The sequence below is a fragment of the Chiloscyllium punctatum genome, chromosome 25 (assembly GCF_047496795.1).
Source record: "Chiloscyllium punctatum isolate Juve2018m chromosome 25, sChiPun1.3, whole genome shotgun sequence".
Classification (NCBI taxonomy): Eukaryota; Metazoa; Chordata; class Chondrichthyes; order Orectolobiformes; family Hemiscylliidae; genus Chiloscyllium; species Chiloscyllium punctatum.
In genome coordinates this window covers 28,404,751-28,693,108 of record NC_092763.1, presented here as the reverse complement: position 1 = coordinate 28,693,108, position 288,358 = coordinate 28,404,751, and the positions used below count along the sequence as shown (strand labels likewise).

General features: G+C 43.0%; 2 protein-coding genes across 2 annotated transcripts; both read right to left on the bottom strand.

The window, feature by feature from the left end:
* Positions 1-142,959: 142,959 nt before the first annotated feature.
* On the bottom strand, positions 142,960-229,450 carry slc25a14 (solute carrier family 25 member 14). Its single transcript, XM_072594896.1, has 10 exons — positions 229,138-229,450; positions 228,974-229,060; positions 214,303-214,450; positions 193,668-193,762; positions 191,912-191,997; positions 183,259-183,354; positions 177,540-177,664; positions 156,310-156,445; positions 154,621-154,701; positions 142,960-153,937 (listed from the first exon to the last, which is right to left on the bottom strand). The coding sequence occupies exons 2-10, from the start codon at positions 229,035-229,037 to the stop codon at positions 153,896-153,898; spliced, it is 873 nt and encodes a 290-aa protein (XP_072450997.1). The 5' UTR covers positions 229,038-229,060; positions 229,138-229,450; the 3' UTR covers positions 142,960-153,895.
* Positions 229,451-238,188: 8,738 nt separating this feature from the next.
* On the bottom strand, positions 238,189-270,831 carry LOC140495651 (TSC22 domain family protein 3-like). The gene is made up of 3 exons (XM_072594642.1): positions 270,659-270,831; positions 257,660-257,711; positions 238,189-239,392 (listed from the first exon to the last, which is right to left on the bottom strand). The coding sequence occupies exons 1-3, from the start codon at positions 270,712-270,714 to the stop codon at positions 239,180-239,182; spliced, it is 321 nt and encodes a 106-aa protein (XP_072450743.1). The 5' UTR covers positions 270,715-270,831; the 3' UTR covers positions 238,189-239,179.
* Between the last annotated feature and the right edge of the window lie 17,527 nt (positions 270,832-288,358).

Here is a 288,358-nt window from a genome sequence, read left to right as displayed (position 1 = left end):
TCCTCTGCAAAGATATCTGTTAAGGTCCCAGCTATTTCCTCTCTCGCTTCCTTCTGGAACCTGGAATAGATCCCATTGGACCTGGGGAATTTTCTACATTAATGCCATTTAAAGTACCCAACACTTCCTCCATCCTTATGCTGGCTTGACCTAGAGTAATCAAACATCTATTCCTAACCTCAATATATGTCATGTCCCTCTCTTCAGTGAATATTGATGCAAAGTACTCATTAAGAATCTCATCCATTTCCTCTGACTCCACGCATAACTTTCTCCTTTGTCCTTGAGTGGGCCAACCATTTCTCCAGTTACCATCTTGCTCCTTATATATGAATAAAAGGCCTTGGGATTTTCCTTAATCCTGCTTGCTAAACATATCTGATGACCCTTTTTAACCCTCTTAATTCCTCATTTCAGATTGGTCCTACATTCCCGATATTCTTTCAAAGCTGCATTTGTCTTCAGTCACCTGGACCTTACGTGTGCTTCCTTTTTCCTCTTAGCTACTCTCACAATTTCACCTGTTATCCATATTTCCCTAATCTTGTCATTTCTATTCCTCATTTTCACAAGAACATGTCTCTCCTACACTGTAATAAATGTCTCTGTAATAAAAGCCCCCCACATTTTAAATGTGGATTTATCCTCAACAGCTGCTCCCAATCTACATTCTTCAGGTTCTCCTGAATTTTGGTAGAGTTGGTCTTCCCCCAGTTTAGCACTCTTCTTTAGGACCACTTTCGTCTTTGTCCATGAGTATTCTAAAATTTATGGAATTGTGATCACTATTCCCAACGTAATCCCCTACTGAAACTTCAGCCATGTGGCTGGGCTCATTCCCAATGTCAGATCCAGGATGGCCCCTTCCTGAGTTGGACTATTTACATACTACTTTAGAAAACCCTCCTAGATGCTCCTCACAAATCCTGCTCCATCTAGACTTCTGACACTATGTGAGTCCCAGTCAGTGCTGAGAAAATTAAAATCTCTTATCACCGCCATCCTGTTGCTTCTACATCTTTCCATAATCTGTTTACACATTTGTACCTCTATCTCACGCTCGCTGTTGGAAGGTCTGTAGTATAGCCCCAAGATTGTTACTGCACCCTTCCTATCTCTGAGCTCTGCCCATATTGCTTCACTGCTCGAGTCCTCCATAGTGCCCTCCTTCAGCACAGCTGTGATATCCTCTCTGACCAGTAATGTAACTCCTCCACCTTCTTTACCTCCTTATCTATCCCACCTGAAGCATCGATATCCTGGGATATTTAGTTGCCAATCATGCTCTGCCCTCAACTAAGTCTCAGTAATAGCAATAACATCATACTTCCAGGTACTAATCCAACCCCTAAGTTCATCTGCCTTACCTACTGCGCTTCTTGCATTAAAACAAATGGACCTGAGACCACCAGTACCTTTGTGCTCATCACCTGCTCCCTGCCTACTCTTCCCCTTAGTCATGCTGACTTCATTATCTAGTTCCTTACAGGCTTTAGTCACTACCTCTTTATTGTCCACTAACTTCCCCATTTAGTTCCCATCTCCCTGCTACATTAGTTTAAACCCTCCCCAACCGCGTTAGCAAAAGCACCCTCAAGGACATTGGTTCCAGTCCGGCCAAGATGTAGACTATCCAATTTGTAATTGACCACCTCCCCCAGAACCAGTCTCAATGTCCCAAAAATCTGAACTCCTGTCTCCTGTCTCAAACCATCATTCATCCTGCCCATTCTTCCATTTCTACTTTGACTAGCGCGTCGCAATGGTAGCAATTCTGAGAATGCTACCCCTGAGGCCCTACTTTTTAACTTGGCTCCTAACTTCATAAATTCTGCTTGCAGGACCTCATCCCATTTTTTACCTGTATCATTGGTGCCTATATGCACCATGACAACTGGCTGTTCACCCACCCCTTTCAGAATGTTCTGCAGCTGATCTGAGACATCCCTGACCCCTGCACCTGAAGTGTGCATATTCTCCCTGTGACTGTGTGGGTTTTCTCCCAGTGCTCCAGTTTCTTCTCACAGTCTAAAGATGTTCAGGTTAGGTGAATTGGCCATGCTAAATTGCCCACAGTGTTCAGACATGTGTAGGTTAGGTGCATTAGTCTGAGGTAAACGTAGAGTAATAAGGTAGGGGAATGGGTCTGGGAGGGTTACTCTTCGGAGGATCAGTGTGGACTACAACATAGAACACAGAGCATTACAGCGCAGTACAGGCCCTTTGGCCCTCGATGTGGCACTGACCTGTGAAACAAATCTGAAGCCCACCTAACCTACACTATTCCATTCTCATCCACATACCGATCCAATGACCATTTAAATGCCCTTAAAGTTGGCGAGTCTACTACTGTTGCAGGCAGTGCATTCCACCGTCCAACTACTCTTTGAGTAAAGAAACTACCTCTGACATCTGTCCTATATCTATCACCCCTCAATTTAAAGTAATGTCCCCTTGTGCTAGACATCACAATCTGAGGAAAAATACTCTCACTGTCCATCCTATCTAACCCGCTGATTATCTTATATGTCTCAATTAAGTCACCTCTCAACCTTCTTCTCTCAAATGAAAACAGCATCAAGTCCCTCAGCCTTTCCTCATAAGACCTTCCTGCTATACCAAGCAACATCCTAGTAAATCTCCTCTGAACCCCTTCCAATGCTTCCACATCCTTCCTATAATGCAGTGATCAGAACTGTACATATACTCCAAGTGTGGCTGTACTAGAGTTTTGTACAGCTGCAGCATGACCTCATGGTTCTGAAACTCAATCCCTCTACCAATAAAAGCTAACACACTGGAAACCTTCTTGATAACCCTCTCAAGCTGTGTGACAACTTTCAGGGATCTATGTACATGGACACCGAGATCTCTCTGCTCATCTATACTATCAAGAATCTTACCATTAGCCCAGTGTGCTTTATTCCTGTTGTTTCCAAAGTGAACCACTTCACATTTATCCGCATTAAACTCCATTTGTCATCTCTCAGCCCAGCTCTGCAGCTTTCCTGTGTCCCTCTGTAACCTGCAACATCCATCAGCACTATCCATAACTCTACCAACCTTAGTGTCATCCACAAATTCACTAACCTTCTATGCCCTTATCTAGGTCGTTTATAAAAATGACAAACAGCAGTGGACCCAAAACTGACCCTTGCGGTATACTACTAGTAACTGAACTCCAAGATGAACATTCCCCATCAACCACTACCCTCTGTCTTTTTTGCAAGGTTTGTGAAAGTTTGTAGCTCAGGTTGAGGTTTAGGGTGTAGGTTTGCTCACTGAGCTGTAGGATTGATATCCAGACGTTTCATTACCTAGCTAGGGAACATCATCAGTGGCGACCTCCAAGTGAAGCGAAGCTGTTGTCTCCTGCCTTCTATTTATATTTGCCCTGGATGGGATTCCTTGGGTTTGTGGTGATGTCATTTCCTGTTCGTTTTCTGTGGGGTTGATAGATGGTATCTAGATCTATGTGTTTGTTTATGGCGTTGTGGTTGGAGTGCCAGGCCTCTAAAGGCCATAAACAAACACATAGATCTAGATACCATCTATCAACCCGACAGAAAACGAACAGGAAATGACATCACCACAAACCCAAGGAACCCCATCCAGGACAAACATATAAATAGAAAGCAGGAGACAACAGCTTCGCTTCACTTGGAGGTCGCCACTGATGATGTCACCTAGCCAGGTAATGAAACATCTGGATATCAAACCTACAGCTCAGTGAGCAAACCTACACCCTAACCCTCTGTCTTCTTTCAGCTAGCTAATTTCTGACCCAAGCTGCTAAATCACCCTTAATCTCATGCCTCTGTATTTTGTGTAATCGCCTCCTGTGTGGAACCCTATCAAATACCTTACTGAAATCCATATACACTACATCAACCTCTTTATCCTCATCCACTTGTTCGGTCACCTTCTCAAAGAAATCAATAAGGTTTGTGAGGCACAACCTACCCTTCACAAAACCACGTTGACTACCTCTTATCAACTTATTCTTTTCTGGGTGATTATAAATCCTATCTCTTATAACCTTTTCCAACACTTTACACACAACTGAAGTAAGGCTCATTGGCCTATAATTTCTAGGGTTGTCTCTACTCCCCTTTTTGAACAAGGGAATAACATTTACTATCCTCCAGTCTTCTGGCACTATTCCTGTAGACAATGATGACGTAAAGATCAAAGCCAAAGGCTTGGCAATCCCCTCCCTGGCTTCCTGGGTGTTGCTGAGTGTGGAAGGTTTGAGTTATAAAGAAAGGCTGGATAGGCTGGGGCATTTTTCACTGGAATACAGGAGGTTGAGAGGTGACCTGATGGAAGTTTATAAAATAATGAGAGGTACAGATAAAGTCAATCATAGTTGCCTTTTCCCTAAGACGAGTGATTTCAAGACCAGGGGACACATTTTTAAGGTGAAAGTGTGGACTGTAAATGCTGGAGATCAGAGTCAAGACTAGTGTGGTGTTGGAAAAGCACAACAGGCCAGGCAGCATCTGAGGAGCAGGAAAATCGCCTTTTCGGGCAGGAGCCTTCATCAGTTTCCTGCCCCCTTGCCTGTTAGAAGTCAGCTTTCATTCTTTCCAAGACCAAAGCTTTTTCTTCTCCCATACACTACACATAGTGTGGGCTGATAAATCTTTGACAGTTCAATAGGACATCATGACCTCAGTTAGTTTTGTGTACAAGATGATACAGGGTGTACAAGAACACACTTCATCCATTAATAAAAGAGTTGTCAACCAAGGGGCATTGATTTAAGATAAAATGAAGAAGGATAAAAGGAAAGTGGAGAAGTGAGTTTTGCACTCTGGAAAGTGTGGACTGGAACATATTCTGGAACTTAATGAATCAATAGTAGAACTCCTGCAGTGTGGAATCAGGCCATTTGGCCCGCCAAGTCCACACTGACCGTCCAAAGAGCATCCCACTCAGACCCATCCCCTTACCCTATATTTCCCAAGGCTAACCCACCTAGCTTGCATATCCCTGGACACTATGGGCAATTTAGCATGGTCAATCCACCTAAACTGGACATCTTTGGACTGTGGGAGGAAACCTGGAGTACTCAAATGAAACCCACACAGACACAGGGAGAATGCACAAAATTCCACACAGACAGTTGCCCAAGCAGGGAATTAAACCCAGTTTCCTGGCACTGTGAGGCAGCAATGCTAACCACTGAGCCACTATGCAACACTAAGGGCAGTTGAGTCAGTAACTCACATAACATTTAAGCAGTTTAAGATGATCACAGGCATTGTTATTGTCTCTCGGGCCTTGGGCCAAGAGCTTGAAAATGGGATGAATGTTGTCAGATCTTTAGTGACCAGCACAGACACAATAGGCTGAATGGTTATTTTCTGTGCTTTCTTTCAGAGTCTTTGGCAGACATAATTCTAAAACCCAAAGACAACAAGAAAGCTGTGTTGATTAATCTCAGTGTCACTGTACACAGAATTTTATTTTGAAAGCTCATGGTAATTATCAGAATTATAATTCCAGGTTTCTTTTTTGAAATCAAACTCCCCCACCAGCTATGGGGAATTTGAAACTGAGCCACCAAAACATTATCTGGGATACTGGTCCAGTGACAGTAAATCAACTCCATCGATGGCATGATGGTGCATCACTATTAATTGCACAATAAGGATCAGTCTGCAGTTCATTGGTGGCTTGGTAGAAACCAGGATCTTTCTTGCTGTCTTTTGGTTTTTAAAATTATGTCTGCCAAAGACTCTGAATTTGTCTTTACTGTAAGTTTCCAGAGAAATTTGGATAGAGAAAATTTATTTAAAAAGGGAAGAGAGATAGTTTGGTGCAGCTAACCTATGGAGGTCTCTTTGCTCCTCTCAGCTTCTTTCAGTCTGCTCATAAAGTCTGTGTTAAACTGCAATCTAATAATCAGAGACTTGTCGCTACACTGAGCTCTCCTGAACCCATAACTATTGCCTAGGCTCAAAGTCTGCAGAAGTTAGCATTGCTTCAGTTTCCTTCACTTGTTTTTACAATTTGTAGCAACACCATGTTTACATATTGAAATGTGTCTTGTGAGGAGGATACAAAGAGGATTTAGATAAGACCAAGTGAATGGGAAACATGTGGCATGTACTGTGGAAAAATATGAGTTGACCGTAGAATCCCTACAGTGTGGAAACAGGCCCTTTAGCCCAACAAGTCCGCACTGACTCTCTGAACAGTTTACCACCAAAACCTATTCCCCTATGTTGACACCTGACTAATGCACCTAACCTACGTATCCCTAAACACTATGGGCAACTTAGCTTGAACAATTCACCTGACCTGCACATCTTTGGATTGTGGGAGGAAACCAGAGGAAACCCAGGCACACACAGGGAGAACATGCATACTTCACACAGACAGTTGCCCAATGCTGGAATCAAACCCGGGCCCCTGGTGCTGTGAGCCACCGTGCTGCCCACTTTGGTAAGCACAGCAGATTTGCAAGGTACTTCTGAAATGGTGAGAGATTCAGCAGGGTTAATGTTCACAGTGTTAGGTGTTCGTGTTTATGAGTGACTAAAACCTAACATGTAGGTACAGCAAGCAACTGAGGAGATAAATTGTGCGTGAACCCGTACTGTAAAGGTGCTTGTGTGCATGAGTAAAGAGTTCTTGCTTACAAGGTGAGAGTTTACCTGGAGTATGGTTCAGAGCTTTGATTTCCTAGTCTAAGTGTTATATAAAGTGTTGGCCCCCTTATTTAAGGAGGGCATTTCTTGCTTTGGAATGTAAAGTAGATTAGACATGTGCTCAGTTGAGTTTAGAAGAATAAGATTGCTCCTATTAATACACATGAGATTTTGAGGTGGCTTGACAGGAGAGATTCAGAGAATATACTTCCCCTTCAGAGACTTGATAGAAGTCAGAGGCTGATTAAAAATTACTGCTATCTTACTTAAGATGGAGATGAGGATGAATGATTTCTTTCAGAGGTTTATTAGTCTTTAGCATTCTCTTCCAGAGAGACCAGTGAAGTTTGTGGCTATGGCAAATATTCAAAACTAGGTTCTCCCTGTTCATGCTTGGTATTGTATGGACAGGTGAAATATTCACCTTCACTCGCCATCAGTTGAAGACGTTAATGTACTGAATTGAAGTGTTGTAAAAAACAATTACTCAATGACTCTGTTTGTTCATTGACTGGAACTAATATCAGTGATTGGGCTCTCGGGGATTTCTCTCAAAGCTAAATAAGCAGTACCACCCACTGTGTCACCTTATACAATAAATGGGTTGCCTCTAGCACAAGGAGCATTGGTGTCATTCAAAGAAGGAAATCATGGTTTCGAGCACTGACCTTCAAACATTCTTTGAAAATATTCGGATAAGAAGGTTGTTTAAATCTATACAACAGATTTACTATCCCATTCTTGCTGCTGTTAGTGTCCCTGGTAAGTTTCCATTCCTGTGATTAATTCTATAAATTATATTTCACTGTTATATTCTCCCCACTAACCTTGGTCATTAGTGAGGTTTTACATTTCACCTTGAGTCTGTGCAGATATATTGTTTTGGAAAAATACATGCACACTCTTGGTCCTGTTAGTATTCCTGATAACTCAATTTAAAGCCAAAAATTCTCTAAATTGCATTTAAGTTATCTTTCTTATTCATTCATGGGATATGGGAATCACTGGCTAAGTATCATTTATGGATTCTCTTGAATTTCCCTGAAGGAAGTTAAGAGTCAGCCACAATGGGTCTGGATTCACTGTAGGTAAGATCAGATAAGGAGGGCATTCCATCCAATTCGCACAAATGTCGGGCCATTAATTCTGTGTGTGGTAAGTTGCTGCTTACTTTCAGGCTTTATCTCTAAATCAAGCCACATTATTGGGTATTTCTTTTAAATCAACGTGTTCAGAGATGTTATGACAAAACTCTGGAATGGGGTGGGACTTGAACCTAGGACAATACCATTGCACCACAAGAACCCCACGCTACTGGGTGAGTCTGTTCATTTAATGAATTTCTCTCTGCTATCTCAGCTGAATAACTGGAACAGGTTGATCCATTTTCCCATGGTCTAACAGATCTGAGATTTTCTCTGCAAAGTTACTTGCACAGAAACATGGATCAAATAATGAACCTCCCTTTAGCTCTTCAAAAAATAGGGAAAAAGAAGGGCAAGAAACGAGAGCCTGGTGAGCTTAACATTTGTCAAAGGGAAAACTTTGGAGTCTATCATTTAGCAAATTGTTGTCGGGCATTAATAAAGTAACAAGGTAATCAGGCAGAGTTAACAGTTTTGTGAAAGAGAAATCTTGTTTTGCTATCTTTTTAGAGTGTTTTTTTTGTGCAAGTAACAAACAATGTGAATAGAGGGGAACCAAATGGACATGCTCTACTTTAAATTAGAGAAGACAGGGTGCTGTTCCTAAATGTAGTGCAAATTAATTAAGAGTTCACATTGTGGATAGTAACATAGTGGTATAGATACAGGAATGATTACGAACAGGCAGCAAAGGGTGGACATTAGGCATTTGTGTTGGCAGGCTGTGACAGGTAATATGTCACAGAGATCAGTACTAGGGCCTAGGGCCTCAATTATTTACAATTTGCATCAATGACATGAATAACGTGATGAAGTTGATATACAGTTGAAGCACCTGAATGGAAACATGGAAAATTGCAGCAGGTCATTTGGCCCTTTGAGCCTGCTCTGCCATTCAGCATGATCATGGCTGATCATCCAACTCAGTATCATGACCCTGTTGTCTCCCCATACTCTTTGACCCTTTTAGTCCTACAAGCAATATCTAACTCCATCTTGAAAATTCAATAGTTTGGCCTTTCCCACTATCTGTGACAGAGAGCACCTCAGGTGCACTCTCCGAGTGACTGAATTTCTCCTGTTTTCAGTTCTAAATGGCTGAGACAGAATCCATAGAAAAGTGAAGGGGATGCTGCCGCTTATTGCAAGATAAATGGAATTGAAATGTCAGGATGTTTTACTGTAGCTGTGTAGAACCCTGATGTGACCATATCTGGAGTACTGTGTACGGTGTTGTAGTCTCCTTTATTTGAAACAAAATGTATTATTATGTTGGAGGCAGATCAGAGAAAACTTATTTCTGGGATGAGTAATGTGTAAAGACATTGTTTGTTTTCCTTTGTTTTGGGTGCGGATCAATTAATTATGAGTTGTGTTTACACTGTTGTTTTGTTGAAGCACTGGGGAATGAGATTGAAAACATAACTTGGCACTGGGGAAGCGGGGTATTTAGTGTGAGATTTTCCCAATGACAGGTTGGTGACTTTTTGGTTTTGGTTGCTAGAAGTCAACGCGGAGATGATAATTTTCTGATTTGCTTCTGGGGTGAACAGCTTATGTATTTACAATTCATGGGGAGAAACTTCCAGACAGCAGGAATGATGAAGTCTCTTCATCTCCCTGTCATGACATAGCCAAATTCTGGATGACAACCAGTCATTTTTTGCTCTTTCCATTGGCATAAGCTGAGGCCTCCTTGGTGCAGCCACTGATGTTTAGAAGAATTAGAGGCGTTTTTCCTTGAGGAGATTGGGTATGGTCTTGTAGGGGAGATTAAGATTCAAAGATACAATTCATGAAAAAGTGAAGATGGATGAGGCCAATTACTTGCTCTCAGAGGGTCATCGAAAGTGGAATTCTCCTTTATAAATGAAGCTGGGTTGTTAAAGTTATTTAACCTGAGTTAGATATGTTTTTGAAAGGTGAGGGTGATGAGAGTTATGATAGTCAGACAGGGAAATGGAGCTGAGACTGTAATGAGATCAGCATGATCTAATTGAATAGGAGAGCTGTCTTGAAAGGTCAGATGGGCTGCTCCTGTTCCTATATTCATCTGTACAGGAAAGATTGGTGGGTTCTCAATTTGCTGATAATACAAAGATCGAGGAAAGTAAAGTGTGAAGAAATCATAAGAAGTTTGCTGCATGATCTAAATAATTTAAGTGAATAGGCAAAGATTTTGCAGTTGGAATATAATGCAGAAAATGTGAACTTTTCCAGTTTTTGTCAGGAAAAATAGAAAAGTTGCATATAATTTAAATGGAGAGAGATTGAAGATTTGTGGTTAGCACTGCTGCCTCAGCGCCAGAGACCCGGGCTCAATTCCCGCCTCAGGCAATTGTCTGTGTGGAGTTTACACATTCTCCCCATGTCTGCGTGGGTTTCCTTTGGGTGCTCCAGTTTCCTCCCACAGTCCAAAAATGTGCAGGTTAGGTGAATTGGCCATGCTAAATTGTCCATAGTGTTAAGGAAGGGGTAAATGTAGGAGAATAGGTCTGGGTGGGTTGCTTTTCAGAGGGTTGGTGTGGACTTGTTGGGCCAAATGGTCTGTTTCCACACTGTAAATAATTTAATCTAATCTAACTCTGAGATACAGAGGAATCAGTATTTTCTGATAGATGAATCACAAAAGATTAGTAGGCAGTGACAATGAGTAAGTAAGAAGGCAAATGGAATGTTGCTTTTGAAAGGGGAATGGAATACAAAAACACTGACATTTCACACTGTATGAATTGTTGAGACCACATCTGTTTTATTGCCATTCTTGAGAAAGGATATAACTGAAATGGAGGTAGTTCTAAGAAGGTTCATTTACTGATAGCTGGGATAAGGATACCAGTTGCTGAAAAGATCGACCTTTGTCCATTACAGTCTAGAAGAATGTGTCTTACCCTGAAGGTCATGATATGGTAGATACTGAGAGGACGTTTCCCTTTGTGGTAGGGATTAGAATTCAGAAGATTAGTTTTGAAAATCATGATCATGCATTTAAAATGAAGCTGGAGAGGTTTCTCTCAAAAAGATTTTTGAATTCTCCTCCCAAAGAGTAATGTAGGCAGGGCATTGGATGTTGACAGAGACATATAGATTCTTGACTAACAAGGGAACAAAGATTGTTGGGAGTTGACAAGAACGTGAAGATGAGGCCACAATCAGACCAGCCATGATCTTGATTAATGGTGGAGGAGACTCAAAGGACCTGAATAGTCTATGCCTGCTTCTAATTTGTATATTTGTAACACCCAGACGATCACACATACACTCCTGAACATTTGCAAGATTCATCAATCATTCTGTTTATCATCTCCCAGTCTTTGCTTCTGATAGTTATACTTTTAAAAAATACACCATTTCACAAACAATCATTCTGTTAGATTCTGAATATGGAGAGGAAAAGGTAGATATTTGACAGAGCAAATATGAAAAGTTGCTCCCCCTGCAGGAAAGTCTAGTATCAGTGGACACAGTCACAAAATAATGAATTGCTCTTTTAAGACAGATGAGGAGGATTTTTTTCTTCTCAGAGGATAGTAAATTTGTGGATTTTCTTCAGTAAAAAGGGCTGTGGAGATTAGATTGTTAAGTATATTCAAGATTAATATAAACCGGTTAATAAGGGATCAAAGGTTATGGGGAAATTATTGAAATGGATTTAAGGATTATCAGTCCAGCCACAATCTCATTGAATGGCAGAACAGACATAATGACCTGAATAGAAGATAGTGAGGACTGCGGATACTGGAGATTAGAGCAGAAGAATCAATGATTCTCGCATAAGCCCTTCATCATTCCTGATGAAAGGCTTATGCTCAAAACATCAATGTTCCTGTTCCTCGGATGCTGCCAGTCCAGCACCACACTTTTCGACTATAATGGCCTGAATACCCTACTTCAGCTCTTATGTCTTCTGATTTTAACTTGGATGTTTGTATAAGTTTAATTTCAGTTATGCATTGTCAATTTCATCCCCAAATCAATGAAGCTGCTACTTTTCTCTTAAGCTAATCTATTCTCTTTATTTCCCCTTCACACAGTGAACATAATGACAATTGTGATCTTGTCTCGAGGAAAATGTGGTCTCTCTAAATGTGTTACATGCTACCTTGTGGCCATGGCAGCAGCAGATCTACTGGTTGTTATTCTCGATCTGATATTAAGACATATCCCAATTGTTTTTTGGGAAGAGTTTACTTTTGTGGTATATATTCACATGTGCAATATTCACGCCATCCTCCTTTATGCAGTCACAGACTGTTCTGTTTGGTATACTGTCGCTTTCACTTTTGATAGATTTTTAGCCATTCATTGCCAGAAGTTGAAAAGTAAATATTGTACTGAGAAAACAGCATTTGTGGTTCTGGGAACAATAACTATTCTGAGCTGTTCAAAGAACATTTTTTGGTATTTTATGTTTACAAGTAAATATGAACTTGATAATAACCCATGGTTTTGCACTGTCACACTTCAAGTGAGCTATTCACTTTTGTGGGCAGTAATCGAGCTACTTCATTATATTTTAACACCATGTATCCCATTCATTTTGATTTTGCTGCTCAATGTTTTAACCATTAAGCAAATTATAGTGGCCAATAGAGCCCGAAGGAGACTCCAAGTTCACAACAGTGGAGAGAGTTCCAGAGACCCAGCGATGATGAGTCGAAGAAGATCCATCATTTTACTTTTTGTTATCTCAGGAAATTTTATTTTCATGTGGTCAATGTTTATGGTGTATTCCATTGTGAAACGGTTGTGGTATTTTCTTCGTGACATTGGATCTATTAATGGATCTGTACAGGAAACTGGTTACATGCTCCAACTTCTGAGTTGCTGCACAAACACTTGTATTTATGCTGTGACCCAGACTATGTTTCGAGAGCAGTTGAAGAATATGGTGAGGTACCCCTTTATTCTAATGTGTAAAATCTATAAATAAACAGAGCAGAGAGTAACATTTCTCAAAAAGAACTCAATTTTAGCTAGAACAGGGGCCATTAATTCCCAATTTGATTTTCAGTGGCTAAACATACATGAAATTCTTGTCCATAGAAATTCTAATGTTAACTCATTACTGATGGCTCTCATTGTATAAAATCTCATGACAGAGTACCTGAAGATGCTCAATTAACAGTCAATGAGCATCAGAGCACTTAGCTAGGTCTTGCCTCATTTATGATAAGGGCAGCATGATGGCTTACTGGTTAGGGACCAACTGTGTGGAGTTTACATGTCCTTCTCCATGTCTGTATGGGTTTCTTTCAGATGCTTCAGTTTCTTCCCACAGCTTAAAGATGTGTAGGTTAGGTGGATTGGTCATGTTAAATGTGGGGTTATGGGCATATGGTAGGGGTCTGGGACTGGGTGGAACGTTCTTCAGAGGGTTGGTGCAGACTCAATGAGCCAAATAATCTTTTTCCACACTGACAGGTTCTATAATTCTTATAGGGGTTCGAGGATACCTTCACCTTGCCTCAAATATTGCAACCACAAGAGAATGTGACATAGTTTGTGAGGTTCAATCAGTACTGTTTCAGAAATTCCCAAAACTCTCAGTGAATGGTTGAGGTGGAGGGAATGGGAGGTGAGTAAACAGAGAAAATTAAGTTCTGTTAAATGCAATATCATTCAGACAGTTTTTTTTAAGGTACGTACACTTGCACCTTCATACAACAGGTCCTGTTTCTATACCTTCTAACCAATGGAAATGCAATGACCACAACATGCTTAATGTAAACAAATTAACAAAATTTTTGTTCTCGGATCTATTTTTTTACCAACTCCCTGCCTGGGACCAGCTGTTGATTTTCACTGCCTCCAAATGTCCATCCCTTGGGTGAATACATCCTGCTTGATTGCACCCTGACCTGACACATATTTAACTGCCCAGACTGGTAGAGCACAGACATTGCAAAATTTTTGGCTCTCGGCAACTGCTTTTTAATAGTTTCCTTCATGTGATAAGACTTGAAAACCCAAAAATAAGAAGAGTTACTATTTGTACTAAGCTTGTGAAATCTCTTGAACAATATGTTCAAATTCCAAACAAGTTACCAGTACCACAACCAGAAAGGTCAAGGCAGCTGAGATATCTGAGTAAAATCCAATTAGCCTTTGTAAGATGCAACTCATAAACGTGTGACTAGAACGCCATTCATCCAATTAGCTCAGGTATCATGAAAGTATTTAAATGTTGCAACATGCAGGTTTGTCAGTGCTTGAAGGATTTGCTTGTAATCTTAATCAACTTTAATATCCCAGATGTACTTCCCTTTTTTCAGTACTTCCCTTTTAGCTTCTGAATCGTTTTTTTTTATTGTGACATCTTTGCACTTGGTTCATGTGATTATGTAGCCTGTACGCAAATATTTCAATGTAACTCAGACTGCAATGTAGTCTTTGGGTTATGGTTGTGATTTTGAATGAGATATTGTAATTTAAAAGATCAAACTCTGGAGAAACTCAGCAAGTCTGGCATGACCTATGAAGCAGAGTTTTGAATCTTAACTTTTATTCTTAGCTGCTTACACACAATACTGGGTGCATCTAACAGTAATTGAGCACATATTCTTGGGAGAAAGTGAGTCACAATGCAAACTAAGAGAATGCATGAGATATTTGTTTCCAACGTGAAGGATGTACAGGATGAATTGCTGCAGAATGGAATGGTTTTACATTTTCCAACATTATCCAATGGACACTTCAGTTTCTGAAAGAACACCTTAGTTATCTCAATTCCTACATCATTGGGTATGGACTGAGGGAAGAACGCTGTGGCCCAGATGTAGAGTCTTACTGTTTGCCATGGATGATCTTTTATAACTTGCTCATTCTTGCAGAATTATCAGTAGTTGGAGGGTAGGAGATGGTGTCACCCCTGTCAAGCTTCCCCGTGGTGCACTGCTCTTGAAATCATAATCAAAGATCTATAAAACTTCAGATTGCTATCTTTCTGTCATTACCCCCGTGATTATCTTTAAAATTTTGAAGTAATGGTAACAGGCAAGTGTTCACAGAAGTTTCATTCTGGTTCTAACCGTATGACTGTCTTTGGAGGAAATCACTCAATCGTGCAATATCTTTAACCTTACTTTAGACCTAGTCTCTACTTCTCAAGAGATAATCATATCTCCTGTCTCACTATCCTATAGCTAACCAGTTTCAAGTTAATAGAACCTGTTAACTCCATAACACATAATACCCTACTTCTGTTAAATATGCATGAGCCTCTCTAATGATGACACATTGAGGTTTTTCTTTATTGCTTAATCTCAGGAACCCTAGTATTAAAGTTGTATTCCTCGAGGGATTGAAGTTAGTTTATTTAACAGAAAACAGGCATCATTCCAACAGACTACTCTTGATCATCAGTAAAGTGATAGAAGAGTTCATCAGCAGTGCTATCAAGCAGCACTTTTGTTTTTATTCATTCGTGGGAGGTAGGTGTTATTGGCTTTTCTTTCTCCCTGGCTTAACATTTTCCATCCCTTTGTCTGCCCATCTCCACCTATCATTTACTGCATTGCCCTGCACTCCCTGTCTTCATACACATAAACTATCTTCTTCATAGCTACTAACCAGTTCTGAAGATAGATCGCTAGATCAAAGCATTAACTCAGTTTTCTCTCTATGTTTGTTGCTGAGTTTCTCTAGAAATTTCTTTTTTATTTCAGATTTCCAGTTTCCACAGTCCTTTGTTTTAGTTTAGTTCCCTTGAATAGTTGCCCATTAACTAAGAAGGTTCAGAGATGTGATTGACACAGCCTAGACTGCCAGTCTGCAAAATAAGGGATATCAACAGGGGAAGTAGGGAGAGACGATCCAAGGGGACAAGCCACCAGCAGGTACCTTCCACTCTCAGTTGCAAAGAACTATCTGTCAGCAACTATTCTGTTCCTGATTACAATGAAACATCTTTTGATTCCCCAAGATGAATGCCTTCTTGCACCATGGTCATGTTTACTCTTCCTCCCTGCAGTCCATACAAGCTGCAATAAGGTCAAATCTGCTGAACAATTGCAAAGGCCAAAACTTTCCTCTTGCTACCTTTAGAGCATTCATACTTGGAGATTGTGAGAACTGCAGCTGCTGGAGAGCCAGAGAAGATAAAGAGTGGAGCTGGAAAAAGCACAGCAAGTCAAGCAGCATCAGAGGAGGAGGGCAGTTAATTTTTCAGGTCAGAACCTTTCATCAGGACTGGGGAGGGAAAGGGACCACAAAATAAATAGGGGGTGGAGCTGAGGAAAGGTGGTGGGATGGCAATAGGTGGCAGGTAGGAGGTGGCTGTGGTTGGTCAGTGGGAAGGATGAAGTGGATAGGTGGGAAGGAAGATGGACAGGTAGGGGCAAATTAAGGGGGCGGATTGGAGAGGGAAGGCTAGGCCTAGGCATTAGGGATATTCGGAGGCTGGTGAATTCTATGTTAGGGCTATGTCACTTAGCTCATTCTCAGTCACATGTCCTGACTATGTACCAAATCCTTGAGGAACAAAGAGTCCAGGTAGCCTTCCTCCTTCCTGATATATTGCAGAATTCTAGACTCAAACCTTGAACTCAATCAAATCTGAGCCAAAGCTCCTTATGAAATAGATAATTACTGTAGATGTGGTTGCTGTGAATTATACTAGTCTCCAATGGTTCTCACATGCTTCAGCTGCCATACCTCAGCTGCATTGACAGGTTTATTGCATTTTATTTAACTAATTACATTCAGAGGTATTTCTTCAATGAACATCTGTGGTTACATCAAGTGTTTTAAAGCAAAGAACAAAGGAACAGGTCCTTCAGCTCACCAGGATAGAGCCAGCACATGAAGCATTTCTAAGTAAAATCCTCTTGCCTCTACACAGTCTGCATCCCTCTATTCCTTACCTATTCCAATGTCTATCAAGATGCCTCTGAAACATTGCAGTTATATCTGCCTCCATCACCTCTTCCAGCAGCACATTCCCCTACCCCTTTTATCTTTGACCAACATACTCCAGTATTGGATATTTCAGGGAAAAAAAATCTGCAACTAATCATTCTATCCATGCCTCACCCAATTTAGTAAACTTTCACAGCTCGTCCCTCAACCTTCAAAAGAACTGCAGATGCTGTATATCAGAAACAAGAAAAAGAAATTGCTGGAAAAGCTCAGTAGGTCTGGTAGCATCTGTGAAGAGAAATCAGAGTTAACATTTTAGGTCCAGTGACCCTTTCTCAGAACACCTCTGATTTCTCTCCACAGATGTTACCAGACCGTCTGAGCTTTCCCAGCAATTTCTATTTTTGTTTCTGAAAACAAATCAATTTTCTCCAATCTCTCCTTATCACAAATAGTCTCAAACCAGGCAACATCCTAGTAAATCATTTCTGTACCATCACCAGAGCTTTCACATCCTTCTGGTAGCATGGCCTAAGGGACCTGGAGTGTGCCAATTGATCAAATAATCCAGATAATCAAGAGGTCCACATAATCGATGTAAAAACACACACAGAGTAATAAAACTGTATTACAGGAGGTATACATACCATTTATACTTTATTTGCAACGTAAGTCACTTAAATGATATTGCAGCTTTGCCTTAACTAAAACCTAGCAACTGTCTATTCGAACATTGCAGTAAATTGTGTTAGTTGAGGAGAAATTGACGCAAACTTCAATCAACTGTTGATATATTGCGTGGGCATTCAATTGAATTATGACATTGAGGTAAATAAATTTTAAAAACTATAATAAACTTGGTGGTATTTGAGGTAAATAATTTTTGCTGGTTTATCAAGAGTGCCTGTTCATAAAGTGCCAGTTAAACAAAGTTTGCTGTAAATCCTATCCTACAAATCTTCTCCAATAATTTCCCAACCAGGGATGTAAGGCTCACTGTCCTGTAATTTTCCAGATGATCTCCATTGCCTTCTTTAGACAATCAATTATTCTCCAGACCTTCAGGACCTCACCTGTGACCAAAGAAGATACAAAACATTCATACAAGGCCTCAGCAATTTTGTTGTCTGCTCCTCTCAGCCTTCAGGCATTGGTTCCTCAGGTCCCAAGGCTTGTCTAATTTAATCCTTTTCAAAACACTTAACACTACCTTCTTCTTATACTGACAATATCCTAGAATATCAACATACTCATCCCTAGATTCATTACTATGTCCTCCTTTGTGAATACCGACGCAAAGTATTCATTAGATTCTCACCCTGGTTCCATGCATAAATTCTCTCTGTCTCTGAGTACTCTTTCCCCAGCTAACCTCTTGCTCCTCATGTATATTTAAAAAGCCTTGGGATTTTCCATAATCCCCGTAGCCACCAACATGGCTACACTAAGTCCTTTAAGTTCTATCCCACTATCTTTGTGTTCTTTGATGGCTCTGTTTTCAGTTTCTCAAACCTTACACATGCCTCCTTTTTGTTTTGATTAAGCTCTCAATTTCTCTTGTCATCCAAGATTCCTGGATCTTACCATTCTTATCCTTCATTATGACAGGAATATGCTGGTGCTGAACTCCGATCAACTAGCCTTTAAAAGTTTCCCACATGTCAGATTTACCCTTAAACAATTCCCCCATGTCTACACTTCCCAGTTCCTGCCTAATATTGTCGCAGTTAGCCTTCCCCCAGTTTAGTACTTTCATCCAAGGACTAATCCGTAAGTCACTTAAAACTTCCAGTTTACGGTCACTGTTCTTAAAATGTTCCCTCACTGAAACGTTGATCACCTGGTGAGGATTATTCCCCAATATCAGGTCTATTCTCTCATAGGATGATTTACATGTTGTTTATTAAAGCTATCCTGGACATACCTAACAAATCCCCCACCATCGAAACCCCTGGCGCTGAATAAGGCCGAGTCAATATAGGGGAAGTTAAAATCACTGAGCAGAAGAATTCTGTTGTTTTTGCAACTTTCCATAAACTGCCCAGGTCTGTCCTCTATCACCTACTGGCTCAGCTACGACTACAAAAACGCTCTTCTTTGCCCCAACTATAGAGTTCCCTATCACTATAATTTGCTTATACTTCAACCCTCCCTGATGTACAACATAGCCACTTAGGAGACTCAAATTCAGGTCTAAGCTGCTCCAGAAGTGTGTAAAAACATTTCTGAGATGATTGATCAAAAGGTAGTGAGAACTGGCATTGACCAGCAGGCAGACTAACATCTAGGCCAGCATTTCTCCACCATGTAAGAAGTCATTTTAAATTGCATCTCCTGGCCATTAACCATTGTCCCATCACTAACCCTGGGATGAGTTCCTTGAAAGTGGCATCGTATGTAAACAGGGTGGTGAAGACAGCGTTTGGCATGCTTGTCTTCATTGGTCAGAGCATTGAGTATAGATTTGAGATGTCATGTTGCAGCTTTACAAGACAATGGCGAGGGCACGTTTGAAATACTGCGTATAATTCTGTTCGCTCTACAATGGGAAGGATGTTTATAAACTGGAAAAAAATGCATAAAATTTCCGGTAAGGTGGAAGTGGAGTAGGGTTGTGAGCCCAGGGCTCATCCACTGAATCTGCTTTTATTTTTGCTTCTTTTATTTTCCTTCTCTTTTTTTTTTGATTTTATTTTTACTTACCTCTTGGTGAAGAGCTTGGTCACAGTGATGGCATCAGCAACAGTGAGTGAGCCAAGCAGCGCAAACTTGTGGCAGTGGTGTTGGAGGCAAGTTTGGGTTCCCAATGATTCATGCATTGACGGTGCACTTCTAGCACTGGCTCATGGCTGCTTCTGCTGAGGTGAATTTGGGTTCCTGGCACAGATTCATGGTGGAGGCAAAGGCGAGTTTGGGCCCAGTATGAGACCCAATGGCATCAGCAGTGGCTGCATCAGCAAGTTTTGGCCCAAAGTGGACTCATAGTGGGGTTTGGTTTTGACTGATTTGGTACACGGCAGCATTGTTGCTGAGTATATTGATGAGATTGAGCAAGGATTCATAGTGGCGGGGCGACGATGGAGGCAAGGTGACACCCATGGGTGGCAAATTTCGATTGAGTGGCACGGCAAGGCCACTGGGCCCTGACTCATGATGGAACACTTAACAAGGGGACTGTAAAGTTGGACACTCACTTCATTTCTTAATTTTTCTGCATTTATATTCTATCTTTTGGTTTATTTTTCTGTGTTTTAAGATGGCACTGGAGGCTGGCAACACTCTGCATTTTGTAACAAGATACATGTGACAGTAAACAAATCAAATCAAATTTTTAAAATTACCCAGGACTGGACGGTTTAGGGTATAAGCAGTGACTGGATAGACTGGGACTTTTTCTCCTGGAGCATCGGAGTCCAATAGGTGACCCTAAAGAGGTTTATAAAATCAAGGGCACAGATAAAGTGAATAGCCAAGGTCGTGTTTACCTGGGTAGGGGTGTCCAAAACTAGAGGGCATAGATTTAAGGTGAGAGGGGAAAGAGTTAGATGGTCCTGAGGGGCAGCATTTTGATGATATGGAAATGCCATTGGTGGACTGGGTGTGGATGAAATCAAAAGTCACACGGCACCAAGTCATAGTCCGGAGCACTGACTTTACCTGATGAAGGAGCCATGCTCCAAAAGGTTATGATTTCAAATAAACCTGTTGGAGTAGAACCTGGTGCAAAGTTTTTACACAGCGGTTGTGATGGTGTCAGCTGCTGGATGAAGTAGAAGAGGTGGATACGTTTAAGATTTAGAAAAGATTTAGAGGGATATGGACTAAATACATGCAGATGTGACTGGTTCAGTTTAGGATACATGGTGAGCATGGACGAGTTGGACCTATGGGTTCATTTCCATGCTGTATGACACTGACCTGGCTGTTGCTACTTTCCCCTGAAAGGCCATTTACCCTCTCCTCCAGCAGTGTACCTCTGGAAAGGGAATTGTCATAGGGGATTCCTGCATTGCCTGCCTATGCTTACTCGTCTTCCTTTCTCTCTGTGTAGCCTTACTAGTGGCATGAACAGCTCACTAAATGTGCTATCCGCAATATTCCCAGCCTCATGGATGCTTTAATCATGGGCCCATCCACAGGAAAGAGTTAACTCTCTGTTCTTTTGAAAGTAGGTGGATTAAAAGTTCACAGTCATTATGAGATTATCAACCCCTTTATTAAAAAAAAATGAACAAAGGCATTCATTGATGGGATTTGAATAAAGGGCATTTCCCGAATTGCTTAATTTTTTATTGAAATACCCTTGGTCTTTTTTATTTACTTTCTCAGATTTCTCTTTCGAGAAGACAATATTTTAGATTAGCATCTGATGTTTGCAAATCATTAAAGTAATACTTGGAAACCAAATCTGGCAAGGATTCAAATTTGACAAATCAGAATTAATTATTTTAAACAGAGACTTTTTATCAATAAAGCATGAAACACGATAAGCCAGCTTTTTAAAGGGGATTGAGGAAATAAATTTGCTGGAATGTTTCTTTCCTCAGTTTCATTTCAAGCCATCATAATGAAAAAACTGAAGAGAAAATTCATTCTCATGAATAAACCTTCAACATTATTGCTCCAAAGAATGTTGAACTTGCAGTGGAGCTGGTAAAAAACACAGCAGGTCAAGTACCATGAGAACAGCAGGCAAGTTGACATTTTGGGCAAGATTAGGTAAGATTATTTACAGTGTGGAAACTGGCCCTTTGGCCCAACAAGTCCACACCGACCCTCCGAAGAGCAGCCCATCTAGACCCATTCCCCTACCTTTACCCCTTCACCTAACACTACGGGCAATTTAGCATGGCCAATTCACCTAACCTGCACATCTTTGGACTGTGGGAGGAAACCGGAGCACCCAGAGGAAACCCAGGCAGACACAGGGAGAATGTGCAAACTCCACACAGACAGTTGCCTGAGATTGGAATTGAACCCGGGTCCCTGGCACTGTGAGACAGCAGTGCTAACTACTGTGCCACCGTGCCACCCATTGGGGAGAAATAAATGGGATGGTGGGGTGGGTGGGGCTGGGGAAAAAGTAGGTGGATGCAGGTTGGAAGTGAATGAGATTGGCCATTGGGAGGCGTGAAGCGGTCAGATGAGAAAGAAGATGGGCAGGTTAGGTCAGATCAAGGAGGTGGGGTGGAGAGGGAGGGCTGGACCTGGGATGAGGGAGAGATTTGGAAACTGTGAATCTTGTGTTGAGGCCATAGGTTGCAAGCTCCTGAGGTGGAAGATGAGGTGTTCTTCCTCTACTTTGTGCGTGGCCTTATTTTGATGGTGGTGGAGGCCCAGAATGGAAGTGTTATTGGGGCAGTGGGTGAGTTGAAATGGCTAGCAACCAGGAGGTGGGGTTAATTGGAAACTGTGGACTATGGATGTTGCCTGAGTAGACCACATTAGGAGCAAATACTGCAGAGGCGGGAGCATTGGGAGCATGGAATTGTATTTTTGTAGGGGGCAATGGGAGGAGGTGTAGTCAAAGTAACTGTGGGAATCAGTGAGCTTGAAATAGATGTCATTCTCTGGAGTGGTCATGTGTGTGGAAACAATCATGTGATCAGCAGTGACATCAGCGAAAGTGATATCATTGATTGCACGGCGGAGGTGATGTTGTTGATGTAGGCAGAAGTGACGCTGTTGACATAGGTGGCTGTGTTGGTGAAGGCAGCAGTGATGTTGTCCGCGGAGATGAAAGTGATGTCCTTAGAAGTGGCCTGATTGGCAGTGGCAGTCCCACAACCGACACTTATTTCAAACCCACCGACTCCCACAGCTACTTGACTACGCCACCTCCCAGTACCCCCTCCTGCAAAAATATGATTCCATACTCCCAATTCCTCTGACTCCATCGAATCTGCTCCCAGGATGAGCGATTCCACTCCAGGACATCTTAGATGTCTTTCTACTTCCAGGAATGGAATTTCTCCTCCCCCATGATCAACAATGCCTTCAAATGTATCTCTTCCATCTCCCACACCTCTGCCCTCAAACCCCCATGCCCCCCCCCAACCACAACAAGGACAGAGTACCTCTGGTTCTCAAGTTCCACCCCACTAATCTCCAAATCCAATGTATCATCCTCTGTCATTTTCGTCACCTGCAGTCTGACCCCATCACCAAAAAGATATTTCTTTCCCCACCTAGTTCCCAAGGTTGCTTACCTGGGGACCATTCTCTCCATCCTCGTTAGGTCTACCTTCCCCACCAACTTCTGGCACCTTTCTCTGTGGCTGCAGGAGATGTCACATCTGCTGCCACACTTCCCCTCTTACATCCATTCAAGGCCTCAAAGAATCATTCCAAGTCTGGCAAGAATTACCTGCATTTTCTCTACCCCGATTTACTACAACCTTTGCGCCCGATGTGGTCTCCTCTATATTGGAGAGCCTGAGTGAAAACTCGGAGACCTGTTCAAGGAACATCTAGGGTTCGCATGCTCCAATCAATCGCACCTCCTGGTTGCCAGCCAACTCCCCGTCCCACTCTCCAAATAACATGCCCACCCTCCACTGTCAAAATAAGGCCATATGCAAACTGGAGGAAGAACACCTCATCTTCTGCCTCAGGAGCTGACAACCTTATGGCCTCAGCATAGAATTCACTAGTTTCCAAATCTCTCACCCCCCCAATTCATTCCAGGTCCGGTCCTCCTTGTCCGCTCCACCCCCTTGATCTGACCTAACCTGTCCATCTTCATTTTCACCTATCCAAATGACCAATTTCATTCACCCCTGACCCGTTTCCACCTATCGCCAGCTCACCTATTTTCCCCCAGCCCCACCCTCCTCCCTCTATTTATTTCTCAGCTACCTTCCCCCTCCTTAGCGCTGATGCAGGATCCTGCCTGAAATATAAAGTCTTCTGCTTTTCTGATGCTGCTTTGACCCAATGTGCTTTCTCCACTTCCACATTTTATCGATTCTGGGGTCAACAAGTCACTCTACTTGGCTATCATTGTCAGGACCAACTTGCCGTGTGGCATAAGTGAGGGGCAACAAGTGAAGTCGGGAGAAGACAATTCTGTCACAAAATTCGAAGAGTTGGGTTCACAAAACAATCTTCTGTTTCTTCAATGATGCTTAAAAGTGAACTGCACAGCAAAATCAGTTCACTGGTTACTGAGTTGACGAAAGCATGTTTTTTATTGTCTTTGTGTTTTAGAATTTATTCTTTCATGTTTTCCAAAGACGTTTTTTCTGCTTATTAAATGTAAAATCTCAGGGCAAGGAATCCCGAAAACTGTAAGATATAGGAGCAGAATTAGACCAGGGGGCCCATTGAGTCTGTTGCCATCATTCAACCATGGTTGATATGTTTCTCAACCCAATTCTCCAGCCTTCTCCCCATAACGCTTGATCCCCTTACTAATCAAGAACCTATTTAACTATCTGTCTTAAATGCACACAAGCACTTGGTGCCCATAGCCTTCTGTGGCAATTAGTTCCACAGATTCACCATCCTCTGGCTGAAACATAGCAACATAGAAAACAAGTGCAGGAGTAGGCAATTCAGCTCTTCAAGCCTGAACCACTAATCAATATGATCATAGCTGATCATGCAATCTCAGTATCCCAATCCCATGCTCACCCCATACCCCTTGATCCCTTTATCAGCGAGGGCCATGTCCAGCTTCCTCTTGAATATATCGAATGAACTAGCCCCAAAAGCTTCCTGTGTGAGAGAATTCCACAGGTTCACACTCTGAGTGAAGAAATTCTTCCTTATCTCAGTCCTGAATGGATTACCCCTCATTCTTAGACTGTGGTCCTTAGTTCTGGACTTCCGCAAAATTGGGAACATTCTTCCCACACCTTGCCTGTTCAGTCCCATCAGGATTTTATATGTTTCTATGAGATACCACCCCCCCTACCCCCGCCTTCCATATTCCAACGAATGGTAGCCCTGTGGATGCAGTCTTTCGTCATGTCAGTCTTGGGCTCCCTCAATTGCAAAAACATCCTTTCTCAGACCAAAACTGCACACAATACTCAAGGTGTGGTCTCACCAAAGCCCTACGTAACTGCACCAGACACCCTTATTCTGTTACTCAAATCGTCTCACTATGAAGGAGAGCATGCCAACTTCAGTGACTGTTCCATCATGACAGCCAGGTCTTGTTGTACCTCACCTTTTCCTAAACTGCCACCATCTGCCTCCCTGTTGTTATGACCAAAGTGGATAACCTCACATTTATCGACATTATATTTATCAAGTATTTGCCCACTCAGCCAAGTGGTGACTATCCAAGTCACCCTGTAGCCTCTTAGCATCCTCTGCACAGCACGCACTGCCACCCAGCTTAGTGTCATCTGCAAGTTTGGTGATATGACATTCAATTCCTTCGTCCAAATCATCAATGTACATTGTGAACAGCTGAGGTCCCAGCACTGAGCCCTATGGCACTCAACTCATTTCTGCCTGCCTCTGTGAAAAGGATCCATTTATTCCAACTCTCTGCTTCCTATTTGCCAACCGGTTTTCTATTCATGTCAATACATTACTTCTGATAACATGAGTTTTAATTTTTCTTATTAATCTCTGGTGTGGAACCTCATCAAAAGCATTTTGGAAGTCCAGATAAACAACATTTACTGATTCACCATTGTCTATTCAACTGGCCATATCTTCAAAAGGTTCCAGAAATCAAGCATAATTTCCTTTTACAGAATCTGTGCTGAGACTTGGACCAATTCTATCACCACTTATCAAATGCTCAGGTATTGCATCCTTAATGATTGACTCCAGCATTTTCCCCACCACTGATGTCAGGCTATCCAATGAAATAGTCCCCATTTTCTCTCTTCCTCCTTTTTTTTAAAGAGTGGAGTTACATTAGCTACCCTCCAGTCCATTGGAACACTTACAAAGTCGACAGAAAGCTGAAAAATTATTACTAATGCATCCATTACTCCAAGGCCACCTCCTGAAGTACTCTGGGATGCAGAGCATCAGGCCCTGGGACATATCAGGTTTTAATCCCAACAATTTTTCCAATACCAATTCCTAACTAATAAGGATTTCGCTCAGATCCTCTTTCATGTTTGATCCTTGATCCTCTAGCATTTCCGGAATTTGTATCTTCCTTACTGAAAACAATTGCAAAATATTTGCTCAGGCAGTCTGCCAATATAAAATTTGTTGTCCAATATAAAATTATCTAATTCTAACTGTTAGGAGACCCAAATTTGTCATCTTCAGTTTTTTTTCTGTTCAGTTGCAGTCAATTTTTATGTTTTCCACGAGCTTACTTGCAAATTCTATTTTCCCTTTCTGAATTAAACCCTTTGTCCTCCTCTGCTGAATTTTAAATTTCTCCCAGTCCTCAGGTTTGCTGTTTTCTGGCCAATTTGACTTTAATACTGTGCCTGATTTCCCTTGTTAGCTATGGTTGAGCCACCTTTCCTGTTTTACTCTTACATCAGACAGAGATATACAATTGCTGAAGTTTATCTATCTGTTCTTTAAATGCCTGCCATTGCCTATATAATCTCTTAAATATCCTTGGCCAGTTTACCCTAGCAAATACATGCCTCATCCCATCAAAATTAGCTTTCTCTAAGTTCAGGACCTTAGCTTCAGATGTAATTGTGTCACTCTCCACCTTAATGAAGAATTGTACCATATTCTGGTCACTCTTACCCAAAAGATCTCGTACCACATTATTACTAATTAATCCTCTCTTGTTACACAATACCCAGTCTAGGATGGTTTGTTCTCCAGTTGGTTCCTCAACATATTGGTCAAGGAAACCAACCGAGATATTTCAGGAAATCTTCCTCCATTGCATTGGTACCAGTTTGGTTAGTCCAATCAATCTGTAGATTGAAGTCACTCATAATAACTGCTGTACCTTTTCTGAATACATCTCTAATTTCTTTTTGATACAATCCCAACATCACAACTAGTGTTCGGTGGTCTGTACATAACTCCCACTAATGTCTTTTTCCCTTGGGTGTTCTGCAGCTCCACCCATAGAGATTCCATATCATCTAAGCTAATGTTCTCCCATGCTATTGTGTTAATCTGCTCCTTAACCAGAAATGCTACCCAGCTCCCTTCTGTCTATCTTTTCTGAAAATTAACTAACCTTGGATGTTGAGTTGCCATCCTTGGTCATCCTGCAGTCAGGTCTCTCTGATCCTATTTATATCACATGCATTAAAAACTGTTTGTGCAGTTAATTCATCTACCTTATTACAACTGCTCCTTGCAGTGGGACACAGATCCTTCAGGCTTATCATTTTGACATTTATTGCCCTTTTAGAATCATTCTAAAATGTGGCCCTTTTTGATTTTTACCTTTTGGTTTCTCTGCCATCCACTTTAATTTTTCCCCTTACTGTCTTTCATTTCCGTCTCCACTTTAATTCCCTTCGACTTCCTGCATTGTTCCCTTTCCCACTACCATATTTAAACCTGCCCCAACAGCATGAGCAAATGGTCCCTGCAAATGGGCATTGGTTTCAGTCCTGCCCAGAATGCAGACCATCTGGTTTGTCCTGGTCCTACCTCCCCCAGAACTGGTTCCAATGTTCAAGGAATTTGATTCTCTCCCTCTTGCACCATCCTTCCAGCCAAGTATTCATCTTAGCTATCCTGCCATTCCTACTCTGGCAAGCACATGGCACTGGTAGCAATCCCAAGATTACTACCTTTGAGGTCCTACTTTTTAGTTTAACTCCTGACTCCCTACATTCAGCTTGTGGGAACTCATCCCATTTTTACCTATATCGTTGGTGCCTTTCTGCACCACGATAGGTGTCTGTTCACCTTCCCCTCCCCCAAAATATTCTGAGGAAGGGTCACCGGACCAGAAACATTAACTTTGATTTCTCTTCATAGATGTTGCCAGACCTGATGAGCTTTTCTAGCAACTTCTGTTTTTGCCCCTATCACTATAGCTCTGCCACTCTTCTTCCTGCTCTCTTGTGAAACAGAGCCAGCCACGGTGCGATGAAACTGGCTGCTGTCACCTTCCCCCAATGAGCCATCTCCCCCAGCAGTATCCATAACAGTATTCCTGTTTTGGAGGGAGATGATCACAGGGGACCCCTGCACTGCATTCCTACTCTTCCTCTGTCTGGTGGTCACCCATTCCTTATCTTTCTCAGCAAATCTAAACTGCAGTGTGACCAACTTACTGAATGTGCTATCCATGATTCCCTCAGCCTCATGGATGCTCCAAAGTGAATCCAAAGCATCCCAGAGCTGTCAAGAAGTCAGACAGAAGCTGCAGCTGGACACACTTCCTGCACATGTAGGAGTCAAGGACATCAGAACTGTCCCTGAATTCCCACATTGCAAAAGAGGAGCATGACATGGGTCTGGGATTTCCTGCCATGACTTAGCCCTTAAGTTAACAACAGTAGCAAAGTGAAGAGAAAATAAGAGAGAAGAAAAGACTACTCACCAGTCACTCACTTACAGGCTGCCTTTGACTTCACAGTTAAACTTGCTTCTATTTCTCCTTTACCCTTGTGTTTTCAGCAGCTGCAGTTGTTCGTTCCTCCTCAAACTGCCTTACCTCTCCGGTTCTCATCCTTACATTCTTCCACATCTTTCCTATAATGAGGTGACCAGAACTGAACTCAATATTGCAGCTCTTAAAATCAATCCCCCTACTAATGAAAGCCAATGCACCATTTGCCTTCTTAACAACCCTATTAATCTGGATGGCAACTTTGAGGGATAGACCCCAAGATCCCTCTGTTCCTCCACACTGTCAAGAATCCTGCCTTTAACCCTGCATTTTGCATTCAAATTTGAACTTCCAAAGTGAACGACTTTACGTTTTTCCAGGTTGAACTCCATCTGCCACTTATCAGCCCAGTTCTGCATCCTGTCAATGTCATGTTGCAACTCACAACAGCCCTCCACACTATCCACAACTCCACCAACCATCGTGTCATCAGCAAACTTACTGTCCCACCCTTCAACTTCCTCATCAAAGTCACTTATAAAACTCACAAAGAGCAGAGGTCCTAGAACAGATCACTGCAGAACACAACTGGTCACTGACTCCAGGCTAAATACTTGCCATCTACTATCGCCCTCTGTCTTGCATGAGCCAACCAATTCTGTATGCAGATGACCAGATTCCCTGTACCAGACAGCCAGATTCCCTGTATCCCATTCCTACTTACGTTTTGAATGAGCCTACCATGAGGAACCTTATCAAATACCTTTTTAAAATCCATATACACCACATCCACTGTTCGACCTTCATCAATGTGTTTTGTCACATCCTCAAAGATTTCAATCAGGTTTGTGAGACATGACCTGCCCCTCACAAAGTCATGCTGACTATTTCTAATCAAACTATGGTTTTCCAAGTAATCATAAATCCTGTCTCTCAGAATCCTCTCCAATACTTTGCCCACCACTGACATAAGACTGACTGCTCTGTAATTCCCAGGGTTATCCCTATTCCCTTTCTTGAACAAGGGAGTAACATTTACTATCCTTCAATCATCTGGCACTACTCCAATGGACAGTGAGAATGCAAAGGTAATCAACAAAGGAATAGCAATCTTTTCCCTTGGTTCCTATTGCAACCTAAGGTATATCTCACCTGATCCAGGAGATTTATCGATATTTATATTTTCCAAAATTTTCAGCACATCCTCCTCCCTAACATCAACCTGTTCTTGCACGTGACTCTGTTTCATGCTGTCCTTAGAAACGTCAAGGTCTCTCTCCGTCGTGAATTCTGAAGCAAAATGTTTATTATGGACATCCCTACCACCTCTGATGCCAGGTACAAGTTCACTCCACTATCTCTGATCGGTCCTATCTTCTTGTTCCTTACATAAGTGCAGAATGCCTTAGGGTTACGCCAATCCTACCCACTAAAACTTTTTCATGCCCCCTTCTAATTCTCCTAAGTTCATTTGTCAGTTCCTTCCTGACTATCTTGTAACCCTCTAAGGCCCTGTCTGATCATTGCCTCTTTAACCTGAAGTCAGCTTCCTTCTCCTTCTTAACTAGATGTTCCACATCCCTCACCACCCTTGGTTCTTTCAAACTACCATCCCCTCCCTTGTCTCAGTGGGACAAACCTGTCCAGCACTATCAGCAGGTACTTCCTAAATAACCTCCACATTTCTGTCGTGCATTTCCCTGAGAAGATCTAATCCCAATTTAGACATCCCTGTTCCTGCCTCATAGGATTTACTGTTCCTTGCCACTAACTGGATTCATTCCTCCCATTGACCAACCAGGTTGATTAGATTAGATTACTTACAGTGTGGAAACAGGCCCTTTGGCCCAACAAGTCCACACCGCCCCGCCGAAGCGCAACTCACTTACCCCATTCCCCTACATTTATCCCTTCACCTAACACTACGGGCAATTTAGCATGGCCAATTCACCTAAGCTGCACATTTTTGGACTGTGGGAGGAAACCAGAGCACCTGGAGACACAGGGAGAATGTGCAAACACCACACGGTCAGTCGCCTGAGGTGGGAATTGAACCTGAGTCTCTGACACTGTGAGGCAGCAGTGCTAACCACTGTGCCACCGTACCCTCTACTTGTCTTCACCGATTCCCACTTCACTACCCTGCCCCAGGCACCTCCTTTATCTGCAGCTCCACCCACACCAACAAATGTGCCATGTTTTCACATTGTTTTGATGAATTTACTCATGAAGAATTGCTTGAGTGCCCTTGGAAAGAGGCTTATTACTTGCTTTAAATTAACTCTGACATCTCAGCTGCGCTCACTGTTCACTACTTTTATAATCACTGTGGCTCAGTGGGCACTAGTGCTGCCTCACAGTACCAGGGACCCAAGTTCGATTCCAGCCTCAGGCATCTATTTGTGTGGAGTTTGCACTATCTTCCTGTACCTCCCTGTGTGGGCTTCCTCCAGATGCTCCGGTTTCATCCCTCAGTGCAAACATGCGACAGGTTAGGCAGATTGGCCATGTTACATTGCCCATAGTATCAGGATGAGAAGGTTAGGTGGATTAGCCATGGGGAATGCAAGGCTGTAGGTTAGGGTTAGTCTGGATGGAATGTGGAATGCTCTTCGGAGTGTCAGTGTGGACTCAATGGGTTGAATGGCCTGCTTCCACACTGCAGGGATTCTGCGATTCAATCTTCTGCATGGTATTTACACAGCACAATTCCATGACAGTCTCAAATTCAGTTGATAATCACATCTGGTTCGCCATTTCTGTTTTAAACAAAACGTTGGCTTTTCTGTATTGTAACAGTTCAGTCCATTGCTCCGAGTTATGATGCTTAATGTGAATGAACAAGCGTTCCTTCAGTAAAACACAAACACTTTAAGCCAGTGACATTTTAAGCTCTAGGTTAGTATCAGGTTTCATATTTCCTCCTTCTTATTACATTCAACTTAATTTAATTAATTTTAATTTCTGTTAACCCAGCAATTTTAGGTTAATATCTCTAAATTACGTTTCACTGTGGTATTCCCCCCATTAACCTTCATCAGAAATGAGGTTTTAAGTTTCACCTTCTGTTTGTGTGAACATGTTGTTTTGTACACTCTGTCTTTTTAATATTCCTGATAAGTCTCTATTTACTGCCAGAGACCCCCTGAAGCCCCAGATACCTTCCCCTGCAACCAGAAAAGATGCAAAACCTGCCAATACACCACCCTCCTCACCTCCATCCAGGGCCACAAACAGTCCTTCCAGGTGAGACAGAGGTTCACCTGCCTCTCTTCCAGCCTAGTTTATTGCATCAGGTGCTCCCGATGTCATCTTCTCTATGTCAGGGAGACCAGATGTAAACTTAGGGAATGGTATACCAAGCATCACAGCTGGGCCAACAGGGGCTGACTGGACCTCTTAGTCACTACCCATTTGAATGACCCTAACCACTCCCTTTCCAACATGACCATTCTTGGCCTCCTCCATTGCCACAATGAACCACACTACACATTTGAAGAACAGCACCTCATCTTCTGCTGGGCAGCCTACAGCCTCCAGAGCTCAATACTCATTTCTCCAATTTCAAATAACCTCCCTCCCCGTCCCCCAACTCCCTTCCCAGCCCCTCCCCCTCCTATCCACTGCTCCCTGCCACCAACTGGATTCATTCCTCCCATCGACTAGGTCCTACCCTCTACCTCTCTTCAGCTATCCTCACTTCACCACCCTGTCCCCTGCCACCCTCTTTATCTGCAGCTACCCCGACACCCACCTCCTGTCCTGAAGAAGGGTTACACTCGAAACATCGACTTCTCCACCTCCTGATGCTGCCTGGCTTGCTGTGTTCTTTCAGATTAAGATTAGATTCCCTACAGTGTGAAAACAGGCCCCTCGGCCCAACAAGTCCACACCGACCCTCTGAAGAGCAACCCACCCAGACCTATTCCCCGACATTTACCCCTGACTAATGTACCTAACACTATGGGCAATTTAGCATGGCCAATTCATCTAATCAGCCTCCTGCTTGTGTATTTTAGAAATTCTGTAAATCAAGACAGAGAAATCCCCTCCCCAGATAATCAGGGAATTTAATTGAAATGGTCAACCTGCATCTTATTTATGCGATGATTACATTTGATCACCCAGGGCTATACACATCTCACATTACTCTGACATTAGAAGTTGCGGCTGTACAGGACATTGGTTAGGCCACTGTTGGAATATCGCGTGCAATTCTGGTCTCCTTCCTATCGGAAAGATGTTGTGAAACTTGAAAGGATTCAGGAAAGATTTACAAGGATGTTGCCTGGGTTGGAGGATTTGAGCTATAGGGAGGTGTTGAATAAGCTAGGCTGTTTTCCCTGGAGTGTCGGAGGCTGACCCCTTATAGAGGTTTATAAAATCATGAGGGGAATGGATAGGATAAATAGACAAAGTCTTTTCCCTAGGGTAAGGGAGTCCAGAACTAGACGACATAGGTTTAAAGTGAGAGGGAAAAGAAGGGTTAGAAGGAGTGAAAATAGACAAGTCTCTTGGGCTGGATGGCATTTATCCGAGGATTCTCTGGGAAACTAGGGAGGAGATAGCAGAGCCTTTGGCTTTGATATTTGAGTCGTCATTGTCTACAGGTTTAGTACCTGAGAACTGGAGGATTGCAAATGTTGTGCCCTTGTTCAAGAAGGGCAGCAGAGATGACCCGGGTACTTCTGTTGCAGGAAAGCTTTTGGAAAGGATTATAAGAGATTAGATTAGATTAGGCCCAACAAGTCCACACCGCCCCGCCGAAGCGTAACCCACCCATACCCCTACATCTACATCTACATTTACCCCTTACCTAACACTATGGGCAATTTAGCATGGCCAATTCACCTGGCCTGCACATCTTTGGACTGTGGGAGGAAACCAGAGCACCCGGAGGAAACCCACGCAGACACGGGGAGAACGTGCAAACTCCACACAGTCAGTCGCCTGAGGCGGGAATTGAACCCGGGTCTCAGGCGCTGTGAGGCAGCAGTGCTAACCACTGTGCCACCGTGCCGCCCACTCCCGCTACCTCTTATAATCATCTAGCAAGCAACAATTTGATTTCAGATAGTCAACATGGTTTCGTCAAGGGCAGGTCGTGTCTCACAAACCTCATTGAGTTTTTTGAGAAGGTGACCAAGCATGTGGATGAGGGTAGGACAGTTGACATGGTATAGATGGACTTCAGTAAAGCCAGGTTCCACATGATAGGCTGATGGAGAAAATGCAGAGGCATGGAATTGAGGGTGATTTAGTAGTTTAGATTAGAAATTGGCTTTCTGAAAGAAAGTGCTGGTTGATGGAAAATATTCTGTCTGGAGTCCAGTTACTAGTGGTGTTCCACAAGGATCTGTTTTGTCATTTTTATAAATGATTTAGACGCAGGCACAGGTGAATGGTTTAATAAATTTGCAGATGACACTAAAGTCGGTGGAGTAGTGGACAGTTTGGAAGAATGTTACAGGTTGCAGGTGAACTTGGATAAACTGCAGAATTGGACTGAGAGGTGGCAAATGGAGGTCAATGCAGCTAAATGTGAGGTGATGCACTTTGGGAAGAATAACAGGAAGGTAGAGTACTGGGTCAATGGAAAGATATTTGATAGTGTGGATGTGCAGAGGGATCTTGGAGTCCATGTGCAAAGATCCCTGACAGTTGCCACTCAGGTGGATAGTGCTGTTAAGAAGGGATATGGTGTGTTAGGTTTCATTTGTAGAGGGATTGAGTTCCAGAACCACAAAATCATGCTGCAACTATACAAAACGCTGGTACAGCCACACTTGGAATATTGTGTACAGCTCTGGTCGCCCCATTACAGGAAGGATGTGGAAGCATTGGAAAAGGTGCAGAGGAGATTTACCAGGATGTTGCCTGGTCTGGAGGGAAGGTCTTCTGAGGAAAGGCTGAGAGACTTGGGTCTGTTCTCATTGGAAAGAAAAAGACTTAGGGGGATTTGATAGAGACATACAAGATGATCAGAGGATTTGATAGGGTAGACAGTGAAAGACTTTTTCCTAGGATGATGACGTCAGTTTGTACAAGAGGGCATAACTATAAATTGAGGGGTTATAGATTTAAGATAGATGTCAGAGGCAGGTTCTTTACACAGAGAGTGGTAAGGGTGTGGAATACCCTACCTGCTAATGTAGTCAACTCAGCCACATTAGGGAAATTTAAACAATCCTTCGATAAGCACATGGATGATGATGGGATAGTGTAGGGGGAACGAGCTGAGAATAGTTCATAGGTCAGTGTAATATCAAGGGCCGAAGGGCCTGTTCTGCACTGTATTGTTCTATGTTCTATATAAAAGAGACGTACAGGGCAACCTTTTCACTCAGAGGGGGTGCATCTGTGGAATGAGCTGCCGGAGGAAGTGGTGGAGGCTAGTACAATGGCAACTTTTAAAAGGCATCTGGATGGGTATATAAATAGGAAGGGTTTAGAATGATCTGGGCCAGGTGCTGGCAGGTGGGACTAGATTGGGTTGGGATATCTGGTCGGCATGGACAAGTTGGACCGAAGGGTCTGTTTCTGTGCTGTACATCTCTATGACTCTATGTTTATGTCCTTTCTTATTCATTCATAAGATATGGGCATTACTGACCGAACCATCATGCACTGATTCCCTCAAAGTTCCCAGAAGATAATTAAAAGCCAGCTACATTGTCTCTGGAGTCACTGGAATGTCACTTGAAGTTTGCCAAACAGGTGGATGAGGGTAGATGGTTGATGTAGAGTACATGACATTCAGTAAGGCATTTAATAAGGTTCCCCATGGTAAACTATTGCACAAAGTATGGAGGCATGGGATTGAGGGTGATTTGGCAGTTTGGATCAGAAATTGGTTAGCTAAAAGAAGACAGAGGGCAGTGGTTGATGGGAAATGTTCATCCTGGAGTTCAGTTACTAGTGATGTACCGCAATGATCTGTTTTGGGGCCACTGCTGATTGTCATTTTTGTAAAAGACTTGAATGAAGGCGTAGAAGAATGGGTTAGTAAATTTGTGGATCACACTATGGTTGATAGAGTTGTGGATAGTGCTGAATGATGTTGCAGGTTACAGAGGGACACAGAAAAGCTGCAGAGCTGGGCTAAGACAAATGGAGTTTAATGCGGATAAATGTGAAGTGGTTCACTTTGGAAACAACAGAAATAAAGCATACTGGGCTTATGGTAAGATTCTTGATAGTATAGATGAGCAGAGAGATCTCGGTGTCCATTTACATAGATCCCTGAAAGTTGCCACACAGCTTGATAGGGTTATTAAGAAAGCATACAGTGTGTTGGCTTTCATATTGCTGCTGTGCAAAAATCTGGTGTGGCTGCACTTGGAATATTACATACAGTTCTGGTCGCCCCATTACAGGAAGGATGTGGAAGCTTTGGAAAGGGTGCAGAGGAGATTTACCAGGATGTGCCTGATACGGAGGGAAGGTCTTATGAGGAAAGGCTGAGGGACCTGAGGCTGTTTTCATTAGAGAGAAGAAGGTTGAGAGGTGACTTAATAGAGACATAAAAAATGATCAGAGAATTAGATAAGGTGGACAATGAGAGCCTTTTTCCTAGGATGGTGATGGCTAGCATGAGAGGACATAGCTTTAAATTGAGAGGTGATTGATATAGGACAGATGTCAGAGGTAGTTTCTTTACACAGAGAGTAGTAAGAGAGTAGTACTGCCTGCAACAGTAGTAGATTCACCAACTTTAAGGGCATTTAAATGGTAATTGGATAGACATATGGATGAGAATGGAATAGTGTAGGTTAGATGGGCTTCCGATTGGTTTCACAGGTCAGCGCAACGTCAAAGGCTGAAGGGCCTGTACTGCACTGTAATGTTCAATGTTCTTGGTAAGACCAAGTAAGGAAGGCAGATTTCCCTTCCTTAAAGGACATGAATGAACCATACAGAAGTCTATTGTTCTGTATGTGATAAATTGCTGCTGACATTCAGGTTTCTATGTCTGAATCAATCCATGCTATTGGCTGAATCTCTTAATTAAATTCATCTCACTCAATTAATCTCAACTCAATTATTGGAGCAGATTGATTCAGTTCCCCATTGTGCAATTTTGAAGAGGATGCAAAGAACCTTCAAGAGGACTTGGGCAGTCAAAATTAAACATGGTAAATGCAAGATCATATGAGAAGTGTGAAGATACTCACTTCAAAAGAAAAACAAAGGATAGAATAGCTCTTAAATGTTGAGTGTGAGAAGTGTAGGTGTTTTGATCTAATCTGTGGGATATATAGGTATACAGAGGAACCTCGATTATCCGTCATTCAATTATCTAAATTTCAGATTATTCGGCAGGATCGCAAGGTCCCGATGCTTGGCTAAACTATGTTATCCGGCTTTCAATTATCCGGAATTCAAATAACCGACCAAAATACTCCCTGCTCGTGTTCTTCGGATAATCGAGGTTCCTCTGTAATTTTTAATATGACTTGTCATGAATTTGGGTTTCTGATTCTTGAGAGAGTAACTCATGATTTTCGCGTGTGTCTGAAATTAATGAGAGCCATTTAGCCCTTCCAGTTTGTTCTGCCATTCACTATGTTTATAGCTGATCATTCAACTCAGCACTCTGTTCCTGCTTTCTTCCCTTTAGCTCTAAGAACTAACTCCTTCTTGGAAGCATTCAAAGTTTTCTGTGGCAGAGAATTCCACATGCTCCCCACTCTCTAGGTGAAGACATTTCTCATTTTAGTCCAAAGTCGCTTGCTCTGTATCCTTAAACTGGAACCCCTAGTTCTGGATTCCCCAGTAACAAAGATCGAGTTATAGACATAGACTTATAGAAATTGGCAGTACAAAGAAAGACCCTTCAGTCTTTCACATCTGCATTTGTCAAAAACCAGCTCCTAACTCTTTTAATCCCATTTCTCAGCATGGTCAATAGAAACATCTTTCCGGCATTTATCCTGTCTATTGTCATTAGCGTCTTATAGATTTCTATGCGATCCCCCACCCCTTCTTTCTTTTAAATGACAATGAATATAGTCCTGATTGATCCAGCCTCTCTTCATACATTGGTTCTGCAATCATCATAGTCAACATTTGTTGCATTCACTTCACAGGCAGAGCATCCTTCCTTCGATAAGGAGATCAAAACTGTACACATCTACGAATGGTCCCACCAAGGCCCTGTACAAGCAAGACATCCTTGCTCCTACACACAAATCCTCTCACTATGAAGCCCAATATACTATTTGCCTTCTTCACGCCCTGCTGCTCCTTCACACTTATTTTCAATGACTGGTGTACAAGGACAACCAGTCTTGTATACATCCCCCTTTCCAATTCCTTGCCATTCAGTTTATAATCTGCCTTCCTATTTTTGCTACCAAAGTGGTTAACCTTACTTTTATTCACATTATATGTCATCTGAGGTGCATTAGCCCATTTTGGGTGGCATGGATGCTCAGTGGTTAGCACTGCTAACTTACAGCGTCGAGACCTGGGTTTGGTTCCACCCTCAGGCGACTGTCTGTCTGGAGTTTGTACGTTTTCCTGAGACTGTGTGGGTTTCCTTCGGGTGCTCCAGGTTCCTCCCACAGTCCTGTTTGGTCTTCTCTTGGAACAGGAGAGGTAGTTGTGTACCACACTGTTGACGTTGACCTGATTGAAGTCACCAGCTATGATGACTAAGGCCTCAGGGTATTCCATTTTAAGGCTATTTGTAGCGATGTGTATTTCATCATGTCCCCTCTTCACTTCTGCATGTGATGTCAGGATAGCACAAGTGAAGTCCCACAGCAGGTAGTAGTGACAGTACTTTACTATTAGCTATTCTAGGTCTGGGGAGTAGCACCTTGCTAGGGTCATCACGTCTGAGCACCAAGAAGTGTTCATTAGCAGGCATACCCAACCGTTCCTTGCCTTGCCCAGCAGGACAGTCCAGCCAGTGAATTAAGAAGCCCTCAGGTTAAAAGACAAAGTCAGGTGAAGCAGAATTGAGACAGGTTTCTGTAAAACAGAGCACATAGCAGCTTCTCAAATCTGTTTTGATAGGTGAGTCTAGCTTTAAGTTTATAGAATCATAGAATCCCCAGTGTAGGAACAGGCTATTCACCCCAACAGGTCCACAGCTTCCCATTGAACAACATCCCACCAAGGCCCATCCTCCTACACTAACCCTGTAACCCTGCATTTCCTGTGGCTAATGCACCTAATCCACACATCCCTGAACATTACGGGCAATTTAGCATGGTCAATTCACCTAACTTGCATACCTTTGGACTGTAGGAGGAAACTGGAGCACCATGAGGAAACTCACACTCACATAGAGACAATGCGCAGGCAGTCACTCAAGATTAGAATTGAATCCAGGCCCCTGGTGCTGTGAGGTAGCAGTGCAAACCACTGAGTCACCGTGCCACCCTTTTTTATTCTTTTGTTCTTTCTTCATCCAGCTTGTTTTCAATAGCTTGTACATTTATCAGGCATATGCTGGAGAAGGGGAACTTGAAACCATGATGTTTCAATCTCATCTGCAAGCTTCTGGTCAAGTCTGAAAGTCAGTGTGGATAGTATGCCGTTCCAAAAGATGTGGCCTGGAAGGTCCTGGTACATAAATCCCACCTGTAAATGGTTAATGTTCAGCTTTATTGTGACATGAAGTGTTATATGAACAGGGGTTAATTGAACCTCTTTATTCAGAGACTGTGATTAATGTCAGTCTCCAAGGCTTCTGCTGGTGTCACCAGAGGATTTCCCTCTTCTGTTAAAAATGGGCTACTTTCAATATATTATCCCACAATATCAACAGGACTATCACCTCTGACACTAACACAGCTTAGAGGCTCCAGAGAGGAGAGGAGTGATTGGAATCTGAGAACAGAAGATTAAAACATTATATTAATGAGTCAAAATCAGACAGCAACACATTAGAATGCTACAACAATGAAATTGTTAAACTGGAATCATTCAAAAATTGACAGGAGCTTTTCCTGGGAACTGGACTATCTTTCCACATACAATACTTCAACTCCCCCTCCCACTCCACCAAGGACATGCAGATCCTTGGACTCCTCCATCGCCAGACCATAGCAACACGACAGCTGGAGGAAAAGCACCTCATCTTCCGCCTAGAAACCCTCCAACCACAATGGATGAACTCAGATTTCTCCAGTTTCCTCATTTCCCCTCCCCCCACCTTGTCTCAGTCCCAACCCTCGAACTCAGCACCACCTTCCTAACCTGCAATCTTCTTCCTGACCTCTCTGCCCCCACCCCCTCTCCGGTCTATCACCCTCACCTTAACCTCCTTCCACCTATCGCATTTCCAACACCCCTCCCCTAAGTCCCTCCTTCCCTACCTTTTATCTTAGCCTGGTTGGCACACCTTCCTCATTCCTGAAGAAAGGCTCATGCCTGAAATGTCGATTCTCCTGCTCCTTGGATGCTGCCTGACCTGCTGCGCTTTTCCAGCAACACATTTTCAACTATGATGTTCTACCATTGGATAGAATCATAGCATCGCTAAGGGTGGAAACAGTCCATTCGGCCCATCGAGTCCACACTACCCTCCACAGACCATCCCACCCAGACGCACCCACCTACACGATCCCTGTAATCCTGCATTTCCCATGGCTAACCCATCTAGCCTGCACATCCCTGAACACTATGAGCAACTTAGCATGGCCAATCCACTAACCTGCACATCTTTGGACTGTGTGAGGAAACCGGAGCACCTGGCGGAAACCCAGGCAGACAAGGGAAGAATGGAGATAGAGTGTGGTGCTGGAAAAAAGCAGTGACCGAGGAGAAGGGAAGTTGATGTTTTCACTGATGTTGCCAAGCACACTGCACCTGTGACTTCTGGTGAGCATACTGCCTACCACGACACCGCCTCCAGCCACACCACTCCCACGATTGCAGCCGGCCACATTGCTTCTGCTGACGCCATCGAGCACACTGCTTCCATTGATACCACTGATCCTGTGGCCGCTGACATCACTACCAATCACATGACCCACTCCAGAGACAATCTCCACCCCAACTCCCGAATCCAGCTCAACAATAGGCCCCAGAACCAAGCCCTACTGATATCTACCGTCTCCTCAGATCTCCCATGCACTGAGGATGAATGGTCAGTCCTCAGCAAATGAATCACCTTCAATCCACTATGCCCACATGTCAACAAATTTTGCGCATGCCAAGATGTCAAACTCTTTTTTTCCACTGCCTCTGCCTCCATGCCTACTTCTTCGAACTTGAATCCTGCCCACCCTCTGAAGACTCCTTTTCCAGCCTTCAACAAAGTCCATGAGTCCTGATGAAAGATTCTGACCTAAAACGTCGACTCTCCTGCTCCTTTGATGCTGCTTGACCTGCTGCGCTTTTTCCAGCTCCTCGTTTTATCAGCCCAGATTATGCCTATTTCTGTAACTGAAACGGTCCAGAGGTATCCCTGCCTCAACTCATCTACTACTAAAGCACTCATTCATGGCTTTGTTAAATCCAGAAATTTTAGAAAACTATTCTACCTAGTCACACAGTTACAAGCCTCAGTATATTCCCCTTCATTTCGTTTTCCTTCAAGTATGCCCACTATGAAAGCTGATGTAATGTAGTTTTCAATACATTATTCCTAGTAACCAACACGAAAGAGACAGGGCTCTTGTTGAGACCGAGATCTTGACTTTCGTAAAAACCACTAACTAATTTTATGTTGATTGGTAGGTTTAGGGGAGATGTCAAAGGAAGGTTCTTTACACAGAGAGTGGTGGGTGCATGGAATGCACTGGCAGTAGTGGTAGTAGAACGAGATATATTAGGGACATTTAAGCGACTCTTGGATAGGCATATGGATGGTATTAAAATGAAGGGAATGTAGGTTAGTTTGATCTTAGAGTAGGATAAAATGTAAGTACAACATCGGGTGCCAACGGACCTGTATTGTGCTTAACTGTTCTAAGTTCTAATGGACATTATTTTGATATCTCGGACTTACATATGTAGTCTGGGTTCGATGTTAACTTTATAACTATTTCAGTATATGCGTAATGGTTTAACTGGCTAACCAAACTGTACTGCCTAGACTAACTAACACATTAATTCATTGACTCTACAGAGACCTTTTATACCAGAGTGTCGCACATTGTGATGTTATCTAGCTGTCTTAAAGGCATAGGTGCCTTTCTAACAATACACAACAAAGATCATTCCAATAGATAGTGCATTTCAAATTTTGACCATTCTTTGAAATGTATGTTCTCCAGTTAATGAATCTGGGGATTTGAACTGTTTCATTTACAGCCATCATTTCATTATAGAAGAAGCTATTTGGCCAATTGAGTCATTGTAGGTTCTCTGCAGAACAATTCCGATTCATCTCATTCATCTGATATGAAATATTTATATCAAATTTCACTCCAGTCTCCTAACATAGCCAATAATACCTTATCCCTAATATTATTCCAGTAAATTTCTACTGTATGCCATCTTTAGCATCTTTACACCTTCACACATTCTTGTGTGAACTAAACAAGTATGCACATCAAACATAGCAGGAGAAATTGAGAACTGCTGATTCCTGAAGAAGGGCTTATGTCCAAAACGTCGATTCACCTGGTCCTCAGATGCTGCCTGACCCGCTATGCTTTTCCAGCACTACACTCTCAACATTAAGCATAGCACCCTGACATTCATTCTTTATTTTGAAATCACACTCTATTGCCTGTTTTCTAGCTCATTTTATCAATCCATGTTAAAAAGCATTGGTCTGAGCACTTAATTCTGAGAAACATCACTGTATACCACTCACCATCCCAAATACAGCCAAACATCAATTATTGACAAAGACTCCCTGAAGTCTCTTAATATCTTTCTTAATGTTGACTGGAGAGCTGATTTATTATAAACCTGCTATTCCTCAAATGTCATTTAATGCAATTATTATACATACTTCACAATGCACAGCACTTCTCACCTCTGAACTGCTCTTAAATGGATGGTCTAGTTCAGTGTCTGGTCAATGGAAACCCCGAGGATGTTGATAGTGGGAGATTCAACGAGAGTGAGGATCTAAAATTCGAATTTTGGGCAACAAGTATATGTAGATTTTTATTAACCACAAAATGGTTTTTCAATTTAAAGGAATACTATAAAATGGCTGAGAATAGTGATTGACACCTGTACTGCTGATTTGTAGAATTAAGCTGAAATTCAAAGACAAGAGGACAATAGAGTTTTCATAAAATGAATACTGACACATTAATTGACCATTTGAACTAATCTAGCAATTATATATTGCATGACAATTTATGTAAATAAGATTTCTTTTCCAAGGAATACCATTGGATTAGCCTGTTGTCAATCATGCCACCATACTACAGTTGATTGGACTTTTCTTGCAATTAAGAACCCTTTCGCAGGAAATATCATTGGATTAATTTGCTGTAAATCATGTCACCTTATTATATGTGATAGGTCTGTCTTGTAATTAAGGCTGTACTATCTCTTAAAAAATATATATAAATAATGTGTAATTTTCAAATGCAATTGCACTTCACGGAACACAGAAGCTTTAACCTCTGTGTTGCTGGGTAGAACTGTGTCAAGGTACCTTAATTCAATAAACTAATGACCCTTGCTTTTTGAACAGACCGTATTCGTTGATTCTTTTGACCGATCTCGAACCAAGAGGCCCCTCTGAGGGGTCAGAGACTTCAAGAGCAATGCGATTGAAAGTCAAAGGATGATTCTACATGCTCTGCTGTTGGAAAGAAATATCACAGTGGCTCAGTGGTTAGCACTACATAGCGTCATGGCATCAGGGGCCTGGGCTCGATTCCAGCCTCTGGCAACTGTGTGGAGTTTGCACATTCTCCCTGAGTCTGTATGGGTTTCCTCCAGATGTTCCAGCCTCCTCGCACAATCCAACGATGTGCAGGTTAGCTAAATTGCCCATAGTGTTCAAGGGTGTGTAGATTAGGTGCATTAATAATAATGTAAAATAATAGCAAAATGGGTCTGGATCGGTTACTCTTTGGAGGGTCTGCGTGGACTTGTTGGGCCAAATGGCCTGTTTCCACACTATAGGGATTCTATCTGATACTCGCATGCCATGACTCAAGGGCAAGATTAGCAGAAACATAGGAACACACCACCTAGACATTTCCCTCCAAGGCACCACCATCCTGATGCTGAAATATGCCTGTTCCTTCAGGGTCACTGGTTCAAAATCCTGTCTTCAGTTGTGGAAAGAATATTTCTTTTTCGCAAATTTTGATTAGTATGAAGGCTATTTTAAACATCACAAAGCAAACTCTATTTGATTTAATAAGAAGTATTATTTATTCACATGGTCAATCCTGTAGAGACTGACGCATTTTCATGTACACACTCTCATGTGTGCAGAAAAACACTAACTCATACCCACACAGACAGATACACACACCCACTTACACAAATGCTCACACTCACTCACCCAACCATACTATCTCAGATGCAGTTGTATTTACTCACACCATCACACAAACACACACATGCACCCACACTCACATGGACACAGATGCATATGGAAACACATTCAACCCACATACACTCACACTCTTACTCAGATTTACAAACTATCTCACATGCTACATGCAGATGTACATACACACATTCTTACACACATTCCCAAATACTCAGTCATTCTCACATGCACTTGTAGGATGCAGGCCCTGAAGCTGCAACATCCAGGTAAATGTAGCTATTAACCTGGCCAGTGGAATCAGATTAAATTAACAATTCACAGTATATGATTGAAAGAGTTTCAGTCACGTGATGCTGGTCATCCATAGATCATGGGTGGCCGTTAAAAGCGTTATTCAGGTTATTGCAGAAGTTTCCGATCCATTGAATGCACCAAAATTCTGGTGTGTTTCCTTTAGTACCTCTGCACAAAGTGTTCGGAGAATATTCACGGTGTTCTTTTGTACTGGACACAGGCTCAGAGACTACTTAATTTTAATACTGTATTTGCAATATCGCCACACGAAAACGGCCAATCAATTCAGCAAGTCTAGTCATGTTCCTTTGCAGTTCAGTGCTAGAAGCATTCAGCACATTGGAAAACTTGCAAGTCATGTGATCTGTGACGGTAATTTTTAAAGTTCAGCAAAGATTTTTTGGCTGCAACATTTGCAGCCAACATCACTACATGGAGAATCACACAGGCATGCACAAAACTCAGGGTGTCGCATTTAGCCTCACATCCAGCAGAAATATGCCAAGCATTACAACTAAATGTAGGAACTGTCACCAGGGCTGAAGAAATTAAACTATGCTTGGGAGGAGCTCTTGGAAATCCATGTACTGAATGTATTAGAGTTTCGCATTGTTTTTCCCCTAAGGGTTTTAATAGATCCTTTGAACTTTACTGTAATTTGCATAAATCTGATGTTACTTCAGGGAATGTCCTTTTTATCCAGAATATATCCAATTACAGAACATTACTTTTAATTTTCTAACTAAGCACTATTTAAAGTCCAATAGCTTTTCAGAGATATATGAGAAAGAACAGCAAAAATAACTTATTGCTTAACATGAATCAATATTTTGAAAGTGTACCAAAAACTATGCAGTCATTCCAATGTGTTTTACCAGTTGTGTAATTGCAAAACTGCAGATGTATCGCAGCAGCCAATTTAGTGGCAGCACCCTTCCGCTGAACAGCAGATCAATTGATTGTTGTTCTTGATTTGATTTTGAGGTATATCACAATTCACTATCAGAAGAAATTTATTTTCCTGTTGATGCTCCCAGTGTGTAAAATGCATTCGTTGATAATTTATGCAGGCGCGTTAACCTTTGATCAATTTGTGGCCATTTGTTGCCAGAGGTTGAAAGCTAACTACTGCACTGAGGAAACAGCAGCTATGGGTCTGGGAACAGTGATTGTATTGAGCTGTTTAAAAGCTGTCACCTGGTATTTGATATGAACGCATGAACATCAGTTTATGAATCAACCCTAGTTTTGTGATAAGTCAGAAGACATTGCTGCTTCACAGTTCAAGGCAGCAATTGCATCCCTTCATTATCGTCTAATTCCAGTCCCTTTTTGCATTAATTCTTCTGTTCAATGTTTTTAATTGCGAGGCACCCGCAGAAGTCCGTAGCAGGTTCCAGGTTCAAAATATTGGGAGAATCTGAGAGACACAGAGATAATCAAAAGAATGTTACTGTTTGTTGTTTCAGCAAATTTAATGGTCAATACATCTGCTGGATTCTCTATGGAGTTGAGTTTCAGCTTTGTCATATTATTTTGTTGGTAATCAGGTCTTTTTATCTAGTTACATGCAAGAATTTGGATTTGTGCTACAGCTCCTGCATTTTTGCACAAATACTGCCATTTATGCTGTAAAACTCACTAAGTTCAGAAAGCAGTTGAAGAAAATTACGAAATATCCCTGTGTGGGATATAGGTAATGTTACTTCTGTAATTATAATTATGCAAGGTAAATGCACTCACAGCAGTGTATAATTGTTTCAACCAAGAGCTGAGTCAACAAGAATGAAAACTATGTGGAGGAAATATATAATTGTTTTTGTATTAGCTAAAATGTGAATGCAAGAATAAAATGTGCCTGCTAACAATGGTAGACAAATATGCTGTGAGATGCTGTGAGGATGTAGGTTAAGCCAGATTTGCTTATACAAGCAGTAGTTATAAGCATTTGTTTCCCACTTTTGCAAACACACAAAAACAAACCCCAATTAAAAGGTCATAAGGATCAATATGGTTAGGGAAAGGGAGGAAATGACACAGGTGGAGGAAGTAGATAATCGTGAAGAAGGATATACCTAACAATGGGCCACAGCAGGATGTGATGAAATGGCCGAGTAAAACTTGTACTTTGTTATGCACAAGGCCGGATAAGGCAAGAGATAAACAATAGTAATGGGCATTGGGTTTGGAGTAGTGAATCCTATATAAGATATGTACTTGCTAAACTCTGTGTGCCAATTCCAGGCACCATGCTTGCAAGCATATAATAAACATACTGATTGCTTCAGATCTTGTCTCGGACTGAAATTATTGAAGCTTTGTTTCTCACACCTGTATTGGCATTGTAACGTTCATTAAATAATGAGAAGAACTGAAGATTTCACAGCATCAGAAATTACTCCTGCTTCACATTTATTTAATCAAATATTCCCAGGTAGCACGTGACATTGATCTCCTGTTATGCAGTCAGACTCTGTAGCATATACTGTGTCCCTGATTGTATTGTGCAGCACTATGCATAGTCAAATTCTGTAACATATCTCTCTATACTGTATGTGATCTGATCACTGTCATGTAGATTTCTGTAACAAGTGTTCAATTGAAAGCGGAGTGTCCAGGTGCATAATGGCCTGGTATGGCAACTTCTCTGCCCAAGACCGTAAACCACCCTTCCATCCATGGACTCCATTTACACAGCTTGCTGAAGCGGAAAGACTGCCAAAATCAAGACCCATTCCAACCCGGTAATGATCTCCTACAACTTCTTCTGTCAGGGAGAAGATATGGAAGCCTGAACATATGGACTATCAGGTTCATGAACAGCTTCTTCCTGGGCATCACTGTTAGACTGATGAATCGATTCTCTCGCCTCAAATAATGCTGATCTCACTTAGCCTATGCCCTGTACAATGTAATCTGTGCGGCTCTAACTCTTGATGTGTACATCCTTGCTTACTATGATTTGCCTGTACTGCTTATAAACAAAGATTTTCACTGAACTTCAGTACACATGACATAAATCAATAAGTCACGGTTGATGTTGTCTACATGGACTTCAGTAAAACCTTTGACAAGGTCCCTCATGGCAGACTAGTGAAAAAGGTGAAGTCACGTGGTATCAGGAATGAGCTAGCATAGAGTCATAGCACGGAAACAGACTATTCAATCTCACTTGTCCATGCTGACCAGATAGCCTAAATAAATCTGGTCCTATTTGCCAGCGTTTGGCTCATATCCCTCTAAACTCTTCCTAGTCATTGATCCATCCATACTTTTTAATGCAACACTTTTTAAATATTGTAATTGTACCAGCCTCCACCACTTCATGTCGCAGTTCATTCCATATATGCACCACCCTCTGAGTGAGAAAGTTGCCACTGAGATCCCTTTTATATATTTACCCTTTCACCTTACCCCAGGGAAAAGACCTTTCCTATTTACCTAAAATACCCATCGTGATTTTATGAACCTCTGTAAGGTCACCCCCTCAGCCTCTGACACTTCAGCAAAAATAGCACCAGCCTATTCAGCCAACCCTATAGCTCAAATCCTCCAATCCTGACAATATCCTTGAAAATATTTTCTGAACCCCTCCTTGTTTCCCAACATCCTTCCAGTAGAAAGGAGACGAGAATTGCATGCACAAAAGTGGCTGAACTAATGTGCTGCACAGCCATAACATGGCCTCCCAACTCTTTTACTCAATGCACTGACCAATAAAGGCAAGCACACCAAACACCTTCTTCATTATCCTATCTACTTGCAGCTCCACTTTCAATGAACTATGAATCTGCACTCCAAGGTCTCGTTGTTCAGCAACATTCTCCAGGTCCTTACCATTAAGTGTATATTTCCTGCCCTGATCTGCTTTTCCAAAATGCAGTACCTCACATCTGCCACTCCCTGGCCCATTGGCCCATCTGATCAAGATCTCATTGTACTCTAATATAACCTTCTTTGCCGTCAACTAGTTCCAATTTCAGTATCATCAGGAAACTTACTAACAATATCTCCTATGTTCACATCCAAATCATATATATAAAAGATGAAAAGCAGTGGACCCATCTTTGTGCCACATCACTGGTCACAGGATTCCAATCTGAAAAACAAACCCTCCATCACCACTGTCTGTCTTCGATCTTTGGCCAGTTCTGTATCTAACAGCTAGTCCTCCCTGTATTACATGTAATCTCATCTCGCTAACCAGTCTATTATGAGGAACATTGTTAAATGCATTAATGAAGTCCATATAGATTATGTTTAATGCTCTGCCCTCATCAATTCTCTTCATTACTTCTTCACATTAGTGACCATGTTGGACATGGAATTGGTTTAGTCATAGGAGAAAGAAGGTAGCAGTAGAAGGATACTTTTTGAAATGGAATGTTGAAACTAATGATTTTCCACAGGCATTAGTGCTGTTTGTGATCCACAGCACTGTGGATTTTGAGGGATTTTGAGGAAAATGTGGTTGGTCTAATTAGTAAGTTTGCAGATGATACAAAGACAGATGGAGTTGTGGATAGTGAGCAGGATTACCCGAGGATACAGCAGGATACAGATCAGTTAGATGCATGGGCAGAAAGATGGCAGATGGAGTTTAATCTAGACAAATGTGAGGTGATGTATTTCAGAAGATCAAGTACAAGTGGAAATGATTCAGTGACTGGCAGAACCTTTAACAGTATTGATACGCAGAGGGATCTGGGTGTGCAGGTCCACAGATGACTGAAGGTGGCAGCACAGGTAGATAAGGTAGCAAAAAAGGCCAATGGTATGCCTACCTTCATTGGAAGGGGCATTGTGTATAAGCATAGCTAAGTTGTGCTGCAGCTTTATAGATCTTTAGTTAGGCCACACTTAGAATATTGTGTACAGTTCTGGTCACCACACAACAGGAGAGTGCGGATGCTTTGGAGAGGATACAGAAAATGTTGACCAGGATGTTGCATGGTATATGAGATTTGAGCTATGATGAAATTTTGGATAGACTGTGTTTGTTTTCACTGAAATGCTGGAGGTTGAGCGGTGACCTGTTAGAAGTTGACAAGGTTGTGAATGGCATGGATAGAGTGGAAAAATGAGGCCTTTTCCTGGGATGGAGGAGTCAGTTACTAGGGGGCACAGGTTCAAGGTATGGGGATTGAGGGTGCTGGGGACAGGGAGTAGATTAAAAGAGATGTGCAAGGCAAGTTTTTCACACAAAGGATGGTGAGTGCCTGGAATGCACTGCCAGATGAAGTGGTGGAAACAGGCACAATAGCAGCAATCAAGGAATACCTGGGTGAATGCATGAATGGGAAGGGAATAGAGGGATATGGATCCTGTAAGTGAAGGGCAAAATGTGTCAGTGCAGCTTGGAGGGCCAAAGGGCCTGTTCCAGTGCTGCACAGCTCTTTGTTCTTTGTTTGCCTCTCTTGATGTGTCAAGAAAATTACTTAGTCTGAGACTTCGAGTCTCGTTTCAAGAAGCTTTATTTTTCGTGAATTCATGGCGAGGCTGCCACTGTCTCCATTGTCCCACAGCACTCTTCTGAGCTGAACAGTTGGCCAGTATTAATACAATGATACAAACAATCTTGCTTACATTCTGCACTCATGTGGCAGCATGGTGGCTCACTGGTTAGCACTGCTGCCTCACAGGACCAGGGTCCCAGGTTCAATTCCAGCCCCGGGTGACTGTGTGAACATAGAACATAGAACATAGAACAATAAAGCACAGAACAGGCCCTTCGGCCCACGATTTTGTGCCGAACTTCTATCCTAGATTAAGCACCCATCCATGTACCTATCCAAATGCCGCTTAAAGATCGCCAATGAATCTGACTCTACCACTCCCTCGGGCAGCGCATTCCATGCCCCCACCACTCTCTGGGTAAAGAACCCACCCCTGACATCTCCCCTATACCTTCCACCCTTCACCTTAAATTTATGTCCCCTTGTAACACTCTGTTGTACCCGGGGAAAAAGTTTCTGACTGTCTACTCTATCTATTCCTCTGATCATCTTATAAACCTCTATCAAGTCACCCCTCATCCTTCGCCGTTCCAACGAGAAAAGGCCGAGAACTCTCAACCTATCCTCGTACGACCTACTCTCCATTCCAGGCAACATCCTGGTAAATCTTCTCTGCACCCTCTCCAAAGCTTCCACATCTTTCCTAAAGTGAGGCGACCAGAACTGCACACAGTACTCCAAATGTGGCCTAACCAAAGTCCTGTACAGCTGCAACATCACTTCACGACTCTTGAATTCAATCCCTCTGCTAATGAACGATAATACTCCATAGGCCTTCTTACAAACTCTATCCACCTGAGTGGCAACCTTCAAAGATCTATGTACATAGACCCCAAGATCCCTCTGTTCCTCCACCCGACCAAGAACCCTACCATTAACCCTGTATTCCGCATTCTTATTTGTTCTTCCAAAATGGACAACCTCACACTTGGCAGGGTTGAACTCCATCTGCCACTCCTCAGCCCAGCTCTACATCATATCTAAGTCCCTCTGCAGCCGACAACAGCCCTCCTCACTGTCCACAACTCCACCTATCTTTGTATCATCTGCAAATTTACTGACCCACCCTTCGACTCCCTCATCTAAGTCATTAATAAAAATTACAAACAGCAGAGGACCCAGAACTGATCCCTGCGGAACTCCACTTGTAACTGGACTCCATGCTGAATATTTACCATCTACCACCACTCTCTGACTTCGACCGGTTAGCCAGTTTTCTATCCAATTGGCCAAATTTCCCTCTATCCCATGCCTCCTGACTTTCCGCATAAGCCTACCATGGGGAACCTTATCAAATGCCTTACTAAAATCCATGTACACTACATCCACTGCTCTACCCTCATCCACATGCTTGGTCACCTCCTCGAAGAATTCAATAAGACTTGTAAGGCAAGACCTACCCTTCACAAATCCGTGCTGGCTGTCCCTAATCAAGCAGTGTCTTTCCAGATACTCGTAAATCCTATCCCTCAGTACCCTTTCCATTACTTTGCCTACCACAGAAGTAAGACTAACTGGCCTGCAATTCCCGGGGTTATCCCTATTCCCTTTTTTGAACAGGGGCACAACATTCGCTACTCTCCAGTCCCCTGGTACCACCCCAGTTGCCAGTGAAGACGAGAAGATCATTGCCAACGGTACTGCAATTTCCTCTCTTGCTTCCCACATAATCCTAGGATATATCCCGTCAGGCCCGGGGGACTTGTCTATCCTCAAGTTGTTCAAAATGTCCAACACATCTTCCTTCCTAACAGGTATCTCTTCTAGCTTATCAGTCCGTTTCACACTCTCCTCTTCAACAATACGGTCCCTCTCGTTCATAAATACTGAAGAGAAGTACTTGTTCAAGACCTCTCCTATCTCTTCCGACTCAATACACAGTCTCCCACCACTATCCTTGATCGGACCTACCCTCGTTCTCGTCATTCTCAGGTTTCTCACATACGCATAGAATGCCTTGGGGTTATCCTTGATCCTATCCGCCAGGGATTTTTCATGCCCTCTCTTAGCTCTCCTAATCCCTTTCTTCAGGTCCCTTCTGGCTATCCTGTATCCCTCCACTGCTCTGTCTGAACCTTGTTTCCTCAACCTTATGTAAGCCTCCTTCTTCCTCTTTACTAGACATTCAACCTCCCTCGTCAACCAAGGCTCCCTCACACGACCATTTCTTTCCTGCCTGATCGGTACATACATATCAAGGACAGGTCGTATCTGCTCCTTGAAAAAGTCCCACATTTCCACCACATCCTTCCCTGACAGCCTATGCTTCCAACGTATGCTCCTCAAATCCTGTCTTACAGCATCGTAATTTCCCTTCCCCCAATTGTAAAAACTTCCTTGTTGTGCGCACCTATCTCTCTCCATAACCAAGGTGAAAGTCACAGAATTGTGGTCGCCATCACCAAAATGTTCACCCACTAACAAGCCCACCACTTGTCCCGGTTCGTTACCGAGTACCAAATCCAATATGGCCTCCCCTCTGGTTGGACAATCTACATACTGCGTTAGAAAAGCTTCCTGGACACACTGCACAAACACCGCCCCATCCAATCTACTTGATCTAAAGAGCTTCCAATCAATATTTGGGAAGTTGAAGTCGCCCATGACTACGACCCTGTGGCTTCTGCACCTTTCCAAAATCTGTTTCCCAATCTGTTTCTCCACATCTCTGCTGCTATTGGGGGGCCTATAATAAACACCCAACAAGGTGACTGCACCTTTCCTATTTCTGACTTCAGCCCATACTACCTCCAGAGGCAGATCCCCCTCAAACTTCCTTTCTGCAGCCGTTATACCATTTCTAATTAGCAATGCCACCCCCCCTCCTTTTTTACCACCCTCCCTAATCTTACTGAAACATCTGTAACCAGGAACCTCCAACAGCCATTCCTGTCCCTCATCTATCCATGTTTCCGTGATGGCCACAACATCGTAGTCCCAGGTACCGATCCACGCCTTAAGTTCACCCACCTTATTTCTGATACTCCTTGCATTTAAGTATACGCACTTGAGCCCATCTCTGTGTCCGCAAGTAGTCCCTGTCAGTGCTACCTTCTCCACAGCCTCCCTACAGTCTTGGACATCCTGACACACAGCTAGCTTACTTGCTGGACTACAAGTCCGGATCCCATCCCCCTGCCAAATTAGTTTAAACCCCCCCGAAGAGTGCTAGCAAACCTACCCCCCAGGATATTGGTGCCCTTCCGGTTCAGGTGCAACCCGTCCTGTTTATACAGGTCCCACCTTCCCCAGAATGCAGTCCAATTGTCCAAATATCTGAAGCCCTCCCTCCTACTCCATCATTGCAGCCACGTGTTCAACTGCACTCTCTCCCTATTCTTTGCCTCTCTGTCACGTGGCACCGGCAACAACCCAGAGATGACGACTCTGTCTGTCCTAGGTTTTAGCTTCCAGCCTAACTCCTTGAGCTCTTGAATGACCTCCCCACCCCTCTTCCTACCTATGTCGTTGGTGCCAATGTGTACCACGACTTCTGGCTGCACACCCTCCCCCTTAAGGATTCTGAAGACACGGTCCGAGACGTCTCGGACCCTAGCACCTGGGAGGCAACAAACCATCCGAGAGTCTCGCCCATGTCCACAGAACCGCCTGTCCGTCCCTCTAACTAGAGAGTCCCCTATAACTAGCGCTCTCCTCTTCTCCCCCTTTCCCTTCTGAATCTCAGAGCCACAGACCCCTTCACTGCAGCTTACACCTGCAAGGCTGTCCCCCCCAACAGTTTCCAAAGCTGCATACTTATTTTTTAGGGGAATGACCACAGGGGAACTCTGCACTGCCTGTTTCTTCCCCTTCCCACCTCTAACTGTTACCCAGCTACCTCTGTTCTCTGGCGTAACTATGTCCCTGTAGCTTCTATCGATCACCCTCTCAGCCTCTCGAATAATCCTCAGCTCATCCAGCTCCAGTTCCAGTTCCCTAACTCGTTCGGTGAGGATCAGGATCTGACTGCATTTCCTGCACACGAAGTCGGCAGGAGTATCGGTGGTCACCCCTACCTCAAACATCCTGCAGGAGGAACATTCCACCGCCTGCGCTGCCATGACTGTACACTGTCTCCAAAAACAAGAACACTGAGTCAATAACCTGTGGACTTTAAAGTTAGGTTAGAGGAGGAGGGTGGGAGGGAGGCCCTACGGAAGTAGGACCTGGGGTCTAGAACACACCCACTCAAATACTAATCACTTGCCTTCCCGCCCAGCTATGCGCTCCAACCTCACTTCTGCTGCCCGCTACAGGTAAGTAATTTTGAAACAAACTGTCTTACCTTAGCTGTAGTCTCCCGGGTTCGTTTTTCCTCGGCCGCAGCTCCCACTCAAATGACCGTTGGTGATTAAAGGGGGAGTATTTATACTCACCGTTCTCCTTCCCGGCTGCCCCTCTGTTTACCGTCACTTCCTCTGCTGCTCCCGCTCTTTTTGTGAAGAGAGAGAAAAAAAAAACCGCTGCCCGCTACAGGTAAGTAATTTTGAAACAAACTGTCTTACCTTAGCTGTAGTCTCCCGGGTTCGTTTTTCCTCGGCCGCAGCTCCCACTCAAAATGTGTGAAGTTTGCACATTCTCGCTGTGTCTGGTGGTTTCCTCCCCCACTCCAAACATATGCAGCTCAGGTGAAAAAAAATGCCCATAGTGTTAGATGCATGGGTCTGGGTGGGTTATTCTTTGGAGGATTGGTGTGGACTAATTGGGCCGAAGGGTCTGTTTCCCCACTGTAGGGAATCTAATCTAATAATATTTAGTACAATAATTCAAGATAAAGATAAGCACAATGCATACCCTCTTAATTCTTTGATGTTATTCAAGGTCAGAGAAAATAACAAGCTCAAGATACACTCTCTATATTTCTAAATTATAATTAGTCTTTATCTCAGTCTTTATCTCCAGCAATATTTTCTACTAAAGTGACCCATCATGCAGCAGTATGCCAAATTCTTACTACTTCTACAGTTTCCTCCTTGGTGATCTTCTAGATCAATACCTAGGTTTAGGATACTGGCTCATCCAAAAAGGGAGCACATATTCTTCTGGAAAAAGGAGCATACTCGTACATGCTTGTTCATCGTCGGTGTCATTATGGAGTACGGTCCAACAGATGATCACCAGTTTTGGAGCGGAAAATGGGTTAAGAATAAACTGTACACAACAACAGCCTGTAGTTCCATAAAGTATCTGGATTATTATAGAAAAGGTGACAAACCCAATGACTAAGGAGGATCCCCACTTATCCAGCTAGGCGACATTAAAGGACCACCCAGAATCAAAAGGGGAGCTCAATTTCTTAACTTCTGTGTGAATGTGGGTCACCAAATTGGAGACATTTTTAGAGTTGTCAGGTATTTAGGTACAGCATGCCTTCCCAATAACAACACAAGTGCCACCCTCCTTGGATAATAGAAAATCCAAGACCAAGCTGTTCTGAAGAGCCACTGTTCTAACTGAGACTAGCTCAGCATTAATCTCAGTCAGGGCCTCAGCAGTATCATCGGTGACAGCTTCCAATACAAATTTTAATTTGCTCAATTCTTGGAAATCCAGATCGACTTCAGTACAAAGGAGAAGACATCCCAACCCAGGTGAGGAATCTGGTGAGGGATCTCTTGGGCTTCAGGGGTGAAGGTAACCCATCCAAGACTCAAATGCGATGTATGACATATCCCATGTAACACAGCCGTCTCCAGTCTGAGGGAAGCCAAGGATAGGCCCTAAGACCACAACGAAAATAGGGACCATTGTAGGAGATTAATTTGGAATCTCTGCCCCTCCACAATTTGGGAGCCAGGTCTTTCCACCGGGAGCCTGATGTCTTATTAAGGACACTAGACCAATTAAACGAAAAGTGGCCTTGGCTCGTCGAATTTTGGGTAGGTTCAATCCAGGAGATATTAAAAGAACATTGTCTAGATCCCATAAGTGCCAGTAGAGACATTCCCATGTCATGTGAAACAAATGGTGTTGCTAATGGTGTTATGAAGGACAACAAGAAAAGGGGGCATATGGGATCTGTTACAATCAGTTTGGGACCAATCTGGGAATTGGGCCAGATTTATACCCTGCTGACATCCACTTCTGTACGTCCTCAGAGTTCAACTGAAGAGTTTTGGCATACTAGCCATTTGGCAACTTCAGGCCAGCTAAAGGATACGGTCCACAAAGTGATACCTCCCTGTGAATGGATTGGTATATGGGCACATACCCAATAGTCAGTTTCTTTTCCTGCCATATGGGCGCTTTGAGAGGCCAAATACAAAAAACATTGTGGTGTCTGGCTCAACTTAGTCGCTTTATTCTCGTATCAGAGGGAAACCCATTTTTCTGAGCCATACTCTTTGGCACCTGAGGCTTCTTTAAAAGCCGAGCCCGAGACTCCAGGCACCAGTGCCAGGAGTTCTGCCAGGGTACTACACATGGTAAATACACTCTGCCTCCGTGACCCCATATTGACAAACCCAGTATGTCACATGAGAATTGTCGGTGATCTCGACATGGGATCAGGAGAAATTCAAATCGCATTTCTGTCCGGCACATGCCTGTGACCTGCCTCCTCCTTTCACACACTTGCTAGAAACCCTTTTAGTTTCCATATCTTCCCCTCCGGCAGATTCCTTGCGAGTCATGGTCTCCCCTCATGTCCCTGAGAAGCGCAATAACGGAACCCTGGAAATGCATCAGACAGCAGAGGCTTAACCTCAGTTAACATTGCAAAGTCTCTGATACACTTTTGGAGCCCTCACTGCAGTGGAGAAAAGATGGTTAACTCTCCTCAAACCCTGACCCATTCCTTGCATTTCTGACGAAAAATAGCATTACAGCGTGATACACATTGTATTATGTCATCATTACATAACAGGTGGGTACTTTTGGCACACACACCTCAAGGCCATGCATATCTAGTTTCAGTTGTTTGCAAGCTGAGGAGGACCAGGAATTGCATCCACAGGGTTCTCATCATTCACTTTAGTAGTTGCCGAGTTGGTTGGGTTATGTTATAGTTGGTCGTGTGCATCCACTCCTTATGTCCTTCCAATTTTACTACAGCTCAGGTGGTCAGTAACACTTAATACAGTCCCTTCCATCTTGGAGAGAGAGAGAGCCTTTAAGAGACTTAACATGCACTCAATTGCGAGGTCTAAAATGGTGTGTGTTAGATCCATGGGGTGTTGGCATGGCCTCTAATACCTTTGAATGATTGGCCCAGGCCCCTTCGCTCAGGGTTTGGGCGTATAGCAGGGTTTTCTCTTCCACCCCATATCAGGGCTATTTCGGATGTAGACAGAAGGGTTTAGGTGCCAGTAGTCATGGGTCTTCCCAGAAGAGTTTTAAATGGGGTTCGACCAGTGGTTCTATTAACCTGGTTTTGGAGGGTGAACAGAGTAATAGGCAAGGCTTCAGACCATTTTAGTCCAGTTTCCTTTGCAAGGATACTTTTTAGCATCCTGTTAGTTCATTCCACTATTCCTGAGGACTGGGGTTGATAGGGGATATGAACCTTCCATACAAATCCCAATACTGCACACAGTGCTGTTATTATTTTCAGAGTAAAGTGGCTATCCCTGCCACTATCCATTTGACTCAGTATTCCAAAATGGGGAATTATATCTCTTGTAAGACATTTTACTACTGTTTGGGCACCATCCCTTCTGTTGGTAAATACCTCTATCCATCTAGAGAACATATCCATCTAGAGAACAATGTGCAGTCATACGGACAAAATCAATCTGCAAGTTCCCAAATGGCTCTTCAGGGATAGGTAGACGATCAAAATATGCAAGTGTTCTTCCTTTATTGTACTGTTGGCAAATAATGCGTATTGAATAGGTTTACTGGATGAGAGTGTACTGAAGTCATGGACCATCCCAAAGGCATAATGGGAATCAGTATAAATGTTAATGGATTTCCCATGGTAAGGATCCATCCACGAGTAAGAGCACAATGTTCAGCAACCTGGACTGAAGTCCCAGACTGGAGACCACATGCCTCTATTGTTTCAAAGGAAGTGACAACTGCGTAAACGGCAAGGGAACAATTGTTGGAGGAAGGTTTGGATGAGCCATCAGTGAAAAGCACAAGGTCAGAATTGGCAAGGGGTGTGGAAGATAAATCAGGGCGAGGAGAGGTAGGATTCCAAGTCAGAAGAAGTAGGAAGGAGGATTAACTGAAGAGGCACAGCAGAATGATAGATTTGGCTTGGACAACAGCATGACCGCATGCACAGTCCTGCGGGCTGCTGTGAAATGCTGAGTAACAGCCAAATCAAGAAGCAGCAAAACAGCATGAAGGGCGATAACAGAACAATGGTGATCGAGAACTTTGGGGTTTGCCTTTTCCAGCATGACAGCTGTGGCAGCGACGATGTAGAGGCAGGCTGGTAGGCCATGAACCACCTGAGGTAACTGAGAGGAGTAATAGGGCACTGGGCGCTTCAGGCCACCATGGTTTTGGATGAGGACTGCGCTTGTGAAACCCTCTCGTATGTTAACATACAGGATGAAAGACTTACGATCATTGGGTAAGCCCAAGGCTGGGGCTTGTGTCAGAATAGTACAAAGTTCCTCAAATGCTCGCAGTTGCTTGGGGGTCCAATCAATTGAATGAGGCTGACTGTTAAGGGTAATCTGACGCAAAATTGTGTCCATGCACTGATATTCAGGCACCCATTGGTGGCAATAGTTCACCATTCGGAGAAAAGACAGCATCTTCTGTTGTGGGCATTGAGAATAGCAGCAACACGATCAGGACTCAGGTGATGGGTATCACACTCAAGGATGCAGCCTCGATATTGTACCGAGATCTGATATAATTGTAGCTTGGCAGGAGAAAGGCTGTGGGGCCCACAGGAAGCTGAGTGGATCAACAAGGTCACAGAGTTCCACTGACAGTCAGTGTAGGACCGTGAGGTGACAAGGATGTCGTCAGCATATTGCAACACAGTGCTGCCACAGGTAGACAGAACTGAGACTGACCCCTTTGCACTGCCACAATATACACAGTCGGGCTTTCTGTGTCACCCTGAGGAAGACGAGTCCAGGTGGAGAACAATCAGTGGAGATAAACGGTGAGCGGAGTTGTATGACAGTGTAACAAGCTGAATTTGGTATCAGGGTGACCGGTGCCATGGGGATAACAATCTGATTTACAACATGCAAATCCTAAACAAACCGCCACTCATTGTTCCTGCCCGGTTTAGGAATAGGTAAAATAGGAGTATCACACAGGCTGCAAGTAAGACGCAACACCCCCTGAGAGAGCACAGCATCAATAACAGGCTGAAGGCCTATTTCAGCATCAGGAGATACTCTGTATTGACGGACACAACCAGGACCAACAGTAACATGGTGCAGCAGAGCAGAAAGCACCAACCCCACATGATTTTATGAAGTGCCCGCAGGGAAGAGGGAGGGATACCAGGAGCAGTGGGGACACATAGTCATAGGGCAAGGGTGGCTGATACTGGAGAAAAATTACCAGCCAATTGGCAGATGGGAGCAAGACACAACCGGCCTTGGGTCTTTGAGGAGAGAAGAAAATAGTTGGATCAAGGGACATGTGATGAAGAAAGCTTAAGCAGTGATTGGTATTTCCTTCTAGGTCCACTATCAGGGGCGCAAGAGAGGTTCAATCGGGTTGTTCTGTAGTTGCCAGCAGTACAATAGACCTGTGTTGCAGGGTCAGAGTACTGCATCAGCAAACAGAGTGATCAGGGAACTCCAAGAACAGGCCCTGATCAGAGGAGTGGTTTGAAGCACCATGTTTACACAGGGGTTGGTCACCCAACAGGCAAACAGGTGAATTCTTGGCAATGACAAATGACTGCTCTACCTGGAGCTGACCTATCTGAAGGGAAACAGTTTGGGAGAGTGTTCTACCTTGGAAATTCCGGTTATACCGATGGTGGAGACAGTTTCACGGAAGTTGCATGGAGGGATGTACAGATCAAATAGTCGCACCGGAGTCAACTAAAACCTTAAGATGCTTCAGTTGAACATTAAGTTCTGTCATTGAGTCTTCAAGGAGAGAAGAAAATAGCTGGATCAAGGGAGCCTGTACCAATAACGCCTTATGGAACCCCTATTGTGTCTAAGGGATCTGTGAATGTAACATTTGGGGCATGCACACAGGGCTGAATTCCTGCAGGTGCAGGAGGAGCTGCAGCCAACTGCACTCGACAAACTCGAGCCCAATGATCCGACCAACCACACTGACGGCAAATGTCACTATCCTTGGACCGAAGTGGCCACTACCACCATTTAACCGAGATGAGTAATATCTTAGGGGCCTTTTGTTGTAAGATTGGTGATATTGGACAAATTGGCCCTTGAACCCTCAGACCGCTTATTAAATAGACTTTGTGGGTCCATTTTAGTGAGGAAGGTAACTACAGCACCCCAGTTCTGCTGTTGCCAGGTGAGATTGGTAAGCTTGAAAGCCTGAGTTCTCTGGGGGTCAACACAATTTTAACAGTGTCTGTACCACCAAAGGGTCATTTCCTTTCAGAGGCACTCCCATGGATGGATTCCTACGTGTCCTTAAAATGGGTGACAAAATCAACAAGAGGTTCCCCTTTTTTCTGAAGACATCGAGTGACCTCTCGCCAAAGTCGTTATGCTGAGTTGAAGAGTGTGGTGCTGGAAAGCACAGCTGGTCAGGCAACATCTGAGGAGCAAGAGAGTCGACATTTCGACCACAAGCTCTTCATCAGAAATGGGGCGGTGGGGGCGGGGGGATGGGAGGTGTGCAAGGGGTCTGAGAGATAAGTGGAGGGGTTGGGGTTGGGGGGAAGGTAGCTGGGAATGCGATTGGTGGATGGAGGTGAGGGATGATGGTGATAGATTGGAATGGAGAGTGGAGCGGAGAGGTGTGAAGGAAGATGGACAGGTGGGGCGGTTTGGAAGGTTAGGTGCCAGGTTGGAAAGTTAGAGCTGGGATAAATGGTGGGAGGGGAAATGAGGAAACTGGTGAAATCTACATTGATCCTGTGTGGTTGGAGGGTCCCAAGGCGGAAGATAAGATGTTCTTCCTCCAGGCATCAGGTGGCTAGAGTTAGGTGGTGGAGGATGCCCAGGACTTGCATCTTGCATGTCCTTTGTGGAGTGAGAGGGATTGTTTAAGTGTTCAGCCACAGGGTGGTGGGGTTGTTTAGTGCGTGTGTCCCAGAGATGTTATCTGAAACATTCTGCAAGTTAGCATCCTGTCTCCCCAATGTAGTGGATAATACACTTAGAGCAGTGGACACAGTAGATGACATGTGTGGACGTGCAGGCAAATCTCTGTCAGATGTGAAAGGATCCTTTGGGGTCTTGGACGGAGGCTGGCGTTGGATGTGTGGGCGTAGGCTTTGCACTTCTTGCAGGGGAAGGTGCCAGGAGTGGGTTAGTGGATTGGTGGGGGGATTGGACCTAACAAAGGAGTCAAGGAGGGAATGGTCTCTGTGGAACGCAGATAGGGGCGGGGAGGGAAATATATTTCTGGTGGTGGGATCTGTTTGTAGGCGGCGGAAATGGCAGAGGATGATATGTTGTACCCGGAACTTGGTGGGGTGGAAGGGGAGGGCAGGGGGGCTCTGTCCTTGTTGCGATTGGAGGGGTGGGGTTTAAGGGCTGAAGTGTGGTAAGTGGAGGAGGTGCGCTGGAATGTTCAAGGGCAGAGGTGCGAAAGTGGAGGAGATGCGCTGGAGGGTCAGCCCCCTTGGGCCACCCCGTCATTCCTGATAAAGAGCTCATGCTTGAAACATCGACCCTCCAACTCCTCGGATGCTGCCTGACCAGCTGTGTTTTTCCAGCACCACACATTTCGACTCTGATGTTCAGCATCTGCAGTCGTCACTTTCTCAGAGTGGCTATGCTATTTGGCCCCATTTGAAATGGCCTGCAGAGCTCAGTTCTGGAGCCACTCATCCCGGGGGATATTTCCCTGACCCTGCTGCTCCTCTTTAGGTTCCTCTAACCAATCCCTATTTTCCCTGATTGCCAGTGAAAAAGAATCCTTAAAAGCTATCTAGAAGGTGCCATATACAACTTTATGTAGGATAAGAACATCCCCAGGTAAGAGGTTATAAATTTGGCAGGTTTGGACCAGTCAGTTATAGAAGAAGATTGGCTTCTTCAGTGTGTTAGGGGCCTCATTGATCATGCTGCTAGCCTCAGAGAGGGACCAAGGCTTTGGGACAGCTATTTCGCCGACCATCAGTCAGGGCAGTTGGGTGAAGGGAGCAGTGGCACTAGAAGGTTTATTTGCATCAGAGGTGGTGGAGAGTGTCCCATATCTAGGTGACACATTTTAGTGTGACCGTGAGTCCGCATCATAGTGGGTTGGGTAGAATTACGAGGGGCTGTAGGTAGGCCCGTAGTATGGACTAGATCCTGGTAATGTGGAGGTTGAAGAGGCTGGAGATGCTGTTCTCACACAGCTGCTGCCAGGAGGATGTTGTCCGTAACCGTATCCTCTTGAGATTCAAGCTGGGGATATAGTCGCAACGAGGCACTGTAGGGTGCACCAGCATCTTTCTTAGGTTTAGGTTTGGGAGGTTGATGACGCTTAGCAACCTTTCACCATTTAGCAAAACAATACCTCATATAACATTTGTCCCAAGCGGGATCCCCACCTCCTTCCTCAGTAATTTCTTGCCATTCCTTAATTATACGGAAGACAAAAGAACCTCCATAGGGCCAATGGCCCTAGGACCATTTGTAAAGATCATTACAAAAAGGAATGATGTACCCAGAATCTCATGGTTCAGAGAGCATCGTATCCGATGGTGACCCCAGTGTCTCCTACCTGTTGTCATGATCTTATCCTTACAATGTCTTTGTTTTGTTCACTTTTCCACTTTAGGACCGTCTTCTGGGTGCCTCACATCCACTTTCGTGGAGTGCCACTGACAGCTGGCTCCATTTCCCATTTCCATAATCTACAAAGAGACGTCAACTGCCAAGAAAGGAGAAGGAGAGAAAAAAAATTATGATTCGTGCCTGCATGCATTAATCTACTATAAGTGCTCACTGGTGTTTCTCTTCCATCTACAAGACTCAAAGTCTTGAACCTATTTCAATTGGGTAGCTACCATTTTTTAGTCTCCCACACCACACTGGTAAGTTTAGTTTTCTCTGTGATTTTCTGGTAGTCTTGGCTCAGCTGAAGTCACTGGCCAGACACCAGACAGTCTCTACACTTGCCCACCCCTGTGAAGGGAGCACTAGGCCACTTTCAGCCAGGATTGTCCCGCCCACTATTTTCACTATTTCCTCCTTTACTTTTTTTGGATCCTGTATTAATTGGGATCCTGCCTGACTATGCCTAATTCTGTCAAGGAAATTACTTAGTCTGAGACTTTGGGCCTTGTTTTCAGATGCGTTTTCTTCGTGAATTCATGGCGAGGCTGCCACAGTGTCCATTGTCCCACAGCACACTCCCGAGCTGAACAGTTGCCCTATATTTTTACAATGATACAAACAACCTTGCTTACATTCCACGCTCAAGTAATATTGAATGCAATAATTCAAGATAAGGATAAGCACAGTGCCTACTCCCTTTGTAATTTGATGTTGCTCAAAGGCAGATAAAATAAGGAGCTCAAGATTTACTCCCTATACTTCATCAAATAATAGTTACACAACCTCAGTCTTTATCTCTAGCAGTATTTTTCCACTAAAGCGAGGGACTGAGAGCCAAGATACCTTTTACCCTGGTCAAGTATCCCATCATGCAGCAATATGCCAAGTTCTTATTACTTCCACATGATGTAACGTCAGATTCTTGAATGATATTATAAGACCTTCCTATGGAGGTCTTGAATTCTATTGGAAGTATCCCTGCATACAATCCCTACACTTCTAGGAGAAAGTGAGGACTGCAGATGTTGGAGATCAGAGCTGAAAATGTGTTGCTGGAAAAGCGCAGCAGGTCAGGCAGCATCCAAGGAGCAGGAGAATCGACGTTTCGGGCATGAGCCCTTCTTCATGAAAGGGCTCATTATTCCGAAAGAAGGGCTCATACCCGAAACGTTGATTCTCCTGCTCTTTGGATGCTGCCTGACCTGCTGCGCTTTTCCAGCAACACATTTTCAGCTACAATGTGCTTCTCTCCAGCTGTTCAGTCAGATATTGTGGACAGCTGTACGTAATAACATGCAACTCACAACATACGGAAAATACTCTTGGGTACAATGTGCTTCTGTCTCATTGATGGGACAGATTTTGCAGCAACATCCCTGAATCTAATTTATGCTATCTCTGACATAAGTCAAAATCTGGATCAAGTGTTCCAGTTATCTTAGTTTGAGCTCTGCAATAGCTATATTTGTGCATTGTTTGTGTCTCTCTCGGTGAAAAGTCTGTAACAATGGTCCCCATATGCCAATGCACGTGCAGATTACTGAGGAATCTCACTCTCAAATAAATTTTCATAAATACAATGTCTGCCCACCTCATTGGGTGGTCTGATGATGTACAATTGACTTAGGATAAAGTGTCACTCAACTTTTGTGCAATGGATGTATTGAAAAACAATTTTCTTTTTGAACTTTTCATAGAGAGGAAATCTGGTAGAACAGGACCAGTATGAGACCAGTATTTGGTCCTGGCATCATACTAGTTTTGGTAATTCTGCAGCAGATAGGTTTTATAATCTCCAATGCTATATTGCAGTTGCTGCCCTGAGAAATTCACCATGTTTTGCTGGGCTTTTAAGATTATTAGAGGGGGGGCAAAATGTTTTCATCCAGGAGCAGTGGGGATCTGGAATGCACTGCCTGAGAAGGTAGTAGAGGTAAAAAACTTCACAACCTTTAAAAACTACTTGGATGAGCACTAGAAATGTCAGAACATTCAAAGCTCAGTCTAATGTTGGAAAGTGATTTTAGATTTAGTATTCTTGGTGGTGCAGACTCGATGGGTTGAAGAGCCTCCCTGTACTGCATAACTCAATGATCATCAAAGGAAAGTGCACATAAAAAATTATTGCAATAAATAAGGAAAGCAACTTCTCCCACCTCCTGCACCCCACCACCAAACATGGCTTGTCCACTCGAGTTCCCTTGACTGGATCTGTTCAGGTCCATTACTTTTACAAAAATATGTCAAACCCTGGACTCATTTCTTACTGACCCCTTCATCAGACATCCCTCTAGAATGTAGATGATAGGCAAAGCAGCCGTGGGGAGTAAAGAGGAAGAAATAATTAGTGGATGTGTGCATAACAAAGTCATAAGGTGGGTGGAACATTCAGAGCTAAGATATTAATCGAAGATTTTATAAAAAGAATCTAGGGCTGGTTAATGCATCATTAACTGTGATCAACTCATCTTCAAGAGCCCTCAGGTTAACTGAAGAAACTGCTGGTCCTAATGCCTTCGCACCTTGATGGTTCTGCTTTGCAGGCAGTGGGCATCTTCAGCCTCACTAGAGCTGTCCCAAAGAGGCTGCTTTCTCAGTCTTCCACAAAGCCCTTTAAGTTGTAGTTTCAAAGACGGTCTTAGGAGATGGGAATTATACAACAATTGTACGTGTTCTAGAAACAGCACAGACTAAAAAGCTTTGTGCGGACAAGCTCACCTCCATGTCTGTGAGCACAGTTTGCCTTTACTGCCACTTAGTGGAGGGGGTACTGTATTTCATTCACGCCCTTTCCCTGCAAAAACTAAGGGGAGGGAGTTTCTGTTGCATCAGCAAACTGGGAATCCCCAATATGAACCAATAGTAAAAGTAATTTGTTGTTCCATGTATTTATGAAAATTTAGTAAAATGTGTATAAGTGGCTGTAATTAATCTAGTGTCATTTTAATTGCATAAATTATTTTTAAAAAGTGCATACCAAGTTAAGACGAATTTCATTTTTTTGATCCAATCACGACTTCTTGATTTCATAAATGACTACAGGACAGCCCTTATCCCATAGCCGCCAAAGCTGTCCCTAAAGCCGCAACACCAAGGAGGAAATGCGCTGATACACCCCCCACCGCTGCTGACCAGACCCCGATTGTCACCTCTGCCAAAAGCAGTCCCTGAGGCCACAACATCGAGGAGAAAGTCCACTGAGGCAGCCCCTGCTCCCACCGACTGGACGTAAAATGGGGCTTCTCCCGTAGCTACCTCATCACTGCCAATAATCCAACCACCACCATTGCTCAGAGATTGTCCCAACCTTCGAGGACCAGGGCCCATTCTTAACTTTCGCAGACCAATGGGCCATCCAAATTAACTCCCAAAGGATTGAGAGATCATTCACTCTGCTGCCATTGAAACACCAAAGGAAAAGAAATTATCACAATCCATTGAAACTGGAACAGTTGCTCAAGCCGTGAACAGCATGACCACAAGAAATGGACTACATCTGCCACTCATCAGCCCTCTGCAACCTCTCTCCACCATCGCAGCTGCAAAAAGAAGAAAAGGATGCGGTCAGGAGTGAACGTGACAGGAGCCCAAACATCTACTCCCCTGCTGCCTCTGTCATCTTGAACAAAAGCTGTCCATCAAGCTCTGCAACTGTTTTCTTCAGGTGCTGTCTGCTCGTTTCATCTTGTCCTTCCATCAACAGTGAGAATTTTGTGCTTAGGTACTGAGATGAGTATACAGTACCAGAGACCATTGCTATTTGTACAGATTTAGAGTCATAGGGTCATATAGATGTACAGCATGGAAACAGACCCTTCAGTCCATCCTGTCCATGCCGACCAGATATCCCAACCCAATCTAGTTCCACCTGCCAGCTCCCGGCCCATATCCCTCCAAACCCTTCCTATTCATATACCCATCCAAGTGCCTCTTAAATGTTACAATTATACCAGCCTCCACCACATCCTCTGGCAGCTCATTCCATACCCGTCCCACCCTCTGTGTGAAAAAGTTGCCCCTTAGATCTCTTTTATATCTTTCCCCTCTCACTTTAAACCTATGCCCTCTAGTTCTGGACTCCCCGACCCCAGGGAAAAGACTTTGCTTATTTATCCTATCCATGCCCCTTATAATTTTGTAAACCTCTATAAGGTCACCCCTCAGCCTCTGACGCTCCAGGGAAAACTGTCCCAGCCTGTTCAACCTCTCCTTGTAGCTCAGATCCTCCAACCCTGGCAACATCCTTGTAAATCTTTTCTGAACCCTTTCAAGTTTCGCAACATCTTTCCAATAGGAAGGAGACCAGAATTGCACGCAACATTCCAAAAGTGGCCTAACCAATGTCCTCCAAGCCGCAACATGACCTCCCAACTCCTGTACTCAATACCCTGACATATAAAGGAAAGCATACCAAACACCTTCTTCACTATCCTATCTCCCTGCGACTCCACTTTCAAGGAGCTATGAACCTGCACTCTAAGGTCTCTTTGTTCAGCAACATTCCTTAGGACCTTACAATTAAGTGTATAAGTCCTGCTAAGATTTGCTTTCCCAAAATGCAGCACCTCGTATTTATCTGAATTAAACTCCATCTGCCACTTTTCAGCCCATTGGCTCATCTAGTCAAGATCCTGTTGTAATCTGAGGTAACCCTCTTCGCTGTCCACCACACCTCCAATTTTAGTGTCATCTGCAAACTTACTAACTGTACCTCTTATGCTCGCATCCAAATCATTTATGTAAATGGCAAAAAGTAGTCTGCAGTTGACTGCAGTTTTGCAATATTGTACCTCAAATTTGTTAATACCTTCAAAAAATCAAACACCAGTGTTGAGCACCTTCCTTGGTTGCTCTCGCAGCCTCTCATGTGCTCTTAAGTGCAAAATCCTGCTCAGGCCAGAGGCATAATCAGTTCCTTGACTCTACATAGCTAACCTGCACTTCTGCAACCTGTCCTTAGCCCTTTCTGACTTTCTGTTTTACGGAAATGTGGCGCACAAGATTCCAACAATGGACTCATGATTGACTCACGCTAGTATGTTGAATGCCACTTTATCTGCAAGCAACATGATGTTTGAAGATTACTGGACTGTAAAGGATTATTTTGTCTCTCACCCTAATTTCACATCAGCACCCTTTTCAATGAAGAACACCCTACTGATACAGGAAAAATCATAGTGTTAGGTGCATTAGTCAGGGTAAGTATAGGGAATGAGAATGGGGCTGAAAAATGTGTTGCTGGAAAAGCGCAGCAGGTCAGGCAGCATCCAAGGAGCAGGAGAATCAACGTTTCGGATATAAGCCCTTCTTCAGGAATCTTCCGGAGTCCATGCGGGGTCAGTCGGTTCCGTAGAAGGTGTTGAGGAAGGAGATGTGACTGTGGTAGCGGGTCTGTTTGAGAACGTGGCTGAAGAGTTTCAGGGCAGAGGAGATGACCTGGGGGGTGCAGTGAGAGAGGGACTCACTGAAATCCTTGTAGAGGGAGGAAGAGACCTTCTTTAAGAAAGGCATCTTAAAGAAAAGTTGATGAGGGTCGAGCTGTGGATGTTATGTATATGGACTTCAGCAAGGCATTTGATAAGGTTCCCCATGGTAGGCTCATTCAGAAGGTCAGGAGGAATGGGATACAGAGGAACTTAGCTGTCTGGATACAGAATTGGCTGGCCAACAGAAGACAGCGAGTGTTAGTAGAAAGAAAATATTCTGCCTGGAAGTCTGTGGTGAGTGGTGTTCCACAGGGCTCTGTCCTTGGTCCACTACTGTTCGTAATTTTTATTATTGACTTGGATGAAGGGATTGAAGGATGGGTCAGCAAGTATGCAGACGACACAAAGGTTGGAGGTGTCGTTGACAGTATAGAGGGCTGTTGTAGGCTGCAGCGGGACATTGACAGGATGCAGAGATGGGCTGAGAGGTGGCAGATAGAGTTCAACTTGGATAAATGCGAGGTGATGCATTTTGGAAGATCGAATTTGAAGCTGAGTACAGGATTAAGGATAAGATTCTTAGCAGTGTGGAGGAACAGAGGGATCTTGGTGTGCAGGTACATAGATCCCTTAAAATGGCCACCCAAGTGGACAGGGTTGTGAAGGAAACATATGGTGTTTTGGCTTTCATTAACAGGGGGATTGAGTTTAAGAGCCGTGAGATCTTATTGCAGCTCTATAAAACTTTGGTTAGACCACACTTGGAATACTGCGTCCAGTTCTGATCGCCCTATTATAGGAAAGATGTGGATGCTTTGGAGACGGTTCAGAGGAGGTTTACCAGGATGCTGCCTGGACTGGAGGGCTTATCTTATGAAGAGAGGTTGACTGAGCTCAGATGTTTTTCATTGGAGAAAAGGAGGTGGCGGGATAGATAGAATCGATAGCCAGAGACTATTTCCCAGGGCAGAAATGGCTAACATGAGGGGTCATAGTTTTAAGCTGGTTGGATGAAAGTATAGAGGGGAAGTCAGAGGCGGGTTCTTTACACAGAGAGTTGTGAGAGCATGGAATGCGTTGCCTGCAGCAGTTGTGGAAGCAGGGTCATTGGGGACATTTAAGAGACTGCTAGATATGCATATGGTCACAGAAATTTGAGGGTGCATACATGAGGCTTGATGGGCAACCAAATGGACATAAACTGCCAGAAGATTCTGACAGACTTTGCCCAAAGTGCGGTGCAGGGCCAGAGAATGGTTTGGCTTCAATGATACAAAAACAGAAGCACAGCAGTGAAACCAGAGTTCACAATTCAGGTTCAGCAAATCTTCTTCAGAATTTCTACAATCTTAGATGATAATGTACTCCATAAACTGTTATCCACAATCCTAAACCATCAGACATGACCATACATCAGTGGTGTCCCACCCCCACTTGAGCACTCTACTTAATAACGATGAACCAATTAATAACATAAAAACCCCAAAAGAAAATAGGTGCTGGGAATCAGAAAATAAAAACAGAGATTGCTGGAAAATCTCAAGAGATCTGGCAGCATCCATGGAAAGAAATCAGAGTTAACATTTAAAGTACACTAACACTTCTTCAAAACCAATGGTAGCCAAGAAAAAGTTGGTTTTACTGCAGAAAATGGGGGGTGGGGGGAGGGGGGACCATGGCTTAAGGTACAAACAACAGATGGTGATAGAGTGCAAAGATAGAGAAAAGCAGTTTAACATACATAGGAGTCAATAATGGCTAGCCTAGGAGAATGAATTTCTCCTAATCGGGACAATTAGTGGCTAACAATGGTTGTGTGTAATAGTAATCTATGTGATGAACAAGATGTGTGGGGCAATGGACAGCATGGCGAAACATGCTCAAGCCCTAAAATTGTTGAACTTGATATTGAGTCTAGAAAATTGGAGAGTTCCAATGTGGAAAATGAGTTGCTGTTCTTCCAACTTGTGCTGAGCACTGTAGCAGGCCTGAGACAAAGATGTTGGCCAGTGAACAAGGCGGTATGTTGAAGTAGCAGGCAACTGAAAGCTCAGGGTATTTTTTTGCGAAAAGAATGTAGGTGTTCTGCGAAGTGGTAACCCAGTCTATGCTTTGTTGCCCTAGAATTGCAGGAGACTAGATTCAGTGAAGTGCAGATAAACTGTTGCTCCATCTGAAAGATGTATCTGGGGCCTGAAGGAAGGAACAACAGGCAGGTGTTATACCTTCTGTGGTTGCAGGGGGAGATGTAATTGGGCTGTGAGGAGGTATTGAGAGTGAAGGAGGAGTGGACCATGGTATGCCAGAGGAAATGATCCATGTGGAAAGCTTGACAAGGAGGGGAAAATGTGTCTGCTGGTGGTATCCGTTGGAGATGGCAGAAATGGTCGCTAATGATCTTCTGGATCTGGATGCTGTAGAATGGCAGGTGATGTCAAGGCAGAACCTATCATTGTTGTGGGAGGGAAGAGAGTAGGTGAGGATTGATGTGCAGGAGATGAATCTAACTTGACAGAAGACCCTGTCTCCTATGGTGCAAGGGGATCCTTGGTTGAGGGAAAAGGTGGACTTTTCGGAGGCCCTCTTGTTGAAGTTAGCATCATTCAGAACAGATGTGATTGAGTTAAAATAACTGGGAGAATGCAATAGAGTATTTACTGGAAGTAGGATATGGAGATGTATAGTCAAGGTAACTGTCAGAGTTGATTGGCTTGTAGTGGATATTAGTGGCCAACCTCTCTGAAGAAATGAAATAGAGATGGCAAGGAAGGGAAGGAGGAGTTAGAGAGGGATCAGGTGAAGGTGAGAGAGGAGAGGAAATTGGAAGCAAAATTGTTAAACTTTTCCAACTCTGGATGAGAGAAGGAAGCACCATTGATTATATCATTGATATATTGGAGAAACAGTTGTGGGTGGTTCCAGAATAGGACTGGAACAAGGAACATTCCACATACCCCACAAAGAGACAGGCATAACTGGAGCCCATGCTGATACCCATGGACCTATAGAAAGTGAGAGGAGTTCAAAGAGAGTTTGTTTAGAGTGAGGACGAGCTCAGATAGGCAGAGGAGGGTGATACTCGTGGATGGACACAGTTTAGGCCTTTTTTCCAGGAAGAAGTGGAGAGCTCTGAGACCATCCTGATCAGGGATGGACAGATAAAGGGCCACTGCCCTACCGTATCCCCATTGTTAATCCAACTGGCCATGGTAAAGAGGAGCCAGCTGGACCCCACAAACTGTAAATTCTAAAACTGACATAAAGCATCAGAGGGATCACAGAAGTTAGTGGGAAGGGACCGGACAAGAGAACAAGAAAAATCGAGTCAAGGTAACAAATGTTCAAGAGAATTTTCTTATTCAATATGTGGATGTACGTACTAAAGAAAGAGCAAATCCCATGCTTCCTTTGTGAAATATGACAGGACAAGTGATTGAGGTGTTAGTGGGGCAGCACTTTGGGACCAGTGATCATAATTCTATTAGTTTTAAAATTGTTATGGGAAAGGAAAGGCCTCATCTAAAAGTTAAAATTCCAAATTGGCATGAGGTGGCAGAGTGCCTCAGTGGTTAACCATGCTGTCTTATAGCGTCAGGGACCGGGCTTTGATGCAACTTTCAGGTGGCTGTGTGGAGTTTGCACATTCTCTCCATGTCTCTGTGGGTTTCCTCTGGGTATTCCAGTTTTTTCCCACAGTCCAAAGATGTGCAGGTTAGGTGGATTGACTGTGCTAAATTGGCCAAAGTGTCCAAGAATATGCAGTCCAGTTGGATTAACAACGTTAGGGCAGTGGGTCTGAGTGGGATGCTCTTCAGAGGGGTCAGTGTGGACTTGAAGGGCTGAATGGCATACTTCCATACTGTAGGGGTTCTATTGATTCCATTTAAATTGGAGCAAAGCCAATTTTGTTTGTATTACACAAGGATTTCTGAATGTTGATCGGGGAGGCTGTTCGCAACTAAAGGGATGGCTGGCAAGTGGGAGGCTTTCAAAAATGAGACAACAAGAGTTCAGAGACAACAAGAGTTCAGAGACAATATTTTCCTGTTAGTATGAAGGACAAGGCTGGTGGATGTTGGGAATACTCAAAGACTAGAGATCTTCAGGCTCTGGTCAAGGAAAAAGAAGGAGGCATTTGTCAGGTATAGACTGCTGGGATTGGGTGAATCCATAAGACAACAAGACCATATAACCATAAGAATCTCTAGAAGGGTATAAGGAAGTAAGAGATTACTTAGATTCATAGAGTCATGCAGTATGGAAATAGACCCTTTGGTCCAATTTGTCCATGCCGACCAGGTATCCGAAACTGAATTAGTCCCATTTGCCTGCATTTGACCCATATCCCTCTAAAACTTTACATTGAACAAAACAAAACCATGCTGATTATCAAACATCTATACATTCTAATCCCACTTCCAGCATTTTGCCCATAATCTTGTATGTTTCTACTGCTTAGCTAAAGTGTTTTTAAATGTCTCAATGGTTTCTGACTCTTCCACAGTTGAACCTGGAGATGTATTTGAATGATATCACTTAGAGAAAAGAAAATTTGGATAATCTGAACTTCATGAGATCTGCTCATTCTATATACAAAAAAGGATCGGTTAACTATCATTTAGTTTCACTGTTTTGTAGCCACTGCTCATAATGAACCCCTTGGTCTCTCTTACCAATGGGTTATTTTATGATTTCAGAGAACTCACATCAACTCTGGAAAGTTGCAAAATGTAAAGAAATTGCTATGAATGCTGAACTTACGAAGTGGGTATGTTTTGAAATCTATTTTTAACCCAGAGTAAACAGACAATCAGGGTGGAACTGAAAAAAAGGGGCTGATCGCTTTGATGGGATTGTATTATGGGCCCTACCCAAGCAATTTATTCTTAGTTCAGAGAGATGGCCCTGTAATCTGGTTGCCGTGGGTAGAAAAATCAAACAGAAACTCACTGAGAATGGGATGGCAATTTTAGTATCTTGACAAAGTGTCACTTAGGAAAAAGGACAGGCCATTGCGCAAAATACAGTGACACAGCAGGTACTGCTATGGAAAAGTAGGTGGACTGTTTTGTACCAATGACCTAGCAAGATGCTGGTGCAAGTATCTTTTCTTTCAGAAGAAGGAGAATATCATGGATAGAGGTCTCAAGATTTCAGGAATGGAGAATTAGCAATTTGTGCTTTGTTGGAGGTAACTCTTTCTGGAAGAACTCAGGTTGAGTAGAATGATTGACTAAGAGCAGTGGAAGGTTTGACCTGGTACGACAAAGAGAAATGAGCATTCTGGAAAGCTGGAAGTGAATGTGATACCATCTGCTCGAATGAGACTTGTTTCAAGTATTCCATAAAATATATTTTGATTGCATTAGTTAATGCAAGAGTATATTTTCCTTAGCTATTGATTCATGCCTGATCGACATGAACTTTAGATTGCATGTTGCAGTAAATTTCTTTAAGAACTTGTCCTTTTGCTCCTTTCTTTCAGTTTCCAGAAAATATATTTATTTGAAAAGTTATTACTCTTTATAGGGATCATAATATCATCAAACAGTGTAACTCAAATACAATTCAAAGACATCACTTTATACATTGGCCTTGGGTCAGTGTGAATTCATCACAACTTTTTTTAGAGAGAATCACTTGTCATCATTAGTCAGTGATTTGGAAAGAGCTATGATAGCAGCAACAAAGGTGCACTGAATCATGCATGGATAGCATAAAATTCAACTAAAATAGAAACTATTTTGCTACATCTCCTAACAGAATGGGTAAAGAAGGTAGGTCTTATACAATTAATGGTAGGGCCTTGGCTAGTGTTGTAGAACAGAAGGATGCAGGTATGCAGGTACATAATTCTTTAAAATTTGCATCACATATAGACAAGATGGTTAAAAAGATGTTTGGCATATTTGCCTTCATTGTTCAGTCCTTTGAATATAGGAGTTGGAATATTACGTTAAGGTTGTACAGGTGAGGCCTCTTCTGGAATAATGTATCCAGTCTGGTTGCCCAGTTGTAGGAAGAATATTGTCAAGTTGGAGACGGTTCAGAAGAGATTCACTTGGATGTTGCTGGGTATAGAAGGTTTGAGTTATAAAGAGAGGCTGGATAGGATGGGACTTTTTTTCACTGAGCATAGGAGGATGAGGGGTGACCTGATAGAAGATTATAAAATAATGAGATGTATAGATGGTATGTATAGAAGTGTAGATGAGTTGATGACAGTTATCTTTTTCCCAAGATGGGAAATTTTACACCTGGGGACACATTTTTAAGGTGAGAGAAGAGAGATTTTAAAAAGCTGTAAGAGGCAAATTATTTACACAGAGGGTGATTTGAGTTTGGAATGAATTTCCTGAGCAAGTGGTGAATGTGAGCACAATTACGTTTAAAAGACATTTGAATGGATACATGAAGAGGAAAGGTTTGGAGAGTTATGGGCCAGGAGTAGGCAGGCGGGATTAGTTTTAGTTCGGGATTATGTCTGACATAAACTGGTTGGACTGAAGGGGCTGTTTCCACACTATATGACTCTATGGAGGCTGTGGTGATCCACAAAGATCTTTGTAATATATATAAATGATTTTGATGAAAGGATCTGAGGTCTGATTAGTAAGTTTGCAGACAACATGAAATTGCTGAAGCTGTGGTTAGTTGTGGAAGGTTATCACAGCGGGATACAGAACAGTTGGAAATTTGGACAAAGGAATGGCAAGTGCAGTTTAATGAGGCCAAGTGTGATCCAACTTGGGAGGTCAAATGCAAGAGAAAAGTATACAATAGCAGGACCCTTAGGAGCACTAATATACAGAGGGGTGATAGGATGCAAGTCTATAGCTCCGTGGAAGTCACAATATATTTGGATACAGTGGTGAGGAAGGCTTATGGCATGCTTACTTTCATCAGTTTGAAACATTGAGTAGAAAAATTAACAAGTCATGTTGCAGCTGTATAAAACTTAGGCCACATCTGGTGTATTATGCACAGTTCTGCTCACAACCCTATTGGAAATATAGGAAGGCTTTGGAGAGAGTGATATTCCCTGGGTTGGAGTGTATTACCTACAAAGAGAGATTGGATAAACTTGGATTGTTTTCACTGTAGCATCACAAGTTGAGGGACAACCTGATAGAAGTTTATAAAATTATGAGGGGTATAGATAGGGTAAATAGACAAAGTCTTTTTTCCAGGGTGGAAATGTCAACTAGCATTAATAGGGGAATGTTGAAAGGAGATGCACAGGGAAAGGTTTTTACACAGAGGTGTCTGAATAATGCTGCCAGGAGAGGTAAAAGAAGCAGATATTTAACCTTTAAGAGGCATTTAGACAGATGTATGAACAGGCATAATGGAGGAATACAATCCATATGCAGACAAATGGCATAATTGTCAGCACATGCATCCTGTTCTTAGGAAGGGTCACTCCACATTCATTCTAATTTCCCTCCACACATTCTGAGCTTTTCTAGCAATTTCTGTTTTTGTTTCTGATTTAGAGCATCGGTTTCACTAAGTTCTATGAACCTTCAGCTATCAAACTGGTCGTCATGGGCTTCTTGAGAAGGAACTAAAATTATCCAGTTTAACAGGGCAGTAGTCAGTTGACCTGTGATAGGTTGGCCACCCCAAGGCAGTTCTAATTGTTGAATAATAGAATTCCTACAGCGCAGATAGAGGGAATTTGGCCCATCAAGCCCACACTGATCTTCTGAACAGCATTCCCACCCAAACCCACACCAATCACAATTGCCCAGGACAATTTTAGCACAGCTAATCCACCAAACCTGCACAACATTGGACTATGGGAGGAAACCGGAACACTTGTCAGAAACCAATGCACACTCAGGGAGAATGTGCAAACTCCACACAGACAGTCACTCAAGGCTGTAATTGAAACCCAGTCTCTGGCACTGTGAGGCAGCAGTGTTAACCACTGAGCCACTGTGTCTCCAAAATCAAAATCAATGCAAGTAAATTCTGAATTATACGTGGCATAGCTGCACCTGGTCAATATAATGAAATCTAGTGAAACCACTCTTTCCAGCAGTGTGGTGAGCAGAACTGTACATAATACTCCAGATGTGGCCTAAGTTTTACACAATGGGATTGGCAAGTGATCATGTGTTTAGTGCATGAACAGTGTGTGTGTGCAATATCTCAATTGGATACCTGCCAAAGCTGTCCTATTGTGACTAGGGTGACTGATTAGTATTATCAGTTACAATAAGAATGAAATATACAGCTTTTTTCAATAATTGAATCAAAGAGATCATGCCTCAGCTTAAGATTTTCCCTGCATATACTTGATTAAAGAAAAAACCTAGAATGGATTCTCAAGAGAGCTCTGAGAGAATTGGATGGTGTTTGAAATCTGGTGAAGGATAATTGTAAACTGCAGGACCAATCTATGGACTGGGTTAAGTGGACAAAGAAGTGAAGAATGAGAAATTTGTATAAAGTGGAGGTTGCACCCCCCCCCCCACTCCCCACCAAGAATTAAAACCAAACCCTCAAAGAGACGCACCTCACCATATAATCTGTAAAAGGAGTGTGAAAGGTGGTGTAACCTGCTTTTCAGCAACTTCGAGTGGTTAAGTAAAATAAATCCCTGACACTCACTTTAAAATCAACAAGTAACAATTTATTTATCTGACACTAACAGTGAACAAATTAACTAAACTGTTTACAAACCAGACAAATCTCTTCTAACTATTATTTCCCGAATAAAACAAGATTCAATGGTATGTTGTTCCAATGAATACAAATCCCACTCATCTAATGAAAAATATCTGGTCTCTTGGTATTATAGCCAGGATATGTGTCTTCTGGAATGTTCTGTGCATTTCCATCGATTCTGCTGTTGGGAATGCCTTCTCCATCTTTGGTACTGTTGTTATTTAGGTGATGCTTTCTTTAAGACTTAGATGAGGCTGTGGCAGCCAGCAATTATCTCTTCACAGCTGAGGGCTGTTGCCTCTGGCAGATGGCAGTTCGTTCTGGGGTCTTTGTCCAACTGCTTCCTTTTTTTATACCCATGATGATAAATCAATATTTCTTACATAGGATTGGTCCTATGTTGTCAAAACCATCCGATTTAAATTTAATAGGTTTTTATTAACTAGGTACCTGGTTCAAATTGATTGGCTAAATCCAAATGCCTGTCATCTTGGTTAATACTACTGTCAGACCTGCTAACTGTACACCCTTCAATACCAGTCCACACCGACCCTCCGAAGAGTAACCCACACAGACCCAAAGCCCCACAGCTCCTTGTTCTACAACCACATGAAGTGTAAATGTGCTCATTTACCTGCTTCCTCCTCAGTATCCAAGGGCCCAAATATACCTTCCAGGTGAAACAGCACTTTACCAGCACTTCACACATCTACTCTACTGCATTCACTGCTCATAGTGCAGTCTCCTCTATACTGGGAAAATGAAGCGTAGACAAGGTGACCGCTTTATATGCCCGCAAAAAGAACCCTGAGCTTCCAGTTACTTGCCACTTTAACACATCGCCCTGTTCCCTGGCTGGCTCTGTGTCAGGTTTGCAGCAGTGTCCCAGTAAAGCTCAACACAAGCTGGGAGAACAATGCCTCATTTTCCGCATGGGATCCTGCAGGCCTCCAGACTCAGTATTGATCAATCTTAGGGTCTGAACTTCCCATGTCCTAGCCCCCAACCCACATACTAGGTATTGTTATCACATAACCTGCCATTACACACTACCTATAGTTAACCACTTAGAGTCTCCATCAACAGCTATTCACTCTCCTAGCCAGATATTTATCCACTCTTTTGACTGTCCAACTGTTCTTCACTCCCTTTGGGCTCTATCCACACCTATTGTTTACTCCTTATCCCCTTCCCCCATCATAACTTTTGCATATAAACCAACATCTTCCTAGGTATCATCAGTTCTGAGAAAGGGTCACTGGACCCGAAGCATTAACTTTGATTTCACTTCACAGACGCTGCCAGACCTGTTGAGCTTTTCCAGCAACTTCTGCTTTTGTTAAAGAGTCCCATTAGGTCTGAATTTACTGAAAGAACTCCTAGGTTCATATCCAGGAGCATGCAGTCCCTGGAAAGTTCACATACAACTGGTTTGGAACAGTTAATTGTTTAGCAACATCCAAATCAGAACCAATCAAAATAGACATCTAGTTAAATTGTCTCCCAGCTCTAATTGGAGGTCATTACTGCCGTGGCTGTATCAGTGATTATGGAACCAGTGTTTACCAAAATTTGCTCTGGATCCCAACCTTAAATTTGTGTAAGACCTCGGCCAAGCTAAGAACCTCTTCTGGGGAACCCCTAAGATTACACCTTGATTTCTGGTCTCTTATGGGAAGCAGCTGATTCACTGATTTTAATAAAAGACTTCATCTAAGCTTGATGGGATGAAATTGAGAAAGGTTCAACTTGATTGGCTGAACATTTATCGATTAGAAAATGGCTACCTGAGTGAAGTCCTAATTAAATATCCAGAAGTTATTCAGGCAGGTCCAGGGACTATCAAAGTGGCTGAGGCCACCTTACATGTTGATGAAGAAGCAATTTCATGATATTGCGAAGTCTTCCCAGTTCCATTTGCCTTACATGCAAAAGTACAGGCAAAATAAGGTGGCTGGAAAGCAAAGGATTCATCAAACCAATACAGTTTGTGGAATCGACAGTATGGGTCAAATTGAATGAGAAGCCTGACAGGTTGGTTTGCCTTTGTGGGAATCTCAAATAGATGGTAGACCACTTTTCACAGCTGGATAAATATTCAATCACCCAACTGGCATGGGTGTTCAGTCTTTCACAAAGCTGATCTTCTTCCTGACCTCTCTGCCCCCACCCCCACTCCAACTTATCACCCTCACCTTTACCTCCTTCCACCTATCGCATTTCCAACACCCCTCCCCCAAGTCCCTCCTCCCTACCTTTTATCTTAGCCTGCTTGGCACACCTTCCTCATTCCTGAAGAAGGGCTCATGCCCGAAACATCGATTCTCCTGCTCCTTTGATGCTGCCTGACCTGCTGTGCTTTTCCAGCAACACATTTTCAGCTCTGATCTCCAGCATCTGCAGTCCTCACTTTCTCCTAAAGAAAACATATGCAATGTGCCTCAATGACTATTGCCAGTGGCTCTGACCTCCATAATTATAAATGCTTCAAGAGGTTAGTCATGCATCATATCCACTACAGCCTCCCAGCCTGCCTTGATCCCTTGCAATTTGCCTACCGGCGCTCCAAGTCCATGGCAGATGACATCTCCTAACCCTACACTCATCCCTGGAACATCTGGAAAATAAGGGTGTCTACATCAGGCTTATACTTATTGACTACAGCTCCACCTTCAACCCCAAATTAATCTCAAACTCTGAGACCTAGGGCCTTGCTGCACCGGCTGGAACTGGATCCTCAATTTCCTGACCCATAGATGGCAATCAGTGAGGTAAAGCAACAGCACATCCTCCACCACAGTCGTCAACACCAGTGCCCTGCAAGACTGCGTAGTCAGTCCCTTACTGTACTCTCTGTACACTCATGTTCATGTGGCCAAATTCTATCCAAACTCCATCTCCAAGTTTGTTGACAACACCACTGTTATAGACTGGATATCAAACAATGGCACAACAGAATACAGGAAAAAGATGGAAAGCTTGGTGGGGTGGTGTTAAGATAGCAATCTCTCTCTCAATGTCAGCAAAGCTAAAAAGCTTTAGGAAGCAAGGAGGAGGGCATGGCTCTATATATGTCAATGGAGCTGAGGTAAAGATGGTCGAGACCATCAAGTTCCTAGGAGTAACAATCACCAAGAATCTGTTCTGGAATCCACATTGATGTGATAGTCAAGAACTCACAATAATGCCTTTTGTTCCTCAGGAGGCCGAGGAAATTTGACACATCCATAAGGTTCTTGACAATTCTTATATCTGGATGCATCATGGCTTGGTACAGGAATTGCTCAGCTCAGAACTGTTCAAAACTACAGAAAGTTGTGAATGCAACCGAGATCATCATACAAGCCAACCTTCCGTCCATTACTTCATCTATGTTTCTCACTTGGAAAGGAAGATAACATCATCTAAGACACCTCCCACCCTGGTTATAATTTCTTCCAACCTCCTCCCTCAGACAGAAGATAGAAAAGCTGAAATAAATGTACTGACAGGTTCAAGAACAGTTCCCTCCCCGCTGTTTTGAGACTTCTGAATGGACCTCTCAAATTTCAAATCTAATGTTGATCTTGCTTTTTGTTCACCTACTCTTTGACTGTAACTGTATATTCCTTATTCTGTTCTGTCACTCTATGATCTTTGTGTGGCATGATCTGTACTGCATGCAAATCTTTTCACTGTACCTTGGTACATGTAATAAATCAAATTTTAAAAAAGCCCGGACCACACCCATTGGAAGATAAAGTGATGGCCCCCACATCTGTACCGGATCTTACATCATTCCTTGGGTTGGTGAATTATAATGGAAAATTCACGCGTAACCTGGCCTCCATCCAGGCACCCTGAAAAAGAGTTAGCCTTGGAAATGGTCTCATAGCCAACATGTTGCCTTTAGGGAAGTGAAGGAGCAACTGTTGTTGTCTATGATCCAATGTGAAATGTGATGTTGACATGTGATACATCCTCGTATGGTGCTGAGGTAGTTTTGGCTCATTGATGGTCCAGCAGAGAGGAACGGCTGATAATGTATGCTTCCTGGACTTTAGCTGATGCCGAATGAAGAAATGTCCATATAGAGACAGAGGGTTTGGCTGTAATCTTTGGCTGTGAGAATGTTCAAACATATTTACGGACATAAATTTATAATAGTGACAGCCCTGCTCGGGCTGCTTAAAGAACACAGGGCCGTGTTGATCAAATTTAGTGGTGGGGTCTCATTCTGAGTGTGTATTATTACAAGTTGGAACATCGTTTGGGAGGTCAAGTGGCAAATGCCTTGAGCTGCCTCTCACTGGTGGATACACTACCACTGGTGATGCCACCAAAAGAAACTGCTCTACTTTTCCACTTTCTGGGCACCAATCACCACTGACAATATCTGACTGTGGACATAAAAAGATTCCATCCTGGCAAACTAAAATACCTAAAACAAGTGATGGGGCAAACAAAAGGGTCATCACAATCAGAATTTGAACATTTCTGTCACTGTGAGATCAGATCACCACAGAGGATGGTATATTATTATGGGGAGCAAGAGTGATTGCTCCAAGCAAAGGTCACCACCAGATATTGGCTGAACTCCACCAGGGTCATCCAGGGTTTTCCAAAATGAAGATGATGGTGAGAAGTTATGTCTGGTCACCAGGATTAGATACCAACATGGCCAAGTTGGTGGGGCATTGCCCAGAGTGCCAACAAGGACAAAATGTACCACCAGAAGCTCCCCCACATTCATGGGAATAGCCAGGTAAATCCTGGACTTGGTTACATGTCGACTGTGCTGATCCTTTCATTGGCTCTGTTTTTAATCATTACAGATGATTATTCAAAGTGTTTGGACATGCTTAGAGTTCACTCATCAAACACAGGGATGACAATTGAAAAGTTGAGTGCATCTTTTGCAATACACGAACTTGCAGAGGTGTTGGTCACAGACAGCAAGCCATCACTTACCAGCAGAGAATTGGAGTATTTCCTAAATTGATTGGGATCTGGCGTGTAAGGACAGCTCTATGCAATCGTGTCAATCTAGCGGAAAAAGCAATCCAAACTTTGAAGGCAGGCTTAAAGATATAGCCTACAGCTTCAATTGTCCCAGTTCCTGTTTGATTATAGCACCACCCCACAGGGACAGCACCAGCAGAGTTGCGAATGGGGAGAATTGTGCATCAGGTGAAACTTGATCTTCCCTGACCTGGGGGTGGGGAGGAGGGAGTGCTTGAATGATGAAATGGCATCAGGAATGCCAATTTTGGATACAAGACTCCTCTAAGGAAGAGAGGCAATTTACTCAGGGGAGGAGTTGTGTTGAAGCCATGAGAATGGCCCTGCATGGGTAAGAACGTGGTTAGATCCCATAGCATACAACATTTGGGTGGGAGAGGCAGCCTTGAACTATGATGCAACATCACAAATAGGGCAAGAGCCCTTCAGAACATCTGGTAAGGCTGTCAGAACACTTGGGTTCTCCCCCTCCGTCTAGCATTGAAGAAACACTGAGGATGAGATAAACACAGCAGATGTTGCAGCCTTGATGCTGTTACTGCCAGAAGATTTCAACAGAGATACTCTGGGCACAAGAAGTGGGCTACAGTCTGGTACACATTGCCAACATCTGAGGCAGAATCGGTTGAACTAGACCCCAGGAAAAGTGAACATAGGCTCCTTTGAGAATAAGGCTGGGAAGTAATAATGGGGGACCAGGAAATGGCAGAGGTGTTGAATAAGTACCTTGCATCTGTCTTCACAGTAGAAGATATTAATGTTCAAAAATTACTAAATATGGAAGGGGCAGCAGGAGGAGTGGAAGAGAAAACTTATGAGGGAAAATAATGGAGCTAAAGACTTTAACAGTATATATATGAGGAAATTAAAAGAAGTAGCTACAAAGTTCATGGATGTACTGCGTAATAAACTTGCAGGTTTCCTTAGATTCTGGGAATGATCCAGAGTATTAGAAAGAAGTCATCTAACACTGTATTTAAAATGGAAAACAGACAAAGAAAAGTCAGTCAGCTTAACAATGTTATTGGGAAAATGTTGCAAAATTATAATTACATTATAAAGGATGGAACAGCTGAACATTTAGAAACAATATTATGATCAAGGAGGGTCAGCATGGCTTCATGAAGGAGAAATCATGTTTATTAAAAGTCTTTGAGGAGGCAACAAGTAGGATAGATAAAGAAGAAGTAATGGATGTAATTGGATTGGTTAATTAATAGATGACTGCTTAATTAATAGAGTCATAGAATCACAGAGATATACAGCATGGAAACAATAGTTTGGCCCAACTCAACCATGTCAACCAGATATTCTAAATAAATCTAGTCCCATTTGTCAACATTTGACTGATATCCCTCGAAACACTTCCTATTCATATAACCATCCAGATACCTTTTAAATGTAATTATACTAGCCTCCACCAGTCCCTTTGGCTCTCATTCATACACACACCACCCACTGCATTAAAAAGTTACACTTTTAAATCTTTCCCCTCTTACTTTAAACCTATACCCTTTAGTTTTGGACTCCCCCACCCTGGGGAAAAGACCTTGTCTATTTACACTAACCATGCTCCTGATGATTTTATAAACTTCTATAAGTTCAACCCTCAGCCTCTGAAGCACCAGGGCAAATAGTCTATTCAGCCACTCTCCGCAGCTCAAACCTTCCAACCCTGGCAACATCCTCGTAAATCTTTTCTGAAAACTTTCAAGTTTCACAACATCCTTCCTATAGCAAGGAGATCAGAATTGCACACAGTATTCCAATAGTGGCCCAATCAATATCCTGTACAGCTGCAACATGACCTACCAACTCCTAGACTCAATGCACTGACAATAAATAGAAGACAGAAGACTGGAATAAAGGGCAAATTTTCCATATGACAACCTGAAACGGGTAGAGTGCTACAGTGATCAATGCTCGGGACACAAATCATTAGCAATATGTATGCATGATTTGGATGAGGGATGGAAATATGCAATAGATAATTTTGTCGATGACAATAAAAACGCAGGAAGACAAGAATGACAATGATTCTGCAAAGAGATATAAACAGAGTTAGTGAATGTGTAAACATTTGTCAGCTGGAATATAATGTGGAAAAATGTGAGCATATGCAGCTTGGCAGGTAGAATAGAATAACTGAATATTATTTAAATAGAGAAAGACTGCAGATACCTGCAGCATGGAGGGGTTTCAGAAAACTCATGTCATCCAAGTAGAGTAGGTTTTATGGAAGGCAAATAGAATGTTGGCCTTTATAAAAATGGAGGATAAAATTAGTAAAGACTTGCTAAAAATATACAAGGCACTAGTTGGACCATAGCAGCTCAGGCAGCATCTAGGGAGCAGGAGATTCGACATTTCGAGCATAAGCCCTTCATCAGGAATCTGAGGCTGCTTGAATCTGATGAACTTGAAGTTCCAAGGCTGAATGTCCTGGTGTGCTGAAGGGGCAATTGCACAATAATCACCAGGCAAGGGCCTTCCCTCCCCGTCAGAAAACACTTCAGCAGTCCGGGAAATTCAACCTTGGCCCTTCGGGTGACTGTCCTCCAAGATGGACTTCAGGACAAGCAACAATGGGTGGCACGGTGGCACAGTGGTTAGCACTGCTGCCTCACAGCGCCAGAAACCCAGGTTCAATTCCCGCCTCAGGCAACTGTCTGTGTGGAGTTTCCTCTGGGTGTTCTGGTTTCCTCCCACAGTCCAAAAATGTGCAGGTTAGGTGAATTGGCCATGCTAAATTGCCCACAGTGTTAGGTGAGGTAAATGTTGGGAAATGGGCCTGGGTGGGTTGCTCTTCGGAGGGTTGGTGTGGACTTGTTGGGCCAAAGGGCATGTTTCCACACTGTAAGTAATCTAATCTAATCTAAACTCTAATCTAAATGCAAAGTGGCTGAGCAGAGGCTGATAGCCAAGTTCGGTACTTATGAGGATGGCCTCAATTTGGACTTTTGGTTCATGTCACCCTACTGCACTAGTGTGCACACAAACACTCCTACATACTCACACACTAACACAGACCCTCTCTCAGACGCTAGCTCTCTCTCATACGCACACACATACACCCCTCCCCCCACTCACACCCACAAACACATCCTCTCACAGGCTTATACCCCATCATACCCACATACATAATTTATCAAGCTTACACATGCATATACATGCACTCGCACCCACATGCAAGGACTCACATGCACCCACTCACTCTGTCTCTCCTGCATGCACACATGTATAAGTTTATGAGGTGCATTTGTATTTGCAGAATTGTACTTATTTTGTGAAAAATGCATAATCTACAGTCAATCCATGTAAGATTCTATAAATCCCACTTTATAAATAGAACCAGTCTGACTCAAGATTGGGACATAGACAGACTTTGACCTCACACCTTTAATGTATTGTCTGAGCTGAAATAACACCTTTGTTAGAAAACTTGAAGTTATCTTGGGAACGTGACTTAAAAGGAGTTCTATGATTTACATATTAATAAACCAAAGCTAGCAAACCCATTCTAAAAGATAAGAGACTTAATCTAAGTTTGCTTAATATAATTCAGCCGCATGTCACTGTAAACTTTTGCTACAAATTTGTGTTTTATGGTCCTGCTTCATTACCACATGATGAAGAAGCAATGCTTCAAAAGCTAGTGCTTCCAAATAAATCTGTTGGACTATAACATGATGTTGTGTGATTTTTAACTTTGTCCACCCCAACCTAACACCGGCTCCGCCAAATCTGTACTTTAGAACATAGAACATAGAATGTGGAACAGTACAGCACAGCTCTTTATGTTGTGCCGGCCTTCTATCCCACTTAAGATCAGGTTAACCTTCATACCCTTCAGGGTACTAACTTCCATGTGCCTATTCAAGAGTCGCTTAAATCTTTCCAATAGATTTGATTCTACAACCACTGCTGATAGTGCATTCCATGCACCCACCACTCTCTGAGTAAAGAATCTGCCTCTGACATCTCCCCTAAACCTTCCTCCAATTACCCTAAAATTATGCCCCCTCATGATAGACACTTTTGCCATGGGAATGTCTCTCACTATCCACTCTATCCATGCTTCTCAACACCTTGAACACCTCTATCAAGTGACTCTTAACCTTCTTTGATCCAATGAGAAAAGCCCTCTCTCAGTCTTTCTTCATAAGACATGCCCTCCAGTCCAGGCAGCATCCTGATAAAATTCCTCTACACCTTCCACATCTTTTGTATAATAAGGCAACCAGAACTGAACACAGTATCCAAGTGTGGTTCAACCAAGACTCTATAGAGCTGCAGAATAACCTCGCAGCTCTTAAACTCAATCTCCCTACTAATGAAAGCCAATACACCATATGCCTTTTTAACAACACTATCAACTTGGGTGGCAACTTTGAGCGATCTATGGACATGGACCCCAAGATGTCTCTGTTCCATCGCACTGCCAACAATTCTGCCTTTAGTGAGTGTTCTGCATTCATTAATTTCAGGGCCTGAACTCCCCCATGTCCCAGCCTCCACCACACACACCAGGCCCTGCCACCACGCCATCCACCATCACAGACCTCCTACTACCAGCCACCAACAATCTACATCACCCTCCCAGCCAGACCACCACCGTCTCCTCCCCCTGAATAGACCATACAAGCTTCTTATGGCAGCTGACAGTGTAGATGTGGTAGGGCTGTCTCCCTTTGTAGGAGAGTTAAGAATCAAACAGCATAATCTCAGAATAAGGGACAACGGAGAATAAGGAAGAATTCCTTCTCTCAGAGGGTAATGAATCTGTGGAATTCTTTACAACAGTGCGATGTCGAGTTTGGATGATTAAATATATTCAAGGCTGAGACAGACAAACTTTTAATCAGTCTGGGAATCAAGGGTTAAAGAGAGAAAACAGGAAAATGGAACTGAGAGTTATAAATCAACCATGATCTCATTGAATGGCCCAGCTGGCTAAATGGCCTTCATCTGCTCCTAAGTCTTTGGTCATATGGGCTAGAGCAATCAATAGCTATCAGGCATAGATCTAAGCTAACAAGAAAAAGGTTAAGAAATTAGTTGAGGGGAGTGTCTTTTTAAACTCAGAAAGTGGTGGGAATCTAGTACTCACTGTCTGAAAGGGTCGTTGAATCAGAAACATATAACCAATGTTTAGATGTCCATTTATGTTCCTATGGCCTCAAGGAATATGGGATCAAAAGCTAAAAAAATGAGATTAGAGCGGTCAGGTATTTGCTGATGAGCTTCAACATAATAGGCAAATACTGTCCTTCTGTTCTGTAATTCTCTATAATCTACTCATAATGCTTCAGTGTTCAGTGTGTGATCTTTGGGAATGTGATTACAAGATTTTTGGGAATGAGTTCTTATGCTTACTGGACAAACAACAGCAATGTTGTTCTTTATATTGAGTAACTTCTAGAAATGCATTGTACCATGTATCTGCACCAATTGAAGAAAAAGACTTGCACCTACAAAGCACTTTTCATTATTGCCAGATCTCGCTTATAATAATAAATCAGCTGGAAATATAATTTGTGAAGTGCAGTCAATATTGTGAGGTATGAAATCATGTCACAATGTGCATAGTTGCCTTAATTGATTTCTCTCATGCCTGTTGACACTCTGTCTGCATGGAGGACATTATTAGTCACTTTCAGAATATCCAAGTTGACACAATATTAAATAACTCTGAGTTCCCTTTCACAAAAGTCCTCAGTTACTTTCTTTATTTAATGATTTTGCACATTAGCATAAATGGGTAGTTCACCACATTCTTTAACTGCTCCCTAAACATAGTCTGGGTCACAGCATAAATACAAGTGTTTGTGCAACAGCTCAGCAGCTGAAGTATGTAACCAGTTTCTTGTACAATTGCATTAATAGATCCAACATTACCAAGAAAATACCACAGCCGGTTCCAGATGGAATATACCATAAACATTGACCAGAACAATATGAAATTCCCTGAGATAACAAACAGTAAAATGATGGATTTCCTTCGATTCGCCATTTCTGCATCTTTGGGGCTCTCCCCACTGCTGTAAGCCCGGAGTCTACTGCGGGCTCTGCTGGTCACGACAATGTGTCTAACAGTTAATGCATTGAGCAACAAAATCAGAACAAATGGAATACATGGGGTTAAGGTGTAATGAAGCAGTTCAAATACTGCCCACAGTTGTGAATCTGCGTTTTCATCAGTTACATTGCAAAACCATGGACTGTTATCAAGTTCATACTTACTTGTATACATAAAATACCAAAAAAGGTTCTTTAAACAGCTCAGGGCACTCACTACTGCCAAAATCACAGTGGCAGTTTTCTCACTACAATATTTAGTTTTCAGCTTCTGGCAACAAATTGCCACAAAGCGATCAAAGGTGAAAGTGACTGTGAACCAGACAGAACAGTCTGTAGCTGCATAAAGCAGGACAGCGTGAATATTACACAGACGGATGTACCACACAAAATGAAACTGTTCCCAATAAACAATTGGAATGTGTCGCAATATCAAATCCAAAATCACAACGAGTAAATCTGCAGCTGCCATGGCCACCAGGTAGCATGTTACACACTTGGAGAGACCACAATTTCCTCGAGACAGGATCACAATTGTGACAAGGTTAACTGTGAAGAAAGAAAGTAAACGGGGAAGTTACTCATCAGATTTTAATATGGGGGAGCATTCCCCAGGAAGTTGGGATAAAACTAACAATATTCAATGATAATGTTAAAATCTTTAACCCCTGTCGATGTGAATATAAAACTTAGAACATACAATACTACAGCACAGGAATGGGCCCTTTGGCCCACATTGTTATGTCTACCATGCTGCCAAATTAAACTAATCCCTTCTGCCTGTCTTTGGTCCATATCCCTCCATTCTTTGCACATTCATGTGCTTATGTAAAAGCCGCTATCGTACCTACTTGTACCATTACCACAGCAGCATGATACAGACTCCTACCACTCTCTGTGTAAAAAAAACCTGCCCCTCACACCTCGTTTGAACTTATCCACTCTCACCTTAAATGCATGCCTCTTATTATTAGACATTTCAACTCTGAGAAAAATATTCTGACTATCAACATTATGGATGCATCTAATAATTTTATAGACTTCTATCAAGTCTCCACTCAGCCTCCACCATTCCAGAGAAAACAACCTGAGATTTTCTAGCCTCTCCTTTTAGCTCATACCCTCTAATCCAGGCAGCATCCTGGTAAATCTCTTCTGCATCCTCTCCAAAACCTCCACATCCTTCTGTAATGCAGTCACCAGAATTGAATTAAATATTCTGAGTGCTGCCTAAGTCTTATAAAGCTGCAACATGATATCCTGACTCTTGTACTCATTTCCCTGACCCATATAGACAAGCATGCCATATGCCATCCTTACCACCCTATCTACTTGTGTGACCACTTTCAGGAAGTTATGGACTTGAACCCCAAAATCCCTCTGCACATCAATTCTGTTCAGGGTCCTGCCATTAACTGTTTACTTTTCCTTAACATTTGATCTCCCAAAATAAAGCTTACCTGGATTAAACTCCATCTCCTATTTCACTGCCCATATCCCACTGCATTCCTGGACAACCTTCTTCACTATCCACAATTCCACCAATCTTTATATCATCTGCAAACTTACTAACCCATCCATCTATGTTTTCTTCCAAGTCATTTATGTATATCACAAACTGCAGACGTCCCACCACTGATCCTTGCAGAACATTGCCAGTCATAGACCTCCAGCCAGAAAAGCAGCCTTTCACCACCACCGCTTTCTATGGGCGAGCCGATCCTGAATCCAAGCTGACAAGTCACCATGGATCCTATGTATCTTAATCGTCCAGATGTGTCTACCATGCAGGACCTTATCGAAAGCCTTACTAAAAATCCATATAGACAACTTCCAATAATCTACCCTCATCAAACACCTTTGTCACCTTCACGAAAAATTCAATTAAGTTAATAAAATATGACCTGCCCAGCACAAAGCCATGCTGACTGTCCCTGCTTTTCCAAATGTGCGGAAATCTTATCCCTAAGAATTTTCTCTAATAGCTTCCCAAACACCAATGTGCGACTCAATTTTGAATTATCCTTATTTCCCTCTTGAACAGTGGAACAACATATAAAATATGTATGCTTATATATATGTGTGAAACAGATAACATAAAAAAAATACATAAATCTTGGTGAACAAAAATGTCAAATCAATGCATGAATGTGAACAAATACAATAGTGAAGTAACAATGAGCTATGAGTTGGTTGAGCAGATTATAACATTGCAAATAACAACGGACAATGCATTTATGAGCAGAGTAGGGAAGGGGGATAGGAGAGAGACAAAGATTAGATTAGATTAAATTACTTGCAGTGTGGAAACAGGCCCTTCGGCCCAACAAGTCCACACCGCCCCGCCGAAGCGCAATCCATGATTTGCAGGAGCAATAGTTGGATGGTTATGGTCAGAGCCCACAGTCAGTGGTGAAGTAGGATCATTTGCCGATGATTTTGTGATGGCCTATAATGCTGACATGGTCATAGGTTGGAGCAGGACCTGGCATTCCTGTTGGCAGTGTCTCACAGGATTGTAACATCAATATCAGGAGAAGGACTCCATGGTGAAGAGTATTCCCAGTGACCCTACATCCACATTGATGCCACAGCCTGAAGTGTTGAGATCTGTCTGTGGTCAGTCCAGTGAGAGCTATATGGTTCTTGACTCTGTCAAATTTCTCATTTGAAATCAGCAGTGTCACTGTGCATCAGTTTAATTACAGCTTCAGTTCCACCTCCTCCAGCATCCCACACATCCTTAACATGTGTGGCTTCATCACTGCTTGGACCGCAAGCAATTTTACACTGCCTCTGACATCAATGTGACTGAGGCTGTAAGGTGCTACTGAGACTTTATAAAGTTCTGGTTAGGCCCCATTTGGAGTACTGTGTCCAGTTTTGGTCCCCATACCTCAGGAAGGACATACTGGCACTGGAACGTGTCCAGCGGAGATTCACACGATGATCCCTGGAATGGTTAGTCTAACATATGAGGAACGGCTGAGGATCCTGGGATTGTATTCATTGGAGTTTAGAAGATTAAGGGGAGACTTAATAGAGACGTACAAGATAATACATGGCTTGGAAAGGGTGGATGCTAGGAAATTGTTTCCATTAGGTGAGGAGACTAGTACCTGTGGACACAGCCTTAGAATTAGAGGGGGTCAATTCAGAACAGAAATGCGGAGACATTTCTTCAGCCAGAGAGTGGTGGGCCTGTGGAATTCATTGCCGCAGAGTGCAGTGGAGGCTGGGATGCTAAATGTCTTCAAGGCAGAGATTGATAGATTCTTGTTGTCTCGAGGAATTAAGGGCTACGGGGAGAATGCGGGTAAGTGGAGTTGAAATGCCCATCAGCCATGATTGAATGGCGGAGTGGACTCGATGGGCCGAATGGCCTTACTTCCACTCCTATGTCTTATGGTCTTACGGTCTTATGAGTAATAACTGGGTTAAATATAACAAGTTGAAAATGTCAGGTAACATGGAAAGGAACCTGAAAATATTGCGCTGGCATTTAAATAATAATTAAGCAGTTAGAATCTGCATGTTAAATCCTGTCAAGGAGAAAATTGGTCACATTTTTTAAGGAGCAAAGCAAGGCAAAAATGCATTATAAGCCTTTTGTTATTCATTCCCAGAATGTTGGCAACATTCACAAAGCCATTGTTAATTGCCCAGTGTTGCTATCCTGAAGAAGCTGGTTGTGAGCTGCCTTCTTGAACCATTACGGCCAGAGTGCTAGCTGCCCAAAGTGAGGTAAGTGTGGGAGTTTAGGGAAGTGGGAAGAGGGAGGCATTACTCTGTCTTCTTTCCAAACTATTTCCACAGGTCCATTGGGAACATGAACAGAGAAGTTGTTACAGTTTAAAATGGACATTCCAACAGTGGCTGCACAGGCACCAAAAAGGAGAAACATGAGATTTGAAAAGGCTTTAAAAAAAGGTCCATTGGAGGCAAACAGTTGTTAGTTTCACTCGTGAGAATCCAGGCAGCAAATAAAAGGTAAGCATAGAGTCATAGAGTCATGGAGATGTCCAGCACAGAAACAAACCCTTCTGTCCAACTTGTCCATGCCGACTAGATATGTTAACCTCATCTAGTCCCACCTGCTAGCACTTGGCCCATATCCCTCTAAATCCTTCCTATTCATATACCATCCAGATGTCTTTTAAATGCTGTAATTATACAAGCCTACACCACTTCCTATGGCAGCTCACTCCATACACGTACCATCCTCGGCATGAAATCGTTGTCCCTTAGGTCTCTTTTCTATCTTTCCCCTCTCACCATAAACCTATGCCCACTAGTACTGGACTCCCCCACCCCAGGGAAAATACTTTATCTATTTATCCTATCCATGCCCCTCATGATTTTATAAACCTCTACAAGGTCACCCCTCAACATCTGACATTCCAGGGAAAACAGTCCCAGCCTGTTCAACCTCTCCCTATAGCTCAAATCCTCCAACCCTGGCAACATCCTTGTAAATATTTTCTGAACCCTTTCAAGTTTCACAATATCCATCAAATAGGAAGGAGACCAGAATTGCACATAATATTCCAAAAGTGGCCTAACCAATGTCCTGTACAGCTGCAGCATGACATCCCAACTCCTGTACTCAATGCTCTGACCAATAAAGGAAAGCATAACAAATGTTTTCTTCACTATCCTATCTATCTGCAACCTACTTTCAAGGAGCTATGAACCTGCACTCCAAGGTATCTTCATTCTGCAGCACTCCCCAGGACCCTACCATTAAGTGTATAAGTCCTGCTAAGATTTGCTTTTCCAAAATTCAGCACCTCGCATTTATCTAAATTAAACTCCATCTGCCACTTCTCAGCCCATTGGCGCATCTGATCAAGATCCCATTGTACTCTGAGGTAACCTTCTTTGCTGTCCACTACAGCTTAATTTTGGTGTCATCTGTAAACTTACTAACTATATCTCCTATGTTCACATCCAAATAATTTATATAAATGATGAAAAGTAGTGGAACCAGCACTGATCCTTGTGGCACTCCACTGGTCACAGGTCTCCAGTCTGAGACGCAACCCTCCACCACCACCCTTGTCTTGTACCTTTGAGCCAGTTCTGTATCCAAATGGTTAGTTCTCCCTGAAATCAAACCTTGCTAACCAGTCTCCCATGGGGAACCTTGTTGAATGCCTTACTGAAGTACATATAGATCACATCTACCACTCTGCCCTCATCAATCCTCTTTGTTACTTCTTCAAAAAACTCAATCAAGTTCGTGAGACATCCAGCATCTCTTCCTCTGTAATATGGACCTTTATCAAGATGGTAGAGTAGCCATTTTTGAAGTGGCCATTTTTTGAGAGAGGCTGCTTTGCAGGCAAAGTGCTGCTGGGTAGGTCTAAGTGCAGACTTAGGTGAAAACTGGACTCTGTTGAGGAGTGTGAACAGCAACAAGTAAGACTTTATTTTCCTGAGTGTGCTAGTCATTAAAGGGGTAGAGAGGGCATTCAGTTATGTGACCTACTCCTCTGAGATGTGAGAGATCGCGGAGCAGTCGAGTGTCCTGGCAATTATGTCTGCAGAAGGTGTGTCCAACTGCAGCTCCTCTCAGACTGCATAGACTGTTTGGAGCAACAGTTGGATGCATTGCGAAGCACAAAGGAGGCAGACAGTATGATAGACAGTAGCATCAGAGAGGTAGTCACACTGCTGGTACAGTCAGGTAGATGGTAGAGGGAGGCAGCTATTGAAGGATTCTCCTGTGGCTGTCGTCCTCTCAGACAAACATATCACTTTGGATACAGTTGTGGGGAACGAGCCACTCAGTGAAAACTAACAGCAGCAACAGCAGCAGCAGCAGCCAGCTCTGTGGCACCATGACTCGCTCTGCTGTAAAGCAGAATATGGCAAAGTCCAAGTGAGCAATTGTGTTTGGCAGCTTTCTGGTTTGGGGCATAGACAAATGTTTCTGCAGCCATGAACAAGGCTCCAAAAGCAGCCAGAGGACGTTGTACACGTTGGTACCAATGACATAGATAGAAAAAGGGATGAGTCCTGCAGAGTAAGTATAGGAAGTTAGCCGAAGGTTAAAAAACAGACCCTCTAGGATAGTAATCTCTGAATTACCCCCAGTACCACACGCTAGTGAGAGTAGGATTAGGAGTACAGGGCAGATGAATGTGTGGGTGAGCAGGGATTCAGATTTTTGGATCTTTGGGTTTCTTCTGGGGCAGGGGTGACCTGTACAATAGGAACGGGTTGCATCTGAACTGGAGGGGGGGGGCAATATTCTGGCAGGAAGATTTGCTGGAGATACCCAGGAGGGTTTAAACTCAGCTGGTGGGGCGAGGTTGGTAGAACAATCTTAAACAGCAGTGATACAAAAAGCAGGTTGAGGCTAGTACAGAAGTTAAAGAGACCAAGTGAAATGGACAGGACAGGCAAGTGTATGGCAGGGAATAAGGAAAGACTGTTGAATTAATCTGGATTTATTTCAATGCAAGAGACCTGATCGGTAAAGCAGATGAACTCAGGGCAAGGAAAGCTACATGGGACTAGGATATCATAGCTATTACAGAAACGTGGCTGAGGAAGGGACAAAACTGGCCACTCAATGATCCAAGGTACAGATGCAATTGGATGGTTAGTAGGCAAGGCAAGAAAGGAAGGGGAGTGCTGCTTTCTATTGGGGAAACTATCACAGCAGTACCTAGAGAGGATATTTCTGATGGGTTGTCCAATGGAACTGAGAAATAAGAAAGGGGTGATAACTTTGATAGGACTGTCCTGTAGGCAGGAGAAAGTGAGGACTGCAGATATTGGAGATCAGAATCAAAAAGTGTGCCACTGGAAAAGCAGAGCCAGTCAGGCAGCATCCGAGGAGCAGAAGAGTCACTGTTTCGAGTATAAGCTCTTCATTGGGTAAGAGGTAGAACTAGGCAGTGTGGGGTTCCCAGACTGGGTAAGAGGTAGAACCAGGCAGTGCGGGGTTCCTGGACTGGATAATAGGTAGGACTAGGCAGTGTGGGGTTCCCAGACTGGGTAAGAGGATCGAACTAGGCAGTATAGGGTTCCCAGACTGGGTAAGAGGTAGAACTAGGCAGTATGGGGTTCCCAGACTGGGTAAGAGGTAGAACTAGGCAGTATGGGGTTCCCAGACTGGGTAAGAGGATCGAACTAGGCAGTGCGGGGTTCCTGGACTGGATAATAGGTAGGACTAGGCAGTGTGGGGTTCTCAGACTGGGTAAGAGGATCGAACTAGGCAGTGCGGGGTTCCCAGACTGGGTAAGAGGATCGAACTAGGCAGTGCGGGGTTCCTGGACTGGATAATAGGTAGGACTAGGCAGTGTGGGGTTCTCAGACTGGGTAAGAGATAGAACTAGGCAGTATGGGGTTCCTGGACTGGATAAAAGATAGAACCAGGCAGTGCGGCGTTTCCGAACTGAGAAAGAGGTAGAACCAGGCAGTGTGGGGTTCCCAGTCTATGAGGCTGGAGGCTGTGGATGGGGGATACCCTTCGGTGAGGATAGTCTGGGAGATAATAGTTTGGTGATGGGAGGTGAGGTCATAGTCAAGGAGGCAGTAGGAGGAGGTTTCCATGAGTTTGGGTAAGAGGTAGAACCTAGAGGTGCTCGATTCCCAGACTCTGTAAAAGGTAGTGCGGAGTTCCAAGATGAAGAGCTTATGCTCGAAACGTTGACTCTCCTGCCTCTTGTGCTATAGACATTGTTTTAGTCAATAGGAAAATGAGGAGCAAATATATAGGGAGATTGCAGATAGCTGTGAGATATCAATAACCATGGGTGATGTGCAGGAAGACTGCAGGGTAGCTAATATTGTGCCGGTTTTTAAGAAAGGCTGCGAGAAAACCAGGTAACTCCAAACCGGTGAGCTTAACATCAGTAGGGGTAAGTTGTTGGAGGGGAGTCTGAGAGACGTGCATTTGGAAGGGCAAGGACTTATTAGAGATAATCAGTATGGCTTTGTGCATGGAAAATTGTATCTCACAAATTGTACTGAGATTTTTTTAAAGATGTGAACAAGATGATAAATGAGGGTAGAACGATGGAAATTTTCTACATGGATTTTAGCCATGGATTTTTGACAAGGTACTGCATGATAGACTACTTAGTAAGGTTAGATCACATGGGATCCAGGGAGAGCTAGCTAACTGGATACAAAATTGGCTTGATGGTATGAGACAGAGGATGGTGATAGAGGGTTGTTGTTCAGACTGGAGGCCTGTGACCAGCGGCACATCACAAAGATCAGTGCTAGGTCCACAGTTGTTCATCACTTACAAATTTTTGATTTGGATTAGAACGTAGAATGTGATTACACCAAAGTTGGTAGCATTGTGAATAGTGAAGAAGGTTATCTTTGAGGCAACAGGATCTTGATCAACTGGGCCAATAGGCGAAGGAACGGCAGATAAATATGAGGTGAATGCAGATAAATATGAGGTGTTGCATTTTGTGACGAGAAATCAGGACAGGAATTTCACAGTTAATGGTAGCACCTTGGGGAGTGTTGTCAAACAGAGACTCTTGTGGGTGTAGGCACATAGTTCCTTGAAAATGGCGTCCTTGAAGGTGGTGTAGAAGGCATTTGGTATTGACCTTTATTGGTCAGGGCATTGAGCACAGGTGTTGGGACGACATGTTACAGCTTTTCAAGACATTGGCAAGACCACATTTGATGCACTGCATACAATATAAAAGGGTGCAAAAAAGACTTGCAAGGATGTAACCAAGACTGGACGGTTTGAGTTATAAAGAGAGGCTGGATTGACTGAGATTTTTATTTTTTGAAGCAAAGGAGGCTGAAGAGTGACCAAACATAGAGGGCATGGACCTGGGAACAACATTTTCACACAGAGGATGGTCTATATAACATAGAATCCCTACAGTGTGGAAGCAGGCCATTCATCCCATCATGTCCACACCAACATGCCAAACAGCATTCTCCATGGCTAAGCCACTAAACCAATACATCCCTGGACACTATGGGCAATTTAACATGGCCAATCCACTTAACCAGCACTTCTTTGGACCAGAGGAGAAAGCCAGAGCACCCAGAGGAAACTCACACAGACATGGGGAGAATGTGTAAACTCCACACAGGAATTCACTGTAGGTGGAATCAATCCCAGGTCCCTGGTGCTGTGAGGCAGCAAGGCTAACCACAGAGTCACCATACTGTTAGAGGAAGTGGTAGAGGCAGGTAAATACATCATATAAAAGACAATTGGACGGATGGGTGGATAGGAAAGGTTTTGAGAGATATGGGCCAAACATATTTATGATACCTGGTTTGCATGGATGAGGTGAGCCAAGTGCACTGAGTCATAGAGTCATAGAGGTATACAGCACCTGTTTCTGTGCTGTATACCTCTATGACTCTATGACTCAGTGCACTTGGTGTAGTTTCATCAACCATACTTTAAGAGAGAGAGTTTCAGGATTTTGATCCAGCTACAGTGAAAAATGACAATGTATTTCCAAGTCAGATTGGTGAGTGACGTGGAGGGAACCTGTAAGTGAGGCAGGTAGGGGGAACCTGAGTTCAGGAGTGCAGGAGCCTCAGCCCTTGACCTTGTCCAACAGGTATGAGATTCTTGTTCCCTGTTCGGATGAGGAAAAGGGCTCTGGACAGGATGAGCCAGCTGACCACGGCACAAAGACAAGTTGTTATAGGGGATTCTATAATTAGGGGGACAGATAGTATCCTATGCAAGCCAGATCAGGAGTCTTGCATGGTGTGTTGCCTGCCCGGTGCCAGGGTGCGGGACATCTCTGACCGGCTTGAAAGAATATTGGAGCAGGAGGGGGAGGATCCAGTTGTTGTGGTCCATGTTGGGACTAACAACATAGGCAAAGCTAGGGTGGAGGACCTGTTTGGGGATTATCGAGCACTAGGAAGGAAATTGAAGTACAGGTCCTCAAAGGTCATAATCTCCGGACTACTGCCCAAGCCACATGCCAATTGGCATAGGGATAAGAAAATTAGGGAAGTAAACACATGGCTAAAGGATTGGTGTGGGAAAGAGGGATTCCATTTCATGGGGCATCGGCATTAGTTTTGGAAACGGGGGGATCTGTACCGTTGGAATGGTCTCCACCTGAACCGATCTGGTACCAATGTTCTAGTGAAGAGGATAAATAGGGTGGTCAGTAGGACTTTAAACTTCTGAGTTGGGGGGAAGGGAAAGTGAAAGTGACAGGGAGTATGGAGTTAAATGGAAAAATAAGCAGCAGGATAGCATGTGTGCAGGTGGATTTAAGCTTGAGGCAGACTAGGAATGCAGCAAAAAGAAAGGATAACTTAGGACATCTTATGACTTCCAATATCTCTAATGATAAGAAAGTTAGCATTAAGGCACTTTACCTGAATGCTTGTAGCATTCATAACAAAGCAGATGAACCAACAGCACAGCTCATCGTGAATGATTATGCTGTTGTAGGCATCACAGAGACTTGGTTACAGGGGGGTCAGGACTGGCAGTTAAACATCCAAGGATTTACAACTTATCGAAAAGACAGGGAGGTGGGCAGAGGGGGCGGGTTGCCTTGTTAGTTAAGAACAAAATTAAATCTATGGCACTGAATGACATAGGATTGGATGATGGGGAGTCTGTGTGGGTGGAATTGAGGAACCACAAAGGCAAAAAAACCATAATGGGAATTATGTACAGACCTCCTAACAGTGGTCAGGACCAGAGGCGCAACATGTACCGGGAAATAGAGAAGGCATGTCAGAAAGGCAAGATCACGGTGATCATGGGGGACTTCAATATGCAGGTGGACTGGGTAAATAATGTTGCCAGTCGATGCAAAGAAAGGGAATCCATAGAATGCTTACATGATGGCCTTTTGGAACAGCTTGTCATGGAGCCCACAAGGGAGTAAGATATTCTGGACCTAGTGCTATGTAATGAACCAGACTTTGTAAAAGATCTTAAAGTAAGGGAACACTTAGGAAGCAGCTGCAGTTTGAAAGAGAGAAGGCAAAATCAGATGTAATGGTGTTACAGTTAAATAAAGATAATTATGAGGGAATGAGAGAGGAACTGACGAAAATAGACTGGAAGCAGAGCCTAGCAGGGAAGACAGTAGAGCAAAAATGGGTATAGTTTGTGGGTATAATTGAGGACACAGTACAGAGATTCATCCCCAAGAAAAGAAAGATTATCTGGGGAGGGATTAGACAGCCATGGCTGACAAAGGAAGTCAGGAAATGTATCAAATAAAAAGGGAGATCCTATGAAGTGGCCAAAAGCACTGGGAAATCAGAAGATTGGGAAGGCTACAAAAACAATCAGAGGATAACAAAGAGAGAAATAAGGAAGGAGAGGATCAAATATGAAAGTAGGCTAGCCAGTAATATTAGAAATGATAGTAAAAGTTTATTTCAATACATAAGAAACAAACGACAGGCAAAAGTAGACATTGGGCCACTTCAAACAGATGCTGGAAGCCGAGTGATGGGAGATAAGGAAATAGCTGGAGAACTTAATAAGTACTTTGCATCAGTCTTCACAGTGGAAGACATGAGTAATATCCCAACAATTAAAGGGAGTCAGGGGGCTGAGTTGAGTATGGTTGCCATTACAAAAGAGAAAGTGCTAGAAAAGCTAAAAGGTCTTAAAATTGATAAATCTCCTGGTCCCGATGGGCTATATTCTACAGTTCTGAGGGAGGTGGCTGAGGCGTTGGTTGAGATCTTTCAAAAGTCACTGGAGTCAGGGAAAGTCCCGGATGATTGGAAGATCGCTGTTGTAACCCCCTTGTTCAAGAAAGGATCAAGACAAAAGATGGAAAATTATAGGCCAATTAGCCTAACCTCGGTTGTTGGTAAAATTCTAGAATCCATCGTTAAGGATGAAGTTTCTAAATTCTTGGAAGAGCAGGGTCGGATTAGAACAAGTCAACATGGATTTAGTAAGGGGAGGTCGTGCCTGACAAACCTGTTAGAATTCTTTGAAGAGGTGACAAGACCAGGGAAATCCAGTGGATGTGGTCTATCTAGACTTCCAAAAGGCCTTTGATAAGGTGCACACGGGAGGCTGCTGAGTAAGGTGAGGGCCCATGGTGTTCGAGGTGAGCTACTGGCATGGATTGAGGATTGGCTGTCTGACAGAGGATTGTGGATTGGCAGAGAGTTGGGATAAAATGTTCTGTTTCGGAATGGCAGCCGGTAACAAGCGGTGTCCCGCAGGGTTCAGTGTTGGGGCCGCAGCTGTTCACATTATATATTAATGATCTGGATGAAGGGACTGGGAGCATTCTAGCAAAGTTTGCCGATGATATGAAGATAGATGGATAGGTAGCTAGTACTGAGGAAGTGGGGAGGCTGCAGAAGGATCTAGACAGTTTGGGAGAGTGGTCCAGGAAATGGCTGATGAAAATCAATGTGAGCAAATGTGAGGTCTTGCACTTTGGAAAAAAGAATACAAGCATGGACTACTTTCTAAACGATGAGAAAATTCATAAAGCCAAAGTAAAAAGGGATCTGGGAGTGATAGTCGAGGATTCTCTAAAGGTCAACATGCAGGTTGAGTCTGTGATTAAGAAAGCGAATGCAATGTTGTCATTTATCTCAAGAGGGTTGGAATATAAAAGCAGCGATGTGCTACTGAGACTTTATAAAGCTCTGATTAGGCTCCATTTGGAGCACTGTGTCCAGTTTTGGGCCCCACACTTCAGGAAGGACATACTGGCACTGGAGCATGTCCAGCTGAGATGATCCCTAGAATGGTAGGTCTAACATACGAGGAATGGGTGAGGATCCTGGGATTGTATTCATTGGAGTTTAGAAGGTTAAGGGGAGATCTAATAGAAACTTACAAGATAATACATTGCTTGGTAAGGGTGGACACTAGGAAGTTATTTCTGTTAGGCGAGGAGACTAGGACCCGTGGGCACAGCCTTAGAATTAGAGGGGGTCAATTCAGAACAGAAATGTGGAGACATTTCTTCAGCCAGAGAGTGGTGGGCCTGTGGAATTCATTGCCATGGAGTGCAGTGGAGGCCAGGACGCTAAATGTCTTTAAGGCAAAGATTGATAAATTCTTGATGTCACAAGGAATTAAGGGCTATTGGGAGAATGTGGGTAAGTGAAGTTGAAATGCCCATCAGCCATGATTAAATGGTGGAGTGGACTCGATGGGCCGAATGGCCTTAATTCCACTCCTAGGTCTAAACTAGTAAAGGTGGTATATGCATTTGCATTTGCTTGTCCTTGTCCTTCTAGATGATGAAGATTATGGGATTGGAAGATACTGTCTCTTTCTTTCAGGAGCTATTACAATGCAACATGAGATGGCAGAGACTACTACGACCATGCTCTGAGTGAATGCTTAATGTGCTGAATTGGTTGCCAAAAGAACTGTCTATTTTGTCCTGGATGGTGTCAAGCTTCATGAGTGTTATTGGAGCTACATCCATCCAGGCAAGGGGGGAGTATTCCATCACACTCCTGACTTGTGACATGTGGACAGGCTTTAGGGAATCAGGAGGTGAGCTACTCGCCTCAGTATTCCTAGCTTCTGAATATATCTTCAAGCCACAGTATTTATAAGTTTGGTCCAGTTCAGTTTCTGATTAATTGTGACCCTCAGATCTTGACAAGGGTATTCAGTGATGGTAATGCCACTGAATATTCTAGGAGAATAGTTAGATTTTCTCCAATTAGAGACAGTCATTGTTTGGTACTTGCATGACACACTTGTCAGCCCAAGCCTGGATATTCCCAATAAAGGGCTTTTGCCTGAATCGTCAATCTCCTGTATCTGCAGTCCTCACTTTTGCCAAGTCTGGATATTGTCTACTTATTGCTGAATATGAAGCTAGACATATCAATACCTGATACTAAACATTGTGCAGTCATCAGTAAATATTCCCATTTCTGAAAGAAAGGTCCTTGATGAAGCAGCTGAAGTTGCTTAAACCCAGGACACTATCCTGAGGAACTCCTTCAGATGTCTAGGAGCTGAGATTATTGGCCTCAATAACTACAACCATCTTGACTCCATTCAGTGGAGAGCTTTCCCCCCAATTTCCACTGACTCCAGTTTCATTGTCCAACCAGTCATGGAGTCATAGAGTCATAAGGACGTACAGCACGGAAGCAAACCCTTCGGTCCAACTTGTCCATGCCAACCAGATATCCCAACCCAATCTAGTCCCACCTGCCAGCACTCGGCCTATATCCCTCCAAACCCTTCCTATTCATATACCCATCCAGATGCCTTTTAAATGTTGCAATTGTACCAGCCTCCACCATTTCCTCTGGCAGCTCATTCCATACATGTACCACTCACTACATGAAAATGTTGCCCCTTAGATCTCTTTTATATCTTTCCCCACTCACCCTAAACCTATGACCTCTAGTTCTAGACTCTCCCACCCCCAGAGAAAGTAATTTGTCTATTTATCCTATCCATGCCCCTCATGATTTTATAAACCTCTATAAGGTCACCCCTCAGCCTCCGACACTCCAGGGAAAACAGCCCTAGCCTATTCAACCTCTCCCTATTGCTAAAATCCTCCAACCCCTGGCAATATTCTTGTAAATCTTTTCTGAACCCTTTCATGTTCCACAATATTCTTCTTATAGGAAGGAGACCAGAATTGCACGCAATATTCCAACAGTGGGCTAACCAATGTCCTGTACAGCTGCAACATGACCTCCCAACTCAATACTCTGACCAATAAAGGAAAGTATACCAAACACCTTCTTCGTTATCCTATCCACCTGTGATTCACTTTCAAGGAGCTATGAACCTTCACTCCAAGGTCTCTTTGTTCAGTCAAATGTGGCCTTGATGTCAAGGACTGTCACTGTCACCTTGCCCTTGTTTGGCCAAAGCTGCATTTAGGTCAGGAGCCAAGTGGGCCTCACAGATCCCAAACTGAGCAGTGAGCAGTTCATGTCCCTAAATTTTACTTGGTAGCACTATCAATTACTGCTTCCATCCACTAGTTAAAGTTTGAGCATTGATTGATTGAGATAGGGATATTTGAGGACCCCGTTCTCCTGTTCACTGTTTGATTGCCCATCACCATTCCTGATTGGATATGACAAGTGTTTCAGTTTCAATCCATCAGTTACAGATCTCTCATTTTAATAGACTGATGAGAATTTAACTATGGCAAATATTGCAATAGGATTGAAGAGAAAAAAGTAAAAGACACAAAAAATGTCTGGCCTGTGTAAACACAGGTCAGATCTGAATTTGTACTGTGGCCAGGGTTGGAGCAATGTGTGTAAAACAAATAAAAAGAACAGAATAGTGAGGACAAAGTGAGTAAGGACGGTGAATCGTGTGTGTTCATTGCTGCTGCTTCAGCTTTCCAAGAGAAATTGAGATCTCATTGAATCCCTCCAGTGTGGAAACAAGCCTTTCAGCCCAACAAGTCCACACCGACCCTCCAAAGAGTAACACATTCATACCCATTCCCTTACCCTATATTTACTCCTGACTAATGCACCTAACCTGCACATCCCTAAATATGATGGGCAATTTAGCATGGCAATTTCATTTAACTCACACACCTTTGGATTGTGGGAAGAAACCAGAGTACCTGGAGGAAACCCATACAGACACAGGGCAAATGTGCAAACTCCGCACAAGGGTCACACAAGGCTGGAATCGAACCCAGGCCCCTGGCGCTGTGAGGCAGCAGTGTTAACCACTGATCCACTGCTGTTCTGGACTCTGTGAATGAAGATAACAACCATCAAGATTATTTATGATTTAACAAAGGCCTGCAGTGGCGTCTGTTTGTCTAAAAGTGTTATGAAGTTGAAGGTGTGTACTCTATCTTTAAGAGAGAGTGAATGCTGTTTTGCACTGAGAACTTACAAGCACCTGTCATATGGCTAGCTAGCAGTCTCAGAGTGTACTGGAAAATTGACAATATGCAACATTTGGTTGTGAGTTGGATACATGAGTTTTGGTTGCCATTTTGACATCAATTTGAATGTAACCAATCAGTTTAAGTTATGCCCCAGGATACTAAACCCAATTGCGTTTGAATTTATTGTTTGTTTTGCCAACCTTGAAGCAATAAGATAATTTTATGCTTGGGGTATAAAAAAGCAGACTTTTGAAAGTTAGACAGAGAGTAACTGCCATCAAGAGAGACTGCCACTCAAAACACTCCATATCATAGTTACCTTTTTCCTATGAAACATCTTTGCAATAAAAGACAGAAGCCCACCCAGAGAAATCTTAAGTCAAAAGATGAAGGACACTGGAGATGACAGCTGCTATGTGGGTTTGAAATTAAGCTGATGTAATTTTAATACAGGATTTTATTGAAACAGTCTATTGTTATACAGTTGGAGGCCGATAACAAGCAGTTAACAGAAAGGGCGAGTGGTGAGTTGTGAACAATTGTTGTTTAATGTTCACTTTTACAGTTAAGGAATAAATTGATAATATTTTTCTTTAAGTAGTGGAATTTGGGAGTTCTCTGTCACTCATACTTTAACAGATTATGAAGCGAGGTGAGTTTTTTTGGGTATTTGATTTAATTGGCAGAAGGGTTCACCACCATGTCATAACCTATATCTGGGATTTTTTTTTGGAAAATATAATTATAGTTATCATGACTTCAAATATCAAATTGATTGAGTGGGCAATTGAGAGAACCAAAGAGTGTTGGAGACTGAATTAAAGAGCTTTGAAGGAAATAGTGGTTTAATAGTAATGTCACTGATCTAGTTATGCAAACCACAAAATCACAGAACTATTTTGGTGCAGAAGAACAAGTTTTATCTCACATCAAACTTGCTTCACCTTAAAAGGCCTAGTCTGTTATCCTGGAGATACAGCTTTTAATCCCATCACAACAGTTGGTGAAATTTAAATTGAATTAATTCAGAAAATAGTCCTAGAACTAAAAACTCATCTCGGTCCTGGTGGCATGAATCTATCTTCAACTGCCGTAAAATTTAATTTGCTTCATTAATGTCTTTTCAGAAAGGAAATTTGCTCTCTTTACATCATCAGGCCCAAACATGACTCTGGACCTGTAGCAACACAGTTGACTTTTAACCACCCTCTGAAAGGCCCTGGCAAATGGTTTAATTTACCAAACGCTATGGGTATAAATGCACCGGATGAGCAACAGTTAGGGATAGGCAAAAAACATGGGCTTTGCCAAGAATGATATGCCATACTTGTGGGAGGGAGCAATGGCTGGTGTCGGTGATGCTGATGAGTGTTATACAGACATTTTAGAATGAAACTCATTTCAAATGATGTACAGTCATCACAGACTCACTCTCTCATTATACTGAGATAATTGGCAGTGGTTTTACCACGGAAGTCACCACACCTCAGCAAGGGGAGAGAGGTTAAGAAGGAGAGTCCTTCATGGTAACTTGAGCCAGTGCAGCAATTGAATCCATGCTGTTGGTATCACAAACTAGCTGTCCAGCCAACTGAGCTAACTGACCCCTTTTTGTGGAGTACTGTTTGCCTTTAATTTATGATCATTTGATAGCACAGAACTTAAGTATTGCTAAAAAAGACACATTCATTGAACCTCTTGCACTCATTATGATAATTGCAAGAAATTCTGTGAAGAATTTGCAAGAAATATTAATTCAAGATAATTATACTCTATAATTAATGTTTATTTTCATTCTTTGCACAGTAAAGTTTTTTAAGACAAATTAAACCTTATCCTTTAGTTATGAATTGATCTGAGTTGTTAAATTTAGTTTTAAAAGCAATCTCTTCATGTGGTATTCAGGCAAAAGACAGGAAACTTAATATGGCTAGTCTGACCTTGGTCATTGGTAAGATTTAGAGCCTATTATTAAAGATTAGATTACATAGCACTTGGAAGTTCATGGTAAAATAGGACTGAGTTAGCATGGCTTTATCACAGGGAGGTCATGCCTAACAAATCAATTAGAATTCTTTGAGGAGGGATTGGCTCAAGAATACTGAAGATATGTTTTTTGATCATCTTATAATCTGCAGAAGCCTCAGAACATATTGCATAAATTTCATGAACTCTTCCAGTCAGCCTGTTCTATAGAAACAGCATCCAATTTCCTTTGTTTTGATACTTACTCAAATCAAATGAAAAATGCTTCTTCATCTTTCAAAGTATCTGAACCAGCTCCATACTGGTGACTTCCCATAGTCATACCATAGGTGTGGCTCATATTCAATGTTATCTACATGTACTGATTCTTCTTTTTTAGATTACTTACAGTGTGGAAACAGGCCCTTCAGCCCCAAATCCACACCGACCCCCCAAAGAACAACCCATCCAGACCCATTCCCCTACATCTAACACTACGGGAAATTTAGCATGGCCAATTCACCTAACCTGCACATTTTTGGACTGTGGGAGGAAACCGGAGCACCCGGAGGAAACCCACACAGACATGGGGAGAATGTGCAAACTCCATACAGACAGTTGCCTGAGGCAGGAATTGAACCCGGGTCTTGGCACTGTGAGGCAGCAGTGCTAACCACTGTGCCACCGTGTTGTACACCGTGATCATATTCACTCAATTTGAGGGAATCCTCCTCATTCATTTCCAGCCATTGTAATTGGAATATAATTTCTGACTCCCTTTCTCTATCCTGCCTCTCTTTGAAATTCTCATTCTGGATTCTTCTTTTATTAATAATCTTTGCTGCCTTATTTACCTTCAATTCTATACATATCTTTTGTTCTCCAAATTCAAAACCTAGGTTATTGACCACTAGCTTATGAAATTCTTGTCTATTGAATTTTACCTAAATTCTATCTTCCATCGTCAGTAGACAATACCTTTAAAATGATAAAATTTATCCTATTCGGCTATAAAAACATGTTTGCTTCGAAACTGAATATTTGAGTGTGACATTTATTTAATAAGTCAGGGAAGCTTATAAATGTAAAGTAATCACTCAATGTCTCCTGCAAGTGAAAATATCTGGAGAACAAAGATTGAGAAGCAGTGTTCTGATGGGGCAAAAGTATAATTTCAGCAAACCTGGTGAACAGAAACCACTGAATATCTTCACAGATATTCCCTCCACCTAAAACGCATGTTTTTGTGCGTATATGTGTGTGTGTGCACAAAGAAGAGGAGGTATTATCCTCCTATTGGAAGGATGTTGTGAAGCTTGAAAGGGTTCAGAAAAGATTTACAAGGATGTTGCCAGGGTTGGAGAGTTTGAGCTACAGGGAGAGGCTGAACAGGCTGGGGCTATTTTCACTGGAGCATCGGAGGCTGAGGGGTGACCGTACAGAGGTTTATAAAATCATAAGGAGCATGGATAGGATAAATAGATAAAGTCTTTTCCCTGGGGTGGGGGAAAAGTCCCTCCAGAACTAGAGGGCAAAGGTTTAGGGTGAGAGGGGAAAATTTAAAAAGGATCTGCAACTTTTCATGCAGAGGGTGGTGCATGTGTGGAATGAGCTGCCAGAGGAAGTGGTAGATGCTGGTACAATTATAACATTTAAAAGGCATCTGGATAGGTAAATAAATAGGAAGGGTTTAGAGGGATATGGGCCGGGTGCTGGCAAATGGGACTTGATTAATTTAGAATATCTGGTCAGTATGGAAAACTTGGACTGAAGGGTCTGTTTCTGTGCTGTACATCTCTGTCACTCTATGACTGCTAGTTTTAACTAGCAGGGTTACATGTCAATGGTTCATTATTGTTTCATAGAATTTATAGAACATTACAGCTCAATATAGCCCTTCAGCCCTCAATGTTGTGTCGACCTGTGAAACCAATCTGAAGTCCATCTAACCTATACTATTCCATTCTCATCCACATGTTATCCAATGAACATTTAAATGCCCTTAAAGTTGGCGAGTCTACTACTGTTACAGCAGTGCATTCCATAACCCTACTACTCTCTGAGTAAAGAAGCTACCTCTGATATCTGTCCTATATCTATCACCCCTCAATTTAAAGCTATGTCCCTTTGTGCTAGCCATCACCATCTGAGGAAAAAGGTTCTCACTGTCCACCCTATCTAACCCTCTGATTATCTTATATGTCTCGATTAAGTCACTTCTCAACTTTCTTCTCTCTAACAAAAATAGCCTCAAGTCCCTCAGCCTTTCTTCATAATACTTTCTCTCTGTACCAGGCAACATCCTGGTAAATTTACTCCAACCCTTTCCAAAGCTTCTAAATCCTTCCTATAATGCACTGACCAGAACTGTATGCAATACTCCAAGTGCGGCTGTACCAGAGTTTTGTACAGCTGCAGCATGAGGTCATGGCTCAGAAACTCAATCCCTCTGTTAATAAAAGCTAACACAACGTACGCCTTCTTAACAACCCTATCCACCTGGGTTGCAACTTCCAGGGATCTGTGCGCATGGATGCTGATATCTCTCTGTTCATCTACACTACCAAGAACCTTACCATTAGCCCAGTACTCTTTGTTCCTGTTACTCCTTCCAAAGTCAATCACCTCACACTTTTCTGCATTAAACTCCATTTGCCACTTCTTAGCCTACCTCTGCAGCTTATCTATATCCCTCTGTAACCAGCAACATCCTTTGGCACTATCAACAACACCACCGATCTTAGTATCATCTGCAAATTTACGAACCCATTCTTCCATGCCCTCATCCAGGTCATTTATAAAAATGACAAACAGCAGTAGGCCCAAAACAGATGCTTACGGTATACCACTTTTAACGTAACTCCAGGATGAACATTTCCCATCAACCACCAGCTTCTTTCAGCTGGCTAATTTCTGATTCAAACCACAAAATCACCCTAAATTCCATGCCTCCATATTTTGTGCAATAGCCTACTGTGGGGAACCTTATCCAATGCCTTACCAAAATTCACATACACCACATCAACCACCTTACCCTCATCTACCTGTTTGGTTACCATCTCAAAGAAACCAATAAGATTTGTGAGGCATGACCTACATTTCACAAAACTTTCTTGGCTATCCCTAATCAACTTATTCCTTTCTGTATGATTATAAATCTATCTCATATCATCTTTTCCAACACTTTACCCACAACCGAAGTAAAGCTCACTGCTTTATAATTACCAGGGTTGCCTCTACTCCCCTTCTTGAACAAGAGAACAACATTTGCTATCCTCCAGTCTTCCAGCACTATTCCTGTGGACAATGACGACAAAAAGATCAAAGCCAAATCTCCTCCCGGGCTTCCCAAAGAATCCTATGCTAAAACCTATCTGGACCAAGGGACTTAGCAATTCTGGGAAATGTGAAAATAGATATTACCTTTTCCTGGTCAACCTCAATCTCAACTAGTCTAGTAAAATTAGTATTATTGTTTTTAAAAATCTATTTATTTGTAATAAATAATACTTCTTGTTAACCCAGAAATGCGGTCCATGTTTTCTGTTAACCTGGGTTCACAAAACTGATACATTGGGGAATTCTGTGTACTTTCTAAAATCGTTAACTTTCATGAAAACTTTAGGAATAGCAGGGCTTGATCTCCAATGAGGTGCATCAAAATTTGGAGGGACTCACCCGGGAATGAATTGAAACACGTAAAACAATGATTTGATGTGATGCTACATGAAGGAAAATGCCAGGGTCTCTAGTGTTTTTACGACAGGGTACTGGATGCAGCAAAAGAATTTCTGTGGGTGGCAGAGTTGTCCCTGGCAATCTCAAGGTAACTTTTAAAACTCAGATTGATTGACTCAGTTGGAAAACTAGAAGTAGCATTGTCTTGCAGAGGTAGGAAAGCAGCCAGATTGAGGTACTAGGATGGCACCTGGTTTTCAAGGAAGAGAAAGTCAGACTTTATTCTCTGAGGAGTGAAACAATGGAATCAGGTGATATTCAGATATGGTTAAAGATACTTGAGCAAGGAGAGAATATTACAACATGAGGGATAGTGGGAAAAGACAAGTAAAGAGCAGAAGAAGATAAGAAAAGAGAAATAGCATTAAGAAGACAGGAAGTCAAACTGAAAGTAATGGAAATGAGAAAATTAGAATTAGAATTGCAACGAGGAGAGAAATCCAGGGAATATAAAGTTAAAAGGATGCCTTTTGAAACAAGAGACATCAGATACTGTTGAAGATACTGTTGTGGGAAGAATGAGGATAAATTAAAAGAAGTGTTCGGCATGTCTTCATTAATTGTGGCTCAGGAAGCAGATCCAGAGTTAACTGAAACAGAGACTGCTCACATTGAAGCTGAGGCTGAAGGAGCTCCAGAGCGTTGTTAATTTAAAAAAAAAAGTTTTGCTGAGGAAGGGCAAGTGAAGAATGGGCAATTGTTCATTAAATAGTGGTACAGCCCAGATACCGAGTAGCATGTTCCTATGGATGGACATATAGGAAAATGCAGACATTGATAAACAGATATTTTACACAGCAAGGACTTAATAGAGATATGATGCAATTCTGTAAAACATGTCTTACAGTCTGATGTAGAAGAACCCCAATGTCATCAGACCAGCATCTTTCACACACAAGCCAGTTTTTAAAGACTATTCAGTCAAATGATAATGGATTGTGTGGGAACATTACCAAAAATGAAAGTGGAATACTCGTATATCCTTACTATTATGGATGTGATAACACGATTCCCAGAAACTATTCCTTGAGGGCAGTTATAACAAGAGTAGTCATGGAGCTCAGTTTTTTTTTTAACTGGTTATGAACAAACAATTGAGGTACAATCTGGTCAGAATTCTAACTTCATATCTAAAAGTTTCAAGGGAATCATTAGCAGGTTTCCATAAAAAACAACTGAAGTCAACTGTATATCATCCACGAGGAGAAAGTGAGGACTGCAGATGCTGGAGATCAGAATTCCTGAAGAAGGGCTTATGCCCGAAACGTCGATTCTCCTGTTCGTTGGATGCTGCCTGACCTGCTGCGCTTTTCCAGCAACACATTTTCAGCAGTGTATATCATCCACAAACACAGGGAGCTTTGAACATTATACCATCAGCCTCTCAAAAACATGATTAAGATGAACTGTCATAAATACATCTAGGATTGAGCCAAGGGATTAGATTTTGTACTAATTGCTGCCATGCTATACATATGACAATTTGAAGCACAGCACATAATTAAGAACGGAGCAAACAAAGGTAAATGCTGAGAACATTACAATGAAACATAATTTATATAATTACTCACAGGACTTAGATACGTACAAGGGACACTAACAGCAGCGAGAATGGGGTAGTAAATCTGTTGTATAGCATTAAATAATCTTCCTATCCGAATATTTTCAAAGAATGCTTGAAGATCAATGCTTGAAACCATGATTTCCTTCTTTGAGAGGTACAGATGCTCCTTGAGCTAGAGGTGACTCTCTGGTTGTATAGGGTAGCACAGCAGAGGGAACTGCTTATTTAACTTTGACAGAAATCCCAGAGAGCCCCAGTCACTGCTATTAGTTCCAGTCAATGAACAAGCAGATTCAATGTTTTTTTTATAACACTTCATTTAAGTATATTGTCCATGGGATTCAACTGACAATGAATGAAGGTGAATACTTCACCTACCCATACCATACTAAGTATAGAACACAGAGATTCTCTCCCTGAATATCAAAGCAGAGGAAGTATCATGAAAGGGACAGAATTACTGAAGAAGAAACTGGTTACAAAAACCAGGATCCTCAATGTTTTCTAAGCACTACATCAACCAGCTTCTATGATTTGTACATATACCCCTAAATCTTTCTTTTTTGAATACTCTCAACAATTGCCCCTTTATTTTCCTATTCTCAATTTAATTTTGTAAAATCTATCATTTTAAATATCTCTGTTACACATATTCTCCCACATCTCCATTCATCCATCAGTTTGTCTATGTTCTCAGTTGGGCCCTCTAAGTCACAATGGTTCCAAGTTTTTGGTTGTCTAAAAATGTTCAACCTGGGTCTTGTAAATGCATTATTGCAGATCAAGAAAAGCTGAAGTTGTGGAACTCAGCTACAGTCATTTGCACCATTGCTCTCTGTTTCCTTGTCACCCAACAAACATTTTGCACAATTAGCATTTTGAAAAGACTTACCGCTTAAATGTTTAAACTGACTGCCCTGTAGTTTATTCTCACATCTGCTTTCAAACAATATTTGTGATCATCTGACATCTGGCATTGCCTTTGAATCTACAAAGAAATTGTAGGTTCAGGCCAGTGCCTCTGTGAGTCCCACCTCCACTCTGTGCCTGTGGGTGAACCCCATCTGGTATTGGTGACATATTAACTTTTGCTAAAGCTGTCTGTTTATCAATATCAATTCCACCCCAAACTACACAACCTCCTTTTCAGTATGCAACCTCTTTGATAGGTAGCAAATTCCTTCTCGTTAAAGACAGGTTCAATACTCATTTAGTACATCTAATATACCTTCTAATCCATTTAGATCCTTTTGTTGGTGTCTATGCTTTTACTAATTATATGTTTATACATTTTCAAATTCTCATACATATTAGTTCTCACGATCTCTCTTTTATTCTGGTTTTCTGATTCAACTCCAACTGCACAAATGGATATTAGTTGGTTTGTTGTATTATCTGCTTTATAAATTGTAATATGTCTTCCTGCTTTAATTAAAGCACATCACGAGACTGGCAAGAGTGTGCAGCAAGTCAGCATCCCTGTCAAGTAGACTGGGATGAGTGTGCATCAAATTGTATCACTGCGAACTGATGGCAGAAAGCCCTTCACCATAAGTATGTAAGTTAGCTCACTGAATTAGAAGGCTTGCTTTTAGATGTTTCATCACCATACGAGGTAACATTGTCAGTGAGAGTCTCTGGTGAAGCGCTGTCGGTATGTCCCACCTCTTTATGTATAGGTCTTGGTTTCTTAACATGGGTGATGTCATTTCCGGTTCTTTTTTTTTCAAGGGAAGGTAGATAGGACCTAAGTCAATGTGTTTATTGATGGATGTCATGATTTGGAGATGCCGGTGTTGGAGTGGGGCAAGTAGTGGAGGTGTGGGGAAGGTCTTGGTGAAGTGCTCATCCTCATTGATAACGTGTTTCAGGTCACGAAGAACATGGCGTAATTTCTCAGCCCCTGGGAAGTACTGAACAAAGTTAAAAATCACACAACACCAGGTTATAGTCCAACAGGTTTAATTGGAAGCACACTAGCTTTCGGAGCGACGCTCCTTCATCAGGTGATAGTGGAGGGCTCAGTCCTAACACAGAATTTATAGCAAAAATTTACAGTGTGATGTAACTGAAATTATACATTGAAAAATTAATTGTTAAGTCTTTCATCTGTTAGAATACAGTGATAGTTTCACTTCTTTCATGTGTAAATCACAAAACATTTTTTTAAAGCTGCATTCTCGGGTTAGCTGTTAACAATAGTGATAGCTAGACAATATGTTGAAGGTGTTAGCCCCCTGTGTTCTCTGTCTTTGACCTGATGTTTAGATTGTTATCTCACTTTTTACATTAGAATCAGAGTTTTACATAAATTCATGCAGTTTTTGAGCTCAGAGTTCTACATGAATGTATGCAGTTTTTGAGCAAAGTACAATGTAACCCTGCAAGTACAAATTCACCCCACAAAATATATGTGTGCATGTGGGTCTTTGTCTGTCTGTGTGTGTGTGTGTCTGTCTGTCTGGGGTGGGGGTTGTGAGTGTGAGAAAGTGTGTGTGTGTGTGTGTGTGTGTGTACTGAGTGCAGAGTGTCTTAAGTCTGTGAGGGCGTGCATGTGTGAGTGTGGGAGTGTGTGTGTCTATAAGGGTGTGTGTGGGTGTCTGTGTGCACGTCTGTGTGTACCTATGTCTGTGGGTATGTGAGAGTGTGTGTATGTAGTGCAATGGTGATCACCTGTAATGTGACATGAACCCAAGGTCCCGGTTGAGGCCCTCCCTATGGGTACCGAACTTAGCTATCAGCCTCTGCTCGGCCATTTTTCTCTGCTGCCTGTCCCGAAGTCCACCTTGGAGGATGGTCACCCGAAGGTCTGAGGCTGAATATCCTGGACCACTGAAGTGTTCCCCAACTGGGAGGGAAACCTCCTGTCTGTTGATTGTTGTGTGGTGCCCATTCATCCGTTGTCGTAGCCTTTGCTCGGTTTCCCCAATGTACCGTGTCTCAGGGCATCCTTGCCTGCAACGTATAAGATAGACAACGTTGGCTGAGTCACATGAGTACCTGCCATGTACAAGGTGGGAGGTGTTCCCACGCGTAATAGTGGTATCTATGTCCACAATCTGACACGTCTTGCAGCGTCCACCACGACAGGGTTGTATGGAGTTGTCCTGAGAGCCGGGCAGTTTGCTACGAACAATGATCTGTTTGAGGTTTGGCGGTTGTTTAAAGACAAGTCGTGGAGGTGTGGGGAAGGACTTGGTGAAGTGCTCATCCTCATTAATAATGTGTTGCAGGTAACGTAGAACATGGCATCATTTCTCAGCCCCTGGGAAGTACTGCAGCACATGACTGTCTCCTGAGGAGGTCATTACGTTTCCTTGCTGTGGCACATCAGAACTGGTGGTCGATGCATTGAGCATCGTACCCCGTTCTTGTGAGGGCATCCCTGAGTACTTCCAGGTGTCCGTCACGTTCCTCTTCATCTGAGTAGATCTGGTGTATGCGTAGGGCTTGTCCATAGGGAATGGCTGTTTTAATATGTTTTGGGTGGAAGCTGGAGAAGTGTAGCATTGTGAGGTTGTCTGCGGGTTTGTGGTAGAGTGTGGTGCTGAGGTGTCCATTCTTGATGGAGACGCATGTGTTTTTCGTGACCTGCAACACATTATCAATGAGGATGAGCACCTCACCAAGACCTTCCCCACACCTCCACTACTTGCCTTTAAACAACCACCAAACCTCAAACAGATCATTGTTCGTAGCAAACTGCCCGGCTCTCAGGACAACTCCATACAACCCTGTCGCGGTGGATGCTGCAAGATGTGTCAGATTGTAGACATAGATACCACTATTACGCGTGGGAACACCTCCCGCCTTGTACATGGCAATCACTATACAAACGCATACACTTTCTCACACTTACAACCCCCAACCCAGACAGACACACACACACACACACAGACAAAGACCCACATGCACACATATATTTTGTGGGGTGAATTTGTACTTGCAGGATTACATTGTACTTTGCTCAAAACCTGCATGCATTCATGTAGAACTCTGAGCTCAAAAACTGCATGAATTTATGCAAAACTCCGTTATCTCACTTTTTACATTAGAATCAATCTAAACATCATGGCATAGACAGAGAACACAGGGGGCCAACACCTTCAACATATTGTCTAGCTATCACCTAACCCGAGCTAACAGCTAATCCGAGAATGCAACTTTAAAAAATGTTTTGTGATTTACACATGAAAGAAGTGAAACTATCACTGTATTCTAACAGATGAAAGGCTTAACGGACAATCAATTTTTCAATGTATAATTTCAGTTACATCACACTGTAAATTTTTGCTATAAATTCTGTGTTAGGACTGAGTCCTCCACTATCACCTGATGAAGGAGCGTTGCTCCGAAAGCTAGTGTGCTTCCAATTAAACCTGTTGGACTATAACCTGGTGTTGTGTGATTTTTAACTTTGAACATCTGGTCGGCATGGACAAGTTAGACTGAAGGGTTTGTTTCTGCTGTACATCTCTCTTTAAAAAAAAAGAGAAAAGATACAAATTGGAGTGTCAGAGGTTCTGCTCACTCTGAGAGCTAGCTCTGAGGAGGTCGGGCCAGTGTCAAAAACTATGCACATGTAAATAAAGGAGAGTTCATCACCCAATTACTTGTTGCCTGAAAAAGATTAATGGAACCATACAAATTCAGAGAGTTGCTCTAAGATGCCTTGTGGAATCATTTGGTTTGTAGCCTCTAACACAAAGCCATACAATGGAAGTCACTAACAAAGAGAGACCTAGATTTCAAGGCAAATTTCAAAATTGCTATTTCAATGGAGTTAGCCAACAACAAAGCAATGCAATTGGCTGACAATGGGTAGGTACATCAAATAATGGAAACATGGCACAGTGTGGTATCAACTGCAGAATGCTGCCAGCATGGCATGAGTGGCCACAACCGAGTCAACGTGTTGGACTCGAGAAGCACAGTGCTGTGAGTGCAAGGGAGTAGGGCATATTGCCTGGAATTGCCGGGTACAACTCAAACAAGAGAAGGGAGGGTCACAAAGAAACAACCCCAAGGCCAAGAGAGTCGCCAGCAGAGTGGGATCAGCCAGGTCTTGAGAGATTCAGAAGGCGCAGCCATCAGAGTTTTGGTTAAACATCCTACAAGCATGGGGTGAAGCTGATCATTTCTGGGTTCTTCCCAAAGTAGAGGGGAAGATGGTAAATATGGAAATCGATATGGGTGCAGCGGTATCCCTGATTCCTGAACCAGTCACCAGGAAGAAGTTGAGAGCACTACTATTGAAATCTGCCAAGATTAGACTACAGGTAGTTCTTGTATAAAGCATATTTTGGCTGTAACGTTGCAAAGAATTACGGAATGATATTTTTGAGAATGCATTCCAAGTCTGATTCCGGTCTGATTCCAGTCACGATCGTTTGTATGTTTTGTTCTGTGTACGTGTTATGTCAGAAGTCCCTGTGCCGATGTCAGCGCCGAACTCTAAGTGCCACTCTGCATGTGCGCCGATATCAGCGCTGAAGTCTCTATGCAGTTCCAGTTGCACCGATGGCAGCTGCCGTCAGAGCAAATGAGAAGTACAGATACATTGAGCAGCTTCATCTCAAAAATTGAACAAATGAATGTTTATTGCTTTCCCACTGAGACAAGAATATTCTTGTATAATTTCTGTCTCAGCCCCTGTATAATTCTTGCACGACTGCATTACTCTTATGCATACCATTATACATATGCACCTGCACTGCCCACAATCTAAACCAACCCCCAAGAAGCAGTCAGAAGACAATCAACCACAGCCATCCACTTCTGTACCACAACATGACCCTCTGTCCCTGCATTAACAATATTTTTTCAAAATGTAATCTGTTAAATTTACTTTTGTTTCGTTAATAAATATGATTTAAACCTTCATTCATAAGAACATAAGAACTAGCAGCAAGAGTGGGACACCTGGCCTTTTGAACCTACTTTGCCATTCAATAAAATCACTTATCTGCCCTCTCACTGTAACCCTGAATTCCTTTACTGTTCAAAAAATGATTTAGGTTTAAAAGCATTTACTGAGGAAGCCTCAACTACTTCACTGGGCAGGGAATTCCAGAGATTCACAACCCTCTGGGTAAAGAAGTTCATTCCCAATTCAGTCCGAAATCTGCTCCTCCTAATTTTGAGGTTGTAGCCCTCTTGTACTAGTTTCACCGGCCAGTGGAAATATTGTCTCTACTTTTAGATTACTTTTTTTTAAAAGATTACTTACAGTGTGGAAACAGGCCGTTCAGCCCAACAGGTCCACACTGACCCGCCGAAGAGCAACCCACCCAGACCCATTCCCCTACATTTATCCCTTACCTAACACTACGGGCAATTTAGCATGGCCAATTCACCTAACCTGCACATTTTTGGACTGTGGGAGGAAATCGGAGCACCCGGAGGAAACTCACACAGACATGGGGAGAATATGCAAACTCCACACAGACAGTCACCAGAGGCGGGAATTGAACCTGGATCTCTGGCGCTGTGAGGCAGCAGTGCTAACCCTGTGCCACCATGCCGCCCACTTCTATCTTCTCCCTTCATAATTTTATATGTTTCTATAAGATCACCCCATTCTTTTAAATTCCAATGAATATAATCCCAGTCTACTCAGTCTCTCCTCATAAGGCAACCCCCTCAATTCCAGAATCAAACTCGTCAACCTCCTTTGCACCCCCTCCAGTTCCAGTACATCCTTTCTCAAGTAAAGAGACCACAGCTGTACAAAGTATACCAGGTGTGGCCTCACCAGCACCCTACACAGTTACAACATAACCTTCCTGCTTTTAAAATCAATCCATTTAGCAATGAAGGACAAAATTCCATTTGCCTTCTTAATTACCTGTTGCACATGCAGACCAACAGTGGCAACACATTTGCTGTTTTCCAAACTGCTGGAACTGCCCCAGATTCCAGTGAATTATGGAAAATTACCACAAGTGCTTTTGCTATTTCTGATGCTATCTCTTTTAGTACCCTAGGATGTATTCAATAAGGGTGAGGAGACTTATCTACCTTTAGCTCCATTAGCTTACCCAACACTACCTCTTCTGTGAAAATGATTGTTTCCAGGTCCTCACCTACCTTCATCTCTTTGTCAATTATTGGCAGGTTATTCATGTCTTCCATTGTGAAGACCAACATGAAATACCTGCTCAATGTCTTGGCCGTTTCCTCATATCCTATTACAAAATCCTCCTTCTCATCCTCTAAAGGACCAATGTTTACTTTAGCCACTTTTTTTCATTTTATATATTTATAGAAACTTTTGCTATCTGTCTTTATATTCTGAGCTAGTTCATTCTCATGATCGATGTTACTTTGCTTTATAGCTTTTTTTGTGGCTTTCTGTTGACCTTTAAAGCTTGCCCACTGATCTTGGCCATTTTGTATGTCTTCTCTTTCAATTTGATAGCCTCCCTTATTTCCTTAGACACCCATGGCAAATTACCCTTCCCAGTCACTAGTATATGCTTTTGCTGAGCGCTTTGGAAAATCCCTTTTAAAATCGTCCACTATTCATCAACTATCCCACCATAAAGTCTTTGCTTCCAGTCTACTTTAGCCAACTACTCCCTCATCCTATTTTCGTCTCTTTGTTTAAGCACAGGACCTTGGCATTGGATTTTATCTTCGCACTTTCCATATGTATTCTAAATTCAACCATACTGTGATTGCTCCTTCCAAGAGGATCCCTAACTATGAGGTCATTAATTATTCCTGTCTCATTACACAGGACCAGGTCTAGGACAGCTTGCTCCCTTGTCAGTTCCATTACATACTTTTAAAGAAAACTATCACGGATATACTCAATCAACCCCTCCTCAAGGCTACCCTCACTGACCTGGTTTGACCAATCAACATGTAAATTAAAATCCATTCAGGCTGTGCTATACTTCATGTGAGGCTTTTGGGTGATTTCTGAGTGTTTGTTTTTGCTTGTCTGCCCCAACCCCATTTTTCCCATAGGCCCCATTATGTGTATTAAACCATTTTCTATTAAGCGAGATTTCATGTGGTGCCACTCAAGGGCAATTGACTCGTGAAAATACAGTTAGGAATTGCGAGCAAAATTGCCACTTTACATAGTAAGAAGTGAATACCTTGTATTATTCAGATGCTCCTTGTTATAAAAATTAAGGTTGAAGTGAGGCATGGTCAATTAGCTGGCAATCTCAAACATGAGTTTGCAAGCAATCCCGGACAAATACAATGATCTCTTTAAAGAAATCCGGGGGGAAATGAAAGGAATCAAAATTAAGTTAAATTAAATTAAGGGAAGGAGCCATATTGGACTTGGTACGGGGGAATGAGCCAGGACAGGTGGTAGAAGTTGCGGTGGGGGATTTCTTTGGGAACAGTGACCACAATTCTGTAAGTTTTAGAGTACTCGTAGATAAAGAAGAGAGTGGTCCTAAGGGAAGAGTACTAAACTAGGCCAAGGCCAATTATATCAAAATTAGGCAAGAGCTCAGAAATGTGGATTGGACACAGCTATTTGAAGGGAAGTCTATATTTGAGATGTGGGAGGCTTTCAAAGATAGGTTAAAGATAGTGCAGGATAGGCATGTCCCATTGAAGGCAAAGGACAGGAAGGGCAAGATTCATGAACTGTGGATGACAGGAGAAATTGTACAACTAGCCAAGAGGAAAAGGGAAGCATACTTAAGGTCTAGGCAGCTAAGAACTGAACGGGCCCTGGAGGAATATCGGAAGAGTAGGACAAGTCTTAAATGAGGAATGAAGAGGGCTAAAAGGGGTTATGAAATAGCTTTAGTGAGCAGAAATAAGGAGAATATCAAAGCTTTTTATTCTTATATAAGAAGCAAGCGGGTAACTAGAGAAAGGTTGGCCCACTAAAGGATAATGAAGGAAGGCTGTGTGTCAAACCTGAGAGAATGGGTGAGCTTCTGAATGATTACTTTGCATCAGTGTTCATGGAGGAGAGGAACATGATGAATATTGAGATTAGAGATAGAACTTTGAGTAGTCTGGATCACATTGACATAGGTAGGGAAGATGTGTTGGGTAGGCTAGAGGTTATTAAGGTGGACAAATCCCTAGGACCGGATGGGATCTATCCCAGGTTGCTGAGGGAGAAGAGAGAGGAAATAGCTGGGGCCCTGAAAGATATCTTTGTGGCATCCTTAAACACTGGTGAGGTGTCGGAGGACTAGAGGGTTGCTCATGTTGTCCCCCTGTAGAAGAAGGGTAGTAGGGATATTCCAGGTAACTACAGATCAGTGAGCCTGATGTCAGTGGTGGGAAAGTTGTGGGAGAAGGTACTGAGGGATAGGAGCTATTTATATTAGAAAAGAATGGGCTTATCAGTGATAGGCAACATGGTTTTGTGCAGGAGAGATCGTGCCTTACCAACTTAATACAGTTCTTCGAGGAGGTGACCAAGTTGATAAATAGAACATAGAACATAGAACAATACAGCGCAGTACAGGCCCTTTGGCCCTCGATGTTGTGCCGATCCAAGCCCACCTAACCTACACTAGCCCACTATCCTCCATATGCCTATCCAATGCCCGTTTAAATGCCCATAAAGAGGGAGAGTCCACCACTGCTACTGGCAGGGCATTCCATGAACTCACGACTCACTGAGTAAAGAATCTACCCCTAACATCTGTCCTATACCTACCACCCCTTAATTTAAAGCTATGCCCCCTCGTAATAGCTGACTCCATACGTGGAAAAAGGTTCTCATGGTCAACCCTATCTAAACCCCTAATCATCTTGTACACCTCTATCAAGTCACCCCTACACCTTCTTTTCTCCAATGAAAACAGCCCCAAGTGCCTCAGCCTTTCCTCATACGATCTTCCTACCATACCAGGCAACATCCTGGTAAACCTCCTCTGCACCCATTCCAGTGCCTCCACATCCTTCCTATAGTATGGCGACCAAACCTGCACACGGTATTCCAGATGCAGCCGCACCAGAGTCATATACAACTGCAACATAACCTCAGGACTCCAGAACTCAATTCCTCTCCCAATAAAAGCCAGTACACCATATGCCTTCTTCACCGCACTATTTACCTGGGTGGCAACTTTCAGAGATCTGTCTACATGGACACCAAGATCCCTCTGCTCTTCCACACTACCAAGTATCCGACCATTAGCCCAGTACCCCATCTTTTTGTTACTCATACCAAAGTGAATCACCTCACACTTACCCACATTGAACTCCATTTGCCACCTTTCTGCCCAGCTCTGCAGCTTACCTATATCCCGCTGTAACCTGACACATCCTTCCTCACTGTCAACAACTCCACCGACCTTCGTATCATCCGCAAACTTGCTCACCCAACCTTCGAGCCCCTCCTCCAGGTCATTTATGAAAATGACAAACAGCAATGGTCACATAACAGATCCTTGCAGAACACCGCTAGTAACTGCACTCCAAGATGGACCTTTACCATCAACTACTACCCTCTGTCTTCATCCAGCCAGCCAATTCCTAATCCAAACCTCCAACTCACCCTCAATGCCACACCTCCGTATTTTTTGCAGTAGCCTACCATGTGGAACCTTATCAAACGACTTACTAAAATCCATATACACTACATCTACTGCTTTACCCTCGTCCACCTCCTTGGTCACCTTCTCAAAGAATTCAATAAGGTTTGTGAGGCACGATCTGCCCTTCACAAAACCATGCTGACTATCCTTAATCACATTATTCCTATCCAGATGTTCATAAATCCTATCCCTTACAATTCTCTCTAAGACTTTGCCCACCACAGAAGTGAGGCTCACCGGCCTATAGTTACTAGGGTTATCCCTACTCCCCTTCTTGAACAAGGGAAACACATTTGCTACCCTCCAGTTTTCTGGCACTATTCCTGTAGACAACGAGGACATCAAAATCAAGGCCAATGGTTCTGCAATCTCCTCCCTTGCTTCGCAGAGAATCCTAGGATAAATGCCATCAGGCCCAGGGGACTTCTCTATTTTTACCCTTTCCAGAATTTCCAACACCTCTTCCCTACATACCTCAAAGCCGTCCATTCTAATTAATTGTGACTCAGTATTCACATCGGCAACTATGTCCTGTGAGTGAATGAGTGAATACTGACGAAAAGTATTCATTCAGTGTCTCCCCAATCTCTTCAGCCTCCACACGCAACTTCCCACTACTATCCTTGACTGGACCTATTCCTACCCTAGTCATTCTTTTATTCCTGACATACCTATAGAAAGCCTTTGGGTTTTCCCTAATCCTACCAACTAAGGACTTTTCATGTCCCCTCCTTGCTGCTCTTAGCTCTCTCTTCAGATCCTTCCTGGCAATCTTATAACTCTCAATCGCCCCAATTGAACCTTCATGCCTCATCTTTACATAGGCCACCCTCTTCCCTTTAACAAGGGATTCCAATTCCTTATTAAACCACGGTTCCCTCACACGACCCTTTCCTCCCTGTCTGACAGGTACATACTTATCAAGGACACTCAATAGTTGCTCCTCGAACAAGCTCCACATATCGATTGCGCCCTTCCCTTGAAGCCTACTTTTCCAAGCCACGCATCCTAAGTCGTGCCTCACCGCATCATAATTTCCCTGCCCCCAGCTATAACTCTTGCCCTGCAGTGCACACTTATCCCTCTCCATCACTAGAGTAAAAGTCACCGAATTGTGGTCACTGTTCCCAAAGTGCTCACCTACCTCCAGTTCTAACACCTGGCCTGGTTCGTTACCCAGAACCAAATCCAGTATGGCCTCACCTCTTGTTGGCCTGTCTACATATTGTGTCAGGAAACTCTCCTGCACACATTGGACAAACACCGACCCACCTAACGAACTCGAGCTATAGCTTTCCCAATCAATATCAGGAAAGTTAAAGCCCCCATAACAACCACCCTATTACTTTCACTCTTCTCCTGAATCATCCTCGCAATCCTTTCTTCTACGTCTCCAGGACTATTAGGAGGCCTGTAGAAAACTCCTAACAGGGTGACCTCATCTTTCCTATTCCTAATCTCAGCCCAAACTACCTCAGATGGCGAGTCTTCATCCATCATCCTTTCCACCGCTGTAATACTATCTCTGACAAGCAATGCCACACCTCCCCTTCTTTTACCCCCACCTCTGACCCTACTAAAATATTTTAACCCTGGACCCTGCAACAGCCAATCCTGTCCCTGTTCTACCCATGTCGCCGTAATAGCCACAACATCGAAATCCCAGGTACCAACCCACGCTGCAAGTTCACCTACCTTATTTCGTATACTTCTTGCATTGAAGTATACACACTTCAAGCCAATTTCCTGTTTACAGACACCCTCCTTTGAGATTGATGCCATGTTCCTAACCTCCCTACACTCCAGGTCCTGCACCCTAAAGATACAGTCTAGGTTCCCATGCCCCAGCAGAGTTAGTTTTAACCCCCCCCAAGAGCACTAGCAAGCCTCCCCCCAAGGATACTGGTGCCCCTCAGGTTCAGGTGTAGACCATCCTGTTTATAGAGGTCCCACCTTCCCCAGAAAGAACCCCAGTTATCCAGATACCGGAATCCCTCCCTCCTGCACCATCCCTGTAGCCACGCATTTAACTGTTCTCTCTCCCTATTCCTTGACTCCCTATCACGTGGCATGCGTAACAAACCAGAGACAAAAACTCTGTTTGTTCTAACTCTGAGCTTCCAACCTAGCTCCCTGAAAGCCTGCCTAACATCCTCAGCCCTCCTCCTACCTATGTCGTTGGTGCCAATATGGACCACGACTTCGGGCTGCTCCCCCTCCCCCTTATGGACCCGGAAAACACGATCAGAGACGTCACATACCCTTGCACCTGGGAGGCAACATACCAAACGTGAGTCTCTCTCGCCCCCACAAAACCGCCTATCTGTGCCCCGAACTATCGAGTCCCCAATAACTATTGCTCTGCTCTTCTCCACCCTTCCCTTCTGAGCAACGGGGACAGGCTCAGTGCCAGAGGCCTGAACCCCATTGCTTACCCCTGGTAAGTCATCCCCCCCACAAGTATCCAAAACGGTATACTTGTTCTTGAGGGGAACGGCCGCAGGGGGTCCCTGCACTGGCTGCTTCCTCCCAGTCCCCCTCTCTGTCACCCATCTGTCTGCAATCTTTGGAGTTACTACTTCCCTAAAGCTCCGATCTATGACCCCCTCTGCCTCCCGAATGATCCTAAGTTCATCCAACTCAAGCTCCAGTTCCCTAACACGGTCTTGGAGGAGCTGGAGATGGGTACTTCCTGCAAGTGTAATCAGCTGGGACGACCATGTCATCCCTCACCTCGAACTTGTTGCAAGAGGAACATTGCACTGCCTTCACTGCCATCCCTCTAAAAGTAACCTTTTAAAAAAAAACAAAATAAGTCGAAAGAATTAGAACAAGCAAAATGCAGCACTTACCTACTTACCACAACGGGTCTTATTATTAGGTTAGAGGAAGAGGGCGGGTGGGAGACACTACTTCTGTAGTGCCTCGGGTTCCTCTCCTGCGCGCTTGTATAGGAAAAAAAACCTACCCAGGTAAGCTTGCGCTACACCAGCTTCCGGGTCTCGGCTGCCCCTCTGGTCATCATTACTTCCCCCTGCTGCTCCCGCTCTTTCTGTGAAGAGAAAAAAAAACACCGCTGCCCGCTACCGGTAAGTAATTTTAAAACAAACTGTCTTACCTTAGCTGTAGCCTTCCGGGTTCGTTTAAACTCAGCTGCTGCTCGCACTCAAAATTAAGGGAGGGTTGTTGATGTCATATACATGGACTTTAGTAAAGCATTTGATAAGGTTCCCCATGGTAGACTAATGGAGAAAGTCAAGTCACATGGTGTGCAGGGTGTTCTAGCTAGATGGATAAAGAACTGGTTGAGCAACTGGAGACAGAGAGTAATAGTTGAAGGGAGTTTCTCAAAATGGAAAAAGATGACCAGTGGTGTTCCACAGGGGTCAGTGTTGGGGCCACTGTTGTTTGTAATATACATAAATGATCTGGAAGAGGGCACTGCTGGTATGATCAGCAAGTTTGCAGATGGGGCACAAAGATTGGTGGAGTAGCAGAAAGCAGAGAGTTGGGCGGAAAAGTGGCAGATGGTTTTCAATCTAGACAAATGTGAGGTGATGCATTTAGGCAAGACTAATTCTAGAGTGAATTATACAATGAACAGAAGAGCTTTGGGAAAAGTTGATGGGTTTAGATCTGGGAATGCGGGTCCATTGTACCCTGAAAGTTGCTGCACAGGTGGATAGAGTGGACAAGAAGGCATATAGTATGCTTGCCTTCATTGAAAGGGGTATTGAGTATAAGAGCTGGCAGGTTCCATTAAAATTGAACAAGACGTTGGTTCAGCTGCATTTAGAATACTGTGTACAGTTCTGGTCGCCACATTACCAAAAGGATGTGGACACTTTGGAGAGGGTGCAGAGAAGGTTTACGAGGATGTTGCCTGGTATGGAAGGTGCTAGCTATGAAGAAAGGTTGTGTACGTTAGGTTTATTTTCATTAGAAAAAAGGAGATTGAGGGAGGACCTGATTGAGGTTTACAAAATCATGAAGGGTATAGACAAGGTGGATCGAGACAAGCTTTTTCCCAGGGTGAAGGATTCAATAACGAGAGGTCACTCTTTCAAGGTGAGAGGTGGAAGGTTTAAGGGGGATACAGGCTGCAAGTACTTCACACAGAGGGTGGTGGGCATTTGGAATGCGTTGCCAGCAGAGGTGATAGAGGCAGGCACAGTAGATTCATTTAAGATGCGTCTGGACAAATGCATGAGTAGGTGGGGAAACAGAAGGATATAGAGGCTTAGGAATTGACTGACAGGTTTAGACAGTACATTTGGATTGGCCAGGCTTGGAGGGCTGAAAGGCCTGTTCCTGGGCTGTAAATTTTCTTTCTTTCTTTCTAAATAGCAGTAGACGCTTGAGGCTCTTACTCGGAATTTGATGGACAGTAAGGTTTGTCCAGAGAAAAAGTGACACAACATTAAATGAAAATGGAATTGACTTAGAATAGAGGAGAATAGCTTTTATTGGAAGAGGGATTGAGTTTTGGAGCCACCAGGTCATGCTGCAGCTGTAACAAAACTCTCGTGCGGCCACGCTTGGAGTATTGCATTCAGTTCTGGTCACCGCATTATAGGAAGGATGTGGAAACTTTGGAAAGGATTCAAAGGACATTTACAAGGATGTTGCCTGATATGGAGGGAAGGTCTTATGAGGAAAGGCTGAGGGACTTGAAGCTGTTTTAGTTAGAAGAAGGTTGAGAGGTGACTTAATTAAGTCATGAAAGATAATCAGAGGAAACCTTTTTCCTCGGATGGTGATGGCTAGCATGAGGGAACATAGTGTTAAATTGAGGGGAGATAGACAAAGGACAGATGTCAGAGGTAGCTTCTTTACTCAGAGAGTAGTAGGGGCATGGAACGCACTGCCTGCAACAGTAGTAGACTCGCCAACTTTAAGGGTATTAAATGGTCATTGGATAGACATTTGGATGACAATAGAATAGTGTAGATTAGATGAGCTTCAGATTGGTTTCACAGGTTTGCGCAACATCAAGGGCATAAGACTGTGCTATAATGTTCTATATCTATATAGAATCCCTACAGTGTGGAAACAGGCCATTTGGCCCAACACGTACATGCCGACCCTGTGGGAGGAAACTGAAGCACCCGGAGGAAACCCACGCAGATACAGGAAGAATGTGTAAACTCCACACAGACAGTCGCTCGAAGCTGGAATTGAACCCGGGTCCCTGGTGCTGTGAATGGGCCGAGAAATGGCTAATGGAGTTTAACATAAATAAGTATGAGGTCTTGTATGTTGGAAAGTCAAATCAAGGCGGGAATTTCGTGGTGAATGGTAGAGCCTTAAGGAATGCAGTGGAACTGAGGAACCTTGGAGTTCAGGTGCACGGTTTTTGAAAGTAGAGTCACAGGTAAACAGGACAATGAAGAAGGCTTTTGGCACACTGGCCTTCACCAGTCAGGACATTGAGTAGAGAAGTTGGGAAGTTATGTTGCAGTTGTACAGGATGTTGGTGAGGATACTTGCAGTATTGTGTTCAGAGTAGGTCACCTTGTTATAGGAAGAATGTCATTAAACTGGAAAGAGCACAGAAGAAATTTAAGGACTCAACGGTGTAAGTTATAGGGAGAGGTTGGACAAGCTAGGATATTTTTCTTTAGAATGTAGGAGACTGAGGCGGCGGGGGGTGGGGGGGGGGGGATTACAGAAGTGTATAAGATCATGAGAAGGTAGCCCTCCAAAGCATCTCATCCACATCTTGCACCTCCGCCCTCAAACCCCACCCCGCCAACCGTAACAAGGACAGAACTCCCCTGGTCCTCACTTTCTACCCTACCAACCTTTGCATTAATCGCATCATCCACCGACATTTCCGCCACCTCCAAACAGACCCCACCTCCAGAGATATATTGCCCTCCCCACGCATTTCCGCTTTCCACAAGACCGTTCCCTCCATAACTACCTGGTCAGGTCCACGCCCCCCCAACAACCCACCCTCCCGACCTGGCACCCTCCCCTGACACCGCAGGAATTGCAAAACCAGCGCCCACACCTCCTCCCTCACGTCCATCCAAGTCCCCAAAGGAGCCTTCCACATCCATCAAAATTTTACCTGCACATCCACCAATATCATTTATTGTATCCGTTGCTCCCGATGCAGTCTCCTCTACATTGGGGAGACCAGACGCCTTCGCAGAGCACTTTAGGGAACATCTCCAGGACACCCCACCAATCAACCCCACTGCCCCGGGGCCCAACATTTCAACTCTCCCTCCCACTCTGCTGGGGACAAGGAGGCCCTGGGCCTCCTTCACTGCCGCTCCCTCACCACCTGACGCCTGGAGGAAGAACGCCTCATCTTCTGCCTTGGAACACTTCAACCCCAGGGCATCAATGTGGACTTTACCAGTTTCCTCATTTCCCCTCCCCCCACCTTACCTCAGTTCCAACCTTCCAGCTCAGCATTGTCGTCATGACTTGTCCTACCTGCCAATCTTCCTTCCCACTTATCCACTCCACCCTCCCCTCTGACCTCCATCCCCACCCCTATTCACCTATTGTACTCTTTGCTACCTTCTCCCCAGGCGCCCCCTCCCCTCCCCCCTGCCCCTCCCCCCCCCCCCCTCCCCCACCTCCCCATTTATCTCTCCACTCTGGAGGCATCCTGCCTCTATTCCTGATGAAGAGCTTTTGCTCGAAACATCGATTTTCCTGCTCCTTGGATGCTGCCTGACCTGCTGTGCTTTTCCAGCACCACTCTGATCTAAACTCTGGTTTCCAGCATCTGCAGTCCTCACTTTTGCCTAGCAGAAGTGGTTGAGGCGGGTACGTTAACAACATTTAAAAGGCATTTGGACAAATACATGGATAGGAAAGGTTTAGAAGGATATGGGCCAAATGCAGGGAAATGGGGTTGGAGTGGATGGACGCTTTGGTTGGCATGGACCAGTTTGGGCCAAAGGGCCTGTTTCTGTGCTGTAGGACTCAATGACTCCATGACTCTAAGACTCATTTTGGATGTAGTTAAATGGAATATATCCAATAAAATTAAAGTGTAAATTAGAATTAGATACTTAACTGTTTTTTTCTTGGAGCTATGTGTGCCCTTGTTAATTTTTTTAAAGGAAACTGAATTGGGTGATTTCGTCAGCATCCAGAACATCACAACTAGGAGAAGGTGATACACAGGCACCCTTCACTCACTTTTGTCCTTTCTAAACATTAGCTGAAAGTCAAGATTGTGTGCCTGATCTTTGGTTACCAATGTAAGCATGCAAAGTGATTGTTACATCTGAAGTAACAAACATTAGAGAATATATGCTGAAAATGCATGAAGAACGAGTCTCAGACATACACTTACTTGACAAAATGGTTATTGTGGCCTGGAAGACCACAAAAACAAACATAGTTTAAATTATAAGGCACTGACACACAATGCATACAGAAGCTGACTTTAAAACAATGAAAGTGGGATTCGTAAAAATGAGGTAAAACGTAATTAAAAGGGCAATTGACTTTTATGCCAAACTGTTACAGAGCTGAAGGGACGTGATCTCTGGGGGCAGTTACAGTAGGCTGACTGGAAAGAACCCATCAGATGACATACAGTTACCCCATCTTCAGCAGTTGTATGGTACATGTACCCTAGTGTTCAAACCAATAGAGTCATAGAGATGTACAGCACAGAAACAGACACTTTGGTCCGACTACTCCATGCTGACTAGATATCCGAACCTAATCTAGTCCCATTTGCCTGCACTTGGCCCATATCCCTCTAAACCGTGGGGCAGCATGGTGGCTCAGTGCTTAGCACTGCTGCCTCACAGTGCCAGGGTCCCAGGTTCAATTCCAGTCTTGGGCAACTGTCTGTGTAGAGTCTGCACATTCTTCCCGGGTGCATTCCTCCGGGTGCTCTGGTTTCCTCCCACATTCCAAAGATGTGCAGGTCAGGTGAATTGGCTATGCTAAATTGTCCATAGTGTTAGGTGCATTAGTCAGAGGAAATGATCTGGGTGGGTTACTCTTCGGAGGGTCGGTGTGGACTTGTTGGGCCGAAGGGCCTGTTCCTACACTGTAGGGAATCTAATCTAATCTAAACCCTTCCTAATCATATATCCATCCAGATGCCTTTTAAATACTGCAATTGTACCAGCCTCCACAACTTCCTGTGGCAACTCATTCCATACAAGCACAACCCTTTGCATGAAAAAGTTGCCCCTTAGGCCCCTTTTATATATTTCCCCTCTCACCCTAAACCTATGCCCTCTAGTTCTGGACTCCCCCATCCCAGGGAAAAGGCCTTGTCTATTTACCTTATCCATGCCCCTCATGATTTTATAAACCTCTATAAGGTCACCCCTCAACCTCTGACACTGCAGGGAAAACAACCCCAGCCTATTCAGCCTCTCCCTATAGCTCAAGCTCTCCAACCCTGGCAATATCATTATAAATCTTCTCGGAACCTTTTCAAGTTTTACAACATCCATCCGATAGCAGGGAGACCAAAATTGTATGCAATATTCCAAAAGTGGCCTAACCAATATACTGCACAGGCAAAACATGACCTCCCAACTCCTATACTCGATGCTCTGACCAATAAAGGAAAGCATACCAAATGCCTTCTTCACGATCCTGTCAAGGAGCTATGAACCTACATTGCAAGGTCCCTTTGTTCAGCAATACTCCCCATTACCTTTCCATTCAGTGCATAAGTCCTGCCCTGATTTGGTTTCCAAAATGCAACACCTCACATTTATCTAAATTAAACTCCATCTGCCACTCCTCGGCTCATTGGCCCATCTGGTCAAGATCCCGTTGTACTCTGAGGTAACCTTCTTTGTTGTCCACTACACTTCCGATTTTGGTGTCATCTGCAAATTTTCTCAGTATACCTCCTATGTTCACATCCAAATTATTCATGTAAATGAGGAAAAGCAGTCGACCTAACACTGATCTTTGGGTACACTCTTGGTCAGAAGACCTCCAATCCTAAGGGTAACCCCCAACTGCGATCCTTTGTCTTCTAACTTTGAGCCAGTTCTGTATTCAAGTAGCTAGTTCTCCCTGTATTCCATGTGATCTCACCTTGCTAACTAGTCTACTGCCTTACTGAAGCCCATATAGATCATTCTGCCCTCATCAATCCTCTTTGTTACTTCTACAAAAAACAATTAACTTCGTGAGACGTGATTTCCCACATATAAAGCCATGTTGACTATCCCTAATCAGTCTTTGCCTTTCCAAATAGATGCAAATCCTGTTCCTTCGGATTCTCTCCAACAATTTCTCCATCACCGATGTCTGGCTCATTTGTCTATTCGTTCCCTGGCCTTTCCTTACCACCTTACTTAAATAGTGGAACCACGTGAGCCAACCTCTTGTCTTTATGCACCTTGACTATCAATGATACAAATATCTCAGCAAGGGGCCCAGCAAACACTTCCCTAGCTTCCCACAGAGTACTAGGGCACATCTGATCAGGTCCGAGGGATTTATCCACCTTTCTGCGTTTTTAGACATTCATCACATCCTACTCTGTAACACGGACATTTTCAAGATGTCACCATCTGTTTTCCCACTTTCTATATCTTCCATGTCCTCCTCCACAGTGAACACTGATGCAAAATACTCAGGTAGTATCTCTCCCATCTCCTGTGATTCCACACATAGGCTGTCTTGTTGATCTGTGAGGAGGCCTATTCTCTCCCTCGTTACTCTTTTGTCCTTAATGTATTTACAAAATCCCTTTGGATTTGCCTGAACCCTATTTGCAAAGCTCTCTTATGTCCCTTCTTAACTTATCTTTTCTCATAGTTATCTGAAAACTTCAGGAATTGTTATCATTGCCTGGCCAGCCTTATTAGCTAATACAGGGTCCAGTATGGCCCCTCCTCTAGTTGGTCTATACACATACTGTATCAAGAAACTCTCTTGGATGCACTTAACAAATCTGCCCCATCTAAATCTTCTGCTCTAAGAGAGTCCAAGTCAATATTAGGGAAGTTAAAATCACCCACAATGACAACCCCGTTTTTATTGCATTCACTCGCTTTCTCATTCTCAGGCACAGTTTCTCATTCACTCACTCGCCCTCTCATTCTCGCACACAAACTCTCATTAATGCAATCTCTTGTTCACTAACTTGCACTCTCATTCTCTGTTAATCTCTCATTCACTCACTCATGCTTGCATTCATTCATTTGCTCTCTTAATCATTCACCGCCCTCTGTTTCACCCACCTGCCCTCTCATTCACTTACTCATTCTCTCTTTCACTTACCCACCCTCTCATTCTGTCACTTGTGCTCTCATTCTTGTACATAATCTCTTATTCACTAACTCATCCTCTCTTTTACTCACTCATGCTCTCATTCTCATACACAATCTCTCATTCAATTGCCATCTCATTCACTCACTTGTTCTTTCAATCACTCACTCACAACCACTCATTTACTCACTTGCTCTCACATTTTGACACACAATATTTCATTCACTCACTCCCTCGCCCTCTCATTCTGATCCAGAATTTCTCATTCAATCACTCGCTCACTCATTCAGCCACTCACTCTTTCATTCGCATACTCAATCTCTCATTCATTCACACTCTCATTCAATGACTCACCCTCGCATTTCACTCATTTGCTCTCTTATTCATTCACTTGCCCTCTCTTTCACTTAGTCATCATCATTCACTCATTCACCCTTTTTTTCACATACCCACTCTTCTCAGTCACTTACTCTTTCTAACCTTTCATTCACTCACTCTCAGATTTCCACACATATCTCATTCACTCACTCCCTCAAGCTCTCATTCTGACACAGAATTTCTCATTCACTTACTCAGTCACACTCTCTCATTCTCATACACAATTTCTCATTCACTCACTCATTCTCTTATTCAGTCACTCGCCCTCACATTCACTCACTCACCCTCTCATTCACGCACACAACCCCTCATTCATTCACTGACCCTCACATTCTCACATACAACCTTTCATTTACTCACTCATTGTGTGTGTGTGTGTGTGTGTGTGTGTGTTTACACAGTTTTTCAGTCACTCACTCATTCACTCGGCCTCTTATTCACTGTTCTCATTTATTCCATCACCATTTCATTCACACAAATTCTAAAAAGATCTAAGTACATTTATAACATACTTAGGCACCTTATGTAATACGTATACAGTAAAACAGTTTTCATTATACCTGCTTCTTTTGTCAACAAGTGTTACTTGTCACCCTTTCCAATTCTCTGATACCTCTCCCAGGTCCAAAGAGGATTGAAAAATCTGATAATTTGCCATTTCATCTCTCATCAACTCCACCAGGACTTCATAAATGTTTGACTTCAATATGATACAAAAACGCTTGGCTTATCAGGAGTTAACAGAATCTGTTTGTTCAGTAAAGTGTAATTAATATCAGTCACCATCAACCTGAGGCATGTCATCTCTCTGCTCTTAATAAGTAGCTCATTTCACAATATTAGCCAATAATCTCTGGGAAGTGTATTACATCCAACACAGATGCAAAAAACAGCCTTCAGGAGGAAGAGAGAAGTCAGCAAAATCTGAGAAAAAGCATTTTGGGTGTTAAGACAATGGGATGGAATCAGAGAGCAACAAATTGGAATTTCACCAGAACAGGCAGAAGTTTCTTCTGGGAGTTTGACTATCTTTCTGCATATTATGACAGATTATCCTTAACAGATCGGATAAAGTTGGCACTTTTGATTATTCAAAAGATTTACTATCCACTCCTTGCTTCTGTTGGTGTCCCTGGTAAGTCTTTACATAAACTGCCGAGAATTATCTGATCAACCTTATAATTTATTTCCAACTGTTCTTCTGGTTACAAGTCAGCCTCTGCTCCAAGGATGAACTCCACAATCCTTTGCCAACTGTATTACTGTTCTTTTATTTGTCATTTCATGTTCCAAACTATATTCCACAAAGGTATTCTTCTTGTTTTTAATCTGTAGAAGACCACATTGACTAGCACTCACCCCTAACACTGATTCCATCCCTCCCCATCCCTCCCCCACATATCTGACCTTTCTTGACCAAAACTCTCCACAGTTGGAAACACCACTGTCAAATTTGCTCTTCTCCTTTGGGAAAAACAACACCAATTTTCCAGTCTGCCCACATAACCTTGTCCATGAGATAGCTCGTACTCCTTCCAATGCCTTCACACTCTTCTTCAAGTTTGGAGTCCTGTATTGGACACAATACTCCAGGTGAAAATGGACTGGCATTGTGCAAAGGTGGAGGACAGTTCCCATTTTGTGTAGCCAAGAACATATACTTCATGAACTGCTTAGTTAAACTGGCCCCATCATTTTCAAAGTTCAATGTACAAACAGTCTCTGTTTTTTTTAAGATTCCCTACAGTGTGGAAACAGGCCCTTCAGCCCAACAAGTCCACACTGACCCTCCGAACAGCAGACCCATGCATTACATTTACCCCTGACTAATGCACCTAACATTATGGGCAATTTAGCACAGCCAATTCACCTAACCTGCACATCTTTGGACTGTGGGAGGAAACCGGAGCACCCGAAGGAAACCCACGCAGACACGGGGAGAATGTGCAAACTCCACGCAGACAGTTGTCCAAGGTGGGAATTGAACTCAGGTCCCTGGCACTGTGAGGCAGCAGTGCTAACCACTGAGACACCATGCTGTTTTGCACTCTCCTACAGTTTACTATCAAATAATACCACTTTCTTTCCAAGTTCCATTCAATAGTTGGTCTTGCCCTTAGCTTCATCAATCATTTTGAGTTTGCTGCAAGTAAGGGCAATAAAACTAATGATGAATCTGTGTTCATTTGTTCCATTGATGCTTCCACTGATCTGTTTGAGTTCTTTGGTGCCTATCTCAGGAAAGAGAATCCCTCAATCAGTCCAACACTAAGTTACCTAACATGACTTTCTCTGTTTGACAGCACATGTGTCTTTTGATAATGATGTGAATTGTGAGTTTCAGGTTAAAGTGCGATTTACAATATTCTCCATTAAGGATAGGAGAAAGTGAGGGCTGCGGATGCTGGAGATCAGAGTCAAGAGTGTGGTGCTGGAAAAGCACAGCAGGTCAGGCAGCATCCGAGGAGCAGGAGAATTGATGTTTGGAGCATTCCTGATGAAGGGCTTATGCCCGAAATGTCAACACTCCTGCTCCTCATATGCTGCCTGACCTCCTTTAAAAATAGATCTATTACTGTCAGAAGGTTAGTGGGATTTACGTCATTCTCTTCGTGTTGCTCAGGATGTTTCTGGAACCTCAGTGATCCTCATCAAATTCTGAAAAAAGTACATGTCCTCATTTCGGAAAATCAACTGTCTCATTGACGAGAAAGTTGGCCTGATGGTTTTGGTTAGAACACATAACTGGTTTCTTAGTTTCACTTAAAATAAATAATTTAACTGTGAGGTGAACCAAGAAAGCATCATGGTGTCAAAGACTTCCAACTTTGATCTGTCTTTAAAAATTGAAGGAAGGAAAGGAAAATTTGATAAAAGAAAAATTATAAGCTAAGAATGCCATCATTTGAGCCAGCATTTATTGCCCATTTCTAAGTGATGGTGAGCTTGAATCACTGCAGATTTTGGGGTGTAGTCATAGCTGCAATGCTGTTGCAGAAGGAATTCCAGGATTTTGTCCCAGTGACAGAAAAGTAACAGTGATATATTTCCAAGTCAGGAAAGTGAGTGTTCGTGAGGGGAATGTGCTGTCATGCATCTGCTGCCCTTCTCCTTCAAAATGGTGATGGTCATAGTTTTCTAAGGTGCTATCAAAGCAGCCCAGGTGAGTTGTAGCAGTGCATCTTGTAGATGGTAAACACTGCTGCTACTGAACACCAGTGGTGGAGGGAAAGGTTGTTGAAGGTAATTGAAGGTTTGCTAATCAAGCACACTTTTGTGAGTGTCAAGCTTCCTGATTGAAATTAGAGCTGCACTCATCTTGGTAAGTGGGCAATATTCCTGATTTTAGATGGTGGGCAGGCTTTGAGGAAGTCAGGAGGTGAGTTACTCACTTGTTGACTGCAATGCCCCTGTCAGCAATGGGTTTCTTCCTGGGAATATGAAAGGCTTAATTCCATCTACACTTCCTTTATACCACTTAATTTTCTAAACCAGTTCCTGTTTTTTTTTCTTAAGCATAGCTAGTGGTGGTATCAGGTAACATTAGCTACTTTTAACTGGAGACAGAATCATTATTTAGTGAAGTAAACTTTCATATAGGAATTCATACTGAGGATGAAATATCTACTGATAAAACAATGGAGTCATATTTCTTCAGGTTATATCAATTACAACATAATTGCCTGTATCAAAGGTAAAACAGAATAATAATTGACAACTTAAACTATAACGTCTGATCACTGCTCAATATTTCATTGCAATGTAGGTTTATCAAATCCTTTTTCCAGTGTCACTGAGAATGGTCAGTAGCATGAATTTGGGCAGACCGCTCTACACAAACTCAGTATTTTGGAACACAGTTTTACATTCTACAACTAAAAATTGTCCCAAGGTCTTTATTATTTGGCAAAATACTCAGCTCTCTTTACATTGAGAAATCTGATTTCTTATAAATTGCTTTTTATCAGTAGATATTTCATCCTCAGTATGAATTCCTGAATGAAAGTTTACTTCACTGAATAATGATTCTGTCTCCAGCAGCTAACTCTACCACAGGTACTGTCATTGGATATATCAAGCATCAAATTTGAGTCGAACTGATAATTTTGCTCCTAGCACAATCTTTCATATTATTGTGTGTTTTCTTCCCTAACAGTTAACTTATTGACAATTGGAATTCTGTATCAGGGAAAGTGCGGTCTCTCCAAAAGTATTACCTGCTACCTGGTGGCTATGGCTTTGGCAGATCTACTGGTCGTTATCCTTGACTTGATATTGAGGCACATTCCAATTATCTATTGGTATCAGTTTACATTCATGTATTCCATCTCGGTGTGCAATATTCATGCAGCCCTGCTTTATGCAGCCACTGACTGTTCTGTTTGGTTCACTGTTACTTTCACCTTTGATCGATTCATAGCAATTTGTTGCCAGAAGCTGAAGTCTAAATATTGCAGTGAAAAAACAGCAGCTGTGGTTCTAGGAACAGTGACAGTATTGAGTTGTTTGAAGAACATCACCTGGTATTTTACATATGCGGGTGAATATAGGCTTCTGAATTTCCCCTGGTTTTGTTATGTAGCAATCACTATTGGGCAATCGCTGGGATGGGCAATAATTGAGTTGGCTCATTATCTAATAACACCAGGGACCTCATTTGTCCTGATTCTGTTGCTCAATGCTTTAACTGTCAGACACATTTTGTTGGCCAGTCGAGCCCGCAGCAGACTCAGGGTTCACAGCAGGGGAGATAAAACCAGAGATTCAGAAATTGAGAGTCGAAGGAAATCCATTATTTTACTGTTTGTTATCTCTGGAAATTTCATATTACTGTGGTCATTGTTTATGGTGAATTCTATTTGGTCACGAATGTGGGATTTGGGGTATGTATTTGTACGCCTCCCTGATTTTGTACAAGAAATTGGATTCATGTTGCAGCTCCTGAGTTGTTGTACAAACACTGTGATTTATGCTGTGACACAAACTAAGTTTCGACACCAGCTGAAGAATTTTGGACAATATCCCTTTACTGTTTTTGTAAAACTCATTAAACGATGACATCTGAACAACCAAGCACCAGAACCAAATTTAATCTCACATTCAATCCAATTTGAACTTTACCACAGGGTCAGTAACATGGCTTCATAGTAATAATTTCACTGTCACACTATGGCTCAGTGGCGATCATTTTCAGCATGGAAACAGACCTTTCAGGCCTCCTCATCCATGCCAACCAAATATCCTAAATAAATAGTCTTCTTTGCCAATATTTGACCCACATCCCTCAAATCCCTTCCTATTCATATACCCACCCAGATGCCTAAATGTTGTATTTGTACCAGTCTCCATCACTTCCTCTGGCAGTTCATTCCATACACGTACCACCCTCTGCATGAAAAAGTTGCCCTTTTGCTCCCTTTTAAGTATTTCCCCTCTCAACTTAAATCTATGCCCTTAATTTTGGACCCTCTCACCCCAGAGAAACGACCTTGCCTATTTACCCTAACCATGTGCCTTGTGATTTTGTAAACCTCTATCTAGGTTATCCTTCAGCTTCTGATGCTTCAAGGAAAATAGTCCCAGCGCATTTAGCCTCTCCCTATAGATCAAATCCTCCAACCCTGCAATATCCTTGTAAATCTTTTCTGAACCCCTTCAAGTTTCACAACATTTTTCCCAGAGCAGGGAGATCAGAATTGCACACAGTATTCCAAAAGTGACCTAACCAATATCCTATACAGCTACAACATGACCTCCCAACTCCTATTCTCAATGCACTAAGAAAGGAAAGCATACCAAACACCTCCTTCGCTACCCTATTTACTTATGCCTCCACTTTCAAGGAACTATGAACCTGCAATCCAAGGTCTCTTTTTTTCAGCAACACTCCCCAGGACCCTACCATTCAGTATATAAGTCCGACCCTGATTTGCCTTTCCAAAATGCAGGACTTCACATTTATTTAAATTAAATTCCATCTGCCACTCCTCAGCCCATTGGCCCATCTGATCAAGATCCCATTGTACTCTGAGGTAACCTTCTTGGCTGTTCACTGCACCTCCAATTTTGGTGTCATCTGCAAACTAATTAACTATACCTCCTATGTTCACATCCAAATCATTTATGAAATTGACAAAAAGCAGTGGACCCAGCACTGATCCTTGTGTCACACCACTGGTCACAAGCCTCCAGCCTGAAAAGCAAGCCTACATTATCACCTTATGTCTTCTACCTCAGAGCTGGTTCTGTTTCCAAATGGTTGATTCTCCCTGTATTCCATGTGATCCAACTTTGCTACCATGAGGAATGCCTTACTGAAGTCCATATAGATCACGTCCACCACATTACCTTCATTCACCTTCTTCATCATTTCTTCAAAATACTCTAGCTAGTGAGACACAGTTTCCATGTTGACTATCCCTAACAAACCTTGCCTTTCCAATACATGTAAATCCTATCCCTCAGTTCCCTGGCTTTTCCTTACCACCTTTCTTAATTATTGACATGTCATCTAACCTCCAGTTTTCCAGCACCTGACTGTGGTCATTATGATACAAATATCTCAGCAAGGGCCCAGCTTCTCATAGCATTCGAGGCTACACCTGATCAGATCCTGGGGGTTTATCCACCCTTATGCATTTTAAGCCATTCAGCACCTTCTCCTCTGAAATATGGACAGTTTTCAAGATATAACTATTTATTTCTCCACGTTCTACATCTTCCATATCCTTTCCACGGTAAACATTGATGCAAACAACTCATTTAGTATCTTCCTCATTTCCTGCGGTTCCATACATAGGTGGCTTTGCTGATCTTTGAGGGGCCCTATTCTCTCCCTAATTATCTTTTGTCCATAATGTATTTATAAAATCCCTTTGGATTCTCCTGAACCTTATTTGCCAAAGCTATCTCATGTTCCCTTTTTGCCCTCCTGATTTCCCTCTTAAGTATGCTCCTACTGTCTTTATACTCTTCTAAGGATTCATTTGATCTCTGCTGTCTCTACCTGACATATGCTTTGTTCTTTCTCTGGACCAAAATATCAATTGCTCGACTCATCCAGCATTCCCTACCAGCCTTGCCTTTCACTCAAATAGAAACATACTGTCTCTGGACTCTTGTTATCTCATGTTTGAAGGCTTCCCATTTTCCAGCCGTTCTTTTGCCTGCAAGCATCTTACCCCAATCAACTTCTGAAAGTTCTTGCCTAATACCGTAAAAAATGGCCTTTCTCTAATTTAGAATTTTAACTTTTAGATCCGGTCTATCCTTTTCCATCACTATTTTAAAACTAATAGAATTATGGTCGCTGGCCGCAAAGTGCTCCCCCAATGGTACCTTACTCACCTGCCCAGCCTTATTTCTGAAAAGTAGGTCAGGTTTTGCACCTTCTCTAGTAGGTATATCCACATACTGAATCAGAAAATTTTCTTGTACACTTTTAACAAATTCCTCTCCATCTAAACAGTATGGCAGTCCCAGTCTATGTTTGTTTCTCAGTAACCTATAAGAATAATTCCAAAGTTGTAAGGAGATCTCAATTTCCCACTGACTATTGAGGGGTCGAGAGTACAAACCCAATAAGGTGATCATCCCTTTCTTATTTCTGAATTCTACCCAAATAACTTCCCTGGATGCATTTCCAGGAATATCCTCCCTAAGTACAGTGTGGTATTAGATTAGATTAGATTACTGTGTGGAAACAGACCCTTCGGCCCAACAAGTCCACACCGCCCCGCCGAAGTGCAACCCACCCATACCCCTATATTTACCCCTTACCTAACACTATGGGCAATTTAGCATGGCCAATTCACCTGACCTGCACATCTTTGGACTGTATGAAGACAGTATTGCCCTGTCAGAAGTGTTTTCTTTCACATGAGGTTTTGAAGAAGCCACATCTTCCTTCCAAGTTGGATGTTGAAAGTGTTTTGGTCAAAGTTAGGGTTAGGGTTAAGTTAGGTTACTATTTTGAGGAAGAGCTGGGGGATTTTCTCTAGTGTCGTGGCCAAGATTTATCCCTGAGAAATGTGGGTGATTACATTGCTTTTTATGGTTATAGAACATACAACAATACAGCACAGTACAGGCCCTTTGGCCCATGATATTGTGCTGAGCATTTATCTTAATCTAAGATCAACCTAACCTACACACCCCACAATTTACTGTCATCCATGTGCTTGTTCAGCAGTCTCTTAAATGTCCCTAATGTCTCTGACTCTATTACCACCATTCGCCGTGCATTCCATGCACCCACCACTTTCTGCATAAAGAACCTTTCCCCTAAACCTTTCTCCAATCACCTTAAAACTATGACCCCCTCATGACTGCCATTTCTGCCCTGGGGAAACGTCTCTGGCTATATAATCTATCTGTTCCTCTCATTACCTTGTACACCTCTGTCAAGTCACCTCTCTTCCTTCGTCTCTCCAGTGAAAAGCCCGAGCTCACTCAACCTCTCTTCATAAGACAAGCCCTTCAATCCAGACAGCATTCTGGTAAATCTCCTCTGCATCCTCTCTAAAGCAATTACATCCTTCCTATAATGACCAGAATCACACACAATACTCCAAGTACGGTCTAAGAAGGGTTTTATAGAGCTTCAGCAAAACCTCGTGGCTCTTTAACTCAATCCCCTGATAATGAAAGCCGAAACACCATATGTCTTCTTAACCACTCTCTCAACTTGGGTGGCAACTTTGAGGGATTTAGAGGTATGGACCCCAAGATCCTGCTGTTCCTCCACACTGCCAAGAATCCTATCTTTAATCCCGTATTCAGCATTCACCTTCCAAAATGAATCACTTCATAGTTATCCAGGTTGAACTCTATCTGCCACTTCTCTGCCCAGTTCTGCATCTTATTAATGTCTTAGTGTCGAGGGCTGTTGCAGGCTACAATATGTACAACAACACTGACCTTTGTGTCATCGGCAAACTTACTAACCCACTCTTCCACTTCTTCATGCAAGTCATTTAGAAAAAACTACAAAGAGCACAGGTCCCAGAACAAATCCCTGTGGGATACCACTGGTCACCGACTTCCAAGCGGAATACTTTCCATCCACTACCACTCACTGTCTTCTTTCAGCCAGCCAATCCAGGCAGCCAAATTTCCCTGTATCCCATACCTCCTAACTTTCTGAATGAGCCTACCATAGAGAACCTTATCAAATGCATTGTGAAATCCATATACACCACGTCCACTGCTCAACTTGTCTCATCACATCCTCAAAGAACGCAACAAGGTTTGTGAAGCATGACCTGCCCCTCACAAAGCCATGCTGACTACCTTTAATCAAACTATGTTTTTCTAACTTGTCATAAATCCTATCTCTCAGAATACTTTCCAGTCCCTTGCTTACCACAGACGTAAGACTGGCTGGCTTGTAATTCCCAAGGATTTCCCTATTCCACTTTTTGATCAGAGGAACAACACTCACCTCCTTGAAGATGCAAAGATCATTACCAGAGGTGAAGCAATCTCATTCCTCACTTCCCCTAGTAACCTTTGATATATCTGGGCCGGCCCTGGGTACTTACCTATCTTCATTCTTCCCAGAATTTCCAGCACCTTCACCTTCTTAATATCAATCTGTTCAAGCCTATTAGACTGGTCCACAGTGTTCTCACTATCAACAACGCCTCTTTCTCTGGTGAATACTGAAGCAACAAAACTCGTTTAGGACCTCCCCTACCTCTTTTGACTCCAGGCACGAGTTCCCTCCACTATCCCTGATTGGCCCGACTGTCTATCAGATCATTCTCTTCTTCCTCACGTACGTGTAGAACACCTTTGGGTTTTAGATTAGATTCCCTACAGTGTGGAATCAAGTCCTTTAGCGGGCCTGTGTGGACTTGTGGGACCAAAGAGTAACCCACCCAGACCCATTTCCCTCGACTAATGCACCTAACATTAGGTAAATTGGCCATGCTAAATTGCCCATAATCTGCACATCTTTGGATTGTGGGAGGAAACCAAAGCACCTGGAGGGAACCGACACGGAAACGGGGGGAATGCGCAAACTCCACACGGACAGCTGCCCGAGGCTGGAATCAAACCCGGTCCCTGCCGCTGTGAGGCAGTAGTGCTAACCACTGAGCCACCATGCCACCCCAAATCCCTATTCTTCCCATCAATGCTTTATAGTGCCCCCTCCTCGCTCTCCTCAGTCCATTTTTGAGTTCTTTCCTAGCTACCCTGTAATCTTTGCCAAATCCTTGTTTCCTCAACCTTAAGTCAGTTTCCTTCTTCCTTTCAATGAGAAGCTCCTCTCCTCTTGTCATCCAAGGCTCCTTCACATTACCATTCCTTGCCTCTCTCAGTGGGACAAAGCTATCTAACATTTGCAAAAGTGCTCCTTAAACAGCCTCCACGTTTCTGTTGTGCCTTTCCCGTAGAATAACTGTTCCCAATTTATACTCCACAGCTCCTGTCTAATAGCGGTATTATTTCCCCTCCCCCAATTAAATACCTACCCATGCCATCTGCACCTATCCTTCTCCATGGCTATGGTAAAGCTGAGGCAGTTGTGGTCTCTGTCACCAAAATGCTCTCCCACTGAGAAATCTGACACCATTGTGCATGTTTCCTGCGTTACAATTACAAATGCACATCAAATGAACTTGCCCACCTCTTGGTGTCCCAGTGCAGTGCTTAAGACCATAGCATGATTATAACACAGATGGAGGTCATGGTGTTTGTCACATGTTTGACTCTAAAACAGCAAATCAGTCAATTCTATTCATTGCCTGTTCCCCACTTTTGAATAAACATCTAAAAGGAGCATTACATTCTCCCTCAATTTCCTCAATTGAACCTGCTTCCATCACACTCTCAGGTAATGCATTCCATACCCAAATGACTTTAAAATGGTGTTATCCAGCACTGAAACCTTCTGCCAATGTGAACTATTCACTGTTTAGAGACCCTTCATAGTTTTGAACACTTTAATTAAATCTCCTCTCAATCTTCTCCTCCAATTAAAATACTTGTAAATTCTCCAATCTAATGCATATGGCTATTCGCGTATCATCTTTCCCACTGGTCAGATCCAGTCTTGTTCTACTAAAGTCGGCTCTCCCCCAGTTAATTTTTCTCACTCTGGATTGTCCATTATCCATTTTCACCATGATTCTAAACCTTACAGTGCAATGATCACTTGATGTATTTGGCCTAACTCATTCCCATCAATCAAGTCTAGCAGTGACTTATTTCCCATTGGATTGAAAACATGCTGTAGAAATTTCTCCTGAACACACTTATTACTGCCCACCGTCGGAGAAATTAGCCCAATAAAGCAGAGATCACAAAACGCAGATCAAAGTGAAATTAACAATCAGTTTATTAACACAGCGATAGCGTGGAAGAGAAATTGACCAAGCTGAAACAGCACAGACAGTCTGCCCAAGTAGCTGAAACTCTCTTCCCCAAGACGAGTATCAAGACAGTTTTTATAGAAATACAGTACAACGATGCTAATTAAAAATAGTGAAAATACAATGGTCTTGATAATCAAGTAATCACGTTACGATGGTGATAACTATTTTGCAATTATCAGAAGAACGTCCTGAAAGTAGATACAATGCAGTGTCCGGCAGCATTAATCAGTGCTGATTAGGAGGGATCAGGAGACTCCAGCTCTCTTCGAGGGTAAGTGAGAATATCCGTTTTCTTGGCAGCAGTAAGGTGTTTCCATTGTTGCTCTCCTGTGAGCAAGGTATTCTAATGCCTCTCCATCTGACCTGTCCTTTGTGTGGTTTTGGTATCACTGGGGTACGAGATTGCCCTTAGGGCTTTGGGACAGCTATGTTTTTCGGGTCTAGGAAGCTTATTTTCAGGGGTTGCCTTGGGAAGTGTATTCCCTGGTCTGCGAGTGACGGTGATCATGTCTAGTTTCCCTTGTCAGCCTGTTTGGTCAATGCTGAGGCATTCTGGGTGTTTCTTGTAGGGTTTGGACAGGCTTGATTTTCTGTGTTCTGTATGGCTATGCTATGAGTAGGCAGGGTGGCAGATCTTTTCCCAGATCCACCTCTGCCCTTTACACCATTACTACCCATGTCTAAATTTGACTCTGCTCTAGGTCTTTGTGGATGGAAGTGGTACCTGTCTATGTATGAGACATCTTGTATAACTAGCCCCATCTCAATTCATACACCTAATAGAACCATAGACTGACATAGCATAAAAGGTCACCATTCTGCCTGGGCCAGCCCTTTGCAAGAATTATCCCATGAGTCCCACTTCCTTGCACTTTTCCCTTCGCTTAGTCAAATGTTTCTGTGACAGCTACCCATTGAATCTACGTCTACCACCCTCTCCAGCAAATCAAAACACCTCATTGTGATTTTTGAGAAGGTCTGCAGCTCAGGTTGAGGTTCAAGCTGTAGGCTTGCGCAGTAGGGGTGTTCTCATATGTTTCATCACCATGATAGGCAACATCATCGCTGAGCCTCCAGTGAAGCACTGGAGTTCTGTCCTGCTTTCTATTTGTGTCTTGGTTTGTTACCTCAATGTGTGAAGAGTGCTCTTGTACTGTCACCGAACCTTCACCTCTGTGGCACAGTGGTGCATGCATTGGACTTGGGGAGCTGTTAATCAAAGGTTGTGGGTTCATGTTCCACCAGAGTCAAGTGTGGTGGTTCAGTGGTTAGCACTACTACCTCACAGCATCAGGTTCGATTCAACTCTACACATACGGATGTCCAAGAGTTTTACATTCTCTCTGGGAGGAAACCAGAGCACCTAGAGGAAGCCCACACAGACACAAAGTCCAAAGATGTGCAGGTTAGGTGGATTGGCCATGAGAAATGCTGGATTGCAAGGATAGGGTGGATTTAATGGCCCGAATGGCCCCCATTCCTGATGAAGGGGTTTTGCCCGAAACATCAATGTTCCTGCTCCTTGGATACTGCCTGACCTGCTGTGTTTTTCCAGCACCACTCTAATTTGATTCTAATCTCCAGCATCTGCAGTCCTCACATCTACCTTAATGGCTTGAATGGCCTGCTTTCACACCATAACTATTAGAAAAAAAAACCAAATCATAGAATCCTTATGACTGTCTTGACTAACCTGCCACAAAATATTAGAATAAGAGTCATTTAGTCTGGAAACAGGCCCTTTGGCTCAACAAATTCACATTGATCCTGTGAAGAGTAATCCACCTAGACCCATTTCCCTACACTATATTTGTCCCTGACTAATGCACCTAACCAACACATCCCTGAACACTATGGACAATTTAGCATGGCCAATTCACCTAACACATCTTTGAATTGTGGGAGGAAACCAGAGCCCCCAGACGAAACCCACACAGACAGAGAAAGAATGTGCAAACTCCACAGAGTCACCCGAGGCTGGAATTGAACCCAGGTCCCTGGCACTGCGGGGCAACAGTGCTAATTACTGAGCAACCATGCCACCCGATATAATTTCTTATTTACCTCACCATAACATACTGTCTTTCTGAGATCCATGCAAAAATACAGTAATGTCATGACATCACCTACCTGTCTTCAAATTATAATGTCCTTGTATAAAGATCCTCATTGCATCTTCAACATTTTATCTGCCTCTTTCTGCCTCCCAGCACAATGCCTGGCTGACTGCAAGCTACACTGCATCCAGAGTGCTGCTGTCACTTAACGTAGCTATCAGAAACACAGAACTCAGACTATGTAGATGTCTGAGATCTTCTAACAGAGTAAATAGTTGGTGAGACAGATGTCTTAGTGTTAATAAATCTTAAGAACCCAGTCTCATTAGTATACAAAGGTTAACATTGTAGGAACAGAACTCAGATCAAACCAGGCTGGCAATAGCGTAATCCAAACAAAAAAATCCTTTTATTAAGATATTCAGAATAGCAAAAGTTCTGCTCAATTTTCTCTACTCCAACAAGAACAATCCCAGGTACTCCTTCCATCGAATAGAAATCCCTCCTCTTCCAGTATGCAATATTGGTAAATTTTGTCTGCACCCTCTCAAGAGGATTCTGATATCTTTCCCAAACAGAGGTGCCTGGAATTCTCCAGTCAACCCTGAACTCATACTTCAGGTGAGTTCATTATGAACTTCCTTGCTTTTGGTCTCTGCTTCTATTTTTAAAACTTACACGCCCCACATGCCAGTGTAACAGTTCGCTAGTTTATCACATTACATGTCACAATTTCTGTACCTGAATTCTGGTTTCTTTGATCCTGTACCACTTCTAAAATTCAACTGATCACAGATAGACATGATGTAAATCTTTCTTCCCAAACTCCTCCATCTGGCCAAGTCTCTTTCGAAGCTCACTCCTGGTTGAATATATTCATGGTGCCCTCTAACTGCTCCTCTCTCATTCTGAACAATTTAAAGTGATGGCCGAGTGGTAATATCACTAGACTGTTAATCCAGAGACCCAGATGATGCTCTGGGGACCAGGGCTCAAAGCCCACCATGGCAGATGGTGGAATTTTAAATTCCAGGCTTTTTAAAATTGAATTCAGAGTCTAATGATGACCATGACTCCATTGTCAATTGTTGGAAAATACCCAACCGGTTCACTAATGTCCTTTGGGGAAGGAAACTGCCATCCTTACCTGGTCTGGCTCCTTACCTGGTCTTACATGGGACTCCAGGCCCACAGCAATGTGGTTGACTCTTAACTACTTTCTGGGCAATTAGGGATGGGAAATAAATGCTGCTGAGCCAGTGATGCCCTCACCCTGTGAATGAGTAATTTAAAAAAAAATTGTCTCGAGCAAAGGCATCAGATTCATATTGTTATGCCACCACCTCAAAGTTTAAGCTCAGAACGATCCTATGCTCTTCTGTCACCTTGGCTGAAGATAAGAGTGAGGCAGCAAAGAACCTTCCTCTCTTCTCTCACAGAGCAAATAAATTTCCAATTCATAGTATTCTGCCTCCACCCGAGCCCCCTACTCTAGTCTCTTGTACTCATGGAGTCATAGGCTATTAGCGTGGGAACCCATTGTGTCCATGATAGTCAGAATAACTAATTAGACTAACTAGTTAGACTAACTAGACTAGTTAGACTAACTAGTCCAACACCATTTCTCAACTTTTCATTGGGGCAGCCAACGTTCTGAGGCAGCTTTCAAAGACTATATCCTTTATATTCACTCACACACTCTGAGTTCCTCCGAATGTTACAGACTCAGTGGGCTGAATTGCCTTCGTATATGCTGTAATCATTCTGAGTCTGCACCTACCACCCATAGTAGTTTTCATTGTGGTTGTCAAGGGCATCAATTGCCCATCCCTCACTGGCCTTCAACTAAGCCACAGCAATGTGGTTCAATCTGAAATAATCTGGAGTGTCGATATGGATTCACATGTAGACCAGATTTCCCTAAAAGGGAATTAGGATTTTACGACAATCGACAATGGCTTCATCATCATCATTAGACACTTCAGATTTTTTTTTAAAAAAGTTCAAATTCCACCATCTGCCATGGAAGCATTCAAACTCAAGACCACAGCACATTACACGGCTCTCTGAATTAACAGTCCAACAATATCGCTATGCCATTGCCTCTCGCCATTTGAGAAGACTGCAATGAATAAAAGTAGCAGTGACACATTGCAGTTCTAAGCCGCTGATTACAAAGTAAGTACAGGAAGTATGTTCCCAATAACCAGGGAGGCTAGAACCAGGGTCATATAAGGTGGGCCATATTGGACTGAGTTAAGGAAAATGTTCTTCCCCTAGAAAGTGGTGAGCCTGTAGATTTTTCCCACAGGATCTAGTTTTTAGGGGCTGTAAGTATTAAGCAGTATGGGGAGAAAGAAGGGACAGGGTACTGCTGTGGGAGACCAGCCACAATCATATTGTGGTCACTGAAAAATGAGGAAAAGTCTGAGTAAAATTTAAGAAATAAAATGTGAAACAAGGTGAGGGAATGTACAAAGATAAACTTAACAAAAATGTAAGAAACACAATGTGTTGGGTGAGGAAAAAAGTAAATGTCATACTGATGAGATAAAAGCTAAGTGAAAAATATGGAAAACAAGAAATGCTGAGAAATGTGAAACAAAGGAGTGAAGAGTTAAAGACGTGAGAAACTACACTGCATTCAGGAAAGTTTCAAGCAGTAGAGGGTCCCTCACCGAAAGGGACAAACTCAACCTACTCTTGGGAAATTGGGCAAGTCAGACGATGGAGGTCTTTGTGGGGGAGCACTTTGGGACCAGTGACCGTAGTCCTATTAATTTCAAAATAATTATGGACAGTGACAATACTGGTTGACAGGTTCGAGTTCTAATTTGGGGTAAGGTGAATTTTGATGGAATTACTAAGGAGCCTGCAGAGTTTTATTGGAGTAGTTTGTTTGCAGGCAAAGGTGCTTCTGGCAATTGGGAGGTCTTTAAAAGTGAGATAGCTAGAATTCAAAGGTCTATATATTCCTGTGAGGGTGACGGTAAAAGTTGACAGGATTAGGGAACCCTGGATGACAAGACGTATTGAGGCTTTAACCATAAAAAAAAAGGTGTGGCTCAGGAACAGGGAGCTGGGATCAAGGGAATCCTTGGAGGTATACAGGGAATACAGGAATTTACTAAAGGAGGAAACCAGGAGGCCAAAAGAGGATACGAGATAACCTCTTTGAATTCACCCTAATCTTTTCAGCCAAGGCTAAGTACACGAAAAGAAAAAAAAACTAGGGACAGAATAGGGCCCCTCAAGGACCAAGGTGGACAGGTATGTGTAGAACGACAGGACAGAGGCGAGATTCTCAATGAATACTTCTCCGCTGTGGAGAAAGACATGAATACTAGGGAACTTGGGGAAGTTTGTAGTGATAGCTTGGTGGCAGTCCATATCATAGTAGAGGAGATGTTAGATACATTAGAATATATGAAGGTGGATAAATCTCCTGATCCTTACCAGATATAGCCAAGAACATTGCAAGAGGCCAGAGGCCAATATTTTTTCAACATCATTAGCCATTGGTGAGGTCCCTGAAGACAAGGTAGCAAATATTGTGCCACTATTCAAGAAGGGTTGCAAAGAAAAGCCTGGGAATTACAGACCAGGAAGCTTAGAATCTTCTCAAGTAACTTAAAACACCACAGATTTTAAGAGATAAGATATACATCCTGGAAAGACAGGGTTTGACTTGGAGTAGTCAGCATGGCTTTGAGAGTGGGAGGTCATGCCTCACAAATTTGTTAAGTTCTTTGATGAAGTGACCAGGAAGGTTGACGAGGGCAGGGCCGTAGATGTGTCGATACAGATTTCAGCAAGGCCTTTGATAAGGTTCCACATGATAGGCTGCTCTGGAAGGTTAGATCAAATGGAATTCAGGGGTACCTCACAAAGTGGATACCCAATTGGCTTGATGGTAGGAATCAGAGGGTAATAGTGGTTCAGGCAGGTATATTAACAACAGTTAGAGTAAAACATTTGGATAAATAGATGGATAGGAAAGGTTTAGAAGGATATGGGCCAAGTGCAGGGAAATGTGGTTAGCATGGATGGGACATTCTTGGTTGGCATGGACCAGTTTGGGCCTCCATGCCACAGGACTCTGACTACAATAATTCAGCTAATGATATTTGAAAAATCAGCAAGGAATTTTTAATCAACCCCTTCAGAGACGTTATGACAGACTTCTGGAACACATAGGTCTTGAACCCAAGCCTTCTGTGAGGGGGTAGGGACATTGCCACTATGCCACAAGAATCCTAAACCTATTACACCTGGTATTACTGGCGGTCTCCCATCCAATTACTATCCAGGTCTGAGTCTGCTTAGCTTATGAGTTTGGGTATTTCAAAGTAGTACAGTCATATTAAAATGATGAGAGAGAGTGTCAGCGTCTTCAGTGGGAACAGAGAAGACGGAACCTTCAGGGAAGAGATTGTCTCTCCTGAAGGTGCTGACTGAGTGAGTCAGCACCCTCAGGGGGCAGTCCGTATTGTTAGTAAATCCTGTTAGATTAGCTGTCTCACAAGAAAGACTGGAAGAAATCTCATGACTCACATCTCTTAATGAGTGGGGAAAGAGACAAGGTATCTGTCCCTCAGCAAAGGAATGACATCGCAGGTGTGGAGCCGATTATAGTACACGTCCGATCTGATTATCTCTTCCCTGTCATTAGATAGTCATGTCAATCATGTCCTTAATTATATTCATTCAATCGTCTATCAGCCCCTGAAATGGACACTTAAAACAGGAGGGTTTGAAGGCAGAGGACAGCTCTCAAGTCAATCCATGCTCAGAGGGTGGAAGAGATCATTGCTGAAGGCTAACAAAGATCAGACTTCTCTGCCATGTCATCTAACCCAGGCCCTGTAAACTGCTCTCATCTGTTACATGTTGTGCATCCATGATGTCTTTCCTGGTTGACTTACAACTATCACTTCTCAACAACCACTTGTGAATTCTTAACCATTGTTAGCAATCTATAACTCTTGATCAAATCTAACAGTAAATAAGAGAGGAAGCTAAGAAAAATCATTGCACAACGTATATTTTATTTTTCATTTGAATGGTTTTGTGCACAGTTCCCCTCTGGATTATTGCAATGAACAGCTGAAAACATCTGAGAGTCCAGTGATATCCAATACGCATTGCTGATGAAATAGAGATAAAGCAATAAGACTCAGCGCTAAAGTGATTGATGAACAATATCCCAGACCAATGTGCTGCTAATGTCTTAATCATAATTACTCGTGAAGAAACAAGAAATATTCTTTTCTGGTGTGTTCATGGCTCCCAGTCCCTTCAATTGTGTTCCCTCCCAGTTGGGGAATACTTCAGCGGTGCGGGACATTCGACCTCAGACCTTCGGGTGACCGTCCTCCAAGGCAGACTTCAGGACAGCCAACAACACAAAGTGGCCAAGCAGAGGCTGATAGCCAAGTTCGATACCCATAGGGAGGGTCTCAACCAGAACCTTGGGTTCATGTCATATTACAGGTGACACCATTGCACTATACACACATACAGACACGGACTCTCCTACACACACACACACACCCGTACAGACCCATACACTCACACAGACCCTCTCTCATACACTCCCACACTCACTCTCTCTCACAGACTTATACACCTTTACACTGATACTCACACATACACACTTTCTCACAGACACTCATAAGCTCCATCCCAACCCCCCCACACACACCCACATGCACACATACACAAGTTTGAGAGGTGAATTTGTACTTGCAGAATTACATTTGACTTTGCTTAAACACTGCATTAATCCATTTTTTACATTAGAATCAGTCTGCACATTGTGGCACAGACAGCCTCACACAGGGCACCTCACACCTTCAATGCATTATCTGGGCCGACATGACACCAATTGTTGAAGTTCACTTGAGAATGTAACTTTTAAAGAAGTTTTGCGATTTAGGTATGAAAGAACTGAAACCAACATGGTCATTCTAAAAGATGAGAGACTTAAACAATCCAGGTCTTTTTCAACACAATTTCAGTTACATCATACTGTAAACTATTGCTATAAATTCTGTGTCTTACGATCTTATACTCCACAACCACCTGTGGAAGGAGCAGTGTGCCGAAAGCTAGAGCTTCCAAATAAACCTGTTGTACCATAACCTGGTGTTGTGTGATTTTTAACTTAGCCATATTTGAAGATCACTTAACCATTTTTTTCCCACGCGAAGACTTTGGAAGAATTACAAATATATCATAAAGCATAGTTCTCAAATTAAAGCTGAGATGTGAGAAAATAATTAAGATGTTGATGTAACAATGTTCCTTCACAACCAACACTGACAAAGCAACTGATTATGTACCAGCTGCATGAGAAAGCCCTGGATTCATTATTTAATAACAAGAGGCAGAGACATAAGCAGGACAGCAAGGCGCTAATGTGTGAGAAGTTAGACTTTGAGAACATGGCGATAGCATCCAACAAATGCTGTATTGATATGATATTTAGGATGTTCAAAATTAAATGAAGTTGATCCACCAATGTACATAATATAACGATAATGAATGTTATAATTATTACATAAATACAAATCACACAGGGAGAGATTTGCAAATCCCATTCTGTGTTCAAGCCCAAGCCCCAAAAAAGCCTTGACAAATATATACATACCAAAACTGATTAATTAAACAGGCACCCACATGGGACAACTTTCTCATCGGAGATTGTTCAACATTCTGTGTTACTTTGAAAAATTTGACAAGAGCTCAACCTGTCCAGCACCCAATGACTGGTCAGCACTAACTTTCAGGCTCACATAAGATAGAGAAACATTCGTGCTTTGTATTTCAAAATTAAATCTGACAATTCAATATATACTAGGTTATCTCACGAGGATTTCCCAACCCCCATGTTGAGTGTAATCTGAATAGGATCAAGGGACCACATTACACACATCTGCACTGCAGTAATACCGGATCTAGAAGTCATTAGCTCCCTCGAGACTTGAGCACTATCACCAACCTAAATGGGGAACATGGTCAAGACAGGCCACAGTGCCCACAGACAGGTATGAACAATGTCACTAACATGCAGTGTTAATAAAATCCATCCCTGAGGACAGCTTTACTGCTTCCAATGGCAATTCATATTGGCCCAAAAATAAACCAGTAACCACAAATGTTTGCAGATTGTCTCAGATTTAGTTATTAACAGCTTTAAAATACTTTAACTTGAGTATCTCTTTTTTAAAATGACTTTTCCAAATTAAATTTAATACTGAAATGATGCTGAAATCTGATATGGAGGCAGTCATCATATGATAAGTATTTGTTTTTCTCCATCAGGCAGTCCTAAAGGTTGACTATCAGAAGCTGTAGACAATTCCTCTCTATGATCACAGTGCAAGACAAAGGGAGACTATGTAATTTAAGCTCCTGTGATTTAGAGACAGCTCCTCGAAGCACTGGTGCATAACCAGCAAAACACCTCAATCATGTAGAGAGGGTAAAAATAAAGATCTTTGTGGAGGAAAGCACTTGCAGACCATGCTGTAGGCTCATTTCCTAATCCCAGGCTGCTCTGCATGAGAGTGAGAAGTGCCTGCCAACTGGATTGACACTGTCAAAATCATCAGCATTTTGAACGGAGTGAGAAAACAAGGTGGTTAAATGAATACATCACACTTTCAGCTAGAAAGCAGAATGAACTAGTTCAGCAAGCAAATTTATACCTTCAGGAATATGCAAAAGAAAATCAGACTGAAAATCTATTGCAAATTTGATTGACTCTTCTTCAGGAATCATTGTTTTTGAAAGTTGAGAACTTTCTGATGAGAGTTGTATGGTGACTGTATCTAACTGAAGTTCAGTCCTGACATAACAATATCCAATGTACTTCAAACAGTCTTCCTCCAAACCAGTCAACTTTGTAGAATTTCTAGTTACAACTGGCATAAGAGGACTGAATACAGTTTCTGAGTTACTAATTGATTTGGCATTTCAACATTGTGTGAAATGTGGCCAAGGGTCCCAACATTCTAAAAACTACCCTCGACATTGTGCGCATTTGCTGAAGAACCTGAGCCACAGAATCTCACTTTTTATGTTGTGCGTAATGCATTCAAAGGTCTGCGCCCAAGATATCCCTACTTCTGCATTGTGCAAGATGAGGGGCCCAAGATCCAATAAATCATCTTTGAGTCTGCATCACTCTGCTCAGTTGACAACCAATGTGTTCTGAGCTGCCGGAATCACTGCTTTTGTATCACTGGTAGATAAATCCCAATTTAGATCTTAATGAGCACACTCATTAATGAGAACATAAGCTGATATGTGGATCGGGGCCACAGGCAAACATTTGAAGCCCAGAATGTTCAAGTACAGGCAGCTTAAAGACAAGTTTGGCTTCAAGTGCAAAAGACCTCTTCCTGAGTAACCCCCACATTCATGCACACCTTCCCACTGACAGATTCCCAGTTATGTGTTGAGCATACAATGCATGTGAATGTGTGAGGACATGTATGTGCAGCCTGACATTGGCAGTTGGGTCCCCCACCCCTCCCAACCCTGTTTCTATGAAGAGGTTTCCTATTTGACAGTATCACCATCATCAACTGGGACTGTAACTCATTAATTTTCTGGTAACGATTGAGAAGATTCAAAGTCATTGGTCTCTGTACGCGAGGCATCTGAATTCAAGTGCAATAACATTCATGCAGCACCCTACAAGGGTGGAAGAAAAGGCAACGGGGTGAATGAAGGCTTCCCTCCTGTCAACAAACAAATGCCAGGCAGCAGTGCAAGCATGAAGAACAGTCCTACAGAGACTAACAAGACATCATACAGGGATCTTTCTGAGCTGTTCATATGTAATGAAGAACTGAAAGGTACAGTTAAGGATACACAATATACTTGAGTTAATTATTGGTCAGCAAGCACAGTACAGAAATATGAAAACTTCTTATACACTTCTCAGTGGAATAACATTCATAATCTGTATCACTTTAACACTCAGCTCAGCCCTACCCCATCCAAGTTGTATTAGGAAGATTCTCTTATCGGATAGCTTCACTAGCAAATGCTCAACGTTGTACTGAGCTGCACAAGTCTGAAGGGCCCAGTTTGTGACCTGGATTCATATTACATTGGCTTACTGAGGATGGAACGAGCATGATTGGGGTACAGTGCAGTGTTCTTCCCACCTTGCTAATACTAAGGGAGGATAACTACTCTTCGAAGTTACTTCATTAATTGTTCCACATGTAAAGCTTTATATAAAAAGTCAAACCTTCCTTTCGCATACTGCAGATATTATCCTGACTTTCACACATTGCCTCTTCAAACGTATTGACAAAATAATGCAGTATACGATGAGGATACTGACTGCATGGCAATCATGACTTATCCTGGTGTGGAAAGAAGTGGTGATGAAGATAACGAAGGGGCTTGTGCCTGGAGATACAATCTGCGATGACCTTGGCAGGATCCTGTGTTACATAAGAAAAATCCCCGCACACTGTTTAAAACAAAGTGAATGACAATCAAGTGAAGCAGGAAGGATACAATGATATTCCAAGGCCCCAGACGTAACCAATTGGGCCAGAATCCTTTGTACAGAGCCAAGAAACCTTCAGTCCTCCATGTCTGACAACACAAAGAGAAAATGTTACAACAGACATCCACACACCTCTTACTAGCACTCCAGTCTCTCACTGTAGGAATTGCAGCAGGGTTCTAGGACATGTGAATGAGTTAGGCACTTCTCAAACCTATACTCATCTCCAGCAGTGAGAGGAGAAAAACTTCCAATTGGAGCAGCAATTGTGCATCAATGTCTGGTAGATTTTTAAATTGTTCTAAATGGGAATCTGTTAATGTTGGAATGCAAAATATTTTCGGTGAATGCAGCAATCTGGTCCAAACAAGCAGGGTGCATACTGCTGATCACATCCAGTCATCCTGCACAATACTGCATATGAAAGGACGATGAAAAGAAGTTCATAGAATTTTCATACCGTTCCAATAGAATAGTCTGTCAACATTCAACAGAGATTCATACAGCTAAGAAAATGCCCTGCGGCACAGTGAGTCTGCACTGACATAACTACCACTAAAGGTCCGCTCATCCCAATTCCCCACACCTGTCCCATATCCTTGAATTTATGATATTTCAAGCACTCATCCAAATATTTTTTTCAAGATCGTAAGGCAGTGCATTCCAGATTCCCTCCACTCTCAGAGTGAAAATGTTTTTTCTCAAAACCCCTCGGAATCACCTGCCCCTTACCCTGAAACTATGCCCTCTCGTGACTGACCTGTCAACCAAAGGAAATAGCTGCTCTTTATTCACCCTGTCCATACCAGTCGTATTCTAATACAACTCAATTACGTCCCCCTTCAGCCTTCTCTGCTCTAAAGAAAACAATCTAAACCTATCCAGTCTCATTATTGCTCAATTGTTCCATCCCAGGCAATATTCGGGTGAACCTCCCCTAGTGCTATTCCATCCTGTCTGTAGTGAGGTGATCAGAACTGTACACCCTTTGGGGCCTGTTTATAAGCCAGTTTCTGATTCGTCTCATCCAGTTTCCTCGAATTCCATGTGCTTTTACTTTCTCAATCATTCTCTCACGTGGTACTCAAGAGCTTTACTAAAATCCATATAAACTACATAAACTAACTGTCATCATGGGCAAAAAAACGCATAAAACACACCAAATATGTACATGTGTGCATGTGCTAGCATCAGTACGAGAGCAAGTCTGTGTGCGTGCATATGGGTCTGTTTGTGAGAGAGAGACACACACACAAAACAGCAAGAAAAGAGAGCTAAGAAAGAACAAAGAGGAGATGTAGTAAAGGAAAGAGTAAAAGGATGAAGAGTAGAGAGAGGACAAGACAGTCGAGTGGTGAGAGGAAGAAAATATTAAGTAACTAGATATTAAACATTCAGGAACATGCTGTTTGTCAGTACATGGGTTACAAAGTCTTCCAGCAACTTCTTCCAAAGTGAGACAGGAATTACTCGAAAGATAACTAATCTATCCAATCATATGCTTGATTCTACTCAAGTCTCAGTCCATGGGTTGATATTCTTGGCTGTCATATAGTTCTGATGGACATGAGTGAATCTTCCACTTCCATTTCCTGCCTACACTAATCTGTAAATCTGTGAACAGTTCCTTACAATTGTTCAGCAGTTAAATGAATCAATGTGTTCCCATTAGTGATACAACCCTAGTTTAGACTTACTTGTAGAAGACCATCCAGGGTCCCCTTGTAAATGACGTGAGTCCCTGAAAGCACTTTCTGGTTCATCATGCGAGTCCGCACTACATCAACGGGATTGGAGGCCAAGGCACCAGCTAAGCCGCAGGTAAAGCTTGATCTGCGTCAACAACAAATTCCAACATGACAAACTATTCCAGCAACCAAAGATAGCTAAGACATTTATTGAACACCTGAGAATCAGATTAATGTTGCAATAGACAGACATAAAAATACAGTTGGGCAATTTAAAGAAACCTTTTTTGCACAGGCCTCAGTAACAGAGACATCTGTGCCTCTGACTAGAGAGAGTCCCCATCAATCACTTGGAACCTGATACACACCTCAATACAGTAGAGCCAGTCACAGTAGCAGTAACCTGGCTGTCAGTGCTACATTCTCCTGACAGTCCACTGCCACCTACATTTTCCAAAACAGCATAGTTGTTTGATATGGGGACAGCCACAGGAGACTTCTGCACTACCTGCCTACCTCTCCTAACCTTTCTAGAGGTGGCTCATTTACCTGAGTGTATCTGGGGTTTTCCTACCTTCTTGAAACTGCCATCCTTCACATCTCAATAACTTTTCCTTTAACTCCTCCAAATCAAGGGGGTGGCCATGGACACCCAGATGGGTGCCAGCTACACCTGCTTCTTTGTTGACTATATCAAACAGTCCCCCTCTCAGTGCCTACACAGGCACTGTGCTCCAACTCTTTCGCCATTACGTTGATGACTGCATCAGTGCAGTGTCCTACACCCAGGCTGAACTGGAGCAGTTCATTGACTTTGTCCACAACTTCCACCCCACCCTCAAATTCACTTGGCCCGTCTTGGACACCTACCACCCCTTTCTTGATCTCATAATTTCCATCTCCAGTGACAGTCTCCAGATGGATGTCTACAACAAACCTGCAGACTCCCATAACTACCTGGACAATAGAGTTCTTGCAGGATACTGCATGGGAGTAAATAATGCATCCTCCCAATTCCTCTGCCTCTGCCGCATCTGCGGGGAGGGGGAGACATTCCATTCACAAAGCATTCCAGATGTCCACCTATTTTGAACAACATGCTTTTCCTCTTTCTGTCATCCAGACAGCCCTCTGCCACACCACCTCCATTCCCCGTTCCACTGCTCTGAACACCCCCTGCCAATGCAATAAAGACAGATCTCCCAGCCTAACCTACCACCCCACCAGTCTCCGCATTCAATGCATCGTCCTTAAACACTTCTGCCAACTCTGAGGCCCCACCGCCAGGACTCAATATTGTTCTCCAATTTCAAATAACATCCCTGTCCTTCCCAGACTCCCTTCCCAGCCCCTCTCCATCCTTTCGATTGCTTCCTACCTCCGACCGGATACATTGCTTCCAAAGTTTGGGAGAAGATTTGTAGCTCGGGTGCTCATTGTTGTGGTTCTGTTTGCCGAGCTGGGAATCTGTGTTGCAGACGTTTCATCCCCTGTCTAGGTGACATCCTCAGTGCTTGAGAGCCTCCTGTGAAGCGTTTCTGTGATGTTTCCTCCGGTATTTATAGTGGTTTGAATCTGCCGCTTCCGGTTGTCAGGTCCAGCTGTCTGCTGCAGTGGTCGGTATATTGGGTCCAGGTCGATGTGCTTTTTGCTTGAATCAGTGGATGAGTGCCATGCCTCTAGGAATTCCCTGGCTGTTTACTATTATAGGACAACCCAAATAGAGGTGTTTTCCCAGTCGAACTCATGTTGCTTGTCATCCGCGTATGTGGCTACTAAGGATAGCTGGTCGTGTCGTTTCGTGGCTAGTTGGTGTTCATGGATGCGGATCGTTAGCTGTCTTCCTGTTTATCCTATGTAGCGGTTTGTGCAATTTTTGCATGGGATTTTGTACACTACATTGGTTTTACTCATGTTGGGTATCGGGTCCTTCGTCCTGGTGAGTTGTTGTCGGAGAGTGGCTGTTGGTTTGTGTGCTATTATGAGTCCTAGTGGTTGCAGTAGTCTGGCTGTCAGTTTGGAAATGTTTTTGATGTATGGTAGTGTGGCTAGTCCTTTGGGTTGTGGCATGTCCTCATTCCGTTGTCTTACCCCCGCAATTTCATCAACAGATGCCTAAGGGAATCTGTTTTTGGCGAATACATTGTATAGGTGTTCTTCTTCCTCTTTTTGCAGTTCTGGTGTACTGCAGTATGTTATGGCCCTTTTGAACAGTGTCTTGATGCAACTTCTTTTGTGTGTGTTGGGGTGGTTGCTTTCGTAGTTTAGGACTTGGTCTGTGTGTGTGGCTTTCCTGTATACCTTTGTGGTGAATTCTCCGTTTGGTGTTCTCTGTACCATCACGTCTAGGAATGGGAGTTGGTTGTCCTTTTCTTCCTCTCCAGTGAATCTGGTTCCTGCGAGTGTGGCGTTGATGATCTGGTGTGTGTTCTCTATTTCTGTGTTTTTAATGATTACAAAGGTATCATCTACATATCTGACCCAGAGTTTGGGTTGAATTTGCGGTAAGACTGTTTGTTCCTGAAGAAGGTTTTCACCCGAAACATCGACTTCTCTACCTCCTGGCTTGCTGTGTTTTTTCAGCCTCCTGCCTGTCTATTATCTTTCACACCCCTGGCTCCTGTAAAATTCCTCCTTCCCTTGAACTGTGGCTTCAATCGATCCATGCGATCCAATAGGATTTGCAATGAAACACACTTCCTGCCAATAAGACAGGCCACCCAAAATAACAGATAAAGTGATCATAAATTAAAGCATGCTGGGAAATGCAAGCCAGCCAACTAAAGTGTGCCAATCACATGCTACAGAATCCAGATATGATGTCGTCCACAGTTTTGCAAACAAATTTGATAGCTGCAGACCCTGCAATACACACTTGAAATTGGATTTGAATGGGACAATGCAAATTGTCCCTTTGGGACAATCGAATCATTCCACAGACACAGAGGCACCTAGCACCCTTATTTGGAGGGGGCTATGTGCACCCAGCACGTACTATAATGGATACTTAAGGGCCACCCTGCTATCAACATGCCAACCTCGGTCGAATCTGATCAATTAGGGTAATCGAACCTGATCAATCCATTGGCAGATCTCAAGACCCTCCCAAAAGGGCACAAAGACTTTGAAGGATAAGAATTGCTGCAAAACCCTGCTCAGAGCAGTAACTCAAGAATAAACACTGGAAGAGAAGACACCCAAGACCCTCAGGAGAAGACCAGACGACATCACCACATGGTGTCCGGCCAAGTTCTAGTGTGGAGGTGCCTGCTTATATAGCGTTAAGTTAAAGCCTAAAGTAGTTTGAAGTGTTTAGTTTATAGTACATTTAATTGTTCTCACATTAATTGTGTCAAATAAACGAGTATTATTATGTATCCTTATTAAGAGCCGACTCAATTCTTATGCTGAATATAAGAATTTAAACATGCTGTGTGGCTGGCTCAACAGACATAATTGTCAGAAATAATGAAATTCTCCCAAATCTCCTGCAACCAAAACAGAGAGCATATCACCACAATAATGGCCACCTCTGCACCCTAATCGATAGACCCAGAAAATAGCACAGTCTTACTGCTCTAAAAACACTGCTCTAGAATAACTTAATATCTGTGTTTTATATTTAAAAAAGTCAAGACAGATCTCAGCAAATCATAAAAAAACTACCCTCACCCTACTCACTATTACAGATTTACAAGAAAAATTATGATTTATAAGTTTCCTAAGTCTTCAAAACAAACACGTAGCTGCTGACACTCCTATTTGTGAGTCGTTCTGATAATTAGGTCTCTCAAAGATCAGCTGTGAACGTTACTTGTTTGTCTTCTTAGACGGAACTCTGATTTACAGACGCTTGCACTTTCACAGTCAGTCAGCTGTGAAGTTGACTGCTTGATCAGTCAGCTGTGAAGATTCACTTCTTGGTTTTTTGATGAACTCTGGAGCTATTCTCTAACTCCTATGTGGTGTCTCCCGAACCTCTGGCTCTCTCTCTCTCTTTCCTCTCATTTGAAGTATTGTTGTTTTTGATTTTTCTTAAATGTCCCAAAAACAAAGCAAAAACTTAGAATACCAGTAATTACTGCTCCAAGAAACTGAGGAAATCAGCTGCAGCACTGAAAAACCCTCAAAAACAAAGCTCTTACAGCACAATTCTCTCCCGATGTAGCAGTCACATAGGCCAGGGAGCTAAGTGCTTGAGTGGCTGAATTCTGTTAGATTAGATTAGATTACCTACAGTGTGGAAACAGGCCCTTTGGCCCAACAAGTCCACACCGACCCACCAAAGACCAACCTACCCAGACTCATTCCCCTACATTTACCCCTGACTAATGCACCTAACACTACGGGCAATTCACCTAGCCTGCACATCCTTGGACTGTGGGAGGAAACCGGAGCACCCAGAGGAAACCCACGCAGACACTGGGAGAATGTGCAACTCCATACAGACAGTTGCCCGAGGCGGGAATTGAACCTGTGACCCTGGCACTGTGGGGCAGCAGTGCTAACCACTGTACCAGAGTCTTCAGTAGTTTGAATACCTAGTAACCTCGGTACCACTCAGAGTTGAGGAGACATAGCTGGCCTTACAGGCTACAAGATTGATCAAAATAACACCAAGCAGGCTCCAGAGAAGAGTTTAAAAGTGTCTAGGAGATAGGGATGGTAGATTAAATCAGAGAAACCAGATATCCTGCCTCTAAGAAATCCGTATTTTGATTAAATGTAAACAGACCACAATAGAATTCAAGTAACATACTATTTAAGCGCTTTTCAATGTATGAATACCTGATGATTTCTTGGTTGGGCAGAGTTCTGATTCAGAATCTGAGGTAGAGCTCTCACAATCCATTGGAAAAGAATAAATTATTATAGAGTGCACCTGAGATTACTCCATAGACTAATTTAATGTAACATAGCAAAAAACATAAGAATCGACTGTGAAAATTTCTACAAGTTACATAATGTGAAATCTTTGTGGGTCCATTAAAAGTAGAATCAGGAATATTTATGTCAGGGAATAGAGAAATGATAGATATGCTATATGTGTCTGTTTTCCCTGAGAACCTCCCAGAATTAGAGATCCAAGAGAGTGAGGAAATGAAGAAAATCAGTATTAACAAGGAAGTTCTACATTAGAAATTAATGGGGTTGAAAGTTGGTAAGTCCCTACGAGTTGATAGTTTACAACCCAGAGTACTGAAGAGGGCAGCAATACAGATACTTGATGCATTGGTAATTGTTCCTACAGATTGGAGCTGAAAATGTGTTGCTGGAAAAGCGCAGCAGGTCAGGCAGCATCCAAGGAACAGGAGAATCGACGTTTCGGGCATAAGCCCTTCTTCTTCCTGAAGAAGGCCTTATGCCCGAAACGTCGATTCTCCTGCTCCTTGGATGTTGCCTGACCTGCTGCGCTTTTCCAGCAACACATTTTCAGCTCTGATCTCCAGCATCTGCAGTCCTCACTTTCTCCTACAGATTGGAAACTTGAAAATGTCATCCTACTGCTTAAGAAAGGAGCAAGAGTTAAAACAGGGAGATATGGACTCATCAACGTTATATCTGTTGTGGGGAAAATGCTTGAATTTATCATAAAGAGCATAAGACATAGGAACAGAACTAAGCCATTCAGCCAACTGAGTCTGCTCTGCTATTTGGTATGGCTGATATGTTTCCCAATCAGCATCAATTCGTGAATGGAAAGTCAGGTTTGTCAAACTTGTTGGAATTCTTTTGAAGATGTTGCTAACAAAATTGATAAACAGGAGTCAATTAATATAGTACAATTTTTTGAAAAGGACCCTGCAGGAACAAATGTAATATCTCTAAATTTGTAGGTGATATAAAGGCAAGCAGGAGTGTCTGCTATGAGGAAAATGTAAAATATTTTCGGGAGGATTTTGACAGGCTTGGCGATGGGACAAGAATATGGCACATGGAATTAAAAGGTAGAAAATTCACTCTGGTAGGAAGAACCGATGTACAGATTATTTCTTAAATAGTGAGAAGTTGGAAAATATAGAAAATAAAGGATCTTGGATGTCCATGTCAATAAGTTACTGAAGATGAATATGCAGGTGCAGTAAACTATTAAGGTGAATGGAACGTTAATCTTTGTCACAAAAGGATTGGAGTACAGGAGTAGTGAAACATTGGTGCGGCACTTTTTTGAATGCCTTCTGGACAAATGCATCCAAAGACTGTTGCATAAGATAAAGATACACAACACTAAGGATAATGTATTAGCGCGGGTTAGCATTGGTTAACTACCAGAAAGCAAAGACTGGGGGTAAATGGGTGTTCTTCTGGCTTGCGAACAGTGGCCAATGGTGTGCCTCAGGGATTAGTGTTGGGACCACAACTGTTTACAATTTACACAGATGATTTGGACTTGGGACCATTGGAATATTGTCCTTCATTGCTGAAGGGATGGAGATTAAAAAGTAGGAGGTTACTCTGCAGCTATGGGGTGCTAGTGATGTATTTGAATACTGCACACGGTTTTGATCTCCTTACATGAGAAAGGATGTACTGGCGCTGGAGGGGGTGTAGCAGAACAGAACTGTGCAGCGTTGGAACAGGCCCTTTGGCCTACAATGTTCTGCCGAACATGATGCCAAATGAAACAAATCCCTTCTGACTGCCCTTGGTCCATATCCCTCTAAGATTCACTAAGTTAATTCTGGAGTAGAGAGGGTTGACTTATGAGAAGAGATCGAATAGACTGGGATTATACTCATTGGAATTTAGAAGAATGAGACAGGAATGAGACAGGAGACGGGCGGCACGGTGGCAGAGTGGTTAGCACTGCTGCCTCACAGCGCCAGAAACCCGGGTTCAATTCCTGCCTCAGGCGACTAACTGTGTGGAGTTTGCACGTCCTCCCCGTGTCTGCGAGGGTTTCCTCCGGGTGCTCCGGTTTCCTCCCACAGTCCAAAGATGTGCAGGTCAGGTGAATTGGCCACGCTAAATTGCCCGTACTGTTAGGTAAGGGGTAAATGTAGGGGTATGGGTGGGTTGCGCTTCGGCGGGGCGGTGTGGACTTGTTGGACCGAAGGGCCTGTTTCCACACTAAGTAATCTAATCGAATCTTATAAAAACATAAAATTATGAAGGGAATAAATAAAATAGCAGGGAAGGCTGTTTCCACTGTCGAGTGAAATGGAAAGCTTCAAAATAAGGGAGAGCAGATTTATGACTGAATTGAGGAGGAATGTCTTCACTCGAACAGGCACGAATCTGCAGAATTCTCGGCACAGTGAAGCAGTTGAGGCTACATTATTGAATGTTTTTAAGACAAAGATAGATTTTTGAACAATTAAAAAAATTCAGATTTATGGCAAACACCCGAATTAGAGGAGCCGAGTCCACAAGAAGGTTCTTATTGAATGGCAGAGCAGACTCAAGGGGCTAGATGGCCTTCCTCTCTTTCTTATTCACAAATTTACCAATGATAAGAACATGTCATAAAAATTGGTGGAAAAGGGTAGACATGAAGAAGGCTATCAAAGTGTGAAAAGGGGTCTTATTCAATTGGGCCGATGGGCTGGGGAGCGGCAAATGGGAGTTTAATATAGAAAAACGTGAAGTGCTACATTTTGGTAAGATGATCAAGGGCAGGACGTACACGTTGTTTGGTAGGGCCTTGGGTAGTATTGTCAGAGAGACCTAGGATTTCGGGTACATAGTTCCTTGAAATTTGTGTCACTGGTAGACAGGATGTTGAAGAAGGCATGCTTGTGGTAGCACAGGATGTTGGTGAGGCCACTTTGGACTATGTGTACAATCCTGGTTGCCCTGCAAAAGGAAGGATATTATTAAATTGGAAAGTGCGTAAAAAAGATTTACAAGGATGTTAACAGAACTGGAAGGTTTGAATTCTAAGGCAAGCTTTCTCACTTGAGTATATTATTATAAAATCATGAGTGGCATACATAAGGCGTACAGCACAGTACAGGCCCTTCGGCCCTCGATGTTGTGCCAACCTTTTATCCTACTCTAAAATCAGACTAACCTACGTACCCTTCATTTACTATCTTCCATGTGCCTACCCAAGAGTCGCTTAAACCCGTCTCTTAATGTATCCGGCTCTGCTATCACTGCCGACAGTGCATTCCACACACACACCCCTCTCTGTGTAAAGAACTAACATCTGACATCCCCCCTAAACCTTCCTCCAATCACCTGAAAATTAGGCCCACTCATGACAGTCATTTCCACCCGGGGGAAAAAAAAGTCTCTGTCTATCCTCTCTATCCGTGCCTCACAGCATCTTGTACATCTCTATCAGGTCACCTCTCATTCTTTTTCACTCCAATAAGAAGGGCCCTAGCTCCCTCAACCTTTCTTCATAAGACATGCCCTCCAGTCCAGGCAGAATCCAGGTAAATCTCCTCCGCACCCTCTCGTAAGCTTCAACATCCTTCCTATAATGACGTGATCAGAACTAAACACAATATTCCAAGTGTGGTCTAACAAGGGCTCGACAAAGCTGCAGAATAACTTCAGGGCTCTCAAACTCAATCTCCCTACCACACTGCCATGAAGCCTGCCTTTAACCCTGTATTCTGCATTCAAATTCAACCTTCCAAAATGAATCACTTCACACTTTTCCAGGTTGAACTCCCATCTGCCACTTATCAGCCCATTTCTGCATTTTGTCAATGTCCCATTCTAACCTAAAGAGCCCTCCATACTATCCACAGCTCCACCATCCTTCAGGTCGTGAGCAAACTTACTAACCCACCCTCCACTTCCTCATCCAAGTCATTTATAAAAAACACAAAGAGCAGAGGTCTCAGAACCGATTCCTGCGGAATACCACTGGTCACAGAGGTCCAGGCTGAATACTTTCCATCTACCACCACATGATCTTCTTTGGTCCAGCCAATTTAGTATCCTGACAGCCAGATTTCCCTGTATCCCAGGCCTCCTTATTTTCTGATGAGCCTACCATAGGGAACCTTATTGTTAAAATCCATGTACATCATATCCATGCTCTATCTTTATCAACATGGTTTGTCACATACTCAAAGAATTCAGTAAAGGTTTGAGACATGACCTGCCCCTCAAAGCTAGAAAAGGTCTCTTTCCTAGAGCAGGGGAGTTCAAAAACTAGAAGGCATAATTTTAAGTGAGAGGAGAAGGATTTAAAAGGGATTTGAGGGGCAACTTTTTCACACAAAAGTGAAAAGTGTGAATATGTTGAATGAATTGCCAGAGGAGGTGGTAGATGTAGGTACAGTTACAACATTTAAAAAGATATTTGGATAGGCAAGATTTAGAGGGGCACAGTCCAAACACAGGCAAATTGGACTAGTTTAGTTTGGGAAATCCGGTTGGCATGGACAAATTCGACCAAAGGGTCTTTTCCCCGTGCTGAATGACTGTCCCAACTGCATAGGAGCTTGGTTAGACGGCACCTAGAATTCTGCATACAGTCTTGGTCTCCTTATTTCAGAAAATATATTATTCCCATTAAAAGAGTGCAGCAAAAGTTCACCAGACTTGCTCCCACAACAGATGGACTGTCCTCTGAGGTTTGCCAAAGATTGGGGAAGTGATGGTATCACGAGACTATTAATCCAGAGACCCAGATTAACATTCTGAGAATCTGGGTTCAAATCTCACCATAACAGATAGTGTAATTTGAATTCAATTTCAAAAAGGAAAAAAAAAAATCAGGAATTAAAAATCTACTGATGACCATGAAACCACTACCAATTGCTGGAAAAATAACAGCTGGTTCACAAACGTCCTTCAGGAAAGGAAACCTTGCCCTTAATTGCTCTGACCTACATGTTACTCCAGACCCACAGAAATGCAGTCGCATCTTAACTGGCTTCTAGGACATTAGAAATAGGCAATAAATGCTAGCCTAGCCAATGACATTCATTCATGGACTGTGAATGCACCTCAAGAAAACTTGGCCTGTGTCAGAGTTATCCAATCACAGAGGTCTTCAGTACAGCCTACACTGAACAAACACCACCACCTAACTAGGCTAATGTGATTTTTGAAGAGTTGCCTGAGTAGCACAAGTGCTCATCAAAATACTTGTTAAATTTTATGAGCGTTTCTACTTCCTGTGCACGGTAGTACAGTGGTTAGCACCGCTGTCTCACAGTGCCAGGGACCCGGGTTCAATTCCGGCCTCATGTAACTACCTTTGTGGAGTTTACACATTCCTCCAGTGTCTGCGTGTGTAACCTCTAGGTGCTCCAGTTTCCCCCCCCACAGTCGAAAGATGTGCAGGTTAGGTGAATTGGCCATGCTAAATTGCCCATAGTGTTCAGGGATGTGTAGGTTAGGTGCATTAGTCACGGGGTAAATATAAAGTAATGAACAATGGGTTTGGGTGGGAGACTCCTCGAAGGGTCAGTGTGAACTTGTTTGGCCGAAGGACCTGTTTTCATACTAAATTCTAAAACACCCTTACAGGGACTGAGTTCCATATTCTCACTACCCTCTGGATAAAAAAATGTCCTCACTTCCCTCTAAATCCTTTTCTTAAATCTATATTCCCTGGTTGTTGATCCCTCTACCAAGGAGAAGAGTTCCTTCCTGCTTATCATCATTATTAAACTCAATTTTATACGTCTCAATTACAGCCTCCCCTTGAAGGGAAACAACCCGTCTATCCAATCTCTCTTCGGAACTACAACTCTCAATCCGGGAAACATCAGAGTAATGTCTAGTGCAATTACATCCCTTCTATAATGTGTATTTTAGAACTGTACACAATACCTTAACTGCAGCCTAACCAACACTCCCAGCATAACCTCCCTGATATTAGACTGCATGTCTCGGCTCATAAAAGCATGCATCCCACATGCCTTTGTAGATAACTTTACCCAAGTTACCTGATAACGTAAGGAATCAGTGCGCATGCACACTAAGATCCCTCTGATCCTAGTTACTTCCCAGGATCCTACAATTCAGCATGTGTTTTGTTGCTTTGTTTGTCCCGCCCAAGCACATCATTTGTCGGAATAGAATTCCATTTGCTACTGATTAGCTCATCTGTATCCTATTATACTTTAAGGCTATCCTACTCACTATTTTCCACCCCTACTGACCCTCTTACATTTAAATGCACATCATTATGCATCCTGCAAACAGCAAGGGTTCTATCATTGATCTTTGCAGAACCTCACTAGACACAGGCTTCCAGTCACAAAACACCTATTGAGCATCACTCTCTATTTCTTGCCACTCAGCCAATTTTGGATCCAATTTGCTAAATTTCATGAATCCCTGGGCTCTTACCTTTGCCAACAGTCTCCCATGCAAGACCTTATGAAAAGCCTTGCTGAAGTCCAAGTAAACTACATCAAATGCATTAGCCGCGTTACATACCTGATCACCGCTTCAAAAAAGTTGGTTATGCATGATTTCCCTTTAACGAAACTATATTTGTTAATTCCTGACTCTTCAAGTGGAGATTCATTCTATCCACCAGAATTGTTTCCAATAGTTTCCTCACCACTGATATTGGACTAACTTGTCTGTAGTTTCCTGGTTTTAACCTTGCTCCCTTCTTGAATAACAGCACCATACTAGTTGTCCTCCAATCGTCTGGCACCTGTTCTGTGGCTAAAGAGGAATTGAAAATATTTGCAAGCTTCTCTGCTTTTTCTCACCTTGCCTCACTCAACAAACTGAGAGCATTCAGCAGTGGTTTTTAATGAGAAGTGGCTGCACTGGATTTGAGGAGAAGTCAGCTCAGTAACCGCATCTGTGAAGGGGGTCAAGGAGGGCTTGGTGCTCAAGCAAGAGCAACAACATGAACATCTAACCGTGGGTACGAGTGAGAAGTGAATGCACTGCATTCTGGGAGAAGTCAGCTCACTCACCATATCTGTGAAAGGGATTGAGGAAGGCTTAGAGAACAGCCAGCTGTTGTGGTACATATAGGAACTGATGATAATACATTAAAAAAAAGGAGGGAGGGCTTCAGTATGTAGATCTTTGGGGTACGTTCTGGGGAAGGTGGGACCTGTACATGAAGAATGCATTGCACTTAAACTGGAGGGGCACCAACATCCTGGGTGGGAGATTTGCTTGAGCATTTCAAGAGGGTTTAAACTCATTTGGCAGGGGATGGGAACCAGAGCTACAGATCAGAGGAGAGGGCAGTTGTTGAGCGGGCAGAAATAGAACGCAGAGAGTCTGTCAGGAAACATACACAGCTGATGGGGCAAAGGGATGAGTTAAAGCGTGTCTGTTTCAATGCAAGGGGTGTCAGGAATAAGACTGATGAGGTTAAGAGCATGGATCAGTACTTGGAACTACGAGGTGACCATAATGGAGACATGGATTTCACAAGGACAGGAATGGTTGCTGGATGTCCCAGAGTTTAGATCTTTTAAAAAAAAAACAGGGATTGAGTAAAAGAGCAGGGGGAGTAGCATTGTTAATTAGAGAGGTAAAAACGAGGACTGCAGATGCTGGAAACCAGAGTCTGGATTAGTGTGGTGCTGGAAAAACAAAGCAGGTCAGGCAGCATCCAAGGAGCAGGAAACTCGATGTTTCAGGCAAAAGCCCTTCATCAGGAATTATCTAATTGCTAATTAGAGAGTGCATCACAGCTGCAGAAAAGGAGGTCGCTGAGGAGGGTTTGTCTACTGAGTGAGTATGGGTGGAAGTCAGTAACAGGAAAGGAGCAATCAATCACTTTATTGGGTGTGTTCCATCGACCCCCAATAGCAGCTGAGAGGTGGAAGAACAGATTGGACAGCAGAGCTTGGAAAGGTGCAAATGTAACAGAGTTGTTATTATGGGTGACTTCAACTTCCCAATATTGATTGGAAACTCCTTAGTGCAGATAGTCTGGATGGAGCTAATTTTGTCAAGTATGTCCAGGAAGGGTTCTTGACTCAATATGTTGATAGGCCGATTGGGGGGGGGAGGCCATATTGGATTTGGTGCTAGGCAATGAGTGAGGTCAGGTGTCAGATCTTTCAGTGGGAGAACATTTCAGTGAAGTGACCACAACTGCCTTACCTTTACCACAGCCATTGAGAGGGATAGGAGAAGACAGTATGGGAAGGGATTTAATTGGGGGAGGGGAAATTATACTGTTATGAGTACTGAGGAAGTGGGGAGGCTACAGAAGGATCTAGACAGTTTGGGAGAGTGGTCCAGGAAATGGCTGATGGAATTCAACGTGAACAAATGTGAGGTCTTGCACTTTGGAAAAAAGAATACAAGCATGGACTACTTTCTAAACGGTGAGAAAATTCGTAAAGCCAAAGTACAAAGGGATCTGGGAGTGCTAGTCGAGGATTCTCTAAAGGTAAACATGCAGGCTGAGTCCGTGATTAAGAAAGCGAATGTAATGTTGTCACTTATCTCAAGAGGGTTGGAATATAAAAGCACCGTTATGCTACTGAGACTTTATAAAGCTCTGGTTAGGCCCCATTTGGAGTACTGTGTCCAGTTTTAGTCCCCACACCTCAGGAATGACATACTGGCACTGGAACGTGTCCAGCGGAGATTCACACGGATGATCCCTGGAATGGTTGGTCTAACATATGAGGAACGGCTGAGGATCCTGGGATTGTATTCATTGGAGTTTAGAAGATTAAGGGGAGACTTAATAGAGACGTACAAGATAATACATGGCTTGGAAAGGGTGGATGCTAGGAAATTGTTTCCGTTAGGTGAGGAGACTAGGACCCGTGGACACAGCCTTAAAATTAGAGGGGGTCAATTCAGAACAGAAATACAGAGACATTTCTTCAGCCAGAGAGTGGTGGGCCTGTGGAATTCATTGCTGCAGAGTGTAATGGAGGCCGGGACGCTAAATGTCTTCAAGGCAGAGATTGATAGATTCTTGTTGTCTCGAGGAATTAAGGGCTACGGGGAGAATGCGGGTAAGTGGAGTTGAAATGCCCATCAGCCATGATTAAATGGCGGAGTGGACTCGATGGGCCGAATGGCCTTACTTCCACTCCTATGTCTTATGGTCTTATGGTTATTAAGCAGGAGCTGTGGAATATAAATTGGGAACAATTGTTCGACAGGAAATGCATAACAGAAATGTGAAGGCTGTTTAAGGGGGACTTATTGCGAGTGTTGGATAATTTTGTCCCACTGAGACAGGCAAGCAATGGCAAGGTGAAGGAGCCTTAAGAGGAGATCCTCGTCAAGACGAAGAAGGAAGCAAGGTCTGGCACAGGTTTGACGATTACAGGGTAGCTAGGAAAGAACTCAAAAACGGACTGAGGAGGGCTAAAAGAGGGTACAAAAAAGCCTTGGCAGGAAGGATCAGGGAAACCCCAAAGGTGAGGAATAAGAGAATGATCTGAGAGAGGGTAGGGTCAATCAGGGATAGTAGAGGAAATTTGTGCCTGGAGTCTGAAGAAACAAGCCTGAAAGCTCTGACTCAACACAAGGAGCCTTGTAATAAGGTGGACTGAGTGACTACACAGACAATTATTACTGCTCACGATGCAATTGGGATCATATCCACAGAGTGACAAAGGATGGGACCAGTGTTAAGTGAAAAGGATTTTGTAAGCGAAAGGGAGTTTGGGTAGCTTTGCTGGTTAAGGAGGAAATTAACACAAAGGACATTAGCCTTGACAATGTGGAATCTGTATGGGTGGAAGTGCGGAACACCAAAGAGTAAATTATTACAGTGTGATTTGTGTACAGACTACCAAACAGTAGCTCTGAGTTTGGATGGCATCAAACAGGAAGTCAGAGATGCATGCAGTAAGGATACAGCAGTTATTGTGAGTGACATCACCCAGGGTGTGAACTTAAAGAAAGCTAACATTGATGGAATGAGATATGCATGGGAAAGAATAACCTGGCAAAGACACTTAACGGGTCGACATTGAATGTCTGCCGCTGGCTGTCCAAAGAACACATGGATGAACTTTGACAATTGTGAGTCCCTGTCTGGCATAAGAGGAAAACCGAGAAGGTGGCTAACAAGGGAAATCAGGAATAGTGTTAAAGCCAAAGAAGAGGCAGATAAATTAGCCAGAATCAGCAGCAAACCTGAGGACTGGGAAAAATTTACAATTTAGAAAATGACAAAAGGTTTAATTAGGAAGGGGAAAATAGAATACAGAGAGTAAAAGCTGTGGAAAACATAAAAGCTGACTGCAAAAGCTTCTAAAGATGTATGAAGAGAATAAAACTGAAGACGACATGAGAAAGCTTGTAGCCTTACATGTGACAAATCTGCTACACATACCAGAACTATACAGGACATGCAGGAAAGTGCTTGACTACAGGGGGTGGGGACTTAGAACAGATATCCTTTAGTGTCAGTGGATTGGTGTAAATAAGGTGATAACATATGTTCACTTGAGGAATGTATGGCAACACTTCCTTTTGACCCTGGGGACTGGAAGCTGCACATATTTTATAGCTGGATGTTAGATAATTGAATTTCTGATTTATATTGAAGACTTAACAACACACATACTCAACAGGAAAAGAAATTGTAATTTAATAAGCTGACTGGAATATGCACATACTAGAACAACCCGATACATTTTCATGTATACCACACTGAGCAGATTTAAATTTATGAAGTTCAGCTCCCTAATCTTCACCATTCTGGAATGTGAATGTCTCATTACCCTTACAAGCTAGGAAAAGACAAAGGCTGAAACTGAGATAGTGAGAAAGTTGGAAGGTGTTCATGAAAAAGAGAGAGAGAGAAAGAATGGAAGCTGGTAGTAAGGTTAACTCTTTGTGGTCTGATTTGCGTGTACACTTGCTTGTCATGGATTGAATGTTTGTGTGTTGTTATCTGGAGCTCGAGATCCGGGAATGTTATGAATTTCATTTGCATTTTGGGAATCCAAGATGATTTTTAAAAAAGCCATTTTGTAGGACAATGATACTGGGCATGTTAGCTGAGCAAGGTTACCTCATGACCTTTTCCCACATAACTTAGTCTAGTCCCTCCTTATGACTCACTGTTAAAAGGGAAGGTTATCTAGCTAAGGCATTTGGACTGGCTTGATCAGGGTTTCCCACTTTGATGTGCATGTAGCTTAATTAGTCAAACGTACTAAAACCTGTCAATTAGTTTCTCTTCCTCTACAGACTTTAGCCATTTTATTGCTGCTTATCTGATTAAAGACATGTGTTTTTTTTGTAATCTCAGTACCAATTTCTGTATAAAGACAGCTTGTTTGCAGCAATGAGGGTAGTGGCCTGAGAGAGCTCTTAGGGGTAAGAGCTGGTGCTGCTCCTCTGCTAATGGTTTTAAAACCTGAGCTCAAGCCTGATTATGTTATAGTGTAACATTGATGCCACTGGTAAACAAAGGTAATAATTTAAACTAAACTGTCTCTAAGACCTTTATATTCCAGACTACCACAAGAGTGTGGTGCTGTAAAAGCACAGCCAATCGGGTAGCATCCGAGGAGAGGAGTCCACGTTTCGGGCATATGCCCTTCTTCAGGAATGAGGATTGTGGTCCAGGGAGCTTGGAGATAAATGGGAGTCGGGCAGGGCTAGTGGAAGGTAGCTGGGAATGCGATGGGTAGATGGAGGTGGGGGTGAAAGTGATAGCTCCAAAAGGAGGGCGGAGTAGATAGCTGGGAAGGAAGATGGACAGGTAGGACTGTTCAAGATGGCGGTGCCAAGTTGAAAGGTTGAGGCTGGGATAAGGTGGGGAGAGGAGAAATGGGGAACTTTGTGAAATCCACATTGATCCTGTGTGGTTGGAGGGTCCTGGGCATAATTTAAACTAACTGGCTAAAGTCGAATTGTTGTCAAAACAACAATCAAAACTCAGGTACCTGTTTTGGAACAGCCCATCTCCCAGCCCTTCTATTTGGGCAGCTGAGCCTGCACTTTAAATTTAATTCAATATTCAGAAAACACTTTCCATTTTAAAGTGAATATACTTTTGACTTTGTAACACACTCATGTAGGGCCTTCTTTGTACAGGCTGAAATAGAAATACATTCTGTATATTCTCTATATGTATACTTAAAGTTTCAAAGAATGAGAAGTGCTCTCATTGAATAATGCAGAATACTCAAAGGGCAAGACAGGGGAGATGAAGGTAGGATGTTTCCCCAGTTGGGGAGTCTTGAATCAGGGGCACAATTTGAAAAAAAAAGGGATGCCTTTAAGACAGAGATGAGGAGCAATGTTTTTACTTTGAGGGTTATGAATGAGGGCTGTGGAAACTCGGATTTGGGAGTATTTTTATGAGATGGATTAATTTTTGATTATCAACGGTGTAAACTGTCATGGGAATAGTTAGGGTAAAAGGCATTGAAGTGTTTGATCAGCCTCCTTCTGTTCCTATGCAAGAACAGACCGATATCTTTTGAAAGTTTTATGTTATCTGTATTTACTCTCTATCTTCATAATTGCATTTTCTCTAATAACTATATCATGTATAACTGAGTAACATCCAGGAATAATATACTGACTTTTGACCTTGTCTAAAAGAAGAGCTTTGATGTTGACTATTTTTCAAACTGGAACACTAAAAAGTCAAAGAAATCTGCTATATAATTTCACAGTTCATGGGCTACACTAAAAACACATCCAGTGTGGTTGTGATAGATTCCGTTTTGAAGAACAACGATAAATGTGTTTCCACTACCCTACTGGGAACACAATTTTAAATTCAGGATATTACAAAAAAAGAAATTTCCCCCTCCCATAGGTCACCTCTTGTAATTTTGCTGTATTTCTTGCCCAGTTAAGTATGGGGAAACATGTAAAGTGTAACGTTCTTTTTCTTATTAAGTTAACAAAACTTATATCATGAATAAAATCTAGATAAAACAAGCCAGAAAAACATACCATGCAGACTTTAGATAATATGGAGCCAAGAATACATTCACTCACATGCTCATCAGTCTCTAACAGAACACAGAATTGTACAGCACAGGAACAGGCCCTTTGGCCCACGATGATGTTGTGCCAAACATGACACCAAATTAAACTAGTTCCTTCTGCCTGCCCTTGGTCCATATCGTGCCATTCTTTATGTGTTCATGTGTTTATCGAAATGCCTCTTAGATGCCCTTTTTGGACCAGCCTCCACCATGACCCCAGCAGTGCATTTCAGACTCCTACCACTCTGTGTAAAAAAGCTTGCCCCTCAAATGTTCTATGTTTACTGAAATTAGTAACTTTGCTTCTTTGGTTCAGGAGAGGGTACAAATTGTAGAAGTTGAGACAACAGGAAGTAGCTAACTTCTTGCTCAGCAAAAGCTGAAATAGAATAGTCGAATCAAGAATGACTCAGCACAGAAGTGGCCTATTGTGTCTGTGCTAGCTTTGCAGGAGAAACGCGATAAGTCTCAGTTTCCCACTGTTTCCCCACAGCCCTGCAAATAGTTTTTCTTTAAATAATTCAACATGGCTTGGAAAGCTGTGTATTTGCCTCAACCACACCTAGGCAATGTATTCCAGGTCCTAACCATTCTATGTGAAAAGCCATCCCTAATGGTAAAATGAGGGGTTATTTGTGGGGAAATATGAGGTAATGGACTTTGGCAGAAAGGATAAGAAGCTGAATATTATTTAAATGGAGAAAGACTGCAGAACATTGCAGTAGAGGAGGATTTGTGACCTCTTGTACATAATAAGAACAGCTAGCATACAAGCTCAGCGGGTAATCAGGAAGGCACATGGAATGTTGGCCTGCATTTTAATTGGAACAAAATATAAAAATAGGAAGGTCTAGCTAAAATTAGAAACTAGTGAAACCGCTGAGGATTTTGAACATCTCAATCAAATCTCCTCTCAACCTTCTCTTCTCCAAGGGACATCATCTCCATTCAATTCTCATAAATGAAGTTCTTCATCCCTCTTTTTGCATCCTTCAGTGGTCTTCATGAACTGCATAGAGTACGGTGCTCGACACTGGTCACAACACTCCAATCAAAGCCCAAAATAGTTTTCTTTTTAAATCAAAGACCCAATATAACTTCCTTGCTCTTATACTCTTACACTGTATTTAGGATCTTATTTGCTTTATTAACCCACTTTCTCAAACTGTCTGACAACTATCCATGATTTGTGAACCTGTACCCCAGTTCCCCATATCCCTCCAATCCCTTTAGAATTCTACCCTTTATTTTATATTGTCTTTCCTCACACTTCCTCCCAAAATGCATCATTTGATACTTCTCTGCAATTAACATTTATCTGTTGTGTTTTCCTATTCCACTGCCTGTCTGTGTCTAAGTTTCTCATTGTCCTCACCAGATCAGGAACTGTAGATCAAAAAAAAAATTGATTCAAGTACAGGTTCCCCCCCCAAAAAAAAAGAACACTCACCAATATGCAATGTTTCCTATGACTTATCCAACTAAATATGTTGGAAAACTCACTGAAGGTAACTTAGGCAATCCATAAGTGCAAGACAGCAGCAGTGTTCACATTAATTTATATGAATACATGACAGTAGATGGACTGGTCTAAGTGAATAAGTCCTACCAGAAATACTGTCTTATTCTTAATTGGAGGAGTTCACAATTGTCAGCATGCCTCTACTCCTTACTCTGTCAATCCTGAGGAAGAGTGCATAAGTCCATTTCAGCTCTCAGGGATTACTATTTTGCACAAGCAGATACTGGGCAACTTATTTTAAAACAATCATAGCTACTTAAAGGAGTGACAGACACCATCCAATCAGAAAACAGACCTACCTGCTACCTGAATTTCTAACAGCCCTTAATCTGGACCTTACTCATCATCACGACGACAGGTTTTTGTCGAGGTTTGTCATGAGCAGCTCCGTAAACCAGGACTATGTTCCATGGGCTGTTTCCCGGGATGCACACTGAGACAAACACTGACTGTGTCTGAAAGATACTCTGGTCTGCCCAAACATTGCTGGTCTTCCAGAGCAAGGAGTTGGCCTTGACAGATTGTAGCATATAGGCACTGGAATATGTCAATTTAAACACTTTTCACAAGTGACAACAATTACTATTCCATTCTATTCTATTCCAAAGTCCAAAACTATGTACTGATGGAAGCACTAAAGCTCTGGGTAGTTGCTGCCAAGGGACAGTGAGGACAGATCACCATGTAAGGTCTTTCTGCTGAAGCCTTTTTTTAAATGAGGAAAGTATATCTTTGAAAAAAAACCACAATAGATTCAAAGCTCACATCTTCACTTAATTTTGTGGTTTCAGTCAACTCAACGTTTCGATGTGAAGTTCTTCACCCTCAATCTCACCTCATCTCTACATTCTTCAGTGGTATATATTCACTTGAGGTCCACAGCTGCTGGTAGTTGGTCATCTCTGATTGGTGTAATAGCTTGTGTAATAGCACAACAGCCAATCAAGAAGAGCAGACACCCAGTAGTGTTATCTTTATCTGCAGGTTACAGATTAATAATACATCAGGAGGCTTTGGATACCCTCCCCTAAGCTTTGACTTTTCGACCCTGCCAAAGCAACACCAACAACAGTAATAACTCTATTTAGTGTTTGCCCCACTGGAATGTTTTTGAATAAGGCTAAAATTCTACTTGCATACAACTTGTAAGAAGGTCAACTACACTAAAGGTGTCTTTGCATGAAAGAGAAGAACTTCTGGAGTTTATTATTTACCTGGGCATATTGTCTGGATTTCTCACCTGCTTCTTAGACATCAAACCCAAGATGTAGAAACAGGATTCATTACAAATTAATTGCTGAATTTACCGACCTTAATGAACACAAGGTTTTCTGGCCTGTTTGAATTTGGCAGAAACTAAATTACTGACAGGATGTTTTTTGAGACAGCAATTCAAGTAACCAAGGTCAACTGAATTCCCATAATTATTGAAGATACAAATTTGCAATGGGAGACATTTTCAGGCAATTTCAATTATTTATAAAGGAACTTTTAATCAGATATAAATGGCATTTGTTTAAACTTTACTACTCAAAAAATTACTGATTAACTGAAATAATCAGCTTGCTTTCCATTCTGAAGTGCAAACGTAAAGAGTTGTTCTGAAAGAACTGTCCTGAAGAGTCAGAATGGGCTCAAAAGGTTAACTGTTTCTCTCTCCTCAGTTGCTGACTAACCTGCAAAGTCTTTCCAGCACTTTGATTTTATCTCAGCCATCCAGTATTTATAATACTTTACTTTTGTTTTGCTTTCTACTATTACCCAAATGCTTCTTTTTTAACTTGGGGTCAATTTTCCAGCACACACACAAAAGTGCTCTGGCATATTTATTCCATGTGAAGGGTACAATATCAATGTAATCAATTGGTGATGTAGAAGCTTACAGAAAGTGTGTGTAGACTGTGTCTCCCATGAGGCCAGACAGGATGATGTGCTTTTTGGTGATATCGTAGACTGGCAACTCCACGCCAACCACAATGGCTGCTCGCTGAGCAGTGAGGCTCACTCCCTGTCAATCACAAAGAGAACGATATCTGAATAGGATATACAGCACAGCTCGCAGCAAACAAACATATCACATTCATTTCAGCACCACTAAAGAAAATCATGGGTCTCTTATAAGTTGGAACTGGAGCTGGATGAGCTGAGGATTATTCGAGAGGCTGATCGATAGAAGCTACAGGGACATAGTTACGCCAGAGAACAGAGGTAGCTGGGTAACAGTTAGAGGTGGGAAGGGGAAGAAACAGGCAGTGCAGGGTTCCCCTGTGGTCGTTCCCCTAAAAAATAAGTATGCAGCTTTGGAAACTGTTGGGGGGGACAGCCTTGCAGGTGTAAGCTGCAGTGAAGGGGTCTGTGGCTCTGAGATTCAGAAGGGAAAGGGGGAGAAGAGGAGAGCGCTAGTTATAGGGGACTCTCTAGTTAAAGGGACGGACAGGCGGTTCTGTGGACATGGGCGAGACTCTTGGATGGTTTGTTGCCTCCCAGGTGCTAGGGTCCGAGACGTCTCGGACCGTGTCTTCAGAATCCTTAAGGGGGAGGGTGTGCAGCCAGAAGTCGTGGTACACATTGGCACCAACGACATAGGTAGGAAGAGGGGTGGGGAGGTCATTCAAGAGCTCAAGGAGTTAGGCTGGAAGCTAAAAGCTAGGACAGACAGAGTCGTCATCTCTGGGTTGTTGCCGGTGCCACGTGACAGAGAGGCAAAGAATAGGGAGAGAGTGCAGTTGAACACGTGGCTGCAAGGATGGAGTAGGAGGGAGGGCTTCAGATATTTGGACAATTGGACTGCATTCTGGGGAAGGTGGGACCTGTATAAACAGGACGGGTTGCACCTGAACCAGAAGGGCACCAATATCCTGGGGGGTAGGTTTGCTAGCATTCTTCGGGGGGGTTTAAACTAATTTGGCAGGGGGATGGGATCCGGACTTGTAGTCCAGCAAGTAAGCTAGCTGTGTGTCAGGATGTCCAAGACTGTAGGGAGGCTGTGGAGAAGGTAGCACTGACAGGGACTACTTGCTTACACAGAGATGGGCTCAAGTGCGTATACTTCAATGCAAGGAGTATCAGAAATAAGGTGGGTGAACTTAAGGCGTGGATCGGTACCTGGGACTACGATGTTGTGGCCATCACGGAAACATGGATAGATGAGGGACAGGAATGGCTGTTGGAGGTTCCTGGTTACAGATGTTTCAGTAAGATTAGGGAGGGTGGTAAAAAAGGAGGGGGGGTGGCATTGCTAATTAGAAATGGTATAACGGCTGCAGAAAGGAAGTTTGAGGAGGATCTGCCTCTGGAGGTATTGTGGGCTGAAGTCAGAAATAGGAAAGGTGCAGTCACCTTGTTGGGTGTTTATTACAGGCCCCCCAATAGCAGCAGAGATGTGGAGAAACAGATTGGGAAACAGATTTTGGAAAGGTGCAGAAGCCACAGGGTCGTAGTCATGGGCGACTTCAACTTCCCAAATATTGATTGGAAGCTCTTTAGATCAAGTAGATTGGATGGGGCGGTGTTTGTGCAGTGTGTCCAGGAAGCTTTTCTAACGCAGTATGTAGATTGTCCAACCAGAGGGGAGGCCATATTGGATTTGGTACTCGGTAACGAACCGGGACAAGTGGTGGGCTTGTTAGTGGGTGAACATTTTGGTGATGGCGACCACAATTCTGTGACTTTCACCTTGGTTATGGAGAGAGATAGGTGCGCACAATAAGGAAGTTTTTACAATTGGGGGAAGGGAAATTACGATGCTGTAAGACAGGATTTGAGGAGCATACGTTGGGAGCATAGGCTGTCAGGGAAGGATGTGGTGGAAATGTGGGACTTTTTCAAGGAGCAGATACGACGTGTCCTTGATATGTATGTACCGATCAGGCAGGAAAGAAATGGTCGTGTGAGGGAGCCTTGGTTGACGAGGGAGGTTGAATGTCTAGTAAAGAGGAAGAAGGAGGCTTACATAAGGTTGAGGAAACAAGGTTCAGACAGAGCAGTGGAGGGATACAGGATAGCCAGAAGGGACCTGAAGAAAGGGATTAGGAGAGCTAAGAGAGGGCATGAAAAATCCCTGGCGGATAGGATCAAGGATAACCCCAAGGTATTCTATGCGTATGTGAGAAACCTGAGAATGACGAGAACGAGGGTAGGTCCGATCAAGGACAGTGGTGGGAGACTGTGTATTGAGTCGGAAGAGATAGGAGAGGTCTTGAACAAGTACTTCTCTTCAGTATTTACGAACGAGAGGGACCGTATTGTTGAAGAGGAGAGTGTGAAACGGACTGATAAGCTAGAAGAGATACCTGTTAGGAAGGAAGATGTGTTGGACATTTTGAACAACTTGAGGATAGACAAGTCCCCCGGGCCTGACGGGATATATCCTAGGATTATGTGGGAAGCAAGAGAGGAAATTGCAGTACCGTTGGCAATGATCTTCTCGTCTTCACTGGCAACTGGGGTGGTACCAGGGGACTGGAGAGTAGCGAATGTTGTGCCCCTGTTCAAAAAAGGGAATAGGGATAACCCCGGGAATTACAGGCCAGTTTGCCTACCACAGAAGTAAGACTAAGTAATGGAAAGGGTACTGAGGGATAGGATTTACGAGTATCTGGAAAGACACTGCTTGATTAGGGACAGCCAGCACGGATTTGTGAAGGGTAGGTCTTGCCTTACAAGTCTTATTGAATTCTTCGAGGAGGTGACCAAGCATGTGGATGAGGGTAGAGCAGTGGATGTAGTGTACATGGATTTTAGTAAGGCATTTGATAAGGTTCCCCATGGTAGGCTTATGCAGAAAGTCAGGAGGCATGGGATAGAGGGAAATTTGGCCAACTGGATAGAAAACTGGCTAACCGGTCGAAGTCAGAGAGTGGTGGTAGATGGTAAATATTCAGCATGGAGTCCAGTTACAAGTGGAGTTCCGCAGGGATCAGTTCTGGGTCCTCTGCTGTTTGTAATTTTTATTAATGACTTAGATGAGGGAGTCGAAGGGTGGGTCAGTAAATTTGCAGATGATACAAAGATAGGTGGAGTTGTGGACAGTGAGGAGGGCTGTTGTCGGCTGCAGAGGGACTTAGATATGATGCAGAGCTGGGCTGAGGAGTGGCAGATGGAGTTCAACCCTGCCAAGTGTGAGGTTGTCCATTTTGGAAGAACAAATAAGAATGCGGAATACAGGGTTAATGGTAGGGTTCTTGGTCGGGTGGAGGAACAGAGGGATCTTGGGGTCTATGTACATAGATCTTTGAAGGTTGCCACTCAGGTGGATAGAGTTTGTAAGGCGGCCTATGGAGTATTATCGTTCATTAGCAGAGGGATTGAATTCAAGAGTCGTGAGGTGATGTTGCAGCTGTACAGGACTTTGGTTAGGCCACATTTGGAGTACTGTGTGCAGTTCTGGTCGCCTCACTTTAGGAAAGATGTGGAAGCTTTGGAGAGGGTGCAGAGAAGATTTACCAGGATGTTGCCTGGAATGGAGAGTAGGTCGTACGAGGATAGGTTGAGAGTTCTCGGCCTTTTCTCGTTGGAACGGCGAAGGATGAGGGGTGACTTGATAGAGGTTTATAAGATGATCAGAGGAATAGATAGAGTAGACAGTCAGAAACTTTTTCCCCGGGTACAACAGAGTGTTACAAGGGGACATAAATTTAAGGTGAAGGGTGGAAGGTATAGGGGAGATGTCAGGGGTGGGTTCTTTACCCAGAGAGTGGTGGGGGCATGGAATGCGCTGCCCGAGGGAGTGGTAGAGTCAGATTCATTGGCGACCTTTAAGCGGCATTTGGATAGGTACATGGATGGGTGCTTAATCTAGGATAGAAGTTCGGCACAACATCGTGGGCCGAAGGGCCTGTTCTGTGCTGTATTGTTCTATGTTCTATGTTCTATCACAGACCTCATCACTAAAACTTTGTAACACCAGAGCATTACAGAAAAGATGAGTTAAAATGTACAGATGTGAAGTGTTAATCTGCAGGAGAATCTTTGGTTCTTCAGGAATGTATGAGCACAAGTTAACATTTTAACTCCTCAAAAATTTAATTAAAATCCTGGTTAATGACCTACCTCAACACCACTTTCACACAGCATTCCAGGGAATAAAGCTCCAGGCTATACAATATCTCTTCAAAACACAACATCCACATCTCATTTTAGCAAATGTTTCTCAGCGATTCATTTCAGAAATGGGGCACTTGTACTTCTATTTTCATAATGGCAAAGTAATTTCTTCAAATTCATAGAAATATTCTTACCTGCGACCAGAATATTCTGTTACATTTATAAAAATCACTATTCACTCTCACTTTTGGCTTTCCCTGATTCAACATTCCGGGTTTGTGTTTAAAAGAGATTAGTCTGGGCTGATTAGTGCTTTTATGTACCATCCGGTCTGGATTGCATAGCCAAAATTCAAGGATTAAACCCTCAGTGTTGCTGAAAAAGACACATTGTGGAAACAAAAACAGAAATTGCTGGAAAAACTCAGCAAGTCTGGCAGTTTCTGAGGAGGGAAATCAGCGTTAACATTGCAGATTGAGTGACTCTTCCTCAGAAATCTTCAATATTTTGTCAAAGTTTTGTTTTATCTTGTACGCAACAGGATAATTTAAAAGAATACTTATACAGTATAGAATGTTGTTCTCCTTTATATGAGAGGGAACTACCGATTAATTGGCAAATGCAGTCTAATTAGAAGAGGCATTGCCATGGAAAATGAATCAGTTAACTGCCAAGCTTTGTTCAAAATTAAACTAGGTGAACTGAATCATTTTGGTTAAGCCCTTGTCCTGAAGAATGAATCAGAGATTGGCATTTACCTATTTTGTTGAGCTAACCAAGTGCAGTGCCTGTACATTTTTTTTGTCTGAAAGAACAGGATATTGTACATCAATAAATATAGTTACAGTGCACCACTATTAGCTTGATTGATCACCTTAAATCGGCCATCAACATACTTTGTTGTACACTCAGGATTATTTTATAAAGATTATCCAATCATGGAATTGGACATAATATTGGACATTGTGTTTTGAGTTTTGCAAGCATCGATTAGTTGGGTACAGTCAGTTCCCTGCTTCTTGCAAACAGCTGAAGTTGCAAATGTTTGATTTAGTTCACCAATCTTGCAGCTACGTAAATCAATAAAAAAAGAACTGAAATTAAATAACATATGTAAATAATTGCTGCCTGTGTCACAGTAGCCCAATAGAAGTCACATCTAGAATCTTAGAATCCCTACAGTGTGGAAACAGGCCCTTCAGCCCAACAAGTCCACATCTACCCGCCAAAGAATAACCTACCCATACCCATTCCCCTACATAATTACTCTACATTTACCCCCACTAGTGCATCTAACCTAACTATCCTTAACATATCACCTAACCTTTGGATTGAGGGAGGAAACACACACAGATATGGAGAGAATATGCAAACTCCACACAGATAGTTGCCTGAGGCTGGAATTGAACCCAGGTCGCTGGTGCTGTGAGGCGGCAGTGCTAACCACTGAACCACCATGCTGCTCTCAAGCATTTGGAGAGGATGACAGAAAAACTGGACTGAAAACAGTTTACCCTGATTTCAGTACTGTTACCACACGAGATATTCAATACATACCCTCCATAATCCTCTGGTGCCCTCTTGCTGATAGATATTAATAAAATTCCCGATCATACTCCCCTGACACAGACCACTTTGAGCCTGCATCCGAATCTGAAAAGACAACAAAGTGAAGAATGAAGAATTCCACACTGTACTGGCCAAGAGAAGGAACGGAATTGAAGATTGTTCTTTTGTTCTTTCATGATTTCTTTTAGTGAGAATGCATAATTCATCCATAACAATAGAATAATCCCTCCTTGTGTGAAGTTCAACAGATTTGCAATGACATGTGATTTATTGGAGCTGTTACTGTGCCTGTACGTCAACTCTGTGTGTTCTTCCAGGGTTCTGGAGCTCAGCTCTAGGAGCTGCTATTATGATCTGAGTTGTTGCTGTGGCTGAAGTTTACCTCTTGAAGATGTTACTGCACCTGTAGCTCAGGACTCCATTTTTGAGCAATTAGCCTGCAGTTCAGCACTCAAAGCTCGGTGATAATGCACTGTATTTTGAATACTATAATAAAAAAAGTTGACAACAAACAGTTCAGCATTAAGCTGACCGAATTTCTGGTATGAACAGCATCCATTGTAAGATCCATGAAAAACTTCAAAACACCTTAAGGACCAAAAAAAAACTAGAATCTGTCAGAAGAAAATTTAAGTTTTACAGTATCTTTCATGTCCTCAGTATCTCCCAAAGCATTTTCGCTTGAAGTGTAGTTACAGTGATAACATAGTTAATCTGACAGCAATATTGAGCACAAATACCAGTGAGAGAATTCACCCAATAAAACCAGTCTGATGAATGGTTGCTGTGTGAAGTATTGGCCAGGATAGGGAGAATTCTCCTGCTCTTCAGCAGAGACTGGAGATTGTTACATTCACACACGAAAGCAGACTGACTCTCAGATTAACTGCTGAGTTAACTAACATCATGTTTGGCTGTGCTTCAATACTACAGTCTGGATTATAGGTGAAGTCTGAGTGGGGTTCAAACCCACAACTTTCAACTCAAATGCAACACTGAGCTCTGACAGGCAATTAAATCATCTGGGTCCAGTAATATATAAAATGTGGCAAGATGAGGAAGGAGGGAGAGGCAGTGCAGTGGATTACAGTATGAACCGAACATGAAGTAAGAAATCATGGGAACTTGTCAGAAAGGTACAACAATAATCATGGGGACCTTCCAAAATGAATCTCTTCACACTTTTCCAGGATGAACTCCACCTGCCACTTATCAGCCCAGCTCTGCATCCTGTCAATGTCCAGATGCAATCTACAACAGCCCTCCACACTGGGGCGACACACTGGCTAGTACTGCTGCCTCACAGCGTCAGGACCTGGGTTCAATTCCTGCCTCGGGTGACTGTGTGGAGTTTGCACGTTCTCCCAGTGTCTGCGTGAGTTTCCTCCAGGTGCTCCGGTTTCCTCCCATAGTCCAAAGATGCATTGATTAGGTGAAATGGCCAAGCTAAATTGCCCATTCAGGGATGTGTAGATTAGGTGCATTAGTCAGAGTAAATGTAGAGTAATAAGGTAGGGGAATGGGTCTGGGTAGGTTACTGTTCAGAGGGTCAGTGTGGACTGGTTGGGCAAAGGGCCTGTATCCACACTGTAGGGATTCTCTGATTCGATCCACAACTCCACCAACCTTGACATCGGCAAACTTACTAACCTACTCTTCCACTTCCTTATCCAAGTCATTTATAAAAATCACAAAGAGCAGAAGTTCCAGAACAGATCATAATAATCAGAATCCTCTCCAATAATTTGCCCACTATCAACGCAAGACTGACTGGTAGGTAATTCCCAGGATTATCTCCATTCCCTTTCTTGAACCTGGAAATAAGATTTGCCACCCTCCCGTCACCTGGTACAATACCAGTGGACAGTGTGGACGTAAAGATCATAGCCCAAGGAGTAGCAATCCCTTCCCTCGCTTCCCGTAGTATATCCATTTGGCCCAAGGGACGTAGCAATCCTTATGTTTTAAATAATTTCCAGCACATCATCCTTCTTAACATCAACCTGCTCAAGTGTATCATTCTGTTTCACACTGTCCTCACAAATGACAAGTCCCTCTCAGTACTGAATACTGAAGCAAAGTATTCATTAAGGACCTCCCCTAATACCTCCGATTCCAGGCGCATATTCCCTCTACTTTCCCTGATCAGCCCTACCCTCACTCTGGCCATCCTCTTGTTCCTCACATAAGCATAGTATGCCTTTGGGTCTTCCTTAATTCTACTTGTTAAAGCTTTCTCATGCCCCCTTCTAGCTCTTCTTAGTCCATCCTTTAGTTCCTTCCCGGCTACCTTGTAACCCTCTAGAGCCCTGCCTGATCTTTGCTTCCTCAACCTTACCCGGCAAAGACCAGTTAACTTGCCTTCACCCAATTTGTCTTTTTTAGAGTGTGACGAGTGAACTCGTCCAAAACATATAATTTCAAAATCAGTCACAGATGAGTTTATACATCAATTCTCGGCATTTCCGGGCCCTTCTCAGTTAGAAACGAGTATACTCGGTGACTCATACGTCTGGTAGCTGTGTCTCTTGCGCCTCAGGCGTTGCAAGAAGCGTCGACGCACCGCTTTTGGGCGCACACTGTCACTCGGTTCTTTCTGTTTTTTTAACAAATTATGCCCAGATGTCGAGCTCAGAAGATGACAATGAGTATGAACCTTCTATTAGAAGCTTGGATACATCAAATGAGAGTGCAAGCATTAAAAATACTGTAAAAAAAATTTAAAAATTTGTCTGAAAATGAAACGTTTTCTCCAAAAAAAGTCACCGGGGAAGGAGTTAAGTAAGCTTCCTTCTTCCTCTTGACTAGATGTTCACATCGCATGTAATCCAAGGTTCCTTCACCCTACCATCCCTTCCTTGTCTTAGTGAGACAAACCTATCCAGCACTCGCAGCAAACTCTGCACTTCCGAGAATATCTGTTCCCAATTTATGCTCCACGGTTCTGGCTTAAATGCATTATAATTCCCCCTCCCCAATTAAATACTGCCCTATGCTGTCTGCTCCTATCCCTCTCCATGACTACAGTCGAGATAACGGAATTGTGATCATTATCACCGAAATGCTTTCCTATCTGACACTTAACCTGGTTCGCACCAAATTCAATATGGCCTCCTCTCTAGTTGATCTATCTACATATTGAGTCAGGAATCCTTTCTGGACACACGTGACAAAGTCTGCTCCATCCAAACTATTTGCACTAAGGATATTCCAATCAATATTAGGGAAGTTGAAGTCACCCATGACAACAACCCTGTTACTTCTGCACCTTTCCAAAATCTGCCTTCCAATCTGCTCCTCCTCTGTTGCTATTGGCGGTCTCCAGAAAACTCTCAATAAAGTGACTGCTCCTTTCTGGTTTCTGACTTCCACCCAAAAGGACTCAGTAGACAAACCCTCAATGATCTCCCTTTCTGCAGTTTTTATGCCACCTCTGATTAGCAATGCCACTCTCCCATCTCTTTTACCTCCATTCCTATTCCTTTTGAAACATCTAAACCCTGGAACATTAGGTTAGATTAGATTCTCTACAGTGCGGAAACAGGCCCTTCGGCCCAACAAGTCCACACCACCCCTCCAAAGAGAAACCCCCCAAACCCATTCCCCTACCCTATATTTACCCCTGACTAACACACCTAACACGGTGGGCAATTTAGGATGGCCAGTTCACCTGATCTGCACATCTTTTGGATTGTGGGAGGAAACTGGAGCAACCGGAGGAAATCCATGCAGACACAGGGAGAATGTGCAAACTCTACATAGACAGGCAGGAATCGAATCCAGGACCCTGGTGCTGTGAGGCAGCAGTGCTAACCACTGAGCCACCGTGCCATCCAACAACCATTCCTGCCCCTTCGTTGTTCAAGTCTCCATAATAGCCATAACATCAGGGTGGCACGCTGGCACAGTGATTAGCACTGCCACTTCTCAGCGCCAAGGCCCTAGGTTCGATTCCAGTTTCGGGTGACTGTCTGTGTGTCAGTTCATCAGGAAGTTAATAGCTTGCTTCTCTGTCATTAGTAACTACCTGTACCATTTCTGTCTCACTCCTTTCCTTTGGAAAACATTCTGCTTGCTCCCCATGATGTCCTTTATCCTGATACCATGTAGAACTCATGAAACGGTCACAAATTTCTCCTTATCCATGAACTTCCTGTAATGTCTATGTTACTATGCATTGTTATTCTCTCCTAAATTGCCCGTTGCCCTTTGGTGCCATGGTCTGGACTGTAATTGCCAACGCCTATAGATTTAACATATAAACACACAGGCCATTCAGCCCTTCACGTCCACTCTGCCATTCAACTAGATCATGGCTGAATATCTAACGTAATGTAATTTCCTGTGCTATCGTCATATCCCTCACTGTTATCAGTAACTGGTTGGCACTGCTGCCTCACGGCACCAGGGACCTGGGTTTGATCCCAGCCTCAGCAACTGTCTGTGTGGAGTTTGCACATTCTCCTAGTGTCTGTGTGGGTTTCCTCCGGGTGCTCCTGTTTCCTTCCACAATCCAAAGATGTGCAGTTTAGGTGAATTGGCCATGCTAAATTGCCCATAGTGTTCTAGGATGTGTGGATTAGATGCGTTAGTCAAGGGTAAATGTAGAGTAATACAGTCAAGGAATGGGTCAGGATGGTTTACTCTTTGGATGATCTGTGTGGACATGTTGGGCCAAATGGCCTGTTTCCACGCTATAGGGGTTCTATGATATGCAATGCCATCTCACTACGAAAGTAATTTAAATGCTCCCCAACAGCATTAACAAATCTCAGATGTTGATCCTGACCCTGTTAAGATGTAACCTGTCTCCATTGTACTGGTTCCACCTGAATGGCTCTAAAAGGTGGATGTCCTACTTTCTACACCATCTCTCTAGCCATGCATTCAATTTGCCCTCTCTCTATTCTTATGCTCGCTAAGATGAATTACTAGGTAATCCTATCCTGAGATTACAGTTCAAGTCCCTTTATCAAACCTAAACAGTACTATCAGTACCTCAACTCTCTTTCCACCCACATACTTGAGAATAACATAGACTACAACCTCTGACTGATCATCCTTCCGCATAAAAACGTCCTGAAGCCATTATGCACTATCCTTGACACTGGCAGCTGGAAAACAATATAATTATGGAGTCAAGTCTATCATCACAGACACTCTGTCTGATCCCCAAGTATTGAATATGCTGTTGGTCTTCCCTTCCTCTAACACCCCTCCTTGATTGCCACTCATAGTGCCACAGACTTGACTCTGGTTGCACTCCTCTCAGGAACCATCATGCTCAGCAACATCCAAATTGGAAAGTGAATGGACTCAGGGGATTCCTGCACCAGTTGCCCGACAGTCACCCATTCCTTTTCTGCCTTGTCTCTCTAAACCTGTAGTATGATCACCTCCCTAAGCAAGATAACCCCATAACTTTCAGCCTCACGGCTGCCCAACAGTGACAGAACCATCCCTCGATTTGCAGGGAGAATGAGGCAACCGTGGCTGACTAGGGAAGTTAGGGATAGCACAAAAGCAAAAAAGAAAGCGTATAATGTGGCAAAGGGCAGTGAGAAACCAGAGGATTGGGAAGCTTAAAGACCAACAGGGGGCAACAACAAAAAAAGAAATAAGGAGATAGTCAGAGTCATACAGAATGATGTTGCAGGGACAGTAGTGGGAACAAGGAAATGGCTGAGGAACTGAATAATTACTTCATGCCAGTCTTTACAGTGGAAGACACAAGTAATACCCCAAAAATTCAAGACAGTGAGGACGCAGAGCTAAGTATGGTGACTATCAGCAAAGAGGAAGTGCAAGAAAGACTGAGTGGCCCAAAGGTGGATAAATTAGCTGGACTAGATGGACTACACTCAAGAGTTCAAAGGGAGATAGATAGATGAAGAGATAGTGGAGATGTTAGTAGTGGTCTTTCAGGAATCTCTAGAATCAGGGAGGACTGCACAGGACTGGAAAATTGCTAATGTGACACCGTTTAAAAAAGGAGCAAGGCGAAAGATGGGAAATTTCAGACTGATTAGCCTAACCTCAGTTGTAGATAAGATCCTGGAATCCATTGTGAAGGAGGGCAAAGTCAGCATGGATTCATCAAGGGGGCATCATGCCTGACAAATCTGCTAGATTTTGACGAAGTAACGAGCAGGTTAGACCAAGGACAGCCAAAGAATGTTATTTGCCTGGACTTTAAAGAAGACTTTTGACAAGGTGCCACACAGGATGCTACTGAGTAAAATAAGAGCCCATGGTGCTAGAGGCAAGGTGCTAACATGGATAGAAGCAGAGAGTGGGGATTAAAGGTTCTTTCTCAGGATGGCAGCCTGTGGTGTTTGGCAAGGCTCAGTGTTGGGACCAAAACGTTTCACTTTATAAATTAGTGATCTAGATGAAGGAGCTGAGGGCATTCTGGCTAACTTTGCAGCTTGAGGAGGCAGGGAGGCTGCAAAGGATTTGAACAGGTTAGGAGAGTTGGCAAACAAGTAGCAAATGGAGTCAATGTGGGAAAAGGTGAGGTCATGCAGTTTGGTAGGAAGAATAGAGGCATGGACGTTTTTTGTAAATGGGGAGAAAATTCTGAAGTCTGAAGTGTAAAGAGACTTGAGAGTTCTCATCAAGGATTCTCTCAAGGTAAACTTGCATACTGAGTCAGTAGTTAAGATGGCATTTATTTTGAGGGGAATTGAATATAAAACCAGCTCTATAAGGCTCTGTTCAGACCATATTTGGAGTATTGTGTGCAGTTTTGGGTCCCACATCTCATGAAGGATGTACTGACCTTGGAGTGTAATCAGAGGAGGTTCACGAGAATGCTCCCAGCAATGAAAAGCTTATCATATGAGGAACATTTGAGGACCCTGGGTTTACAAGCACGTGGGGGGGGTGAAGTTGGATCTAAATGAAGCATACAGAATACTCAATGGCCTGGACAGAGTAGATGCTGGGAAGATGTTTCCATTAGACCTGAAGGCATAGACTTCGAATGAAGGGAAGACATTTTAGAATGGAGATAATGACAAACCTCTTCAGCCAGAGAGTGGCAAATCTATGGAATTCATTGCCACAGAAGGCTGGGGAGGCCAGGTCATTGAGTATATTTAAAACTGAGATGGATAGGTTCTTGAGTATCAAAAGGATCAACGGTCATGGGGAGAAAGCAGGAGAATGTGTTTGAAAAACTGATCAGCCATGATTGAATGGCAGAGCAGATCTGATGGGCTGAATGGCCTAACTTCTGCTCCTAGGTCTTACGGTCTTATTCTTTCCAAAGTCTGGAACTCTCATTTGTACAACAGGGCTACATTTCATGTACATGTGGTTGTCCAGCCCATGGGAAGCATTCTTGACATCCCACATGTCACAGGTGTGTTTTCTGTGCAGCAGAACTGTCCTGCTATGGCTTAACTTTATTTAACATTTGATTTATTATAAACTGGAGACTGGAAAATCGAATTTGCCTGGTTCCCTTATTTTTCGAACCAGAGAATTAATTGCTGTGGCTTCTGTTTCCACTCCCACACTGTTCCTTCTCATAGCTCCTTGGCAACCACATCAGCAACATTATCCAGAAACCCATCAGGTTGTCCTTTGATGACATCCAGCTCTAGGTAACCACCATCACCTCTCAAACCCTCCATTGCCTCTGATATGCCATGCTGATGGATAAGCATAAATCACCTCCAAGTAAGTAATGAAAAACTAAAGCTAACAACCTTAGCTGCTGCCACCAATTGTACCCTTTGTCCCTGAGTACTGCCTGAAATAGAGATTTTTTAAAAATAAACTTATTGTCCTTTTTTCACCCTTATCTCCAATCTCCAAAATGCATAATTCCACATCTATGCCATCATCCACCTTCACCCACCTCAGATGAAGTACTACCACTGCTGAAATCCCATTCCGGCAACTCTGATATTTCAAAACACAACTATTTCCATTTTCTTCTGGTTACCCTCCCATCTAACCTCCACCTCAGTAAGTGTAAATTCATCAAAAACTCAGCTTCCTGAAAGTTAGATATGACCAAGTTACAAAATCACCTCTCTTTGCAGAGCTATGTCAGACCCCAACCTTGGGTGGAATTAGTCATTTTTAAAATTCTCAGTTGTCTATTTTAATCCATTCCTATATGACCCCATCACTTTCTCTGAAATACCCTCTAGTTTTACAAGCCTCAGACTGTGGTCTCTTGCACATTCCCTTTTTTAATCACCCTAACATTAGCGGTCTGTCTAATTTCTAAACTTGGGAATTGCCTCCCTAACCATTCCATCTCTCCAAACTTACTCTCTTTTTTTGAGATACAGCTTTTGAAACTCTCTCTCTCCAGCCAAGCTTTCAGTCACTTGTTTGAATTTGAACCTTGCTTAATTCCATTTTCAAACCATATCTAATAAACAATCCTGTGAAATGTCTTGGGATATTTTATCACATAAATAGCATTTTAAAAAATGCAGGTCGTTATTTTTGGGAGCATGTATGGGCCTGATGCAGAAACTGATACTGTGTCATGTGATGGGCTTTTGCATGTGCCAGGCTGCCACCAACACACACCTCATCAAGCCATGGAATGGACTTGGCTTCCTACAGGTACGTATTAAAAGGAGCATACCATAATTCTGGAAATTATTCCACGTACCTTTAATACATCTGTAGGGTTGGCAATAGACGACGAAACCACACCAGCAAGAATCCCACACAGAACATTTACAAGGAGCGTTTCATCTGTAAATTGAAAATAATGCACATTGGTGCAAAGCCAAATTAAGGATATACCAACTAGAAGTAATGCTAATACCTCAAAATATTGTGGGTACACATATCAAAAGGCACAAGAGATTTTGCATTCCCAGGACCACCACACTGAAAAATCTTTTGTTTTTATTTACTCTCAGGACGTGGACATCACTGGCCAGGCCAGTTCTAATTGCCCAGAGGGCAGTTAAAAGTCAACCACATTGCTGTGGCTCTGGAGTCACATATAGGCCAGACCCGATAAGGATGAAAGATTTCTTTCCCTGAAGGATATTAATGAAACAGATGGGTTTTTCCAATAATCGATAATGGTCTCATTGTCATCATTAGACACTCAATTCCAGGTTCTTTATTGAATTCAAATTCCACCACCTGCCATAGTGGGATCTGAAATGAGTCACCAGAACATTAGCTGCCTTTCTGGATTAATAGGCTGGAGATAATACCACTAAGCCATTACCTCCCCCTTTCCAATACACCCTTTCCAACCAGCCTCTTTCTGAAGTATACTTGAAGTACTTTCATTTGGCACTTCCAACAGGCCTTATAGTAAATAACAAAACTGTTTCTTTAATCTTCATCCTCACCCTTCCTCATGAAATTCTCCCACACTGGAGATCAATCAATAATGAAAATAAAAACAATGCCTTCCCATTCACAATCATGGGCAAGTATCACAGGCAGTATGATTCTAGAACTAATGGGCACAGTCTCAGAATTTGGGCCAGAACATTCAGGAGTGATGTTCGGGAGGAGAACTTCTACACACAGGGAGTGGTACATGTTTGGAACTCTCTTCCACAAATGCTAATGGATGCAAGATCAGTCATTAATTTTAAATCCAAGATAGATAAATTAGTGTTAAGCAAAGGTATTGATAGAGAGTTATGAAACAAAAGCAGGTAAGTGGAGTTATGCCACAGATCAGCCATGATCTCACTCAACAATGGAACAGGTTTGAGAGGCTGAATGGCCTACTCATGTACCTATGTTCCTCTGTAACACAACAAAACACATGGCACCCAATCCCTTCATCATTTTAAAAGGCAATGCCAAGACCAGAGTAACATTCCTGATTTAAGTTTAAATAAGCTCAGCAGTTAACTGCCAGCCATCATCCAACTGGTACATTCTCCATGGCAACTCCATTATCAATCAGGGCTCTTCCTTACAGTGTAAAATGCTGCTGCCCTTTAAAGTGGCATTCTTATGAATTTTCCTGATGAGTGTAAGATGAAAAAAATTGACAAATATGTATTTTTCAGCAATTCTCATGGTCTATGCAACTGAACAATTATTAATATTGTTCTCTGATAAGGTACCTGCAATTCTCTTGTTTGATAAATAATTGAGATCTTTGAATCAGATCAAAAAATTATTGTTCGCATTAAACTAAAACTGATCATTTCAAACTGTTGCTTGTATCATCCTCAGATCACTGGACTGTACAGAATCAACAAGAGATTCACCCAAGCTAAGCAAGCAGCAGCAGAAAGTGCCATCTGGCTTGTTCATGTGGTTGAGTGCTCTTGGATTGTGATAAGCACAGTGCAATCAAATTGGAGAATCACACCAAATGTTTCAGGGTAAATTAGGTTTGGGAAAATAATCACCAAATATTTATTTGAAATGAAACAAACCTTGTGGACAGCTTACAAAAAGGCGCTTCAAACTTTGATAAGTTCCAATCTTGATGGTGCCATAGGATGCCTGACGCAGGAGAGCTGGACTGATGCTGTATCAGGAAATAAAGACATTACAATTGATCAGACCATATAACAAATATTTAACATTCCAAGTCCTTTTCACCTTCATATGTAAGAATAACAGGTTTCAGATTTATAGGACACTGGCAAGACCACAATTCGAATATTGTCTACAAAACTAATCAACTCATTTAAGGAAGAATGCAAATACATTGGAGGCTGGTCAGGGGAGAATTATTGAATTGTTATCGAGAACTGGAGTTGCCTTGAGTATAGGTTAGACAGACCTATACTTGGTTCCAATGGAGTTTAAAAGAGTGAGGGGTGCCTCTTCAAAGAAATAACACCCTGAATGGTCTTGACAAGGCGTGGAATGGATAAGTATTTAGGGCGAGTTCAGAACTAGAAGGCACAGCAGGCTCAAATGGCTGACTGGAGCTATTCTGCTCCAATATTTTATGTCTGTGTGAGAAGCTCTTGTTTACAATCAATATTTAGCCCAATTCTTCTGTACCGTCAGGTCAGAGTCACTAAAACACATTCGAAAGTCACTCTGTCCATCAGCTCTAGATTGGATTGCCCTACACAATCAGTCCATACAATAAAATTATACTTAAGAAGGAATCCAACCTGATGCAAGAACTTTTCCAATTCTTTTCAACTTTCCCATTTCCCAATCACTCACCTGCACATGTTCCATTGGACCTTGACATTTTTTCTGCTGCTCAATCTGCTTTTGGAGACTTGTAATCTCCAGTAAAGACTTAAATCCAACCAAATCAACCACTTGCATTCAGCTAACATAGCTAGAAGACTAGAATCCCCAGAGCGTGGAAACAGGCCATTTGGCCCAATAAATCCACACCAACTTTCTAAAGAGCATCCCACTCAGACTCACTCCTCTATTCTATCCCTGCAACTCTGCAGCTCCCATGGATAACCTACACATGGACACTATGGGCAATTTAGCATGACCAATCTACCTTGGCAGGAAATCTTAGCACCAAGAGAAAACTCTCGCAGAAACAGGGAGCATGTGCAAAGTCCACACAGACAGCTGTCCAAGGCTAGAATCGAACGCAGGTCTCTGGCGCTGTGAGGCAGCAGTGTTGAAAAAACTGTTCATTGAGACAATGATCACAAGTAGAGCTGAAGAAAGAAATGGGATGACTTAAACCTGGTTAAAGGGTAAAGAAAGATTTTAGATGGCACAGCAATTTACAAAGAGAAAGCCTTGGTGGATTTTCTTTTCAATAAACAGTTGGTGGAGGCACTAATTTTGTAAAATGGAGGGACTAATGGGCCGAAGAGAATGATTTAGTACATGAGCCATATGGCAATCAGAACAGATAGTCAACAATTTAGTGGGAAAGGGTTAAGGGGTCAAGAGGAGGGCCTCACAGACACAATGAAATTGCAGAGGTTATAACAACACAGGGTGGAGAAAGTTCAACTTAGAGTGCAGGTGGGCAAATTTTCTATTACCAGATATAGAACACTTTTTACAACCACCAACCATCTCCAAAAATTTGTGGTAGCTCAGAGACAGCTAGCTCCCACCAACTGCAATGTGGTAATCACCAAATAGTTGCTTTTCTTTTGGGATGCTAATTGAGGGACAAGTACGAGCTGAGACTCTGGGGAGAACTTGACTGCTTTGCGTTAACTTTTACCATAGGATCTCGAATGCTCACTGGAGAGGACAGAAAGAACTTTGAAAAATAATACTGTTGGAAAAATAAAACTGGCATGCAGTTTCAGTCTGGATTTTTGTGAAGTTCTAGAATCAGACTGGAACCTTGTAACCCTGAACTCAAACATGAATGTTAAGCCACTATGGACAACATAATAATGGTTTCAGCCCTTGTGATGAGAGGAGCTCATTGACCTCTTCATTTGTTGGCTTTGAGAGCATAGGAATTGGAAAGACAGATTTCAGAAGGGAAACAGGAGGTTATTTCTGGTATCCTGAAGAGTTCTATCTGAACATACCAGGGCTCAATAACGTTTGAAGTGTTGCAGTCAGATCCAGAACTGGATGATTTAAGCAGTTATTTGCCAGATGCATTCAAGATAGCGTCAGTTGGACTTCATGTCTCAAGATATTGGGATACCACCAGATGAAGAGACAGGTAAAAGAATAATGGCTGCAACAAGGGGCAATGTCATCAAAGGTGAAAGTGACGAGAATGTGATGAAAAGCAGTAATGTTATATTGAGTGGAGACTTTTACAGGTGCAGTTGTGACTTGAGAACCATTTCACCAGTAATGAGGTGGCATAGGGATAAGGAAGGATAAAGTGATCGGGGAAGATTCAAGAATTTGTCAGAAATGATTTTATCCATTTTAAAACCATGAGAGGAGAATGGCAGTATAAGGAGGAGAGATCAAGAATGTTTACACATGTATGGCTTTGCCTGAATTTTAAAGTCCCTTGCTCTGAACTCCCACCAGTAGAAATAACTTTTCCAAAATCGATCCTATTGCATCCATTAATCATTGCAAACAATTTAATCACCTCCAAACTCAAAGAGATAAAAAAAACTTATGCAAATTCTAACTGCTAAATCCTATACACCGCAACATCACTGATAATTCTGTGTCACACCCTGTCCAAAGCAGAAATCATCAGGACACTGAACAGATTGAGCTGGAAGAACCATTCCCATTGAGGAGAACGGAGGATATCAGTTTAAGGTGTTTTGTCAAGCAAGCAGCAACAATAGGACGAAAAACGTTGACACACAGTGAGTGGTTAGGCCTATGGTACAAGCAAATCAAGGTTTTTAAAGAGACTTTGATCGTTATGAAAAGAGAAAAATAGATTGGCCATTGGGAAATGTATGTGGGACTAGAATGTACTTGAAAAGACAAGATGGGCTGAACGGCTTCCTCCTGAGCTAAAACCATCCCATTGTACATCATCTTTGTAGTATCCAGAGCTGAACACAGCATTCCAGGAGGAAAATTTGAGATTTTGGTGTGAATTTGGTGCAGAAGGTGAAGAAAATAGATTTTTTTTTAAACCTCCAATACATCTTGTGGAAGCTTCCAAAGTTTAACCATTTAAAATGTATGTTTGTTACTTTGTACAAGTCATATTAAAAAAAGGAGACAATTTGCAACAAATTAAAACCTATATAATTAATTCAGATTAAGATTTGACAGTTTATTTGATTAGTGAACAGTATGTTGCTGTGTGTAGACTACAAGAGCTTCCAAGTGAACAATATCCACGGGAGGTGTTGCCATCTTCAATTGCTCCTGCTCAAAATCATTGAGCTGAAGAGAGTGGATAGGATGCAATATCAGAATAGTTTCTTTCAGACTTCATGCACACCTTGCAGATAAGTGCCTGTTTTAAGAAAGGATTTAATGCATTGAAAGCCGTCAGAGGAAGTTTACTATATTGCTACCTGGAATGAGGGGTCTGACTAATGAGGAGAGACTGGACATGCTGTGCTTGTATCCACTAGGGTTTAGAAGAATGAAGAGTGAGTGAAGTGAATAAGATAGTCAGGTGGATATATTAGTTAAGAACGAAGCACACTTACATGAGGGACCACATCTTTTTCATTGACAGGATTGCAACTTTTATTACAATACCTGGGAGAACAGGAAATTAAGAGGATACATCAGATTAAACAAAAAAGCAGCAATTTAAGTGATTTGGGGATGAAGACAACTCAATGCTGAAATTAAAAACTTACATAAACATACATCTGGAAGTTCTACAAGTACATTAAGGGCAAAAGAGTAACTAGGCAGAGAATAGGACCCCTTAAAGCTCAATGCGTTTGTCTATGCGTGGTACTGCAGGAGATAGGGGAGATCCTAAATGAATATTTCTAATCAAGATTTACCATGGAAACAGACATGGAAGCTAGGAAACTCGGGCAGATAAGATGTGGTGTCTTGAAGAGGAGTTGATTTAAACAGGATGTGCCTTGTGGAGTAATGACTCTTTGGGTCACTAAGAGTTTTCTGGGGGTGAAAGAAGTGACTTTGGGAGTTTTACAATAAGTGAGCAAGACAAAGTGTTCATAATTGGCAAACAAGCTGGAATTGGGGTTGCTTATGTTTACAATGCAAATGAAGCATTTGAATTAGAGGCAAAAGAAAAGGAAAGAATAAACCTGGCAAAACAAAAAGAAAAATGAAGCAGTTTGCGTTATGACTAAAAGCCGGGGAAAAAAAGAAGAGGAGAGGAAGGCCCCAGTTGAAGAAAGACTGAAAAAGAGAAGAAAAGCAAAAAAAAAGAGAATTTGAACTTCAGAAGTTGGCAATTAGAGAGGGAAGTCAACTTAAAAGGGCAGAGGAGAAGGTGGCCCAAGTGAGGAGGATTGTGGTAACGAGCAAACCAATCGGAGCAAAGGCCTGATTTTCAGACATGGTCAGATCGCCCCACAGATGTGAAAACAAAGATTATTGGGGAGTTTCCCATACCATTGATGCAGAGGGCAGTACTATGAATGGGTTGTATTGGAAGTTCATACCGAATTTTAGCAGTGTGGTTGTTCCACTGACTGACTTACTCAAGAGTGCAGAAAATTTCAGTGACATCAGACTGTCAAAAGGTAACTGACAGCCTGAAAATTGTGTTGACTACTGCTCAAGTGTTAGCCACACGTAATTATGCAAAGCCATTCAAGTTATCTATCAATGTGAGTGATGTGGGTATTGGTACTATACTCTTATAAGACGACAAGAAAATATAAAGCCCTATTTGGTATTTTTCCAAAAAACCATATGATCATGAACCAAAATATCCCACAACTGAGAAGGAAACCTTGAGTCTGGCAATGCAACATTTCACTGGCTCAAAACCAATTACATTTCTATTTTCCCTCAGTCCTGAAGAAGAGGTATGGACTTAAAATGTCAATTATATTTCTCTTTTCTTATGAGCTGCCTGACCTGCTGAGCGTTTCTAACACTTTTTATTTCAGGTCTCCGGCATCTACATTACCTTGTTTCAAGGTCTACAGGGAAGAATAGGAAAATTATGGAAGGGGAGGAATGTGCCTAAATAATTAAGGATGAAATCACCAGTGAATACTCAGGATATAATGAGAACAGAGCAGTGGAAGTTTATGGGAACAAGTGAAAAAATATTTAAGATTGTAATAGTTGTCTATTAGGTTTCCTCACAAATGATGCAGTGGTGATCACAAAAACCAGAAACAAAGTACCTGACAACCCAGTGGAGCAAAAAGCTGATAGATCTCCAGACCTGATGGGATGTATCCTAAAAGTAGCTCCAGAGATAGCAACTGCACTGGTAGTAATCTTCCAAGGATTCCTAAGATAACGTCCCAGAGGATTGGAAACTGCCGCTGACATATCACCGTGATTCAAAAGGGGAGAGAAAAGCAGGTTACTGCAGGCCAGTTAGCTTGACATTATTGGGAAAATGTTAAACAGTGCATTATAAAGGATTTAATAGCAGAGTTTTAAAAAGTATGGTATTTGGCTTCATGAAAGGGAAACCGTGCCTGACAAATGTTATCAGAGATCTTTAAAAGATAACAAGCAGGATAATAAAGGGGATCCAGCAGAATTAATATCTTTGGATTTCCAAAGGTACTGCACCTCAAAGGCATTTGAAAAGATACGTGTCTATGATAATGGTGGTAATATATGATCGTGGATAGAGGATTGGCTCACCAACAGTAGGCAAAGAGTTAAGATAAGGAGGCATTTTCTGAATGACAACCTGTAACTAATGAATTGTTATAGGGATTAGTGCTTGGCTGCAATTATTTATTATACACCGTGACAATACTATGGCTTTATGGAGGTGTATTTTGTCCTTTTCTTTTCAAGTTAAGGCTGAGACAGAGGTAGAAAGTAGTCTGCTCAAAGCCAATAAAGTAAACAGCTTGTGTGGCCTTGGGTTTTCTTTCACCCCAATTTGTTATGGACCAGACCAAACCCCCTCAAAAAAATATGAAGAAGATAGTCTACATCCTAACTTTTTCTTATTTTATACATTACTGCAAGACATCCAGATGAAATTCGCTTGGTCAAACTACTTGACTTTAAGCAAAACACACTTCAATTTTCACACTGCAGTTAAAATACAACTAACTAACTGTTCCAATATAGTAACATCTCAAATGGCAAATTCAATAAAACAGATTGTCTTACATGCAATTCTAGTAGCAGCAAGAGAACCCCAGCTTTTAGCTGTAACAGAGAGAGGAACAAGAGCTACCACATCCAGCTTCAAGACCCCAGCAACTGCAGGTTCTGTGGGAGCTGGACACTGCCCATTTATTGTTCCAACTTTTATTGTTCCAACATTAGTTAAAATACAAGGCTTCACAAGCTATTTTCTTTATTGGCTTTGAGCAGACCACTTACCACCTCTGTCTCAACCTTTCTTCATTAAAAAAAACACCAAAATACACCTCGTAATGCCACTGCATCATCACAATATTTAAAAGGCAAGTTAGTGAAGTTGACAGATTCTACAAAAGGATAGACAGGTTAATTGAGTAGGCAAAAGAGTAGAATAGGTAAAAACAATGACTGCAGATGCTGGAAACCAGATTTTGGATTGGTGGTGCTGGAAGAGCACACCAGTTCAGGCAGCATCTGAGGAGCAGCAAAATAGATGTTTCGGGCAAAAGCCCTTCATCAGGAATAAAGGCAGAGAGCCTGAAGCGTGGAAGTTTAGAACTAGGGTGAGGTGGGGGAAGGGGAAATGAGGAAACTGTTGAAGTCCACATTGATGCCCTGGGGTTGAAGTGTTCCAAGGCGGAAGATGGGGCGTTCTTCCTCCAGGCGTCTGGTGGTGAGGGAGCAGCGGTGAAGGAGGCCCAGGACCTCCATGTCCTCGGCAGAGTGGGAGGGGGAGTTGAAATGTTGGGCCAGGGGGCGGTGTGGTTGATTGGTGCGGGTGTCCCGGAGATGTTCCCTAAAGCGCTCTGCTAGGAGGCGTCCAGTCTCCCCAACATAGAGGAGACTGCATCGGGAGCAACAGATGCAATAAATGATATTAGTGGATGTGCAGGTAAAGCGTTGATGGATTTGAAAGGCTCCTTTTAGGGCCTTGGATGGAGGTGAGGGAGGAGGTGTGGGCACAGGAATAGAATAGAATACTTACAGTGTGGAAACAGACCACAAACAAGTCCAGACCGACTCTCCAAAGATCATCCCACCCAAACTCAGCCCTTTAATTCTAGCCCTATAACACTGCATTTCCCATGGATAATCCACCTAGCCTGCACATCCCTGAAGACTATGGCAATTTAGTATGACCAATCCACGTAACCTGCACATGTTTGATCTGAGAGTGGTAACTGGAGTACCCAGAGGCAACCCATGCAGACACAGGAAGAACTTGCAAACTCCACACAGACAGGCCAGAGGCTGGAATTGAACCCGGGTCCCTGGAGTAGTGAGTCAGCAGGGCTAACCACTGAACAACCACACTATCCACAAGCTGGCAAACGAAAAATGAGATTATGTATGCAAACATTTTATTAACTGCCACCTGTGGGACCAGGAGTTTACCAGTTGATCAAAAAATCCAGTTGATCAAGAGGTGCACATAAGCAATATAAAAACACACACTATGTAATCAGTGTTATACTTTATTTACAGAATAACTCACTTAAATAATAATCTAACTTTGCCTGGAGTAAAACTTAGCGGCAGAGAGTTTTCTCACTTCTCAACTAACCACTCCAACATCGCAGAAATTGCGATAATACAATAAACTCGAAATGTTTCAGTATATAATTTGTTAGTTTATTGAGAATGCCAGTTAAAACAAAGTTTGTGTACTTTGACTGGATGAAAACAGGAGCTGAATGTTATTTAAGTGAGAAAAGATCATATAAACCTGTAACACAGAGGAATCTTTTGTCAATCATTCATTAAATGTACGCTTTGAGAGATGGACCAGCATTTATTGCCTATCCCTAATCATCCAAGGGCAATTAAAAATCAACCAAATTGCTATGGAGTCACACATAGACTAAATCAGATAAGGACAGCTTTCCCAGAAGGACATTAGTAAATTAGATGGTGTTTTTTTCACAAAAATCAGCGTTGGCGACATGGTTGCCAATACGCTCATCTTTTAATTCCAGACTTTCTGTGAATTCAAATTTCATCATTTGCCATGGGTGATTCAAACCTATATCCCCAAAACATTAACATATGGTATACAATTACTAGGCCAGTAACATTCTCGGTAAACCACTGCAGAGGAATTGGGGGTCCTTGAAAATTAATCAAAAAAGTTTGCAAACAAACTGAGTGAGCAATAGGGAAGGCAAATGAACTGTTGACCTTTTTGCAAAGGAATGGAATTATTTATTTTGTTTGTTCATGAAACAGAGGAGTCACTGGCTGGCTAGCATTTATTGCCTATCCCTAATTGCCCATGAAAAGGTGGTGGTGAGCTGCTTTCTTGTACAGTTGCAGCCCACATGCTGTGCTCTGATCAACAATTCTTTTAAAAGGAGGGAATTCCAGGATGTCGACCCTATATATAAACAACATAATTTGACACAATATAAAAATTTTTAAAACTATTGTTATGAAGTTGAATGCATGTTGCCATCTGAAACACACACTATCAAAGGTACCTTTTCATATGAAACATATTTGCAGTAAAAGAGGGATGGTGACCCAGGGAGATTTTCAGCTGGAAGGAGGAGGACATCTGCTGTATAGTTTTGAAATTAAGTTGATATAATAATATACTGTTCCAATAAAAAACTTATTAAAATTACATGGTTGGAGGCAGATAATAAGCAGTTAAGAGAAAGGGGGTATAGAGTTGGGAATAATTGTTGTTTAATGTTCACATTGAGAGTTAAAGAATAAATTGAAACTATTTTCTTTAAATAGTGGAATTTGGGAGTTCTCTGTCATTCATATTTTAACAGATTAAGAGGCAAGGTGAGCTGTTCTGGGTGCTTGATTTAATTAACAGAAGGGTCCGCAGCCATGGCGTAATAGTTTGGGGCTTCAGGTCCGTCATTTGGACAGGTATAGATAGATCCAGTCTGCGATTTGGACAGATTTGGGGCACAAAAGATCCCAGCAAATTTAACATTTGCCAATCTTTAAATAAAACATAGGTGAGACAATTTGTTTAATTTCCTGTGGTTACTTGATTTAAAAGTGAGAGAATTGGCTCTTAAGACTGCCAAAACAGTTCTGGGTTTGAAGATGATTGCCAAATTTCCCAAGATAGTTTAGAAAGACAGAGAAAGGGCATACTTGTGGAATTAGCAAATAGGTTAGATTTGGGTCTAACCAGGGAAAATAGGAAAGCGAGTCAGCCAAGCACTTAGGCATGTCAGAGGAACAGACAAGTGCAGTAGCGTTAGAAAAACTTAAACAATTGAGGCCAATGGAGTTAGAAGGTAAAGAAAGGGAAGGAAGAGCCATGAGAGTTCAGACTAAGCTGGGAGGTAGAGCTAGTGAGGTATTTGCTGCGCTGTCAGATGAAGGCTCAAGAGATTATGCAGACATCAAACAGACGACCTGAGTGCTTACGAATTGGTACCAGAAGCATATAAACAGTGGTTCAGAAACATAAAGCAGGAAGCAAGTTAGACTTCTGTTGAGTTCAAAAGATTTTAACAAAGTAATTTTGAGAGATGGGTGCGAGCCTTAAAAATAGATAAGACCTATGAGGCTCTAAGAGAGATTATTCTGCTGGAGGACTTTAAAAACTCTCTTCCAGAGTTGATAAGGATTCATGAGAATAAACAGAAAGCTCAAGAAGTGAGAAGAGCAGCAGAGATGGAAGATGAAAATGCATTAGTGCAGAAGGCAAAATTTAGCTTCCGGCAAGAATTTCATCCCACGAGGGATAAAAATTGGGAGAAGGGGAGATCCTGCACTACAAAACAAAGATTTAGAGTACACTGGTAATAGTTAACCACAGGTGGAAAAAGAAGCCCAAAAGGGTGGAAAGAAGGCAAAAGGCCTCAGGTGTTTTCATTGCAATGGAGTGGGACATAGAAAATTACAATGCTGGTGGTTTAAGATAGACAGTGGGAAAAGGTGTTTTCACTGCCAGAAGGTGGGACATGTTAAGTCACTGTGCTGTTCATTGGGGAAAGGCACTGTGGAAAATATGTGGTAAAAGAGGCTAAGCCAATGGTATTAGCGAAAGTAGTAAAGGAAATCCCAAGAAAAGTCAAGGAGCTGCAGGAGAGTACACAGCCTAGGCAGGAGCTGGGTATGGAGTTAGTGCCTGATCTCTATAAAGACTTCAGTTCTGTGGGTAAAGTTTATTCAGAAAGAACAAGGGGAGAAGGGAAAGAAGTTTTACTTTTAAGAGGTACAGGATCTAATCAGTAAGACATGATGTATTTATACTCTTTCTGACCTGTTATCTGAGAGTGTGGTAATTTGTGGCATTGATGGACAGAAATCTAGCTTGACCCTATGTAAGATCAGGTTAGAGTGCCAACTCAAAACTGGGGAAATAACAGTGGGAGTGATTGACAGACCGTCAGTTCCAGAAATACAGTTTGTTCTTGGGAATGATTTAGCAGGATCCAAGGGAGTAGTGACAGCCCATGTTGTGGAGAAGCCAAAGGAAAACCAGGGAACTGGGGAGTTAAAAAGAAAAATACCCTGGAATTTTTCCAGACTGTGCAACAACAAGATCCCACTGTCATAAGTCATAGCACGAAGCAAAAACAAAAGAGAAAGATGAAGGAGTTGAGGTTCAATTAGCAGACACCCTGTTTGATGAAATGGTGCAGGAAAAACCTGAACAGGCAGAGGGTCAGACAGAAGTGTTTAGTCCTGAAAGGCTAATGGACTTATAACAGTAAGACGAGACAATAAAAGATATATATTTTGATGCATACTCAGTAAAGGAGTCAGAATATATTCCTGAGGGTTATTATCTTAAAAATAGAATCCTAAGACGAAAATGGAGGCAATTTAGTGCAGAGCAGAAATGGGCAGAATAGCACCAGATTGTGTTGCCGGTAGTATACAGACAAAAATTGTTACAGGTAGCACATGAACTACCAGTAGGTGGTCACTGAGGTGTATGGAAGACTCAGGCTAAGGTACAAATGCATTTCTATTGGCCTGGACTACAAAAGGATGTGGTTAAATTTTGCCGTACATGTCACACATGCCAAATGGTAGGAAAGCCACAGGCAGTAATAAAACCAGCACCTTTGTTGTTAATTCCAGCATTCAAAGTTCGTTTCACATGGACTCTGATCAATTGTGTAGGTCCCCTTCCTAAAACTAAAAGTGGGAACCAGTACTTGCTCACCATAATGGATGTATCTACCAGATTTCCAAAGGCAATTCCATTTGGGAGTATTAAGGCAAAAAAAGGACGTTGGAGGAATTAGTAGCTTTCTTCACGCGTTGTGGGCAACCCAGAGAGATTCAGTGAGACCAAGGGCCTAATTTTGCTGCTAGGTTGTTTAAGAAAGTCATGAATAACTTAGTTAAAAATCACACAACACCAGGTTATAGTCCAACAGGTTTAACTGGAAGCACACTAGTATTCGGAGCACCACTCCTCCAACACTGGCATCTCTAAATCATGGATAACTTAGGCATACAGCACTTCAATTCAAGTGCATACCATTCGGAATCCCAGGGAGTTTTGGAAAGGTGGCATCAGACCCTGAAAACCATGTTAACAGCACACTGTTAGACTACCTGAATGATTCGGATAAAGGTATCCCTATGTATCGATGGCCATGAGAGACGTCCCAAACAAATCAGTTTATTCCCTTTCAGTTAATATTCGGACAGGAAGTGAGAGGATCTTTGAAATTAAAGAGAAATTGACAGGAGCGAAGTCGAAGTTAGAGATCTCACACTTGGATTATGTATCTGAGGTGAGGGAGAGATTAAATTGGGTAGGTGAGTTAGCTAAAACAGAATCTGAAGAGGGTACAGCATTGAATGAAGCAGGTGTCAGATAAAAATTCTGAAATTTGGACGTTTAACCATGGGGATAACGTATTAGTATTGTTACCAGTGGTTGGAGGTCCCTTCAAAGCTAGGTTTAGAACATAGAACATAGAAGAATACAGCCCTCGATGTTGCGCCGATCAAAGCCCACCTAACCTACACTAACCCACTATCCTCCATATACCTATCCAATGCCCGCTTAAATACCCATAAAGAGGGAGAGTTCACTACTGCTACTGGCAGGGCATTCCATGAACTTACGACTCGCTGAGTGAAGAACCTACTCCTAACATCAGTCCTATATCTACCCCCCCTTAATTTAAAGCTATGCCCCCTTGTAATAGCTGACTCCATACGTGGAAAAAGGTTCTCACTGTCAACCCTATCTAACCCCCTAATCATCTTGTACACCTCTATCAAGTCACCCCTAAACCTTCTTTTCTCCAATGAAAACAACCCCAAGTGCCTCAGCCTTTCCTCATAGGATCTTCCTCCCATACCAGGCAACATCCTGGTAAACTTCCTCTGCACCCGTTCCAGTGCCTCCACATCCTTCCTATAGTATGGCGACCAAAACTGCACACAATATTCCAGATGCGGCCGCACCAGAGTCTTATACAACTGCAGCATGACCTCAGGACTCCGGAACTCAATTCCTCTACCAATAAAAGCCAGTACGCCATATGCCTTCTTCACTGCACTATTTACCTGGGTGGCAACTTTCAGAGATCTGTGTACATGGACACCAAGATCCCTCTGCTCTTCCACACTACCAAGTATCCGACCATTAGCCCAGTACCCCATCTTTTTATTACTCTTACCAAAGTGAATCACCTCACACTTAGCTACATTGAACTCCATTTGCCACCTTTCTGCCCAGCTCTGCAGCTTCTCTATATCCCGCTGTAACCTGCCATATCCTTCCTCACTGTCTACAACTCCTCCGACTTTCGTATCATGGACCCTATCGTTTAATGGACCCTATCAAATTGAAAAAAAATTAAGCAAGGTTAGCTATCTGGTAAAGATGCCAGATAGGAAAAAACTGCATCAGTTATGTCATTGAATATGACAGCAAGGACCAGAGGCCTGAGGGAAAGGTAAATTTAAAATATAAAAATTTACCTCATGTATAGGTGATGCGCACGCTGGCAGGAGCGGACACAGGACTGCTGGGTAAGTGGGTAGTTGCTTGACACGAAACACTACACGGGCAATGTGTTGAGGGAGAAGAACCCCTAAGTTGTGGTTCACATAGGCACCAATGACATATGTAGGAAGAGAGATGAGGATTTAAGGAAGAAATTCAGAGAGCTATGGTAGAAGCTTAAAGCAAGAACAAACAGTGTTGTTATCGCAGGTTTGTTGCCCAGCCCATGCCACGTGCTAGCAAGGTGAGGAATATGGAGAGAGAGGAGTTGAGCACATGGCTACAGAAATGGTGCAGGAGGGAGGGTTTTGGATTCCTGGTTAATTGGGAATCTTTCTGGGGTAGGTGAGACCTCTACAAACAGGATGGTCTTTACCTGAAACACAAAAGGTACAAAGATCCTGGGGGAGAAATTTGCTAATGCTCTTCAGGAGGGTTTAAAACTAATTCAGTAGGGGGATGGGAACCTAAGTTGTAGTTCCAGTGTACAGGAGGTTGAGAGTAGTGAGGTCAGAAATAAGGTTTCAAGGTCGCAAGAGTTCACTGGCAAGCAAACGTTAGTTTGAAGAGTGTCTACTCCAACACTAGGAGCATTCGGAATAAGGTGGGTGAACTTGCAGCATGGGTTGGTACCTGCTTTTTCAATGTTGTGGTCATTTCGGAGACATGGGTAGAGCAGGGACAAGTATAATTATTGCGGATTCCAGGATTTAGATGTTTCTATAAGAACACAGAAGATAGTGGTGGGAGGTGGGAGAGCGGAGAAGAGTACTGTGGCGTTGTTAATCAAGGACAGTTTTACGGTGTCAGCAAGGACATTTGAGAAGTCATCTAGTGATGGAGTATAGGCTGAGGTTAGAAACAGGAAAAGAGAGAGGTCACCCTGCTGGGAGTTTTCTATAGGCCTCCAAATAGTTCCAGAGAGGTAGAAGAAAGGATAGCAAAGATGATCCTCAATAGGACTGAGTGTGACAGGGTAGCTGTTATGGGGGACTTTAACTTGACTGGGAATACCATAGTTCAAGTACTTTAGATGAGTCAGTTTCTGTCCAATGTATGCAGGAGCATTTTCTGACAGTATGTAGACAGGCCAACAAGGCGAGATGCCATATTGGATTTGATATTGGGTAATGAACCTGGCCATGTGTTAGAATTGGAGGTAGGTGAGCACTTTGGCAATAGTGATCACAATTCGATGATGTTTACTAAAGGGATAGGTATACACTGCAGGGTTACTTGGCAGGGGAAAGGCAATTATGATGCGATTAGGCAAGATTCAGGATGGGGAAGGAAACTGCAGGGTCTGGGCACAATTGAAATGTGGAGTTTATTCAAAGAACAGCTACTGCGTGTCCTTGCTAAGTATATACATGTCAGGCAGAGAGGAAGTTGTTCAGTGAGGGAGGCATGATTTACTAAAGAAGTTGAAGCTCTTTTCAAGAGGAAGGAAGCAGCTTACTTTAGAATGAAAGATGAAGGCTCAGTTAAAGCACTCGAGAGTTATAAGTTAGCCAGGAAAGACCTAAAAGGAAGAGCTATGAAGAGACAAGCGGGAACATCAGAAGTCATTGACGGATAGGATTAAGGAAAACCAGTGAGCCTTCTAATGTTATATCAGAACGACTAGAGTAAGATTAGGGCTAATCAAGGATTGTAGTGGGAAGTTGTGTGTGGAGTCAGAGGAGATAGTGGTAGCGCTAAATGAATATTTTTCGTCAATATTCACACTGGAAAAAGATAATGTTCTCAGAGAGAATACGGAGATACAGGCTACTGGACTAGATGGGATTGAGGTTCACAAGAAGGAGGTGTTAGCAATTCTGCAAAGTGTGAAAATAGATAAATCCTCTAAACCAGATGGGATTTATCCTAGGATTCTCTGGGAAGTCAGGGAGGAGATTGCAGAGCCTTTGGCTTTGATCTTTATGTCATGATTGTCTACAGGAGTAGTTCCAGAAGACTGGAGGATAGCAAAGTTATCCCCTTGTTCAAGAAGGGGAGTAGAGAAATCCCTGGTAATTATAGACCAGTGAGCCTTACTTAGATTGTGGGTTATAAGAGATAGGATTTATAATCATCTAGAAAGGAATAAGTTGATTAGGGATAGTCAACATAGTCTTGTGAAGGGTAGGTCATGCCTCACAAACCTTAGTGAGTTACTTGAGAAAGTGACCAAACAGGTGGATGAGGGTAAAGCTGTTGATGTGGTGTATATGGATTTCAGTAAGGCGTTTGATAAGGTTCCCCACAGTAGGCACTGCACAAAGTACGGAGGCATGGGATTGACATTGAAGGTGATTTAGCAGTTTGACTAGCTGATAGAAGACAAAGAGTGGTGGTTGATGGGAACGGTTCATTGTAGAGTTCAGTTGCTTGTGGTGTACAGCAAGGATCTGTTTTGGTGCCACTGCTGCTGGCCAGTTTTATAAACGACCAGGATGAGGGCGTGGAAGGATGGGTTAGTAAATTTGCAGATGACATGAAGGTCGGTGGAGTGCCGAAGGATGTTGTAGGTTAGAGGGACACAGATAAGCTACAGAGCTGTCTGAGAGGTGGCAAATGGAGTTTAATACAGAAAAGTGTGAAGTGTTTCACTTTGGAAGGAGCACCATGAATAAACAGTATTGAACTAATGGTAAGAATTTTGGTAGTGTCAATGAACAGAGAGATCTTGAGTCCATGTACATAGATCCCTGAAAGTTGCCACTCAGGTTGATCGGGTTGCTCAGAAGGCATACAGTGTGTTACCTTTTATTGGTAGAGTGATTATATTTCGAAGGCATGAGTCATGCTGCAGCTGTGCAAAACTCTGGTGCGGTCGCACTTGGAGAACTATGTCCAGTTCTGGTCGCTGCATTTATATGAAGGATGTGAAAGCTTTGGAAAGTGTTCAAAGGAGATTTATCAGATGTTGCCTGGTATAGAGAGAAGGTCTAACGAGGAAAGGCTGAGGGACTTAACTCTGTTTTCGTTAGAGAGAAGGTTGAGAGGTGGCTTAATTGAGACATTAAAGATAATCAGAGGGTTAGATAGGGTGGACATTGACAGCCTTTTTCCATGGATGGTGATGGCTAGCACAAGGGGACATAGCTTTAAATTGAGGGGTGATAGATACAGGACAGATATCAAAGGTAGTTCCGTTACTCAGAGAGTAGAAGGGGTGTGGAACACACTGCCTGCAACAGTAGTAGTCTCACCAACTTTAAGGGAATTTAAATGGTCAATGGATAGACATATGGATGAAAAGGGAATACTTTAGGTTAGATGGGCTTCAGATTGTTGCACCATCCTGTCAAACCATCGAGGGCCAAAGGTGAAAGTGAGGACTGCTGATGCTGGAAATCAGAGTCAAGATTAGAATTGTGCTGGAAAAGCACAGCAGGTCAGGCAGCATCCGAGGAGCAGGAAAATCCATGTTTTGGGCAAAAGCCCGAAATGTCGATTTTCCTCCTCCTTGGCTGCTGCTTGACTCGCTGTTCTTTTCCAGCACCACTCTAATCAAGGGCCAAAGGGCCTGTATTGCACTGTAATTTTCTACATTCTATGTTGCAACCTTATTATAATAGACAGGGAACTGGAGAAACAGATGTTAGTTACTGCCGCCGCAGAATGAGCAATCAAATCCAGATGCTGTAGAGTTTCATGTACCTCAAAATACGTTAAACAATGAGGTCCTTGAGGAGTGGGATAGGTTACTGAACTGTCTGTGTCAGGAGCAAATAACTCAGTTGAATGGTTTGTTGAAGCAGTATAAGGACATATGCAGGGATAAGATGGGGAGAACTAATACTGTTGTGCATGAGGTGGGGATAGGGAATGCTGTTCTGATAAAATGATACACCGACAGACTTGATCCTTTCAAAGCCACACAGGTCCAGAAGGAAGTGGATGCAATGCTCAAGAAGATATCATTGAATTCAGTCAGAGTGAATGGAGTTCGCCGATCGTGTTAGTTCCCAAACCTGACGGTACTCAACAATTTTATGGGGACAATCAGAAGGTCAACACCGCAACAAAACTCATACCCAATACCAAGACTGGAGGACTGTATAGAGAAAGTTGGACATGCCAGTTAAATCACAAAGTTGGATTACTGCGTAAATATTGGCAGGTACCCTTATCAAAGAAAGCAAAAGAAGTTTCTGTGTTTGTGATCCCAAAATGGGCTATATCAATTCAAAGTTATGCCCTTTGGAATAAAGAACATACTACCTATATTGCAAAGACTTATAAACAGAGTTGTGGCAGGGTTAACAAAGTGTGCTGTTTATTTGATGATGTAGTGCTCTTTAGCAAGTTTTGGAAAAATCACATGGTACAGTAGGCAGAGCTCTTTGAACAATTGCAAGAAGCAAAACTGGTAATAACTGAAGGAAACAGAATTCACCAAGGTAGAGGTGACATTCCTGGGACACAACATTGACCACGGAAGGTTGACCCAAGGAACGCTAACCCCAAGGAACACCAAGACGATGGCCATTGAGGAACTTCCACGACCAAACTCAAAGAAAGAGGTAATTCGATTTTGTGGGACTTCTACCAGAAGTGTGGTGTTGGAAAAGCACAGCAGGTCAGGCAGCAGCATCCAAGGAGCAGGAAAATCACATTTCAGGCAAAAGCCCTTCATCTGGAATTCTATCGGAAGCTTATTCCAAACTTCAGCAGCGTGGTGGTAACGCTAACAGATTTATTGAAGAAAAACACAAAATTTTGGTGGACAGAACAATGCCAGGAGGCATTCGAGAATTTAAAAGCAGTATTAACCACAGCACCCTTTTTTTGTTAAGTTAGAGGTGCTGGTGTTGGGCTGGGGTGGACAAAGTTAAAAATCACACAACACCAGGTTAGAGTCCAACAGCCACTTGATGAAGATGCAGCGCTTTGAAAGTTTGTGCTTCCAAATAAACCTGTTGGATTGTAACCTGGTGTTGTGTGATTTTTAACTTTGAAGGGTTTAAAAAAATGTTGTCAAAGTTGTGATCGATACTAGTGATATAGGAGTTGGAGCTGTACTGCTACAGGAAGATGCTGATGGAATTAAACGGCCAATTGGCTACTTTTCAAAGAAACCCAACACCCACCAGAGAAAATATTCTACCATCGAAAAGGAATTACTGAGTTTGGTACTGATCTTACAACATTTTCATGTTTGTGTGATGAGCGATATGTCAGAGACTGTTGTGTGCACGGATCAGAATTCTCTTACATTCTTGGAACAATTTAAGAACAAAAATATGAGCCTATTTCATTGCAGTCTTATGTTACAGTCTTTTATTTTACAAAATGTACATGTTGTGGGTCATAAAAATGTAACAGCAGATGCGCTATCACGGATTTAAAGGATAAAGTATATATAAGATTGAACAGACTCTAATGGTTTTATATATATAACATAAATATGCACGCGCGCGCACACACACACACACACTAATGACCTATATATTTCGTTGTAACAAGATTAAGAATTAGAAATAAAAATGAAGCCACCTTTTCATTATGATGGTTCTTTTTTTTCTTAAGGGGGGAGATGTTATGACGTTGAAGGTGCGTATTGTATCTTTAAGAGAGAGCTTACAAGCCCTGTCATATGACTAACCAGCAGTCTCAGAGTGCACTTGAAAATTGGCAATATGTCACATTTGGTTGTGAAATAGATACCCAAGTTGGTTGCTGTTTTGACAATTTGAATTTAACCAGTTTAAATTATGACCCAGGATACTAAAATCCAATCAAGTTTGAATTTATTATTTTTGCCAACATCAAACCAACGAGATGATGGTATGAAAAAGGCAGGCAGTTTGAAAGTCAGACCAACTGCCATTTGAAACACTCTCTATCAAAGGTACCTTTTCATATGAAACATATTCGCCGTAAAAGAAAGACGCTGGGAGAAGAAAGACACTACAGACAACACCCACTGTATGGTTTTGAAATTAAGTTAATGTAATTTTATTAAGTGTTTTATTGGTACAGTATATTATTATACAGTTGGAGGCTGGTAATAAGTAGTTAAGAGAAAGGGGGCTTAGATTTGTGAATAGTTGTCATTTAATATTCACTTCTTAAAAATAAATTAACATTATTTTCTTTAAATAGTGGAATTTGGAAGTTCTCTGTAGCTCATGTTTTAACAGATTACTAGACGAGGTGAGCTTTTCTGAGTGTTTAATTAACAGAGGAGTTCATCGACGTGTTGTAACACTATACAAGGTAGCAGTCAGACCACTGTAAATACTTTTGGTTCCCATATCTAAGGACATATATACTTCCACTGGAGTCCAGAAAAAGGTTCAACAGGTTGATCCCAGCCAAGGATGGATATTCTTATGAAGAAAGGTTGAGTAGGTTAGGCTGGTACTCATGGGAAGTTAGAAAAACGTGAGGCGACCTTATTGGAACATACTTGATTCTGAGGGGGCTTGATAAGATAGCTGATGAGAGGTTGTTTTCCCCTTGTGGGAGAGTCTAGATCGAGAGTATATGATGTTAGAATAGAGATGAGGAGGAATTTCTTCACTTAGATAGTAGTCAATTATCGCTGCCTCTCGAGTCTTGGTCATTCAGTACATTCAAAGCTAGGATGGAAATTTTATGGGCAGCAAGAGGATCGAGGATTAAGGGATATGGTAGGAAAGTGGAGTTGAGGTTTGTCAGATCAGCCATAATCTCATCGAATGGCAGAACAGAGGCTGCTCTGTGTACTGAATGGCCTAGTGCTGCTCCTACATGTTATGGTAATGTTCATGTAGACCAAGATTATTTTAAACATAGCACAACTGGTGAATTTTGAGTGTAAACAAAGGATAATTTTCTACAAGGTATGCTTGATTCAACTAGGGAAGACCTCTTTTGGTTCAATAATTACAGTAAGGCCAACAATGTAGGACTTCAAAAGAACAAAGATGGGTTGGTGGAATGGAGAGACAAGTGGCAGGGGAAATTTAATGCAGCAAAGTGAGTGATTCATCTTTGATAAAACACAGACAACAAAATAAACGGTAAAATTCTGAAGTGATACAAAGGCAGGGGAATAAGGGTGTACGTGTGTACAAATCATTGAAGGCGACATAATATCTTGCTTTACTAGACAGAAGTTTCAGCAGCAGATATGTCAAGATGGGGCATGGTCAAGCAATGTGATAGAGGTGAAAATAGATGGCTTGGCGATGGGACAGGTATATGCATCAATATGTGAATGGAAAACCACCTCCAAGTCAGATTGTGAACATTCTGATTCAGCCTCATAGTTGGTATAGAGAATTAAGGCAACTAATTTTTAAGTGAATACTGTGTTTTCCTGGATGGTGGAAGAGAGAACATTTCCATTCTTAACTCATGTCCATATTCATGGTTCTACACCTTCTACAGTATAAACACATCCCTAGCTGGATCAGTCTCTCCAAGCATGACAGATCAAATGGTTACAGCATAGAAAATCTGTCCACATCTGATGAATCCCATTAATACAACAAGTGCAATTCACCTACCCGGAATAAAGAGCCCTCAATCCTTCCTCCTTACATATCTTGAGTAAGGCATGCAACATTCCTCTGTACTTAATCTCCTTGTAACGAGAGTCAATAAGCTGACCCTGAACCTGCAGCCGAGTTTTTGTCAGGTCAATTGGAAATGTCCCTAAGGGAAAGAGAAAGCAGCTTTTTACAACTCAAAAAAAGGACTACTTCTGCCGAGAAACAGCTCAAAATCCATAACATTTACCTGTGCTACTGTGGAAAGACATAGTAATGTTGTCTCTGCACTAGCAATCCAGAGACTCAGGTAGTTACCTGGAAGATGGGCTTAAATCCCACCATAACAGGTGGTGAAATTTGAATTCAATAAAAACTTGGAATTAAAAACGCAATGAAGACTGTCAATTCCTGTTTTTAAAAAAACTATCTAATTTAGAAATGTCCTTTAGGAAAGGAAAACGGTCTTACCTAAATAAAAACTCAAAGTACTGCAGGTGCTGTAAATGAGAAACAAACACAGAAGGTGCTGGGTAAGTTCTGAACAGTTCTGAAGGAGGGTTGCCAGATCTGAAACGTTAACTTTGATTTCTCTGCACAGACGCTGCCAGACCTACTGAGCTTTTCCAACAACTTCTATTTTTGTTTTCTGCATTCTTACCTGTTCTGGTCTACATACGACCAACATTCACCCTAATGTGTCATTCCACGGAGTCGTTTTCTGAAATCAATGCATCGTATGCTGATTAGCATGCATAATAATTCCCAGTGAGTGCACAGACATCCAATTTAAAGGAACACTGCGTATGATCCTGGACTTTAAACAATGTAACTTACTTGTAACTGTCTTCTGAAATGGTCTAGCAGGTCAAGCAGTGGCAGGCAACTAGGGATCAGCAACAAGTGCTGGCGCAGCGAGTGATACACATATTGCATGAATGAATAAACTATAAATTCATATCGAAGCACTCCATCTTACCAGTTACAAACTGAAGTATACTGGGCGAGGCATTTTGCAATCTCACACACAGGAGAATGAACACTAACCCAGAACAAAAACACTGCCTTTAACGCAAGCACTTCCAGAATCAATTCTTGTGGAAATCAAGATCTTTTAGTGTCATTGATTTCTTTTTAATTGATATGAAGGAGTACACAACCTGAAGGTGAACTGGAGATTTAATGTGATAGGTTCTCCCACAATCAAAATCTTTTGACATGACTACACTTTTCAGTTTGGAGCAACGGTGAGTTATGCGTACGTTTCAGCATTTGCTGGAGGTAGCTACATCTTTACTGGAGCATTGGTTACATCCAATGAGCACAGATGACCCCACTGATCAAATAACACAATTATCATAGCAACAAAGGAACATGTCAGTTGTGAGTGTCTTGTTAAAAGCATCCAGTCATTAACACCGAATTTGAAAGAGGGACAAAGCGTCATTGTGATTCTTTGTAGACTCTCTTTCAGCTTCTGGATAAGAATAGTTCATCCGCAATATTATTGGAACAGAGCAGAGATGACCTCTTGCCACATAAACATCAGCCATTTCAAGCATACTTCTTTTTAATGAATAGGATCAGTCGCAAAAGTTGCATATTTTTAATATGAGGAATGAACTTCAAAACAAAGAACACACAACATTACAGCGCAGTGCAGGCCCTTCAGCCCTCAATGTTGCGCCAACCTGTGAAACCTTTCCTATCTCCTTGGTCTCCACGCATAACTCCCCATTACTGTCCTTGACTGGCCCTGATCTTACTCCAGTAATTCGTTAATTCCTGACATATCTAGAGAAAAACTTTAGGGTTTACCTTGATCCTTTCTGCAAACAACTTGTCATGTCCTCTCCTTAGCTCTCTCTTTAGGCCCTTCCTGGTTAACTTGTAATTCTCAAGTACCATAACTGAGCCTTCACATCTCATCTATATACAAGCCTCTTTCTTCCTCTTTAGGAAGCTATGGTTCCCTCGCTCAACCCTGTCTTATCAAGGACACATAGTAGCAGTTCCTTCAACAAGCTCCACATTTCAGTTGTGCCCATCCCCTGCAGTTTCATTCCCCATCCTGCGCATCCTAAATCTTGCCTAATCGTATCATAATTGCCTTTCCCCCAGCTATACCTCTTGCCCTGTGGTATACACCTTTCCATCGCTGAAATAAACATAGCCAAACTGTGGTCACTATCACCAAAGTGCTAACTTACATTCAAATCTAACACCTGGCCTGGCTCATTACCCAATACTAAATCCAATGTGGCCTTGCCTCTTGTTGGCCTATCTACGTATTGCGTCAGGAAGTCCTCCTGCACTCATTGGACAAAAACTGACTCATCTAAAGTACTCAAAATATAGTATTTCCCATCAATATTTGTAAAGTTAAACTCCCCCATAACAACTAACCTGTTACTTTCGCTCCTATCCAGCATCATCTTTGCAACCCTTTCCACTACATCTCTGGAACAATTCGGAGGCCTATAGAAAACTCCCAACAGGGTGACCTCTCCTTTCCGGTTTCTAACCTCAGCCCATACTATCTCAGTAGACAAAGCGTCATTGTGGGCGGCACGGTGGCACAGTGGTTAGCACCGCTGCCTCATAGCGCCTGAGATCCGGGTTCAGGCGACTGACAGTGTGGAGTTTGCACGTTCTCCCCGTGTTCTCCGGTTTCCTCCCACCGTCCAAAGATGTGCTGTTCAGGTGAATTGGCCATGCTAAATTGCCCGTAGTGTTAGGTAAGGGGTAAACGTAGGGATATGGGTGGGTTGCACTTCGGCGGGTCGGTGTGGACTTGTTGGGCCAAAGGGCCTGTTTCCACACTGTAATGTAATGTAATCTAATCTAATAATCAAACGTCCTTTCTGCCACCATAACATTGTCCTTGACTAAGAATGTCACAGCTCCCCTCTTTTATCACGTTCTCTGTTCTTAGTGAAACAAGCTAAACCCTGGAACCTGCAACAACCATTCCTGTCCTTGCTCTATCCATGTCTCCGAAACGGCCACAACTTCAAAGTCCCAGATACCAACCCATGGTGATAGGTCACCCACCTTATTCTGGATGCTCCTGGCATTTAGGTAAACACGCTTCCAGTCATCTTCCTGCCTGCCGGTACACTCTTGCGACCACGAAACCTTATTTCTGACCTGACTACACTCAACCTCCTGTACACTGGAGCTACAATTCAGGTTCCCATCCCCCTACTGAATTAAAAATATATCTTGGCTTTATATGGGAAGATAATTCATTCTATGCATTCAGGAAAATAATTCTGTGTTGATTCACAATTGGAATAGTCTTATACGAATCATTTCAGTCTGATTCTGAGAGATTAAATATCAATCTACCATTTGATATTTAAGCTGGATGCAGGCAGTAAAAGGTGGAATTGTTCATGGGGAAAATTCAAAATAATGTGAAGTATGAGGAACTTCAGTCATGTGGATGGACTGGAGAGTTGGGACATTCACCTTCGTGAAGGGAGAGTGGAGAGGAGATTGACCAAGATGTTCAAAATCATGTGGGATCTGGACAGAGCAGATAGACAGAAATTGTTCCCAGATCAGAAGCAGAGGAGACAGATTTAAGGTGATTGGCAAAAGTAACAATGGAGACATGAGGAAAACATTTTCATGTCATGAGTGGTTAAGATCTGATATGAAGTACCTAAGAATCATAGAAATTTACAGGAGGCCATTTGGCTCATTGTCTCTTTACTGGCTTCTGAAAGATCAACCCAGCTAGTCCCCATTCTCTAGACCTATCTCCATAGCCCGCCAAATTCATCACTTTCAAATATATACCCATGAGAGACTCAGCAAACAATCAAGGTATTTTTCAATGTATAATTTCAGTTACATCACACTGTAAACTTTTGCTATAAATTCTGTGTCTTACAATTGTGTACTCCACAACAACCTGATGAAGGAACGGCTCTCCGAAAGCTAGCGCTTCCAATTAAATCTGTTGGACTATAACCTGGTGTTGTGTGATTCTTAACTTAAATAGCTCTCATTTGCAACCTCCTACAGAATTCACTTCCACTCATGACCCCTAATGACTGACAATAGTGGAAGCACCTGGGTTCAATTCCCGCCTCAGGCGACTGACTATGTGGAGTTTGCACATTCTCCCCGTGTCTGCGTGGGTTTCCTCCGGGTGCTCCGGTTTCCTCCCACACTCCAAAGATGTGCAGGTCAGGTGAATTGGCCATGCTAAATTGCCCGTAGTGTTAGGTAAGGGGTAGATATAAAAGTAGAGGTATGGGTGGGTTACGCTTCGGCGGGGCGGTGTGGACTTGTTGGGCCGAAGGGCCTGTTTCCACACTGTAAGTAATCTAATCTAATCTAATCTAATCACAGTGTCTTTCTTCACCCTGTCAAACTTATTTGTGAGAATGATGTGGAGGCTAATTCAATCAAATGTTTTAAAAGACAGCTGGATAATTCTCTGAACAGGAATAATGCATAGGGTTATGGGAAGCATGTGCAATAATTGAACAAGGTGAATTGCACCCTCAGGCAGCCAGTCCAGATATGACAGGGTAATTGGCATCATTTCCTGTTGTAACATTACTGCGATTCTGGGATATTATAATTGTGGTCCCAAGTGTAAAACAATGTATTTTGCAGCTTCTGTTCATTGACCATGACGATGTTCGAGTCCCTCTCGGGATGTTGCCTGTCTGTTAACACTATCTGATCAATGCCTGGATCATGGTTGACCCATACCGGGGCTTTCTGCTGTCAGGCGTAGCAGCTATCATCAGAGAACCACCGCTCAGGAATCCAGACCTCCACCATTGCAAGTTCAAGTGGCTGGAGGAGGAGAGCGCTGTGGCTGCGGGGGTGACCAGAGACAGGGACGTGCTGGGTGGCATAGGCCTGTGCTGAATGTTGCCGCAGGGATTCGCAAACAGGGCACTGGTAGACATCCAGCTCGCAGCCAATGCCATCTGTCACCTGTCAACAGTGGTGTTCAGACCTGACGGCATTCACCAGTTGGAAGATGCTCAGGTATGTGGTGGATTCCTGTCTGCATGTACCCTTGCTCCAACAGAATTTCACATTGGCCCCAGGATCCTGGGACCAATCTCAGAATCCTGTGTCCCACACCTTTTAGGTGTACCCAGTGTATCTTTTCGCCTTGCTAAGAAGATGCTTGTTTGTACAACCTTTTGTTACACCTGGACTCTTATTCACCATTGAGAAATGCCTTGGTGTGCTTATATGCTGCCAGGTAGCAGGGGCCCTAGTATCAACATTAGACTCCTCTCATTTTCCACTGGAGACTTGGGGTGAAGAGTATTGGACACAGCAATTCCTTAAAATTGCAAATTGCGAAGATTCACAGACTCAAAGCCCAACTATTTACTGTACAGTGCTGTGGAGTCCATGGAATATATATATTGGTTGCGGGTAATTGTATCCCTTTTCAATCATTTGCAAAATACTTGTTGTGCTTATGGTTGCACTTCAGAACTAGGTTCCCATTCTTTGGGCTTCTGGTGCAGACAGATTGGGCAAGTCTGAGAACGTCTTCATGGGTCTGAGCTATAGGGAGAGGCTGAATAGGCTGGGGCTTTCTTCCCTGCAGTGGAGGCTGAGGGGTGACCTTACAGAGATCTATGTAGTCATCATGGGTATGGATAGGGTTACTAGTGAAGGCCTTTTTCCCAGGAAAGGGGAGTCCAAAACTAGAGGACATAGGTTTAAGATAAGAGGGGCAAGATTTCACGCAGTGTGTGGTATCTGTATGGAACGAGCTGTCAGAGGAGGCATAGGACGCAGGTACAATAACAACATTTAAAACGCATCTAAATGAATACTTGAATAGGAAGGGTTGAGAGGGATATGGGCCAAATGCTGGCAAATGGGATTTGATCAGTTTAGGATACCTCGTCTGCACGGATGAGTTGGACTGAAGGTTTTGTTTCTGTGCTGAACGTCTCGATGAGAGTTTAGCTGGATGGACTAACATTAATTGTTCATTCCTTATTGTGCTTGAAAGAGTAGGAAGCTGCCCGCTTCAACCACTACAGCCCATGGGTTTAGGTTAGGGAAAGAATTTGACTCAGCAACACTGAAGAAATGTCGGATGGTGGTGATAATGTTACTGCATTAGTAATCCAGAAATTCTGGTTAATATTTTGGGCATGAGGGTTCAAATCAGATGTTGTAATTTGCATAAGCAAATCTGGAATGAAGTGCTAACCTAATGGCAACCATGTCACCATCATACATTGTTGGAAAAACACTCCTAGTTCACTAATGTCCATCAGGGGAGGAAATCTGCCATCATTATCTGGTCTGACCTCAGTGACTCTTGACCACAGCAATGTGGTTGAAAAGTGTATTTTTGTATTTGAAAGAAGTGACGAAGACAGAACCACCGGAAATAAGTGAAAGTCAGGGCCAAAATAATATCATAATATACAAGGTCAAAATAGGATCAGGGGAAAAAGTAAAAAGTAAAACAAATGTAAGGAAAGTAAGTTTAAGACCAGAAATGGCAGGGGACCTCAGTCCACTCAAAACCTTCAGTACAGAGTTAAAAATTACACAACACCAGGTTATAGTCCAACCAGTTTATTTGGAAGCAGTGGCTTTCGGAGTACTATTCCTTCACCGATGCTCCTGAGAAGGAGCAGCGCTACAAATGCCAGTGCTTCTAATTAAACCTGTTGGACTATAACCTGGTGTTGTGTGATTTTTAAACTTTTAATGTGATCACCATGCACGTAAGGAATTGCAGTCAGAAGAAAGGTGATAGTCAGCAAGGTCTCAGAGCCCAAGACACTAAAGAACCGATTTTCTGTGTTGGAAAATATTGAGAAGGGTAATTCTTCTGGGAACATAGCCAGAGCCTAGCTGTAGAAGGTGGGAGGAGAAAGAGAGGAGAACAATAGTGGCAGGAGACTCAAGATTCAATAGTGAGGGTTACAGGCTGGTGTTTCTGTAGCTGCAGACATGACTCCAGGATAGTATGTTGCTTCCCTCGGACCAGGGTCTGAAACGTCAATGAACAGCTTACAGGGCATTCTGAAGGGAGAGGGCAAATGCACAGATACTGCAGTTCACATTGGGAACAATGACACACAGAAAGAGAAATGAGGTCCTGTGATAATAATATAGGAAGACTAGTAGAAGATTGAAAAGCAAGACCTCAAAGGTTGCACTCCCAGTGCTAATGAGTACAAGAGAAGATGGATTGAACAAATAGAGCAGAGAACATTACAGCCCAGTACACGCCCTTCAGCCCTCGATGTTGCGCCAACCTGTGGAACCAATCTGAAGTCCAACTAACATATACTATACTATTTTCATCCAACAACCATTTAAATGCCCCGAAAGTTGGCGAGTCTACAACTGTTGCAGGCAGTGTTTTCCATGCCCTACGACTCTCCAAGTAAAGGAAATAGTCCTGACATCTTTCCTATATCTACGACCGTTCAATTTAAAGCTACAACCCCTCGTGCTAGCTGTCACCATCCAAAGGGAACTGTCCACCCCATCAAACCCTCTGATTATCTTACATGACTTAATTAAGTCACCTCTCAATCTTCTTCTCTCTAACGAAAAACAGCCTCAAGTCCCTCAACATTTCCTCATAAGACCTGCCCTCCATAACAGGCAACATCGTAGTAAGTCTCCTCAGAACCCTTTCCACATCCTTCCAATAATGCAATGAACCAGAACTGTACGCAATACTCCAAGTACGGCAGCACCAGAGTTTTGTACAATTGCAGCATGACCGCACAGCTCCAAAACTCAATCCCTCTACCAATAAAAGCTAACACACTGTATGCCTTTGTAACAAACCTATCAACCTGGGTGGTAACTTCCAGGGATCTATATACATGAACACAGAGATCTCTCTGCTCATCTACACTACCAAGAATCTTACTATTAGCCCAGCACTCTTCATTCCTGTTGCTCCTTCCAAAGTGAATCACCTCACACTTTTCTGCATTAAACTCCACTTGCCACATCTCAGCCCAGCCCAGCAGCTTATCTATGTCGCTCTCTAACCTGCAATATCATTCAGCACTATCTACAACTCCATCGACCTTAGTGTCATCTGCAAACTTACTAACCCATCCTTCTACACCCTCAGCTAGGTCATTTGTAAAAATGACAAACAGCTTTCTCCAAAACAGATCCTTGCAGTACACCACTAGTAACTGAACTCCAGGATGAACATTTCCCATCAACCACTATCCTCAGTCTTCGTTCAGTGAGCAAACTTCTGATCTAAACCACTAAATCATCCTCAATCCCATGCCTCCATATTTTGTGCAATAGCCTATAGTGGGGAACCTTATCAAACGCCTTACTGAAACCCATATACACCGCATCAACCTCTTTACCCTCATTGATCTGTTTGGTCACTTTCTCAAAAGAACTCAATAAGGTTTGAGATGCACAACCTACCCTTCACAAAACGGTGTTCAATATCCCTAATCAACTTATTCCTCTCTAGATGATTATAAGTCCCATCTCTTATAACCGTTTCTAAAATTTTACCCACAACCGAAGTTAGGCTCATTGGCCTATAATTACCAGGGTTGTCTCTACTCCCCTTCTTGAAGAAGGAGACAACATTTGCTATCCTCCAGACTTCTGGCACAACATGAATATCAAAGCCAATGGCTCTGCAATCTCCTCCCTGGCTTCCCAGAGAACGCTAGGATAAATCCCATCCAGCCCAGGGGACTTACGGCAAAAGAATTTGAGCAGGAGGAAGGGCTATGGATTCTTGGATCATTGTTTATTTCTGGGGATGGTAGGAGCTTTACAAGTCCGATTGACAATATCTGAGATGGAACAAAATCAATATCTTTCCTGCGGCAGAGGTGTTTTGCAAATGCAATTGGTGGGAGTTTAAGTTAATTTGACAGGGGACTGGCATACAGAATGGAAATAGGCACAAAGTATAAAACAGCAATATCAGTTTAGGAACTAATGCAAATATAATCAAGTTAAAGGCACAAAGAAGACGATGACATTTATTTTAATGAAAGGAGTCTGGAGAATAGGGCAAATAAGTTGAGAGTATTGGTTAAAAGGATGGATGTGATATCATTACGATCATGGAGACATGATTGAGGGAGGAGCAGGACTAGCAGCTCAATATTCCACTGTACAGAATCTTTTAAACAGATAGGGGCAAGGTGTAAAAGAGGACGTGGCAGTGCAATGTTGATCAGAGTCAATTAGTAAGGATGGACGTTATCTTAGAAGGTTGATCAAATGAGGCCAAAGGGTAGAACTTTAAAAGGGGATGAGTACTTTGCTGGGGGTGTACTGCAGGCCTTCAAGAAGTCAACAAAAAATAAAAAGATATGTGTAGGTCATTCTTAAAGATGTGTAAAAATATTAGGAGATTTCAACTTCCCTAGTAGTATCCGGGATAGACAAAATGTGAAAGACTTCGAAGGGGCTGATTTTTTCAAATGCATCCAGGAGAACCTTTTAAGCCAGCACATAGAAAGTCCAATAAGAAAGGGGGTGGTGCTGCACTTAATTTTAGAGAACAAAGCGTGGTAACTGGTAGGAGTGTCATGAGGGAGTAGTTTGCTAACAGTGACCACATTTCTGTGATATTTAAGGTAATTATGGATAAGGATTAAGATGGACTGGAAATAAAGCCTCGGACTTGGGTCAAGGCCAATTTTAACATAAGACAGGATCTGGCCAAAAGCAGACAGGCAGCAGGATTTTCAGGAAAGTCCACATCAGAAAAGTCATTATTCAGAAAGATAATAGCGAGAAAGCAGGCCAACATGTTCTCATAGAGGTGAAGTATGTGACCAACAAGTCCAGGGAATGGTGGGTGTTGAAAGACATGCAGGATTGGACAAGGGAAAAAGGGAAGGCTATGGCAGATACCAAGGGCTCAAAACAACAGGTGCCCTAGGGTAGTATAGAAAGTATGGTAATGACTTAAAGAAATCAGGAGATCAAAGATAGGACATGAAAAAACACTGGGGAATAATAGTAATAAAAAACTAGAAGTATTTTATAAGTACATTAAGTACAAGAAGATAACCAGGGAAATGGCAGTACCCACTGGGGATCAAAAGGAATAATCTATGTGTGGAGCCAGAAGACAAAATTTACAAAGGAGAGCTGACAGACATAGTACTCAGATTTTGAGAAAGTCCCCGTACAGGAAGCTGGTTAGAAAATTGTCAGGCATGAGATAGAAGGTAAAACACTGGCATGAATTACTGATTGGTTAACAAAGTGAACAGAGAAAAGAAATAAATGGGTCTTTCTTGTGGTAGTAGGTTATGATTGTACCTGATTATGTCACAATATATGCCAATGATTTGGAGTTAGTAACCATATGTAATATGTGTATTTACAAATTTGCAGATGATACAAAGCTAAGTGCGATTAGGATGATGCAAAACATATTCAGGTGAACTGGATGGGCTGTGAATGGGCAAGAATATAGCAGATGGTATTTAAAGCAATAGAATTTAGGAAGGCAATGGCCTAGTGGGACTATCATTGGACACTGTGAATCCAGAGACCCAGGTAAGGATTTGGGGACCCGGATTCGAATCCTGCCATAGCAGATTGGTGGAATTTGAGTTCAATGAAAACATAATCTGGGATTAATAGCCTAATGATAACCACAAATCCATTATCAATTGTTGGAAAAAAACATTTGGTTCACTAATTCCCATTATGAAGGAAATTTGTCATCCTTACCTGAGCCAGCCTATATGTTAACTCCAGACACACAGCAGTTTTAGATTAGATTAGATTAGATTACTTACAGTATGGAAACAAGCCCACACCGACCCTCTGAAGAGCAACCCACCCAAACCCATTCCCCCACATTTATCCTTTCACTTAACACTACAGGCAATTTAGCATGGCCAATTCACCTAACCTGCACATTTTTGGACTGCGGGAGGAAACGGGAGCACCCGGAGGAAACCCACGCAAGACACAGGGAGACTGTGCAAACTCCACACAGACAGTTGCCTGAGGCAGGAATTGAACCCGGGTCTCTGGCGCAGTGAGACAGCAGTGCTAACCACTGTGCCGCCCATATAGTAAAGTCCAATGCCAGCCTAGTCTGCACTCCCTCGTACGTGAATGAATAAAAAAAGGATAATTCTTTAATTCTTTGAGGAGGTGACCAAGCATGTGGATGAGGGTAGAGCAATGGATGTAGTGTACAGGGATTGTAGTAAGGCATTTGATAAGGTTCCCCATGGTGGGCTCATGCGGAAAGTCAAGAGGCATGGGATAGAGGGAAATTTGGTCAGTTGGACAGAAAACTGGCTAACCGGTCGAAGTTAGAGAGTGGTGGTAGATGGTAAATATTCAACCTGGAGCTCAGTTACAAGTGGAGTTCCGCAGGGATCAGTTCTGGGTCCTCTGCTGTTTGTAATGTTTATTAATGACTTGGAAGAGGGAGTCAAAGGGTGGGTCAGTAAATTTGAAGACGATACGAAGATTGGTGGAGTTGTGGATAGTGAGGAGGGCTGTTGTCGGCTGCAAAGGGACTTAGATATGATGCAGAGCTGGGCTGAGGAGTGGCAGATGGAGTGCAACCCTGTCAAGTATGAGGTTGTCCATTTTGGAAGGACAAATAAGAATGTGGAATACAGGGTTAATTGTAGGGTTCTTAGTAAGGTGGAGGAGCAGAGGAATCTTGGGGTCTATGTTCATAGATCTTTGAAAGTTGCCACTCAGGTGGATAGAACTTGTAAGATGGCCTATGGTGTATTAGTGTTCATTAGCAGAGGGATTGAATTCAAGAGTCATGAAGTGATGTTACAGCTGTATAGGACCTTGGTTAGGCCACATTTGGAGTACTGTGTGCAGTTCTGGTCGCCTCACTTTAGGAAAGATGTGGAAGCTTTGGAGAGGGTGCAGAGAAGATTTACCAGGATGTTGCCTGGAATGGAGAATAGGTCGTACGAGGATAGGTTGAGAGTGCCAGGCCTTTTCTCATTGGAACGGCAAAGGATGAGGGGTGACTTGATAGAAGTTTATAAGATGATCAGAGGAATAGATAGAGTAGACAGTCAGAAACTTTTTCCCCGGGTACAGAGAGTTACAAGGGGACATAAATTTAAGGTGAAGGGTGGAAGGTATGGGGGGGGATGTCAGGGGTAGGTTCTTTACCCAGAGAGTGGTGGGGGCATGGAATGCACTGCCTGTGGGAGTGGCAGAGTCAGAATCATTGGTGACCTTTAAACAGCAATTGGATAGGTACATGGATGGGTGCTTAAGCTAGGACAAATGCTCGGCACAACATTGTGGGCCGAAGGGCCTGTTCTGTGCTGTATTGTTCTATGTTCTAGGTTCTATGAAAATGCAGGTAAGATGTTTCCCTTGGTTGAAGATTCTAGAATCAGGGCAAATTCAAAAAAGAAGAGAGTGAAGTCCCCATCACTTAGATCCAAGATGAAGGGAAATGTTTTTGCTCAAGAGTATAAGCCTTTGGAATCCTTGACCACTGCTAATTGTAAATCTACACCTTAAGCATACTCAAACAGTGGGTCTCGACAGTGGTTCCCCCCAGTATAGACTCGGTATGTTTAAGGTATAGATTTTTGATCACTAGTGGCCTACAGAGCTTGGATGGATAAAAGGTATTGAAGTATTCAATTAAACATCATTGTATTAAGAGATAAGTCCCCAGGGCATGAGGGAATCTACCCCAAGTTACCGAGAGAAGCAAGAGAGGAGATTGCTGGGCATTGACCAAGATCTCTATATCCTTGTTAGTCACTGGAGAGGTCCTAGAGAGCTAACGTTTAGCTAATGTTATTTCTCTGTTCAAGAAGGTAAATAGGGACAATCCAGGAAACTATAGACCACTGAATCGCACATCAGTGGTTGAGAAGCTGTTGGAGAGAATTCTGCAGATTTACGCTCATTTGGAAAAACATACCTAATTAGGGACAGTCAGCATGGCTTTGTGCAGTGTAGTGCAGGTCACGTCTTACTAACTTGACTGAATTTTTAGATAAGGTGACAAAGGTGATCAATGAGGGTAGAGCAGTGGATGCTGTCTTCATGGATTTTATCTATGCGTTCAACAAAGATCGCTCATGGTAGTCTCATCCAGAAGATTAAGATGCATAGGATCCACAGTAACTTGGCTGCATTGGTACAGAATTGGCTTGCCCACAGGAGGCTGAGGGTAGCAGTGGAAGCCTGTTTTTCTGGCTGGAGGTCTGTGACTAATTATGTTCTGCAGAGATCCATATTGGTGTCTCTGTTGTCTGTGATATAATATATATAGTATAAAATATATATATATTAAATAACTTGGATGAAAATGTTGATGGGTGGGTTATTAAATTTGTAGACGATACAAAGATTAGTGGAGCTGGAGATAGTGCAGAAGGTTATCAAAGGATACAGCAGGATATAAATCAGTTACAGATATGAGCAGAGAAATGACAGATGGAGTTTAATCTGGGCAAGTGTGAGATGCTGCACTTTGGGAGATCAAATGTTGTTAAGGAAAAGTATGCAATTAATAGCAGGACCCTGAACAATGTTGACATATAGCACGATCTTCGGGTACAAGTTCCTTGAAAGTGGCCACACAAGGAGAGAGTGGTAAAGATGGAGTATTGCATGCTTGCCTTTATTAGTTGGGGGACTGAGTACAAGAGACAACATGTCATGTTGCAGCTCTGTAAGACGTCAGTTAGACTACATTTACGAGTATTACACTCCTTTTTACCACATTACAAGTGTGTGGGCGGCACGGTGGCACAGTGGTTAGCACTGCTGCCTCACAGCGCCAGAGACCCGGGTTCAATTCCCGCCTCAGGCGACTCTCTGTGTGGAGTTTGCACATTCTCCCCGTGTCTGCGTGGGTTTCCTCCGGGTGCTCCGGTTTCCTCCCACACTCCAAAGATGTGCAGGTCAGGTGAATTGGCCATGCTAAATTGCCCGTAGTGTTAGGTAAGGGGGAGATGTAGGGGTATGGGTGGGTTGTGGCGCTTCGGCGGGGTGGTGTGGACTTGTTGGGCCGAAGGGCCTGTTTCCACACTGTAATAATCTAATCTAAAAAAAAAACAACGTGGAGGTTTTGGAGAGGTGCAAAAGAAGCTTATCACCATGGCAAAGGCTAAGGGGCAACTTGATAGAAGTCTATAAAATTACAAAATGCAATATATAGGATGACGGTCAGAATCTTTTTCCCAGAGATGAAACGACTCATACTAGATGGCAACACCATTTGAGGCAAGTGGGCTAAAGTTACAAGGAGATGTGAGGGGCAAGGTTTTTTTTTCCACAGAGTGGTAGGAATCTGGAATGCGCAGCCAGGTGATAGAGAAAGCAGATGTGATAGGGGCATTTAATGGACATTTAGGCAAGCACATGAATGTGCAAGAAATGGAGGGATATGGACTAAGGGCAGGCAGAAGGGAATAGTTTAATTTGGCATCATGTTCAGCACAACCATATTATTCTACATCCATTTATTGAATGGCAGACTAGAATAAATAGGCTTTTAGGCCTTTTCCTGGTGGTCCATACAAAATGAAGATGCCATCTTACATGTATTTCAGTAAGCAAGTGTCCCGCCGGTGACCATGCCTGCATCTAATATCTCACTGTGACAGGCTTGACTGGTTAGCAACTACGAACATAGAGGGCATCTGAAGAATAGACTGTGAAAGTACACACTTACCAAACTCAGCAGTGACAGAAGCCAGGCCCCCATAGACAAAAGGTTTCCAGTTTAGGTTGGACATCTCCCGACCGTCGCCAGTTCTAACTGTGAAAGGAGCAAACGCCAATGAAACAATCAGAGAGCTCGCCAGCTGGGCAACGACAGGTTTGGGTGGTGTTTACCTGGCAGGCGCAACTCAGTGACCAGTCTCCTCAGGGCATTTCGCACTCAAGTCAGTTTTCGCAATGGGAATCCCACCCTGTGAGGGATGCAAATCTGAAACAGAAGTGCAACTTGAGAGGGGCCTTCCAGCACCGAGCTCTTTAACCTTCCCCCAGACTTTTCTTTTTATCTATTAGTCTCCGAGCGGAGGGTTTCCCTCAGGGGGGTGTGTATGTGTGTTAGTGTCCGTCTGAGAATGATCAATCTTTCCCTATCGGCACCCCCTGGGAAAGGAAGGGGACAATGTGACCGTTCTCCGACGCATCTTACTCCATCGTCACTTCCGCATGACCCGGAAGCTGCCGTTACCGGGGCGACGAGGGCATCCAGACGGTTGAGCTCGTAGTTATCGTTGGGAGCGACAGTAAATGGAGACTCCGAATAAATAGAGAGAGAGACCCAGTTGAAGCTGAGAAAACCAGGGATACTTACAGTAAACACACAGACCCAGAGTCAGTATGGAGACCCAGAAATGACCACATTCAATTGAGAGACTCAGACATAGAGTTATAGAGATGTACAGCATGGAAACAGACCCTTCGGTCCAACCCGTCCATGCCGACCAGATATCCCAACCCAATCTAGTCCCACCTACCAGCACCCAGCCCATATCCCTCCAAACCCTTCCTATTCATATACCCATCCAAATGCCTCTTAAATGTTGCAATTGTACCAGCCTCCACCACTTCCTTGGCAGCTCATTCCATACACATACCACCCTCTGCGTGAAAAATTTGCCCCTTATGTCTCTTTTCATAACACACAATAATTGGACAGGCCCAGATTAAATGGGGACTAAGACACGTCCGCATGAAATCGACCCGGAGAAGCCCACGGTAAACATACCCAGGGATACTTATAGTAAATAGAGAGATCCAGAGATACCTACAGTAAGTGAAGAGACTCGGCAAGACCCATGGCAAATCAGAGTCCAGAGAAACCAGGAGTAAATAACGAGACTTGTCAGGAACCAGAGAGACCCTCAGGTAGTTAGTGATAATCATATGTAAATAGAGTGGATCAGAGATAACGGTGTACAGAGTAAACCATGGCTGGAGATAGCCAGGGAAACACAGGGAATCAGAACCTGAATTAATGAAAGGTAATCGGAGATAATCACCTGCAACTAGAGATAACCACAGAGAGCCAGAGATAACATCAATAAAGATAACTGCAGATAACTAGAAATAACTATGAGTAACCAGATACAACTAGAGGTAAGCACAGTAACTAGGGATAATCAGAATTAATTGCGGATAGCTTGAGCTGTCAGGTAACCAGGGATAAGTAAAGGTAACAAGTTTTATCGCATAGTTGACAATAGAGTGCTTGGGTAGCTCTGAAGATTAGGTCTCTGTAGAAGGAGAGAGAGATAGATGTAAACCTTCACCATCAACCCCTCTCATCCATTCCCAAAGAAGACTAATAGTCCAGCACATCACAGGAACAGACCCTTCAGACCACCTGTCTGTGATACCATGATGCCATTTTAAACTAATCCCACCTGCTAGTACATGGTCTGTTTTCTTACATTGCCTGCCTTGTCATGTGTTTGTCTCCGCACCTCTTAGATATTGCTATCGTATCTGCTTCTTTCACCTCCCCTGGCATTATGTTTCAGGTACTTACCACCTTCCATTAAAAAAAAGCTTGCCTTGCATATTTCTTTTAAACATCACCCACTGTGACCCCTAGTATTTGACATTTCCACCCTTGGTAAAAGACTCCAACTGTCCACCCTATCCATGCCTCTTATAATATTATACATTTCTATCTGGTCACCCCTCAGCCTCCAATGCTCCAGCAAAACCAAACCAAGTTTGCCCAACATCTCCTTGCAGCTAATACATTTCAATCGACGCAACATCCTCATATGCACCATCTCCAAAGCCTCCACATCCTTCCTACAGTGTGGCTACAACTGCACACAGTACTCCAAATGTAGCCATAACTAAAGTTTGTTCAGCTGGAACATGACTTGCCAACTTTATGCTCAATGGCTGACTGATGAAGGCAAGCATGTTTGAAATGGCAACACCTTCGTTACCACATTATTCAATTATATAGCTACTTTCAAGGATTTATGAACTTCTGCCCCAAGATTCCTCTGTATAAGGGTCCTGCAATTTACTGTGTACATTCCTCTAATGTTTGACCTTCCAAAATGCGTCAGCTCACACTTGTTTAACCTCCATGTGCCATTTCTCTGACCAACTTTCCAACTGACTGATATCCTGCTGGATCCTTTGACAACCTGTCAATATCCAGAACTCCACCAACTTTTGTGTTGTCTGCTAACTAATTAACTAGGAGAAAGTGAGGACTGCAGATGCTGGAGAGCAGAGCTGAAAAATGTGTTGCTGAAAAGCCTGAGGAAGGGCTTATGCCCGACACGTCGATTCTCCTATACCTTTGATGCTGCCTGGCCTGCTGTGCTTTTCCAGCAACACATTTTTCAGCTGCTAACTAATTTTTTTTGCAATGAATTTCTTTTTTTTAATAGATATTTTTATTAGAAATTTAACATTTTTACAAGTTTACAAAAATAAACAAAACTCTCAAATGCAAACATTGATATACAATTAAATCAAATATACAATAGCCAAAATTTAACAAAAGACTAAAAAACCGAGAAAGAAAAGAAAACAAAACTCAACTTTCTACTAATCTAACCTACAACTAACCAGAGTGTATATTTAAGTCTCTTACATGCTCGGAATGTGTTAACATTAAATGTAATAAAACCCGTATTCGTGCGGGATTCCTCTCTTAAGGGGCCCCGGACCAGCCAGGTTTGTAATCTCAATTAAATAAAAGCCCTTATTAGGATAGCTGAAATGTCTGTATTTATGTAATTCAAGAAGGGCTGCCATATTTTATAAAATAATTTGGTCTATCGGTGCACCATATTTGTCAGGAAGTCTAGGGGAATACATTCCATAATTAATCTGTGCCAATTTGAAAGTCCAGGGGGGCTCTCAGCCACCCAGTTCACCAAAATATTTTTCCTTGCACAGAAAGAGAGAATTAAAAATAGTCTCTTCCCGTACATGTCCAGGGAGGGAAAGTTCGAAAAGCCTAAAAGGAGAGATACAGGGTTCACTTTAATTTCCGTTCCTAAAATTGCTGTCAGGGTACTTGCTACTTTAGACCAATATCTACAGATCTTATGACAGGTCTATAGGCAATGTACAAGAGTGCCCACCTCTATTTTACATTTGGGACACATTGGAGATGCCCCTGCCTTAAATATTGCCAATCGAACCGGTGCTATATGGGCCCTATGAAGTATCTTCAGCTGGATAGCCTGGGTTCTGTTACAGGTAGTAATTCTTCTAGCGTTTTCCCAAATATCATTCCACGTTTCTATCGAGATTTCTAGTCCCAAATCCTGATCCCATGTTTTAAGCAGATTGTCCATTTCTCCCGATACTTCATCATGTAGTAAATGATAAATAGTACTGACGGAGGATACCCCCACTGGTTGTAGGACACTACATTCTCTATCTGATTTATAAAGACTATCTAATAACGTAGTCTTCTTCTGTATATAATCTCGAATTTGGAAGTATCGAAAGAGGTCTCCATTAGGTAATCCGAATTTCTGACGCAGCTGTTCAAAAGACATCAGGACCCCATCTTTAAATAGGACCCCTAGACATGAGATACCCCTGGATCTCCAGAGTTTAAAAGTGGCATCTGTAAACCCTGGTTGGAATCCCCATGCTCCCACTATCGGTGCATAGGGGGATGTTTTATGTGAATTACCCTCATTTTGCCGCATTATATTCCAAGCCTTAATTGTGTAGGGGGTGATGGATTCTCAGGGGAACGTACCATGAACAGCCAAGTTTCTGGTATTGAGACTGGTTCTAATGCAATGAGGGGTATGTCGGCTTCCAAGAGATCAATTGTGTTAGGGGACTCTGTAGCCTGAGGTACAGACAGATGTTTCTGTGGCCAGCAGAGAAAAAGCAGAATGGTGTGTTGTTTCCCTGGTGCCAGGATCAAGGATATCTCTGAGAGGGTGCAGAATGTTCTCACAGGGGAGAGTGGCCAGCAGGAGGTCATTGTCCACATTAGAACCAACAACATAGGAAGGGAAAAGGCTGAGATTCTGAAGGGAGATTACAGAGAGTTAGGCAGAAATTTAAAAAGGAGGCCCTCAAGGGTAGTACTATCTGGATTACTCCCAGTGCTACGAGCTAGTGAGGGCAGGAATAGGAGGATAGAGCAGATGAATGCATGGCTGAGGAGTTGGTGTATGGGAGAAGGATTCACATTTTTGGATCATTGGAATCTCTTTTGGGGTAGAAGTGACCTGTACAAGAAGGACGGATTGCACCTAAATTGGAAGGGGACTAATATACTGGCAGGGAAATTTGCTAGAACTGCCTGGGAGGATTTAAACGAGTAAGGTGGTGGGGGGGTGGGGGAGGGACCAGGGAGATAGTGAGGAAAGAGATCGATCTGAGACGGGTACAGCTGAGAACAGAAGTGAGTCAAACAGTCAGCGAAGGCAGGGACAAGGTAGGACTAATAAATTAAACTGCATTTATTTCAATGCAAGGGGCCTAACAGCGAAGGCAGATGAACTCAGGGCATGGTTAGGAACATGGGACTGGGATATCATAGCAATTACAGAAACATGGCTCAGGGATGGGCAGGACTGGCAGCTTAATGTTTCAGGATACAAATGTGACAGGAAGGATAGAAAGGGAGGCAAGAGAGGAGGTGGGGGGAGTCATTTTTGATAAGGGATAGCATTACAGCTGTGCTGAAGGAGGATATTACCAGAAATACATCCAGGGAAGTTATTTGGATGGAACTGAGAAATAAGAAAGGAATGATCACCTTATTGGGATTGTATTATAGACCCCTCCAATAGTCAGAGGGAAATTGAGAAACAAACTTGTAAGGAGATCTCAGCTATCTGTAAGAATAATAGGTTAGTTATGGTAGGGGATTTTAACTTTCCAAACATCGACTAGGACTGCCATAGTGTTAAAGGTTTAGATGGAGAGGAATTTCTTAAGTGTGTACAAGACAATTTTCTGATTCAGTATGTGATGTACCTACTAGGGAAGGTGCAAAACTTGACCTCCTTTTGGGAAATAAGGCAGGGCAGGTGACTGAGGTGTCAGTGGAGGAGCACTTTGGGGCCAGTGACCATAATTCTATTCATTTTAAAATAGTGATGGAAAAGGATAGACCAGATCTAAAAGTTGAAGTTCTAAATTGGAGAAAGGCCAATGAGGCAAGAACTTTCGAAAGCTGATTGGAGGCAGATGTTCACAGGTAAAGGAATGGCTGGAAAATGGGAAGCCTTCAGAAATGAGATAACAAGAATCCAGAGAAAGTATATTTCTGTCAGGGTGAAAAGGAAGGCTGGTAGGTATAGGGAATGCTGGATGACTAAAGAAATTGAGGGTTTGGTTAAGAAAAAGAAGGAAGCATATGTCAGGTATAGACAGGATAGACCGAGTGAATCCTTAGAAGAGTATAAAGGAAGTAGGAGTATACTTAAGAAGGAAATCAGGAGGGCAAAACGGGGACATGAGATAGCTTTGGCAAATAGAATTAAAGAGATTCCAAAGAGTTTTTACAAATATATTAAGGACAAAAGGGTAACTAGGGAGAGAATAGGGCCCCTCAAAGATCAGCAAGGCAGCCTTTGTGTGGAGCCACAGAAAATGGGGGAGATACTAAATGAATATTTTGCATCAGTATTTACTGTGGAAAAGGAGATGGAAGATATACAGTGCAGGGAAATAGATGGTGACATCTTGCAAAATGTCCAGATTACAGAGGAGAAAGTTCAAATTTTGTGAGAAGATTTGTAGCTCGGGTGCTCGTTGTTGTGGTTCTGTTCGCTGAGCCGGGAATTTGTGTTGCAGATGTTTTGTCCCCTGTCTAGGTGACATCCTCAGTGCTTTGGGAGCCTCCTGTGAAGTGCTTCAGTGCTGTTTCCTCCGGCATTTTTAATGGTTTGTCTCTGCTGCTTCCGGTTGTCAGTTCCAGCTGTCCGCTGCAGTGGCCGGTATATTGGGTCCAGGTTGATGTCTTTGTTGATAGAATTTGTGTATGAGTGCTATGCTTCTAGAAATTCCCTGGTTGTTTTCTGTTTGGCTTGTCCTATAATAGTAGTGTTGTCCCAGTCGAACTCATGTTGCTTCTCATCCGCGTATGTGGCTACTAAGGATAGCTGGTCGTGTCGTTTCGTGGCTAGTTGGTGTTCATGGATACGGATCATTAGCTGTCTTCTGGTTTGTCCTATGTAGTGTTTTGTGCAGTCCTTGCATGGGATTTTGTACACTACATTGGTTTTGCTCATGCTGGGTATTGGGTCCTTCGTTCTGGTGAGTTGTTGTCGGAGAGTGGCTGTTGGTTTGTGTGCTGTTATAAGTCCTAGTGGTTGCAGTAGTCTGGCTGTCAGTTCAGAAATGTTTTTGCTGTATGGTAGTGTGGCTAGTCCTTTGGGTTGTGGCATGTCCTCATTCCGTTGTCTTTCCCTTAGGCATCTGTTGATGAAATTGCGGGGGTATCTGTTTTTGGCGAATACATTGTATAGGTGTTCTTCTTCCTCTTTTTGCAGTTCTGGTGTACTGCAGTGTGTTGTGGCCCTTTTGAACAGTGTCTTGATGCAACTTCTTTTGTGTGTGTTGGGGTGGTTGTTTTCGTCATTTAGGACTTGGTCTGTGTGTGTGGCTTTCCTGTATACCTTTGTGGTGAATTCTCCGTTCGGTGTTCTCTGTACCATCACGTCTAGGAATGGGAGTTGGTTGTCCTTTTCTTCCTCTCCAGTGAATCGGATTCCTGCGAGTGTGGCGTTGATGATCTGGTGTGTGTTTTTTATTTCTGTGTTTTTAATGATTACAAAGGTGTCATCCACATATCTGACCCAGAGTTTGGGTTGAATTTGCGGTAAGGCTGTTTGTTCTAATCTTTGCATTACAGCTTCTGCTATGAGTTTAGAGATGGGTGAGCCCATGGGTGTGCCATTGATTTGTTCATATATTTGGTTGTTGAATGTGAAGTGTGTTGTAAGGCACAGGTCCAGTAGTTTGACTATGCAGTCTCTGCTGATAGGTTCCCGGTCTTGTTGTCTGTTCTGTATGTCCAGCAGGTTGGCTGTTGTTTCTCTGGCTAGGGTTTCCTCGATAGAGGTGAATAGTGCTGTTACATTGAATGAGACCATAGTTTCTTCCTTGTCTATATGTATATTTCTGATGATGTCCAAGAATTCCCATGTTGACTGCATAGAGTGTCTGGATCCGCTGATCAGGTGTTTCAGTTTCTGTTGTAGTTCTTTAGCCAGTTTGTGTGATGGTTTCCCTGGTAGCGATACGATGGGTCTGAGTGGGATGTCTGGTTTGTGCAATTTAGGTAGTCCATAGAATCTGGGAGTGGTGTTGCTTTCAGGTTTCATTCTCTGTAGGTCAAACCTGGTTATCTGTCCATTTTTTTGCAGGTTCCTCAGTGTGTTGTTTATCCTATTGGTGAGCTGTGGGGTGGGGTCAAACTCTCTCTTTTCGTAGGTGTTGGTATCTGCAAGTAATTGTTGCACTTTCTGGATGTACTCTGCTTTGTCCAGGATGACCATCATTCTGCCTTTGTCTGCTTGTAGTATGATTATGTTCTTATCATTTCTTAGTGCTTTTAGTGCTTCCCTCTCCTTGGTGTTGAGGTTGTGTGTTTGTCTTTTCCTTGTTATCAGAGGTACGATACTTTGTCTCACTGTTTGATTAGATTACTTACAGTGTGGAAACAGGCCCTTCGGCCCAACAAGTCCACACCGCCCCGCCGAAGGGCAACCCACCCAAACCCCTACATCTACCCCTTACCTAATACTACGGGCAATTTAGCATGGCCAATTCACCTGACCTGCACATCTTTGGAGTGTGGGAGGAAACTGGAGCACCCGGAGGAAACCCACGCAGACACAGGGAGAATGTGCAAACTCCACACAGAGAGTCGCCTGAGGTGGGAATTGAATCTGGGTCTCTGGCTGTGAGGCAGCAGTGCTAACCACTGTGCCACCGTGCCGCCCACCGTGCCACCGTTTGTTGTGTCTCTTCTGTCAGTCCATTGTTTCTGAATGTGCATTCTAGACCTAAGGGGCAACTTTTTCATGCAGAGGGTAGTACATGTGTGGAATAAGCTGCCAGAGGATGTGGTGGAGGCTGGTACAATTGCAACACTTAAGAGGCATTTGGATGGGTATATGAATAGGAAGGGTTTGGAGGGATATCGGCCGGTGCTGGCAGGTGGGACTAGATTGGGTTGGGATATCTGGTCGGCATGGACAGGTTGGACTGAAGGGTCTGTTTCCATGCTGTACATCTCAATGACTTTATGACTGTAGAGGAAGTCCAATAAAGGTTCTCCAGACTGATTCCCTGAGATGGCAGGACTGCCTTCTGAGCAGAAATTAAAGAGATGGGAGCAAATGCCAGCCTTGCCAGCAACACCCACATCACTTGAAAGATGAAAGAAAAAGAAGCAGTCTGAGGTGGCAGAGCAAGTTGTAAAACTGTTACATATCTTGGCAGTTATTAAGAGGATACAAAACTCAGAATGAAAAGTAAGGTCCTGTGAATGGTGGAAATGAAATAGAAAATGCTAAAAAAGAAACTCATTTTGATAGGCAGCATCTGTATGGAGAGAGAATGTAGGGAGTGAGAAACTGAGTTCATTGGTAGAATGTTTGAGAACCATGATGTGCCCAATCTATGGTGAGTAATGAAAGAACTAGGAATAACATGGGGGAAAGCATTTTTACTCAGCAAGTGGTAAGGAATGCACTGCCTGAAAGTATGGTGGAGGCACATTCAATCAAGGCATTTCAAAAGAATTGAATAACTAATTAAGAAATAACAGGTTTAAGGGAAAAGACAGGGGCGTGCATCTTGCTGAACTGCCGAAACAGGCATAGACATGTCAGGTAAAATGGCCTTCCGTAAACATGCTGTGAATAGAGGAGACAAAGAGACCAGATTATAGAACAGCTTAATTTATTATATTGTATATGATCAACTTACAGACACGACTTAATAGCCCAGAGACAAAATAAAATCCCACTCATGTGACCCTGAACCACAATCTGTGGTTTGTGACCTCTCACAGTATTCCAAGCAGCAGTAGGAGAAATTGTCCCTCAGCTTCGTTCCTAATGTTTCCCATTCCTCTGACACCAAGCCAGTTCCCAAAAGGAAGTTGAGCTCCTCTTTCTTGAACTCACTGGTGAAGATAACATTGGATTCTGCAGTTCCACTTAAGCAATCTGAGCCCGTTAATATCAGGTTACACCCTGATCGCACCACTAATGTAAACATAAATGACCCAGTCGCAGGATTCTGGAAGAATGCAATGTGATGTACACCACAATACACGGGAGATTCAGTGTCCCAGAATCTCACCACTGCTTGAGTTGCAGAATGCCACAATCATCTGTTTGAGATTCCATCACAGCTTCATTACAACATGTGAAACAGAGTGACCATTTCTGAACTTCACTTTCTCTTGGTCCTGGCCAGTGTCGAAGTGCTTTGGCTTGTGTGGCTTAAAGGAATGATACCCCTGATGCCATCCACCACCACCCCCCCCCCTTGCTTGTTCCATGTCCCAGTGAAAAATTTGCTTATGGAGGTTGTCAATTATGTTGACGTATATTGCATCCAATGGAATGCCCACCTGATCAGTACGAGCTGTAATCTTGCTTTCTGTCTTGCAAAAGTCAATACCCTGATGTGGTTTTGTTGTTCCCAGGGTGGCTTCTTAAACCCAGACTCAAGAGTATTGCATGGTCAATCCAAAGATGTGCAAGTTAGGTGAATTGGCCTTGCTAAATTGCCCGGAGTGTTCAGGTATGTGTAAGTTAGGTGCATTAGTCAGGGTAAATGTAGAGTGATAGGGTAGGGGAATGGGACTGGGTGGATTGCTCTTCAGTGGGTCATTGTGGATTTGTTGGGCCTAATGGTCTGTTTCCACACTGTAGGGATTCTATGATACTCTACGAGACCCAACCTTTGTTTCAGGTGCACTGTATTTGTTCTGGGACTGAAGTTTTTGGAGCTGTTCAGGACTGAGCAGTTTCTTCAGCAAGCTGTTCTCCAGCTCCAGATTTGAGTTCTTCTCCACCAGTTCCTTGATTTGCTCCTTCAACATCCTGACTTCCTCCTGCACAGCAAACATTAGATGAGTCTTCACCAGATCCTGCAATTTAATAATACCCTGTCACAACAAATGTTAATACACAAACCACGATAAATCAACCAAAACAACAGGAGGCAGCCATATTACCCTTGAGCCTGTTTGTACATTTAAAACATCATACCTGATCTCTGGCCTAATTCCAGCTACCGAGTTTTTACCCCACATTCTTTAATGCAGGAGTTCCCAAAGTAGGGGTCAGGACTGACAAGTGGGATCGCAAGCCATAACTTTCAGATTGCAAGATTCATTACTGTAATGGCCACCGTGGAGATCTAATGGGTTAGAGCAAAGGTGCACCTTAACAGTTAACCACTCTCATAAGTTGCACAGCCCTTCCCAAACTTTCTTAGGCCACTTGCTTATACTTCATGAATACAAGTGTCCCTTCACTCCCCGCCCAGTGACACAAGTCTCCATCACCTTTCCACCAAGTGACACAGGTCTTTCCTCACTCCCCATCAACTCTCACAGGTTTCCCTTCAACACCAGCCCTTCTCTCGCCCCCACCTAATCCAGTGACACAGGTTTTCCCTCACTCTCTGCCCATAATTACAGATCTTACTGAGGGTTAACAACAATGTACAAGCTTGATAACGATGGGTAAAAATTTGGGAAACTCTATGTTAATACCTTTAATTAATAGAAAGCAATCAGTCACAGATTGAAAATTGATAATTAATCTGGCAACTGATGTTTGCAGAAGAGTGCTCCAAAGTTCTCTCACACATTGTGTTGGGCAACATCTTTTAACTTGAGTCCAGAAAGGCCTGGTTCTCTTGCAAGGAGTATGATCTCTCAGCTGATATTCTCCAACCAACTAAAATACATTGTACTTGCTCCCCCAATACCTTGAAAATTTCAATCAAATCATTCCTGAACCTTATCATTTTTATTTTATCAGTTTATGTAATAGAGTTATAGAGATGTACAGTATGGAAGCAGACCCTTCGGTCCAACCCGTCCATGCCGACCAGATATCCCAACCCAATCTAGTCCCACCTGCCAGTACCTGGCCCATATCCCTCCAAACCCTTCCTATTCGTATACCCATCCAAATTGTACCAGCCTCCACCACTTCCTCCGGCAGCTCATTCCATACCCGTACCACCCTCTGTGTGAAAGATTCCCCCTTAGAGCTCTTTTATATCTTTCCCCTCTCACTCTAAACCTATGCCCTCGAGTTCCCAACCCCAGGGAAAATACTTAGTCTATTTATCCTATCCATGCCCCTCATAATTTTGTAAACCTCTATGAGGTCACCCCTCAGCCTCCGACGCTCCAGGGAAAACAGCCCCAGCCTGTTCAGCCTCTCCCTATAGCTCAAATCCTCCAACCCTGTCAATATCCTTGTAACGGAGGAGAAAGTGAGGACTGCAGATGCTGGAGACCAGAGTTGAAACATGTTGTGCTGGAAAAGTGCAGCAGGCCAGGCAGCATCCGAGGAGCAGGAGAATCAATGTTTCGGGCATAAGCTCTTCTTCAGGAATGAGGCTGGTGTGCTAAGCGGGTGAGATAAAAGGTAGGCGGTGGAGGGGGGGGGGAGTTTGGGGGAGGGGCAGATTTGGGAGGGAGGATCCATTGGGGCCTTGGAGGGAGGTGAGGGGGGAGGTGTGGGCGCACGTTTTGCACTTCTTGCAGTTGCAGGGGAAGGTGCAGGGAGTGGAGGTTGGGTTGGTGGGGGGTGTAGACCTGACGAGGGATTCGCGGAGGGAGTGGTCTCTCCGGAACGCTGATAGGGGTGGGGAGGGAAATATATCCCTGGTGGTGGGGTCTGTCTGGAGGTGGCGGAAATGATGGAGGATGATATGCTGTACATGGAGGTTGGTGGGGTGGAAGGTGAGGACCAGTGGGGTTCTGTCCTGGTGGGGATTGGAGGGGCGGGGTTCAAGGGCGGAGGAGTGGGAAGTGGAGGAGATGCGGTGGAGAGCATCGTCGACCACATCGGAGGGGAAATTGCGGTCTTTGAAGAAGGAGGCCATTTGGGCTGTTCAGTAGTGGAATTGGTCCTCCTGGGAGCAGATGCGGCGGAGGTGAAGGAATTGGGAATATGGGATGGCGTTGTTATAGGGGGCAGGATAGGAGGAGGTGTAGTCGAGGTAGCTGTGAGAGTCGGTCTGTTTGTAGTAAATGTTTGTGTTGAGTCAGTCGCCCGAGATAGAAATGGAGAGGTCTAGGAAGGGGAGGGAGGAGTCTGAGACGGTCCAGGTAAATTTGAGGTCGGGGTGGAAGGTGTTAGTAAAGTGGATGAACTGTTCAACCTCCTCGTGGGAGCACGAGGTAGTGCCGATACAGTCATCAGTGTAGCGGAGGAAAAGGTGGGGGGTGGTGCCAGTGTAGCTGCGGAAGATGTACTGTTCCACATATCCTATGAAGAGGCAGGCATAGCTGGGGCCCATGCGGGTGCCCATGGCTACTCCTTTGGTTTGGAGAAAGTGGGAGGATTGGAAGGAGAAGTTTTTAAGAGTGAGGACTGGTTCAGTCAGTCGAAGAAGGGTGTCAGTGGAAGGGTACTGGTTGGGTCGGTGGGAGAGGAAGAAGCGGAGGGCTTGGAGGCCTTCGTGATGGCGGATGGAAGTGTATAGGGACTGGATGTCCATGGTGAAGATAAGGCGTTGGGGACCGGGGAAGCAAAAATCATGGAGGAGGTGGAGGGCGTGGGTGGTGTCCCGAACGTAGGTGGGGAGTTCTTGGACTAAGGGGGACAGGATAGTGTTGAGGTATGCAGAGATGAGTTCGGTGGGGCAGGAGCAGGCTGAGACGGCCGGGGCAGTCGGGATTTGTGGATTTTGGTCAGGAGGTAGAAACGGGCGGTGCAGGGTTGTGAGACGATGAGGTTGGAGGTGTTGGATGGGAGGTCCCCTGAGGTGATGAGGTTATGGATGGTCTGGGAGATGATAGTTTGGTGGTGGGAGGTGGGGTCAGAGCAGAAGAATCGACGTTTCGAGCATAAGCCCTTCTTCAGGAATGAGGCTGGTGTGCCAAGCGGGCTGAGATAAAAGGTGGGGGTGGGGGGATTTTGGGGGAGGGGTTTTGGGAATATGATTGGTAGGGGCGGAGAGGTCAGGAAGAAGATTGCAGGTCAAGAGGGTGGTGCTGAATCCGGGGGTTGGGACTGAAATAAGGTGGGGGGAGGGGAAATGAGGAAGCTGGAGAAATCTACATTCATCCCTTGTGGTTGGAGGGTTCCTAGGCGGACAATGAGGCACTCTTCCTCCAGTCGTCGTGTGGCCAGGGTCTGGCAATGTAGGAGGCCAAGGACCTGCATGTCCTTGGCGGAGTGGGAGGGGGAGTTAAAGTGTTCAGCCACGGGACAGATCCTTGCAAATCTTTTCTAAACCCTTTCAAGTTTCACAACATCTTTCCAATAGGAAGGAGACCAGAATTGCACACAATATTCCAACAGTGGCCTAACCAATGTCCTGTGCAGCCACAACATGATCTCCCAACTCCTGTACTCAATAATCTGACCAATAAAAGAAAGCATACCAAACGCCTTCTTCACTATCCTATCTACCTGCGACTCCACTTTCAAGAAGCTATGAACTTGCACTCTCTGCCATTAATCACACTCTTGGAGTTCAGATTAATTCTAATAAATTTAACTGGCATATCCTCCCAGCCGAAATATCTTTGCTATGATCTGGTAGTCGGAATTGAGTATAGTATTCCACAATATGCTGAACACAGTGTAGAGAGAGGCAGCAAGTTTAAAAAGAACAAGGAGAATGGGGAGTAACTTCATTCTGAACACAGTGCGGAGGAAGAGGGCAACAAATATAAAATGCTAATGTCCATTATAAAAGATTTATTTGCAGATCACTTGGAAAGCAGTGACAGGATTGACCAAAGTCAGCATGGAATTTCAAAAGGGAGACCATGCTGGAAACATACTGGAATTTTTTGAGGTTGTAGCAAGTTTAGTTAAGGGGCAGCAGTAGATTTAGTTTGCTTGCACTTTCAGAAGACTTTCAAGAAGGCGCCACATAAGAGACTAGCATGTAATATTAAAGTGTATAGGATTAAGAGTAGTGTACTGACATATATAGAGAAGTGGTTGGCAGACAAAAGCAAAGAGTAGGAATAAACTGAGTGGCTGCTGGTGACTAGTGGAGTACCACGGGGGTCATTGCTTAGACCCCAATCATTCATGATATATTAATAATTTCGATGAAGGAACTGATGCTTCAGTGTGATTTGGGCAAGCTAAGTGGATGGCTAAATGCATGACAAATAAAGTATGATGTGGGTAAATGTGAGGTTATCCACCTTGGTAGCAAAAACAGAAAGGCAAATTATTATATGAATGACGATAGATTAGGAAAGGACAAGGTGCAATGAGACCTGGATGTCCTTATACACCAATCGTTGAAAGTAAGCGTGCAGGTGCAGCAGGCAGTGAAGAAGACAAATGATATTTTGGCCTTAATTGCAAGAGGAATCAAATGCAGGAGCAGGGACATCTTGCTGCAATTGCCCTTATTGAATCCACAGCTGAAGTATTGCGTCTAGTTTTGATCTCCTTATCTGAGGAAGGCTTTGGAGGAAGTTCAGTGCAGGTTTACCAGACTGACACTGATTTCTGGAATGGTAGAACTGATGTATAAAGAGAGGCTGGATCAGTTAGAGCTGTATTCAATGTAGTTTAGAACAATGAGGGCAGTCAGAGTCATAAAGATGTACAGCATGAAAACAGACCCTTCATTCCAACTCAGAGAAAGTGAGGACTGCAGATGCTGGAGATCAGAGAAGAGAGTGTGTTGCTGGGAAAGCACAGCAGGTCAGGCAGCATCTGAGGAGGAGGAGAATCAACATTTCGAGAGTAAGCCCTTCAACAGGAAACTTCAGTCCTCCCCGTCCATACTGACCAGATGTCCGAACTTAGTCTAGCCCCATTTGCCACCACTTGGCCCATATCCCTCTAAACCTTTGCTATTCATACATCCCAGGATAAAGACCTTGTCTATTTACCCTATCCATGCCCCTCATAATTTTATAAACCTCTATTAGGTCACCCCTCAGCCTCCAATACTCTAGGGAAAATAGCCCCAGCCTATTTAGCCTTTCCTGAGAGCTCAAATCCCCCAACCTTGGCAACATCCTTGTAAACCTTTTCTGAACCCTTTCAAATTTCACAACATCCTTCCAATAGGAAAGACCAGAATTGTGCACAATATTCCAAAAGTGACCTAATCAATGACCTGTACAGCTGCAGCATAACCTCCCAACTTCTATGCTCAGTGCTCTGACCAATAAAATAAAGCATACCAAATACCACTATCCTATTTACCTGTGACTCTACTTTTAAGGAATGTTTTGTTCAGCAACACTCCCTAGGACTTTATCATTAAGTGTATAAGTCCTGCTAAGATTTGCTTTCCTAAATTGCAGCACCTCACATTTATCTAAATTAAACTCCATCTACCACTCCTCAGACCTATCTGATCACGATGCCGCTGCACTCTGAGGTAACCTTCTTTGCTATCCACTACCCCTCCCATTTTGATGCCATCTGCAAACTTACTCACTACATCTACCACGTTCACATCCAAATCATTTACATAAATGACCCAGCACCGAATCTTCTGGCACACCACTGATCACAGGCCTCCAGTCTGAGAAGCAACCCTCCACCATCACTGTCTGTCTTTGACCTTTGAACCAGTTCTGTATCCAAATAGCTAGTTCTTCCTGTATTACATGTGATCTAACCTTGCTAACCAGTCTGCCATGAGGAAACTTGTCAAATGCCTTTCTGAAGTCCATATAGATCGCGTCTACTGTTTTGACCTCATCAATCCTCTTCATTACTTCTTCAAAAAAACTCAAGTTAGTGAAACATGATTTCCCATGCACAAAGCCATATTGAGTATGCCTAATCAGTCCTTGCCTTTCCAAATATATGTAAATCCTGTCCCTCAGGATTCCCTCCAACAACTTACCTGGCACTGATGTCAGCCTCACCAGTCTCCAGTTCCCTTTTCCTTACCACCTTTCTTAAATAGTGGAACCATATTATCCAACCTTCAATCTTCTGGCACCTCACCTGTGACTATCAGCGATACAAATATATCAGCAAGAGGCCCAGCAATCACTTCCCTAAATTCCCACGGAGTTCAAGTGTACACCTGATCAGATCCTGGGGATTTATCCACCTTTATGCATTTTAAGACGTTCAGCACCTCCTCTCTGTAATGTGGACATTTTTCAAGATGTCACCATCGGTTTCCCCACTTTCTATATCTTCCATGTCCTTCTCCACAGTAAACACTGATGCAAAATACTCATTTAGTACCTCCTCTACCTTCTGTGGTTCCATACATGGGCTGCCTTGCTGATCTTTGAGGGGCCTTATTCTCTCCCTAGTTACCCTTTTTTCCTTAATGTATTTACAAAAACCCTTTGGATTCTCCTTAACCCTATTTGCCAAAGCTATCTTATGTCCCCTTTTTGCACTCCTGCTTTCCCTCTTAAATATACTCCTACTGCCTTTATACTCTTCTAAAGACTCACTCGATCTCTACTATACTTGACATATGCTTCCTTCTTTGTCTTAATTTCTCTGGTCATCCAACATTCCCTACACCTACCAGCCTTACCTTTCACTGTAACAGGAATATACTGTCGTCAGACTCCTATTATCTCATTTTTTAAGGTTTCCCGTGTTCCAGCCATCCCTTTATCTGCCTCCAATAAATGTATGAAAGTTCTTGCCTAATACCATCAGAATTGGCATTCTTCCAATTTAGAACTTCAACTTTTAGATCCTGTCTATCCTTTTCCATCATTATTTTAAAACGAATAGAATTATGGTCACTGGCCCCAAAATGCTCCCCCTCAGGTGACTGACACCTCAGTCACCTGCCCTGCCTTATTTCCCAAGAGTAGGTTAAGTTTTGTACCTTCTCTAGTACTGAATCAGAACATTTTCTTGTACACACTTAATTTCCTCTTCATTTAAACCCTTAACATTATAGCAGTCCTCGTCTATTTTTGGAAAGTTAAAATCCCCTACCCATAACCACTCTATTTTTCTTACAGATAACTGAGATCTCCTTACAAATTTGTTTCTCAATTTCCCGCTGACTTATGGGGAGTCTATAATACAATCCCAATAAGATGATCATCCCTCTCTTATTTCTCAGTTCCACCCAAATAACTTCACTGGATGTATTCCCTGGAATATCCTCCCTCAGTACAGCTGTAATGCTATCCCTGATCAAAAATGCCACTCTCCCTCCTTTCTTGCCTCTCTTCTATCCTTCCTATTGCATTTTTATCCTGGAACATTAAGCTGCCATTCTTGTCCATACCTGAGCCATGTTTCTGTAATTGTTATGATATCCCAGTCCCATGTTCCTAACCATGTTCTGAGTTCATCTGTTTGCCCTGTTAGGCCTCTTGCATTGAAGTAAATGCGGTTTAATTAATCAGTCTTTCATTGTTCTCTGCTTTGTCCCTGCCTGCCCTGACTGTTTGACTCGCTTCGTTTCTCAACTGTACCAGTCTCAGATTGATCTCTTTCCTCACTGTCTCTCTGGGTCCCACCTACACCTTACTAGTTTAAATCTTCCTGAGCCGCTCTAGCAAATCTCCCTGCCAATTCAGGTCCCCTTCCAATTCAGGTACAATCTGTCCTTCTTGTACTGGTCACTTCTACCCCAGAAGACATTACAAAAATCCAAAATTGTGAACCCTTCTCCTATGCACCAGCTCCTCAGCCACACATTCATCTGCTCTATCCTCCTATTCTTATCCTCACTAGCTCATAGCACCCAGACTAATCCAGACATCAAGGACCTCCTTTTAAAATTCCTGCCTAACTTTCTATATTCTCCCTTCAGAATCTCACCCTTTTCCCTTCCTCTGTCGTTAGTTCCAATGTGTTCAACCATCTCTTACTGGTCCCTCTCCCCATTGAGAACATTCTGCGTCCTGTCCGAGAATTCTTGATCCTGGCACCAGGGAGGCAACACACCATTCTGATTTCTCTATGCCAACTGCCTGTGACTGGAGAGTCCTCTATCACAATCGATTGCTTGGAAACTGATGAACCCCTTCTCAGTACCAGAAACTTGGCTGTTTGTACTACATTCCCCGAGAGTCCGTCACCCCTCCATTTTCCAAAACAGCATACTTATTTGAGATGGGGTTAGCCAAACGTGACTCCTGCATTGGATTAGTGGTGCTGGAAGAGCACAGCAGTTCAGGCAGCATCCAACGAGCAGCGAAATCGACGTTTCGGGCAAAAGCCCTTCATCAGGTATAAAGGCAGTGAGCCTGAAGCGTGGAGAGATAAGCTAGAGGAGGGTGGGGGTGGGGAGAGAGTAGCATAGAGTACAATGGGTGAGTGGGGGAGGAGATGAAGGTGATAGGTCAAGGAGGAGAGGGTGGAGTGGATAGGTGGAAAAGGAGATAGGCAGGTCGGACAAATCCGGACAAGTCAAGGAGACAGTTACTGAGCTGGAAGTTTGAAACTAGGATGAGGTGGAGGAAGGGGAAATGAGGAAGCTGTTGAAGTCCACATTGATGCCCTGGGGTTGAAGTGTTCCGAGGCGGAAGATGAGGCGTTCTTCCTCCAGGCGTCTGGTGGTGAGGGAGCGGCGGTGAAGGAGGCCCAGGACCTCCATGTCCTCGGCAGAGTGGGAGGGGGAGTTGAAATGTTGGGCCACGGGGCGGTTTGGTTGATTGGTGCGGGTGTCTCGGAGATGTTCCCTAAAGCGCTCTGCTCGGAGGCGCCCAGTCTCCCCAATGTAGAGGAGACCACATCGGGAGCAACGGATACAATAAATGATATTGGTGGATGTGCAGGTGAAACTTTGATGGATGTGGAAGGCTCCTTTAGGGCCTTGGATAGAGGTGAGGGAGGAGGTGTGGGCACAGGTTTTACAGTTCCTGCGGTGGCAGGGGAAAGTGCCAGAATGGGAGGGTGGGTCGTAGGGGGGTGTGGACCTAACCAGGTAGTCATGGAGGGAACGGTCTTTGCGGAAGGCGGAAAGGGGTGGGGAGGGAAATATATCCCTGGTGGTGGGGTCTTTTTGGAGGTGGCGGAAATGTCGGTGGATGATTTGGTTGATGCGAAGGTTTGTAGGGTGGAAGGTGAGCACCAGGGGCGTTCTGTCCTTGTTACGGTTGGAGGGGTTTGAGGGCGGAGGTGCGGGATGTGGACGAGATGCATTGGAGGGCATCTTTAACCACATGGGAAGGGAAATTGCGGTCTCTAAAGAAGGAGGCCATCTGGTGTGTCCTATGGTGGAACTGGTCCTCCTGGGAGAAGATACGGCGGAGGCGGAGAAATTGGGAATATGGGATGGCATTTTTGCAAGAGATAGGGTGGGAAGAGGTGTAATCCAGGTAGCTATGGGAGTCGGTGGGTTTGTAAAAAATGTCAGTGTCAAGTTGGTCGTCACTAATGGAGATGGAGAGGTCCAGGAAGGGGAGCGAGGTCAGAGATAGCCACTGCGACTCCTGCATTCCCTGCCTTCCTCTCCTACCATTCCTGGAGCTAACCCAATGACCTGGCTTTTCTCCCTTCCTTTAACTGCCATCCATCACACCCCCTAGCTCCCATAACTTCCTTATTGCCTCTAACTGCCACTCCAACTGATTCATGCAATGTGATAGGATTCACAACCAAAGACACTTCCTGCAGACATAATCATCAGTAACATGAAAACTCTCCCTAAACTCCCACAAGAGCACATTACCCTACTAAAGGCCATCTTTGCTCCTTCACAATCTATAGACCCAGAAAATTGCTAAAATAAAATTGCTCCAGAATACTTAGTACTTATGTTTTATATTTTGAAAATTTAATCAAAAGACAGTTCTCAGTAACTATTACTCTACATTTACGCCTGACTAATGCACCTAACCTACACATCCCTGAACACTATGGGCAATTTAGCATGGTCAATTCACCTAACCTGCTCATCTTTGGACTGTGGGAGGAAACCGGAGCACCTGGAGGAAACCCACGCAGACACGGGGAGAATGTGCAAACTCCACACAGACAGTCGCCTGAGGCGAGAATCAAACCCGGGTCCCTGGTACTCTGAGGCAACAGTGCTAACTACTGAGCCACTGTGCCATCCCCAATCTTTTCCTGACCACTACCTTTGTCTATCTTCCTCCTTTTTAAAGTGCTGTTGCTTTGATCATTTCTTTCTCAAAGTTCCAAAACAATGCAAAAGCATATAAAACAATAATTGCTGCTCCCGGAATTTGATGAAATCACCTCCAACACCTAAATTACATCAAAAAAAGAGCAGGTCTTATAGCCACATTTTTTTCTGTCCTCCATCTTGGATTACCCAGATCTCACAGAAATCTATAAAGTTCGAACAGGATTTGTGGAGTTACTGATAGTGCTGACAGTTGTGAAAGGATACAACAGGATATCAATAAATTGGTGACTTGGGCACAGAAATGGCTAATGGAGTTTAATTCATCCAAATGCATGGTGATGCATTTTGTCGGATCAAATTTAGGTGTGAGTCATACTGTAAATGGCAAACCCTTTGGAACATTAACATACAGACAAATTTGGGCGTGCAGGTCCACAGTTCCCTAAAAATGCAACAAAGGTGGCCAATGTGATTAAGAAGGCACATGGCATGCTTGCCTTCATCAGCACGGGCATGGAGTACAAGAATTGGCAAGCCATGTTGCAGCTATATAAAAGGAGAAAGTGAGGACTGCAGATTGTGGTGAGTCAGAGTCAGAGTCTGCAGCGAGATAAAACCCTTGTTATGGCTGCATTTGGAGTATTATTTGCAGTTTTGATCACTACACTACCAGAAAGATGTGGAAGCTTTGGATTGGGTGCAGAGAAGGCTCACAAGGATGTTGCCTTGTCTTAAGGGCGTTGTCTATGAGGAAAGGTGAAAAAGGCAAGGATTGTTTTCACTGGAAAGATGGCAGCTGAGAGGAGATCTGTTAGTGGGCTACAAAATTATGAGAGGCATATATAGGGTAGATAGTGAAAGGCTCTTTCCCAGGGTTGAAGTTACAATTACAAGGGTGGGTGGCACGGTGGCTAGCAGTGCCAGAGACCCGGGTTCAATTCCTGCCTCAGGCGACTCTCTGTGTGGAGTTTGCACATTCTCCCCGTGTCTGCGTGGGTTTCCTCCAGGTGCTCCGGTTTCCTCCCACTGTCCAAAAATGTGTAGGTTAGGTGAATTGGCCAAGTTAAATTGCCCGTAGTGTTAGGTGAAGGGGTAAATGTAGGGGAATGGGTCTGGGGGGATTGTGCTTCGACGGGTTGGTGTGGACTTGTTGGGCCGAAGGGCCTGTTTCCACACTGTAAGTAATCTAATCTAAAAAAAGGTAATGTAATCTAAAAAAATGGGGCACAGGTTCAAGATGAGAGAGGGAAAGTTTCAGAGAGATGTGCTGGGGAGGTTTTTCATGTGGACAGTGGGAGGGGCCTGAAACACACGGCCAGAAGAGGTGGTGGAAGCAGGCATGTTGGTGACATTTGAGAGGCATCTGGGTGGTTACTTGAATAGGGAGGGACTAGAGGGATACTGACCGAATAAGGGCAGAAGCTTTTTTTCAGTTTAGCTAGGGCATGATGATCAGCTCAGGCTTGGAGGGTCAAAGGACCTCTGCCTGTGTTGTTCTTTGATTAGATGGGATAAATGCAGGAAGAATGTTTCCGATAACCAGGGAATCCACAATCAGGGGTCATAAATTTAAGGATATGAGGTAGGTCATTTAGGACTGAGATGAGAAGAAACTCCATTGTCCAGAGATTGGTGAGTCTGCGGAATTCTTTGCCACAGACAATGTTGAGGCCAAAATATTGAATATTTTCAAGAAGGAGGTGCCTCAGGCAAAAGGGGTCAAAAGGTAATGGACGAAAATGGAAACAGGGTACTGAGTTGGATAATCATATTGAAAGGCAGAGCAGACTCAAAGAACTGAATGTTTCTATGAAGAGTGGTTTCATTCTGAACGGAGCACTGTGAGCGGAATAAAAAGAGCAGAAAGTGCGGGAACAGGCAGCAAGTTTAAAATGAGCGCAGAAAGTAAGGCGTGACTTCATTCTGAATACAGCACTGCGGAAGAGGCAGTGAATTTAAAATGGGTGCAGAGATCTGTGTGTCTGAACACAGCCCAGAGAGGAGACAGTGAAGTTAAAAAGAGTGCAGAGCGTTCGAAGTGGCTTTATTCTGAACACAGCACCCAGAGCAGAGGCGGTAAACTTTAAAAGACTGGGGAGTGTCTGCATTCTGAGCAACACGTCCAGAGCAGTAGCAGCAAATTTTTAAAGTGCGCGGTCGGCACGAAGTGGCTTTATTTTGAACAAGCACCAAGGGAGGAGGCAATAAGTTCATGGATCAGCAAATTTAAAAAGAGCGTGGTAGGGACGGAGGGGCTTTATTTTGAACATAGCACCAAAGGAAGAGGCAACAGGTTCAAAAAGAGAGTAGGGAGTAGCTGTATTTGGAGCAGAACACCCAGAACAGGGGCAGCGAATTTAAAAAGAGTGGGATGAATCGACAGTGCGACTTCATTCTGAACACAGCACGCAGAGAGGCTGAGTTTGAAAAAGAATATCTATCAGTGATGTCACGGGATATCTGTAAGTTCCTTGGTGGTCAAAAATTACTGTTTGGGAGTGAGTCCAAATAGCTTCGAATAAAATGAAGTAAGAATGCAATGTCATTTATGAAGAAGCAGCAGCTAGTTGGGCACTTTACGCCCCTTGTGTATGATTATGTAGTTTGTGCTGCCCATGTAACACCTTGGTCCTGGAGAACGGTGTCTTGTTTTTACTGTATCAGTTGAATATTGTAGAAATGACAACTAAAAGCTACCCTCTCTCTTCAGCAAGTCACATGAGCAAATAGGAGGTAAAATTAAGTTTTGTCAACATAAAATAACATAATAAAATCAAAGGAAATAAAGTAACGTAAGTGATATAAAGTTGTTATTTGGAGGTTTTTGTAGTAAGGTTACATTTATTCTAAAGTTTGAGTTAACTGGATGCAATTCAGCAGGGCCATGGGAGTGTATATGGACACGCACATGTCATGTGTTCCAGACAAACACATCTTCAGGAAGTGTCGCTGGCTGCACAGGTTTGAGCTCCGTGTTCCAAGTTTGAACAGCTGATGAAGTTACTTTTATATATCCATGAGCCAGGGAACTATATGGAGAGCATGTATAAGGAGGTAGTCGCTTGGCAGATTAGAAACATGAAGGCAGAGGGAATGGCATTGACTACTTGGCAAAGAGGCAATGTGACTGCCAGGTAGTCTAAGGAAACCAGGCAGGTAGTGCGGGAGTCTCCTGAATCTACTGTGCTTCATAATCAGGATTCTATTCGGGAGACTGGTGTGGGCCATGGTTCCTCAAGGGATCATAGCCGGAGAAAAGCTTCAAGTAAACACAGACTCCGCTATACAAGGGAGAAAGAAAAATAAAGAATGGCAAAAGTGATATGAGATTCTATGATCAGGCAGCCATTACTGGAGTATGAAATGTGACTCCAGGATGTTATGTTGACTCCCTGGTGCCAGAGGCATGGATTTCATCGAACTACTGCAGGGTATAGAACATTGGGGTGACATGGTGGTTCAGTGGTTAGTACGCTGCCTCACAGTGCCAGGGGCCTGGGTTCAATTCCTGACTTGAGCGACTGACCCACCCACACATGCACATAAAAGTTTGTGGGGTGAAGTTGTACTCTCAGGATTACACTTGCGTGGCACGGTGGCTCAGTGGTTAGCACTGCTGTCCCAGCACCAGGGTCCCAGATTTAATTCCAGCCTCGGGCGACACTCTGTGTGGAGTTTGCACATTCTCCCTGTGTCTGCGAGGGTTTCCTCCCACAGTTCAAAGATGTGCAGACAGGTGAATTGGCCATGCTAAATTGCCCATAGTGTTAGGTGCATTAGTCAGAGGGAAATGGGTCTGAGTGGGTTACTCTTCGGAGGGTCAGTGTGGACTTGTTTGGGCCGAAGGGCCTGTTTCCACACTGTAGAGAATCTAATCTAATCATAGAACAATACAGTACAGCATATGCCTTTCGGACCTTGATGTTGTGCCAACCTTTTATCATACTCTAAGATCAAACTAACGTACATACCCTTCATTTTACTATTATTATGTGCCTATCCAAGAGCCCCTAACACTACTAATTCTACTAACACTGCTGGCAGTGCATTTCAAGCACCCCCTGTAAAGAACCAACTTCTAATTTCTCCACTAAATATTCCTCAAATTACATTAAAATTATGCGCCCTCACATTAGCCATTTCCATCCAGAGTAAAAGTCTCTGGCTATGCCTCTCATCACCTTGTACACCTCTATCAAGTCGCCTCTCATCCTTCTTCACTCTAATGAGAAAAGCCCTAGCTCCCTCAACCTTTCTTCATAAAACATGCCCTCCAGTCCAGGCAGCATCTTGATAAATCTCCTCTGCATCCACTAAAGCTTCCACATCCTTCCTATAATGAGGCAACCAGAATGAACACACTGTTCCAAGTGTGGTCTAACCATTGCTCTATAGATCTGCAGCATAACCTCACAGCTCTTAAACTCAATCCCCCGCTTATGAAAGCCAACACACCATATGTCGTCTTAACAACCCTATCAACTTGGATGGCAACTTTGAGGGATCTGTGGATGTGGATCCCTCTGTTCCTCCACATTGCCAAGAATCCTGCCTTTAATCCTATAATCTGCATTCAAATTCAATCTTCCAAAATAAATCACTTCACTCTTTTCCAGGCTGAACTCCATCTACCACTTCTCAGCCCAGCTCTGCATCCTGTTAGTGTCCCATTGCAACCTACAACGTCCCTCCACACTATCCACAACTCCACCAACCTTTGTGTCGTGGGCAAGCTTATTAACCCAGTCTTCCACTTCCGCATCCAAGTCATTTACAAAAATCACTAAGTGCAGAGATCCCAGAAATGGGCAGCACAGTGGCTCAATGGTTAGCACTGCCGCCTCACAGCAGCCAGGTCCCAGGTTTGATTCCAGCTTCGGGCAACTGTCTGTGTGGAGTTTGTACATTCTCTCCATGTCTGCGTGGGTTTGCTCCGGTTTGCAAGTCAGCTCAATTAGCCATGCTAAATTGCCCATAGTATTAGGTACATTAGTCAGAGGGAAATGGGTCTGGGTGGATTACTCTTTGGAGGGTCGGTGTGGACTTGTTGGGCCAAAGGGCCTGTTTCCATACTGTAGAGAATCTAATCTAATCAAACAGATCCCTGCGGAACACCATTGGTAACTGAGCTCCAGGCAAAATACTTGCCATCTACTACTACCCTCTGTCTTCTATGGACCAGCTAATTTTGTATTCAGACAGCCAAATTTCCCTGTATCCCATGTCTCCTTACATTCTGAATGAGTCTACAATGCAGAATCTTATCAAATGCCTGGCTAAAATCCATAGACACCACGTCCACTGCTCTACCTTCATCGATGTGTTTTGTCACATCCTCAAAGAATTCAGTAAGGCTTGTGAGGCATAACCTGCCCCTCACGTTGACTATCTAATCAAACTATGCTTTTCCAAGTAATCATAAGTCCTGTCTTTAGGAATTCCCTTCAATACTTTGCCCACCACTGACGTAAGACTTTCTGGTCTCTAATTCCCAGGGTGATTGTAGATGAGGATGTTGTCAATATGGGGACTGTAGATGAGAATGTATTGAAATAAAGAGAGAAAGTTTGGGAAATACTCAGAAGTTCTGACTATGTCTGCTTGGGGAAAATGGTTACCAAATTTAGGCCAATGTGTCAAATCTCTGGAAGTATCTGGTGATGTATTAAATTTTAATTGAATCTAAAGGGGAGTATGGTTTGTATGAATGACAGAATCATGGATTGTGACTAAATGTCTGCAAACAAAATGAGGAGAAACCTAAATCAGCCAGGAAACATGGTAAAAACATTTTGATAGAGATTGTTGTCTGAAATTGTGCAACTGTCGAGACCTTTGCAATGTGCCTGAATGATGGGTGGAGTACTGTTCCTTGAGCTTATGTAATGCTTCATTGGGAATGCTGCAGAAAATCGAAGCCAGAGAGAGAGAGATCAAAATGGGAACAAGTTGAAGATTTAAACCAAGTGGGTGCTCAGTTCATGCTCATGATGTTGTGCAAATTGGTTACCCTGTGTATCTATGATTTCCCCAGCATAGTGGTAAATGAACTGTGATCAGAGAATATAGCATATTATTAATGAAGGAGCTGCAGGTGAGGACACTGTAGAAGATACATAGTCAACCTTCTCTGATAGTTGTATTCTCTATAGGTTGGTTGGTCATTTATTTATTTGGTGATTGAGAATTCCTGGAGGTAAGTAATTACCCCATTCATTGGCTGAGTTTAAGGTGTTTAGCCCAACATTCATTCTGTAGAGGTGACACTCCTCAGTAATGTGCAGCATTGTCTGTCTCCACAAGTACACAAAAGGTGATGCTTAGGCCTCTGTGTTGGGCATTGGCTACACAGGAACTCAGGCTTCTCCTGAATCTGTTTAACAGGGACAGTTCAAAACTGTCCATTCAACAGACAGATTTGTCACAAGGACCTTCTCAGTGACTTCCCATGTCTCTTGTTCCTTGATCCAATTGATGTCTCCTGGGAGATCTTGCTTAGGAAGGTTGGTCTATATGGGTGCTGAGAGGGAAAGTGTGGTGAACAGGTCATCATGGAGTAAGTAAGTGAGATGCAGCATGAATGGCTTCAACCAGGTTATGGGTTTTCCATTGGTGAGGACACAAACAGTGTGAATTTAGAGCTATAGATAAGGAAATGGTAGATGGGATTGACTTTTGTTACTTGGAACATTTGAGCAGCTGATACCATCTATGGGGACATTGCGTCACTGATAACAGAACAGAGCCAATACTCACTGGGGACAGTGCAGAGCTGGTACAGACTGGGGACAGTGTGGAGACAACACTCTCACTGGGGACAGTATGGATCCAACAATGTCTATTGTAATGAAGTTGAAAGCATGCACTGTACCTTTTGGAGAAAATGAAAACTGTTCTCCCCTGAGAGTTTGCAGGCACCTGTCATGTGACTGACTAGCAGTCTGAGCGTACTGGAAAATTGAAAATATGTAACATTTGGCTGTGAAACAAATACCTGAGTTTAGGTTGCCATGTTTACAGCAATTCAAATTGAACCAATCAGTTTAAATTATGCCCTAGGCTACTAAAAACCAATCAATTTTGAATTTATTATTTTGTTAACATTCAACCAATGAGACCATACGATGCTGGGGGTAGACAGAACCAGACATTTTGACAGTCAGACAGAGAGAGACCAACTGCCATCACCAGAGTAACTGCCAGCAAAATACTCTCTATCAAAGGTACCTTTTTCACCTGCAAAGTCTTTGCAGCAAAAGACCGAAGACGACCCAGGGAGATCTGGAGACAGACATGCAAGATGACGGCTGCTGTGTGGTTTTGAAATTAAAATTGATGTAATTTTAATATGGGTGGTTATTGGGAACATGATATTATCTTTAAGGTTGGAGGCAGATAACAAGCAATTAAGAGAAAGGAAGCTTAGAGTTGTAAATAGATGTTGTTTGGTGTTCACTTTTAGAGTGAAAGAATAAGTTGATTTTTTTTCTTTAAATGTTTGGTTTACTTAGCAGAGGGGTTCACTGCCATGTTGAGAACACTGGAGACTGTGCAGAGCCATTATTGTCTGTGGGGACAGTGTGGGGCTGACACTGTGTCTGTGGACAGTGCAAAGCTGACACCATCTATGGTGACAGTGCGGCTCTCTCACTGTGCAGATAGTGTGGAGCTAACACTGTCAGTGGGGATAGTACAGAATTGACCAGGCACCTGAGATCATTGGTCAGAGTTTATATTCAATAGGGAGTCTGGACTGTTGTTGATGGAAGCAGATGTTACAGAATCTCTTGATGTGGATAGTATGAAGTTAACCTTCTCTACTGTGGGAGTAACTCCATTGCCTTAGAGTAAAAGGAAGACTTTTTAGAACGGAGATAAGGAGAAACTTCTTCAGAGTGGTGAATCTGTGGAATCCATTGCCACAGAAGGCCGTGAAGGACAGGTCACTGAGTTATTTAAGCCTGAGATAGTTAGATTCTTGAGTATCAATGGGATGAAGTGTGACAAGGAGAAAGTGGGAGATTGGGATGAGAAAATTATCAGCCATAGTAGAATCGCAGAGGAGACTCAATGGGCTGAATAGCCTAATTTCTGCTCCTCTGTCTTATGGTCTGAAGGTCCTACGGCCTTGTCTGCAGCTTACCATTGCCTGCTCAATCCTGGTGTCGATGGCAACCAGACCAGCCCCTGAAGCTCTGCATCACAGAGACAGAAAAAAGAGAATTAATACATTGTTACAAGCAAAACCTCAGGTGAGATAATGTCAAGAGATATGACTTCTTCATAAAATGCAGAAACCCGTAAGGAATCTCGCTTAGACACGGAAAATTGTGTAGTTCTAAGCGCCGTTCCATAATCAGGATATAGAGGCATTTGAGAGGTTGCAGAGATTAACAAGACAAGAATGTGAGAGCTTATATATTGGCCTCACCATTGCCTTTCTGTCTGATTCTCTCTCTCTTTATCCCTATGTATGCATATGTGTGTGCCCCCTTTCAATGACCCCTCTCTCAATCTTCCTTTTCTTACCATTTCTCTCCATCTTCACACAATCTGTTTTTTCTCTCTGTCTGTCTCTCTCGCTGTCTGTCTGTCTCTCTCTCTCTGCCTCTCTCTGTTCTGTATCTCTCTCTCTCTACTCTGTCTGTCTCGCTCTCTGTCTGTCTCCCGCTCTCTGTCTGTCTCCCGCTCTCTGTCTGTCTCCCGCTCTCTGTCTGTCTCCCGCTCTCTGTGTCTGTCTCCCGCTCTCTGTGTCTGTCTCCCGCTCTCTGTGTCTGTCTCGCTCTCCCGCTCTCTGTGTCTGTCTCGCTCTCCCGCTCTCTGTGTCTGTCTCGCTCTCCCGCTCTCTGTGTCTGTCTCGCTCTCCCGCTCTCTGTGTCTGTCTCGCTCTCCCGCTCTCTGTGTCTGTCTCGCTCTCCCGCTCTCTGTGTCTGTCTCGCTCTCCCGCTCTCTGTGTCTGTCTTCTGACTCTGTGCATTTGAAATCTTGGGTTCCAAGCTGAATTCGTATGAGAAGTGTCACTAAATGAAGTGAGGCAGAAAGCCCATAGCCTGGAGAGGTTACTGCAAATTAGAGCTGAGTTCAGTTTCACACCACCCATCAGCACAAAGCTCAAACAGCAAGTATAGACTTGTGTTCTGTTGATATTTTGTAGAGAGTTATATTTCAGCTGGATGTTGCTGAGTGCTCCTGTTTGCCCCGTGTCTGTGAAGAGGAATCTCCTCATTGCATGAACAATGAGCTGGATCGTTCCCCATCAGAGTTTACAAAGAGAGTTTTGTTAGTACAATGTTACTAACATTGCACAACAAGCAGCCCTCTGTCCCTTGGCTGGACTCAGAGGTTGGCTCAACTGTGGCATGGCACAATGGTTTGACCGCAATTGAATATTTTCCTCTTTTTTGGATGTGTGCAGTCTGATCAGCATTTCACCCCCACCTTCAGCATTCACTCCCTCCGCCACCAGGTCCCTGTAGCACCAGTGTTTACCATCTACAAGACCAATGGTGGAAGTTCATCAAATTCATCTGGGACAGCACCAGCCAAACCATAACTTCTACCATTTAGAAGGACAAAGGCAGCAGATGCACAGGAACATCACCACCCGCAAATTCCCCTCCAAGCTAGTCACCATCCTGACTTGGAAATATATTGCAGTTCCTTCAATGTCATTGGATTCATATTACTTTACATGTAAAGTGGGTGATAGAGAATGACAATTTTACGTCCTTATTTCTTACTGTAAGTTGGTAACGCTTTTATCCTTCAACTTCTTTGTGAACTCTGATTTAATCATCCCTTGGAACTCATCATTTTCTGCTGTCCCATTCTCCACCAAGCTCTCCCTTATAGAAATTCCACTGATATGCAAAGACAGTCACTGCCATCCCACCTCACTCCTGAATTCGTTAATCATTGCAGGTTTAAGACCAGCTTCCATCTTTTCTCTACATAGCTGCACACTCCCTTTTCCTACCCAACCTTACAGCATGTACAATAAAAAGCAAAACTCACTCTTCTTTAAATTTTCGAACTCCAACAATCTACTCATTCAACATAATAGGTAACTAATCAATTCAATTAAACTGTCACATCTGCTTTTTGATTGGTTAAAACCATTACGCCCTCTCACCCCGATCATTTCCCTGATATGATTCCGAACTCTATACCTTCAGGGATGCAGATTGAACGTTTGTAGTTTAATCATTCATATCCAGATTCAGCTGGACAGTGTCAACCATAACTGGTTCCTGTTCTTGGGGGCGGGGGAAGAAAGGTCATTTCAGGATTGCCCTGAAGTCCCTGACTTCTCCTAGACTAAAAAATCATCATCTTAAACCGCTACCCCCCCCCCCCCCAAACCTCTGTGCTCTTGTCACTGACAAATGCAAAGAGCTCATTGACTTCTTTCTGACAAAGATTGAAGCCATTCGTTCTGTTGCCTCTGATACTTTTATGCTTTACCCTAGTTGGGATCAGTTGGCTAGGTGGCTGCTTTGTGATGCCAACAGTCAATTCCTCATTGGAATTCCTTCCTTCTCAATATCTACCCTTGCCTGAGGTGACCTTCAGGTTAAACTACTACCTACGATTCAATAGGATTATGACAACTCTACTTGAGCCTGCCAGGCCAGGCCAATCTTCCTTTCCAGCCTGGGCTCAGTGGTGGAGACGTTTTCCAAGGGATTCAGGGACCACAAATATATTTAAAATTTCCTGGTCATCGATTATATACATGAACAGTTCAGAACTTCAGAAGGATCCTGTTGTGTAATTGCGGAGACTCTTTTACATCCACCACTGTTAACATTGAAAGACTTTTGCTTCAACAAACCCATTCATGAATTCTTTAATAGATTTCTCTGCTCTAAGCTGAACATCAGCCAAATAACTGAAGTCCTGCATCCCTTTACTCTTCTAGTAAATGTCCTCAGCATCCCGGCTAGCCTTCTTATCCTTCGTCAACTGCATGTCCAGAACTGAACTTAGTACTCTAGTGAAAACTGAACCAGCATTTTATAAAATAACATACTCATCAGGGTCATCAGGATAAATACTGGAGCAGTGTTTCGAATTCAGATCCTTGGGTAGCTCCACTGTACACGCTCCTTCAATCCAAAAAAACAAATGCTAATCAATACTCTCAACTCTGTCAATTATTCAATTCTGCCTTCAATCTTATGGCTTCCATTTTGCCAACAAAAGAGTTATGTGATACTCTGTCAAATACCTTTCGAGAGAGAACGTCAACAGTGTAACCCTCATCAATTCTTTTAATCATCAAAGACCTTATTCAAGGCAGTCAAACAGGGTTGTAAACTCCAACTAGTTTCTTAGTTATTATTTTGACACCATCCCCTTGGTAACTTCCTATGACCTCTCAACCTTGACAAGTTTGATTTGTCTCTTGCACCATCTTATTTTTGATTTTTTTTGTCTCTCTCTGCCTTAATTAATCGGATTATAGGTCATCCCTTCACTTGCTATTCGGCTGTTGACATTTTACTCACACCATTTGTACTATCTTTTGACACTCTTAATTATCTGGAATTATTTTGCAATGGTCTCTCTGCTATACCTTCTGTGCCTGTGCACTTCCCTCCACTTCACCTAACAAAGGGCCAGCACTCTGAAAGCTTGTGATTTCAAATAAACCTGTTGGACTATAATTTGTTGTCATGTGATTTCTGACTTTGGCTACCCCAGTCCAAGACTGGCACCTCCACATTATTATTTTGAAACACTAATTCATTTTGTTTCTGCTTATTTCTCTGGACCTGAACCATCTCTTTTTCTGAGTCATGTCATTGCTTAATTACTGTTTTGGTCACATTGCATTCCAATGTATCTCAAACAGATCCCTTTTTACTTTGCTGAAGTTAATCCTCCTCCAATTATGATTTGGAGGAACTAGTAATGGACTGGGGTAGACAAAGTTAAAAATCACACACCAGGTTATAGTCCAACAGGTTTATTTGGAAACAGCTTTCAAAGCGCTGCTTCTTCTTCAGGTGGTTGTGGAGTATAAGATCATGAGACACAATTTATAGCCAAATGAATACAGTGTCATGGCGATATGATGATACGTTAAACGATTTTAGATCAAGTCTTTCATCTTTTAGAATGGGATGTGTTGGTTTCTATTCTTTGATATCTAAATCCCAGAATTTCTTTTAAATTACACTCTCGAGAAAGGTCTACATTTTCTAACATTAGGTGCTACCTCAGCTCAGACAATACATAAAGGTGTGATGTCTGTCTGTGTCTCAATGTTGAGTTAGATTGGTTCTATTTCTAAAGTGCGATTTACAAAGTTTTGCATGGATTCATTAAGTTTTTGAGCAAAACAAAATGTAATTTTGCAAAAACAAATACACTTATGTGTTCGCATGTAGGAGGGACAGTGAGTTTGTACATGTGATAGTGTGTGTATATGTATGTATGTAGGCTTGGTTAAGTTTGTGTGTGAGTGTGATGGGGTATACGCCTGTGAGAGGGTACGTGTGCGGGTGAGAGTTCGGGGAGTGCATGTATATGCGTATGAGAGAGAGAGAGAGCTTGTATATGAGAGAGGGTCTGCGTGGGTGTGTAAGTATACAGGTGTGTGTGTGAGGTGTGACTTGAACCTGAGTTTCCTGGCTCCGAGGTGAGGATACTACCACTACCTCACTAGTTGATAATATTCTATTATATTTTGTGTTGTTTTATATCCAGAAATATGCTTACACATATTTTAACAGTTATTTTCCCCATCTCCAAATCACCTATGGCATTTTCTTCCATCTAGTAACCACCGCTAATAAATCACCCATGTTTTCCAACTGAGTAATTTATAGTCAAAGTCGATTAAGGGTAATGCAGACCATCGAAAGTGAGGGAAGAGGTGGAGAGAGGGACACATAGTAGCATTCTAGATTATTTTGATCCAACATTGTAGATAATAGGAGAAAGTGAGGACTGCAGATGCTGGAGATCAGAGTCGAGAATGTGTTGCTGGAAAAGCACAGCAGGTCAGACAGCGTTTGAGGAGCAGAAGAATCGACGATTTGGGCATAAGCCCTTCATCAGGATGAAAGACTTATTCTCGAAACGTCGATTCTTCTGCTCCTCAGATGCTGCCTGACCTGCTGTGCTTTTCCAGCAACATATTCTCAGCATTGTAGATATTGTCTGGTTAACCTGTTTTGAGTTGATATTACATAGCTCTGGAACAGGTGGAACTCAAGCCCAGGCCTTTTGTTTTGTATGTAAATATCTTACTGGAACATTTTCTGGGGAGACTTGTCATAATAACATCTATTAGCTTTGCTATTTATTTGCTACCCTGTATACTAAATTTTTGTAATTCATACACGGCAATGACGACTTCCCAACACTCCTTCCCCTACCAAATTAATTTAAACCCTTCCCTAGAAAAGTTTTCATCTTTCTGTTAGCATATTAGCTGCGGCATTATGGAGGTAGAGCCCCACACAACCCCCTCCACCCCCCACGCTGATGCTGTTGCTCCTAGCACAGAAATGGTCTGAAGATCTCCCTCCTGTATCAGTTGCAAATATGCATATTATCCTTATCTTGCTGTACACATTAGAGCCATGGAGTAATACAGTGCAGAAAAAGCCCTTTGGCCCATTGAGTCTTCACCACCAAAACTACCAGAAAGGTCATTAATCCCAATTTCTTGCACTTGTCCCACACTTTTGAATGTTATGTCATGTCAAATGCTCATTCAAATATTTTTTAAAGGTTGTAAGGTTTCTGGCCTCCACTACCTTCCCAGATTGTGCAGGCCAGCTTTCCACCACCCACTGAGGGGAAAAGGTTTTTCTCCTCTCCCCACTGAATCTCCTCCTTATCCTAAAGCTATGCCCCTTCATGATTGACCCCCTCAACCAAAGGGAACAGCTGCTGCTTACCCACCCTGTCCATACTCCTCTTAACCCTGTACACCTCAATCATGTCCTCCTTAAGCCTTATCTGCTCTGAAGAAAACAATCCAAGTCTACTTGGTCTCTCCTGGTAGCTCAGTTACTGCATCCCAAGCAATATCCTGGTGAATGTCCTCTGTACCCCCTCTCGTGCTATCACATCCTTTCTGTAGTGAGGTGATGAGAACTGCACATATCGTACTCCAGCTGTGGCTCTTTACAACTGCAACTTTACCTCCTTGCTTTCATAAGGTGCGAAATTTCAATTAAGACAGAGAAGACTGAAGTAGCAAAGCTCTCCTTTGGCTTTTCACCTGAGTTCCCGAAATTCTGACCAAAGGACCAGCTGTTCAGGTAATGAGTGCATCTGAAGATTCACTTCTTCAAGTGATGAGCCATACAAGGAAAGCCCATAATTGATGATTGAGTGCAGTTTCTGGTCTTTGGAGGAAGATTAATTATGTGAGTACAGTCCTGGAACAGTGTTGAATAAATGAGTTATTGAAGGAGTTTAAATATGTAATTAGAGACCATGATAAATTATCACAAATGGTTATGTTACTGAATTATAGAGGCATGGACAAATGATCTGAAGAGATTAGTTCAATTCCCACCACAACAAATGCAGATATTATATTGAGTTAATTAAATAAAATTGTAATGAGAAACTAAATTCAGTAATAGTGGCCTATTAACATCCTTTAGGGAAGAAAATTTGCTCACAGCTGGTCAGGCCTACATGTGACTCCCAACACACAACAGTATTGTGCCAATTAACTCCACTCACAAATGGCCAAGGAAACCCCATGTTAACCACGTCTTTATTTTAGCCATCTCGATTAAATCTCCCCTCAATCTCTTCACTCCAACAGAACAACCCCAGCTTCCTCAAATGACTCTTGTCACTAAAATCCCTCATTCCTGGAACTATTCTGGTGAAATTCCTTTGCAACTTCTCCAGGTCTTCCACATCCTTCCTAAAGTATGGAGGCCAGAACTAGATGCCGTACTCCAACTGTGGCCTAACCAGGAATTCCTAAAAATTCAGCATAACTTCATATTTTACATCAATGTTTTTATTTATGAAGCCCAAGCTTACAAACCGATCTCTCCGTTTTGGGAATGAAATGTATTTTCCCCCAACAGCTTAATAGCTTCCAACGTCAGGTAAACGTGGCACAAATATTGCATCCACATGTACATAGCTACATAATTATTTTTCTACATGGAATCTATAAAATGTTTTCTTTCATTCATTTGTCTTTAATAAATGACTCTTACTCCATTTTCAAAATGAAAATTTGAATTTCTTGGAATGGACACAATACAACAAAACAAAAAAAACCAAACATCTGCAGATGCTAGAAATCAAAAACAAAAAAAAACAAATTGCTGGAGAACCTCAACAGGTCTGGCAGTTTCTGGAGAAAAAGCAGAGTCAGCCTTTCAAGTCTAGTGACTCCTCTTCAATTAATTGTAGCTAGGTAAAGGTGGTATTTATGCTGAAGACTTGGGTAGGGAGATGGAGCGCAGAGAGAGACAAAAGCAATCGGGCAGACAAAGGAATGGATAATGGCAAGCTACAGAGAAACAGGGGCCTTCAGTGGGGGAAAATGGTTTGGCTGTGATGAGAGCAGCCCATGTGATGTCAAGGTCTGCGGTGTGGGGGTGGGTGAAGGTGCTCGGGCCCTAAAATTATTGACCTCAATATTAAGACATGATGACTGCAGGGTCCCCAAGCATAAGTTAATGCTGCAGCACTGGAGTGCACTGTAAGGTAGCAAATTGATTAATTCACGTGTACTTCACTTTCCAAGATAATGCAATGATGATTTAACTGTAATAAGTCATACCTTAAATGGACCCAAAGAATTGTAATTGCAGTTCTTTGTCCCAACATTAAAACTTCTCACATGGAACTAGTTAGAAAAGTCAATATTTAATGGAATTGAAAACTAAAAGAATTCAAATAGAACACAGATCCAAGAAACTGCAGAGCTACAGTTTTCATGGAAGTATTGAAATCTGTGTTTTAAATGTGATTTTGTACGAATGTTACCATTGGGGCGGCACGGTAGCTCAGTGGTTAGCACTGCAGCCTCGCAGCACCAGCGTCCCAGGTTCGATTTCAGCCTCAGGCGATTGTCTATATGGAGTTTGCACATTCTCCCCATGTCTGCGTGGGTTTCCCCCAGGTGCTCCAGTTTCCTCCCACAGTCCAAAGATGTGCAGGTCAGGTGAATTGTCCATGTTAAATTGTCCATAGTGTTAGGTGCATTAGTCAGAGGGAAATGGGTCTGGGTGGGTTACTTTTCAGAGGGTCGGTGTGGACGGTTGGGCCGAAGGGCCTGTTTCCACACTGTAGGGAGTCGAAATGTTATACGTTAATGAGGATTTCAGCCAAGTTCTCTCTTTTTCCTGGTAATCAAACATTCAAGGAAGCTCCTTTCTTCTCACCGTACACACATCCCACCACACCCACTTGATTGTCAACATATCGCCCTAGACCCCGGCTTAGGCATGAGCCAGATACCCCCTTCCCATGTCCGGCATGGAAGAAATTAAAGACATTGTGGTCAGATACTGTGCAAAGCAATGAGCATAGTTTTTTTTTATAAAGGGACAGACTGGTTCAAAAGTACAGCAGGTAAGTTCATGAGTTGTACGGTGTCTCAGTTTTATTCTAATCTTGATTTCTACTGAGAGGTGACTTTAAAGATGAGGCCTTGTTTTTCCACCTGGATTTGATGGGAGAGTGGCGAGGCACCCTTACAACCAGAACCCCTCAGCCTAACTAAAATGGAGACTACCACCAAGGGGCGCAGGTCATGTCTTACTAACCAGATTGAACCTTTCAAGGAGATGACAAAGGTGATTGATGAGGCTGGAGTAGTGGATGTTGTCTAAATGAATTTTAGTAAGGCATTTGACAAGGTCCCTCAGGTAGACTGATCCAGAAGATTAAGATGCGTGGGATCCATGGTGATGTGGCTGCTTGGATTCAGAATTGGCTTGTCTACAGAAAGCAGAAGGTAGAAGGAAGCGTGTTATTCTGGCTGGAAGTCAGTGTAAAGTGATATTCTGCAGGCATTTAGCCTGGGATCTCTGCTGTTTGTGACTTATATAAATGACTTGAATGAAAATATAGATGGATGGGTTAGTAAGTTTGCAGATGACCCAAAGATTGGTGAATTTGTGGATAGTGTAGAAGGTTGTCAAAGGATTCAGCAGGATATAGATCAGTGGCAAATATAATCCAGGCAAGTGTGAAGTGCTGCATTTTGGGAGATCAAATGTTAAAGTGTACAGTTAATAGCAGGACACTGAACAACATTGATGTACAGAGGGATGTGGGTTTCAAGTCCATAGCTCCCTGAAAGTGGCCATGCAATTAATAGGATAAAGAAGACGTATTGTATGCTTGCTTTTACTGGTTGGGGAATTGAGTAAAGGAGTCAGGATGTTTTTTTGCAGATTTATGACTTTGGTTCGGCCGCACTTAGAGTATTGTATTCAATGTGGGTTGCAACATTGCAGGGCGGATATGGAGACTTTGTAGCTTATGCAGAAGGGATTTACTTGAATGATGCCTGGATTAGGTGTGTTCTATAAGGAGAGACTGGAAAAACTTGAACTGTTTTCTCTGGAGTAGCGGAGGCTGACAGGAGAGTTGATAAAAGTCACTAAAATTATGCAATGCATAGATAGGGTTGACAGTCATAATCTTGTCTCCGAGATGAAAGTCTGATACTAGGGGGCATGCATTTAAGGTGAGAGGGTGAAAGTTTAAAGGAGATGTGAGGGGTAAGTTTTTTGCACAGAGTGTGGCAGGTGTCTGGAACTTGCTGCCTAACATGGTGATGGAGGCAGATGTGTCAGGGCCATTTGTGATATGAATATACGAGGATTGGAGGTATATGGACCAAGGACAGGCAGAATGGATTCGTTTAATTTGGCATCATGTTTGGCACACTTATATGGGCCGAAGGGTCCATTCCTGTGCTGTACTCTTCTATGTTCTATGTCCTAACAACCCCAACCCCACCCAATGAGGCCAAGACTCAGGCTCAACATCCTGTAAGTGCACTCGTGGCCTGCTCTGGCCTTGTTTTCTGTGGCAATGCCGCCACTGCACGCACGCACCCCCCCCCCTTCAAACACACTCCACCCCTTTCACTATATAACATAGAACAGTACAGCACAGACCAGGCCCTTCAGCCCACGATGTTGTGCCGACCATGATCTGATGCTTCCTCTTGATTGGCTGTAGGTAGAGTCATAGAGTTGTAAAGAATGGACTCAGACCTTTGGTCCAACTTGTCCGTGCTGACCATATATCCTAAATTAATCCATTTCCATTTGCCAGCAATTGGCCCCTCTCTTCCAAAACTCTTCCTATTCATTTTCCCATCCAGAGTCCTTTAAATGTTGTAATTATGCTAGCTTACCACTTCCTCTCTGGCAGCTCATTCCATACATGCACTGCCCTCTGCGAGAAAAAAATTGTCCTTTTAAATCTTTCCCCTCACACTTTAAACCTATACCTTTTAGTTTTGTACTTCACCTACCCCAGAAAAAAGATCTTGGCTATTCATCCTATCCATTCTTATGATTTTCTAAACCTCTCTGTAAAATCACTCCTCAGCCTCCAACGCTCCAGGGTAAAAAGTCTGTTCAGTCTCTTCCAATGCTCAAACCCTCCAATCCCGGCAACATCCATGCACATCTTTTCTGAACCTTTTGAAGTTTAATGAGGCCTTTCCTATGGTAGGAGACCAGAGTTGAATGCGGTATTTGGAAAGTGGCCTGACCAATGTCTTGTACAGCTGCAGCATGACATCCCAAATCTCATTCTGAATGCACTGACCGACAAAGGCAAATGTCAAATACCTTCTTCACTACCCCATCTATCTGTGACTCTACTGTCAAAGAACTATGAACCCCCACTTTGTTCTGGATGGATAATGTGTTGTGATGGAGCAGTCAGAAGCCTCCATTGTATGGCTACTCTGGGACCAGCCAGATTTACACCTCCTTCCTGGCTTGCCATCCCACTCCTCAAATCATTGATTCTGTCCATTGAGCTCCAAGAGTGTCAGAGAAAGAACCTCTGATTGGAGAAGGAACTCCCCACAGGATCCATCTCTCCCAAATATGAGCGCATGTTTTACCTCAATAGTTATGCCATAAATGAATATTTACAGTCTTTTTGGGATTTGGAGGGAAAATTTGCCTGTTGCTCCTCATGTACTTTTGGTCTTCCTCTTAAATTTGTCCTTCTAGATAGAAGGAGTCATGGATTTGGAAAGTGCTGTCTGAGAAGCTTTGGTGAATTTCTGCAGTTCATCTTCTAGATAGTACATACTGCTACGGTTGAGCATCAGTGGCGGAGGTAATGAATGTTTGTGAGAATTGAGCTGTGCTATCTTCTCATTTAAACTGAATGTAAAGGTTCATTGACACTATCCTTATCAAACACTCCTTGGACAGGTACAGCATGGGTAAAAACAATGACTGCAGATGCTGAAAACCAAATACTGGATTAGTGGTGCTGGAAGAGCACAGCAGTTCAGGCAGCATCCAACGAGCAGCGAAATCGACGTTTCGGGCAAAAGCCCTTCATCAGGAATAAAGGCAGTGAGCCTGAAGCATGGAGAGATAAGCTAGAGGAGGGTGGGGGTGGGGAGAGAGTAGTAGCGGCGGTGAAGGAGGCGTCGTAGGGGGATGTGGACCTGACCAGGTAGTCACGGAGGGAACGGTCTTTGCGGAAGGCAGAAAGGGGTGGGGTGGGAAATATATCCCTGGTGGTGGGGTCTTTTTGGAGGTGGCGGAAATGTCGGTGGATGATTTGGTTGATGCGAAGGTTTGTAGGGTGGAAGGTGAGCACCAGGGGCGTTCTGTCCTTGTTACGGTTGGAGGGGTGGGGTCTACGACCCACCCTCCCATTCTGGCACTTTCCCCTGCCACCGCAGGAACTGTAAAATCTGTGCCCACACCTCCTCCCTCACCTCTATCCAAGGCCCTAAAGGAGCCTTCCACATCCATCAAAGTTTCACCTGCACATCCACCAATATCATTTATTGTATCCGTTGCTCCCGATGTGGCCTCCTCTACATTGGGGAGACTGGGCGCCTCCTAGCAGAGCGCTTTAGGGAACATCTCCGAGACACCCGCACCAATCAACCAAACCGCCCCGTGGCCCAACATTTCAACTCCCCCTCCCACTCTGCCGAGGACATGGAGGTCCTGGGCCTCCTTCACCGCCGCTCCCTCACCACCAGACGCCTGGAGGAAGAACGCCTCATCTTCCGCCTCGGAACACTTCAACCCCAGGGCATCAATGTGGACTTCAACAGCTTCCTCATTTCCCCTTCCCCCACCTCATCCTAGTTTCAAACTTCCAGCTCAGTTACTGTCTCCTTGACTTGTCCGACCTGCCTATCTTCTTTTCCACCTATCCACACCACCCTCTCCTCCTTGACCTATCACCTTCATCTCCTCCCCCACTCACCCATTGTACTCTATGCTACTCTCTCCCCACCCCCACCCTCCTCTAGCTTATCTCTCCATGCTTCAGGCTCACTGCCTTTATTCCTGATGAAGGGCTTTTGCCCGAAACGTCGATTTCGCTGCTCATTGGATGCTGCCTGAACTGCTGTGCTCTTCCAGCACCACTAATCCAGGTACAGCATGGGGGTTAGGATTATTTAAAAATTCCGCTACTCTTTTAAACTGTAAGTAAAGTTGTTCATCAAACACTCCCAGAATAGATACTGCACAGTTCTGAGGAAATGTCACTTGACCCGAAATTAACTCTGATTTCTTTCCACAGATACTTCCAGCCCTCCTGAGTTTTTCCAGTAATTTTTATTTTTGTCTCGAGATACCACACAGGGTTAGATACAGACGAATGCTTACTTTCAAATTTGTGAAACACTTCAGGACTTCCATTATCCTTCTGAGTGTTAACAGTGAGACTTCTCACTTAGTAATTACACACTTAATAAAAATAGACTCTTATTGATAAACATAGTTTGTGTAGTATAGCTTTGGTAATCTTAATCCAGTTATGTAATGTGTCGAATCACAATATTCCTTTGAGATTAAAACTGAGAAATGACCATGAGCTAATTAGTTAGAAAACATTGACAGAAAAGTGTGAATGCCATTGAACCAACTCCCCAGTAACAGTAGCGTCAGCCAAGGCAACTTACCCATCTCTCCTGCGAAAAAGACTTGGGGAGTACGGAGGCCGGAAGGTCATGTTCATCCAGGGGAAAGCTGGTACGAACTCTGCCTTTGGGAATTGTGAGAGATCACCAAGAGGAAGAATTAAAGAGAGAGGGAGGAGTGGTCTTGGGACCACATCTGGTCTTGGGAGATGTGTTCAGAGGCTATGTTCTCTTGCAATTGCAGCTAAATTACCGGGTATTGTCTTCTGACAGCAGTGAAAAAACATGTGACTGAAACAAATTGTAAATAAAAAGAGAGGAGGGAAAACAATGGCACCATTGTAGAGTGGCTCAGTTCCCAGTTTAAAGTAAACTTCACGGAGCACTCAACAAATAATCACATAATGGACAGACCAAGGGGTGACAGTGCCTGATAGATTACAGTATACACTCACACCACAGTGAACACACATACAAACAGTGAACACTCTCACACAGGACTCTACACACTCACAACAGTGAACATTCTCAGCAACATCAAACATACTGACAGCACACTGCGCACACGCACACGCACACACACACACACACACTTAGGCCAACAATGAACACACTGATAATATGACTGAGCAGACTCACACCAAAAATGAAAGCACTCACACCAACACTAAACATACACACCAACAGTGAACTCACTCAAACCAATAGTCAACACTGTCAAACCAAGACTGAACACATTCAGACTAAGATTGAACACTCTCACACCAACACTGAGCTCACTCAAGCCAAGATTGAACACACTCGCACCAACAGGCACCAATCTGCCTGTATAGCATGCAAAAGAACACTTTTCACTGTATCTTGGTACATGTGGCAACAATCAATCAATCAGTCACTGAGCACACTCAAAACTAACAGTTAAATGCACCCACAACAAGACTGAACACACTCAGACCAACGCTGAACATGCTCACACCGACACTGAACACACTCACGTCGATGTTGAATGCGCTGATACCAACACTGAGCACTTGTTGAGAGTGCTGGACAGGTTTGTCCCACTGAGGCAAAGAAGGGATGATAGGGTAAAGGAACCTTGGATGACTAGAGCTGTGGAACATCCAGTCAAGAATAAGAAGGAAGCCTGCTTGAGGTTGAAGAAGCTGTGTTTTTCTAGCACCACATTTTTCAACTCTGGTACTCCAGCATCTGCAGTCCTCACTTTCTCCATAAGGTTGAAGAAGCAAGGATCAGTCAGGGCTCCAGAGGGTTACAAGGTATCCAGGGAGGAACTGAAGAATGGACATAGGAGAGCTAGAAGGGGGCATAAAAAAAGCCATAGTGGGCAGGATTAAGCAAAACCCAAGGTATTCTGTACTTATGTGAGGATACAGTAGGCAGAGTGAGGGTAGGGTCGATCAGGGATTGTGGAGGGAACTTGTGTCTGGAGTAAGAGGAGGTAAGTGAGGTCCTTCATGAATACTTTGCTTCAGTATTCCCTACTGAGGGGGACCTTGTCATTTGTGAAGATATTGTGAAACAGGCTGATATGCTGGAATAGGTTGATGTTAAGAAGGAGGATATGCTGGAAACTTTGAAAAGCATGAGGATAGATAAGTCACCTGGGCCAGGCAGGATATGCCCAAGGTTACTGTGGGAAGCGAAGGAAGATATTAGCTGCACCTTTGGTGATGATCTATATGGAGTAGTACCAGATGACTGGAAGGTGGCAAATGTTATTCCCTTGTTCAAGAAAGGGATAACCCTGGAAATTACAGACCAATCAGTCTTCTGTGGTGTTGGGCAAATTATTGGAGGGAATTCTGAGAAAGAGAATTTATGATTATTTGGAAAAGCATAGTTTGATTAGAGTTGGCCAGCCTGGCTTTGAGGGGGCACATCATGCTTCACAGGTCTTATTGAATTCTTTAAGGATATGACAAAACCCATTGATGAAGGTAGAACAGTGAATGTGGTGTATATGGAGTTTATTAACAAGGCATTTGGTAAGGTTCCCCATGGTAGGCTTATTCAGAAAGTAAGGAGGCATGGAATACAGAAAAATTTGACTGTCCGGATATAGAATTAGCTGGCCCACAGAAGACAGAGGGTGATAGTAGATGGAAAGTATTCAGCATAGAGCTCAGTGACCAATGGTGTTTGCATGGATCTGTTCTGGGGCCTCTGCTCTTTGTGATTTTTATAAATGACTTGAATGCGGAAGTGGAAGGGTGGGTTAGTAAGTTTGCCCATGACACGAAGATCGGTGGAGTTGTGAATAATGTCAAGGCCGTTTTAGGTTGCAATGGGACTTGACAGGATGCAAAGCTGGGCTGATAAGTGGCAGATGAAGTTCAACCTGGAAAACTGTGAAATGACTCTTTACACACACACACACTCCAAGACTAAACACAAACCAATGATGAGCTTACTCACACCAACAGTGACTATATATTGCAAGACTCAACACATTCACATCAAATCTGAGCACACTCACCAGTCCTGAACCCTCTCACAACGATGCTCTTGTGCACATTCACTTACACTTAGGATTTGCTGGTGTGAAAAAAATAGCTTCAACCTAATCAAAGGGAAATCGAAATGAGATGGAACTGTTACATGAACACTTTCCAGGTAATCTTCCATCATATGTGGTGATCAGAGCAATGACTAAACAAATTCCATCACCAAAAATCACAGTTCCACTCTGTTAGACTGGCTGCAACTTTCTTTCAAAGATAGGGGATTTTCAAATTAAGTGTTTAAGAGGCTGGAGGATTTCTGGAGTGTTGTTATATTGAAAATAATCTTCTGATGGGGACGTAACGACAGTCCAAAGAAGATTCATTCGGCAAATACTGGATATGGAAGGGCTTTCATAAGGATTTGAAGAAATTGGACCAGGTTTCTCTGTGGCAGTGAGCAAGCTTCAGATAAATATGATTTTTGATGAACAATAAACACGAGTTTCAGCTAAATAACAAGTTCAATCAATACGTTGATCCATTACAGATGTGCAGGTTCGGTGAATTGGCTTTGTTATATTGCCCATAGTGTTCACGGATGTGTAGGTTGGGTACATTTAGTCATGGAAAATGTACAGAAATAGGATAGGGGAATGGTTCTCGGTGAGTTAGTCTTCGGAGGGCAGTTTTTAAAAAATTCATTTGTGGGACTCGTGTCACTGGCTGACCAGCATTGATAGCCCATCCCTATTTAGATTAGATTCCCTACAGTGTGGAAACAGGCCCTTCATCCCAGCAAGTCGACACCGACCCTCCGAGGAGAAACCCACCCAGACCCATTTCCCTCTTACTAATGCACCTAACACTATGGGCAATTTAGCATGGCCAATTCACCTGACCTACACATCTTTGGACTATGGGAGGAAACCGGAGCAAACCCATGCAGACACAGGGAGAATGTGCATACTCCATACAGACAGTCGCCTGAGGTTGGAATCGAACCCGGGACCCTGGAGCTGTGAGGCAGGAGTGCCAACCACTGAGCCACCGTGCCACCCTAATTTGCCCTTAAGAAGGTGGTGTTGAGCTGCCTTCTTGAATCGCTGCAGTCCACCTGCTGTGGGTTGACTTACAATGTCATTAGTGAGGGATTTTGAGGATTTTGACCCAATGACTGTGAAGGAACAGGGATATATTTCTAAGTCACGGTGGTGAGTAGTTTGGAGGGGAACTTACAGGTGTGGTGTTCCCAAGTACCTGCTGCCCTTGTCCTTCTTTGTGGATATGGTCGTGGGTTTGGAAGTTGTTGTCTAAGGATCCCTGGTGAATTGCTGCAGTGCATCTTGTAGGTAGATAGATAGATAGTACACACTGCTGCTACTGAATGCTGGTGATGGAGAGATTGAATGGCACCACATCTACAAACAATCAAGTGGGCTGTTTTGTCCTGGATGGTGTCAAGCTTCCTGAGTGTTGTTGGAGAGGCACCCATCCAGGCAAGTGGGGGATATTCCATCACACTCCTGACTTGTGCCTTGTAGAAGGTGGATAGACCTTGGGGTGTCAGGAGGTGAGTTACTCCCTGCAGTATCCCAAGTCTCTGACCTGCACTTGTAGCCACTGTGTTTGTGGTGAATCCAGTTGAGTTTCTGGTCAATGGTAACCCCAAGGATGTTGACAGTGGGGGATTCAGTGATGGTTATACCATTGAATGTCAATGGGATGGTGGTTAGAGTGTCTCTTATTGGTGATGCCATTGTCTGGCATTTGTGTGGTGTGAATGTTACTTGCTACTTGTCAGCTCAAGCCTGGATATTGTCCAGAACTTGTTGCATTTGAGCATGGACTGCTTCAGTATCTGAGGAGTCGCGAATGGTGCTGAACACTGTGCAATCATTGGCAAACATCCTGACTTCTGGCCTTATGACAGAGGGAGGGTCATTGATGAAGCAGCTGAAGATTGTTGAGGCAAGGACACTACCCTGAGGGTCTCCTGCAGAGATGTCCTGGAGCTGATGACTGACCCTCCACAACCACAACCGTTTTCCTTGATGCCAAGTATGACTAACCAGTGAGTGGTTACCTCCTGATACCCATTGATTCTGGTTTTGACAGGGCTCCTTCACTCAGTCAAATGTGGCCTTGATGTCAAGGGCTATCACTCTCACATCGCCTATGGAATTCAGCTCTTTTCCCCATGTTTGAACTAAGGCTGTAATGAAATCAGGAGCTGAGTGGCCCTGGCGAAGCCCAAACTTGGCGCCACTGAGCAGGTTGTTGCTGAGCAGGTGCTGCTTGGTAGCATTGTTGATGACCCCTTCCATCATTTTACAGCTGATGGAGAATAGACTGATTGGTCTCTAATTGGCTAGGTTGGACTTCTCCTGCTTTTTGTGTACAGGACATACCTGGGCAGTTTTCTACGTTGTCGGGTAGATGCCAGTGTTGTAATGGTCCTGGAAGAGTGTGGACTTATAGAACATAGAACATAGAACAATACAGCGCAGTACAGGCCCTTTGGCCCTCGATGTTGCACCGATCCAAGCCCACCTAACCTACACTAGCCCACTATCCTCCATATGCCTATCCAATGCCTGTTTAAATGCCCATAAAGAGGGAGAGTCCACCACTGCTACTGGCAGGGCATTCCATGAACTCACGACTCGCTGAGTAAAGAATCTACCCCTAACATCTGTCCTATACCTACCACCCTTAATTTAAAGCTATGCCCCCTTGTAATAGCTAACTCCATACGCGGAAAAAGGTTCTCATGGTCAACCCTATCTAAACCCCTAATCATCTTGTACACCTCTATCAAGTCACTTCTGGGGCTAAATGTCCTGTTTCCACACTGTAGGGATTCTATGATTTAAAGAAGTAATGAAACTGTAAATCAGCGCTAACTAATATTTAGTGGCGTTGTGGTTAAGTGGTTAGTACTGCTGCCTCACAGCACCAGGGATCCGGGTTTGATTCTACCCTTGGGTGATTATCTGTGTGGAGTTTGCACATTCTCCCTGTGTGTGCATGGGTTTGCTCCAGGAGCTCTGATTTTCTCCCAAAGATATGCAGGTTAGGTGGGATTGCCCATGGGAAATGTAGGGTTACAGGGATGGTGTGGGTCTGGGTGGGATGCTTTTCAGAGGATCGGTATGAACTGAATGGGCCAATTGGCCTGCTTCCATGTTGTAGGGATTCTATGATTTTTTTTTCTTTCCTTTCAGCTCAGAGGCTATAGAGAGAGGGGATTGTTGCCAAGTCAGGCTGAAGAATTCTGTTCAAGTAACAAAAAATTTGGATATTTCTAGAGGGATTCAGAGAGTCAAGCAGCATAAGAGCACAAGAACTAGGAGCAGGATTTGGCAGTTCAGCCCCTCAAGCCTGCTCCACCATTTAATCTAATTTGGCTGATCTCCTCTCAGCCTCAACTCCACTTTCCTGCTTGCTCTCCATAACAATTTAACCCATTTATTAATAAAAATCTTTATCTCCTCCTTCAATTCTATCAGTGACCCGGCATTCACTGCACTCTGGAGTAGTGAATTCCACAGATTCACAACCCTTTAAGAGAAGTAATTTATCCTCGAGTGAAGAGAAATCAAAGTTAACGTTTTGGGTTCAGTAACCCTTCAGGGTCACCAGATCTGAAGTGTTAACTTTACTTTCTTTCCACAGATGCTGCCAGACTCAGAGCTTTTCCAGCAATCTCTGTTTTTGTTTCTGATTTACAGCATCCACAATTTTTTCCGTTTTTAATTTCTCCTCATCTCTGTTTTAAATCTGTTGTTCCTTAGCCTAAAACTATGACCTCTCATTCTAAATTGAACACATGAGGAAACATCCTCTCTACATCTGTTTTGTCAATCCCCTTCAGCATCTTATGTACCTCAATTAAAACGTAGAATCTGTATAGTGTGTCAACTGGCCCTACGGCCCAATATGTCCACACCAACCCTCTGAAGAGTAACCCACCCAGACCCATTCCCCTACCTTATTATTCTACATTTACCCCTGACTAATGCACCTAACCTACACATCCTGAACACTATGAGCAATTTAGCATGGCGAATTCACCGAACCTGCACCTCCCTGGATTGGGGAAGGAAACCGGAGCACCCAGAGGAAACCCATGCAGACACGGGGGGAGAATATGTAAACTCCACACAGACACTCGCCTGAGACTGGAATCAAACCTGGGTCCCTGGTGCTGTGAGACAGCAGTGCTAACTACTGAGCCACTGTGCCATGCCTCATGCTTCTAAACTCCATAGACTATAGCCCTAAATTGATCAATCTCTCTTCAGAGGGGGAACATCCCTCGTCTCTGGAATCAATCTAGTGAATCTTCCGTAAACTGCCTTCAATTTAACTACAGTCCTCCTTATGTATGGGGACCAAAACTGAATGTAATACTCCAATATAGACAGCAGGAGGCTGGAAGAACACAGCAAGCCAGGCAGCATCAGGAGGTGAAGAAGTCGATGTTTCGTGTGTAACCCTTCTTCAGGACTGGCAAACAACTTCTTCGAAGTGGGCATTCTTTGAAGGCATTTTTGCAGTGGATCAAACTTGGTTAGAGCCAAAAAACTGCAGATGCTGGAATCCAAAATTAGGCAGGAGGCTGGAAGAACAGTGGGCGGCATGGTGGCACAGTGGTTAGCACTGCTGCCTCACAGCGCCAGAGACCCGGGTTCAATTCCTGCCTCAGGCGACTGACTGTGTGGAGTTTGCACGTTCTCCCCGTGTCTGCGTGGATTTCCTCCGGGTGCTCCGGTTTCCTCCCACAGTCCAAAGATGTGCAGGTAAGGTGAATTGGCCATGCTAAATTGCCCATAGTGTTAGGTAAGGAGTAAATGTAGGAATATGGGTGAGTTGTGCTTCGGATTGGTGTGGACTTGTTGGGCCGAAGGGCCTGTTTCCACACTGTAATCTAATCAAATCTCAACACCGCAAGCCAGGCAGCATCAGGAGTTGGAGAAGTCAACATTTCGGGTGTAACCATTCTCCACCTCCTGATGCTGCCTGCCTTGCTGTGTTCTTCCAGCCTCCTGCCTGTCTATTTTGGATTCTAGCATTTGCAGTTTTTTTGCAATACTCCAATTACAGTCTCATTGATGCCTTGTCGCCACTTTTACACTCTACTCCTTTAGCATGAAATGCCAAAGTTTCATTTGTCTTCTTTATTACCTGCTGCACCTGCATACCAGTTTTCTGCTATTCACGCACCAATTTCATCTGCACTAAAGCACCCTGAAGTTTCTCTCCATTTAGATAATTAATTGCATTTCCATTCCTCTGATTAAAATACATAACCTCCTACCTATCCACATTAAACTGCATTTGCTAGATTTTGGCCCATTCACCTCACCTATCCATATCCATTCTGACCAGTGGTGTTCTGCAGGGATCAATGATGGGACTTGATAAATGATTCAGAATAGATTGTATGTTATCTGATGGGTAAATTTGCAGACAACAGTAAGATTGGGGGAAGTGCAAATAGTAAGGAGTATTACCAGAAGATAGGCTAGAGACTTGGGTGGAGAAATGACAGATGGAGTTTAATCTGGGCAAATGAAAGTGATGCATTTTAGAAAATCTAATGCAGGAGAGAAGTATACTGTAAATGGCATAACCCTTAGAAGCATTAGGATAGAGGAATCCAGGCATACAGGTGCAGAGTTCCCTGAAAGTGGTAACACAAGTAGTCAAGAAGGCAAATGGAATACTTGTATTCATTGATCAGGGCACAGAGTATATAAATTGACAAGTCGTATTGCAGCTATATAGAAATTTAGTGCGACCTCATTTGGAATATTGCAGATAGTTCTAATTGTCACACTACCAGAACCATGTGGAGGCATTCGATAGGGTACGGATAAGCTTTACCAGGACATTGTCAACTTTGGAGGATGTTAGCTATGAAGAGAGATAGGACAAACTCCGTTTGTTTTCACTTGAATGCTGGAAGTTAAGGGGCAATCTGATAGAAGTTTACAAAATTATGAGAGGCTTAGATAATTGGAGTATTTTTCTCAGGGTAGAAATATCAATGTCTAGGGGACATAGGTTTAAGGTAAAAGAGGGAAAGTTTAAAAGTTTAAGTGCATGGATTGAGCTTCCATTGGAGGTAGTATAAGTAGATACAATACCAGTGTTTAAAAGACACCTCGACAAATACACGAATAAGAGACAATCGAGGGAATTGAACCACATAGAGGCAAAAAGCTTTTAGTTCAGAAATGTATCATGTGCTGGCACAGTTCTCATGCGGTTCTGTTCTTTATACTTAATTTCTTATTTCTTTGTTAAAATTTGGTTTTTCATGTTATCAACACATACCTTCTATCCCCATTCCCAAGTCATCAAAATAAATTGTAAATTGTTAGGATCCGAGGACCAAACCCTATGGCATCCAGCTAGTTACATAGAACATAGAACATAGAAGAATACAGCGCAGTACAGGCCCTTCGGCCCTCGATGTTGCGCCGATCAAAGCCCACCTAACCTACACTAACCCACTATCCTCCATATACCTATCCAATGCCCGCTTAAATACCCATAAAGAGGGAGAGTCCACTACTGCTACTGGCAGGGCATTCCATGAACTTACGACTCGCTGAGTGAAGAACCTATCCCTAACATCAGTCCTATATCTACCCCCCCTTAATTTAAAGCTATGCCCCCCTTGTAATAGCTGACTCCATACGTGGAAAAAGGTTCTCACTGTCAACCCTATCTAATCCCCTAATCATCTTGTACACCTCTATCAGTTCACCCCTAAACCTTCTTTTCTCCAATGAAAACAACCCCAAGTGCCTCAGCCTTTCCTCATAGGATCTTCCTACCATACCAGGCAACATCCTGGTAAACTTCCTCTGCACCCGTTCCAGTGCCTCTACATCCTTCCTATAGTATGGCGACCAAAACTGCACGCAATATTCCAGATGCAGCCGCACCAGAGTCTTATACAACTGCAGCATGACCTCAGGACTCCGGAACTCAATTCCTCTACCAATAAAAGCCAGTACGCCATATGCCTTCTTCACTGCACTATTTACCTGGGTGGCAACTTTCAGAGATCTGTGTACATGGACACCAAGATCCCTCTGCTCTTCCACACTACCAAGTATCCGACCATTAGCCCAGTACCCCATCTTTTTATTACTCTTACCAAAGTGAATCACCTCACACTTAGCTACATTGAACTCCATTTGCCACCTTTCTGCCCAGCTCTGCAGCTTCTCTATATCCCGCTGTAACCTGCCATATCCTTCCTCACTGTCTACAACTCCTCCGACTTTCGTATCATCCACAAACTTGCTCACCCAACCTTCTAACCCTTCCTCCAGGTCATTTATAAAAATGACAAACAGCAATGATCCCAAAACAGATCCTTGCGGAACACCGCTAGTGACGGCACTCCAAGATGAACCTTTGCCATCAACTACTACCCTCTGTCTTCTTCCAGCCAGCCAATTCCTAATCCAAACCTCCAACTCACCCTCAATGCCATATCTCTGTATTTTCTGCAGTAGCCTACCATGGGGGACCTTATCAAACGCCTTACTAAAATCCATATATACCACATCTACCGCTTTCCCCTCATCTACCTCCTTAGTCACCTTCTCAAAGAATTCAATAAGGTTTGTGAGGCACGACCTGCCCTTCACAAAACCATGCTGACTATCCTTGATCACATTATTCTTATCCAGATGTGCATAAATCCTATCCCTTACAATTCTCTCTAAGACTTTGCCCACAACAGAAGTGAGACTCACTGGCCTATTGTTACTAGGATTATCCCTACTCCCCTTCTTGAACAAGGGAACCACGTTTGCTAGCCTCCAGTCTTCTGGCACTACTCCTGTAGACAAAGAGGACACAACAATCAAGGCCAATGGCTCTGCAATCTCCTCCCTTGCTTCCCAGAGAATCCTAGGATAAATGCCATCAGGCCCAGGGGACTTATCTATTTTCACCCTTGCCAGAATTTCCAACACCTCTACATATCTCAAAGCCATCCATTCTACTTATTCGTGCCTCAGTATTCATATCGACAACAATGTCCTGTTCCTGAGTGAATACTGACGGAAAGTATTCATTCAGTGCCTCCCCAATCTCTTCAGCCTCCACACGCAACTTCCCATTACTATCCTTGATTGGACCTATTCCTTCCCTAGTCATTCTTTTATTCCTAACATACCTATAGAAAGCCTTAGGGTTTTCCCTAATCCTACCAACTAAGGACCTTTCATGTCCCCTCCTTGCTGCTCTTAGCTCTCTCTTCAGGTCCTTCCGGGCTACCTTATAACTCTCAATCGCCCCTATTGAACCTTCACGCCTCATCTTTACAAAGGCCGCCCTCTTCCATTTAACAAGGGATTCCAACTCCTTATTAAACCACGGCTCCCTCACACGACCCTTTCCTCCCTGCCTGATAGGTACGTACTTATCAAGGACACTCAATAGTTGCTCCTTGAACAAGTTCCACATATCAATTACGCTCTTGCCTTGGAATCTACTTTTCCAATCCACACATCCTAAGTCATGCCTCAACGCATCATAATTTCCCTGCCCCCAGCTATAACTCTTGCCCTGTAGTACACACTTATCCCTCTCCATCACTAGAGTAAAAATCACCAAATTGTGGTCACTGTCCCCAAGGTGCTCACCTACCTCTAGTTCTAATACCTGGCCTGGTTCGTTACTAAGAACCAAATCCAGTATGGCCTCACCTCTTGTTGGCTTATCTACATATTGTGTCAGGAAACTCTCCTGCACACATTGCACAAACACTGACCCATCTAACGAACTTGAGCTATAGCTTTCCCAATCAATATCAGGAAAGTTAAAGTCTCCCATAACAATCACCCTATTACTGTCACTCTTCTTCTGAATCATTTTCGCAATCCTTTCTTCAACGATTCTAAGACTATTAGGAGGCCTGTAAAAGACTCCTAACAGGGTGACCTCACCTCTCCTATTCCTAACCTCAACCCAAACTACCTCAGATGGCAAATCTTCGTCCATCTTCCTTTCCACCGCTGTAATACTATCTTTGACAAGCAAAGCCACACCCCCCCCCTCTTTTACCCCCACCTCTGACCCTACTAAAACATTTAAACCCTGGAACCTGCAACAGGCAATCCTGTCCCTGATCTAGCCATGTCTCCGTAATAGCCACAACATCGAAGTCCCAGGTACCAACCCACGCTGCAAGTTCACCTACCTTATTTCGTATACTTCTGGCATTAAAGTATACACACTTCAAGCCACTCTTCTGTTTACAGGCACCCTCCTTTAAGATTGATGCCATATTCCTAACCTCCCTACACTCCAGGTCCTGCACCCTAAAGCTACAGTCTGGGTTCCCATGCCCCTGCAGAGTTAGTTTAAACCCCCCCCAAGAGCACTAGCAAACCTCCCCCCAAGGATACTGGTGCCCCTCAGGTTCAGGTGCAGACCATCCTGTTTATAGAGGTCCCACCTTCCCCAGAAAGAACCCCAGTTATCCAAGTACTGAAATCCCTCCCTCCTGCACCATCCCAGTAGCCACGCATTTAACTCTTCTCTCTCCCTATTCCTCGACTCTCTATCACGTGGCACGGGTAACAAACCAGAGACAACAACTCTGTTCGTTCTAACTCTGAGCTTCAAACCTAGCTCCCTAAAAGCCTGTCTAACATCCTCAGCACTCCTCCTACCTATGTCATTAGTGCCAATGTGGACCACGACTTCAGGCTGCTCCCCCTCCCCCTTATGGACCCGGAAAACACGATCAGAGACATCACGTACCCTTGCACCTGGGAGGCAACATACCAAACGTGAGTCTCTCTCGTTCCCACAAAACCGCCTATCTGTGCCCCGAACTATCGAGTCCCCAATTATTATTGCTCTGCTCTTCTCCACCCTTCCCTTCTGAGTAGCGGGGACAGGCTCCGTGCCAGAGGCCTGAGCCCCGTCACTTACCCCTGGTAAGTCCCCCCCCCCCCCCCCACAAGTATCCAAAACAGTATACTTGTTCTTGAGGGGAACGACCGCAGGGGGTCCCTGCACTGGCTGCTTCCTCCTAGTCCCCCTCACTGTCATCCATCTATCTGCCATCTTTGGAGTTACTACTTCCCTATAGCTCCGATCTATGACCCCCTCTGCCTCCCGAACGATCCGAAGTTCATCCCACTCCAGCTCCAGTTCCCTAACACGGTCTTGGAGGAGCTGGAGATGGGTGCACTTCCTGCAAGTGTAATCAGCAGGGATGTCCATGGCATCCCTCACCTCATACATGTTGCAGGAGGAACATTGCACTGCCTTCACTGCCATCCCTCTAAAGCTAAACTTTATTTTAAAACAAAACTGGGTCTAAAGAATACAACAAGCAAAATTCAGCACTTACCTACTTACCACAACGGATCTTATTATTAGGTTAGAGGAGGAGGGCGGGTGGGAGGCACTACCTCCGTAGTGCCTCGGGTTCTTCAGCTGCGCGCTTTTAAAGGGGAAACAAACCTACCCAGGTAAGCTTACGCTCTACCTGCTTCCGGGTCTCGGCTGCCTCTCTAGTCGTCGTCACTTCCACCTGCTGCTCCCGCTCTTTCTGTGAAGAGAGAGTGAAAAAAAAACACCACTGCCCGCTACCGGTAAGTACTTTTAAAACAAACAGTCTTACCTTAGCTGCTGCTCGCACTCAAAATGACCGTTAGCGTCGAAGGGTGAGTATTTATACTCACTGCTTTCCTTCCCGGCTGCCTCTCTGGTCGTCGTCACTTCCTCCTGCTGCTCCCGCTCTTTCTGTGAAGAGAGAGTGAAAAAAAAACACCGCTGCCCGCTATCGGTAAGTACTTTTAAAACAAACAGTCTTACCTTAGCTGCTGCTCGCACTCAAACATCTTGCCACATTGTTACAACACTGTGGTGAAGCTTTCTGTTAATTAAACCAAACAACCAGAAAAGCTCACCTCGCCTTGTAATCTGTTAAAATATGAGTGACAGAGAACTCCCAAATTGCATTATTTATAGAAAATACATCAATTATTTTTACTCTAAAACTGAACATTAAACAACAACTATTCACACGTCTAAGCCCTCCCCTTTCCCTTAACTGCTTATTACCTACCTCCAACTCTATAACAATATACTGTTCCAATAAAACACTTATTAAAATTACATCAATTTAATTTCAAAACCACAGAGCTACTGTCATCTTGGGTGTCTATCATCTTCTGGCTGAAGAGCTCCCTGGGTTGTCATCTTTCTTTTTACTGCGAATATGTTTCTTATGAAAAGGTAACTTTGTAGAGAGTGTTTTCGAATTTCTTTAATGTGTTGTTGGCAGTAGTTCTGTCTGATTTTAAAAATGTCTGTATTTTTATCTCCCCCTCTCCCCCCCCCCCCCTCCCCACACACACACACACACACACACACACACACACACACACACACACATCAGATCTTCTCATTGGTTCGATGTTGACAAAACAATAATTTTAAACTTGATTAGGTTTTAGTATTCGGGGGTATAACTTAAACTGGTCAGATTCAAATTGTTGTCAAAGCAGGTGTCTATTTCATAGTCAAATGTTACATATTTTCAATTTTCCAGTACACTTTGAGATTGCTAGCTAGTCATCACAGGTGCTTGTCAGCTCTCAGTTCAGAACAGTATTCACTCTCTCTTAAAGGTACAGTACATGTCTTCAATTTCATAACACACAGAAAGACCCACTTGCCCTGACTCTCTGCGTTCAGTTGGTTAGCCAGTTAGTAAATTATCTAAGCTAGTAAATTATCCAAGCCCATGTGATCTCACCTTGTGTATTAATCATTTTTTGTGGCACCTTATCAAACGCCAACTGAAAGTCCAGATATAAGACATCTACAGGATTTCCATTTTTCACATTGCTTGTTCCACCCTCAAGGAACTCTAGCAAATTAGTCAAACATAATCTACCTTTCATAATCTACCTACAATGCTTACTCTGATGGACTGCATTTTGACTTTCTAAATGCTTTGTGATGCCTTCCTTAAGTATGGATATGAACAATTACTCAACAATACATTGTAAACTAACTCACTTGTACTTTCCGAATTTCTGTCACCCTTCCTTTTTGAATAAGGATGTTACATTAAATAGTAAGATACTAGGAAGCTTGGAAGAACAAAGGGATCTTGGAGCATTTGCCCACAGATATCTGAAGCCAGCAGGACAGGTTAATAGGGTAGTTACGCAGGCATACAGAGACACTAGCCTTTATCAGTGGTAGCATCGATTATATGAGCAGAGAAGGCATGTTGGAGCTGTACAGAACTTTGGTTAGGTCACAGCTGGAATACTGTGTGTAGTTGTGGTCACTGCACAAAGGAAGAACATAATTGGAAGGAGGAAGAAAGAGGAGATTCACCAGGATGTTGCCTGGGATGGAGCATTTTAGCTACGAAGAAAGCTTGGAAAGCCTGACTTGTTTGTTTTTGGAGCATAGAAAGTTGAGTGGGAATCTGATATAGACGCATAAGATGAACAAGGTGATAGAAAACAGCTGTTACCCTTGGTCAGAGTATCAATTACTGAGGGCATAATTTTAAAGTGAAAACCAGTGCGTGATGGAGGTTTGAAATACACTGCCTGAGAGGGTAGTTGAGGCATAATAACCTCACAACCTTTAACAATTACTCAGATGAGCACTTGAAGTGTCATAGCATGTAAGATGATGAGCCTTGTGTGGGGAGGTAGGAATGCAGATTACAGGGTTAAAGGCAGGATTCTTGGCAGTATGGAGGAACAGAGAGATCTTGGGGTCCATATCCATAAATCCCTCAACATTGCCATTCAAGTTGATAGGGCAACTTGAAGGCATGTGGTGTGTTGGCTTTCAACAGCAGGGGGATTGAATTTAAGAGCCGCAAGGTTATGCTGCAACTCTATATAGCCCTGGTTAGACCAACTTGGAATATTGTGTTGCCTCACTATAGGAAGGATGTGGAAGCTTTAGAGAGGGTGCAGAAGGGATTTACCAGGATGTTGCCCGGACTGGAGGGCATGTCTTATTGAAGAAAGGTTGAGGGAGCTTTTCTCATTGGATCGAAGAAGAATGAGAGGTGACTTGATAGAGGTGTACAGACTTCTTCCCATGACAGAAATGTTTATCATGAGGAGGCATAATTTTCAGGTGATTGGAGGAAGGTTTAGGGGAAAGCCTTCTATAGGTACAGCAAGAATAAAAGAATGATTAGTGTAAGATTAGGGCCAATCAAAGATATTAGTAGAAAGTTGTGTGTGGAATCTGAGGACATAGGGGAAGAGCTTAATGAATACCTTTTGTCAGTATTCACATTGGAAAAGGGCAATATTAGTGAGAATATGGAGATATATAGGCTACTAGATTTGATGGGATTGAGGTTGACAACGAGAGGTCTTTAGCAATTTTGGAAGATCTTAAAATAGATAAGACCCCTGGGCTGGATGTGATTTATCCTCTGATTCTCTGGGAAGCCAGGGAGGAGATTGCAGAGCCTTTGGCTTTGATCTTTATGTCATCATTATCGACAGGAATAGTGTCAGAAGACGGGAGGATAGCAAATGTTGTTCGCTTGTTTAAGAAGGGGAGTGGGGACAACCCTAGTAATTATAGGCCAGTGAGCCTTACTTCAGTTGTGGGTAAGGTATTGGAAAAAGAGAGAGGATTTATAAGAGAGAGGATTTATAGTCATCTGGAAAGGAATAATTTGATTAGGGATAGTCAATACTGTTTTGTGAAGGGTAGGTCATGCCTCACTAACCTTATTGAATTCTTCGAGAAGGTGACAAAACAGTTGGATGAAGGTAAACTTTTTTCCCAGCTGCTATCTGAAGAAGGTCACTGATTCAAAATGTTAACATTTTCTCTCCACAGATGCTTATGGGGGAGTACAGAAATGCCAGAGTCACTAAATCACTATTTTGCTTCAGTTTTTGCATTGGAAGGCGCTAGTACAATTGTAATACTAACAGGTAATGCAGAGGTTATAGAAAGGGAGAAAAGTATCAGCAAAGATAGTGGATCCATTGATTATAACATTAAATTCCCTGGATATGGCATAAATGGATTTCAATAAGGTGTTTAACAAGATTCCACATGGTAGGCTATTGCACAAAATATGGATTTTCGGGATTGAAGGTGATTCAGCGGTTTCGATCAGAAATTGACTAGCTGAAAGAATTCAGAGCGTGGTGGTTGATGGGAAATGTTCATTCTGGAGGTCAGTTACCGGTGGTGTTTGTTTGTCGTTTTAATAAATGATCTGGAAGTGGGCGTAGAAGGATGGGTTAGTAAATTTATGGACGACACTAAGGTAGGCAGAGTTGTGGAATGTGCAGAAGGATGCAGAGGGACATAGATAAGATGCAGAGCTGGGCTGAGAAGTGGCAAATGGAATTTAATGCGTAAAAGTGTGAGGTAGCTCACTTCGGAAGAAGTAACAGGAACGCAGAGTACTGGGCTAATGGTAAAATTCTTGGCAGTGTAGAAGAACAGAGAGATCTGTGTCCAGGTACATAGATCCCTGAAAGTTGCCACCCAGGTCGATAGGGTTGTTAAGAAGACATATGATGTGATAGCGTTTATTGGTAGGGGGTCATGCTGCAGCTGTACAAGACACTGGTAAGGCCACACCTGGTGTAATGCGTGCAGTTCTGGTCACCGCATTATAGGAAGGATTGTGGAAGCATTGGAAAGGGTTCAGAGGAGATTTACTCGGATGTTGCCTGGTATGGAAGGAAGGGCTTACGAGGAAAGGTTAAGGGAACTGAGGCTGTTTTCATTGGACAGAAGAAGGTTGAGAGATGACTTAATTGAGACGTATAAGATAATCAGAGGGTTAGATAGGGTGGCCAGTGAGAGCCTTTTTCCTTGGATGGTGAAGGCTAACATGAGTGGACATAGTTAAAAATCACACAACACCAGGTTATAGTCCAACAGGCTTAATTGGAAGCACACTAGCTTTTGGAGCACCGCTCCTTCATCAGGTGGTTGTGGACCTGATGGACCACAACCGCCTAATGAAGGAACATCATCAGGTAGGTTCATGGTGGGTGCATGGAATGTACTACCAGGAGTGGTAGAAGAATCAGATACATTAGGCACACTTAAGCACCTCTTGGATAGGCACCTGGAAGTTAGTACAGTGAAGGATATGTCAGCTAGTCTGATCTTAGAGTAGGATAAAGGTCTGGAACAACATCGAGGGCTGAAGGGCCTGTACTGTGCTGTACTCTTCTAGTGAAGGTAGTTGTCCATTTTA

Excerpts from the sequence above, each read along its gene's own strand:
- slc25a14 (XM_072594896.1), bottom strand. The coding sequence starts at position 229,037 with ATGTCCAACCTAAACTGGAAACCTTTTGTCTATGGGGGCCTGGCTTCT. Across the intron at positions 154,702-156,309 it reads CCCTGGATGGTCTTCTACAA|ACATGGAGGACTGAAGGTTT; the intron begins GTAAGTCTAAAC and ends TTGTGTTGTCAG. Across the intron at positions 153,938-154,620 it reads TGGGGCCTTGGAATATCATT|TTCTTCATTACATATGAACA; the intron begins GTATCCTTCCTG and ends TGTACCTTTCAG.
- LOC140495651 (XM_072594642.1), bottom strand. The coding sequence starts at position 270,714 with ATGAACATGACCTTCCGGCCTCCGTACTCCCCAAGTCTTTTTCGCAGG. Across the intron at positions 257,712-270,658 it reads CTTTTTCGCAGGAGAGATGG|AGCTTCAGGGGCTGGTCTGG; the intron begins GTAAGTTGCCTT and ends TCTGTGATGCAG. Across the intron at positions 239,393-257,659 it reads CCAGGATTGAGCAGGCAATG|GATCTGGTGAAGACTCATCT; the intron begins GTAAGCTGCAGA and ends ATTAAATTGCAG.